This window comes from Eurosta solidaginis, chromosome 5, assembly GCF_040869045.1.
Source record: "Eurosta solidaginis isolate ZX-2024a chromosome 5, ASM4086904v1, whole genome shotgun sequence".
Taxonomy (NCBI): Eukaryota; Metazoa; Arthropoda; class Insecta; order Diptera; family Tephritidae; genus Eurosta; species Eurosta solidaginis.
In genome coordinates, this window is record NC_090323.1 from 195166562 (window position 1) to 195454919 (window position 288358).

General features: G+C 35.0%; 1 protein-coding gene, 1 long non-coding RNA gene and 1 pseudogene across 2 annotated transcripts; 2 read left to right on the forward strand and 1 right to left on the reverse strand.

Annotated features, from left to right (window-relative positions):
* The first annotated feature begins 19005 nt into the window (after nt 1-19005).
* LOC137254361 (uncharacterized) lies at nt 19006-21830 on the forward strand (annotated as a pseudogene).
* Nucleotides 21831-24347: 2517 nt separating this feature from the next.
* LOC137252045 (uncharacterized) lies at nt 24348-189719 on the reverse strand. The gene is made up of 2 exons (XM_067787191.1): nt 177323-189719; nt 24348-28203 (listed from the first exon to the last, which is right to left on the reverse strand). Exon 2 carries the CDS (start codon nt 27836-27838, stop codon nt 26915-26917), a length of 924 nt encoding a protein of 307 aa, XP_067643292.1. The 5' UTR covers nt 27839-28203; nt 177323-189719; the 3' UTR covers nt 24348-26914.
* Nucleotides 175206-178387, forward strand: LOC137252046 (uncharacterized). The gene is made up of 2 exons (XR_010953439.1): nt 175206-175963; nt 176220-178387. It is a non-coding gene; the product is annotated as an uncharacterized lncRNA (long non-coding RNA).
* Nucleotides 189720-288358: the final 98639 nt, after the last annotated feature.

The following is a 288358-nucleotide window of genomic DNA, read 5'->3' on the forward strand; positions in this document are numbered from 1 at the left end:
CATAAAAGCGGAGGTGCCGCACCCATTTTCAAAAATTTTAGTGTTTTCCAATTTAATGTTATAATTAAATTTAAAAAGTAAAATTCTATTGATACAAAGCTCTTTTTCGCTAAGATATAGCTTATTATTTTCGTCTACGACCCTTATAAAAATCTTTTATATAAAAGTGGGCGTGGTCTTCAACCGATCTCGTCCATTTTTTTCAGAAATATTTCCTACCATAGGGAAAATCTGTGTTCCGAAATTTATTGCGATCCGTTAATTTTTCTTCGAGTTATGGCTCCGGAAACATAGAAAATTCCTTAGTCATAAAAGGGGCGGGGCCACGCCCATATTTTAAAATTTGAAGTTTTCCTATTTATTGTTATAAATCCACTTGGAAAATGAAATACCATTTATATAAAGCTCTTCTTTGCAAATATATAGCTTATTTTTTTCCTCCACGACCCTTTTAAAAATCTTTTATATAAAAGTGGGCGTGGTCCTTAACCGATTCCGTTAATTTTTCTTGAAAGCATTTCTTATAGTAAGGGGAACCTCACCGAATTTTGTTACGACAGGTTTAACGCTTTTTCATTTATGATTAATAATATTTGTAAAATTGATTTTATCACAAGTGAGCGGTACCACGCCCATTTTAAAAATTTTTATTAAGAGTCTTAATATCAGTCCACATGTCAAATTTCAGCATTCTAGGTGTATTATTTACGAAATAATCAGGTTTTTTGTGTTTTCCACAATGTTATATATATAAAAAGTGGGCGTGGTTATCATCCGATTTCGCTCATTTTCAATACCAATCTATTCTGGGTCCATATAAGCTCGCGTACCAAGTTATCGTGTTAACGGGCAGACGAACGGACGGACATGGCTGAATCAAATTTTTTTTCGACACTGAGTATAAAAAATGTGACACAAAAGTCACATTTTTGAAAATACCTTTTGAACGCATGATTCAATTACTAGAGGTTTGTTCTCCAATGATGACAGATCTTTGACACTCCCAAATTGAAAAATCTGTACGGCTTGCTTTTACGAAGTAAGGAAAACGGGGTATAATTCAACCCCCTTCAGTGAAAATTGTAGTAGAAAAGTATCTTTGGTAGTATATTTGTAGTGATAATAAATTTGTAAATGCCAAAATTTTTTGGGGAAATAATTCATTTTCTACTAAATATTTCGTGAATTGATAAAGTTATGTTGGTTTGGTCATTCTTTCAGAAATTGTTTGAAGAATGCCGTACGTTAGAATTTTATCCCAAAATTTGTTTCAAAACTCCCTATATGAGCATAAGTTCAATGCATTTTGCAATAAGAGGGAGTTAATGAAAAGCATTCTGAGATGAAGCGTTCTTCAATCTAACTCTAAAATAGGGCGGTTTTGTGACAAATCCTGAATTGGGAAATTTTTGAAAAATATTTTGAGATTTTGAACAAGCAGCCGATATGGTTTGATACGCTACTCAGCAGCCGCAATGAACTGACAAAAACAAAAGTAAAAGAAAATGGCTTATTGTCTAAGAACTTTATATTCCTACCTTGATTTTGACGGAAGAGTTAAGTTTTTGTGCGGTCCTGCTACACAGGGAGCATTCACCTTTTTATTATGAAATTTCGGAAAGCTCTTTTCCGTTAAGTATTCATTGAAGCGTTCCGGATAAACCGTTAATTAAGAATATTCGGAATACGTTCATTTGATACTACCTCCCGAAATCCGAGTATATCAAATATAAACCGATTCCCAAAATTCTTAAATGGAGACGAATGTTCCGAACATGCACATAGGCAATAGAACAGAAGGTCGACTTTTAATACGCGCCCAAAAATATCGATAGAAGTGTCAAAAGACGCGTATTGACCTCGATAACGATAATTCGAAGGCGGAAATAAAAATTTTAGACCGATGAGGTGGGATCAAAATTAAATGCGTGCAAAATCCCTTTGTACACAACATCTTTTTCAGTTCACAAAAACATTACAACAATCACATGAAAATTGACAACTTCAACTGCAAATATCTCCGGACAGAGATACAATTGTGCTTTTCCGCCGTCGAGGTCACCTCTCTCGACATTTTTGGACGCGTATTAGCAGTAGACTCCTGTTCTAGAATAATAATAATAATGAATAAGTTAACATGCCCAATGAGTACATTTCGTTATGGCATCTCCATTATTTACTAATATCATTTTTACGCGAATCGATTTAATAATCGAGCTTTTGACGTTGAACGATGAATTTTGAATTGGTTTAGGTTTCGTATATTAATAGGTTTAAGAAAGTGCACGATTTCTTGGTGTCCTCACTTTTCATAAAATTACCTATGTTCAATATTCAGCCATACTAATGGATCGAGGCATAGCTAATAAATTCATGTAAAATTTAAAAAAATGTTCTAAGGAATTATGCAGTTCAGTACTTATCCGGAATTTGTAAACGGATTGCTTCCTAATTGCACTACTAATATTTTTCGAAAATTCGCAAAGAAACAACACATTTAACGGATGTCAATTCGATTTGGGAACAAAATGGCCGCAATTGTCAAAAAATTGTCTGTCGAGCAAACCTCTTGTGATTGAATCATGGTTTGAACGTGCAAACTTGCTTTGAGTGGAATGAACATATAGATACGGATGTACATATGTACCAACCAGTGAGCTGCAATTATTCATTTTTTAAGGTTATTAGTGGACTAAGCAAAAAATGAGTATAGTGCGTATGTAAACAAAGAACATCAAGCACTTATATCCACTAACACACATTTACAGTCATGCTTCGTAAAATGAATAACCGCTCATAAGCCACGAAGCAGTTCAGTACTCAATTGACTTATTGAGCAAGAAGGTCAACTGTGTTCTACGAAAATACTAATTGGAATAAGTAAGACTAATAGTGCAATAAAATGAATATAGTCATATCAGTCTTCTGGCGTTAGCAACACAACGGTGTGCACGAAACTAAACTGAATACAGCGCCAAAGTAAAAAAGATGATAAACGAAGTATACAGTGTATTACACACGAAATCAAAGTGCTACTGAGATAAAGCGACTATGACATCAGTTTATACTTAATATGGGGCATATGTGTTGCGGGGCACTCGTATGCATTTTCTATTTTATGTGCTAGTCACTCATATTATTTGTCTGTACTTGGCTAAGTACACATTTAGACACAATTTTTTGGCTCATGACTAAGCGCACTAATTTTTTTGATACTCAAAGCAGATCTCTGGTACCAACCAAATAGAAATAGCGCCTCTATTTTTGGTATGTTTGTATGGTTGTATGTACATATGTATATACAAATGTTTGTGCACTAAGCTAATTTAATCAATCTTATATATATATTTCTTCTCTATGTGTGGTTGTATTTAAAAATAATAACATTCGATTAATTCGCGAATTTATGCTACACTTAATGTGAGGAAATACATTTTTATTTATGAAAATTTGCAAATTTAAACTGAACTGTATGGACAAGGTTTTTCCAGTCCCCTTATTGTTTTATTGAAATTAATTATTAGCGTCCAATTAAAAACAATTTTTGAATGATGACCCGGGGTGGGCGTGAGCTTAGCACCTGCTAAGCGACCATATATGTATACGATAAGCAAGAGCCCAACGGCCACTTCGCCAAAATCAACGGCAGCTCTTTTAGTTTGATTTCGATGGTCCAACAGTAAGAAAGTGTCGCACACGCGATTAAAACAGAGTACCAAAGAATGCGTGTGACACGTGCTTACCGTTCAAGCATTGAAATCAAACTAAATAAATAATTGAATTTGCTTTCGTTCTCGCTACGCGTTCGTGTTTACTAACTCATTCCCAATTTGGTAACTGTGTAAATGTAGTGGTGCCCACCGCTGATGATGACAAAGAGGTATACATAAGTAAACTCAATTTCTATATTCCTATAGATGCCGTCTTATACTGTTTTCACACAGACGGCCTATTGAATAATAAAGGCAGTTTTCTACATTAAGACGCTTATTGAGCTCAATCTTCCCTACAAAATTCGAATATATAATTATTTCATTAGTAGCTAATCGAATGCCTAATGAAGTCAAAAGCACAATGCAACTGTGCTAGGAGCGTTCAGTTTCTCAGTTTTTGGTGTGTTCAGTGCTTAAAAATGTCATTTGTCAAAGTAAATGTCATTGTCTGCATGGCGGAACGATACAAGGTGGCCGCATCGAACAGCTGATTATAACCTTTTCTTATTTGATTTGATACATCAACTTCCGGCGCAGTACGATTTTGACATTTGTCCATCGACTTTACAAAAACAAAGTACATGGAATTCTTATTTATGTATGTAGGTATGTCACCATGCTGCCACCTTGTATCATTCCGCCATGATTGTCTGTCATATAGCATTGTCATTTTATTCGCTTGACATTTCATCCTTCACACTAATCGAACAGTTACTTCTGTGTGAAAGCAAAAAATTTACGATTTCATTAGAAGGTGAAATGAGATCATTAAGTTTCTGTGTGAAAACAGTATTAAGCTCATTAAATTTTACGAATATGTGAAAGATGAACAAACGTTTAAATCGGTAGCAAATTAACATCCCATTAACACTTAATACAAGATCTTGATTATGTCAACGCATTTAGTTTCGAGCAGTGTTGTTGATCAAAATTTAGTGCACTGCCCCCACCTATGGTTTTGTGGGAGGAAAACACAATAGAACTAATTAGCAGTTTATAAACAGATATAACTAATTAAGTATTCCCTTTGTACTTTTCTCTATTTGTTCCTTAAAAATACAGTCATTGTACACACATCACATAATCGTTCTCAAATTAATATACCAACTCAATTGTGCAAATACTTACAGTGATGGAAAGAAGAATAGGGACAATTTACTCCCAAATACTAAATCAATTATATCAGCAGAACTTAAATATCTTCCTTGGAATAGTGCACCCTATAAAAATAACATTTAAAAGTTTTTGCAATAAATTACATTTTATGACTCAATAACCTGTATTACTATTTTAATTTACTTTACATGTATAATCGCATTGGTGTTGTTATTTGTTTTTTTTTTTTTTTTTTGTTAGGTGTACCACCTATATAGGTCTACTGCTCGTGGTCAGAAAAATATGATTGTGTGGATTTTATTTTGTACAGCACTTTTTAAAAATTTGCACGCTCTAATGTAGATATAAACACATCGATATATATACAATTTTCTTCACAAATACTAATAGTATTTCTTCTGCACTTATCAAAAATTGGGATTGGAAAATAGAAACTAATCTCTCGCTGGTGGATCCGACTCAAGTCTTGACACTTTAATTTTCGAAAGTAATAGAATCGAGGATTTTTACTCTAAATGGTAAGCAAACATGATAGGTGACACAGCGACGCAGAAATCTCAGGATGCCACTCCCCACACAGTGTCAGCATATTTCTTGGCAGCTGCGAAACAACCCTATTCCCCATGGCAATCGGCCCTATATACTATGCGAGGCAATGTCATAAATTCGTGCGCTCATTGACCAAGGCTTTCAAAAACGTTTTTGGCATCCTCAATCCAACAACTTGCGAGGTCACACTTTGCTCCTCTGATCTAAGCAAAGGATTTGTACCAATGCTAATTACCCACAAACTCACTAATTTTATCCCAACTAATAAAGTCTCCAAAGTCAGCTGAACCCTACAAAAATCGACATGGTTATCACGGTATAACCCCCAAGAAACCCTTGTCGCTCAGATTCGGATGGGTACCCAGGGATCAGTCCGGTAACTAGTATCGGCCTTCACCACTTAAGTAAGTGCAATATAACCGGATCTCAGCAGCCTACTCAAGCGCTTTTGCGAATAGGAAGACACCCCAGCAACCCGATCAAGATCGAGAGCCAATGTTGTGAGGCCCTCTAAAGCACCACAACAGGCAACTCTCTGAAGGACGCATTATATACAGCACCTCTACAAGTTCATTTTCGATGACGACTTCGAAAAAATGTATTGCAAAATCTTGGTCAAATAAGAAGATCAATACTTCCAAAGAACTCTCTTTAGGAAAGCCCCTCACAATCCGAAAGCAGATTTCAAATAAAAAACCGCAACTTTCGGAAAAAAGAAAAAAAAAAACACAAATGAAAAAACCCTCGCCACTAACATCTTACTACGAGAAACTTACGTAGATGATGTCCTCTCTGGCGGACACGATATACAGTCCACTCTCTATTCTGTGACCCAAACTATCGAAGCTCTAAAATTAGTAAGCTTTCATCTAAGAAAAATAATCGCAATCAAACAAAAAGACTGAAATCAATACCAGACTCTGATGTCCTAGATACAGAATTTCTCAAATTCCATGACACTACTAAAACCTGAGGAATTCGATGGAACGCATTAACTGACTGGTTTTCGTACTAATACGACCCAGTTCCCGACTTTAAGTCAAATAGAAAACGGCAAATACTCTCAGCCGTAGCGGCAGAATGGCTATCACCAATAATGATTTTAGCCAAAGTCCTTCTCCAACAGCTCTGGTAAGAAGGAACCGACTGGAATGGACTCCAACAGCTCTCTAAGCCGAACACAATCTGGCTAAAATACACCCCTTCCAACCCATCCCCTCCAGAGAAAAAACACATTAGGGCCATTTCATCCGTCACACTCAAAACAACCCGATTTCCAATTCGTTAGCCCCCACTCACGGGTACGACGCTAAAATGAAACTCATAACGTTAATGCAAAGCCATCATTTCCCAGCAGAAATCACTCAGTTAGAAGAATCAAACCCTATCAGCAAGAAAAACTCCCCTCGAACCCTAAATCCCAAATTGACGGTCGTTTAGTTAATGCTAATATGAGATCTAAAGTACGCTATACAATTATTATCCCAGACAACTAGAAGTTCAGCTCCCTGATTCTAGATTTGCTCCATAAAGTTTTGTTCCATGGCGAAAAGCAACTAATGACCTACATGATACAGAAGGAATACTACATTCCAGACTCAAGCAGGAAGTAAAAAAATGCATATTCAACTGCAAGGTGCGCACGATATATAAGCAAAGAATGTGTTGGCAAATATTGGCCGCTATGCCCCGAATGTGGTGTTACTTACTAGGTGTCCTTTTACGTCACCGGTGTTGACTTCGCTGGTCCATTTATGGTGAAGAAGACCCCTTGCGACAAGCTTCATACGCAAAAGCATACGTTTGCGTATTTGTATGCTTCTCTACTAAAACGGTCTTTCTCGAGTCTTGCACAAGTTAGACAACTGAGGTCTTCAGGGCAGCCTTCTCTCGTTTCGTTGGACGACGCGGATTACCGGGCAAAGTAATATATGATAATGAAGAGACATTCGTTTGTGCCCATCGAGCTATTCCAAAAAAAGAGCTCGCAATATTCATCAAAGAAGCAACTGTAGATGTATCTGAAAGATTTGCGGTACCAGGTTTTCCGTGGCAGTTTAGGGGGCATAAATACCCCAAACATAGGCGTCCTATAGGAAGCCGCGGTAAAAATCTTTAAGACCCATTCCACAGGAAATCAAAGGTTTACGTTCGAAGAATTCACAACACTCCTCTTTCGAATAAAAGCAGTGCTTAATTCTCGCCCTGTCTCTCCTATGTAACATGATCCAAGTGATTTATTAGCCCTCACTCCAATGCACTTCCTTCCAGGAGCCCCCTGAGCATCCTTGCCAGAAACGAATGCCGAAAACTTATCTACGACTACAAAATAACAAAGGTTAAAGGTTCTGTATCACCAATTTAGCTCACGATGAAAGAATTATACAAGATATATACTAAATGGAAACATCCCCTCTCGAATAAACCTTTAAAATAAATAAGAGCGACATTCTTAATACGAGTATATACAATAATTATACTTAATAAAGTTTATACTTATCTACAATTAAAAGAAGAGTTGTGGCGCGTTTTTATTTCTAAAAGTGAAATACCGATATTTTCTCTTAAATATTTTCTTAGTGCTCCATATATGGGATATACAAGTGAAGTTTCATAGGGCTTTATAAGAAGCTTCAACAGCAATTCTTTACCATTTATAATGCAAAAATATCAATAAACACGTTTTGTCCCTATAATTTTTTCCATTCCAAACCTCTATCTACTCTTTCACCTCTTCGCAAAAGAACAACCTTTAAATGCTATTTTTATAGGGTGCATTATTCCATTATTATTTCCATCATTGTATATAAGTAAACAATTAAATAAATATATGCAAGGCGCGATAACCTCCGAAGAGATTTAAGGCCGAGCTTACCTTTCAATTTGAGTAGTGCTCCTTTTTATTTTTCCTAAAAATTGGCGGGACTGGGCCAACATGTTTTATGCCGTCTCCGAGCGGCATTTGCAAGGCAGATGCATTTTCACTGAGAAGCTTTTCATGGCAGATATACACCCCGAGAGTTTGACGAATCTCTGCCGAGGGGTGACCCCGGGTAGAAAAACTTTTTTTCTAAATTTTTGATGTTAGTTTGCCCGGGAGTTGAACCCAGTACCCAGCACCACGTCGGCTACTACAGGCTGGGTACACTCAAAAACATGAGAGTGCTGATATATCGCTGTGTTAATTTCTTTGTTTTTGTATTTATCGAATGTACCTAATTTAAAATGTTTTCTTGTCACACTTATGCTGCTACAATCACAAAAATTTAGTAGGCTGTCTTTTTTCCAATTCAAAACTCATTTTTATTTACACAACAAAATTTTGTATAAATAGCACCCACATATTTCGACTTCCTTCACTTTAAACTAAAAAATAGACGGAAAATCATAAATTAAAATGAACTTACGCAATTCTTTCGTGATATTGTTTGTCGTCCTTAGCAGTTTTTTGATTAATACGAATTCGACATATCGTGTTATAGGAGGCAGAGATTCGAATAGACCGTATTTGGTGGCAATACGTAATGACGAGTGTTATCGATGCGTTGGTACTTTGCTCACTTTGAACAAGGTTCTGACATCTGAATTTTGCTTGGAAGGTGTACTCCTGTCTGACATCACTGTTAATGCTGGTACAGCCAATTTGAATATAGCAGGAAAAAATAGCGCTGCGGCTCGTATAATTCGTCCATGTCATTTCAATCATCCGAGAATGGAAGAAATTGATATAGTCGTGATTGTATTAAAAAGAACATTCACCAAAAGCCCATTTATAAAACCAATATCTTTATGCGAAACTGAATTAGACGTGGGCAAAAAATTGGAAGTTAGTGGATGGGGTCCGAAAGATGGATATATAGGGCCAGCTTCGGATATACTCCAATCTACTGAATTTGTAGTAACCCCAATCAACGAATGTAAAGATTTTTATGCGCGTCGTTATGCGGAAGCAGGGAAAAATTTCCCAACAACAGTAATTTGTTTAAGAGATCCGGGAGGGACTAGTGATACATGTTGGGGAGATGCTGGTGCACCGGCCATTGCGGAAGGAAAACTTTGTGCGGTGCTAGTAGGTGGGATGAACTTCTATAAGTCGACTTTATATACAAGTGTAAAAAATAAGTATGTTCGAGCTTTTCTAGAATTTGCGAAATACAATTAATTGCAAAGTGTTTTTTTTAAATCGACTGCTGAGTTCACCTAACTCGGCTGAACGCCCCATTTCAGATCTTTTTTCATAAACATCCTAGCTCACGTCAAAGCATAGAATTTATGCTAAGATAGAGCGTTCTCGGAACGGCAGCGGAGATATGGTGATATTTCAATAAGCAGTCCAAATGGCAATATTTCTCTTTGTGTTATTTACAAATAAATAATAAAAAATATAACTGCGATTTAAAATAAAAAAAACTTTGGCTGTATTCATTTGAGATGTGACGCATGCAAATGCCTTAGGTTGTGAGATCAAACTTTAAACACAGCTTTAAAGTTCCCCCGTTTATGAATAGAACATGATACAAAAAGAAACTACCGATATAAAGCCCGGTTTTTCAGAACAAGTTCAACTCAGTTTGTCAATTAAACTACGTTTAAACTTATTCTGCAGTTTTTCAGTCGACTTTAACTGAAGTTTAAGCTAAGCTTAAGCGGCCGCTCTGCCAGGGTTAAACTCTAGTTAACCTATTAGTTATTTGCGTTTATACGAAATGGCGTCATATACCCAACAAGCATTTGGGCTTGAGTACCCTTAGACCTCATGTTTATAACTAGGCATACTTCTAAAATCTCAAAAGTTGTTTCGAAACAGTGGCTCAACTCGAGAATCATAGCGCACTCAGCAAAAGAGGGAACCTTTTATAAAGCAAAATATGCTATTACTTAAGTTGAAAAAATGTAATTAACAACTTGCGGTTCTCTACCTGGACTCAAATGTATGATTCAATGATGTTGATGTAGGATCTTCGGTGTGGCAGGCCGAGCACGCTACCATCACACCACGGCGTCCGCCTATATATTTTATTCCTGATTAATTACGCTTCATTACTACTATCAACCAAGTGTTTATTTCTCACAATAAACAGCTGTTGGTTTTGGTGGTTGTAGCGGCAGCCTGTGGGTTAATGCGATGGTAAGGATGTTCAAACATTTACGTATGTATCTGGGTGCATATACCAGCATAGCTACGTTTACATGTGTTAGTTAGTAACTGGTAGGAAGCAAACACATGGATAGATGTTCGAACATGAATCTGTTAGTATACGTGAAGTTAGTTCGTGAAAGTTTATATCCGTCGTTTCCCGCCAAAATAGGATTGTATGTATTGGTGACTTTCGTTCTTGAGTGAAAGTGGTGAGAAAGAAAGGCTTTTGATTTATGGGGTACGACCGCCAAACGATTTCAGAGAATGTCTCAAAAGAAAAATTGACTTAAGTGAGTGCGGAAGCAAGTTTTAATTATGTATATATTTTTTTTTGCGGAAAAAAAAGTTCGCGTTTTTTTTCATAAAACCGTGCTAACGGGTAATTTAGCGGAATCCCAAGGAGGAACCGGGATCCCATACCCTGCTTGACAACAGCCCCAGGTGAGTCCAGTGAAACCCCTTTCCCCCAGTCCATGGTGCATGTGGACTAATAGTAATAATTAAAAAAAAAATGTTAAATGTGAAAATTAATTTAAATAAAATTACATACCTACAATCAATAAAATTTAGTGAAATAAATGAAATTATATACAAAGATAAAATTAAGTAAAAAAATAAAATAAAATAATGAAAGTTAAAAGTAAAATTAAATTAAAATAAATTAGCTAAAATTATAAAATAAAATAAGATATAAAACTAATTAAAATAAAATAACATACATAGATACGTAAAGTGATACATTTGAATAAAATCTAATACCTAGATAACCTTAAATATATAGATAAAAAAAAATCAAATAAATAAATAAAATGACATAACTAGATGACATTCAATAAATATAGTAAGTCCACATGCACCCTAATGTATCTTTCTCGTCCGCCATGACCCCAGTCCCTAATATTCTTCTCTCTGCACATTTAGATTGCTTCGCAAAAATTTGAAGTTGCCGCCATCACGAGCCACAAACGCTAAAATAAGGCGAGGTAGTATTAAAATTAAAGGAAATTGCCACACCAGCCACCAACACAGTCTAAACACACAAAAGCGGGTTAGTATTTCATATAGAGGAAAGGGAAGCATACAGACGGTGCCAGGCTATACGTCAAGGGAGTAAAGGGGCATCTGAGCGCTCCTGTCCTGGCACCGCAATCATTAAACTTGAGCATAGCCTGGAGGAACACTAATTGGAGGAGAAAAGCAAGCCCGAGGAGAAAGTCCAAGAAGGGAGCAGAGTTATCCGTGGGCCGCTGCCGGAATCTATATTGTTTTTTTTTTTATATTGTATTTGAATTTTGTTGAACTTAGCTGATATTGTTTTAGTTAGTTTTAATCACGATTTCATTACGTGAGTTTGATTAGTTCATATTTTAAATTTAGCCTGTTAAGGTAATTTAACTGGATTCTAAATCTATTCAATTTCCTTGTGAGTTTTTTTACTTTTATGAATTTATTTTGTTCTTGAAACCTGTGTAATTGTTAATATTTATCCTGTTGCGTTCCGTTTCCTTACTCCTGCCCACCGTTTTTGCTATCTTTTCAACAGTTCACCTGTTACTTATTTACCTATTATTCCTTACCTTACTTTCTTGCCTATCGTCCCACATTCAACCTTTGCTTGGTCTTTTTGTTCGCTTCAATACCTAATTTCTTTTATTTTGCTTTCTGGCTCATGACTTTTTTACTTTTTTCACCTTTTTCCCGTTTTTATACCTTTCATGAAAATGAAATGGTATATTAATTTCGTCACGAAACCCAAAATTGTAAGTCCTTAAAGGAAAATAGATAGACCCACAATTAAGTATACCGAAATAATCAGGTTGAAGAGCTGAGTTGATTTAGCCATGTCCGTCTGTCCATCTGTCCATCTGTCCATCTGTCCGTCTGTCTGTTTGTATGCAAACTAGTCCCTCAATTTTTGAGATATATTGATAAAATTTGGTGAGCGGGTGTATTTGGGTGTCCGATTAGACATTTGTCGTAACTGGCCGGATCGGAACACTATAGCATATATCCTCCATACAACCGATTTTTCAGAAAAAGAGGATTTTTGTAATATCTTACTCAATTTAACAGATTGAAGCTTCAAACTTCACCATATACTTTCGTATATTGCACATATTGTTGCCTGAAAAAATTGATGAGATCGGTAGTATATATAGTATATATCCCCCACAACCGATTGTTCAGATAAGAAACTTTTCGTAATTACTGCCCTATTTTAAGAGCTAGAGGATTCAAATTTCAACGAATGCTTACGTATATAGCATATATTGTTGTCTGAAAAAATCATACAGATCAGTGGTATATATAGTATATATATGGTGGTATATATAGAATATATATATAGTATATATATATTTTTTTCGCAATTTTAGCCCATTTTAACAGCTAGAAGCTTCAAATTTCACCGAATGCTTACGTATATGGCATATATTTTGTGTCTGAAAAAATCATAGAGATCGGTTGTGTATATAGTATATATCTCATACAACCGATTGTTCCGATAAGAAACTTTTCGCAATTTCTACCCCATTTTTACAGCTAGAAGCTTCAAATTTCACCGATTGCTTACGTAAGTATATAGTATACATTGTTGTCTGAAAAAATCATAGAGATCGGTGGTATATATATTATATACTTCATATAAACTGTCATTTTTGCCCCTTTTTACGGATAGAAGCTTCAAAATTCATCAAATTTCATCAAATAGTAACGTTTACGTCATATATTTTTGAAATACGTGATTCGTAGTCATAGTTTTTACATGCAGACCACAAAAAACGTGAAGCTTTGCATCCTCACACAAAGTACCTACCTATTTGTATACCTTTCATGAAAATGAAATGGTATATTAATTTCGTCACGAAATCCAAAATTTTAAGTCCTTAAAGGAAAATAGATAGACCCACCATTAAGTATACCGAAATAATCAGGTTGAAGAGCTGAGTTGATTTAGCCATGTCCGTCTGTCCGTTTGTCCGTCTGTCTGTTTGTATGCAAACTAGTCCCTCAATTTTTGAGATATCTTGATAAAATTTGGTGAGCGGTTGTATTTGGGTGTCCGATTAGACATTTGTCGGAACCGGTCGGATCGGACCACTATAGCATATATCCTCCATACAACCGATTTTTCAGAAAAAGAGGATTTTTGTAATATCTTACTCAATTTAACAGATTGAAGTTTCAAACTTCACCATATACTTTCGTATATTGCACATATTGTTGCCTGAAAAAATTGATGAGATCGGTCGTATATATAGTATATATCCCCCACAACCGATTGTTCAGATAAGAAACTTTTCGTAATTACTGCCCTATTTTAAGAGCTAGAGGATTCAAATTTCAAAGAATGCTTACGTATATAGCATATATTGTTGTCTGAAAAAATCATACAGATCAGTGGTATACATATTATATATATGGTGGTATATATAGAATATATATATATATAGTATATATATATATATATATTTTCGCAAGTTTAGCCCCATTTTAACAGCTAGAAGCTTCAAATTTCACCGAATGCTTACGTATATGGCATATATTTTGTGTCTTAAAAAATCATAGAGATCGGTTGTATATATAGTCTATATCTTATACAACCGATTGTTCAGATAAGAAACTTTTCGTAATTACTGCCCTATTTTAAGAGCTAGAGGATTCAAATTTCAACGAACGCTTACGTATATAGCATATATTGTTGTCTGAAAAAATCATACAGATCAGTGGTATATATAGTATATATGTGGTGGTATATATAGAATATATATATATAGTATATATATATATTTTTTCGCAATTTTAGCCCATTTTAACAGCTAGAAGCTTCAAATTTCACCGAATGCTTACGTATATGGCATATATTCTGTGTCTGAAAAAATCATAGAGATCGGTTGTATATATAGTATATATCTCATACAACCGATTGTTCAGATAAGAAACTTTTCGCAATTTCTACCCCATTTTAACAGCTAGAAGCTTCAAATTTCACCGATTGCTTACGTAAGTATATAGTATACATTGTTGTTTCAAAAAATCATAGAGATCGGTGATATATATAATATATATATGATGGTATATATAGTATATATATATAGTATATATATATTTTTTTTTGCGATTTCGGCCCCATTTTAACAGCTAGAAGCTTCAAATTTCACCAAATGCTTACGTGTATAGCATATATTGATGTCTGAAAAAATTATTGAGATCGGTGTTATACATAGTATATATCTCATACAAACGATTGTTCAGATAAGAAACTTTGCGCAATTTCTGCCCCGTTTTAACAGCTAGAAGCTTCAAATTTCACCAAATGCTTACGTATATAGCATATATTGTTGTCTGAAAAAATCATAGAGATCGGTGGTATATATATTATATACTTCATATAAACTGTAATTTTTGCCCCTTTTTACGGATAGAAGCTTCAAAATTCATCAAATTTCATCAAATAGTAACGTTTACGTCATATATTTTTGAAATACGTGATTCGTAGTCATAGTTTTTACATGCAGACCACAAAAAACGTGAAGCTTTGCATCCTCACACAAAGTACCTACCTATTTTTATACCTTTCATGAAAATGAAATGGTATATTAATTTCGTCACGAAATCCAAAATTTTAAGTCCTTAAAGGAAAATAGATAGACCCACCATTAAGTATACCGAAATAATCAGGTTGAAGAGCTGAGTTGATTTAGCCATGTCCGTCTGTCCGTTTGTCCGTCTGTCTGTTTGTATGCAAACTAGTCCCTCAATTTTTGAGATATCTTGATAAAATTTGGTGAGCGGTTGTATTTGGGTGTCCGATTAGACATTTGTCGGAACCGGTCGGATCGGACCACTATAGCATATATCCTCCATACAACCGATTTTTCAGAAAAAGAGGATTTTTGTAATATCTTACTCAATTTAACAGATTGAAGTTTCAAACTTCACCATATACTTTCGTATATTGCACATATTGTTGCCTGAAAAAATTGATGAGATCGGTCGTATATATAGTATATATCCCCCACAACCGATTGTTCAGATAAGAAACTTTTCGTAATTACTGCCCTATTTTAAGAGCTAGAGGATTCAAATTTCAAAGAATGCTTACGTATATAGCATATATTGTTGTCTGAAAAAATCATACAGATCAGTGGTATACATATTATATATATGGTGGTATATATAGAATATATATATATATAGTATATATATATATATATATTTTCGCAAGTTTAGCCCCATTTTAACAGCTAGAAGCTTCAAATTTCACCGAATGCTTACGTATATGGCATATATTTTGTGTCTTAAAAAATCATAGAGATCGGTTGTATATATAGTCTATATCTTATACAACCGATTGTTCAGATAAGAAACTTTTCGTAATTACTGCCCTATTTTAAGAGCTAGAGGATTCAAATTTCAACGAACGCTTACGTATATAGCATATATTGTTGTCTGAAAAAATCATACAGATCAGTGGTATATATAGTATATATGTGGTGGTATATATAGAATATATATATATAGTATATATATATATTTTTTCGCAATTTTAGCCCATTTTAACAGCTAGAAGCTTCAAATTTCACCGAATGCTTACGTATATGGCATATATTCTGTGTCTGAAAAAATCATAGAGATCGGTTGTATATATAGTATATATCTCATACAACCGATTGTTCAGATAAGAAACTTTTCGCAATTTCTACCCCATTTTAACAGCTAGAAGCTTCAAATTTCACCGATTGCTTACGTAAGTATATAGTATACATTGTTGTTTCAAAAAATCATAGAGATCGGTGATATATATAATATATATATGATGGTATATATAGTATATATATATAGTATATATATATTTTTTTTTGCGATTTCGGCCCCATTTTAACAGCTAGAAGCTTCAAATTTCACCAAATGCTTACGTGTATAGCATATATTGATGTCTGAAAAAATTATTGAGATCGGTGTTATACATAGTATATATCTCATACAAACGATTGTTCAGATAAGAAACTTTGCGCAATTTCTGCCCCGTTTTAACAGCTAGAAGCTTCAAATTTCACCAAATGCTTACGTATATAGCATATATTGTTGTCTGAAAAAATCATAGAGATCGGTGGTATATATATTATATACTTCATATAAACTGTAATTTTTGCCCCTTTTTACGGATAGAAGCTTCAAAATTCATCAAATTTCATCAAATAGTAACGTTTACGTCATATATTTTTGAAATACGTGATTCGTAGTCATAGTTTTTACATGCAGACCACAAAAAACGTGAAGCTTTGCATCCTCACACAAAGTACCTACCTATTTTTATACCTTTCATGAAAATGAAATGGTATATTAATTTCGTCACGAAATCCAAAATTTTAAGTCCTTAAAGGAAAATAGATAGACCCACCATTAAGTATACCGAAATAATCAGGTTGAAGAGCTGAGTTGATTTAGCCATGTCCGTCTGTCCGTTTGTCCGTCTGTCTGTTTGTATGCAAACTAGTCCCTCAATTTTTGAGATATCTTGATAAAATTTGGTGAGCGGTTGTATTTGGGTGTCCGATTAGACATTTGTCGGAACCGGTCGGATCGGACCACTATAGCATATATCCTCCATACAACCGATTTTTCAGAAAAAGAGGATTTTTGTAATATCTTACTCAATTTAACAGATTGAAGTTTCAAACTTCACCATATACTTTCGTATATTGCACATATTGTTGCCTGAAAAAATTGATGAGATCGGTCGTATATATAGTATATATCCCCCACAACCGATTGTTCAGATAAGAAACTTTTCGTAATTACTGCCCTATTTTAAGAGCTAGAGGATTCAAATTTCAAAGAATGCTTACGTATATAGCATATATTGTTGTCTGAAAAAATCATACAGATCAGTGGTATACATATTATATATATGGTGGTATATATAGAATATATATATATATAGTATATATATATATATATATTTTCGCAAGTTTAGCCCCATTTTAACAGCTAGAAGCTTCAAATTTCACCGAATGCTTACGTATATGGCATATATTTTGTGTCTTAAAAAATCATAGAGATCGGTTGTATATATAGTCTATATCTTATACAACCGATTGTTCAGATAAGAAACTTTTCGTAATTACTGCCCTATTTTAAGAGCTAGAGGATTCAAATTTCAACGAACGCTTACGTATATAGCATATATTGTTGTCTGAAAAAATCATACAGATCAGTGGTATATATAGTATATATGTGGTGGTATATATAGAATATATATATATAGTATATATATATATTTTTTCGCAATTTTAGCCCATTTTAACAGCTAGAAGCTTCAAATTTCACCGAATGCTTACGTATATGGCATATATTCTGTGTCTGAAAAAATCATAGAGATCGGTTGTATATATAGTATATATCTCATACAACCGATTGTTCAGATAAGAAACTTTTCGCAATTTCTACCCCATTTTAACAGCTAGAAGCTTCAAATTTCACCGATTGCTTACGTAAGTATATAGTATACATTGTTGTTTCAAAAAATCATAGAGATCGGTGATATATATAATATATATATGATGGTATATATAGTATATATATATAGTATATATATATTTTTTTTTGCGATTTCGGCCCCATTTTAACAGCTAGAAGCTTCAAATTTCACCAAATGCTTACGTATATAGCATATATTGTTGTCTGAAAAAATCATAGAGATCGGTGGTATATATATTATATACTTCATATAAACTGTAATTTTTGCCCCTTTTTTACGGATAGAAGCTTCAAAATTCATCAAATTTCATCAAATAGTTACGTTAACGTCATATATTTTTGAAATACGTGATTCGTAGTCATAGTTTTTACATGCAGACCACAAAAAACGTGAAGCTTTTCATCCTCACACAAAGTACCTACCTATTTTTATACCTTTCATGAAAATGAAATGGTATATTAATTTCGTCACGAAACCCAAAATTGTAAGTCCTTAAAGGAAAATAGATAGACCCACCATTAAGTATACCGAAATAATCAGGTTGAAGAGCTGAGTTGATTTAGCCATGTCGGTCTGTCCGTCTGTCTGTTTGTATGCAAACTCGTCCCTCAATTTTTGAGATATCTTGATAAAATTTGGTGAGCAGGTGTATTTGGGTGTCCGATTAGACATTTGTCGGAACCGGCCGGATCAGACCACTATAGCATACAACCGATTTTTCAGAAAAAGAGGATTTTTGTAATATCTTACTCAATTTAACAGATTGAAGCTTCAAACTTCACCACATACTTTCGTATATTGCACATATTGTTGCCTGAAAAAATTGATGAGATCGGTATATATAGTATATATCCCCCACAACCGATTGTTCAGATAAGAAACTTTTTGTAATTACTGCCCTATTTTAAGAGCTAGAGGATTCACATTTCAACGAATGCTTACGTATATAGCATATATTGTTGTCTGAAAAAATCATACAGATCGGTGGTATATATAGTATATATATGGCTGCTACTGCTGGTGTTGGCACCTTAAGCCCCTGGTGGCAAGTTGAACGCAGTGCACCCAAGCATTGCCGACGTAAAAAAAATCAAGATTTAGTATTTGAGCAAACGTTAGAAGCATTTACCGATTCGTCGTGAGTTCTTAACTATGTTATGCTATGTTACTTTATGTTACTTAATTTATTTCTTATTAAACCCTTTTATTACATTTTTTGATGTTTTGCACAGTTTCATACAAGCTTTTCCTGTTTCAACAACAAGGATTTATGTATACAATTTCTATTTCTATTGTTAGCTAAGAAATAATACATTCAACTTATCTTTCATAATTTTATATAGAAGGGGCTTTCCGTGCCAAGGCATTCCAGCGATTAATTGCATCAAAGATTTCGGTGAAGTTCGGACATTCGAAAAACGTTTTTAATTATTTATCTATATGAAACGGTTGGGCATTGGACTCGATCTCCATGCCAATTAAAAAAGTTGCAAAAGATCACCTCTAAATTTGAAGAAACCACTTTATCCTTGAAAATTTAGTCAAAGTATTTTTTTTTTTTTTTTGTTTTTTAGAAATGGTTATTTGACATGCGATTTTTAGAATAGAGACGTCATTATGTCTTGGGAACTCTTTAATTCCTTCTAATGTCTTCGGTAGAATGTTTCGACGTTTCCACTTATTGTCATGTTTATAGTTTGATAAGCCTAGAAGACAATAAAAAAGTGGATGCATTACCAACATCACTGACAGCAAATCATTAAATCTTCATCCGTAACTCTTCCTGAAACCTTTTCCCTCGTATACTCCCACCTTGCATAATTCACAGTTTCGATTTTATATCTATCAACAGTGACATGCCTGCCAAAACGCAAATGCGCTGACACTTTGCTTGACGACAGCAGATACTTCGTTTTGTCCTCCTCCTCGTTCGCCATCAAAACTATATTTTCCAGTTCAAAGTAGAACTTTAGGCCGATTATGTTAATGTCATCATCATATTGCTAAGTTTGTTGTTTAATTTTCTCTAGCATCGGCTCCGACAGGTCTTTGCCATGTCTGCCTGACCTTGTAGAAGGTCCAATAAGCGTATTAACGGTGAGTTTGAGTCCTTCGAACAATACGGAGCGAAGATCCCGGGTTCACGCCCGGACAAAAGCAACATCAAACAAGTTTTTTCAATTAGAAGAAAATTTTTCTAAAGCGGTCGCCCCTCGGCAATGTTTTCGCAAGCACTCCGATGTACTTCTGTCATGAAAGCTCTCAGTGAAAACTCATCTGCCTTGCAGATGCCGTTCGGAATTGGCATAAATTAAGTAGGTCCCGTCCCGCCAAATTGTAAGCAAAATTAAAAAAAAAAGGTGCACGACTTTAATTGGAAGAAAAGCTCTTCCAAAAATCTCTTCGGAGGTTGTCGCGCTTATATGCTTCTTTCTCTCCATAAATGCTTGGTTGCAGATGAATGAGTTTTTAACGAATTTCGCCTTTAAGCGGATAGTGCGGTGACCTTCGCCCACATAAATATTTAAAGAACTGATATTTGTCTCTTAGCTGCCATTTCGAAAACACCCTATCTCAGTCAGCAATTGTCAGGTGAGATAGTGGGTTCACAATGAAAAACTGAAAGAGGCGGTGTTCTTCAATAAAATTCTGCGATAGGGTGCTGCGTTGATATCTAAAGCCTTTTTCGGGAAATAAGCTGCGCACATTACAATATTAAAAAACTCGTATTTATGGCTCAAGAGGAAGCGGGAGCAGGGAATATGAAACATAAGGAATTGAATAAGGAGAGCGAGATAATAAGGGAAAGGAGGAGCGAGAGAAAGGATTATAAGTGTAAAGCCAGTGATAAGGAGGATTATTCGAAGTGGGAGAAATGGAAAAGTAGGGGAGAAAAAATATAGTAAGCTATAAAAACTTCTCCCAGATGTTTAAAAAAACCCGAAATGTTGAATTATTCAGTGGGCACAACCGGTCTGACTTATTCGTGTCTCAGGGTGTATCAATAATATTGACTTAACTCTAGTTTTCAAGCCTATAGTAGACTAAGAAGCCACATTTATCAACTGCTTTTGGCGTTGCTGTGCATACGTCTCGAAACTTTCGCAAACCTTATTTGAGTTAATTTCTTACTTATTCATTCATTCTCTCACAATTTCGTAAAGTCAAAAAAGATTCGGGGTTCCTTCGGATTGGTTATTTGAATGTCCGAGTGAAGAATACAACGGAAGCGTTCAGCAACTTACTTGGGAGTGGGCAATGGGCATACACTCTCTCACGCGGCAATGGCAAATCATCATCACCAGCGATCTCACCGACACCATCTACAAGGTCGTCGTCATCTTCCACAAAGTGGTAGGACTATGCGGAATCCGATGATGATGAAGACGAAACCATCAGGGTTTGGAACGTCGCACCATCACAAAGGTAGCAACAGTAGTAATAGTAAATTATTGGGTCGCGTGCCAGTATTCCTGTTAATATGAATAATTTAACGCATCAATTGGAAAAATTGCACAAATCCTGGGGCTCGACAGATAACATAATGCCACCACCACAAATTATCGATACCCTTATAAAGAGACGACAAAAATCTGTAACGACACCAACAACACGTTCCTCGGTAACATCGTCCATCGCCACAGATTCATCACGTGGTTCTATTTCTTCAACAAATTCTAGTACGAGTTTTATTGCGGTCTATAGTAGTACCCCAATAACACCAAATCAACAACGTGCACCTAGCGGGCGTGTACAGTCGGATATGATAATGAGTGGTCGTACATCGATGAACAGTGGTAATTTACAATCTTCGCAATCGCAATGTTGAAGTATACATGCAAAGGTTCATACATCTTGATATGTAAATAATGTACTAAGTGGCTCAATTAACTATAATGATGGAGGATTTTAGCATCTATTTGACTCCTGTTCCGTGTATATGTGTGTAATATGAACTAATTATATATACTACTAGAAGACCCGGCAGACGTTGTCCTGCCCTAAATTTGGCTTATCTGCATACATTTTAATAAGCTTTTTCCGTCTGGCTCTGCCCTCCCCCCCCCCCCCCCCCCTCTCACTTTTTCCTAATACTTTTATTCACTCCTCCCTCCGTCTTTTTCGCTTCACCTATCTCCATCTTCGTCTCATTCTGTCTCTTTCTCAATCTCCTTCTCTCTTTTCTATTCTCTCAATTTCTTCTCATTCTTATCCTCTACACAACTAAAGACTCTCCCGAATTAAAAAAAATGTCATAGTACCTCAAAATCGCGGGCCCCCTCAGGGGCTCTAGGGACTCCCTTTGGGTCGACGGGGGTAAAGTTACAAGGTCGGTTCTGCCGATGGTACTGTGTATTTATTTAGGTGGGGGAAGTGGGACCTCCATCCGACTCTGGATTGACTTGAGCATACCTCAGCCTTTGACCAAACCCACCTCATAACGGTTTATAAGTCAATTAAGTTGGATTGTAATTAAAACAACTCAACTCCGTTTGGTATTACACGTTATTTCAGTTGAAGTTGAATTGATGTTGCCAACCTTAAAAGTGATGATTTGACAGATAAATTAACAGCTGATCAATTTGTGGCGGAAATTTTAGCATTTTCAAAAGTGTTTTTTTTTTACTAATACCAAAATGATATTAGCTTAGATTTACATATTTTATAACGACGAAAATGTTGGTGACAAAATTGCTATGTCACGAATACCGAAAAAATTCGCTTGATCATTCCAATCCCTTGGAACTACTAAGCACCAAGTAAGAAAACGCGACAAATGATGAGCTCCTAATAAAGTTATTTTGCAGATTTGTAAGTTATTTTCGGTTAAGTAATGAAGCATTTTGCTCCTTAAAATTATGCACTACACTCCGACTCTCTTGAAAGATAAAAAATTTTCAATGGTCATGGGTCCAAAACGCGTCTTTTAACACCCCTCCCGATAATTTTGGACGAGTTTTAGCAGTTGTGAGCTAAAGTAAAGAATTACCAAATTTTAGCTCGTTCAAAAAATATTTACGAAAAACCGAAAAATGACCCCGGAGGTGGGATCCATAGTATTTTTACGCAGAACACCTTTCTGCATTGGCGGCCTTTGGCCGCGCTTATAAAAGATTACCCTGGGTAGCTTCAACACCGGTTTGGAGACCAAAACTATATCCGCTCAAAACACTTATGTTCACAATTTTTTTGTGGGTACAACAACATTACAACAACCACATGAAAATCGCCAACTTCAAATATCTCCGGACACAGATAAAATTTGTCTGGTAAAAGTCTAGTTGAGGGGTCGACTGCTAGTACGCGTAAAAAAATATTGGGACAAGTGTCAGAAGACGCGTATTGACCTCGAAAACAACATTCCGAAGGCGGAAAAGAAAAATTGTATCTCTGTCCGGAGATATTTGCAGTTGAAGTTGGCGATTTTCATGTGGTTGTTGTTGTACCCACAAAAAAAAATGTAATAATAATAATTACACAATACAGGGAGTTGATTAAACAAGTAAGGAAGTCTAAGTTCGGGTGAAACCGAACATTACATACACAGCTTTACACTTGAAATGCTATTGTTGTTTGTTTTGTGTGCTTAATAGTGTTACAAGGCTGCGTATTAATACATATACATATGGTTCTATTCTGATCTAATTTTCGTTTAAATGAAGCAAAGAGGATACAAAGGCTAACACCGATGACCTTGAGCGGGTAATAATTTTCCTTCAGATATGGGGATTTTCCTACTGTTTATTTTAAAATAAAGATATAACAGAACAATAAACATAAACACACAAGTGCCGTTGTACTAAAAAGCGTTATTACAAAAAAAGGGATGGTAGGGGCGGTGCGAAGGTTCCGATCGTGGAGGGGTGAATCTTACTGGTATGCCGAGTGATCTCGAAAAATTGCCGACTCTTTTTATAGGTATAATAATGGATTAAAATTGTATTCAGGTGAGTGTGTATCCGAGGGTACTTAAGAATTTTAGCGTATTTGGAAAACTAAAAGGCTTCTTACACGATATTTATTTGTTATATGTATATGTCACTTTTTACGTATGTAAAGCAACATACCGTGTAAACGCAAAATAAATTTTCTTTTGTACAAGTCAGGAAACTTCACATACGAAATATAAACGTTTCTATTTTTATCTGCACATAACTAGAATATGCTGTTCTTTAATTTGTGGACTTAAATTTTTTTTTGATTTATTTATTTATTGGGAGAAAGAAAGCAGCCAAACTGAACTACTAAAATCGTTGGAAGTCATAAGACATTACGTGAGTGTAGAAAAAGTGGCAGTATAAAATGTTTGAAGAAGATAAAACAAAGTAATTTCAATGGGCGCTTATGTTCAGCGAAGAAATCTGATTGTTCTTTATTCAGAAACACTTTCTCTTTTATAGTAAAATGACTTACAATACTATTAAAATATTTACATACAATACTTACACACTAAGAATAACTACATTCTATTTCTATATACCAAGTCAGCAAAATATTCATATTACTTAACTATGTAATAATATTTGGGCAGTCGCATTGACAAACCGACGCTGTCGATCAATCATGCTGATCGATACGTGAGCTGGTCAGTGTGACGCATACGGGTTAAACAACTGTAAACGGATACGGCTTCCCGCTGGGTTCATTATAACTTATCTATGCCGCTATGACTATGACGCTATGAGTTATTTGCGTGTGGTCGAAAGTGAAATTTATTTGGATGTGCAGTACAAGCTAGACTCATTCTGGCATTTACATAAATACAAATACCTTGTCTTGTGGTAATGCCACAGCAGGTCAGATGTACAAACCATATCGTGTACAAAAGCCTTAAATAAACATGAAACAATTTCTGACAAAATCGCAATATGTTACCGAATGAATTAAAAATTACAGTGATTGTTTACTCTTCTTTTATTTTCGTCATATAAAATGTTTTACAAGATTAAATACATACTAAAAAGATACCATTTTCACAAGAATCAAAATAATTTTACAAAGAAAATTTTTTTACGAGAAATGGAAGAATTAAATTCAAATTTTGACTCTGCGATGTTTTAGTAAGGACCATTTTTGAAAAACTTCACAAAGGTCAATTTCATGTACTTTATCTTTTGAAGAGAAGAGTAGCATCAACGAATTTAAACGATCATCTCCCATTGTTGTGCGCAAATGGTCGAAAACTATTTTCAATTTACTGAAGGAACGTTCACACGATGCTGACGTCAAAGGAACAGTCAAAATATAACGAACCAGTTTGTATGCTAAGGGGGTAATTCGTTTTAACTTGAATGCTATCGTGGAAATATCTTCGAACGATTTACAACCTTGACATGAGTCAAAAAGAATTTGTAACTCACAAAGCAAACATTCGATATCTTCCTTGAAGAATCCGGGTTCCAATTGTACAATAGAGTTTATCAAATCCATCGTAACATTGTTTCTGTCTGCTGGAATTCTAAACATTTCTTGAATGGGTTTGAACGTTGACAAACTTTCTTGTAACTTTTCTTGGATGCAACTTGTGAAAACTTGAAGGACAATTTTAAATTCTTTTCTATAAAATGTTTCAAAATCGAAAATTTTAGCAGATTCCAGATTTTCGTAAAATTTTTTGGGCACACGTCGCGTTCTGTGATACTTTGAAAAGTCGTTTTCGGGGCTTATCTGCCACTTTCGAGCAAAGGAAACCGAACTCGCGATTAAATCGTTAATTTGAATATCATCGTTCATTTGCTGAAATGACGCAGATGTGCTTTGAATCAACAATAATGCATCGATGATATTTAATTCTTCAGCTTCCAAACTTTCTGTCAAATTTTTAACTTTGAACATTACATTTTTGCAAAAAAATAAAGAGCTTATAAAATCGAAATCCAAAATTTTTTTTAACAAGCCTGAAGCTAGCGTACGTGAATTGGTGTCAACATTTTCGGAATCTTTCTTTCTAATTTCAAGAGCATGAATGATGCCTTCGAAAGAAATCCATACAGCTTTGACTGTTTCTGACCGAGCAATCCATCGTGTTTTTGACAAATTCTTCAACTGCAATGAATTTTCAATATTACGTAACTCTTCACGCAAACTCAAGAAATGTTTCGTACTTCCAGAAAAAAAAACGTACAAAGCTTCTAAAACATTGAAAAATTCTTTAATCAAACAGCTTGCATTGCATTGTGTTTCTACAAATATGTTGATTCTATGAGCATAACATGGAATATAGGGAATACGTTTTTCACATTTTTCCGATAATTTTTGCTGCCTGCTTTTAAACTTTCCAGACATGTTTTTTGCAAAATCATACGATTGGAAAACAATGTTTTTTGTGGAAATTCCCATCGAATGAAGAGCTGTTACAATTTTTCCAGCTAATACTACGTTTCCACGGAACTTAAACTCCTTGTTTGCCAACCTTTTTATGCTAAATATCTCTTGACAGAAATTGAATTTTTCATTTTCGCTTTAGAATTATTGATATCGAGGTTAAAACGTGTATTTCGATACCTCTCTCTATATTTTTTGGCATGTTTTAGCCGCCGTATGAATTAGGCAAACACGGCGTTTGGGTTTGGTGGAAACGTAGTATTACTCTTCTCCTGATTTTTTAGTCAGGACATTATCTATCTTCAAAACCCCTTCAACAGGTACAATTCTTTTATTTGTTTGATGCGCATACCGAATATTGACAGCTAATCGATCTTGATGTGACAGGTCTGAAGTAGTATCAGCCATGACAGAAAATATCCCCGCATGGTTAACTTCGTTGACGATGGCCTTTTCAGTTTCATTCCCTAATAAATCGATAAATTCATTTTGAGTCACGTTACTGAGGTAAGTTATATGACGTGGTCTTTTGGAGGTTTCATCCAACCATTTTTTAACCAGTGGACAACAATCTGTTGAAAATTTCCATCATTGTTTACTGGTGAATCTTTGTGACCACGTCCTCGCAACATCGAATAAAACCCGCAAGACCTTTGAATGATACTCTTTTTCTTGTACTTCTTTAATTTTGTTGTCCCTGATGGATCTATCTATTAATATATCAACATGGATCCCTTCGTTGATAAAATTGGAATAATCACTTAGAGCTGCGTTGTGAGATTCGGAAGTGAAGTGCTGAAGTAGTTTCCCTTTTTTATCTTGACCATGACTCTTCATTTTATGCCACTGGCGGACTCCTACTGATACCCATTCTGAACTAGCATTACATCTCCCTGGCCCTTCAGGAAATAAAATGCAAGCAAAACAAAAAGCTGCATCTTTATGGGGACTATATTCCAAAAAAGAAAATTCTTCATACCAAACTGGATTAAATCGACGTTGTTTGTTAGTGGGAATATCTGTATTGGTCGGATAAATGTCAAGTTTCGGTTGATATCGACCGAGAGAACTCAAATATTTACGTTCATTACTGGATGATATTTTATTTCGTCGACCGGGGTCATGATCGATTAGAACGCCATTCCCAATAGTCAAATTGAAATTTGTAGACGACAGCTTTTCATTTTCCTTTTTTGCAAATAGCAATAGCTCACCACTTTCTTTGTTGATGTTTGTTAAACAGTCGATCACATCGACGAACAATGCTTTTAAATTCGGCACTGCCTCATCCTTTACTCTACTTAGAACGTCATTCGTTCGTTCAAAATTCTTTAGGAATTCAGCAACCTTGCCGGAAATATCTACCCAATTGCAATTGTTCTCATCTTGTTCTGATAGTAATGTTGATGGGAGTTCTGGTGTTTCTTGTGGCGACATTGATGATTGTAAATGAAGAAAATCTGGGGACGGTAGTGATGGCGGTATTGATGAAGATGATGCAGGTGGAGACATCGCTCGATGGATATTAGTCTGCAGCGAGGGAACTGGAGATATAACGGCTGAGCGTTCAGTGGTTTGAAGTGCACCATTTGAATGTGATTCTGAGATAACTTCTTGTGTATCAAAATGAATGGGAGCAGCATTCTTCGCTTTTGGTGATGGAGTTGAAGAATGTCCAAACGACGATACCTGACGTTCTCGTTTAGAAGTCTCAAATGGATTTATTGGAGCTCCGACATGTTTGACTCTGACGTATTGACCATTATGTTAGTATTTTTCATGACGCGATTTGTAGTCATCGTCAAATTGATTTCCGCATTCTTCTCATTCTACTTTTATTCTCTTTCGCGGCGATTGCTTGGACATTTTAATAAAATCTGCAAAAAAAAAAATATATATATATATTAGAAAATGTCCAACTAATTTTTCTCACTTTTCAATTTAATGTGAAACACTTCGAACTAAGTGCAGGGTAGAGATATACGCCGCCGATAAACGCCGCCGCCGCCGCCGATTTTGGTCGTTTTTCGCACGCCGCCGCCGAATGTCAAAAATATCGGCGCGGCGTCCGGCGCGTTACTATATTTTCTACTCGTTTAAGACTGTTTAGGCCATTTATTGTTTATGTCGCAAATTGGTCGGATATGGTCGAAGTGGTATCAACGGATACGCAACACTGCCAGTTATAAGAAACTAATTACGAAATTTAACTCTATATAACTATTCAAAAGTTATTTAAAATAACAGGCGCTTTCGATGTCAGCTTAAGACGGACTTCACCCAATTCAGCAAGTTATTAAAACAAAACACTAAAGGAAAAGTTATATAATAAATTTATATGCTCACTTTGCATTTTTGAAAAAATTAATAATGAACAATTAATTCAAATAAAATGACCCAAGGCGAACATGTTTTTAAATTGTGCTCAAGAATAAGCGAAATCAGTGATGCAAAATCCTTTAGCAGGTTCTAGGGGCATAAACACTCCTTTGAAATTATTCTTACCTCATACTTAAGTTGAGGATGTAAGTACTTATTTCCTGATGAGAACGGTTTGAAAAATCACTAAGTCTTGCATTCAAACATCTGTTGTTTATTTGCGAAACTATACAATAGCGTCTGAAATGTTAATTTTGATTTTCACACTTCATCCTTCAACACCCAAGTCTCCCGGTTTGATATTTCCTAAAGTTGGCGGCCCTATCCAAAACTAGTCCCTTGGAGTGAATCACATTGATTATAGCCTATCAACCAAGTTTAAATATCACCTACACGTTACGGCTCCTTTTACAAATGTGAATACGTAGGCAGCTATATCTACCAGGTGAGGCTTTGTCTTTCGCAAGAATACTCAAAGTGGTGAAGCAAAAGCTTTCCCAGGACAGTGGAACTAATGACCGTGTGTGATACTACCCTAACGTAGTGGACAGTCGAACTTGTCTGAAAACTGAAGCTACGCGGTTATCCATAATGAGCTCCTATATCGTAAGGCCGGAAAACAGTAGTTAACAACTTTCAACTTAAACTCCGTCGACTTTCATTCTAAATTTGATTTAACGAAGACTATTGAAATCAATGTTGTGAACACAAACGTCTGTAATCTTTGGTCTATATTTTAAAAATTTTATCCAGGGCACTTGTAAAATTTTAATTATGTAGATGCGCCGAGGATTATAGGATTTTCACCCATGACGCAATGACATCCACTTAGACTGCTTATGATTTCGAGGGCGGCATCCTTGGCCGAATACTCACTCACTAACGTTTCAAGGTGTTTCTGTTGTGTAGCTCGACAGCATAGCGCGACAAAAGCATCCTTTGGAAAGTCTTCGGAGCTACACCTAGAGCTTCTAGCAAAGCGACGTCGACGAAGGTATGAGTTCGAAGTCGCAGTCCTATAGCTTCTGTACTGGCATATGGTGTGAGGCTCAGGAGGCGTGGTAGCGACTGGTGGTAGGGATTCCTACTGTTCGCACATCGGGAATTGTAGCTCTTAAAAACAGCCGAAAAAACTGGAGGCGCCCTGTGCCACGAGAGTCATGAGTATTAATAGACCATTAATTGCAACCCTAAGTGCGTTTATGATTTAAAGAAATTGTGTTCGCGACGATTATTAGGAGTTAACCATAGGTGAAACTACGCTTTGCACGAGATATACAAGCAAAAGTGTGACTATTTTATGTATCTCTATTTCTTTTCAGCAGACGTAGCAGTACCAATTCCAAAGACCGGGGTTAGGTTCGAAGCCTCTCTGGAGCAAGCGAACGAGGGACAATCCCTTCGCAAGGAGCTACTCCTGAAAATTTTTGAACGGTTTGCGACATTTTGATGCAAAAACCCCGGATCTTTCCGAAATGTTCAACACGTTGATTTCCTTAAATACATATAAACAAAACCTTTCCTAAATATTATTTTTTTAAATAGAAAAATCAAGCTTTTAAAGTAAGAACACCGGCGTACGCCGGCGCGCCGCCTACGCGCCGCCGCCGCCGATAAAGTGATCGGTGTAAACCTCTAGTGCAGGGATACTCCAAATCAAATCAACCAGGGCTAAACCCCACCTCTTCTTTATTGTTTCTCGGAGTTTTGTGTAAACAAAATAGACTTACATATAGTATTAGAAGCGACAAAACGTCTTCTTTTCAGTGACATCAAACTCTTTTTCATACAGCAACCTAAAATAAAGTTATGGGCCAATATATGCCTTCACCTATGGAAAAGGTGTTTTTGGCACCTAAATTCAGATTTCGGGGGTTTATTGGAAATTCTGAGTATGCAGTTTTTGTATGTCGGACTAGACCTACAACGTGGGGTATGTCTCGCAAATATTACTTTTTTAGTGTCACACAGTGTTGATTTGGTTTTGCCTTGTTACTAGCACTATCGAATTTGGAGCTATTTTAAATTTTAAGCCTTTTTTAGGTTACTTACCATCAAATGTCCACGAATTTTGTTTTGGGAATATAATAGTATGTTTTATTCTCTTTAAAACGAGACCTCTTTGAGTTTTGGTTTGGAAACTTAGAAAAAAGACTATACTGAGGAAAAGAAACCTAAAATATCAACTTTAAAGGGTGAAAAAACATATTTTAACAATACCTACGTTACTTTCAACGTGATATTAGGATCTTGGTGAAATTTCACATCAGAGCTGTAAGTTTGATAGCTTTAACTTAAACAACAACTTCACAATGGGCTTTTTACTGAAAAATACCTTGCGCCATTGAATTTAGAAAAAAATAAATCGGCTGAAAACACAAAATTTTAAAAAATTCATAAAAATGGAACTAAAGTGAATTTGACAAAACTAAAAAATATGGGTTGTTATATTTGTCCATAGATGTTGTAAAAAAAAATGTCATGCAAATCGGAAGAGGTGGGGTGTAAAATGTCAACACATTGGTTGATTTCATTTGGAGTATCCCTGCATTTAACACTTGAAAGTGTATTTCAGCGCATTGTATTGATTCAGGATATTAGTACTTAGTCGGACATAATCGAAAAGCTTGTGAATGACGTTCGAATAATTGTGTATTTCATATGAGTCAAATATTCAAAAAATCATATTTTCGAAAACAATCGTAAAAGAAATACATGTCGAATATTTTTGGACAAAGAGTCGAAAAAAATTATTTCGAGCCCTAACCGCCATTTCGGTGTAACCAAAAAATTTCACAACCGTAATAAGTTCCTTTACAAAGATAACCATAAGCAATTTTGCATCAAATAAAAAAAAAAAAATGTAATCTTAAAAACGTTCTCCTGTAAAATTTTATTTTTGTTGGTTACACTAAAATTGCTGATAGGGCTCGATTTAATTGAAATGTATTTTCCAAGTCTAAAATCGACGTCGAAAGAGCAGTATATGGCGTGAAATTCGTGAAGCGTGCTACTGCATTTAGGATTTTTTTTGTGCAAGCTTGTTTTCATTCAATTATAGCTCATGTAATACACGCTTCAAGAAGATATGCAATTAACACCTCTGAACTGAACTGAAAATAAATACTAAACAAATTTTATCGAAAAATGTTAGTAACAATTTTACAAAATAAGAAAAGATTCAATTTTTTTTCAAGTTTGATCTCTTTTTTAAATTTTTGTTTTATTCTTAAATGAAAGCTCGGTTCTTTCCTTTAAAATGATACCTATCTTGTTATGGTTCCCGCAAATTTCTTTAATAAATTTTTATTTTAAATGAAGATGTACAGCTAAAATTCATCCATAAATTGACATTATATTAAAAATTATTAAAGACATTTTCGCGCACCATAACAAGATAGGTATCTATTTAAAGGAAAAGAACCGAGTTTTCATTTGAGAATAAAAAAATTATTAAAAATGTCAAACTTAAAAAAAATTTAAGAAGTTTTTTTTGCAAAATTTTCAATGAAATTTTTCTAATTTCTTTTTCAAATATTATCTTTAGGAAGAACGTATAATATACTTTTGATATCGTTTTTGCATTTCTTCTTAGAACGTCGATTACATGACAACAAACTGAAAATTCAAACGTCTTTATCTCCGTAACTATACAATATTTAACCCCGCCCTTTAGTGAAATTAACACTACTATATACATAGTTGACCACTCTCACCAAATTTCATTCAATTCCATACTTTGCCCCATATGAATGTAGAGATTTTTACCTTTTCGCCACTATATCACTGTATTCCACTGTAATGCAAACTAAAACTATTTGAATTTGTCGGTTACCATCGTAGCGAGGCGAAAGGGTTGCGCAATCGATCAATCAGCGATGTAATTATTCCGGCGTAAATAAGCGTAGCTGGTTATTGAAAGTAATGTTCGACAAACAGGTGTCGCCGCTATTACCATCTACAATCGACTCGCTAATATTGTCATACATAAATAATATACGAAATGTTCTATTTGTCAAGAAATCGAAGGGCTTTGAGTTTCTATTTCAATGATTCGATTAACTTACGATATCTGATTTTGTGTATACCGACGCATGAATTACCTGAACTTTTCAAGAATCCATTCTTGGTATGTTGCTAATGGCCGAAATTTAGTAATATTTCTTGTGTGTATTTGCTATCAACTTCAGCTTTGAATCGTCATCTCGAAAAAAGCATATCTTCCAAATTGCCGAATGAAAATTTTACAACAACTTTTAGAACAACTAAGTATGGTGAATGAATGTATTTTGATGATATTCTCAATTTTTTTCAAGTTTTGAGATAAGAAATTTAGTCAAATTCCAATTTTTTTTTCAAATTCAACTTCAAAAAAAAAACTGGAGGGGGGAGGGTTGTGGCACCCCCACACCCTTACCTCGCACCGCCCCTGAGGGCAGGGTTATTCACGAAATTTTCCAACTTTTACTAGAAATAGCTTATTACCTGCTTCTACGCACTTTTACAACATCTTTTATATAAAAGAAGGCGATTTAACCGATTTAGTGCATTTTTACTGAAAATAATTTATTTAATAATTTGGGAAAAATTTAAACAACGTGACATCAGGACGGACAAGGCGACAGCTGTTTCGATTATACCTTGTAAATCTCTTCAAAGCCTTTTCTCCCGGGAGTGGGAGTCGAACCCGCACTCCTACGATAGTTGAAATGGTTATGAACGCATTCAGCTACGTCATGCCTTAGTTGTTGTATGAAAATATTTCCTGTTAAAGACCAAATTTTTCGTCGAATTCTGGCTCCAGAAACGTTGGGAAATGCATTGTAAGAAAGGGGCAGTGCCACGTCCATTTTTCAAGATTTTAATATTTTACCATTTCTTGTTATAAATCCCTGGCAACCTGTCTGCCGAATTTTGTTATGATAGGTTGAGCGATTTTTGATTTATGATTAATAATATTTGTAAAATTAATTTTATCACAAGTGGGCGGTGCCACGCCCATTTAAAAATTTTTTTTCAAATTTTTATCAAGAGTCTCAATAATCAGTCCACACGTCAAATTTCAACACTCTAGGTGTATTATTTACTAAAAAATGAGGTTTTTTGTGTTTTCCAAAATGTTATATATATAAAAAGTGGGCATGGTTATCACTCATTTTCCATACCAATCTATCCTGGGTGCAGATAAGCTCGTGTACCAAATTTGGTGAAGATATCTCAATATTTACTTAAGTTATCGTCTTAACGGACAGACGGACGGACGGACATGGCTCAATCAATTTTTTTTTGATACTGATCATTTTGATATATGGAAGTCTATATCTATCTCGATTTCTTTATACCTGTACAACGAACCGTTATCCAATCAAAGTTATAATACCCTGCGTACATGTACAGCTGGGTATAAAAATAAGAGCTGTTTGCTGCGTAGAGTCACTAAATGCCGTCAGATCTGAAATTTGAAATTTTTTAGGCTAGTTTGATTATATTTATGACTTATGGCATTTCAAGTGTTTTTGTCTAATGAAGGGCTTTTGACTAATCAAATAAAACGTAGCGAACTTTAATTAACACTTTGGGATAACAACAAAGATCCCACGTACGTCAATAGGAAATATATTTTGTTTACTGTTATGTTTTTTTTATGAAGAAAGTGTTTACACACTGACATATGGCTTTGTAAGAATAGTTTAATTAGTTAAAAATAAGAGTTGTTTGCTGCGTAAAGTCACTAAATACCGTCAGATCTGAACATTGAAATTTTTCAGGCTAGTTTGTTTATATTTATGACTTATGGCATTTCAAGTGTTTTTGTCTAATTAAGGGCTTTTGACTAATCAGAAAAAACGTAGCGAATTCTAATTAACACTTTGGAATAACAACAAAGATTCCACGTACGTCAATAGGAAATATATTTTGTTTACTGTTATGTTTTTTTTTATGAAGAAAGTGTTTACACACTGACATATGGCTTTGTAACAATAGTTTAATTAGTTAAAAATGATAGTTATTTGCTGGGTAAAGTCACTAAATGCCGTCAGATCTGAAATTTGAAATTTTTTAGGCTAGTTTGATTATATTTATGACTTATGGCATTTCAAGTGTTCTTGTCTAATGAAGGGCTTTTGACTAATCAAATAAAACGTAGCGAACTTTAATTAACACTTTGGGATAACAACAAAGATCCCACGTACGTCAATAGGAAATATATTTTGTTTACTGTTATGTTTTTTTTTGTTTATGAAGAAAGTGTTTACACACTGACATATGGCTTTGGAACAATAGTTTAATTAGTTAAAAATGATAGTTATTTGCTGGGTAAAGTCACTAAATGCCGTCAGATCTGAAAACTGAAATTTTTTAGGCTAGTTTGATTATATTTATGACTCATGGCATTTCAAGTCTTTTTGTCTAATTAAGGGCTTTTGACTAATCAAATAAAACGTAGCGAACTTTAATTAGCACTTTGGGATAACAACAAAGATCCCACGTACGTCAATAGGAAATATATTTTGTTTACTGTTATGTTTTTTTTTTGTTTATGAAGAAAGTGTTTACACACTGACATATGGCTTTGTAACAATAGTTTAATTAGTTAAAATAAGAGTTGTTTGTTGGGTAAGGTCAGGCGGCCACCGTGGTGTGATGGTAGAGTGCTCCGCCTATCACACCGTATGCCCTGGGTTCAACTCCCGGACAAAGCAACATCAAAATTTTAGAAATAAGATTTTTCAATTAGAAGAAAATTTTTCTAAGCGGGGTCGCCCCTCGGCAGTGTCTGGCAAGCGCTCCGATTGTATTTCTGCCATGAAAAGCTCTCAGTGAAAACTCATCTGCCTTGCAGATGCCGTTCGGAGTCGGCATAAAACATGTAGGTCCCGTCCGGCCAATTTGTAGGGAAAAATCAAGAGGAGCACGACGCAAATTGGAAGAGAAGCTCGGCCTTAGATCTCTTCGGAGGTTATCGTGCCTTACATTTATTTATTTTTTTTTTTTTTTGTTGGGTACGGTCACTAAATGCCATCAGATCTGAAAATTGAAATTTTTTAGGCTAGTTTGATTATATTTATGACTTATGGCATTTAAAGTGTTTTTGTCTAATTAAGGTCTTTTGACTAGTCAGAAAAAACTTACCGAATTCTAATTAAGACTTTGGAATAACAGCAAAGATTCCACGTACGTCAATTGGAAATATATTTTGTTTACAGTTATGTTTTTTGTTTGTTTATGAAGAAAGTGTTTACACACTGACATATGGCTTTGTAACTATAGTGTTTATTATTTGTTGTTAAATTATTAACTTTGTATATTATGCTTTGAACTTTAAATATTTTGCTATCGAATTAGTTTTTGTAAATGAAAATTTTGGTGATATCAAAATGAAAATTTTTGATTGATAAATTTTTATACTTCAAACCAAAATATTAAAATATTAACCTGAATGTTGAATTATTGGCGATCCTACGAACGTAAATGGTAGTTTGCATATTTAAAAAAAAAAAAAATTAAATACGTAGAAATTAAAATCTGCGAACAGATGAATTGCTTTAACAGTGTTGTAGCAAACTAGAAAAGTGGCGAGGCTAATGTAATTTTATCCTGCGATCCTACATTTTCAAACTTACAAAAAACATATAAAATATATAAAAGTTTTGGCGACCTTTTTATCAGCATATTAAAAATATATTCAAAAATATAGACTTGAGTATTGAAACTTGAGTGACTTAAATTTTTTTACTTATGTTACAATTTATTTTTTTTTGTGTGGTTATTTGATTGACTTTTAAACTGCAACATTATATTTTAAATTAAATAGCCGTTTAGACGGTTAAGCGCCAATTAAGTAAGTAAGTAAGTATATTTTAAATTAATATTCCTGTGCTACCATAATTTGTGTACCACGACAAATTTTAGCGACTCAATTTTAAAATAAACATTTTGAGTTAAAATAAACTGCATCGTGCAAATTACTTAAAATGAATATACATTATATATCGTGCACATACATTATACATTGTGCTAAATTTTTTGAGTGAATTCAACAAACTATATTATCATCGATATTTACGCCTTATTCGAAGATTTTGAAATGCAACAACAAATATTCAACTACAAGAAATTAAAAATATATCAACATAATGTAGCGACAATACAACAGAATATCAACCATCAATTATAAGAACTTTATAGCATCAACAAAATATTTTTTTTACGATCTTTTTACCATAACATCAATGGCCATTAAAGAAAAGAGCAACAATAACAAATGACAATAATCAAATAAAAACATAAAGTACTTATAACAGAAATTTACTAGTAGACATGCTATGAATTTTATGCAACATAAATAAAAATAAAATTTTTCTACGATTTGTTAACTAATAAAGAACTCTAAAAAACAACATACTACGCTTAAAAACAATGGTTGAGTTAGCCGCTTCACTACAACAAGAGCTATTACAACAATTTTACGCACAATACACACAAGAAGGGATTTAAAGTGTAAGACATCACGATGAAAATGTTGAGATTTATAAAGAAAACAACAAAGCCATTGCATAAACAGCAACAACCATGTATTTAAATGTTATCACGTCCAAAAAAACGTAATTGATTCCCTTAAAATCTTTATAATCATCAATCAACTACTTATTAATTTAAATATTTTGTTATTAAATTTAATTTTATGTAAGAATAATTTTTATTTTAATATTAAATTTAAAATTTTCAATTATAATTTAAATTAAAATTTTAAACCTTTTAAGTTTTCAAATTTATTTTAAGATTATTTTTATATTTTAACAATTTTAATATAAATTATTTAAATTTACTTATTTTATATAAAAACAAGTATGGAAGGCTAAGTTCGGGTGTAACCGAACATTACATACTCAGTTGAGAGCTATGGAGACAAAATAAGGAAAATCACCATGTAGGAAAATGAACCTAGGGTAACCCTGGAATGTGGTTGTATGACATGTGTATCAAATGGAAGGTATTAAAGAGTATTTTAAGAGAGAGTAGGCTATAGTTCTATGGATGGACGCCATTTAGGGATATCGCCATAAAGGTGGACCAGGGCTGACTCTAGAATGTGTTTGTACGATATGGGTATCAAATGAAAGGTGATAATGAGTATTTTAAAAGAGAATGGGCTTTAGTTCTATAGGTGAACGCCTTTTCGAGAAATCGCCATAAAGGTGGACCAGGGGTGACTCTAAAATATGTTTGTACGATATGGGTATCAAATGAAAGCTGTTAATGAATATTTTGAAAAGCAGTGATCCTTAGTTCCATAGGTGGACGCCGTTTCGAGATATCGCCATAAAGGTGGACCAGGGGTGTCTCTAGTTGTACTATATGGGAATCAAATGAAAGGTGTTACTGAGCATTTTAAGAGGGAGTGGGCATTAGGTCTATAGATGTCGCCATTAGGGTGGGCCAGGGGTGACTCTAGAATGTGTTTGTATGATATGGGTATCAAATGAAAGATGGTAATGAGTATTTTAAAAGGGAGTAATCCTTAGTTCTATAGGTGGACGCCTTTTCGAGATATCGCCATAAAGGTGGACCAATGGTGACTCTAGAATGTTTGTACGATATGGGTATCAAACAAAAGGTGCTACTGAGCATTTTAAGAGGAAGTGGGCATGAGGTCTATAGGTGGACGCCCTTTCGAGGTATCGTCATTAGGCTGGGCCAGGGGTGACTCTAGAATGTGTTTGTACGATATGGGTATCAAACGAAAGGTGTTACTGATCATTTTAAGATGGAGTGGGCATTAGGTCTATAGGTGGACGCCTTTTCGAGATATCGCCATTAGGGTGAGCCAGGGGTGACTCTAGAATGTTTGTACGATATGGGTATCAAACGAAAGGTGTTACTGAGCATTTTAAGAAGGAGTGGGCATTAGGTCTATAGGTGGACGCCTTTTCGAGATATCGCCATTAGGGTGGGAAAGGGGTGACTCTAGAATGTTTTTGTACGATATGGGTATCAAATGAAAGGTGGTAATGAGTATTTTAAAAGGGAGTAATCCTTAGTTCTATAGGTGGACGCCTTTTCGAGATATCGCCACAAACGTGGACCAAGGGTGACTCTAGAATGTTTGTACGATATGGATATCAAACGAAAGGTGTTACTGAGCATTTTAAGAGGGAGTGGGCATTAGGTCTATAGGTGGACGCCTTTTCGAGATATCGCCATTAGGGTGGGCCAGGGTGACTCTAGAATGTGTTTGTACGATATGGGTATCAAATGAAAGGTGGTAATGAGTATTTTAAAAGGGAGTAATCCTTAGTTCTATAGGTGGACGCCTTTTCGAGATATCGCCATAAAGGTGGACTAAGGGTGACTCTACAATGTTTGTACGATATAGGCATCAAACGAAAGGTGTTACTGAGCATTTTAAGAGGGAGTGGGCATTAGGTCTATATGTGGACGCCTTTTCGAGATATCGCCATTAGGGTGGGCCAGGGGTGACTCTAGAATGTTTGTACGATATGGGTATCAAACGAAAGGTGTTACTGAGCATTTTAAGAGGGAGTGGGCATTAGGTCTATAGGTGGACGCCTTTTCGAGATATCGCCATTAGGGTGGGCCAGGGGTGACTCTAGAATGTTTGTACGATATGGGTATCAAACGAAAAGTGTTACTAAGCATTTTAAGAGGGAGTGGACATTAGGTATATAGGTGGTCGCCTTTTCGAGATATCGCCATTAGGGTGGCCCAGGGGTGACTCTAGAATGTTTGTACGATATGGGTATCAAACGAAAGGTGTTACTGAGCATTTTAAGAGGGAGTGGGCATTAGGTCTATAGGTGGACGCCTTTTCGAGATATCGCCATTGGGGTGGGCCAGAGTGATTCTAGAATGTGTTTGTACGATATGGATATCAAATTAAAAGTATTAATGAGGGTTTTAAAAGCGAGTGGCCCTTAGATGTATATGTGAAGGCGTTCTCGCGATTTCGACCAAAATGTGGACCAGGTGATCCAGAAAATCATCTGTCGGGTACTGCTAATTTATTTATATATGCAATACCACTAGCAGTATTCCCGCCAAGATTCCAAGGGCTGTTGATTTCGCCTTGTAGAACTTTTTCATTTTCTTCTACTTAATATGGTAGGTGTCACACCCATTTTACAAAGTTTTTTCCAAAGTTATATTTTGCGTCAATAAACCAATCCAGTTACCATGTTTCATCCCTTTTTTCGTAGTTGGTATAGAATTATGGCGTTTTTTTCATTTTTCGTAATTTTCGATATCGATAAAGTGGGCGTGATTATGGTCGGATTTCGGCCATTTTTATACCAAGATAAAGTGAGTTCAGATAAGTACGTGGGCTAAGTTTAGTAAAGATATATCGGTTTTTGCTCAAGTTATTGTGTTAACGGCCGAGCGGGATGACAGACGGTGGACTGTGTATAAAAACTGGGCGTGGCTTCCACCGATTTCACCCATTTTCACAGAGAACAGTTACCGTCACAGAATCTATGCTCCTACCAAATTTGAGAAGGATTGGTAAATTTTTGTTCGACTTATGGCATTAAAAGTATTCTAGACAAACTAAATGAAAATGGGCGGAGCCACGCCCATTTTGAAATTTTCTTTTATTTTTGGATTTTGTTGCATCATATCATTACTGGAGTTGAATTTTGACTTAATTTACTTATATACAGTAAAGATATTAACTTTTTTGTTAAAATTTGAATTTAAAAAAAATTTTTTTTAAAAAGTGGGCGTGTTCTTCATCCAATTTTGCTAATTTTTATTTAGCACATATATAGTAATAGTAGTAACGTTCCTGCCAAATTTCATCATGATATCTTCAACGACTGCCAAATTACAGCTTGCAAAACTTTTAAATTACCTTCTTGTAAAAGTGGGCGGTGCCATGCCAATTGTCCAAAATCTTACTAGTTTTGTATTCTGCGTCATAACGTCAACCCATCTACCAAGTTTTATCGCTTTAACCGCCTTTGGCAATGAATTATCGCATTTTTTCGGTTTTTCGAAATTTTCGATATCGGAAAAGTGGGCGTGGTTATAGTCCGATATCGTTCATTTTAAATAGCGATCTGAGATGAGTGCTCAGGAACCTACATACCAAATTTCATCAAGATACCTCAAAATTTACTCAAGTTATCGTGTTAACGGACGGACGGACATGGCTCAATCAAATTTTTTTTCGATACTGATTATTTTGATATATGGAAGTCTATATCTATCTCGATTCCTTTATATATGTACAACCAACCGTTATCCAATCAAACTTAATATACTCTGTGAGCTCTGCTCAACTGAGTATAATAAATGTTTTATTTAAATTGTTAACTCCCTTTCCACAAAAAAAAAATAATATTTTCTAATTTTCAAATTATGCAATTAAATTTTTTCATATGGTTCACCAATACGAACTCATTCGGAAAATCAAAATAACAACTATACATATAACACAATGACTCACAATACAACTCAAAACTCTAATGTATTAACACAAAACAACATTTCTAATATAACAGAATATACTTCAACACAAGATAACTTTACAAATATTTTTTCTACTAAATCAACTAAATTACCACAATTTTGGCAAGAATCTCCCAATACCTGGTTTTTACTTGTTGAAGGACAATTTGAAATTAACAATATCAATGATGATAATTTAAAATTTCAAAATGTTTTAGTTACTCTTCAACAAGATACTACTATATCTAAAATTTTAGACGTTATTAACCCTCCTCCTCTTTTCAATAAATATGATACAATCAAAAAAATTTTATGTGAAAGATATTCTCTTAGTGAAGAGAAACGATTAGAAGAATTATTTTCAAAAACTGAACTTGGTGATTTATGAAATCACTTATAGGTACTGACTCCATTGTAAGTCAAGAATTACTTTTCAAATTATGGATTCGTAAATTACCACAAGAAATAAAAATCCATTTAACTTCTAGTAACAATCGAAATAAAGATAAAATAATTATATTGGCTGACAAACTTTTTGATTTAATCAGCAAACCTCATTGTTCCAAATCTCCTGTAGTTTCGAGTATAAATAATAATATTTTAGAACAATGCGTTAAAAATTTAACTGAATTAACTACGGCTGTTTATCAAAATTTAAATAAAATTTCTAATGATATTAATCAATTACAAATCCGTTGAAAATCTAACGATAGAAATAGATCTAAATCTCGAAATTTTTCAAGATCCAAACATTTTTCAAACAATCGTAATTTTAATTCACAAACAAATATTTGTTGGTATCACAAAAAATTTAAGAATAACGCTCTTATATATATATCCCCATGCAATTTTAATCAAAATCATAATTCAAATTCCGAACAAAATTTAAACTGAAACGATCCATTATGACGGTTATGAGGTGGGTTTTGTCGAAGGCTGAGGTAGCACTCAGTCAATCCAGGGTCAAGTAAAGGTCCCACAAACCCCCACTTAATAAGAACACAGTAGTTATGTGTTAATGACGAATACACACACACACACACACGGCTTGAAGGGTAGTGAGGGTAGCAGCTTTCCGTACAAAGATGGCAGGGGAGAGTGGCGAGCGGCGGCTAACAGGCGTAGTAATAGCGGAGGGGTCGGTACGGTGGTTGAGCGGCGGTGCCGTAGCGGGCGGGATGGTACGGTGGTCCGGGAGCAGCGGCGAGATCAGCGCGGCGGCCGGACGGCGGACAGTATTAGCGGACGGATTGGTACAGTGGTATGAGTGCAGTGGCAGGAGTAGCACGGCGGCTGGACGGCGGACAGTATTAGCGGACGGATTGGCACAGCGGTATGTGCGCAGTGGCGGGATTAGCACGGCGGCTGGACGGCGGACAGTATTAGCGGACGGATGGATGTAGCGGTATGGACGCAGTGACGGCACCAGCCAACTGGATGGACGGTGATAACGTAGCGGCGGCGAACGGTCGTCGTAGCAGCGGCGCAACGGCGGTAGAATAGCGGGCGGCTGGCGGTTGTCGCAGCAGCGGCGCAACGGCGGTAGGATAGCGGGCGGCTGACGGTTGCCGTAGTAGCGGCGCAACGGCGGTAGGATAGCGGGCGGCTGACGGTTGCCGTAGCAGCGGCGCAACGGCGGTAGGATAGCGGGCGGCTGACGGTTGTCGTAGCAGCGGCGCAACGGCGGTAGGATAGCGACAACAACAAAAGGGCAACGGAGCGCGTACCAGTGGTGCGGTCAGGACGAGGTGTCAGTACAACAGTTCCAAGTGATTACCTTCTCGGGGGGGTTTCCGGTAGCGGCTGTTGCGGGCGGCTTCCGATAACGACGCTGTCTCAATGGCGGCGGTGGAGGGACCTGCGAGGAATGAATAAGACCCCGTTGTCCCCGCAAGTGAGGGTGACCCGTTCCGTGACAGCGCCCTTTCAACTCCGCGGTGTGGTTGGTTCACTCGCCTCCAGTGCTGGCTCGCTAGCTGGACACCACCGCCTCCATGCTTGCACGATGACAGGGCTGGACGCGGAGTTGTACCAGCCGGGTCTTTGTGGGCTGAGGGGAAGTGCGCCTTGACGGCACAGCGGTAGCCCCTTTAGCCGACGGGTCGCTCTACTGCCTGAGCCAGGACTGAGGGGGAAGGGATCAATCGGCCGAACGGCGGCGAGCCCCCCTTACTTAGTTGGGACACTGGCGAGAAATCCATAAAGGCGACGACCCGTTGTCCCCGCAAGCAAGGGGTGACCAGTGCCAAGGCAGCACCCCTTCAACTCAGCTAGTCAGGAGGAGTGACTAGGTTGCTTAATAAAGCAACCACTTCCTCTGACTAACCTGCGAGGAATGAAGTGACAACAGCCAATTCATTCTCTTTTATACTGCTTCTGCTATGATGCGAGTGAGAAATGAACCGCTAATTGGGTACTTCAGTTTGCCATTTACTGTGAGTTGGCGTACCGTGTGCATATTATTGTTATCGCCAAATGCTATTCGCATGCATTGGTATGTAGCTGCTGATGTTGGCTACCTGTGAATGTACTATATAGTATACATACAGGCGTAGGAGAAAAAGGGTTACAGTGAGGGTCATACTATTGTAACGCTACGTTACAGTCCCCCTCCCACTTCGGTTGACGGAAAGCTGCTGTGAGGAATAGGAGTATCACGCCAGGCCTGGCCTAGCAGTTGTATGTGTGCCGTTATGCCGGCTTTGCCGGTGTGTATGCGTGCATCGTTTTATTAACATTTTTTTTTTTTCCATAAAATATACAGAGTCATTCCACTTATACCTAACAAAGTTGATTCAGAAAAAAATGTTTACATATCAGGTTTAATTACAATTTCATTGTTCTTAAAACTAACAGAATATTTAATTTTAAAATAATGCGAAATTCATGAATATTATAAATAAGTTGCTATCCTTCTTCTTCTTCTTCCATCCTTGACATATTGGTGTTGTTCTCATCTACCTCGAGTTGTGATTGCATTATGGCCATTCGGTATTCGGTAATATATGGGGCGGAAAAAAAATGTGGTACCCTTTGTATTTTGACTCGGTTGACTGGCCACTGGTACTGCTCCCTCCGTGTGCACCCGCTCTAACGTCGCTTTATTTCGCCAAAGTTTATGTCTGCTAAAGATGCTTTTGTACCCTCCTTGCTGACTGCATTTACTGCAAATGCCATTTTTGGAGTCTCCTATTCCCATGTGCGGTGGTTGCTCAGGAACGGTGATAACGCTTTTCCGCCGAACTGCTTCCCATTGTCGGTGGGGAAGGTTTTCGGACAACCAAGTCGGTATAAGACCTTTTCTTGTAGCGCTTTGAGCACGCTTTCCGTTGTTGCTTGGCGCGCCGGAATTAACTCCACCCACTTGTAGAATTAGTAGATCATGGCGAGGAGGTAAGTGCTTCTTTGCTTGGACGGTGTTAGTAGTGGCACGAAGTTGGCGGTTACTATTTGCCATGACTGCGGATATTGCATGGTTGCCAATAATATCCCCTGGCTCTTCTCTGCCGCTTTTTATCGTGTAAAGTATGTCTGGTTCGGTGTTTTGTAACGGGCAGCGGGAGAGCGCATTGCATATCGCGTTCGGCGCTCCTTTTCGGTACTCTTCGAAGTTGTATTTTTGTATAGCCGGGTAACGGGCGTAGAAGCGTTGCTTCAACGGTCGGTTATGCATACGGATGGTTGAATGTTCGGCTGCGGTAATTGGGCTGACGGTTTTGCTCAATCGCTTCTGGTGGTGCGCTGAAAAAGTTTCCTGCTCCGAATTTCGGCCATTGTTCGCGTGTTCCCAGGTGGTCATTGCACATAGTGTGTCTAACTCGGCTGATCTTCTGGTCAAAGTGACTTCTAACGGCTGGCCATCTCGCGTGAGGGTGATTCCCCTTTCCCGTAAAAAGTCCATTCCTAAGATCATCCGTTCTGCCAAGTTCGGGATGACGGACATCATTGTGTTAGCAACATCAAAATTTTAGAAATAAGGTTTTTCAATTAGAAGAAAATTTGTCTAAGCGGGGTCGCCCCCGGCAGTGTTTGGCAAGCGCTCCGGGTGTATTTCTGCCATGAAAAGCTCTCAGTGAAAACTCATCTGCCTTGCAGATGCCGTTCGGAGTCATGTAGGTCCCGTCCGGCCAATTTGTCGGGTACCGCTAATTTATTTATATATGTAATACCACGAACAGTATTCCTGCCAAGATTCCAAGGGCTTTTGATTTCGCCCTGCCGAACTTTTTCATTTTCTTCTACTTAATATGGTAGGTGTCACACCCATTTTACAAAGTTTTTTCTAAAGGTTTATTTTGCGTCAATAAACCAATCCAATTACCATGTTTCATCTCTTTTTTCATATTTGGTACATAATTATGGCATTTTTTTCATTTTTCGTAATTTTCGATATCGGAAAAGTGGGCGTGGTCATAGTCGGATTTCGCCATATTTTATACCAAGATAAAGTGACTTCAGATAAGTACCTGAACTAAATTTAGTTAAGATATATCGGTTTTTGCGCAAGTTATCGTGTTAACGGCCGAGCGGAAGGACAGACGGTCGACTGTGTATAAAAACTGGGCGTGGCTTCAACCGATTTCGCCCATTTTCACAGAAAACAGTTATCGTCATAGAATCTATGTCCCTACCACAAGGATTGGTAAATTAAAAGTTTTCGAGACGAATTAAATGAAAAAGGGCGGAGGTACGCCCACGGATTACCGTTAGCAAACAAAGTTAATGTACTCTGTGCGCTCTGCTCAGCTGAGTATAAAAAGTTACTTTCCAACGCTTTATTAATGAATTATTTTCTGATTTCGATTTTGTATTTACATACATTGATGACATTCTTATTGCCAATGATAATGAAAATCAACATATAAATCATTTAAAATCAGTTTTCAAAAGACTTGAAGAATATAATTTAAATATCAAACCTTCAAAATGTACTCTCGGTGTAAATAAATTAAATTTTGTAAGTTACGAAATTTCAGGCGAAGGCATTAAACCATCTTTAGATCGAACTGAAATCATAACAAATTTTGAAAAACCATTTTTTATAAATAAATTACAAAAATTTTTAGGTATGATAAATTACTATCACAGATATATTAAAATATTAGCAACAGAACTTAGTCCTCTGCATGAAATGTTAACACTTGCAATTAAAAACAAATTTAAACAATTAAATTGGCTAAATGAAACCACAACAGCTTTCGAAAATGTTAAAAAACTTTTTGCTAATAATACTTTACTTACACATTTCGACAAAAATGGTACTTTATCATTAGCAGTAGATGCATTAAATGTTGCTATTGGAGCAGTTCTTCAACAAACTAGCAATAATATACTAGAACCCTTAGCTTATTTTTCAAGAAAATTAACTACAACAGAATCTAGATATTCAACATTTGATCGTGAACTTTTGGCAATTTATAATTCAATTAAACATTTTAAACATTTTCTTGAAGGTAGAACTTTTACAATTTATACTAATCATAAACCTTTAACTCATGTTCTAAATTCTAAAGTAGATAGATCTCCTCGTCAACTACGTCATCTTGAATATATTGCTCAATTTACAAATGATATTCAATATATACGTGGAAAAGGCAACATAGTTGCCGACACACTTTCCCGTATTCCAGAAGTAAATGCAACTTCAACTCAAGATATAAACTTAGAAACTTTATATAAAGGACAGCAAACTGATACATTTTTACAAAAAACCATTTCTGATCAAAATTTCAAAAATAATTTAAAGGAAATTTATATTCCAATTATTAATTTAAATATATGGTGTGATGTTTCTCTGGAGGGTGTAGAAGTCCACGAAAGTGGGGAAAGCTTCTGACCGCCATTTATCTAGGAATGGCCAGAGCGATTCTTTTGCACGCTGTTCAAGCAGCTCACTACTGCCGGTCGCTTGCGGCCAAGTATCCTCTGGGTAGCTAATGTGAGAAGGCGATAACCTGGCTAGGCCACTCTGACATAATCTGTTTAAGGGCTAGCCGGGGAGATCTCATCGGCAGCGTCTGTACACCTCTAGGTGCGGCTGCAAGTGGGCGTCTGTCTTGGAGCAAGCGGCTCGCTTATACACGTGCAAGTAATATTTACACCCGCGCTGGGCGGGTTGTGCACTGGGCTTGGGACCCGCCACGAAAACCATACTCCAATGAAATATAACAACAAGCCTCGGATAAATACACTCTCTATTGATGACGACCATGGCAAACGTTTGAAGGACAATGAATGCATGCACCTGGAACGTCCGCTCCCTGAATGGGATTGGTGCGGGTGACCCGTTCCCTGACAGCGCCCATTTCCACTCCGCGGTGTAGTTGGCTCACTCGCCTCCAGTGCTGGCTCGCTAGCTGGACCCCACCGCCTCCATGCTTGCTCGATGGCAGGGCTGGACGCGGAGTTGTACCAGTCGGGTCTTTGTAGTTCGATCCGTGTGGGCTGAGGGGAAGTGCGCCTTGACGGTACAGCGATAACCCCTTTAGCCGACGGGTTGCTCTACTGCCTGAGCCAGGACTGAGGGGGAAGGGATCTATCGGCCGAACGGCGGCGAGCCCCCCCTTACTTGGCTGGTACACGGGCGAGAAAACCATAAAGGCGACGACCCGTTGTCCCCGCAAGCAAGGGGTGACCAGTGCCAAGGCAGCACCCCTTCAACTCAGCTAGTCAGGAGGAGTGACTAGGTTGCTTAATAAAGCAACCACTTCCTCTGACTAACCTGCGAGGAATGAAGTGACAACAGCCAATTAATTCTCTTTTATACTGCTTCTGCTATGATGCGAGTGAGAAATGAACCGCTAATTGGGTACTTCAGTTTGCCATTTACTGTGAGTTGGCGTACCGTGTGCATATTATTGTTATCGCCAAATGCTATTCGCATGCATTGGTATGTAGCTGCTGATGTTGGCTACCTGTTAATGTACTATGTATGTATACTCTCAGGCGTAGGTGAAAAAGGGTTAGAGTGGTGGTTTCAGGCGTAGGTTTAGCGGTGAGCTAATGTGAGAAGGCGACAACATGGCTAGGCCACTCTGACATAATCTGCCGGTCGCTTGCGGCCAAGTATCCTATGGGTAGCCGCTAAACACCCGTTTAGCGGTGAGCTAATGTGAGAAGGCGATAACCTGGCTAGGCCACTCTGACATAATCGGTTTAAGGGCTAGCCGGGGAGATCTCATCGGCAGCGTCTGTACACCTCTAGGTGCGGCTGCAAGTGGGCGTCTGTCTTGGAGCAAGCGGCTCGCTTATACACGTGCAAGTAATATTTACACCCCCGCTGGGTGGGTTGTGCACTGGGCTTGGGACCCGCCACGAAAACCATACTCCAATGAAATATAACAACAAGCCTCGGATAAATACACTCTCTATTGATGACGACCATGGCAAACGTTTGAAGGACAATGAATGCATGCACCTGGAACGTCCGCTCCCTGAATGGGATTGGTGCAGATGCCCGGCTGGTTGATGTCCTCGTCAAAGCAAAATCTGACATCACCGCCATCCAAGAAATGCGTTGGACGAAGCAAGGAAGAAAGAAGATTAAAAATTGTGACATCTATTGGAGTGGCCATACGAATAAGCGCAGTTTCGGCGTCGGATTCGTGGTGGGAGAGAGACTTTGTCGCCAAGTGCTGGCGTTCACGCCTGTGGACGAGCGTCTCGCCACTATCCGAATAAAAGCAAAACTTTTTAATATATCATTCATCTGCGCCCATGCGCCGATAGAGAAGAAAGACGATGAGGTGAAAGCAGGCCCGTCGAGAGAGGGGGGGGGGATGGGAGGATTCCCCCGGGTCCGGGATTTCTCAGGGGGCCCGCGATTTAGAGGTACTAGGAAATTTTTTTTTAATTCAGGAGAGTCTTTAGTTGTTCCATGTGCAAATTTTAAGCCGAATTTCAAAAGCAACGAATATTGATAATGATTTTTTGCCTGGGCATGAGGAGACAATAAAAACATCAAAGAAAAATGTATGTTTACATGAATCCGAAATTGTAAAGTTGTCGTGGTGACACTGACGAAGGTTCATCTTCAAAATGTCTTCCAACAATACCACCAACTCTGTATCAAAGTTCAGATTATTTAAACGACTTCGACATCGGTACCGTGAATAATGAGTTTTTGATTTCTTAAAAAGTCAACGAAATAATTCGTCGAGGTCATCAAAAGTGTCCTGTTAATTTTCAACGTGATTGTCATGACGAGGCATTTCCTGCCTCGTTGTTAAACAGAACCTTGCCAAATGGAGAGAAAGTGGAGCGTGGCTCGTTAGTGTGGAGTGCCATTAGCAAGGCTTTTTATTGCCTACCATGTGGTCTATTAAGCATCAATGCTTTAAATTGACCTAAAATTTGTTCTGCGGATATTCGAAATTCCAGGTATGGAAGAAGCTATACTATAAACTGCCATCACACGAAAAAACTCAAGATCACATTAAATGTTATATTCAATGGCGATCTAATTCAAAAGGAGGCTACAATTGATACACTTATCAATGACCAGCTAACCACTGAAACTCAAAAGTAGAAAGAAATTTTATATAGAATTTTTGACACTATATTTTTTTTTTGGTGAAAGGGGCCTAGCTTTCAAAGGCGAAAGTATATATCTTGGTGAACGAAACGATGGACATTTTTGTGGGCATCTAAGATCTCATAAGCCAATATGATCCGATACTTAGAGGTAATTTGGAGAAAGTTAGGATTTCACAACAACAGCACAAACGTTTACAAGTTCAATATCCTTCCCCAGACATTCAGAACGAGTTTATAGAAATTTGTGCAAAACACGTGAGGGAAACTATATTAGATCAACGCAAGAAAGCCAAGAATTTTGCTATTATCGTTGATGCTATGCCTGATGCTAGTCGCGTTCATTTCAATTCGAAAGCAACAAATTTTACAATTCAAAAACGGTTTTTGGCTTTCGTGAATTGTAACCAAAAAACTGGTCAGAGAATTGCTGATCTAATTTGCCATTTATTTCATAATTTGGGAAAAATTTAAACAACGTGACATCAGGACGGACAAGGCGACAGCTGTTTCTATTATACCTTGAAATACTCTTCAAAACCTTTTCTCCCGGGAGTGGAAGTCGAACCCGCACTCCTACGATAGTTGAAATGGTTATAAACGCATTCAACTACGTCATGCCTTAGTTGTTGTAAAGTTTTTCCCAATTGCGTTCTTCGCATATATTATCTTCCACACATTACATAATTCGTATGTAGTTATGTGTTGAAGTTATGCCTGTTTGTAAGGCGGTTTTCAGAGAAACTTGGTATTTGTTGTTGTTTTTGTTCTATTTATAGAACTGCAACGAATTAACCAAATGTTGTCTACTTATATGAGTTAACCGGGGATTGCCCGTATCGCTTTAAATGTATGAAAACATTTATTTCAAGCAATTTTTAATTTGTTTTAAATTTATTTAATAATTTGGGAAAAATTTAAACAACGTGACATCAGGACGGACAAGGCGACAGCTGTTTCTAGTATACCTTGTAAAACTCTTCAAAGCCTTTTCTCCCGGGAGTGGAAGTCGAACCCGCACTCCTACGATAGTTGAAATGGTTATAAACGCATTCAGCTACGTCATGCCTTAGTTGTTGTAAAGTTTTTCCCAATTGCCTTCTTCGCATATATTATCTTCCACACATTACATAATTCGTATGTAGTTATGTGTTGAAGTTATGCCTGTTTGTAAGGCGGTTTTCAGAGAAACTTGGTATTTGTTGTTGTTTTTTTTCTATTTATAGAACTACAACGAATTAACCAAATGTTGTCTACTTATATGAGTTAACCGGGGATTGCCCGTATCGCTTTAAATGTATGAAAGCATTTATTTCAAGCAATTTTTTAATTTTTTTATAATTTATTTAATAATTTGGGAAAAATTTAAACAACGTGACATCAGGACGGACAAGGCGACAGCTGTTTCGATTATACCTTGTAAATATCTTCAAAGCCTTTTCTCCCGGGAGTGGGAGTCGAACCCGCACTCCTACGATAGTTGAAATGGTTATAAACGCATTCAGCTACGTCATGCCTTAGTTGTTGTAAAGTTTTTCCCAATTGCCTTCTTCGCATATATTATCTTCCACACATTACATAATTCGTATGTAGTTATGTGTTGAAGTTATGCCTGTTTGTAAGACGGTTTTCAGAGAAACTTGGTATTTGTTGTTGTTTTTGTTCTATTTATAGAACTACAACGAATTAACCAAATCTTGTCTACTTATATGCGTTAACCGGGGATTGCCCATATCGCTTCAAATGTATGAACACATTTATTTGAAGCAATTTTTTAATTTTTTTATAATTTATTTAATAATTTTGCCATACTTGATTAAAGATTGTCGTGCACAGGGGTACGATAACGGCGCCAATATGAAAGGAGCTTACAACGGAGCACTACGTCACATTCTCGACAAAAACTCGAATGCTGATTACTCGCCTTGTGCAACTCATGCTGCAGAATGTTGTACGGCTGCAATTACTTTCTTCGGTGTTGTACAAAAATGGTTTACTATATTCAGCACCACTCCACAACGATGGGACATTCTCAAAAAAAATTTACCGAGCTCTGTTCATAGTCTTTCAGACAAAAGCCAAATTTGACTGCGCAAGCATACGGACACATCAACAAGTTCGAATTTATCTTGCTGTCCTCAATTTGGTTCAAAATACTGACTACCAATAATGAAAGAAACGTGGGCCTCCAAGCTAGAGACGCCACCATAGATGTTGAGGTCCGACATCTAGATGCCTTATTAGCTGATTTGAAGTTGATCAGGAACCAATGGGAAACAATTTTAAACGAATGCAAAACAGTTGCTATTCAATTGAACATCTCGCCAAAGTTTCCGGACATGCGAAAGAGAAACCCCAAACGACTTTCTGAAGATAGTTTAAATGAGATGATTATGGATGATTCAGAGTCTGATTTTAAAAACAATACATTCCTGGTGATCGTTGATTCGGTAATCACCAGCATTACTAAAAGATTTGCAGCTATGAGAAATTTGAGCGAGACGTTTTCCTTTTTGTGGCAATTTGAAGACATGGATGATAACTACGGTTCGGGCGAACGCAGCAAAATTTGTCGAAAAATACAAGTCGGATATTTCTCAAAGCTTAGAATGCGAAATAATTCACTTGAAACACATTTACGAAGCAAATTTTGATAAAGGTCTGTCACCCTTGGAATTGCTAAATGCCATCTACATATGTTCAAAATCTGTATACAATTTTCCCCAACATTTGTGTTGCTTTACGTGTTTTTTGCACTATACCTCTCACTGGAGCTAGTGCAAAACGATCCTTCAGCGTCCTTTCAAGAATCAAAAACTTTCATAGATAGTATTCATCTGAAGAGCGAGTTTCAGGACATGCCACGCTTTGTGTTGAATCCGTTTTGGCAAGACAAATAAATTTTGATATTATTATAAAAATTTTGCAGCGAAAAAAGCAAGTAAAGCCACTCTTTGACATCAGAACTTTCTATATTGAATAATTAAAATTTATAATCATCATTAAATTTATCAGAAATGTATTAAAATGTTACCAAATAACTAGAAAAGATTAATTGAAAGAATATGTGGTTGTTAAAAGAAAATTTTATTTCTACGTTACAATAAAATAGTATAAATAGGAAATATTTTGTGTTAATTTTATTGTCAGCTCTTAGTCCAAAAATCATTTAGTGGAAGTGGCAAAAATTTGCTTTGATGGAATCCATCAATAATGATTCATGAATGAAACGTCATTAATTCAAGTTAATGAAATGTATTAGTGGATTTTTTATCGGTGGCTGCAAACTGTTTAGTCCCGGGCCCGGATTTTCTCTCTACGGCCCTGGGTGAAAGACACTTTTTATGAACAATTAGAACGCACATACGAGCGCTGCCCCCGTCATGATATAAAAGTCGTGCTTGGCGACTTTAACGCCAGGGTGGGCAAAGAAGGTGTTTTTGGCCCTACAGTCGGAAAGTTCAGCCTACACAATGAAACTTCTCCTAACGGACTGAGGCTGATTGACTTTGCCGGTGCTCGAAATATGGTCATATCCAGCACGAGGTTCATGCATAAAAAGATACATCTATCTACATGGCTGTCTCCTGATCGAAATACTCTCAATCAGATCGATCACGTTGTGATAGACGGATGGCATGCCTCCAGTGTTTTAGATATGCGCACGATCCGAGGACCTAACATCGACTCGGACCATTATCTCGTTGCAGCCAAAATACGCACCCGGCCCAACGCGGCTAAAACCAATAAACAAAAAACACAAGGAAAGCTAGACGTCGAAAAGACTGCCAATGATTTCGCAACTCGACTCTCACACCTGCTCTCTGAGAGCACATCTCATCATGAAGGAATACGGGAGCAGTGGGAGCATGTCTCCAAAGCACTTCGTACTGCCGCCGAGGATAAAATTGGTTACCGGTGGCCACGAAAAAACAACTGGTACGATGAAGAATGCCGCGTTGCAACCGAAAGAAAAGACGCTGCCTACAGGGCTACGTTAAAAGCGAGCGCGAGAAGAGGAGTGTGTGAACCCTATCGTGAATTGAAAAGGGAAGCGAGACGCCTTTTCAGGAAGAAAAAAGCAGAAGCAGAAAGGCGTGAGTGTGAGGAGCTTGAGTTGCTAGCCACCAGGAATAACGCCCGAAAATGTTATCAAAAAATACGGCGACAGACGGAAGGTTTTAAGACCGGGGCAAATTCCTGTAGGAACGAAAAGGGCGACCTTGTAACTGATGTCCAAAAAGTGTTTAGGTTATGGACGGAACACTTCTCTGCTCTCCTAAATGGAGGCAGCAATTCACCGCGCAGAGATGAAGAACCCGATCCCGCAATCGATGATGATGGAATATATGTCCCCCCCGCCCGATTATGACGAAGTTAGAATAGCAATAACTAGATTTAAAAACAACAAGGCCGTGGGCGCTGATGGATTGCCTGCGGAGCTATTCAACCTTCTTAATATCGCATATAAGGTCCTTTCAAGTGTTTTGTGGAAAGATTGAAGCCCACCGTGAACCGGCTGATTGGACCTTTTCAGTGCGGCTTCAGACCTGGTAAATCTACCATCGACCAGATTTTCACAATGCGCCAAATCTTGGAAAAAAACCCGTGAAAAGAGAATCGACACACATCAACTCTTCGTCGACTTTAAAGCCGCCTTCGACAGAACGAAAAGGAGCTGCCTATATGCCGCTATGTCTGTATTTGGTTTCCTCGCAAAACTTATACGGCTGTGCAAAATGACGTTGAGCAACACCATCAGCTCAGTCAGAATTGGGAAGGACCTACCCGAGCCGTTCGAAATTAAACGAGGTTTCAGACAGGGTGACCCCCTATCGTGCGATTTCTTTAACTTGATGCTGGAGAAAATTATACTAGCTGCAGAACTTAACCGCACTGGAGCAATATACTATAAAAGCGTGCAATTACTGGCATATGCTGATGACATTGATATCATCGGCCTAAACATCCGCGCTGTTAGTTCTGCTTACTCCAAACTGGAAAAAGAAGCGGTAAAGATGGGTTTGATGGTGAATGAGGACAGAACGAAGTACCTGCTGTCATCCAGCAAAGAGTCAGCGCATACGCGCCTTGGCAACCACGCTACTGTTGGCAGCCATAATTTCGAAATAGTAAAAGACTTCGTTTATTTGGGCACCAGCATCAACACTAGCAACAACATCATCACTGAAATCCAGCGAATAATCAATTTTGCCAGTAAATGCTACTTTGGACTAGGTAGGCAATTGAAAAGTAAAGTCCTCTCTCGGCGAACGAAAATCATACTCTACAAGTCACTTATCGTACCCGTCCTGCTATATGGGGCAGAAGCATGGACCATGACAACAGCAGATGAAGCGGCTTTGAGAGTGTTCGAGAGAAAAGTTCTTCGAAAGATTTATGGACCCCTACGCGTTGGCGATGGCGAGTACCGAAGAAGATTTAATGATGAGCTGTACGAGCTATACGCAGACATCAACATAGTCCAGCGAATTCAAACGCAGCGGCTGCGCTGGCTAGGCCATGTTATGCGAATGAAAGATGATGCTCCGGCCAAGAAAGTGTTTCTATCGGAACCCGCCTATGGAAGCAGAGGTAGAGGGCGGCCCCCACTCCGTTGGAAGGACCAGGTGGAAAACGATTTGAACTCCCTTGGTGTGACCAATTGGCGCCGGTTGGCGGAGCGAAGGAGCGACTGGCGTGCCTTGTTGGACGGCCATAACCGTTTAGACGGTTAAGCGCCAATTAACTAAGTAAAGTAAGATGTTTCTCTACAGCCTTTTCGACCTTATGTTCAACATTCTATGAGAAGAATTATATTTGATAAAATTCACTCATTATCTCATCCAAGTATAAGAACACCTAGAAAATTAATTCAAAATAAATATTAACATGCGTAAAGAAATTAACGATTGGACTTCATATTGCATCAATTGTCAAAAATCCAAAATTTCAAGACATACTAAATCTCCTATTAAAAAAATTCAAATACCATCAGGTCGTTTTGAACATATTCATATGGATATTGTCGGACCTCTTCCAGTTTCAAATGAAAATTGTTATAATTTAACAATTATTGGCAGATTTTCACGTTATCCTGAAGCTTATCCACTTAAAGATATTTCAACAAATACTATAGAAAAACTTTTCTTCAAAATTATATACCACGATTTGGTATATCATTAAATATTACAGTAGATCAAGGTTCACAATTCACATCAAAATTGTTTACGGAATTAACTAAACTTTTAGGTTCTCACAAAATTCATACATCTTCTCACCATCCCCAAGCAAATGGCATGATAGGGAGATTTCATTGAACTTTAAAAGCAGCAATTATAGCATCAGACGACTCGGTCCATTGGTCTGACATTTTACCATTCATTCTTCTTGGTTTACGCACTTCTATTAAAGAAGATTTAAAATGTTCATCTGCTGAACTTGTTTATGGCCAAGCACTTAGAATACCTGGTGAACTAATTGTTTCAAATAATAATAAAGAACATGATTTTTCTAATGACGCTCTTCACAAAATAAGAGAATATTTTTCGCTTGTTCGTTCTAAAGTTTTTCATCATAACAAAGAAAACTTTTTCGTTCCTAAAAAATTAGAAACTTGTGAGTATATTTTTGTTAAAGTTCTTCGTAAATCTAATTTAGAATCACCTTATGAAGGACCTTTTAAAGTTATCTCTAAGAAACATAAAACATTTACAATTCAATACAAAAATACTATTAAAAATATTTCAATTGATTTACTTAAACCAGCAAATATACTTATTAGCACTAATTTAAATACAAATACAAATACATTAAACAACAAAAAACAAAAAAAGGTTACATTTAATATTAATTAATAACTTGTTTGTTTTACATTTTCTTGGAGGGGGAGTAAATATAGTGTTTATTATTTGTTGTTAAATTATTAACTTTGTATTTTATACTTTGAATTTTAAATATTTTGCTATCGAATTAGTTTTTGTAAATGAAAATTTTGGTGATATCAAAATAAAAATTTTTGATTAATAAACTTTTATACTTCAAACCAAAATAAAAGGTGTTTAAAATATCAATAGTTTAATTATATTTATGACTTTGGCGTTTCAAGTGTTTTTGACTAATTAAGGGCTTTTGACTAATCAGACAAAACGTAGCGAATTTTAATTAACACTTTTGAATAACAACAAAGATTCCACGTACGTCAATAGGAAATATATTTTGTTTACTGTTATGTTTTTTTTTAAGAAGAATGTGTTTACCAGAGCTGTAAAAAGATCGAAACAATTGAGTGTGCATTCTCTCAGCATTCTTTTACAAAATTATAATTTTTTGGTTGCATATTATAAATCTCCATTCCTGAATGGCTCAAAATATTTTAACTCAAAGCTAAAGTGTGTGTGTTATTGAATGGTAAAATATAATTCAATATAAAGTGAGAATGTAGGAACCATTACCAATCTTTAATGAATGTAAACTTGAAATGAATGCACACTTTTTTACATTCAGAACTAAATACTTTTTCCCCAAGGTTATTTGTTGGTATAATTTCATTGCCATCAGATATGCTAAATCAATTTAGGAGTTGGGTGCAAAAAAGCCGTAAAATTTATCAATAAAATAATAGCCCTTTCTAATTATTCAAGTAGTTTACTATTTAAAAATTCATGAGCTTAAAAGCGGCTTATAATAATTGAATATTCAATCATTATTTTTGAAAGAAAGACACATTTACTGGCATACTGCGATTTTAACATTTCGAAAACCGCCACATAATCATCGTCAGTCAATTTCGAATGGTATCAAAGGTTTCACCGAGATTCGAACCGCAAATCACACGGTGAAATTGCAGTTGTCTTTCCTTTCAGTTTCTCTTAAACTTCACAGACAATCTGTTGCTTTCTTGCTATATGTCAAAATGGTTCCATATGTCCTACTTATTTTGCTATTGTAGTAAAATGGATTTTGTAAATGAACACATTGTGCATTGACCAGAAAGAGTAAATTGTGGTTATCTTTCGTCGATAATAGAACAAAAACAGATACTTGAGTTTAAGTCATTTAAATTTAAATACATCAAAGTACATAGGTCTATCGGCGATTTTGTTGGAGCTTCCAAATTCCGAGAATTTCGATAAATATATGTCTAATTCTATGGCATACAGCGATTCAGGCTTTTTCTATTCATCTGAGTCACCTTCCCAGTTTCCTTCATATGTGCCACAAAAAAAAAATGTTTCATTGGGAGAAACTCTTCAGAAGTTATTAATTTCCCTCCCCACAAAGAGATTGACTGGCTCCATCGGACTACAGTTTTTACAGCTGATGTTTTGACAGTGTTTGACGGAATATAAATATAGGACCCGAGTGATTGAGTAACTAATTGACTAATGGTCCTTGTCTCTCTGCTCTTTGCATTACTTGAGCAGATTGGTATTCAAAGATAATTTTCTTTGCTATCAAAAAGCTACAACTACCTATAGAGCCTACTTTAAATGACTGTAATTACAAACTATTGTATTTAGAAGAATATTTTTCTTAGAAAATAGAGAAAAATAGTATATTGCTATTGCAATTTGCAAACACACAAACCAGTATAGATACAGTATTTGACCATAAACCGCTAGGAAGAATATATGAAGGAACTTAAGAGCTTTTATAATATATAACTTTCAATTGTTTAATCAACAATTAAGGACGTTCAAATGTAGATTAGTACTTTTTCATGCAAGCCTTTTATATGCCACATTGGCAACACTTATTTAGAACGATGACAAATTTTCGGAACAGGGATGTTGAACTCCTTGTCATTTGCCTTTTTATTATTAAATTTGTAGGAAAATTTCAATAAGAATACTTTTCCAGTTAACTTCTTTGTGCTTTATTACCATTTAAATATCGAAAAAACTGGTCATTACGGACAATAATTAAATTTTTGTGTAGATATTTTGAAGTGGCTTTAGTTAAATGCAACCATGTGATATTTGAGCGGGTTTTGTGCATGTACAACATTTTTCATAATTGATTGATACTAGAAAAGTGTGTACACACTCAGCAAAGGCTGCATTCATTTGAATGCTTATTCTGTGTTCAAAAATGTTTGTGTTTCATACAATTACTTCATTCTTTCTTCGAATGAGTACAGGAGTGCATTCCTTTTTCCAACTACTGAATGAAGAATGGGTTAACTTTTAAGCCACATTCCTTAACAAGGAATGAATGAAGAGCAAGCATTCTTAAATCAATTATTTAAAATTTCAAATGATTGCACAGTTTTACAGCTCCGGTGTTTACACCCTGACATATGGCTTTATAACAATAGATTAATTAGTTAAAAATAAAAGTTGTTTCCTGGGTAAAGTCACTAAATGCCGTCAGATCTGAAAATATAAATGTTTTAGGCTAGTTTGATTATATTTATGACTTATGGCGTTTCAAGTGTTTTTGACTAATTAAGGGCTTTTGACTAATCAGACAAAACGTAGCGAATTTTAATTAACACTTTTGAAAAACAACAAGGATTCCACGTAGGTCAATAGGAAATATATTTTGTTTTCAGTTATGTTTTCTTTTTTTATAAAGAAAGTGTTTACACACTGACATATGGCTTTGTAACAATAGTTTAATTAGTTAAAAATAAGAGTTGTTTGCTGCGTAAAGTCACTAAATACCGTCAGATCTGAACATTGAAATTTTTCAGGCTAGTTTGTTTATATTTATGATTTATGGCGTTTCAAGTTTTTTTTGACTAATTAAGGGCTTTTGACTAATCAGACAAAATGTAGCGAATTTTAATTAACACTTTGGAATAACAACAAAGATTCCACGTAGGTCAATAGGAAATATATTTTGTTTTCAGTTATGTTTTCTTTTTTTATAAAGAAAGTGTTTACACACTGACATATGGCTTTGTAACAATAGTTTAATTAGTTAAAAATAAGAGTTGTTTGCTGCGTAAAGTCACTAAATACCGTCAGATCTGAACATTGAAATTTTTCAGGCTAGTTTGTTTATATTTATGATTTATGGCGTTTCAAGTTTTTTTTGACTAATTAAGGGCTTTTGACTAATCAGACAAAACGAAGTGAACTCTAATTAACACTTTTGAAAAACAACAAGGATTCCACGTAGGTCAAAAGGAAATATATTTTGTTTTCAGTTATGTTTTCTTTTTTTATGAAGAAAGTGTTTACACACTGACATATGGCTTTGTAACAATAGTTTAATTAGTTAAAAATAAGAGTTGTTTGCTGCGTAAAGTCACTAAATGCCGTCAGATCTAAACATTGAAATTTTTCAGGTTAGTTTGTTTATATTTATGACTTATGGCATTTCAAGTTTTTTTGACTAATTAAGGGCTTTTGACTAATCAGACAAAACGTAGCGAACTTTTTGAATAACAACAAGGATTCCACGTAGGTCAATACGAAATATATTTTGTTTTCAGTTATGTTTTCTTTTTTTATGAAGAAAGTGTTTACCCACTGACATATGGCTTTGTAACAATAGTTTAATTAGTTAAAAATGTTTGCGCCTAATTGGAATCTCTATATGTAATCATATCAAACGTCAATTAGTGGCATTGGCAGCACCGACTGTCAGCTGTCAATGGCTACTTCCGTTTAGTCTAAAAAGTAATTAAACAAAGAAAAACAAGTGGAAGTTTTTTTTATAATCGGCTATAATCCTCGCGTAAGTAAACCTTACAACCCTCAACCCGCATTTTAACGCTAACATTTTGGTCCATCGACACGGATCGCGCAATATTTCCGCAAAATACAGTTCACATCGCTTTAATTCGCGATTCTGCTTTAAATGTATTAAAGCGGCATTTGCAATCGAGCAAAGCCGATTCGCTTTCGGTCGATGCAGAGGCTGCAACCACATATTTGCAATTGCTAGAGGAGCAGTGGGAACGTTTCTGTAAAGCACAAGAAGACGTGGAGGTGTCGTGTGGCGACGAAAACACAGCAGTAGAAGAGCAGGCACGAATTCAAGGTGAGAAGTGGTATTTGATCGCTAAATCAAATTTTAAGCGCATTCTTGCGCCACAAAAGCAACCAACTGCTACAGTAACTCCGACTGCACCTGCACGCATGCCGCTACCGAAGCTGCAGTTACCATCCTTTAGTGGCGATCCAAAAAAATGGATCACTTTTCATGACGCATTCTGTTCACTAGTGAATTCCAATGCAAGTTCTTCGGACGGAAAGAAGTTGCAATACTTGCGCAATTGTTTAAATGGTGAAGCATTGGAATTAGTTAGTAGTTTTGCTGTAAGCGACAGCAACTACAGTGAAGCTTGGGATATGCTGACAGCACGCTATAAAGTTATGCGTATCATAGTGAACAGCCATATAAAAGCATTATCATCGATTGAAAAGGCATCGAAAGCCTCCGCAAAAGCAACTAACACGTTTTAAATTTAACATTGCAGCACGCTGATGCGCTACGTGCCCTCAAATGCCCGGTTGAATTTTGGGACGACTGGCTTGTCCATTTGACTGTTTCGAAATTAGCCTATGAAACGCGAAAACAGTGGGAACTCTCGCTTGTAGCCGACGATGTGCCATCGTTTACATCGCTTCGAGATTTTTTTGAAACGCGAGCCCGCTCTTTGGAGATGGTGCTCGCTGCCGCAAACGCACGTACAACTGCAAAGAACGCTTTGCAACAACATGCAACCAATTAGTACCAAAAAATCATCCACCATCAAAAACCGCTAAAACCACATCGTGTAATACTGCAAAGGTGAGCATCGAATATACACTTGCGAAAAATTCAACCAACTCGACGCGAGAGCAAAGCTATCCACAATCAAATCAGAGGGTGCATGTCTAAACTGCCTTAGTAAAGGACATGTCTTCGCTAACTGCCGCAGCTCGTCATCGTGCCGCATATGCCAACGCCGCCACCACACGCTTCTTCATGCTGGTTTCAATACAAACGAGGCAGCTCCCGCTATGCAAAATGCCGTCCAAAACAACGTAACGTCGCACTACGCCTATGCTGAACGCGTAGTATTACTAGCTACTGCTGACATTTTATTGCAAGATAACTCCGGCCGCTGGCAGCCAGCCAGGGCACTGTTCGACAACGGCTCATATGCTTCGTTCATCACGGAGCCCTGCATTCAACGACTTCGTTTACCACGAAATACGTCATCAGCTTGCGTCACGGGTATTGGATCCGTACAAGGAGGTCGCACAAAGGGTGAGGTCAAGTTATCCATAGCGCCAAAGTCACTAAACTCTAAATTTCACGTGAGTACGCTTATTTTATATAAAATTACTAACGACCTACCAACAAACGCCTTGTCCGAATCACGGTGGCCGCATGTCACTGGCTTACCGCTTGCTAACCCTAACTATTTCAAACCTGGTCCGATAGATGTCTTGATTGGCATGACGTCTTATTTCAGTGTGGATTCGAGCTCTGGAAGTGGGCAACAAATTGCAAGCCATTGAGACAACAGATGCCGCATGCGTCTACACAGGTGCCCCATCTCTTGGCTGATGAAAGCGATATCCGAACTCTAGGATGTATTTGGCACACGGATACCGACTCTCTTGCGATAGCCTTCAATATAGAGCCACTCCAGTGCGAATTAACAAAACGCATTTTTCTCTCCGATACCAGAAAGATTTTCGACCCTCTCGGCCTCATATCTCCATGCACCATTCGCTCAAAAATTTGGTTGCAAAGAATTTGCCGTTGTAATGTCGTTTGGGATGAGTTAGTTCCGCCTGAGATAGCTACAGATTGGTTAACGCATAGAAAAGAGCTGGCCATGCTATCATCGCTGAAGCTAAATCGCTGGCTTGGTACTAGTCCAAACGCCGACTCAGAGTTCCATGTTTTCACTGACGCATCAGAGGCTGCCTATGCAGCCGCTATCTACTGCCGCAATCAGTCATCGGACGACGAGATAAACGTCGTGCTCATTGCTGCGAAAACTAAAGTAGCTCCGCTAAAACAACTTCGTTACCCCGTCTGGAACACTGCGCAGCCCATCTAGGCGCTAAACTCGTCCGCCTAATTCAACAAAGTTTTGGTCATAAACTTGAAAAGCTGTACACGTGGTCGGACTCAACGATAACGTTGGCATGGCTGCAATCAAATCCAAATCGTTGGGCAACGATCATTGCAAATCGTGTAGCCGATGTACAAGAAGTCTTGCCGTCAGCGCATTGGAGACACATCATCTCAGAGCATAACCCTGCGGATTGCGCTTCTCGGGGTCTCACACCTACACAGCTCCTCGATCACCGCTTATGGTGGCAGGGGCCACACTGGTTATCCGAAACCGATCGTTTTTGGACGCAGCACATAACGAAACATAGTACGAATTTGGAACTGAAATCACTCAAAGCTAGTTCTCATGTAACGCAAACGCACGAAGATTGTGATTTACTAACGAAATTTCACTCTTACAACAAACTCAAACGAGTGACCGCACATATACTTCGCTTCATAAACCACGCTCGCATATCTGCTCAGACGTCGAGTGCACACGAACGGCTGTCCGGACCGTTAACATTCTCTGAAATCCGCAAAGCCGAATTATCTTTGGTAAGGTATTCCCAAGCTAACGTTTTCCAACAAGAAATTTCTAATTGCAGGTCAGGGAAGCCAATACCGATACGTAGTAGCCTCGTTCGTCATCAACCGTTTTTAGACGACGCAGGCATTTTACAAGTAGGAGGTCGAATTAAGAACGCATCGTGCACGAACGACATAAAACATCCGATTATTTTGCCTAAAAATTCACCGCTCGGTAAAGCAATAGCCGCTGAAACTCACATCGGTATGTTGCACGCTGGCCCGCAAATGATGCAAGCTACTATACAACGTAAATGTTGGATCCCTGGCATTCGCAATTTAGTTCGTGGTACATACCGCCATTGCGTACGATGCAAACGCTTGAACCGCAAACCGCTACAGCAGCAGAGGTCCGATCTACTACCTAGTCGCGTTACGAGTACGCGATGCTTCCTTCAAAGTGCGGTCGATTTTGCCGGCCCATATAACGTAAAATTTATTCATGGTAGAGGCGCGAAATCAACAAAGGCGTACATATCGTCTTTTATATGTATGCGCACAGGCGCCATGCACCTAGAATTGGCCGGAGACCTCACGTCTGCAAGCTTTATCGCCGCATTCAAACGTTTCACCAACCGAAGAGGACATTGTCAGCATATGTTCTCCGACAATGGCACGAACTTTGTCGGTGCCGAAAGGGAGCTACGTGCCGCGTTTGAAAGGTGCGTTAACGGCGACAAGTTGGCATCTTACTTCGCCAACACCCTAGTCACCTGGCATTTTAACCCTCCAAGCGCTCCACACATGGGCGGCTATTGGGAGGCTGGAACTAAGCGCATAAAGCATCATTTAAAACGCGTACTAGGCTCCGCGTTACTATCTTACGAAAAGTTTTCAACAGTCCTAACCGAGGTGGAAGCATGCGTCAATTCTCGACCACTCTGCTGGATACCTTCTGACATAAAAGACTTCGAAGTGCTAACACCTGGGCACTTTATGATCAGCGAACCAATAAAGAGGTTACCGGAGCTTGACACAGAACCTTTCAAGGGCAACCTTCATCAGCGGTGGCAAGCAATCACAGCAATAAGGTAGCACTTCTGGAAGCGATGGCGAGACGAATATCTCGCGAATCTTCAGCGACGATCGAAGTGGGTTCGTCCAACGCAAAACCTACAACGAGATGATGTCGTAGTTATACACGACAACAACGCTCCGCCCACTAAATGGAAACTTGGTCGAGTTCTCGACAGCTATACCGGCTCAGATGATCGCGTACGAATTGTCAACCTACGAACATCCGAAGGAGAGCCGCTAAGACCTATTGTGAAGCTATCATTATTACCAACAAAAACAGACATTTTTTCACCTTGAATTTTATTGATGTAAACTTTAAATACTTTGTACCTTTTTCTAATTTTGAACGGTCGTTCAAGGCGGCCGGCATGTTTGCGCCTAATTGGAATCTCTATATGTAATCATATCAAACGTCAATTAGTGGCATTGGCAGCACTGTCTGTCAGCTGTCAATGGCTACTTCCGTTTAGTCTAAAAAGTAATTAAACAAAGAAAAACAAGTGGAAGTGTTTTTTTATAATCGGCTATAATCCTCGCGTAAGTAAACCTTACAACCCGCAACCCGCATTTTAACGTTAACAAAAAATAAGAGTTGTTTGCTGCGTAAAGTCACTCAATGCCGTCAGATCTGAACATTGAAATTTTTCAGGTTAGTTTGTTTATATTTATGACTTAAGGCGTTTCAAGTGTTTTTGTCTAATTAAGGGCTTTTGACTAATCAGACAAAACGTAGCGAATTTTAATTAACACTTTTGAATAACAACAAGGATTCCACGCAGGTCAATAGGAAATATATTTTGTTTTCAGTTATGTTTTTTTTATGAAGAAAGTGTTTACACACTGACATATGGCTTTGTAACAATAGTTTAATTAGTTAAAAATAAGAGTTGTTTGCTGCGTAAAGTCACTAAATGCCGTCAGATCTGAACATTGAAATTTTTCAGGCTAGTTTGTTTATATTTATCACTTATGGCGTTTCAAGTTTTTTTGACTAATTAAGGGCTTTTGACTAATCAGACAAAACGTAGCAAACTCTAATTAACACTTTTGAATAACAACAAGGATTCCACGCAGGTCAATAGGAAATATATTTTGTTTTCAGTTATGTTTTTTTTTATGAAGAAAGTGTTTACACACTGACATATGGCTTTGTAACAATAGTTTAATTAGTTAAAAATAAGAGTTGTTTGCTGCGTAAAGTCACTAAATGCCGTCAGATCTGAATATTGAAGTTTTTCAGGCTAGTTTGTTTATATTTATGACTTATGGCGTTTCAAGTGTTTTTGTCTAATTAAGGGCTTTTGACTAACCAGACAAAAAGTAGAGAATTTTAATTAACACTTTTGAATAACAACAAGGATTCCACGCAGGTCAATAGGAAATATATTTTGTTTTCAGTTATGTTTTTTTTTATGAAGAAAGTGTTTACACACTGACATATGGCTTTGTAACAATAGTTTAATTAGTTAAAAATAAGAGTTGTTTGCTGCGTAAAGTCACTAAATGCCGTCAGATCTGAACATTGAAATTTTTCAGGCTAGTTTGTTTATATTTATCACTTATGGCGTTTCAAGTTTTTTTGACTAATTAAGGGCTTTTGACTAATCAGACAAAACGTAGCAAACTCTAATTAACACTTTTGAATAACAACAAGGATTCCACGTAGGTCAATAGGAAATATATTTTGTTTTAAGTTATGTTTTTTATACTCAGTTGAGCAGAGCTCACAGAGTATATTAAGTTTGATTGGATAACGGTTGGTTGTACATATATAAAGGAATCGAGATAGATATAGACTTCCATATATCAAAATAATCAGGATCAAAAAAAAATTTGATTGAGCCATGTCCGTCCGTCCGTCCGTCCGTCCGTTAACACGATAACTTGAGTAAATTTTGAGGTATCTTGATGAAATTTGGTATGTAGGTTCCTGAGCACTCATCTCAGATCGCTATTTAAAATGAACGATATCGGACTATAACCACGCCCACTTTTTCGATATCGAAAATTTCGAAAAATCGAAAAAGTGCGATAATTCATTACAAAAGACAGATAAAGCGACGAAACTTGGCAGATGAGTTGAACTTATGACGCAAAATATAAAATTAGTAAAACTTTGGACAATGGGCGTGGCACCGCCCACTTTTTAAAGAAGGTAATTTAAAATTTTTCCAAGCTGTAATTTGGCAGTCGTTGAAGATATCATGATGTAGTTTGGCAGGAACGTTACCCTTATTACTGTATGTACGCTTAATAAAAATTAGCAAAATCGGAGAAGGACCACGCCCACTTTTAAAAAAAAAATTATTTTAAAGTAAAATTTTAACAAAAAATTTAATATCTTTACAGTATATAAGTAAATTATGTCAAGATTCAACTCCAGTAATGATATGGTGCAACAAAATACAAAAATAAAAGAAAATTTAAAAATGGGCGTGGCTCCGCCCTTTTTCATTTAAATTGTCTAGGATACTTTTAATGCCATAAATCGAACAAAAATTAACCAATCCTTTTGAAATTTGGTAGGGGCATAGATTTTATGGCTTTAACTGTTTTCTGTGAAAATGGGCGAAATCGGTTGATGCCACGCCCAGTTTTTATACACAGTCGTCCGTCTGTCCTTCCGCATGGCCGTTAACACGATAACTTGAGCAAAAATCGATATATCTTTACTAAACTCAGTTAACGTACTTATCTGAACCCACTTTACCTTGGTATGAAAAATGAACGATATCGGACTATGACCACGCCCACTTTTTCGATATCGAAAATTGCGAAAAATGAAAAAAATGCCATAATTCTATACCAAATACGAAAAAAGGGATGAAACATGGTAAGGTAATTGGATTGTTTTATTGACGCGAAATATAACTTTAGAAAAAACTTTATAAAATGGTTGTGACACCTACCATATTAAGTAGAAGAAAATGAAAAAGTTCTGCAGGGCGAAATAAAACACCCTTAAAATCTTGCCAGGTATTACATATATAAATAAATTAGCGGTATCCAACCGATAATGTTCTGGGTCACCCTAGTCCACATTTTGGTCGATATCTGGAAAACGCCTTCACATATACAACTACCACCACTCCCTTTTAAAACTCTCATTAATACCTTTATTTGATACCCATATCGTACAAACTCATTCTAGAGTCACCCCTGGTCCACCTTTATGGCGATATCTCGAAAAGGCGTCCACCTATAGAACTATGCCCTACACCCTTTTAAAATACTCATTAACACCTTTCTTTTGATACCCATATTGTACAAACAAATTCTAGGGTCACCCCTGCTCCACCTTTATGGCGATATCTCGAAACGGCGTCCACCTATGGAACTAAGGAATACTCCCTTTTAAAATACTCATTATCACCTTTCTTTTGATGCCCATATTGTACAAACAAATTCTAGGGTCACCCCTGGTCCACCTTTATGGCGATATCTCGAAAATGCGACCACCTATACAACAACCACCACTCCCTTTAAAAACCCTCATTAATACCTTTAATTTGATACCCATATCGTACAAACACATTCTAGAGTCACCCCTGGTCCACCTTTGTGGCGATATTCCGAAAAGGTGTCCACCTATAGAACTAAGCCCCACACCCTTTTAAAATACTCATTAACACCTTTCTTTTGATACCCATATTGTACAAACAAATTCTAGGGTCACCCCTGGTCCACCTTTATGGCGATATCTCGAAACGGCGTCCACCTATGGAACTAAGGATTACTCCCTTTTAAAATACTCATTAACACCTTTCTTTTGATACCCATATTGTACAAACAAATTCTATGGTCACCCCTGGTCCACCTTTATGGCGATATCTCGAAACGGCGTCCACCTATGGAACTAAGGATTACTCCCTTTTAAAATACTCATTAATACCTTTAATTTGATATCCATATCGTACAAACGCATTCTAGAGTCACCCCTGGTCCACCTTTATGGCGATATTTCGAAAAGGCGACCACCTACACAACAACCACCACTCCCTTTTAAAATCCTCATTAATACCTTTAATTTGATATCCATATCGTACAAACACATTCTAGAGTCACCCCTGGTCCACTTTTATGGCGATATTTCGAAACGGCATCCACCTATAGAACTAACGCCCACTGCCTTTTAAAATACTCATTAACACCTTTCCTTTGATACCCATATTGTACAAACAAATTCTAGGGTCACCCCTGGTCCACCTTTATGGCGATATCTCGAAACGGCGTCCACCTATGGAACTAAGGGTTACTCCCTTTTAAAATACTCATTAACACCTTTCATTTGATACCCATATCATACAAACGCATTCTAGAGTCACCCCTGGTCCACCTTTACGACGATATCTCGAAACGGCGTCCACCTATAGAACTACGGCCCACTCCCTTTTAAAATACTCATTAACACCTTTCGTTTGATGCCCATATTGTGCAAACGCATTCTAGAGTCACCCCTGGTCCATCTTTACGGCGATATCTCGAAAAGGCGTCCATCTATAGAACTTAGGTCCACGCCATTTTAAAATACTCATTAATACCTTTCATTTGATACCCATATCGTACAAACGCATTCTAGAGTCAACCCTGATCCACCTTTATGGCTATATCCCTAAATGGCGTCCACCTATAGAACTATGGCGCACTCCCTCATAAAATACTCTTTAATGACTTTCATTTGATACACATGTCATACAAACACATTCCAGGGTTTCCCTCGGTTCATTTTCCTACATGGTTATTTTCCCTTATGTTGTCACCATAGCTCTCAACTGAGTATGTAATGTTCGGTTACACCCGAACTTAACCTTCCTTACTTGTTTTTTTATGAAGAAAGTGTTTACACACTGACATATGGCTTTGTAAGAATAGTTTAATTAGTTAAAAATAAGAGTTGTTTGCTGCGTAAAGTCACTAAATGCCGTCAGATCTGAATATTGAAGTTTTTCAGGCTAGTTTGTTTATATTTATGACTTATGGCGTTTCAAGTGTTTTTGTCTAATTAAGGGCTTTTGACTAACCAGACAAAAAGTAGCGAATTTTAATTAACACTTTTGAATAACAACAAGGATTCCACGTAGGTCAATAGGAAATATGTTTTGTTTTTAGTTATGTTTTCTTTTTTTATGAAGAAAGTGTTTACACACTGACATATGGCTTTGTAAGAATAGTTCAATTAGTTAAAAATAAGAGTTGTTTGCTGCGTAAAGTCACTAAATGCCGTCAGATCTGAATATTGAAGTTTTTCAGGTTAGTTTGTTTATATTTATGACTTATGGCGTTTCAAGTGTTTTTGTCTAATTAAGGGCTTTTGACTAATCAGACAAAACGTAGCGAATTTTAATTAACACTTTTGAATAACAACAAGGATTCCACGCAGGTCAATAGGAAATATATTTTGTTTTCAGTTATGTTTTTTTTTATGAAGAAAGTGTTTACACACTGACATATGGCTTTGTAACAATAGTTTAATTAGTTAAAAATATGAGTTGTTTGCTGCGTAAAGTCACTAAATGCCGTCAGATCTGAACATTGAAATTTTTCAGGCTTGTTTGTTTATATTTATCACTTATGGCGTTTCAAGTTTTTTTGACTAATTAAGGGCTTTTGACTAATCAGACAAAACGTAGCAAACTCTAATTAACACTTTTGAATAACAACAAGGATTCCACGTAGGTCAATAGGAAATATATTTTGTTTTCAGTTATGTTTTTTTTTTTATGAAGAAAGTGTTTACACACTGACATATGGCTTTGTAAGAATAGTTTAATTAGTAAAAATAAGAGTTGTTTGCTGCGTAAAGTCACTAAATGCCGTCAGATCTGAATATTGAAATTTTTCAGGCTAGTTTGTTTATATTTATGACTTATGGCGTTTCAAGTGTTTTTGTCTAATTAAGGGCTTTTGACTAACCAGACAAAAAGTAGCGAATTTTAATTAACACTTTTGAATAACAACAAGGATTCCACGTAGGTCAATAGGAAATATATTTTGTTTTCAGTTATGTTTTCTTTTTTTATGAAGAAAGTGTTTACACACTGACATATGGCTTTGTAACAATAGTTTAATTAGTTAAAAATAAGAGTTGTTTGCTGCGTAAAGTCACTAAATACCGTCAGATCTGAACATTGAAATTTTTCAGGCTAGTTTGTTTATATTTATGACTTATGGCGTTTCAAGTGTTTTTGTCTAATTAAGGGCTTTTGACTAATCAGACAAAACGTAGCGAATTTTAATTAACACTTTTGAATAACAATAAGGATTCCACGTACGTCAATAGGAAATATATTTTGTTTTCAGTTATGTTTTTTTTTTATGAAGAAAGTGTTTACACACTGACATATGGCTTTGTAAGAATAGTTTAATTAGTTAAAAATAAGAGTTGTTTGCTGCGTAAAGTCACTAAATACCGTCAGATCTGAACATTGAAATTTTTCAGGCTAGTTTGTTTATATTTATGACTTATGGCGTTTCAAGTGTTTTTGTCTAATTAAGGGCTTTTGACTAACCAGACAAAAATTAGCGAATTTTAATTAACACTTTTGAATAACAACAAGGATTCCACGTAGGTCAATAGGAAATATATTTTGTTTTCAGTTATGTTTTTTTTTTATGAAGAAAGTGTTTACACACTGACATATGGCTTTGTAAGAATAGTTTAATTAGTTAAAAATAAGAGTTGTTTGCTGCGTAAAGTCACTAAATACCGTCAGATCTGAACATTGAAATTTTTCAGGCTAGTTTGTTTATATTTATGACTTATGGCGTTTCAAGTGTTTTTGTCTAATTAAGGGCTTTTGACTAACCAGACAAAAATTAGCGAATTTTAATTAACACTTTTGAATAACAACAAGGATTCCACGTAGGTCAATAGGAAATATATTTTGTTTTCAGTTATATTTTCTTTTTTTATGAAGAAAGTGTTTACACACTGACATATGGCTTTGTAAGAATAGTTTAATTAGTTAAAAATAAGAGTTGTTTGCTGCGTAAAGTCACTAAATGCCGTCAGATCTGAATATTGAAGTTTTTCAGGCTAGTTTGTTTATATTTATGACTTATGGCGTTTAATTAAGGGCTTTTGACTAATCAGACAAAACGTAGCGAATTTTAATTAACACTTTTGAATAACAATAAGGATTCCACGTAGGTCAATAGGAAATATATTTTGTTTTCAGTTATGTTTTCTTTTTTTATGAAGAAAGTGTTTACACACTGACATATGGCTTTGTAAGAATAGTTCAATTAGTTAAAAATAAGAGTTGTTTGCTGCGTAAAGTCACTAAATGCCGTCAGATCTGAATATTGAAGTTTTTCAGGTTAGTTTGTTTATATTTATGACTTATGGCGTTTCAAGTGTTTTTGTCTAATTAAGGGCTTTTGGCTAATCAAATAAAACGTAGCGAACTTTAATTAACACTTTTGAATAACAACAAGGATTCCAAGTAGGGCAATAGGAAATATATTTTGTTTTCAGTTATGTTTTTTTTTATGAAGAGAGTGTTTACACACTGACATATGGCTTTGTAACAATAGTTTAATTAGTTAAAAATAAGAGTTGTTTGCTGCGTAAAGTCACTAAATACCGTCAGATCTGAACATTGAAATTTTTCAGGCTAGTTTGTTTATATTTATGACTTATGGCGTTTAATTAAGGGCTTTTGACTAATCAGACAAAACGTAGCGAATTTTAATTAACACTTTTGAATAACAATAAGGATTCCACGTAGGTCAATAGGAAATATATTTTGTTTTCAGTTATGTTTTTTTTTTATGAAGAAAGTGTTTACACACTGACATATGGCTTTGTAAGAATAGTTTAATTAGTTAAAAATAAGAGTTGTTTGCTGCGTAAAGTCACTAAATACCGTCAGATCTGAACATTGAAATTTTTCAGGCTAGTTTGTTTATATTTATGACTTATGGCGTTTCAAGTGTTTTTGTCTAATTAAGGGCTTTTGACTAACCAGACAAAAATTAGCGAATTTTAATTAACACTTTTGAATAACAACAAGGATTCCACGTAGGTCAATAGGAAATATATTTTGTTTTCAGTTGTATTTTCTTTTTTTATGAAGAAAGTGTTTACACACTGACATATGGCTTTGTAAGAATAGTTCAATTAGTTAAAAATAAGAGTTGTTTGCTGCGTAAAGTCACTAAATGCCGTCAGATCTGAATATTGAAGTTTTTCAGGTTAGTTTGTTTATATTTATGACTTATGGCGTTTCAAGTGTTTTTGTCTAATTAAGGGCTTTTGGCTAATCAAATAAAACGTAGCGAACTTTAATTAACACTTTTGAATAACAACAAGGATTCCAAGTAGGGCAATAGGAAATATATTTTGTTTACTGTTATGTTTTTTTTTTTATGAAGAAAGTGTTTACACACTGACATATGGCTTTGTAACAATAGTTTAATTAGTTAAAAATAAGAGTTGTTTGCTACGTAAAGTCACTAAGTGCCGTCAGATCTGAAAATTGAAATTGTTTAGGCTCGTTTGTTTATATTTATGACTTATGGCGTTTCAAGTGTTTTTGTCTAATTAAGGGCTTTTGACTAATCAGACAAAAGGTAGCGAATTTTAATTAACACTTTTGAATAACAACAAGGATTCCACGTAGTTCAATAGGAAATATATTTTGTTTTCAGTTATGTTTTCTTTTTTTATGAAGAAAGTGTTTACACACTGACATAAGGCTTTGTAAGAATAGTTTAATTAGTTAAAAATAAGAGTTGTTTGCTGCGTAAAGTCACTAAATGCCGTCAGATCTGAATATTGAAGTTTTTCAGGTTAGTTTGTTTATATTTATGACTTATGGCGTTTCAAGTGTTTTTGTCTAATTAAGGGCTTTTGGCTAATCAAATAAAACGTAGCGAACTTTAATTAACACTTTTGAATAACATCAAGGATTCCAAGTAGGGCAATAGGAAATATATTTTGTTTACAGTTATGTTTTTTTTTTATGAAGAAAGTGTTTACACACTGACATATGGCTTTATAACAATAGCTTAATTAGTTAAAAATAAGAGTTGTTTGCTGCGTAAAGTCACTAATTGCCGTCAGATCTGAAAATTGAAATTGTTTAGGCTCGTTTGTTTATATTTATGACTTATGGCGTTTCAAGTGTTTTTGTCTAATTAAGGGCTTTTGACTAATCAGACAAAACGTAGCAAATTTTAGTTAAGACCTTGGAATAACAACAAAGATCCCACGTACGTCAATAGGAAATATATTTTATTAACTGTTATGTTGTTGTTTTTTTTTTTTTTTTTATGAAGAAAGTGTTTGCACACTGACATATGGCGTTATAACAATAGTATAATTAGTTAGAAATTAGAGTTGTTTGATGCGTAAAGTCACTAAGTGCCGTCAGATCTGAAAATTGAAATTTTTTCGGCTCGTTTGTTTATATTTATGACTTATGGCATTTCAAGAGTTTTTGACTAATTAGGGGCTTTTGACTAATCAAATAAAACGTAGCGAACTTTAATTAACACTTTGGGATAACAACAAAGATCCCACGTGCGTCAATAGGAAATATATTTTGTTTTCAGTTATGTTTTTTTTTTTTATGAAGAAAGTGTTTACACACTGACATATGGCTTTGTAACAATAGTTTAATTAGTTAAAAAGAAGAGTTGTTTGCTGCGTAAAGTCACTAAATGCCGTCAGATCTGAACATTGAAATTTTTCAGGCTAATTTGTTTATATTTATGACTTATGGCGTTTCAAGTGTTTTTGACTAATTAAGGGCTTTTGACTTATCAGACAAAACGTAGCGAACTCTGGTTAACAATTTGGAAGAACAGCAAAGATTCCACGTACGTCAATAGGAAATATATTTTGTTTTCAGTTATGTTTTTTTTTATGAAGAAAGTGTTTACACACTGACATATGGCTTTGTAACAATAGTTTAATTAGTTAAAAATAAGAGTTGTTTGCTGCGTAAAGTCACTAAATGCCGTCAGATCTGAACATTGAAATTTTTCAGGCTAGTTTCTTTATATTTATGACTTATGACGTTTCAAGTGTTTTTGACTAATTAAGGGCGTTTGACTTATCAGACAAAACGTAGCGAACTCTAGTTAACAATTTGGAATAACAAAAAAGATTCCACGTACGTCAATAGGAAATATATTTTGTTTTCAGTTATGTTTTTTTTATGAAGAAAGTGTTTACACACTGACATATGGCTTTGTAACAATATTTTAATTAGTTAGAAATAAGAGTTGTTTGCTGCGTAAAGTCACTAAGTGCCCTCAGATCTGAAAATTGAAATTTTTTAGGCTAGTTTGATTATATTTATGACTTAGGGCATTTCAAGTGTTTTTGACTAATTAGGGGCTTTTGACTAATCAAATAAAACGTAGCGAACTTTAATTAACACTTTGGGATAACAACAAAGATCCCACGTGCGTCAATAGGAAATATATTTTGTTTTCAGTTATGTTTTTTTTTTATGAAGAAAGTGTTTACACACTGACATATGGATTTATAACAATAGTATAATTAGTTAAAAATAAGAGTTGTTTGATGCGTAAAGTCACTAAGTGCCGTCAGATCTGAAAATTGAAATTTTTTAGGCTCGTTTGTTTATATTTACGACTTATGGCGTTTCAAGTGTTTTTGTCTAATTAAGGGCTTTTGACTTATCAGACAAAACGTAGCGAATTTTAGTTAACACCTTCGAATAACAACAAAGATCCCACGTACGTCAATAGGAAATATATTTTGTTTTCAGTTATGTTTTTTTTTATGAAGAAAGTGTTTACACACTGACATATGGCTTTGTAGCAATAGTTTAATTAGTTAAAAATAAGAGTTGTTTGCTGCGTAAAGTCACTCTAAATGCCGTCAGATCTGGACATTGTAATTTTTCAGGCTAGTTTGTTTATATTTATGACTTATGGCGTTTCAAGGGTTTTTGACTAATTAAGGACTTTTGACTTATCAGACAAAACGTAGCGAACTCTAGTTAACAATTTGGAATAACAAAAAAGATTCCTCGTACGTCAATAGGAAATATATTTTGTTTTCAGTTATGTTTTTTTTATGAAGAAAGTGTTTACACACTGACATATGGCTTTGTAACAATAGTTTAATTAGTTAAAAATAAGAGTTGTTTGCTGCGTAAAGTCACTAAGTGCCGTCAGATCTGAAAATTGAAATTTTTTAGGCTCGTTTGTTTATATTTACGACTTATGGCGTTTCAAGTGTTTTTGTCTAATTAAGGGCTTTTGACTTATCAGACAAAACGTAGCGAATTTTAGTTAACACCTTGGAATAACAACAAAGATCCCACGTACGTCAATAGGAAATATATTTTGTTTTCAGTTATGTTTTTTTTTATGAAGAAAGTGTTTACACACTGACATATGGCTTTGTAACAATAGTTTAATTAGTTAAAAATAAGAGTTGTTTGATGCGTAAAGTCACTAAGTGCCGTCAGATCTGAAAATTGAAATTTTTTAGGCTCGTTTGTTTATATTTACGACTTATGGCGTTTCAAGTGTTTTTGTCTAATTAAGGGCTTTTGACTTATCAGACAAAACGTAGCGAATTTTAGTTAACACCTTGGAATAACAACAAAGATCCCACGTACGTCAATAGGAAATATATTTTGTTTTCAGTTATGTTTTTTTTTATGAAGAAAGTGTTTACACACTGACATATGGCTTTGTAACAATAGTTTAATTAGTTAAAAATAAGAGTTGTTTGATGCGTAAAGTCACTAAGTGCCGTCAGATCTGAAAATTGAAATTTTTTAGGCTCGTTTGTTTATATTTACGACTTATGGCGTTTCAAGTGTTTTTGTCTAATTAAGGGCTTTTGACTTATCAGACAAAACGTAGCGAATTTTAGTTAACACCTTGGAATAACAACAAAGATCCCACGTACGTCAATAGGAAATATATTTTGTTTTCAGTTATGTTTTTTTTTATGAAGAAAGTGTTTACACACTGACATATGGCTTTGTAACAATAGTTTAATTAGTTAAAAATAAGAGTTGTTTGATGCGTAAAGTCACTAAGTGCCGTCAGATCTGAAAATTGAAATTTTTTAGGCTCGTTTGTTTATATTTACGACTTATGGCGTTTCAAGTGTTTTTGTCTAATTAAGGGCTTTTGACTTATCAGACAAAACGTAGCGAATTTTAGTTAACACCTTGGAATAACAACAAAGATCCCACGTACGTCAATAGGAAATATATTTTGTTTTCAGTTATGTTTTTTTTTATGAAGAAAGTGTTTACACACTGACATATGGCTTTGTAACAATAGTTTAATTAGTTAAAAATAAGAGTTGTTTGCTGCGTAAAGTCACTCTAAATGCCGTCAGATCTGGACATTGTAATTTTTCAGGCTAGTTTGTTTATATTTATGACTTATGGCGTTTCAAGGGTTTTTGACTAATTAAGGACTTTTGACTTATCAGACAAAACGTAGCGAACTCTAGTTAACAATTTGGAATAACAAAAAAGATTCCTCGTACGTCAATAGGAAATATATTTTGTTTTCAGTTATGTTTTTTTTATGAAGAAAGTGTTTACACACTGACATATGGCTTTGTAACAATAGTTTAATTAGTTAAAAATAAGAGTTGTTTGCTGCGTAAAGTCACTCTAAATGCCGTCAGATCTGGACATTGTAATTTTTCAGGCTAGTTTGTTTATATTTATGACTTATGTCGTTTCAAGTTTTTTTGACTAATTAAGGGCTTTTGACTAATCAGACAAAACGCAGCAAACTCTAATTAACACTTTTGAATAACAACAAGGATTCCACGTAGGTCAATAGGAAATATATTTTGTTTTCAGTTATGTTTTTTTTTTTATGAAGAAAGTGTTTACACACTGACATATGGCTTTGTAAGAATAGTATAATTACTTAAAAATAAGAGTTGTTTGCTGCGTAAAGTCACTAAATGCCGTCAGATCTGAATATTGAAATTTTTTAGGCTCGTTTGTTTATATTTACGACTTATGGCGTTTCAAGTGTTTTTGTCTAATTAAGGGCTTTTGACTTATCAGACAAAACGTAGCGAATTTTAGTTAACACCTTGGAATAACAACAAAGATCCCACGTACGTCAATAGGAAATATATTTTGTTTTCAGTTATGTTTTTTTTTATGAAGAAAGTGTTTACACACTGACATATGGCTTTGTAACAATAGTTTAATTAGTTAAAAATAAGAGTTGTTTGCTGCGTAAAGTCACTAAATGCCGTCAGATCTGAATATTGAAGTTTTTCAGGCTAGTTTGTTTATATTTATGACTTATGGCGTTTCAAGGGTTTTTGACTAATTAAGGACTTTTGACTTATCAGACAAAACGTAGCGAACTCTAGTTAACAATTTGGAATAACAAAAAAGATTCCTCGTACGTCAATAGGAAATATATTTTGTTTTCAGTTATGTTTTTTTTATGAAGAAAGTGTTTACACACTGACATATGGCTTTGTAAGAATAGTATAATTACTTAAAAATAAGAGTTGTTTGCTGCGCAAAGTCACTAAATGCCGTCAGATCTGAATATTGAAATTTTTTAGGCTCGTTTGTTTATATTTACGACTTATGGCGTTTCAAGTGTTTTTGTCTAATTAAGGGCTTTTGACTTATCAGACAAAACGTAGCGAATTTTAGTTAACACCTTGGAATAACAACAAAGATCCCACGTACGTCAATAGGAAATATATTTTGTTTTCAGTTATGTTTTTTTTTATGAAGAAAGTGTTTACACACTGACATATGGCTTTGTAACAATAGTTTAATTAGTTAAAAATAAGAGTTGTTTACTGCGTAAAGTCACTAAATGCCGTCAGATCTGAATATTGAAGTTTTTCAGGCTAGTTTGTTTATATTTATGACTTATGGCGTTTCAAGGGTTTTTGACTAATTAAGGACTTTTGACTTATCAGACAAAACGTAGCGAACTCTAGTTAACAATTTGGAATAACAAAAAAGATTCCTCGTACGTCAATAGGAAATATATTTTGTTTTCAGTTATGTTTTTTTTATGAAGAAAGTGTTTACACACTGACATATGGCTTTGTAACAATAGTTTAATTAGTTAAAAATAAGAGTTGTTTGCTGCGTAGAGTCACTAAATGCCGTCAGATCTGAATATTGAAGTTTTTCAGGCTAGTTTGTTTATATTTATGACTTATGGCGTTTCAAGGGTTTTTGACTAATTAAGGACTTTTGACTTATCAGACAAAACGTAGCGAACTCTAGTTAACAATTTGGAATAACAAAAAAGATTCCTCGTACGTCAATAGGAAATATATTTTGTTTTCAGTTATGTTTTTTTTATGAAGAAAGTGTTTACACACTGACATATGGCTTTGTAAGAATAGTTTAATTAGTTAAAAATAAGAGTTGTTTGCTGCGTAAAGTCAATAAATGCCGTCAGATCTGAATATTGAAGTTTTTCAGGCTAGTTTGTTTATATTTATGACTTATGGCGTTTCAAGGGTTTTTGACTAATTAAGGACTTTTGACTTATCAGACAAAACGTAGCGAATTTTAATTAACACTTTTGAATAACAACAAGGATTCCACGCAGGTGAATAGGAAATATATTTTGTTTTCAGTTATGTTTTTTTTTATGAAGAAAGTGTTTACACACTGACATATGGCTTTGTAACAATAGTTTAATTAGTTAAAAATAAGAGTTGTTTGCTGCGTAAAGTCACTAAATGCCGTCAGATCTGAATATTGAAGTTTTTCAGGCTAGTTTGTTTATATTTATGACTTATGGCGTTTCAAGGGTTTTTGACTAATTAAGGACTTTTGACTTATCAGACAAAACGTAGCGAATTTTAATTAACACTTTTGAATAACAACAAGGATTCCACGCAGGTGAATAGGAAATATATTTTGTTTTCAGTTATGTTTTTTTTTATGAAGAAAGTGTTTACACACTGACATATGGCTTTGTAACAATAGTTTAATTAGTTAAAAATAAGAGTTGTTTGATGCGTAAAGTCACTAAGTGCCGTCAGATCTGAAAATTGAAATTTTTTAGGCTCGTTTGTTTATATTTACGACTTATGGCGTTTCAAGTGTTTTTGTCTAATTAAGGGCTTTTGACTTATCAGACAAAACGTAGCGAATTTTAGTTAACACCTTGGAATAACAACAAAGATCCCACGTACGTCAATAGGAAATATATTTTGTTTTCAGTTATGTTTTTTTTTATGAAGAAAGTGTTTACACACTGACATATGGCTTTGTAACAATAGTTTAATTAGTTAAAAATAAGAGTTGTTTGATGCGTAAAGTCACTAAGTGCCGTCAGATCTGAAAATTGAAATTTTTTAGGCTCGTTTGTTTATATTTACGACTTATGGCGTTTCAAGTGTTTTTGTCTAATTAAGGGCTTTTGACTTATCAGACAAAACGTAGCGAATTTTAGTTAACACCTTGGAATAACAACAAAGATCCCACGTACGTCAATAGGAAATATATTTTGTTTTCAGTTATGTTTTTTTTTATGAAGAAAGTGTTTACACACTGACATATGGCTTTGTAACAATAGTTTAATTAGTTAAAAATAAGAGTTGTTTGCTGCGTAAAGTCACTCTAAATGCCGTCAGATCTGGACATTGTAATTTTTCAGGCTAGTTTGTTTATATTTATGACTTATGGCGTTTCAAGGGTTTTTGACTAATTAAGGACTTTTGACTTATCAGACAAAACGTAGCGAACTCTAGTTAACAATTTGGAATAACAAAAAAGATTCCTCGTACGTCAATAGGAAATATATTTTGTTTTCAGTTATGTTTTTTTTATGAAGAAAGTGTTTACACACTGACATATGGCTTTGTAACAATAGTTTAATTAGTTAAAAATAAGAGTTGTTTGCTGCGTAGAGTCACTAAATGCCGTCAGATCTGAATATTGAAGTTTTTCAGGCTAGTTTGTTTATATTTATGACTTATGGCGTTTCAAGGGTTTTTGACTAATTAAGGACTTTTGACTTATCAGACAAAACGTAGCGAATTTTAATTAACACTTTTGAATAACAACAAGGATTCCACGCAGGTGAATAGGAAATATATTTTGTTTTCAGTTATGTTTTTTTTTATGAAGAAAGTGTTTACACACTGACATATGGCTTTGTAACAATAGTTTAATTAGTTAAAAATAAGAGTTGTTTGCTGCGTAAAGTCACTAAATGCCGTCAGATCTGAATATTGAAGTTTTTCAGGCTAGTTTGTTTATATTTATGACTTATGGCGTTTCAAGGGTTTTTGACTAATTAAGGACTTTTGACTTATCAGACAAAACGTAGCGAACTCTAGTTAACAATTTGGAATAACAAAAAAGATTCCTCGTACGTCAATAGGAAATATATTTTGTTTTCAGTTATGTTTTTTTTATGAAGAAAGTGTTTACACACTGACATATGGCTTTGTAAGAATAGTTTAATTAGTTAAAAATAAGAGTTGTTTGCTGCGTAAAGTCACTAAATGCCGTCAGATCTGAATATTGAAGTTTTTCAGGCTAGTTTGTTTATATTTATGACTTATGGCGTTTCAAGTTTTTTTGACTAATTAAGGGCTTTTGACTAATCAGACAAAACGTAGCGAATTTTAATTAACACTTTTGAATAACAACAAGGATTCCACGCAGGTCAATATTTTATTTCAGTTATGTTTTTTTTTTTTATGAAGAAAGTGTTTACACACTGACATATGGCTTTGTAACAATAGTTTAATTAGTTAAAAATAAGAGTTGTTTGCTGCGTAAAGTCACTAAATGCCGTCAGATCTGAACATTGAAATTTTTCAGGCTAGTTTGTTTATATTTATCACTTATGGCGTTTCAAGTTTTTTTGACTAATTAAGGGCTTTTGACTAATCAGACAAAACGTAGCGAATTTTAATTAACACTTTTGAATAACAACAAGGATTCCACGCAGGTCAATAGGAAATATATTTTGTTTTCAGTTATGTTTTTTTTTATGAAGAAAGTGTTTACACACTGACATATGGCTTTGTAACAATAGTTTAATTAGTTAAAAATAAGAGTTGTTTGCTGCGTAAAGTCAATAAATGCCGTCAGATCTGAATATTGAAGTTTTTCAGGCTAGTTTGTTTATATTTATGACTTATGGCGTTTCAAGGGTTTTTGACTAATTAAGGACTTTTGACTTATCAGACAAAACGTAGCGAATTTTAATTAACACTTTTGAATAACAACAAGGATTCCACGCAGGTGAATAGGAAATATATTTTGTTTTCAGTTATGTTTTTTTTTATGAAGAAAGTGTTTACACACTGACATATGGCTTTGTAAGAATAGTTTAATTAGTTAAAAATAAGAGTTGTTTGCTGCGTAAAGTCACTAAATGCCGTCAGATCTGAATATTGAAGTTTTTCAGGCTAGTTTGTTTATATTTATGACTTATGGCGTTTCAAGGGTTTTTGACTAATTAAGGACTTTTGACTTATCAGACAAAACGTAGCGAATTTTAATTAACACTTTTGAATAACAACAAGGATTCCACGCAGGTCAATAGGAAATATATTTTGTTTTCAGTTATGTTTTTTTTTTATGAAGAAAGTGTTTACACACTGACATATGGCTTTGTAAGAATAGTTTAATTAGTTAAAAATAAGAGTTGTTTGCTGCGTAAAGTCAATAAATGCCGTCAGATCTGAATATTGAAGTTTTTCAGGCTAGTTTGTTTATATTTATGACTTATGGCGTTTCAAGGGTTTTTGACTAATTAAGGACTTTTGACTTATCAGACAAAACGTAGCGAATTTTAATTAACACTTTTGAATAACAACAAGGATTCCACGCAGGTGAATAGGAAATATATTTTGTTTTCAGTTATGTTTTTTTTTATGAAGAAAGTGTTTACACACTGACATATGGCTTTGTAAGAATAGTTTAATTAGTTAAAAATAAGAGTTGTTTGCTGCGTAAAGTCACTAAATGCCGTCAGATCTGAATATTGAAGTTTTTCAGGCTAGTTTGTTTATATTTATGACTTATGGCGTTTCAAGGGTTTTTGACTAATTAAGGACTTTTGACTTATCAGACAAAACGTAGCGAACTCTAGTTAACAATTTGGAATAACAAAAAAGATTCCTCGTACGTCAATAGGAAATATATTTTGTTTTCAGTTATGTTTTTTTTATGAAGAAAGTGTTTACACACTGACATATGGCTTTGTAAGAATAGTTTAATTAGTTAAAAATAAGAGTTGTTTGCTGCGTAAAGTCACTTAATGCCGTCAGATCTGAATATTGAAGTTTTTCAGGCTAGTTTGTTTATATTTATGACTTATGGCGTTTCAAGGGTTTTTGACTAATTAAGGACTTTTGACTTATCAGACAAAACGTAGCGAACTCTAGTTAACAATTTGGAATAACAAAAAAGATTCCTCGTACGTCAATAGGAAATATATTTTGTTTTCAGTTATGTTTTTTTTATGAAGAAAGTGTTTACACACTGACATATGGCTTTGTAACAATAGTTTAATTAGTTAAAAATAAGAGTTGTTTGCTGCGTAAAGTCACTCTAAATGCCGTCAGATCTGGACATTGTAATTTTTCAGGCTAGTTTGTTTATATTTATGACTTATGGCGTTTCAAGTTTTTTTGACTAATTAAGGGCTTTTGACTAATCAGACAAAACGTAGCAAACTCTAATTAACACTTTTGAATAACAACAAGGATTCCACGTAGGTCAATAGGAAATATATTTTGTTTTCAGTTATGTTTTTTTTTTTATGAAGAAAGTGTTTACACACTGACATATGGCTTTGTAAGAATAGTTTAATTAGTTAAAAATAAGAGTTGTTTGCTGCGTAAAGTCACTAAATGCCGTCAGATCTGAATATTGAAGTTTTTCAGGCTAGTTTGTTTATATTTATGACTTATGGCGTTTCAAGTTTTTTTGACTAATTAAGGGCTTTTGACTAAGCAGACAAAACGTAGCGAATTTTAATTAACACTTTTGAATAACAACAAGGATTCCACGCAGGTGAATAGGAAATATATTTTGTTTTCAGTTATGTTTTTTTTTATGAAGAAAGTGTTTACACACTGACATATGGCTTTGTAACAATAGTTTAATTAGTTAAAAATAAGAGTTGTTTGCTGCGTAAAGTCACTAAATGCCGTCAGATCTGAACATTGAAATTTTTCAGGCTAGTTTGTTTATATTTATCACTTATGGCGTTTCAAGTTTTTTTGACTAATTAAGGGCTTTTGACTAATCAGACAAAACGTAGCAAACTCTAATTAACACTTTTGAATAACAACAAGGATTCCACGTAGGTCAATAGGAAATATATTTTGTTTTCAGTTATGTTTTTTTTTTATGAAGAAAGTGTTTACACACTGACATATGGCTTTGTAGGAATAGTTTAATTAGTTAAAAATAAGAGTTGTTTGCTGCGTAAAGTCACTAAATGCCGTCAGATCTGAATATTGAAATTTTTCAGGCTAGTTTGTTTATATTTATGACTTATGGCGTTTCAAGTGTTTTTGTCTAATTAAGGGCTTTTGACTAATCAGACAAAACGTAGCAAACTCTAATTAACACTTTTGAATAACAACAAGGATTCCACGTAGGTCAATAGGAAATATATTTTGTTTTCAGTTATGTTTTTTTTTTTATGAAGAAAGTGTTTACACACTGACATATGGCTTTGTAAGAATAGTTTAATTAGTTAAAAATAAGAGTTGTTTGCTGCGTAAAGTCACTAAATGCCGTCAGATCTGAATATTGAAGTTTTTCAGGCTAGTTTGTTTATATTTATGACTTATGGCGTTTCAAGTGTTTTTGTCTAATTAAGGGCTTTTGACTAATCAGACAAAACGTAGCAAACTCTAATTAACACTTTTGAATAACAACAAGGATTCCACGTAGGTCAATAGGAAATATATTTTGTTTTCAGTTATGTTTTTTTTTTTATGAAGAAAGTGTTTACACACTGACATATGGCTTTGTAAGAATAGTTTAATTAGTTAAAAATAAGAGTTGTTTGCTGCGTAAAGTCACTAAATGCCGTCAGATCTGAATATTGAAGTTTTTCAGGCTAGTTTGTTTATATTTATGACTTATGGCGTTTCAAGTTTTTTTGACTAATTAAGGGCTTTTGACTAATCAGACAAAACGTAGCGAATTTTAATTAACACTTTTGAATAACAACAAGGATTCCACGCAGGTGAATAGGAAATATATTTTGTTTTCAGTTATGTTTTTTTTTATGAAGAAAGTGTTTACACACTGACATATGGCTTTGTAACAATAGTTTAATTAGTTAAAAATAAGAGTTGTTTGCTGCGTAAAGTCACTAAATGCCGTCAGATCTGAACATTGAAATTTTTCAGGCTAGTTTGTTTATATTTATCACTTATGGCGTTTCAAGTTTTTTTGACTAATTAAGGGCTTTTGACTAATCAGACAAAACGTAGCAAACTCTAATTAACACTTTTGAATAACAACAAGGATTCCACGTAGGTCAATAGGAAATATATTTTGTTTTCAGTTATGTTTTTTTTTTATGAAGAAAGTGTTTACACACTGACATATGGCTTTGTAAGAATAGTTTAATTAGTTAAAAATAAGAGTTGTTTGCTGCGTAAAGTCAATAAATGCCGTCAGATCTGAATATTGAAGTTTTTCAGGCTAGTTTGTTTATATTTATGACTTATGGCGTTTCAAGGGTTTTTGACTAATTAAGGACTTTTGACTTATCAGACAAAACGTAGCGAATTTTAATTAACACTTTTGAATAACAACAAGGATTCCACGCAGGTGAATAGGAAATATATTTTGTTTTCAGTTATGTTTTTTTTTATGAAGAAAGTGTTTACACACTGACATATGGCTTTGTAAGAATAGTTTAATTAGTTAAAAATAAGAGTTGTTTGCTGCGTAAAGTCACTAAATGCCGTCAGATCTGAATATTGAAGTTTTTCAGGCTAGTTTGTTTATATTTATGACTTATGGCGTTTCAAGGGTTTTTGACTAATTAAGGACTTTTGACTTATCAGACAAAACGTAGCGAACTCTAGTTAACAATTTGGAATAACAAAAAAGATTCCTCGTACGTCAATAGGAAATATATTTTGTTTTCAGTTATGTTTTTTTTATGAAGAAAGTGTTTACACACTGACATATGGCTTTGTAAGAATAGTTTAATTAGTTAAAAATAAGAGTTGTTTGCTGCGTAAAGTCACTAAATGCCGTCAGATCTGAATATTGAAGTTTTTCAGGCTAGTTTGTTTATATTTATGACTTATGGCGTTTCAAGTTTTTTTGACTAATTAAGGGCTTTTGACTAATCAGACAAAACGTAGCGAATTTTAATTAACACTTTTGAATAACAACAAGGATTCCACGCAGGTCAATAGGAAATATATTTTGTTTTCAGTTATGTTTTTTTTTTATGAAGAAAGTGTTTACACACTGACATATGGCTTTGTAACAATAGTTTAATTAGTTAAAAATAAGAGTTGTTTGCTGCGTAAAGTCACTAAATGCCGTCAGATCTGAACATTGAAATTTTTCAGGCTAGTTTGTTTATATTTATCACTTATGGCGTTTCAAGTTTTTTTGACTAATTAAGGGCTTTTGACTAATCAGACAAAACGTAGCGAATTTTAATTAACACTTTTGAATAACAACAAGGATTCCACGCAGGTGAATAGGAAATATATTTTGTTTTCAGTTATGTTTTTTTTTATGAAGAAAGTGTTTACACACTGACATATGGCTTTGTAACAATAGTTTAATTAGTTAAAAATAAGAGTTGTTTGCTGCGTAAAGTCACTAAATGCCGTCAGATCTGAATATTGAAGTTTTTCAGGCTAGTTTGTTTATATTTATGACTTATGGCGTTTCAAGGGTTTTTGACTAATTAAGGACTTTTGACTTATCAGACAAAACGTAGCGAACTCTAGTTAACAATTTGGAATAACAAAAAAGATTCCTCGTACGTCAATAGGAAATATATTTTGTTTTCAGTTATGTTTTTTTTATGAAGAAAGTGTTTACACACTGACATATGGCTTTGTAAGAATAGTTTAATTAGTTAAAAATAAGAGTTGTTTGCTGCGTAAAGTCACTTAATGCCGTCAGATCTGAATATTGAAGTTTTTCAGGCTAGTTTGTTTATATTTATGACTTATGGCGTTTCAAGGGTTTTTGACTAATTAAGGACTTTTGACTTATCAGACAAAACGTAGCGAACTCTAGTTAACAATTTGGAATAACAAAAAAGATTCCTCGTACGTCAATAGGAAATATATTTTGTTTTCAGTTATGTTTTTTTTATGAAGAAAGTGTTTACACACTGACATATGGCTTTGTAACAATAGTTTAATTAGTTAAAAATAAGAGTTGTTTGCTGCGTAAAGTCACTCTAAATGCCGTCAGATCTGGACATTGTAATTTTTCAGGCTAGTTTGTTTATATTTATGACTTATGGCGTTTCAAGTTTTTTTGACTAATTAAGGGCTTTTGACTAATCAGACAAAACGTAGCAAACTCTAATTAACACTTTTGAATAACAACAAGGATTCCACGTAGGTCAATAGGAAATATATTTTGTTTTCAGTTATGTTTTTTTTTTTTATGAAGAAAGTGTTTACACACTGACATATGGCTTTGTAAGAATAGTTTAATTAGTTAAAAATAAGAGTTGTTTGCTGCGTAAAGTCACTAAATGCCGTCAGATCTGAATATTGAAGTTTTTCAGGCTAGTTTGTTTATATTTATGACTTATGGCGTTTCAAGTTTTTTTGACTAATTAAGGGCTTTTGACTAATCAGACAAAACGTAGCGAATTTTAATTAACACTTTTGAATAACAACAAGGATTCCACGCAGGTGAATAGGAAATATATTTTGTTTTCAGTTATGTTTTTTTTTATGAAGAAAGTGTTTACACACTGACATATGGCTTTGTAACAATAGTTTAATTAGTTAAAAATAAGAGTTGTTTGCTGCGTAAAGTCACTAAATGCCGTCAGATCTGAACATTGAAATTTTTCAGGCTAGTTTGTTTATATTTATCACTTATGGCGTTTCAAGTTTTTTTGACTAATTAAGGGCTTTTGACTAATCAGACAAAACGTAGCAAACTCTAATTAACACTTTTGAATAACAACAAGGATTCCACGTAGGTCAATAGGAAATATATTTTGTTTTCAGTTATGTTTTTTTTTTATGAAGAAAGTGTTTACACACTGACATATGGCTTTGTAGGAATAGTTTAATTAGTTAAAAATAAGAGTTGTTTGCTGCGTAAAGTCACTAAATGCCGTCAGATCTGAATATTGAAATTTTTCAGGCTAGTTTGTTTATATTTATGACTTATGGCGTTTCAAGTGTTTTTGTCTAATTAAGGGCTTTTGACTAATCAGACAAAACGTAGCAAACTCTAATTAACACTTTTGAATAACAACAAGGATTCCACGTAGGTCAATAGGAAATATATTTTGTTTTCAGTTATGTTTTTTTTTTTATGAAGAAAGTGTTTACACACTGACATATGGCTTTGTAAGAATGGTTTAATTAGTTAAAAATAAGAGTTGTTTGCTGCGTAAAGTCACTAAATGCCGTCAGATCTGAATATTGAAGTTTTTCAGGCTAGTTTGTTTATATTTATGACTTATGGCGTTTCAAGTGTTTTTGTCTAATTAAGGGCTTTTGACTAATCAGACAAAACGTAGCAAACTCTAATTAACACTTTTGAATAACAACAAGGATTCCACGTAGGTCAATAGGAAATATATTTTGTTTTCAGTTATGTTTTTTTTTTTATGAAGAAAGTGTTTACACACTGACATATGGCTTTGTAAGAATAGTTTAATTAGTTAAAAATAAGAGTTGTTTGCTGCGTAAAGTCACTAAATGCCGTCAGATCTGAATATTGAAGTTTTTCAGGCTAGTTTGTTTATATTTATGACTTATGGCGTTTCAAGTTTTTTTGACTAATTAAGGGCTTTTGACTAATCAGACAAAACGTAGCGAATTTTAATTAACACTTTTGAATAACAACAAGGATTCCACGCAGGTGAATAGGAAATATATTTTGTTTTCAGTTATGTTTTTTTTTATGAAGAAAGTGTTTACACACTGACATATGGCTTTGTAACAATAGTTTAATTAGTTAAAAATAAGAGTTGTTTGCTGCGTAAAGTCACTAAATGCCGTCAGATCTGAACATTGAAATTTTTCAGGCTAGTTTGTTTATATTTATGACTTATGGCGTTTCAAGTGTTTTTGACTAATTAAGGGCTTTTGACTAATCAGACAAAACGTAGCGAATTTTAATTAACACTTTTGAATAACAACAAGGATTCCACGCAGGTGAATAGGAAATATATTTTGTTTTCAGTTATGTTTTTTTTTATGAAGAAAGTGTTTACACACTGACATATGGCTTTGTAACAATAGTTTAATTAGTTAAAAATAAGAGTTGTTTGCTGCGTAAAGTCACTAAATGCCGTCAGATCTGAACATTGAAATTTTTCAGGCTAGTTTGTTTATATTTATCACTTATGGCGTTTCAAGTGTTTTTGTCTAATTAAGGGCTTTTGACTAATCAGACAAAACGTAGCAAACTCTAATTAACACTTTTGAATAACAACAAGGATTCCACGTAGTTCAATAGGAAATATATTTTGTTTTCAGTTATGTTTTCTTTTTTTATGAAGAAAGTGTTTACACACTGACATAAGGCTTTGTAAGAATAGTTCAATTAGTTAAAAATAAGAGTTGTTTGCTGCGTAAAGTCACTAAATGCCGTCAGATCTGAATATTGAAGTTTTTCAGGTTAGTATGTTTATATTTATGACTTATGGCGTTTCAAGTGTTTTTGTCTAATTAAGGGCTTTTGGCTAATCAAATAAAACGTAGCGAACTTTAATTAACACTTTTGAATAACAACAAGGATTCCAAGTAGGGCTATAGGAAATATATTTTGTTTACAGTTATGTTTTTTTTTTATGAAGAAAGTGTTTACACACTGACATATGGCTTTATAACAATAGCTTAATTAGTTAAAAATAAGAGTTGTTTGCTGCGTAAAGTCACTAAGTGCCGTCAGATCTGAAAATTGAAATTGTTTAGGCTCGTTTGTTTATATTTATGACTTATGGCGTTTCAAGTGTTTTTGTCTAATTAAGGGCTTTTGACTAATCAGACAAAACGTAGCAAATTTTGGTTAACACCTTGGAATAACAACAAAGATCCCACGTACGTCAATAGGAAATATATTTTATTAACTGTTATGTTGTTGTTTTTTTTTTTTTTTTATGAAGAAAGTGTTTGCACACTGACATATGGCGTTATAACAATAGTATAATTAGTTCAAAATTAGAGTTGTTTGATGCGTAAGGTCACTAAGTGCCGTCAGATCTGAAAATTGAAATTTTTTAGGCTCGTTTGTTTATATTTATGACTTATGGCGTGTCAAGTGTTTTTGACGAATTAAGGGTTTTTGACTATTCAGACAAAACGTAGCGAATTTTAATTAAAACTTTGAATAACAACAAAGATTCCACGTACGTCAATAGGAAATATATTTTGTTTTCAGTTATGTTTTTTTTTTATGATGAAAGTGTTTACACACTGACATATGGCTTTGTAACAATAGTTTAATTAGTTAGAAATTAGAGTTGTTTGCTGCGTAAAGTCACTCTAAATGCCATCAGATCTGGACATTGAAATTTTTCCGGCTAGTTTGTTTATATTTATGACTTATGGCGTTTCAAGGGTTTTTGACTAATTAAGGGCTTTTGACTTATCAGACAAAACGTAGCGAACTCTAATTAACAATTTGGAATAACAACAAAGATTCCACGTACGTCAATAGGAAATATATTTTGTTTTCAGTTATGCTTTTTTTTTTATGAAGAGAGTGTTTACACACTGACATATGGCTTTGTAACAATAGTTTAATTAGTTAAAAATAAGAGTTGGTTGCTGCGTAAAGTCACTAAGTGCCGTCAGATCTGAAAATTGAAATTTTTTAGTCTAGTTTGATTATATTTGTGACTTATGGCGTTTCAAGTGTTTTTGACTAAATAAGGGCTTTCGACTAATCAGACAAAACGTAGCGAGTTTTAATTAACACTTTGGGATAACAACAAAGATCCCACGTACGTCAATAGGAAATATATTTTGTTTTCAGTTATGTTTTTTTTTATGAAGAGAGTGTTTACACACTGACATATGGCTTTGTAACAATAGTTTAATTAGTTAAAAATAAGAGTTCTTTGCTACGTAAAGGCACTAAATGCCGTCAGATCTGAAAATTGAAATTTTTTAGGCTCGTTTGTTTATATTTATGACTTATGGCGTTTCAAGTGTTTTTGTCTAATTAAGGGCTTTTGACTAATCAGACAAAACGTAGCGAATTTTAGTTAACACCTTGGAATAACAACAAAGATCCCACGTACATCAATAGGCAATATATTTTGTTTACTGTTATGTTGTTTTTTTTTGTTTATGAAGAAAGTGTTTACACACTGACATATGGCTTTATAACAATAGTTTTAAAGTCACTAAGTGCCGTCAGATCTGAAAATTGAAATTTTTTAGGCTCGTTTGTTTATATTTATGACTTATGGCGTTTCAAATGTTTTTGTCTAATTAAGGGCTTTTGACTAATCAGAAAAAACGTAGCGAATTTTAGTTAACACCTTGGAATAACAACAAAGATCCCACGTACGTCAATAGGAAATAAATTTTGTTTACTGTTATGTTGTTTTTTTTTTTGTTTATGAAGAAAGTGTTTACACACTGACATATGGCTTTATAACAATAGTTTAATTAGTTAAAAATAAGAGTTGTTTGCTGCGTAAAGTCACTAAGTGCCGTCAGATCTGAAAATTGAAATTTTTTAGGCTCGTTTGTTTATATTTATGACTTATGGCGTTTCAAATGTTTTTGTCTAATTAAGGGCTTTTGACTAATCAGAAAAAACGTAGCGAATTTTAGTTAACACCTAGGAATAACAACAAAGATCCCACGTGCGTCAATAGGAAATATATTTTGTTTTCAGTTATGTTTTTTTTTTTATGAACAAAGTGTTTACACACTGACATATGGCTTTGTAACAATAGTTTAATTAGTTAAAAATAAGAGTTGTTTGCTCCGTAAAGTCACTAAATGCCGTCGGATCTGAAAATTGAAATTTTTTAGGCTCGTTTGTTTATATTTATGACTTATGGCGTTTCAAGTGTTTTTGACTAATCAAATAAAACGTAGCGAACTTTAATTAACACTTTTGAATAACAACAAGGATTCCACGTAGGTCAATAGGAAATATATTTTGTTTACTGTTATGTTTTCTTTTTTTATGAAGAAAGTGTTTACACACTGGCATATGGCTTTGTAACAATAGTTTAATTAGTTAAAAATAAGAGTTGTTTGCTGCGTAAAGTCACTAAATGCCATCAGATTTGAACATTGAAATTTTTTAGGCTAGTGTCATTATATTTATGACTTATTGCGTTTCAAGTGTTTGTGACTAATTAAGGGCTTTTGGCTAATCAAATAAAACGTAGCGAACTTTAATTAACACTTTTGAATAACAACAAGGATTCCACGTAGGTCAATAGGAAATATATTTTGTTTACTGTTATGTTTTTTTTATGAAGAAAGTGTTTACACACTGACATATGGCTTTATAACAATAGCTTAATTAGTTAAAAATAAGAGTTGTTTGCTGCGTAAAGTCACTAAGAGCCGTCAGATCTGAAAATTGAAATTTTTTAGGCTCGTTTGTTTATATTTATGACTTATGGCGTTTCAATTGTTTTTGTCTAATTAAGGGCTTTTGACTAATCAGACAAAACGTAGCGAACTTTAATTAACACCTTGGAATAACAACAAAGATCCCACGTACGTCAATAGGAAATATATTTTGTTTACTATTATGTTGTTTTTTTTTTTTTTTGGTTTATGAAGAAAGTGTTTACACACTGGCATATGGCTTTGTAACAATAGTTTAATTAGTTAAAAATAAGAGTTGTTTGCTGCGTAAATTCACTAAGTACCGTCAGATCTGAAAATTGAAATTTTTTAGGCTCGTTTGTTTATATTTATGACTTATGGCATTTCAAGTGTTTTTGACTAATCAAATAAAACGTAGCGAACTTTAATTAACACTTTTGAATAACAACAAAGATCCCACGTGCGTCAATAGGAAATATATTTTGTTTACTATTATGTTGTTTTTTTTTTTTTGGTTTATGAAGAAAGTGTTTACAAACTGACATATGTCTTTATAACAATAGTTAATTAGTTAAAAATAAGAGTTGTTTGCTGCGTAAAGTCACTAAGAGCCGTCAGATCTGAAAATTGAAATTTTTCAGGCTCGTTTGTTTATATTTATGACTTATGGCGTTTCAATTGTTTTTGTCTAATTAAGGGCTTTTGACTAATCAGACAAAACGTAGCGAACTTTAGTTAACACCTTGGAATAACAACATAGATCCCACGTACGTCAATAGGAAATATATTTTGTTTAATATTATGTTGTTTTTTTTTTTTTGGTTTATGAAGAAAGTGTTTACAAACTGACATATGGCTTTATAACAATAGTTAATTAGTTAAAAATAAGAGTTGTTTGCTGCGTAAAGTCACTAAGAGCCGTCAGATCTGATAATTGAAATTTTTTAGGCTCGTTTGTTTATATTTATGACTTATGGCGTTTCAATTGTTTTTGACTAATCAGACAAAACGTAGCGAACTTTAGTTAACACCTTGGAATAACAACAAAGATCCCACGTACGTCAATAGGAAATATATTTTGTTTACTGTTATGTTGTTTTTTTTTTTTTGTTTATGAAGAAAGTGTTTACACACTGACCTATGGCCTTATAACAATAGTTTAATTAGTTAAAAATAAGAGTTGTTTGCTGCGTAAAGTCACTAAGTGCCGTCAGATCTGAAAATTGAAATTTTTTAGGCTAGTTTGATTATATTTATGACTTATGGCGTGTCAAGTGTTTTTGGCTAATTAAGGGCTTTTGACTAATCAGAAAAAACGTAGCGAATTTTAGTTAACACCTAGAAATAACAACAAAGATCCCACGTGCGTCAATAGGAAATATATTTTATTAACTGTTATGTTGTTGTTTTTTTTTTTTTTTTTTATGAAGAAAGTGTTTGCACACTTACATATGGCTTTGTAACAATAGTTTAATTAGTTAAAAATAAGAGTTGTTTGCTGCGTAAAGTCACTAAATGCCGTCAGATCTGAACATTGAAATTGTTTAGGCTCGTTTGTTTATATTTATGACTTATGGCGTTTCAATTGTTTTTGTCTAATTAAGGGCTTTTGACTAATCAGACAAAACGTAGCGAACTTTAGTTAACAATTTGGAATAACAACAAAGATTCCACGTACGTCAATAGGAAATATATTTTGTTTTCAGTTATGTTTTTTTTTTTATGAACAAAGTGTTTACACCCTGACATATGGCTTTGTAACAATAGTTTAATTAGTTAAAAATAAGAGTTGTTTGCTGCGTAAAGTCACTAAATGCCGTCAGATCTGAACATTGAAATTTTTCAGGCTAGTTTGTTTATATTTATGACTTATGGCGTTTCAAGTGTTTTTGACTAATTAAGGGCTTTTGACTTATCAGACAAAACGTAGCGAACTTTAGTTAACAATTTGGAATAACAACAACGATTCCACGTACGTCAATAGGAAAATTTTTTTTGTTTACTATTATGCTGTTTTTTTTTTTTTGGTTTATGAAGAAAGTGTTTACAAACTGACATATGGCTTTATAACAATAGTTAATTAGTTAAAAATAAGAGTTGTTTGCTGCGTAAAGTCACTAAGAGCCGTCAGATCTCAAAATTGAAATTTTTTAGGCTCGTTTGTTTATATTTATGACTTATGGCGTTTCAATTGTTTTTGTCTAATTAAGGGCTTTTGACTAATCAGACAAAACGTAGCGAACTTTAGTTAACACCTTGGAATAACAACAAAGATCCCACGTACGTCAATAGGAAATATATTTTGTTTACTATTATGCTGTTTTTTTTTTTTTGGTTTATGAAGAAAGTGTTTACAAACTGACATATGACTTTATAACAATAGTTAATTAGTTAAAAATAAGAGTTGTTTGCTGCGTAAAGTCACTAAGAGCCGTCAGATCTGAAAATTGAAATTTTGTAGGCTCGTTTGTTTATATTTATGACTTATGGCGTTTCAAGTGTTTTTGACTAATTAAGGGCTTTTGACTAATCAGACAAAACGTAGCGAACTTTAGTTAACAATTTGGAATAACAACAACGATTCCACGTACGTCAATAGGAAAATTTTTTTTGTTTACTATTATGCTGTTTTTTTTTTTTTGGTTTATGAAGAAAGTGTTTACAAACTGACATATGGCTTTATAACAATAGTTAATTAGTTAAAAATAAGAGTTGTTTGCTGCGTAAAGTCACTAAGAGCCGTCAGATCTCAAAATTGAAATTTTTTAGGCTCGTTTGTTTATATTTATGACTTATGGCGTTTCAATTGTTTTTGTCTAATTAAGGGCTTTTGACTAATCAGACAAAACGTAGCGAACTTTAGTTAACACCTTGGAATAACAACAAAGATCCCACGTACGTCAATAGGAAATATATTTTGTTTACTATTATGCTGTTTTTTTTTTTTTGGTTTATGAAGAAAGTGTTTACAAACTGACATATGGCTTTATAACAATAGTTAATTAGTTAAAAATAAGAGTTGTTTGCTGCGTAAAGTCACTAAATGCCGTCAGATCTGAACATTGAAATTTTGTAGGCTCGTTTGTTTATATTTATGACTTATGGCGTTTCAAGTGTTTTTGACTAATTAGGGGCTTTTGACTAATCAAATAAAACATAGCGAACTTTAATTAACACTTTGGGATAACAAAAAAGAGACCACGTGCGTCAATAGGAAATATATTTTGTTTTCAGTTATGTTTTTTTTTTTTATGAAGAAAGTGTTTACAAACTGACATATGGCTTTGTAACAATAGTTAATTAGTTAAAAATAAGAGTTGTTTGCTGCGTAAAGTCACTAAATGCCGTCAGATCTGAACATTGAAATTTTTCAGGCTAGTTTGTTTATATTTATGACTTATGGCGTTTCAAGTGTTTTTGACTAATTAAGGGCTTTTGACTTATCAGACAAAACGTAGCGAACTTTAGTTAACAATTTGGAATAACAACAAGGATTCCACGTACGTCAATAGGAAATATATTTTGTTTTCAGTTATGTTTTTTTTTATGAAGAAAGTGTTTACACACTGACATATGGCTTTATAACAATAGTTTAATTAGTTAAAAATAAGAGTTGTTTGCTGCGTAAAGTCACTAAGAGCCGTCAGATCTGAAAATTGAAATTTTTTAGGCTCGTTTGTTTATATTTATGACTTATGGCGTTTCAATTGTTTTTGTCTAATTAAGGGCTTTTGACTAATCAGACAAAACGTAGCGAACTTTAGTTAACACCTTGGAATAACAACAAAGATCCCACGTACGTCAATAGGAAATATATTTTGTTTACTATTATGTTGTTTTTTTTTTTTGGTTTATGAAGAAAGTGTTTACAAACTGACATATGGCTTTATAACAATAGTTAATTAGTTAAAAATAAGAGTTGTTTGCTGCGTAAAGTCACTAAGAGCCGTCAGATCTGAAAATTGAAATTTTTTAGGCTCGTTTGTTTATATTTATGACTTATGGCGTTTCAAGTGTTTGTGACTAATTAGGGGCTTTTGGCTAATCAAATAAAACGTAGCGAACTTTAATTAACACTTGTGAATAACAACAAGGATTCCACGTAGGTCAATAAGAAATATATTTTGTTTACTGTAATGTTTTTTTTATGAAGAAAGTGTTTACACACTGACATAAGGCTTTATAACAATAGTTTAATTAGTTAAAAATAAGAGTTGTTTGCTGCGTAAAGTCACTAAGTGCCGTCAGATCTGAAAATTGAAATTTTTTAGGCTCGTTTGTTTATATTTATGACTTATGGCGTTTCAAGTGTTTTTGACTAATTAAGGGCTTTTGACTAATCAGACAAAACGTAGCGAACTTTAGTTAACAATTTGGAATAACAACAAAGATTCCACGTACGTCAATAGGAAATATATTTTGTTTTCAGTTATGTTTTTTTTTTATGAAGAAAGTGTTTACGCACTGACATATGGCTTTATAACAATAGTTAATTAGTTAAAAATAAGAGTTGTTTGCTGCGTAAAGTCACTAAGAGCCGTCAGATCTGAAAATTGAAATTTTTTAGGCTCGTTTGTTTATATTTATGACTTATGGCGTTTCAAGTGTTTGTGACTAATTAGGGGCTTTTGGCTAATCAAATAAAACGTAGCGAACTTTAATTAACACTTGTGAATAACAACAAGGATTCCACGTAGGTCAATAAGAAATATATTTTGTTTACTGTAATGTTTTTTTTATGAAGAAAGTGTTTACACACTGACATAAGGCTTTATAACAATAGTTTAATTAGTTAAAAATAAGAGTTGTTTGCTGCGTAAAGTCACTAAGTGCCGTCAGATCTGAAAATTGAAATTTTTTAGGCTCGTTTGTTTATATTTATGACTTATGGCGTTTCAAGTGTTTTTGACTAATTAAGGGCTTTTGACTAATCAGACAAAACGTAGCGAACTTTAGTTAACAATTTGGAATAACAACAACGATTCCACGTACGTCAATAGGAAAATTTTTTTTGTTTACTATTATGCTGTTTTTTTTTTTTTGGTTTATGAAGAAAGTGTTTACAAACTGACATATGGCTTTATAACAATAGTTAATTAGTTAAAAATAAGAGTTGTTTGCTGCGTAAAGTCACTAAGAGCCGTCAGATCTCAAAATTGAAATTTTTTAGGCTCGTTTGTTTATATTTATGACTTATGGCGTTTCAATTGTTTTTGTCTAATTAAGGGCTTTTGACTAATCAGACAAAACGTAGCGAACTTTAGTTAACACCTTGGAATAACAACAAAGATCCCACGTACGTCAATAGGAAATATATTTTGTTTACTATTATGCTGTTTTTTTTTTTTTGGTTTATGAAGAAAGTGTTTACAAACTGACATATGACTTTATAACAATAGTTAATTAGTTAAAAATAAGAGTTGTTTGCTGCGTAAAGTCACTAAGAGCCGTCAGATCTGAAAATTGAAATTTTGTAGGCTCGTTTGTTTATATTTATGACTTATGGCGTTTCAAGTGTTTTTGACTAATTAAGGGCTTTTGACTAATCAGACAAAACGTAGCGAACTTTAGTTAACAATTTGGAATAACAACAACGATTCCACGTACGTCAATAGGAAAATTTTTTTTGTTTACTATTATGCTGTTTTTTTTTTTTTGGTTTATGAAGAAAGTGTTTACAAACTGACATATGGCTTTATAACAATAGTTAATTAGTTAAAAATAAGAGTTGTTTGCTGCGTAAAGTCACTAAGAGCCGTCAGATCTCAAAATTGAAATTTTTTAGGCTCGTTTGTTTATATTTATGACTTATGGCGTTTCAATTGTTTTTGTCTAATTAAGGGCTTTTGACTAATCAGACAAAACGTAGCGAACTTTAGTTAACACCTTGGAATAACAACAAAGATCCCACGTACGTCAATAGGAAATATATTTTGTTTACTATTATGCTGTTTTTTTTTTTTTGGTTTATGAAGAAAGTGTTTACAAACTGACATATGGCTTTATAACAATAGTTAATTAGTTAAAAATAAGAGTTGTTTGCTGCGTAAAGTCACTAAATGCCGTCAGATCTGAACATTGAAATTTTGTAGGCTCGTTTGTTTATATTTATGACTTATGGCGTTTCAAGTGTTTTTGACTAATTAGGGGCTTTTGACTAATCAAATAAAACATAGCGAACTTTAATTAACACTTTGGGATAACAAAAAAGAGACCACGTGCGTCAATAGGAAATATATTTTGTTTTCAGTTATGTTTTTTTTTTTTATGAAGAAAGTGTTTACAAACTGACATATGGCTTTGTAACAATAGTTAATTAGTTAAAAATAAGAGTTGTTTGCTGCGTAAAGTCACTAAATGCCGTCAGATCTGAACATTGAAATTTTTCAGGCTAGTTTGTTTATATTTATGACTTATGGCGTTTCAAGTGTTTTTGACTAATTAAGGGCTTTTGACTTATCAGACAAAACGTAGCGAACTTTAGTTAACAATTTGGAATAACAACAAGGATTCCACGTACGTCAATAGGAAATATATTTTGTTTTCAGTTATGTTTTTTTTTATGAAGAAAGTGTTTACACACTGACATATGGCTTTATAACAATAGTTTAATTAGTTAAAAATAAGAGTTGTTTGCTGCGTAAAGTCACTAAGAGCCGTCAGATCTGAAAATTGAAATTTTTTAGGCTCGTTTGTTTATATTTATGACTTATGGCGTTTCAATTGTTTTTGTCTAATTAAGGGCTTTTGACTAATCAGACAAAACGTAGCGAACTTTAGTTAACACCTTGGAATAACAACAAAGATCCCACGTACGTCAATAGGAAATATATTTTGTTTACTATTATGTTGTTTTTTTTTTTTGGTTTATGAAGAAAGTGTTTACAAACTGACATATGGCTTTATAACAATAGTTAATTAGTTAAAAATAAGAGTTGTTTGCTGCGTAAAGTCACTAAGAGCCGTCAGATCTGAAAATTGAAATTTTTTAGGCTCGTTTGTTTATATTTATGACTTATGGCGTTTCAAGTGTTTGTGACTAATTAGGGGCTTTTGGCTAATCAAATAAAACGTAGCGAACTTTAATTAACACTTGTGAATAACAACAAGGATTCCACGTAGGTCAATAGGAAATATATTTTGTTTACTGTTATGTTTTTTTTATGAAGAAAGTGTTTACACACTGACATATGGCTTTATAACAATAGTTTAATTAGTTAAAAATAAGAGTTGTTTTTCCTGCGTAAAGTCACTAAGTGCCGTCAGATCTGAAAATTGAAATTTTTTAGGCTCGTTTGTTTATATTTATGACTTATGGCGTTTCAAGTGTTTTTGACTAATTAAGGGCTTTTGACTAATCAGACAAAACCTAGCGAACTTTAGTTAACAATTTGGAATAACAACAAGGATTCCACGTACGTCAATAGGAAATATATTTTGTTTTCAGTTATGTTTTTTTTTATGAAGAAAGTGTTTACACACTTACATATGGCTTTATAACAATAGTTTAATTAGTTAAAAATAAGAGTTGTTTGCTGCGTAAAGTCACTAAGAGCCGTCAGATCTGAAAATTGAAATTTTTTAGGCTCGTTTGTTTATATTTATGACTTATGGCGTTTCAAGTGTTTTTGACTAATTAAAGGCTTTTGACTAATCAGACAAAACGTAGCGAACTTTAGTTAACAATTTGGAATAACAACAAAGATTCCACGTACGTCAATAGGAAATATATTTTGTTTACTATTATGTTGTTTTTTTTTTTTGGTTTATGAAGAAAGTGTTTACAAACTGACATATGGCTTTATAACAATAGTTAATTAGTTAAAAATAAGAGTTGTTTGCTGCGTAAAGTCACTAAGAGCCGTCAGATCTGAAAATTGAAATTTTTTACGCTCGTTTGTTTATATTTATGACTTATGGCGTTTCAAGTGTATTTGACTAATTAGGGGCTTTTGACTAATCAAATAAAACATAGCGAACTTTAATTAACACTTTGGGATAACAAAAAAGATCCCACGTGCGTCAATAGGAAATATATTTTGTTTTCAGTTATGTTTTTTTTTTTTTATGAAGAGAGTGTTTACACACTGACATATGGCTTTGTAACAATAGTTTATTTAGTTAAAAATAAGAGTTGTTTGCTGCGTAAAGTCACTAAATGCCGTCAGATCTGAACATTGAAATTTTTTAGGCTCGTTTGTTTATATTTATGACTTATGGCGTTTCAAGCGTTTTTGACTAATTAAGGGCTTTTGACTTATCAGACAAAACGTAGCGAACTTTAGTTAACAATTTGGAATAACAACAAGGATTCCACGTACGTCAATAGGAAATATATTTTGTTTTCAGTTATGTTTTTTTTTATGAAGAAAGTGTTTACACACTGACATATGGCTTTATAACAATAGCTTAATTAGTTAAAAATAAGAGTTGTTTGCTGCGTAAAGTCACTAAATGCCGTCAGATCTGAAAATTGAAATTTTTTAGGCTCGTTTGTTTATATTTATGACTTATGGCGTTTCAAGTGTTTTTGTCTAATTAAGGGCTTTTGACTAATCAGACAAAACGTAGCGAATTTTAGTTAACACCTTAGAATAACAACAAAGATCCCACGTACGTCAATAGGAAATATATTTTGTTTACTGTTATGTTGTTTTTTTTTGTTTATGAAGAAAGTGTTTACACAGTGACATATGGCTTTATAACAATAGTTTAATTAGTTAAAAATAAGAGTTGTTTGCTGCGTAAAGTCACTAAGTGCCGTCAGATCTGAAAATTGAAATTGTTTAGGCTTGTTTGTTTATATTTATGACTTATGGCGTTTCAAGTGTTTTTGTCTAATTAAGGGCTTTTGACTAATCAGACAAAACGTAGTGAATTTTAGTTAACACCTTGGAATAACAACAAAGATCCCACGTACGTCAATAGGAAATATATTTTAGTAACTGTTGTGTTGTTGTTTTTTTTTTTTTTTTGTTTATGAAGAAAGTGTTTACACACTGACATATGGCTTTATAACAATAGTATAATTAGTTAAAAATAAGAGTTGTTTGATGCGTAAAGTCACTAAGTGCCGTCAGATCTGAAAACTGAAATTTTTTAGGCTCGTTTGTTTATATTTATGACTTATGGCGTTTCAAGTGTTTTTGTATAATTAAGGGCTTTTGACTAATCAGACAAAACGTAGCGAATTTTAGTTAACACCTTGGAATAACAACAAAGATCCCACGTACGTCAATAGGAAATATATTTTATTAACTGTTATGTTGTTGTTTGTTTTTTTTTTTTTTGTTTATGAAGAAAGTGTTTACACACTGACATATGGCTTTATAACAATAGTATAATTAGTTAAAAATAAGAGTTGTTTGCTGCGTAAAATCACTAAGCGCCGTCAGATCTGAAAATTGAAATTGTTTAGGCTCGTTTGTTTATATTTATGACTTATGGCGTTTCAATTGTTTTTGTCTAATTAAGGGCTTTTGACTAATCAGACAAAACGTAGCGAATTTTAGTTAACACCTTGGAATAACAACAAAGATCCCACGTACGTCAATAGGAAATATATTTTATTAACTGTTATGTTGTTGTTTTTTTGTTTATGAAGAAAGTGTTTACACACTGACATATGGCTTTATAACAATAGTTTAATTAGTTAAAAATAAGAGTTGTTTGCTGCGTAAAGTCACTAATTGCCGTCAGATCTGAAAATTGAAATTTTTTAGGCTCGTTTGTTTATATTTATGACTTTTGGCGTTTCAAGTGCTTTTGACTAATTAAGGGCTTTTGACTAATCAGACAAAACGTAGCGAATTTTAGTTAACAACTTGGAATAACAACAAAGATCCCACGTACGTCAATAGGAAATATATTTTGTTTACTGTTATGTTGTTTTTTTTTTTGTTTATGAAGAAAGTGTTTACACACTGACATATGGCTTTATAACAATAGCTTAATTAGTTAAAAATAAGAGTTGTTTGCTGCGTAAAGTCACTAAGTGCCGTCAGATCTGAAAATTGAAATTTTTTAGGCTCGTTTGTTTATATTTATGACTTATGGCGTGTCAAGTATTTTTGACTAATTAAGGGCTTTTGACTATTCAGACAAAACGTAGCGAATTCTAATTAACACTTTGGAATAACAACAAAGATTCCACGTACGTCAATAGGAAATATATTTTGTTTTCAGTTATGTTTTTTTTTTATGAAGAAAGTGTTTACACACTGACATATGGCTTTGTAACAATAGTTTAATTAGTTAAAAATAAGAGTTGTTTGCTGCGTAAATTCACTAAATGCCGTCAGATCTGAACATTGAAATTTTTCAAGATAGTTTGTTTATATTTATGACTTATGGCGTTTCAAGTGCTTTTGACTTATCAGACAAAACGTAGCGAACTTTAGTTAACAATTTGGGATAACAACAAAGATCGCACGTGCGCCAATAGGAAATATATTTTGTTTACTGTTATGTTGTTTTTTTTTTTGTTTATGAAGAAAGTGTTTACACACTGACATATGGCTTTATAACAATAGTTTAATTAGTTAAAAATAAGAGTTGTTTGCTGCGTAAAGTCACTAAGTGCCGTCAGATCTGAAAATGGAAATTTTTTAGGCTCGTTTGTTTATATTTATGACTTATGGCGTGTCAAGTATTTTTTACTAATTAAGGGCTTTTGACTATTCAGACAAAACGTAGCGAATTCTAATTAACACTTTGGAATAACAACAAAGATTCCACGTACGTCAATAGGAAATATATTTTGTTTTCAGTTATGTTTTTTTTTTATGAAGAAAGTGTTTACACACTGACATATGGCTTTGTAACAATAGTTTAATTTGTTAAAAATAAGAGTTGTTTGCTGCGTAAAGTCACTAAATGCCGTCAGATCTGAACATTGAAATTTTTCAGGCTAGTTTGTTTATATTTATGACTTATGACGTTTCAAGTGTTTTTGACTAATTAAGGGCTTTTGACTTACCAGACAAAACGTAGCGAACTCTAGTTAACAATTTGGAATAACAACAAAGATTCCACGTACGCCAATAGGAAATATATTTTGTTTTCAGTTATGTTTTTTTTAAGAAGGAAGTGTTTACATACTGACATATGGCTTTGTAACAATAGTTTAATTTGTTAAAAATAAGAGTTGTTTGCTGCATAAAGTCACTAAATGCCGTCAGATCTGAACATTGAAATTTTTCAGGCTAGTTTGTTTATATTTATGACTTATGACGTTTCAAGTGTTTTTGACTAATTAAGGGCTTTTGATTTATCAGAAAAAACGTAGCGAACTCTAGTTAACAATTTGGAATAACAACAAAGATTCCACGTACGTCAATAGGAAATATATTTTGTTTTCAGTTATGTTTTTTTTTTATGAAGAAAGTGTTTACACACTGACATATGGCTTTGTAACAATAGTTTAATTTGTTAAAAATAAGAGTTGTTTGCTGCGTAAAGTCACTAAATGCCGTCAGATCTGAACATTGAAATTTTTCAGGCTAGTTTGTTTATATTTATGACTTATGGCGTTTCAAGTGTTTTTGACTAATTAAGGGCTTTTGATTTATCAGACAAAACGTAGCGAACTCTAGTTAACAATTTGGAATAACAACAAAGATTCCACGTACGTCAATAGGAAATATATTTTGTTTTCAGTTATGTTTTTTTTTTATGAAGAAAGTGTTTACACACTGACATATGGCTTTGTAACAATAGTTTAATTTGTTAAAAATAAGAGTTGTTTGCTGCGTAAAGTCACTAAATGCCGTCAGATCTGAACATTGAAATTTTTCAGGCTAGTTTGTTTATATTTATGACTTATGACGTTTCAGGTGTTTTTGACTAATTAAGGGCTTTTGACTTACCAGACAAAACGTAGCGAACTCTAGTTAACAATTTGGAATAACAACAAAGATTCCACGTACGTCAATAGGAAATATATTTTGTTTTCAGTTATGTTTTTTTTTTATGAAGAAAGTGTTTACACACTGACATATGGCTTTGTAAAAATAGTTTAATTGGTTAAAGATAAGAGTTGTTTGCTGCGTAAAGTCACTAAATGCCGCCAGATCTGAACATTGAAATTTTTCAGGCTAGTTTGTTTATATTTATGACTTATGACGTTTCAAGTGTTTTTGACTAATTAAGGGCTTTTGACTTACCAGACAAAACGTAGCGAACTCTAGTTAACAATTTGGAATAACAACAAAGATTCCACGTACGCCAATAGGAAATATATTTTGTTTTCAGTTATGTTTTTTTTATGAAGAAAGTGTTTACACACTGACATATGGCTTTGTAACAATAGTTTAATTTGTTAAAAATAAGAGTTGTTTGCTGCGTAAAGTCACTAAATGCCGTCAGATCTGAACTTTGAAATATTTCAGGCTAGTTTGTTTATATTTATGACTTATGGCGTTTCAGGTGTTTTTGACTAATTAAGGGCTTTTGACTTATCAGACAAAACGTAGCGAACTCTAATTAACAATTTGGAATAACAACAAAGATTCCAGGTACGTCAATAGGAAATATATTTTGTTTTCAGCTATGTTTTTTTTTATGAAGAAAGTGTTTACACACTGACATATGGCTTTGTAACAATATTTTAATTAGTTAAAAATAAGAGTTGTTTGCTGCGTAAAGTCACTAAGTGCCGTCAGATCTGAAAATTGAAATATTTTAGGCTAGTTTGATTAAAATTATGACTTATGGCGTTTCAAGTGTTTTTGACTAATTAAGGGATTTTGACTAATCAAATAAAACTAAGCGAACTTTAATTAACACTTTGGGATAACAACAAAGATCCCACGTGCGTCAATAGGAAATATATTTTGTTTTCAGTTATGTTTTTTTTTTTGTATGAAGAAAGTGTTTACACACTGACATATGGCTTTGTAAAAATAGTTTAATTAGTTAAAAATAAGAGTTGTTTGCTGCGTAAAGTCACTAAATGCCGTCAGATCTGAACATTGAAATTTTTCAGGCTAGTTTGTTTATATTTATGACTTATGGCGTTTCAAGTGTTTTTGACTAATTAAGGGCTTTTGACTTATCAGACAAAACGTAGCGAACTCTAGTTAACAATTTGGAATAACAAAAAGATTCCACGCACGTCAATAGGAAATATATTTTGTTTTCAGTTATGTTTTTTTTTATGAAGAAAATGTTTACACACTGACATATGGGTTTGTAACAATAGTTTAATTAGTTAAAAATAAGAGTTGTTTGCTGCGTAAAGTCACTAATTGCCGTCAGATCTGAACATTGAAACTTTTCAGGCTAGTTTGTTTATATTTATGACTTATGGTATTTCAAGTGTTTTTGACTAATTATGGGCTTTTGACTTATCAGACAAAACGTACCGAACTCTAGTTAACAATTTGGAATTACAACAAAGATTCCACGTACGTCAATAGGGAATATATTTTGTTTTCAGTTATGTTTTTTTTATGAAGAAAGTGTTTACACACTGACATATGGTTTTGTAACAATAGTTTAATTAGTTAAAAATAAGAGTTGTTTGCTGCGTAAAGTCACTAAATGCCGTCAGATCTGAATATTGAAATTTTTCAGTCTAGTTTGTTTATATTTATGACTTATGACGTTTCAAGTGTTTTTGACTAATTAAGGGCTTTTGACTTATCAGACAAAACGTAGCGAACTCTGGTTAACAATTTGGAATAACAACAAAGATTCCACGTACGTCAATAGGAAATATATTTTGTTTTCAATTATGTTTTTTTTTATGAAGAAAGTGTTTACACACTGACATATGGCATTGTAACAATAGTTTAATTAGTTAAAAATAAGAGTTGTTTGCTGCGTAAAGTCACTAATTGCCCTCAGATCTGAACATTGAAACTTTTCAGGCTAGTTTGTTTATATTTATGACTTATGGCGTTTCAAGTGTTTTTGACTAATTAAGGGCTTTTGACTTATCAGACAAAACGTACCGAACTCTAGTTAACAATTTGGAATTACAACAAAGATTCCACGTACGTCAATAGGAAATATATTTTGTTTTCAGTTATGTTTTTTTTTATGAAGAAAGTGTTTACACACTGACATATGGCTTTGTAACAACAGTTTAATAAGTTAAAAATAAGAGTTGTTTGCTGCGTAAAGTCACTAATTGCCGTCAGATCTGAACATTGAAATTTTTCAAGCTAGTTTGTTTATATTTATGACTTATGGCGTTTCAAGTGTTTTTGACTAATTAAGGGCTTTTGACTTATCAGACAAAACGTAGCGAACTCCAGTTAACAATTTGGAATAACAACAAAGATTCCACGAACGTCAATAGGAAATATATTTTGTTTTCAGTTATGTTTTTTTTATGAAGAAAGTGTTTACACACTGACATATGGCTTTGTAACAATAATTTAATTAGTTAAAAATAAGAGTTGTTTGCTGCGTAAAGTCACTAATTGCCGTCAGATCTGAACATTGAAATTTTTCAAGCTAGTTTGTTTATATTTATGACTTATGGCGTTTCAAGTGTTTTTGACTAATTAAGGGCTTTTGACTTATCAGACAAAACGTAGCGAACTCCAGTTAACAATTTGGAATAACAACAAAGATTCCACGAACGTCAATAGGAAATATATTTTGTTTTCAGTTATGTTTTTTTATGAAGAAAGTGTTTACACACTGACATATGGCTTTGTAACAATAGTTTAATTAGTTAAAAATAAGAGTTGTTTGCTGCGTAAAGTCACTAATTGCCGTCAGATCTGAACATTGAAATTTTTCAGGCTAGTTTGTTTATATTTATGACTTATGGCGTTTCAAGTGTTTTTGACTAATTAAGGGCTTTTGACTTATCAGACAAAACGTAGCGAACTCTAGTTAACAATTTGGAATTACAACAAAGATTCCACGTACGTCAATAGGAAATATATTTTGTTTTCAGTTATGTTTTTTTTTTATGTAGAAAGTGTTTACACACTGTCATATGGCTTTGTAACAATAGTTTAATTAGTTAAAAATAAGAGTTGTTTGCTGCGTAAAGTCACTAATTGCCCTCAGATCTGAACATTGAAACTTTTCAGGCTAGTTTGTTTATATTTATGACTTATGGCGTTTCAAGTGTTTTTGACTAATTAAGGGCTTTTGACTTATCAGACAAAACGTAGCGAACTCTAGTTAACAATTTGGAATTACAACAAAGATTCCACGTACGTCAATAGGAAATATATTTTGTTTTCAGTTATGTTTTTTTTATGAAGAAAGTGTTTACACACTGACATATGGCTTTGTAACAATAGTTTAATTAGTTAAAAATAAGAGTTGTTTGCTGCGTAAAGTCACTAATTGCCGTCAGATCTGAACATTGAATCTTTTCAGGCTAGTTTGTTTATATTTATGACTTATGGCGTTTCAAGTGTTTTTGACTAATTAAGGGCTTTTGACTTATCAGACAAAACGTACCGAACTCTAGTTAACAATTTGGAATTACAACAAAGATTCCACGTACGTCAATAGGAAATATATTTTGTTTTCAGTTATGTTTTTTTATGAAGAAAGTGTTTACACACTGACATATGGCATTGTAACAATAGTTTAATTAGTTAAAAATAAGAGTTGTTTGCTGCGTAAAGTCACTAATTGCCGTCAGATCTGAACATTGAAACTTTTCAGGCTAGTTTGTTTATATTTATGACTTATGGCGTTTCAAGTGTTTTTGACTAATTAAGGGCTTTTGACTTATCAGACAAAACGTACCGAACTCTAGTTAACAATTTGGAATTACAACAAAGATTCCACGTACGTCAATAGGAAATATATTTTGTTTTCAGTTATGGTTTTTTTATGAAGAAAGTGTTTACACACTGACATATGGCTTTGTAACAATAGTTTAATTAGTTAAAAAAAAGAGTTGTTTGCTGCGTAAAGTCACTAATTGCCCTCAGATCTGAATATTGAAACTTTTCAGGCTAGTTTGTTTATATTTATGACTTATGGCGTTTCAAGTGTTTTTGACTAATTAAGGGCTTTTGACTTATCAGACAAAACGTACCGAACTCTAGTTAACAATTTGGAATTACAACAAAGATTCCACGTATGTCAATAGGAAATATATTTTGTTTTCAGTTATGTTTTTTTTATGAAGAAAGTGTTTACACACTGACATATGGCTTTGTAACAATAGTTTAATTAGTTAAAAATAAGAGTTGTTTGCTGCGTAAAGTCACTAAATGCCGTCAGATCTGAACATTGAAATTTTTCAGGCTAGTTTGTTTATATTTATGACTTATGGCGTTTCAAGTGTTTTTGACTAATTAAACGTAGCGGACTCTAGTTAACAATTTGGAATAACAACAAAGATTCCACGTACGTCAATAGGAAATATATTTTGTTCTCAGTTATGTTTTTTTTATGAAGAAAGTGTTTACACACTGACATATGGCTTTGTAACAATAGTTTAATTAGTTAAAAATAAGAGTTGTTTGCTGCGTAAAGTCACTAAATGCCGTCAGATCTGAACATTGAAATTTTTCAGGCTAGTTTGTTTATATTTATGACTTATGAAGTTTCAAGTGTTTTTGACTAATTAAGGGCTTTTGACTTATCAGACAAAACGTAGCGTACTCTAGTTAACAATTTGGAATAACAACAAAGATTCCACGTACGTCAATAGGAAACATATTTTGTTTTCAGTTATGTTTTTTTTTATGAAGAAATTGTTTACACACTGACATATGGGTTTGTAACAATAGTTTAATTAGTTAAAAATAAGAGTTGTTTGCTGCGTAAAGTCACTAATTGCCGTCAGATCTGAACATTGAAACTTTTCAGGCTAGTTTGTTTATATTTATGACTTATGGCGTTTCAAGTGTTTTTGACTAATTAAGGGCTTTTGACTTATCAGACAAAACGTAGCGAACTCTAGTTAACAATTTGGAATTACAACAAAGATTCCACGTACGTCAATAGGAAATATATTTTGTTTTCAGTTATGTTTTTTTTTATGAAGAAAGTGTTTACACACTGACATATGGCTTTGTAACAATAGTTTAATTAGTTAAAAATAAGAGTTGTTTGCTGCGTAAAGTCACTAATTGCCGTCAGATCTGAACATTGAATCTTTTCAGGCTAGTTTGTTTATATTTATGACTTATGGCGTTTCAAGTGTTTTTGACTAATTAAGGGCTTTTGACTTATCAGACAAAACGTAGCGAACTCTAGTTAACAATTTGGAATTACAACAAAGATTCCACGTACGTCAATAGGAAATATATTTTGTTTTCAGTTATGTTTTTTTTATGAAGAAAGTGTTTACACACTGACATATGGGTTTGTAACAATAGTTTAATTAGTTAAAAATAAGAGTTGTTTGCTGCGTAAAGTCACTAATTGCCGTCAGATCTGAACATTGAAACTTTTCAGGCTAGTTTGTTTATATTTATAACTTATGGCGTTTCAAGTGTTTTTGACTAATTAAGGGCTTTTGACTTATCAGACAAAACGTACCGAACTCTAGTTAACAATTTGGAATTACAACAAAGATTCCACGTACGTCAATAGGAAATATATTTTGTTTTCAGTTATGTTTTTTTTATGAAGAAAGTGTTTACACACTGACATATGGCTTTGTGACAATAGTTTAATTAGTTAAAAATAAGAGTTGTTTGCTGCGTAAAGTCACTAATTGCCGTCAGATCTGAACATTGAATCTTTTCAGGCTAGTTTGTTTATATTTATGACTTATGGCGTTTCAAGTGTTTTTGACTAATTAAGGGCTTTTGACTTATCAGACAAAACGTAGCGAACTCTAGTTAACAATTTGGAATTACAACAAAGATTCCACGTACGTCAATAGGAAATATATTTTGTTTTCAGTTATGTTTTTTTTATGAAGAAAGTGTTTACACACTGACATATGGCTTTGTAACAATAGTTTAATTAGTTAAAAATAAGAGTTGTTTGCTGCGTAAAGTCACTAATTGCCGTCAGATCTGAACATTGAATCTTTTCAGGCTAGTTTGTTTATATTTATGACTTATGGCGTTTCAAGTGTTTTTGACTAATTAAGGGCTTTTGACTTATCAGACAAAACGTAGAGAACTCTAGTTAACAATTTGGAATTACAACAAAGATTCCACGTACGTCAATAGGAAATATATTTTGTTTTCAGTTATGTTTTTTTTATGAAGAAAGTGTTTACACACTGACATATGGCTTTGTAACAATAGTTTAATTAGTTAAAAATAAGAGTTGTTTGCTGCGTAAAGTCACTAATTGCCGTCAGATCTGAACATTGAATCTTTTCAGGCTAGTTTGTTTATATTTATGACTTATGGCGTTTCAAGTGTTTTTGACTAATTAAGGGCTTTTGACTTATCAGACAAAACGTAGCGAACTCTAGTTAACAATTTGGAATTACAACAAAGATTCCACGTACGTCAATAGGAAATATATTTTGTTTTCAGTTATGTTTTTTTTATGAAGAAAGTGTTTACACACTGACATATGGCTTTGTAACAATAGTTTAATTAGTTAAAAATAAGAGTTGTTTGCTGCGTAAAGTCACTAATTGCCGTCAGATCTGAACATTGAAACTTTTCAGGCTAGTTTGTTTATATTTATGACTTATGGCGTTTCAAGTGTTTTTGACTAATTAAGGGCTTTTGACTTATCAGACAAAACGTAGCGAACTCTAGTTAACAATTTGGAATTACAACAAAGATTCCACGTACGTCAATAGGAAATATATTTTGTTTTCAGTTATGTTTTTTTTATGAAGAAAGTGTTTACACACTGACATATGGCTTTGTAATAATAGTTTAATTAGTTAAAAATAAGAGTTGTTTGCTGCGTAAAGTCACTAATTGCCGTCAGATCTGAACATTGAATCTTTTCAGGCTAGTTTGTTTATATTTATGACTTATGGCGTTTCAAGTGTTTTTGACTAATTAAGGGCTTTTGACTTATCAGACAAAACGTAGCGAACTCTAGTTAACAATTTGGAATTACAACAAAGATTCCACGTACGTCAATAGGAAATATATTTTGTTTTCAGTTATGGTTTTTTTATGAAGAAAGTGTTTACACACTGACATATGGCTTTGTAACAATAGTTTAATTAGTTAAAAATAAGAGTTGTTTGCTGCGTAAAGTCACTAATTGCCCTCAGATCTGAACATTGAAACTTTTCAGGCTAGTTTGTTTATATTTATGACTTATGGCGTTTCAAGTGTTTTTGACTAATTAAGGGCTTTTGACTTATCAGACAAAACGTACCGAACTCTAGTTAACAATTTGGAATTACAACAAAGATTCCACGTATGCCAATAGGAAATATATTTTGTTTTCAGTTATGTTTTTTTTATGAAGAAAGTGTTTACACACTGACATATGGCTTTGTAACAATAGTTTAATTAGTTAAAAATAAGAGTTGTTTGCTGCGTAAAGTCACTAAATGCCGTCAGATCTGAACATTGAAATTTTTCAGGCTAGTTTGTTTATATTTATGACTTATGGCGTTTCAAGTGTTTTTGACTAATTAAGGGCTTTTGACTTATCAGACAAAACGTAGCGAACTCTAGTTAACAATTTGGAATAACAACAAAGATTCCACGTACGTCAATAGGAAATATATTTTGTTTTCAGTTATGTTTTTTTTATGAAGAAAGTGTTTACACACTGACATATGGCTTTGTAACAATAGTTTAATTAGTTAAAAATAAGAGTTGTTTGCTGCGTAAAGTCTCTAATTGCCGTCAGATCTGAACATTGAAACTTTTCAGGCTACTTTGTTTATATTTATGACTTATGGCGTTTCAAGTGTTTTTGACTAATTAAGGGCTTTTGACTTATCAGACAAAACGTACCGAACTCTAGTTAACAATTTGGAATTACAACAAAGATTCCACGTACGTCAATAGGAAATATATTTTGTTTTCAGTTATGTTTTTTTTATGAAGAAAGTGTTTACACACTAACATATGGCTTTGTAACAACAGTTTAGTTAGTTAAAAATAAGAGTTGTTTGCTGCGTAAAGTCACTAATTGCCGTCAGATCTGAACATTGAAACTTTTCAGGCTAGTTTGATTAAAATTATGACTTATGGCGTTTCAAGTGTTTTTGACTAATTAAGGGCTTTTGACTAATCAGACAAAACGTAGCGAATTTTAATTAACACTTTTGAATAACAACAAGGATTCCACGTAGGTCAATAGGAAATATATTTTGTTTTCAGTTATGTTTTTTTATGAAGAAAGTGTTTACACACTGACATATGGCTTTGTAACAATAGTTTAATTAGTTAAAAATAAGAGTTGTTTGCTGCGTAAAGTCACTAATTGCCGTCAGATCTGAACATTGAAATTTTTCAAGCTAGTTTGTTTATATTTATGACTTATGGCGTTTCAAGTGTTTTTGACTAATTAAGGGCTTTTGACTTATCAGACAAAACGTAGCGAACTCTAGTTAACAATTTGGAATAAAAAAAAGATTCCACGTACGTCAATAGGAAATATATTTTGTTTTCAGTTATGTTTTTTTTTATGAAAAAAGTGTTTACACACTGACATATGGCTTTGTAACAACAGTTTAATAAGTTAAAAATAAGAGTTGTTTGCTGCGTAAAGTCACTAATTGCCGTCAGATCTGAACATTGAAATTTTTCAAGCTAGTTTGTTTATATTTATGACTTATGGCGTTTCAAGTGTTTTTGACTAATTAAGGGCTTTTGACTTATCAGACAAAACGTACCGAACTCTAGTTAACAATTTGGAATTACAACAAAGATTCCACGTACGTCAATAGGAAATATATTTTGTTTTCAGTTATGTTTTTTTTTATGAAGAAAGTGTTTACACACTGACATATGGCTTTGTAACAATAGTTTAATTAGTTAAAAATAAGAGTTGTTTGCTGCGTAAAGTCACTAATTGCCGTCAGATCTGAACATTGAAACTTTTCAGGCTAGTTTGTTTATATTTATGACTTATGGCGTTTCAAGTGTTTTTGACTAATTAAGGGCTTTTGACTTATCAGACAAAACGTAGCGAACTCTAGTTAACAATTTGGAATTACAACAAAGATTCTACGTACGTCAATAGGAAATATATTTTGTTTTCAGTTATGTTTTTTTTATGAAGAAAGTGTTTACACACTGACATATGGCTTTGTAACAATAGTTTAATTAGTTAAAAATAAGAGTTGTTTGCTGCGTAAAGTCACTAATTGCCGTCAGATCTGAACATTGAATCTTTTCAGGCTAGTTTGTTTATATTTATGACTTATGGCGTTTCAAGTGTTTTTGACTAATTAAGGGCTTTTGACTTATCAGACAAAACGTAGCGAACTCTAGTTAACAATTTGGAATTACAACAAAGATTCCACGTACGTCAATAGGAAATATATTTTGTTTTCAGTTATGTTTTTTTTATGAAGAAAGTGTTTACACACTGACATATGGGTTTGTAACAATAGTTTAATTAGTTAAAAATAAGAGTTGTTTGCTGCGTAAAGTCACTAATTGCCGTCAGATCTGAACATTGAAACTTTTCAGGCTAGTTTGTTTATATTTATGACTTATGGCGTTTCAAGTGTTTTTGACTAATTAAGGGCTTTTGACTTATCAGACAAAACGTACCGAACTCTAGTTAACAATTTGGAATTACAACAAAGATTCCACGTACGTCAATAGGAAATATATTTTGTTTTCAGTTATGTTTTTTTTATGAAGAAAGTGTTTACACACTGACATATGGCTTTGTGACAATAGTTTAATTAGTTAAAAATAAGAGTTGTTTGCTGCGTAAAGTCACTAATTGCCGTCAGATCTGAACATTGAATCTTTTCAGGCTAGTTTGTTTATATTTATGACTTATGGCGTTTCAAGTGTTTTTGACTAATTAAGGGCTTTTGACTTATCAGACAAAACGTAGCGAACTCTAGTTAACAATTTGGAATTACAACAAAGATTCCACGTACGTCAATAGGAAATATATTTTGTTTTCAGTTATGTTTTTTTTATGAAGAAAGTGTTTACACACTGACATATGGCTTTGTAACAATAGTTTAATTAGTTAAAAATAAGAGTTGTTTGCTGCGTAAAGTCACTAATTGCCGTCAGATCTGAACATTGAATCTTTTCAGGCTAGTTTGTTTATATTTATGACTTATGGCGTTTCAAGTGTTTTTGACTAATTAAGGGCTTTTGACTTATCAGACAAAACGTAGCGAACTCTAGTTAACAATTTGGAATTACAACAAAGATTCCGCGTACGTCAATAGGAAATATATTTTGTTTTCAGTTATGTTTTTTTTATGAAGAAAGTGTTTACACACTGACATATGGCTTTGTAACAATAGTTTAATTAGTTAAAAATAAGAGTTGTTTGCTGCGTAAAGTCACTAATTGCCGTCAGATCTGAACATTGAATCTTTTCAGGCTAGTTTGTTTATATTTATGACTTATGGCGTTTCAAGTGTTTTTGACTAATTAAGGGCTTTTGACTTATCAGACAAAACGTAGCGAACTCTAGTTAACAATTTGGAATTACAACAAAGATTCCACGTACGTCAATAGGAAATATATTTTGTTTTCAGTTATGTTTTTTTTATGAAGAAAGTGTTTACACACTGACATATGGCTTTGTAACAATAGTTTAATTAGTTAAAAATAAGAGTTGTTTGCTGCGTAAAGTCACTAATTGCCGTCAGATCTGAACAGTGAAACTTTTCAGGCTAGTTTGTTTATATTTATGACTTATGGCGTTTCAAGTGTTTTTGACTAATTAAGGGCTTTTGACTTATCAGACAAAACGTAGCGAACTCTAGTTAACAATTTGGAATTACAACAAAGATTCCACGTACGTCAATAGGAAATATATTTTGTTTTCAGTTATGTTTTTTTTATGAAGAAAGTGTTTACACACTGACATATGGCTTTGTAACAATAGTTTAATTAGTTAAAAATAAGAGTTGTTTGCTGCGTAAAGTCACTAATTGCCGTCAGATCTGAACATTGAATCTTTTCAGGCTAGTTTGTTTATATTTATGACTTATGGCGTTTCAAGTGTTTTTGACTAATTAAGGGCTTTTGACTTATCAGACAAAACGTAGCGAACTCTAGTTAACAATTTGGAATTACAACAAAGATTCCACGTACGTCAAGAGGAAATATATTTTGTTTTCAGTTATGGTTTTTTTATGAAGAAAGTGTTTACACACTGACATATGGCTTTGTAACAATAGTTTAATTAGTTAAAAATAAGAGTTGTTTGCTGCGTAAAGTCACTAATTGCCCTCAGATCTGAACATTGAAACTTTTCAGGCTAGTTTGTTTATATTTATGACTTATGGCGTTTCAAGTGTTTTTGACTAATTAAGGGCTTTTGACTTATCAGACAAAACGTAGCGAACTCTAGTTAACAATTTGGAATTACAACAAAGATTCCACGTACGTCAAGAGGAAATATATTTTGTTTTCAGTTATGGTTTTTTTATGAAGAAAGTGTTTACACACTGACATATGGCTTTGTAACAATAGTTTAATTAGTTAAAAATAAGAGTTGTTTGCTGCGTAAAGTCACTAATTGCCGTCAGATCTGAACATTGAATCTTTTCAGGCTAGTTTGTTTATATTTATGACTTATGGCGTTTCAAGTGTTTTTGACTAATTAAGGGCTTTTGACTTATCAGACAAAACGTACCGAACTCTAGTTAACAATTTGGAATTACAACAAAGATTCCACGTACGTCAAGAGGAAATATATTTTGTTTTCAGTTATGGTTTTTTTATGAAGAAAGTGTTTACACACTGACATATGGCTTTGTAACAATAGTTTAATTAGTTAAAAATAAGAGTTGTTTGCTGCGTAAAGTCACTAATTGCCGTCAGATCTGAACATTGAATCTTTTCAGGCTAGTTTGTTTATATTTATGACTTATGGCGTTTCAAGTGTTTTTGACTAATTAAGGGCTTTTGACTTATCAGACAAAACGTAGCGAACTCTAGTTAACAATTTGGAATTACAACAAAGATTCCACGTACGTCAAGAGGAAATATATTTTGTTTTCAGTTATGGTTTTTTTATGAAGAAAGTGTTTACACACTGACATATGGCTTTGTAACAATAGTTTAATTAGTTAAAAATAAGAGTTGTTTGCTGCGTAAAGTCACTAATTGCCGTCAGATCTGAACATTGAAACTTTTCAGGCTAGTTTGTTTATATTTATGACTTATGGCGTTTCAAGTGTTTTTGACTAATTAAGGGCTTTTGACTTATCAGACAAAACGTAGCGAACTCTAGTTAACAATTTGGAATTACAACAAAGATTCCACGTACGTCAAGAGGAAATATATTTTGTTTTCAGTTATGGTTTTTTTATGAAGAAAGTGTTTACACACTGACATATGGCTTTGTAACAATAGTTTAATTAGTTAAAAATAAGAGTTGTTTGCTGCGTAAAGTCACTAATTGCCGTCAGATCTGAACATTGAATCTTTTCAGGCTAGTTTGTTTATATTTATGACTTATGGCGTTTCAAGTGTTTTTGACTAATTAAGGGCTTTTGACTTATCAGACAAAACGTACCGAACTCTAGTTAACAATTTGGAATTACAACAAAGATTCCACGTATGTCAATAGGAAATATATTTTGTTTTCAGTTATGTTTTTTTTATGAAGAAAGTGTTTACACACTGACATATGCCTTTGTAACAATAGTTTAATTAGTTAAAAATAAGAGTTGTTTGCTGCGTAAAGTCACTAAATGCCGTCAGATCTGAACATTGAAATTTTTCAGGCTAGTTTGTTTATATTTATGACTTATGGCGTTTCAAGTGTTTTTGACTAATTAAGGGCTTTTGACTTATCAGACAAAACGTAGCGAACTCTAGTTAACAATTTGGAATAACAACAAAGATTCCACGTACGTCAATAGGAAATATATTTTGTTTTCAGTTATGTTTTTTTTATGAAGAAAGTGTTTACACACTGACATATGGCTTTGTAAGAATAGTTTAATTAGTTAAAAATAAGAGTTGTTTGCTGCGTAAAGTCTCTAATTGCCGTCAGATCTGAACATTGAAACTTTTCAGGCTACTTTGTTTATATTTATGACTTATGGCGTTTCAAGTGTTTTTGACTAATTAAGGGCTTTTGACTTATCAGACAAAACGTACCGAACTCTAGTTAACAATTTGGAATTACAACAAAGATTCCACGTACGTCAATAGGAAATATATTTTGTTTTCAGTTATGTTTTTTTTATGAAGAAAGTGTTTACACACTAACATATGGCTTTGTAACAACAGTTTAGTTAGTTAAAAATAAGAGTTGTTTGCTGCGTAAAGTCACTAATTGCCGTCAGATCTGAACATTGAAACTTTTCAGGCTAGTTTGATTAAAATTATGACTTATGGCGTTTCAAGTGTTTTTGACTAATTAAGGGCTTTTGACTAATCAGACAAAACGTAGCGAATTTTAATTAACACTTTTGAATAACAACAAGGATTCCACGTAGGTCAATAGGAAATATATTTTGTTTTCAGTTATGTTTTTTTATGAAGAAAGTGTTTACACACTGACATATGGCTTTGTAACAATAGTTTAATTAGTTAAAACTAAGAGTTGTTTGCTGCGTAAAGTCACTAATTGCCGTCAGATCTGAACATTGAAATTTTTCAAGCTAGTTTGTTTATATTTATGACTTATGGCGTTTCAAGTGTTTTTGACTAATTAAGGGCTTTTGACTTATCAGACAAAACGTAGCGAACTCTAGTTAACAATTTGGAATAAAAAAAAGATTCCACGTACGTCAATAGGAAATATATTTTGTTTTCAGTTATGTTTTTTTTTATGAAGAAAGTGTTTACACACTGACATATGGCTTTGTAACAACAGTTTAATAAGTTAAAAATAAGAGTTGTTTGCTGCGTAAAGTCACTAATTGCCGTCAGATCTGAACATTGAAATTTTTCAAGCTAGTTTGTTTATATTTATGACTTATGGCGTTTCAAGTGTTTTTGACTAATTAAGGGCTTTTGACTTATCAGACAAAACGTAGCGAACTCCAGTTAACAATTTGGAATAACAACAAAGATTCCACGAACGTCAATAGGAAATATATTTTGTTTTCAGTTATGTTTTTTTTATGAAGAAAGTGTTTACACACTGACATATGGCTTTGTAACAATAGTTTAATTAGTTAAAAATAAGGGTTGTTTGCTGCGTAAAGTCACTAATTGCCGTCAGATCTGAACATTGAAATTTTTCAAGCTAGTTTGTTTATATTTATGACTTATGGCGTTTCAAGTGTTTTTGACTAATTAAGGGCTTTTGACTTATCAGACAAAACGTAGCGAACTCCAGTTAACAATTTGGAATAACAACAAAGATTCCACGAACGTCAATAGGAAATATATTTTGTTTTTAGTTATGTTTTTTTTATGAAGAAAGTGTTTACACACTGACATATGGCTTTGTAACAATAGTTTAATTAGTTAAAAATAAGAGTTGTTTGCTGCGTAAAGTCACTAATTGCCGTCAGATCTGAACATTGAAATTTTTCAGGCTAGTTTGTTTATATTTATGACTTATGGCGTTTCAAGTGTTTTTGACTAATTAAGGGCTTTTGACTTATCAGACAAAACGTAGCGGACTCTAGTTAACAATTTGGAATAACAACAAAGATTCCACGTACGTCAATAGGAAATATATTTTGTTCTCAGTTATGTTTTTTTTTATGAAGAAAGTGTTTACACACTGACATATGGCTTTGTAACAATAGTTTAATTAGTTAAAAATAAGAGTTGTTTGCTGCGTAAAGTCACTAAATGCCGTCAGATCTGAACATTGAAATTTTTCAGGCTAGTTTGTTTATATTTATGACTTATGACGTTTCAAGTGTTTTTGACTAATTAAGGGCTTTTGACTTATCAGACAAAACGTAGCGAACTCTAGTTAACAATTTGGAATAACAACAAAGATTCCACGTACGTCAATAGGAAATATATTTTGTTTTCAGTTATGTTTTTTTTTATGAAGAAAGTGTTTACACACTGACATATGGCTTTGTAACAATAGTTTAATTAGTTAAAAATAAGAGTTGTTTGCTGCGTAAAGTCACTAATTGCCGTCAGATCTGAACATTGAAACTTTTCAGGCTAGTTTGTTTATATTTATGACTTATGGCGTTTCAAGTGTTTTTGACTAATTAAGGGCTTTTGACTTATCAGACAAAACGTAGCGAACTCTAGTTAACAATTTGGAATAACAACAAAGATTCCACGTACGTCAATAGGAAATATATTTTGTTTTCAGTTATGTTTTTTTTATGAAGAAGGTGTTTACACACTGACATATGGCTTTGTAACAATAGTTTAATTAGTTAAAAATAAGAGTTGTTTGCTGCGTAGTCACTAATTGCCGTCAGATCTGAACATTGAAACTTTTCAGGCTAGTTTGTTTATATTTATGACTTATGGCGTTTCAAGTGTTTTTGACTAATTAAGGGCTTTTGACTTATCAGACAAAACGTAGCGAACTCTAGTTAACAATTTGGAATTACAACAAAGATTCCACGAACGTCAATAGGAAATATATTTTGTTTTCAGTTATGTTTTTTTTTATGAAGAAAGTGTTTACACACTGACATATGGCTTTGTAACAATAGTTTAATTAGTTAAAAATAAGAGTAGTTTGCTGCGTAAAGTCACTAATTGCCGTCAGATCTGAACATTGAAATTTTTCAGGCTAGTTTGTTTATATTTATGACTTATGGCGTTTCAAGTGTTTTTGACTAATTAAGGGCTTTTGACTTATCAGACAAAACGTAGCGAACTCCAGTTAACAATTTGGAATAACAACAAAGATTCCACGAACGTCAATAGGAAATATATTTTGTTTTCAGTTATGTTTTTTTTATGAAGAAAGTGTTTACACACTGACATATGGCTTTGTAACAATAGTTTAATTAGTTAAAAATAAGAGTTGTTTGCTGCGTAAAGTCACTAATTGCCGTCAGATCTGAACATTGAAATTTTTCAGGCTAGTTTGTTTATATTTATGACTTATGGCGTTTCAAGTGTTTTTGAATAATTAAGGGCTTTTGACTTATCAGACAAAATGTAGCGAACTCTAGTTAACAATTTGGAATTACAACAAAGATTCCACGTACGTCAATAGGAAATATATTTTGTTTTCAGTTATGTTTTTTTATGAAGAAAGTGTTTACACACTGACATATGGCTTTGTAACAATAGTTTAATTAGTTAAAAATAAGAGTTGTTTGCTGCGTAAAGTCACTAAATGCCGTCAGATCTGAACATTGAAATTTTTCAGGCTAGTTTGTTTATATTTATGACTTATGACGTTTCAAGTGTTTTTGACTAATTAAGGGCTTTTGACTTATCAGACAAAACGTAGCGAACTCTAGTTAACAATTTGGAATTACAACAAAGATTCCACGTACGTCAATAGGAAATATATTTTGTTTTCAGTTATGTTTTTTTTATGAAGAAAGTGTTTACACACTGACATATGGCTTTGTAACAATAGTTTAATTAGTTAAAAATAAGAGTTGTTTGCTGCGTAAAGTCACTAATTGCCGTCAGATCTGAACATTGAATCTTTTCAGGCTAGTTTGTTTATATTTATGACTTATGGCGTTTCAAGTGTTTTTGACTAATTAAGGGCTTTTGACTTATCAGACAAAACGTAGCGAACTCTAGTTAACAATTTGGAATTACAACAAAGATTCCACGTACGTCAATAGGAAATATATTTTGTTTTCAGTTATGTTTTTTTTTATGAAGAAAGTGTTTACACACTGACATATGGCTTTGTAACAATAGTTTAATTAGTTAAAAATAAGAGTTGTTTGCTGCGTAAAGTCACTAATTGCCGTCAGATCTGAACATTGAAACTTTTCAGGCTAGTTTGTTTATATTTATGACTTATGGCGTTTCAAGTGTTTTTGACTAATTAAGGGCTTTTGACTTATCAGACAAAACGTAGCGAACTCTAGTTAACAATTTGGAATTACAACAAAGATTCCACGTACGTCAATAGGAAATATATTTTGTTTTCACTTATGTTTTTTTTATGAAGAAAGTGTTTACACACTGACATATGGCTTTGTAACAATAGTTTAATTAGTTAAAAATAAGAGTTGTTTGCTGCGTAAAGTCACTAATTGCCGTCAGATCTGAACATTGAATCTTTTCAGGCTAGTTTGTTTATATTTATGACTTATGGCGTTTCAAGTGTTTTGACTAATTAAGGGCTTTTGACTTATCAGACAAAACGTAGCGAACTCTAGTTAACAATTTGGAATTACAACAAAGATTCCACGTACGTCAATAGGAAATATATTTTGTTTTCAGTTATGGTTTTTTTATGAAGAAAGTGTTTACACACTGACATATGGCTTTGTAACAATAGTTTAATTAGTTAAAAATAAGAGTTGTTTGCTGCGTAAAGTCACTAATTGCCCTCAGATCTGAACATTGAAACTTTTCAGGCTAGTTTGTTTATATTTATGACTTATGGCGTTTCAAGTGTTTTTGACTAATTAAGGGCTTTTGACTTATCAGACAAAACGTACCGAACTCTAGTTAACAATTTGGAATTACAACAAAGATTCCACGTATGTCAATAGGAAATATATTTTGTTTTCAGTTATGTTTTTTTTATGAAGAAAGTGTTTACACACTGACATATGCCTTTGTAACAATAGTTTAATTAGTTAAAAATAAGAGTTGTTTGCTGCGTAAAGTCACTAAATGCCGTCAGATCTGAACATTGAAATTTTTCAGGCTAGTTTGTTTATATTTATGACTTATGGCGTTTCAAGTGTTTTTGACTAATTAAGGGCTTTTGACTTATCAGACAAAACGTAGCGAACTCTAGTTAACAATTTGGAATAACAACAAAGATTCCACGTACGTCAATAGGAAATATATTTTGTTTTCAGTTATGTTTTTTTTATGAAGAAAGTGTTTACACACTGACATATGGCTTTGTAACAATAGTTTAATTAGTTAAAAATAAGAGTTGTTTGCTGCGTAAAGTCTCTAATTGCCGTCAGATCTGAACATTGAAACTTTTCAGGCTACTTTGTTTATATTTATGACTTATGGCGTTTCAAGTGTTTTTGACTAATTAAGGGCTTTTGACTTATCAGACAAAACGTACCGAACTCTAGTTAACAATTTGGAATTACAACAAAGATTCCACGTACGTCAATAGGAAATATATTTTGTTTTCAGTTATGTTTTTTTTATGAAGAAAGTGTTTACACACTAACATATGGCTTTGTAACAACAGTTTAGTTAGTTAAAAATAAGAGTTGTTTGCTGCGTAAAGTCACTAATTGCCGTCAGATCTGAACATTGAAACTTTTCAGGCTAGTTTGATTAAAATTATGACTTATGGCGTTTCAAGTGTTTTTGACTAATTAAGGGCTTTTGACTAATCAGACAAAACGTAGCGAATTTTAATTAACACTTTTGAATAACAACAAGGATTCCACGTAGGTCAATAGGAAATATATTTTGTTTTCAGTTATGTTTTTTTATGAAGAAAGTGTTTACACACTGACATATGGCTTTGTAACAATAGTTTAATTAGTTAAAAATAAGAGTTGTTTGCTGCGTAAAGTCACTAATTGCCGTCAGATCTGAACATTGAAATTTTTCAAGCTAGTTTGTTTATATTTATGACTTATGGCGTTTCAAGTGTTTTTGACTAATTAAGGGCTTTTGACTTATCAGACAAAACGTAGCGAACTCTAGTTAACAATTTGGAATAAAAAAAAGATTCCACGTACGTCAATAGGAAATATATTTTGTTTTCAGTTATGTTTTTTTTTATGAAGAAAGTGTTTACACACTGACATATGGCTTTGTAACAACAGTTTAATAAGTTAAAAATAAGAGTTGTTTGCTGCGTAAAGTCACTAATTGCCGTCAGATCTGAACATTGAAATTTTTCAAGCTAGTTTGTTTATATTTATGACTTATGGCGTTTCAAGTGTTTTTGACTAATTAAGGGCTTTTGACTTATCAGACAAAACGTAGCGAACTCCAGTTAACAATTTGGAATAACAACAAAGATTCCACGAACGTCAATAGGAAATATATTTTGTTTTCAGTTATGTTTTTTTTATGAAGAAAGTGTTTACACACTGACATATGGCTTTGTAACAATAGTTTAATTAGTTAAAAATAAGAGTTGTTTGCTGCGTAAAGTCACTAATTGCCGTCAGATCTGAACATTGAAATTTTTCAAGCTAGTTTGTTTATATTTATGACTTATGGCGTTTCAAGTGTTTTTGACTAATTAAGGGCTTTTGACTTATCAGACAAAACGTAGCGAACTCTAGTTAACAATTTGGAATAACAACAAAGATTCCACGTACGTCAATAGGAAATATATTTTGTTTTCAGTTATGTTTTTTTTTATGAAGAAAGTGTTTACACACTGACATATGGCTTTGTAACAATAGTTTAATTAGTTAAAAATAAGAGTTGTTTGCTGCGTAAAGTCACTAATTGCCGTCAGATCTGAACATTGAAACTTTTCAGGCTAGTTTGTTTATGTTTATGACTTATGGCGTTTCAAGTGTTTTTGACTAATTAAGGGCTTTTGACTTATCAGACAAAACGTAGCGAACTCTAGTTAACAATTTGGAATAACAACAAAGATTCCACGTACGTCAATAGGAAATATATTTTGTTTTCAGTTATGTTTTTTTTATGAAGAAGGTGTTTACACACTGACATATGGCTTTGTAACAATAGTTTAATTAGTTAAAAATAAGAGTTGTTTGCTGCGTAGTCACTAATTGCCGTCAGATCTGAACATTGAAACTTTTCAGGCTAGTTTGTTTATATTTATGACTTATGGCGTTTCAAGTGTTTTTGACTAATTAAGGGCTTTTGACTTATCAGACAAAACGTACCGAACTCTAGTTAACAATTTGGAATTACAACAAAGATTCCACGTAGGTCAATAGGAAATATATTTTGTTTTCAGTTATGTTTTTTTTTGTATGAAGAAAGTGTTTACACACTGACATATGGCTTTGTAAAAATAGTTTAATTAGTTAAAAATAAGAGTTGTTTGCTGCGTAAAGTCACTAAATGCCGTCAGATCTGAACATTGAAATTTTTCAGGCTAGTTTGTTTATATTTATGACTTATGGCGTTTCAAGTGTTTTTGACTAATTAAGGGCTTTTGACTTATCAGACAAAACGTAGCGAACTCTAGTTAACAATTTGGAATAAAAAAAAGATTCCACGTACGTCAATAGGAAATATATTTTGTTTTCAGTTATGTTTTTTTTTATGAAGAAAGTGTTTACACACTGACATATGGCTTTGTAGCAATAGTTTAATAAGTTAAAAATAAGAGTTGTTTGCTGCGTAAAGTCACTAAATGCCGTCAGATCTGAACATTGAAATTTTTCAAGCTAGTTTGTTTATATTTATGACTTATGGCGTTTCAAGTGTTTTTGACTAATTAAGGGCTTTTGACTTATCAGACAAAACGTAGCGAACTCCAGTTAACAATTTGGAATAACAACAAAGATTCCACGAACGTCAATAGGAAATATATTTTGTTTTCAGTTATGTTTTTTTTATGAAGAAAGTGTTTACACACTGACATATGGCTTTGTAACAATAGTTTAATTAGTTAAAAATAAGAGTTGTTTGCTGCGTAAAGTCACTAATTGCCGTCAGATCTGAACATTGAAATTTTTCAGGCTAGTTTGTTTATATTTATGACTTATGGCGTTTCAAGTATTTTTGACTAATTAAGGGCTTTTGACTTATCAGACAAAACGTAGCGAACTCTAGTTAACAATTTGGAATTACAACAAAGATTCCACGAACGTCAATAGGAAATATATTTTGTTTTCAGTTATGTTTTTTTTTATGAAGAAAGTGTTTACACACTGACATATGGCTTTGTAACAATAGTTTAATTAGTTAAAAATAAGAGTAGTTTGCTGCGTAAAGTCACTAATTGCCGTCAGATCTGAACATTGAAATTTTTCAGGCTAGTTTGTTTATATTTATGACTTATGGCGTTTCAAGTGTTTTTGACTAATTAAGGGCTTTTGACTTATCAGACAAAACGTAGCGAACTCCAGTTAACAATTTGGAATAACAACAAAGATTCCACGAACGTCAATAGGAAATATATTTTGTTTTCAGTTATGTTTTTTTTATGAAGAAAGTGTTTACACACTGACATATGGCTTTGTAACAATAGTTTAATTAGTTAAAAATAAGAGTTGTTTGCTGCGTAAAGTCACTAATTGCCGTAAGATCTGAACATTGAAATTTTTCAGGCTAGTTTGTTTATATTTATGACTTATGGCGTTTCAAGTGTTTTTGAATAATTAAGGGCTTTTGACTTATCAGACAAAATGTAGCGAACTCTAGTTAACAATTTGGAATTACAACAAAGATTCCACGTACGTCAATAGGAAATATATTTTGTTTTCAGTTATGTTTTTTTATGAAGAAAGTGTTTACACACTGACATATGGCTTTGTAACAATAGTTTAATTAGTTAAAAATAAGAGTTGTTTGCTGCGTAAAGTCACTAAATGCCGTCAGATCTGAACATTGAAATTTTTCAGGCTAGTTTGTTTATATTTATGACTTATGACGTTTCAAGTGTTTTTGACTAATTAAGGGCTTTTGACTTATCAGACAAAACGTAGCGAACTCTAGTTAACAATTTGGAATTACAACAAAGATTCCACGTACGTCAATAGGAAATATATTTTGTTTTCAGTTATGTTTTTTTTATGAAGAAAGTGTTTACACACTGACATATGGCTTTGTAACAATAGTTTAATTAGTTAAAAATAAGAGTTGTTTGCTGCGTAAAGTCACTAATTGCCGTCAGATCTGAACATTGAATCTTTTCAGGCTAGTTTGTTTATATTTATGACTTATGGCGTTTCAAGTGTTTTTGACTAATTAAGGGCTTTTGACTTATCAGACAAAACGTAGCGAACTCTAGTTAACAATTTGGAATTACAACAAAGATTCCACGTACGTCAATAGGAAATATATTTTGTTTTCAGTTATGTTTTTTTTATGAAGAAAGTGTTTACACACTGACATATGGCTTTGTAACAATAGTTTAATTAGTTAAAAATAAGAGTTGTTTGCTGCGTAAAGTCACTAATTGCCGTCAGATCTGAACATTGAAACTTTTCAGGCTAGTTTGTTTATATTTATGACTTATGGCGTTTCAAGTGTTTTTGACTAATTAAGGGCTTTTGACTTATCAGACAAAACGTAGCGAACTCTAGTTAACAATTTGGAATTACAACAAAGATTCCACGTACGTCAATAGGAAATATATTTTGTTTTCAGTTATGTTTTTTTTATGAAGAAAGTGTTTACACACTGACATATGGCTTTGTAACAATAGTTTAATTAGTTAAAAATAAGAGTTGTTTGCTGCGTAAAGTCACTAATTGCCGTCAGATCTGAACATTGAATCTTTTCAGGCTAGTTTGTTTATATTTATGACTTATGGCGTTTCAAGTGTTTTTGACTAATTAAGGGCTTTTGACTTATCAGACAAAACGTAGCGAACTCTAGTTAACAATTTGGAATTACAACAAAGATTCCACGTACGTCAATAGGAAATATATTTTGTTTTCAGTTATGGTTTTTTTATGAAGAAAGTGTTTACACACTGACATATGGCTTTGTAACAATAGTTTAATTAGTTAAAAATAAGAGTTGTTTGCTGCGTAAAGTCACTAATTGCCCTCAGATCTGAACATTGAAACTTTTCAGGCTAGTTTGTTTATATTTATGACTTATGGCGTTTCAAGTGTTTTTGACTAATTAAGGGCTTTTGACTTATCAGACAAAACGTACCGAACTCTAGTTAACAATTTGGAATTACAACAAAGATTCTACGTATGTCAATAGGAAATATATTTTGTTTTCAGTTATGTTTTTTTTATGAAGAAAGTGTTTACACACTGACATATGCCTTTGTAACAATAGTTTAATTAGTTAAAAATAAGAGTTGTTTGCTGCGTAAAGTCACTAAATGCCGTCAGATCTGAACATTGAAATTTTTCAGGCTAGTTTGTTTATATTTATGACTTATGGCGTTTCAAGTGTTTTTGACTAATTAAGGGCTTTTGACTTATCAGACAAAACGTAGCGAACTCTAGTTAACAATTTGGAATAACAACAAAGATTCCACGTACGTCAATAGGAAATATATTTTGTTTTCAGTTATGGTTTTTTTATGAAGAAAGTGTTTACACACTGACATATGGCTTTGTAACAATAGTTTAATTAGTTAAAAATAAGAGTTGTTTGCTGCGTAAAGTCACTAATTGCCGTCAGATCTGAACATTGAATCTTTTCAGGCTAGTTTGTTTATATTTATGACTTATGGCGTTTCAAGTGTTTTTGACTAATTAAGGGCTTTTGACTTATCAGACAAAACGTAGCGAACTCTAGTTAACAATTTGGAATAACAACAAAGATTCCACGTACGTCAATAGGAAATATATTTTGTTTTCAGTTATGTTTTTTTTTATGAAGAAAGTGTTTACACACTGACATATGGCTTTGTAACAATAGTTTAATTAGTTAAAAATAAGAGTTGTTTGCTGCGTAAAGTCACTAATTGCCGTCAGATCTGAACATTGAAACTTTTCAGGCTAGTTTGTTTATATTTATGACTTATGGCGTTTCAAGTGTTTTTGACTAATTAAGGGCTTTTGACTTATCAGACAAAACGTAGCGAACTCTAGTTAACAATTTGGAATAACAACAAAGATTCCACGTACGTCAATAGGAAATATATTTTGTTTTCAGTTATGTTTTTTTTATGAAGAAGGTGTTTACACACTGACATATGGCTTTGTAACAATAGTTTAATTAGTTAAAAATAAGAGTTGTTTGCTGCGTAAAGTCACTAATTGCCGTCAGATCTGAACATTGAAACTTTTCAGGCTAGTTTGTTTATATTTATGACTTATGGCGTTTCAAGTGTTTTTGACTAATTAAGGGCTTTTGACTTATCAGACAAAACGTACCGAACTCTAGTTAACAATTTGGAATTACAACAAAGATTCCACGTAGGTCAATAGGAAATATATTTTGTTTTCAGTTATGTTTTTTTTGTATGAAGAAAGTGTTTACACACTGACATATGGCTTTGTAAAAATAGTTTAATTAGTTAAAAATAAGAGTTGTTTGCTGCGTAAAGTCACTAAATGCCGTCAGATCTGAACATTGAAATTTTTCAGGCTAGTTTGTTTATATTTATGACTTATGGCGTTTCAAGTGTTTTTGACTAATTAAGGGCTTTTGACTTATCAGACAAAACGTAGCGAACTCTAGTTAACAATTTGGAATAAAAAAAAGATTCCACGTACGTCAATAGGAAATATATTTTGTTTTCAGTTATGTTTTTTTTTATGAAGAAAGTGTTTACACACTGACATATGGCTTTGTAGCAATAGTTTAATAAGTTAAAAATAAGAGTTGTTTGCTGCGTAAAGTCACTAAATGCCGTCAGATCTGAACATTGAAATTTTTCAAGCTAGTTTGTTTATATTTATGACTTATGGCGTTTCAAGTGTTTTTGACTAATTAAGGGCTTTTGACTTATCAGACAAAACGTAGCGAACTCCAGTTAACAATTTGGAATAACAACAAAGATTCCACGAACGTCAATAGGAAATATATTTTGTTTTCAGTTATGTTTTTTTTATGAAGAAAGTGTTTACACACTGACATATGGCTTTGTAACAATAGTTTAATTAGTTAAAAATAAGAGTTGTTTGCTGCGTAAAGTCACTAATTGCCGTCAGATCTGAACATTGAAATTTTTCAGGCTAGTTTGTTTATATTTATGACTTATGGCGTTTCAAGTGTTTTTGACTAATTAAGGGCTTTTGACTTATCAGACAAAACGTAGCGAACTCTAGTTAACAATTTGGAATTACAACAAAGATTCCACGAACGTCAATAGGAAATATATTTTGTTTTCAGTTATGTTTTTTTTTATGAAGAAAGTGTTTACACACTGACATATGGCTTTGTAACAATAGTTTAATTAGTTAAAAATAAGAGTAGTTTGCTGCGTAAAGTCACTAATTGCCGTCAGATCTGAACATTGAAATTTTTCAGGCTAGTTTGTTTATATTTATGACTTATGGCGTTTCAAGTGTTTTTGACTAATTAAGGGCTTTTGACTTATCAGACAAAACGTAGCGAACTCCAGTTAACAATTTGGAATAACAACAAAGATTCCACGAACGTCAATAGGAAATATATTTTGTTTTCAGTTATGTTTTTTTTATGAAGAAAGTGTTTACACACTGACATATGGCTTTGTAACAATAGTTTAATTAGTTAAAAATAAGAGTTGTTTGCTGCGTAAAGTCACTAATTGCCGTCAGATCTGAACATTGAAATTTTTCAGGCTAGTTTGTTTATATTTATGACTTATGGCGTTTCAAGTGTTTTTGAATAATTAAGGGCTTTTGACTTATCAGACAAAATGTAGCGAACTCTAGTTAACAATTTGGAATTACAACAAAGATTCCACGTACGTCAATAGGAAATATATTTTGTTTTCAGTTATGTTTTTTTATGAAGAAAGTGTTTACACACTGACATATGGCTTTGTAACAATAGTTTAATTAGTTAAAAATAAGAGTTGTTTGCTGCGTAAAGTCACTAAATGCCGTCAGATCTGAACATTGAAATTTTTCAGGCTAGTTTGTTTATATTTATGACTTATGACGTTTCAAGTGTTTTTGACTAATTAAGGGCTTTTGACTTATCAGACAAAACGTAGCGAACTCTAGTTAACAATTTGGAATTACAACAAAGATTCCACGTACGTCAATAGGAAATATATTTTGTTTTCAGTTATGTTTTTTTTATGAAGAAAGTGTTTACACACTGACATATGGCTTTGTAACAATAGTTTAATTAGTTAAAAATAAGAGTTGTTTGCTGCGTAAAGTCACTAATTGCCGTCAGATCTGAACATTGAATCTTTTCAGGCTAGTTTGTTTATATTTATGACTTATGGCGTTTCAAGTGTTTTTGACTAATTAAGGGCTTTTGACTTATCAGACAAAACGTAGCGAACTCTAGTTAACAATTTGGAATTACAACAAAGATTCCACGTACGTCAATAGGAAATATATTTTGTTTTCAGTTATGTTTTTTTTATGAAGAAAGTGTTTACACACTGACATATGGCTTTGTAACAATAGTTTAATTAGTTAAAAATAAGAGTTGTTTGCTGCGTAAAGTCACTAATTGCCGTCAGATCTGAACATTGAAACTTTTCAGGCTAGTTTGTTTATATTTATGACTTATGGCGTTTCAAGTGTTTTTGACTAATTAAGGGCTTTTGACTTATCAGACAAAACGTAGCGAACTCTAGTTAACAATTTGGAATTACAACAAAGATTCCACGTACGTCAATAGGAAATATATTTTGTTTTCAGTTATGTTTTTTTTATGAAGAAAGTGTTTACACACTGACATATGGCTTTGTAACAATAGTTTAATTAGTTAAAAATAAGAGTTGTTTGCTGCGTAAAGTCACTAATTGCCGTCAGATCTGAACATTGAATCTTTTCAGGCTAGTTTGTTTATATTTATGACTTATGGCGTTTCAAGTGTTTTTGACTAATTAAGGGCTTTTGACTTATCAGACAAAACGTAGCGAACTCTAGTTAACAATTTGGAATTACAACAAAGATTCCACGTACGTCAATAGGAAATATATTTTGTTTTCAGTTATGGTTTTTTTATGAAGAAAGTGTTTACACACTGACATATGGCTTTGTAACAATAGTTTAATTAGTTAAAAATAAGAGTTGTTTGCTGCGTAAAGTCACTAATTGCCCTCAGATCTGAACATTGAAACTTTTCAGGCTAGTTTGTTTATATTTATGACTTATGGCGTTTCAAGTGTTTTTGACTAATTAAGGGCTTTTGACTTATCAGACAAAACGTACCGAACTCTAGTTAACAATTTGGAATTACAACAAAGATTCCACGTATGTCAATAGGAAATATATTTTGTTTTCAGTTATGTTTTTTTTATGAAGAAAGTGTTTACACACTGACATATGCCTTTGTAACAATAGTTTAATTAGTTAAAAATAAGAGTTGTTTGCTGCGTAAAGTCACTAAATGCCGTCAGATCTGAACATTGAAATTTTTCAGGCTAGTTTGTTTATATTTATGACTTATGGCGTTTCAAGTGTTTTTGACTAATTAAGGGCTTTTGACTTATCAGACAAAACGTAGCGAACTCTAGTTAACAATTTGGAATAACAACAAAGATTCCACGTACGTCAATAGGAAATATATTTTGTTTTCAGTTATGGTTTTTTTATGAAGAAAGTGTTTACACACTGACATATGGCTTTGTAACAATAGTTTAATTAGTTAAAAATAAGAGTTGTTTGCTGCGTAAAGTCACTAATTGCCGTCAGATCTGAACATTGAATCTTTTCAGGCTAGTTTGTTTATATTTATGACTTATGGCGTTTCAAGTGTTTTTGACTAATTAAGGGCTTTTGACTTATCAGACAAAACGTAGCGAACTCTAGTTAACAATTTGGAATTACAACAAAGATTCCACGTACGTCAATAGGAAATATATTTTGTTTTCAGTTATGGTTTTTTTATGAAGAAAGTGTTTACACACTGACATATGGCTTTGTAACAATAGTTTAATTAGTTAAAAATAAGAGTTGTTTGCTGCGTAAAGTCACTAATTGCCCTCAGATCTGAACATTGAAACTTTTCAGGCTAGTTTGTTTATATTTATGACTTATGGCGTTTCAAGTGTTTTTGACTAATTAAGGGCTTTTGACTTATCAGACAAAACGTACCGAACTCTAGTTAACAATTTGGAATTACAACAAAGATTCCACGTATGTCAATAGGAAATATATTTTGTTTTCAGTTATGTTTTTTTTATGAAGAAAGTGTTTACACACTGACATATGCCTTTGTAACAATAGTTTAATTAGTTAAAAATAAGAGTTGTTTGCTGCGTAAAGTCACTAAATGCCGTCAGATCTGAACATTGAAATTTTTCAGGCTAGTTTGTTTATATTTATGACTTATGGCGTTTCAAGTGTTTTTGACTAATTAAGGGCTTTTGACTTATCAGACAAAACGTAGCGAACTCTAGTTAACAATTTGGAATAACAACAAAGATTCCACGTACGTCAATAGGAAATATATTTTGTTTTCAGTTATGTTTTTTTTATGAAGAAAGTGTTTACACACTGACATATGGCTTTGTAACAATAGTTTAATTAGTTAAAAATAAGAGTTGTTTGCTGCGTAAAGTCTCTAATTGCCGTCAGATCTGAACATTGAAACTTTTCAGGCTACTTTGTTTATATTTATGACTTATGGCGTTTCAAGTGTTTTTGACTAATTAAGGGCTTTTGACTTATCAGACAAAACGTACCGAACTCTAGTTAACAATTTGGAATTACAACAAAGATTCCACGTACGTCAATAGGAAATATATTTTGTTTTCAGTTATGTTTTTTTTTATGAAGAAAGTGTTTACACACTAACATATGGCTTTGTAACAACAGTTTAGTTAGTTAAAAATAAGAGTTGTTTGCTGCGTAAAGTCACTAATTGCCGTCAGATCTGAACATTGAAACTTTTCAGGCTAGTTTGATTAAAATTATGACTTATGGCGTTTCAAGTGTTTTTGACTAATTAAGGGCTTTTGACTAATCAGACAAAACGTAGCGAATTTTAATTAACACTTTTGAATAACAACAAGGATTCCACGTAGGTCAATAGGAAATATATTTTGTTTTCAGTTATGTTTTTTTATGAAGAAAGTGTTTACACACTGACATATGGCTTTGTAACAATAGTTTAATTAGTTAAAAATAAGAGTTGTTTGCTGCGTAAAGTCACTAATTGCCGTCAGATCTGAACATTGAAATTTTTCAAGCTAGTTTGTTTATATTTATGACTTATGGCGTTTCAAGTGTTTTTGACTAATTAAGGGCTTTTGACTTATCAGACAAAACGTAGCGAACTCTAGTTAACAATTTGGAATAAAAAAAAGATTCCACGTACGTCAATAGGAAATATATTTTGTTTTCAGTTATGTTTTTTTTTATGAAGAAAGTGTTTACACACTGACATATGGCTTTGTAACAACAGTTTAATAAGTTAAAAATAAGAGTTGTTTGCTGCGTAAAGTCACTAATTGCCGTCAGATCTGAACATTGAAATTTTTCAAGCTAGTTTGTTTATATTTATGACTTATGGCGTTTCAAGTGTTTTTGACTAATTAAGGGCTTTTGACTTATCAGACAAAACGTAGCGAACTCCAGTTAACAATTTGGAATAACAACAAAGATTCCACGAACGTCAATAGGAAATATATTTTGTTTTCAGTTATGTTTTTTTTATGAAGAAAGTGTTTACACACTGACATATGGCTTTGTAACAATAGTTTAATTAGTTAAAAATAAGAGTTGTTTGCTGCGTAAAGTCACTAATTGCCGTCAGATCTGAACATTGAAATTTTTCAAGCTAGTTTGTTTATATTTATGACTTATGGCGTTTCAAGTGTTTTTGACTAATTAAGGGCTTTTGACTTATCAGACAAAACGTAGCGAACTCCAGTTAACAATTTGGAATAACAACAAAGATTCCACGAACGTCAATAGGAAATATATTTTGTTTTTAGTTATGTTTTTTTTATGAAGAAAGTGTTTACACACTGACATATGGCTTTGTAACAATAGTTTAATTAGTTAAAAATAAGAGTTGTTTGCTGCGTAAAGTCACTAATTGCCGTCAGATCTGAACATTGAAACTTTTCAGGCTAGTTTGTTTATATTTATGACTTATGGCGTTTCAAGTGTTTTTGACTAATTAAGGGCTTTTGACTTATCAGACAAAACGTAGCGAACTCTAGTTAACAATTTGGAATAACAACAAAGATTCCACGTACGTCAATAGGAAATATATTTTGTTTTCAGTTATGTTTTTTTTATGAAGAAGGTGTTTACACACTGACATATGGCTTTGTAACAATAGTTTAATTAGTTAAAAATAAGAGTTGTTTGCTGCGTAGTCACTAATTGCCGTCAGATCTGAACATTGAAACTTTTCAGGCTAGTTTGTTTATATTTATGACTTATGGCGTTTCAAGTGTTTTTGACTAATTAAGGGCTTTTGACTTATCAGACAAAACGTACCGAACTCTAGTTAACAATTTGGAATTACAACAAAGATTCCACGTAGGTCAATAGGAAATATATTTTGTTTTCAGTTATGTTTTTTTTGTATGAAGAAAGTGTTTACACACTGACATATGGCTTTGTAAAAATAGTTTAATTAGTTAAAAATAAGAGTTGTTTGCTGCGTAAAGTCACTAAATGCCGTCAGATCTGAACATTGAAATTTTTCAGGCTAGTTTGTTTTTATTTATGACTTATGGCGTTTCAAGTGTTTTTGACTAATTAAGGGCTTTTGACTTATCAGACAAAACGTAGCGAACTCTAGTTAACAATTTGGAATAAAAAAAAGATTCCACGTACGTCAATAGGAAATATATTTTGTTTTCAGTTATGTTTTTTTTTATGAAGAAAGTGTTTACACACTGACATATGGCTTTGTAGCAATATTTTAATAAATTAAAAATAAGAGTTGTTTGCTGCGTAAAGTCACTAAATGCCGTCAGATCTGAACATTGAAATTTTTCAGGCTAGTTTGTTTATATTTATGACTTATGGCGTTTCAAGTGTTTTTGACTAATTAAGGGCTTTTGACTTATCAGACAAAACGTAGCGAACTCTAGTTAACAATTTGGAATTACAACAAAGATTCCACGTACGTCAATAGGAAATATATTTTGTTTTCAGTTATGTTTTTTTTTATGAAGAAAGTGTTTACACACTGACATATGGCTTTGTAGCAATAGTTTAATAAGTTAAAAATAAGAGTTGTTTGCTGCGTAAAGTCACTAAATGCCGTCAGATCTGAACATTGAAATTTTTCAGGCTAGTTTGTTTATATTTATGACTTATGGCGTTTCAAGTGTTTTTGACTAATTAAGGGCTTTTGACTTATCAGACAAAACGTAGCGAACTCTAGTTAACAATTTGGAATAACAACAAAGATTCCACGTACGTCAATAGGAAATATATTTTGTTTTCAGTTATGTTTTTTTTATGAAGAAGGTGTTTACACACTGACATATGGCTTTGTAACAATAGTTTAATTAGTTAAAAATAAGAGTTGTTTGCTGCGTAGTCACTAATTGCCGTCAGATCTGAACATTGAAACTTTTCAGGCTAGTTTGTTTATATTTATGACTTATGGCGTTTCAAGTGTTTTTGACTAATTAAGGGCTTTTGACTTATCAGACAAAACGTACCGAACTCTAGTTAACAATTTGGAATTACAACAAAGATTCCACGTAGGTCAATAGGAAATATATTTTGTTTTCAGTTATGTTTTTTTTGTATGAAGAAAGTGTTTACACACTGACATATGGCTTTGTAAAAATAGTTTAATTAGTTAAAAATAAGAGTTGTTTGCTGCGTAAAGTCACTAAATGCCGTCAGATCTGAACATTGAAATTTTTCAGGCTAGTTTGTTTATATTTATGACTTATGGCGTTTCAAGTGTTTTTGACTAATTAAGGGCTTTTGACTTATCAGACAAAACGTAGCGAACTCCAGTTAACAATTTGGAATAACAACAAAGATTCCACGAACGTCAATAGGAAATATATTTTGTTTTCAGTTATGTTTTTTTTATGAAGAAAGTGTTTACACACTGACATATGGCTTTGTAACAATAGTTTAATTAGTTAAAAATAAGAGTTGTTTGCTGCGTAAAGTCACTAATTGCCGTCAGATCTGAACATTGAAATTTTTCAGGCTAGTTTGTTTATATTTATGACTTATGGCGTTTCAAGTGTTTTTGACTAATTAAGGGCTTTTGACTTATCAGACAAAACGTAGCGAACTCTAGTTAACAATTTGGAATTACAACAAAGATTCCACGAACGTCAATAGGAAATATATTTTGTTTTCAGTTATGTTTTTTTTTATGAAGAAAGTGTTTACACACTGACATATGGCTTTGTAACAATAGTTTAATTAGTTAAAAATAAGAGTAGTTTGCTGCGTAAAGTCACTAATTGCCGTCAGATCTGAACATTGAAATTTTTCAGGCTAGTTTGTTTATATTTATGACTTATGGCGTTTCAAGTGTTTTTGACTAATTAAGGGCTTTTGACTTATCAGACAAAACGTAGCGAACTCCAGTTAACAATTTGGAATAACAACAAAGATTCCACGAACGTCAAAAGGAAATATATTTTGTTTTCAGTTATGTTTTTTTTATGAAGAAAGTGTTTACACACTGACATATGGCTTTGTAACAATAGTTTAATTAGTTAAAAATAAGAGTTGTTTGCTGCGTAAAGTCACTAATTGCCGTCAGATCTGAACATTGAAATTTTTCAGGCTAGTTTGTTTATATTTATGACTTATGGCGTTTCAAGTGTTTTTGAATAATTAAGGGCTTTTGACTTATCAGACAAAATGTAGCGAACTCTAGTTAACAATTTGGAATTACAACAAAGATTCCACGTACGTCAATAGGAAATATATTTTGTTTTCAGTTATGTTTTTTTATGAAGAAAGTGTTTACACACTGACATATGGCTTTGTAACAATAGTTTAATTAGTTAAAAACAAGTAAGGAAGGCTAAGTTCGGGTGTAACCGAACATTACATACTCAGTTGAGAGCTATGGAGACAAAATAAGGAAAATCACCATGTAGGAAAATGAACCTAGGGTAACCCTGGAATGTGGTTGTATGACATGTGTATCAAATGGAAGGTATTAAAGAGTATTTTAAGAGAGAGTAGGCCATAGTTCTATGGATGGACGCCATTTAGGGATATCGCCATAAAGGTGGACCAGGGCTGACTCTAGAATGTGTTTGTACGATATGGGTATGAAATGAAAGGTGATAATGAGTATTTTAAAAGGGAATGGGCTTTAGTTCTATAGGTGAACGCCTTTTCGAGAAATCCCCATAAAGGTGGACCAGGGGTGACTCTAGAATATGTTTGTACGATATGGGTATCAAATGAAAGCTGTTAATGAGTATTTTGAAAAGGAGTGATCCTTAGTTCCCTAGGTGGACGCCGTTTCGAGATATCGCCATAAAGGTGCACCAGGGGTGTCTCTAGTTGTACGATATGGGAATCAAATGAAAGGTGTTACTGAGCGTTTTAAGAGGGAGTGGGCATTAGGTCTATAGGTGGACGCCTTTTCGAAATGTCGCCATTAGGGTGGGCCAGGGGTGACTCTAGAATGTGTTTGTACGATATGGGTATCAAACGAAAGGTGTTACTGAGCATTTTAAGAGGGAGTGGGCATTAGGTCCATAGGTGGACGCCTTTTCGAGATATCGCCATTAGGGTGGGCCAGGGGTGACTCTGGAATGTGTTTGTACGATATGGGTATCAAATGAAAGGTGGTAATGAGTATTTTAAAAGGGAGTAATCCTTAGTTCTATAGGTGGACGCCTTTTCGAGATATCGCCATAAAGGTGGACCAAGGGTGACTCTAGAATGTTTGTACGATATGGGTATCAAACGAAAGGTATTACTGAGCATTTTAAGAGGGAGTGGGCACTAGGTCTATAGGTGGACGCCTTTTCGAGATATCGCCATTAGGGTGAGCCAGGGGTGACTCTAGAATGTTTGTACGATATGGGTATCAAACGAAAGGTGTTACTGAGCATTTTAAGAGGGAGTGGGCATTAGGTCCATAGGTGGACGCCTTTTCGAGATATCGCCATTAGGGTGGGCCAGGGGTGACTCTGGAATGTGTTTGTACGATATGGTTATCAAATGAAAGGTGGTAATGAGTATTTTAAAAGGGAGTAATCCTCAGTTCTATAGGTGGACGCCTTTTCGAGATATCGCCATAAAGGTTGACCAAGGGTGACTCTAGAATGTTTGTACGATATGGGTATCAAACGAAAGGTGTTACTGAGCATTTTAAGAGGGAATGGGCATTAGGTCTATAGGTGGACGCCTTTTCGATATATCGCCATTAGGGTGGGCCAGGGGTGACTCTAGAATGTTTGTACGATATGGGTATCAAACGAAAGGTGTTACTGAGCATTTTAAGAGGGAGTGGGCATTAGGTCTATAGGTGGACGCCTTTTCGAGATATCGCCATTAGGGTGGGCCAGGGGTGACTCTAGAATGTTTGTACGATATGGGTATCAAAGGAAAGGTGTTACTGAGCATTTTAAGAGGGAGTGGACATTAGGTCTATAGGTGGACGCCTTTTCGAGATATCGCCATTAGGGTGGGCCAGGGGTGACTCTAGAATGTTTTTACGATATGGGTATCAAACGAAAGGTGTTACTGAGCATTTTAAGAGGGAGTGGGCATTAGGTCTATAGGTGCACGCCTTTTCGAGATATCGCCATTAGGGTGGGCCAGGGTTGACTCTAGAATGTGTTTGTACGATATGGATATCAAATTAAAGGTATTAATGAGGGTTTTAAAAGCGAGTGGCCCTTAGATGTATATGTGAAGGCGTTCTCGCGATATCGACCAAATGTGGATCAGGTGATCCAGAAAATCATCTGTCGGGTACTGCTAATTTATTTATATATTCAATAACACTAACAGTATTCCTGCCAAGATTCCAAGGCCTGTTGATTTCGCCTTGTAGAACTTTTTCATTTTCTTCTACTTAATATGGTAGGTGTCACACCCATTTTACAAAGTTTTTTCCAAAGTTATATTTTGCGTCAATAAACCAATCCAGTTACCATGTTTCATCCCTTTTTTCGTATTTGGTATAGAATTATGGCATTTTTTTAATTTTTCGTAATTTTCGATATCGATAAAGTGGGCGTGGTTATGGTCGGATTTCGGCCATTTTTTATACCAAGATAAAGTGAGTTCAGATAAGTACGTGGGCTAAGTTTAGTAAAGATATATCGGTTTTTGCTCAAGTTATTGTGTTAACGGCCGAGCGGAAGGACAGACGGTGGACTGTGTATAAAAACTGGGCGTGGCTAGCACCGATTTCGACCATTTTCACAGAGAACAGTTAACGTCATAGAATTTATGCTCCTACCAAATTTCAAAAGGATTGGTAAATTTTTGTTCGACTTATGGCATTAAAAAAATTCTAGACACACTAAATGAAAATGGGCGGAGCCACGCCCATTTTGAAATTTTCTTTTATTTTTGTATTTTGTTGCATCATATCATTACTGGAGTTGAATTTTGACTTAATTTACTTATATACAGTAAAGATATTAAATTTTTTGTTAAAATTTGAATTTAAAAAAATTTTTTTTTAAAAAGTGGGCGTGTTCTTCATCCAATTTTGCTAATTTTTATTTAGCACATATATAGTAATAGTAGTAATGTTCCTGCCAAATTTCATCATGATATCTTCAACGACTGCCAAATTACAGCTTGCAAAACTTTTAAATTACCTTCTGGTAAAAGTGGGCGGTGCCACGCCCATTGTCCAAAATCTTACTAATTTACCATTCTGCGTCATAACGTCAACCCATCTACCAAGTTTCATCGCTTTAACCGCATTTGGCAATGAATTATCGCATTTTTTCGGTTTTTCGAAATTTTCGATATCGAAAAAGTGGGCGTGGTTATAGTCCGATATCGTTCATTTTAAATAGCGATCTGAGATGAATGCTCAGGAACCTACATACCAAATTTCATCAAGATACCTCAAAATTTACTCAAGTTATCGTGTTAACGGACGGACGGATGGACGGACGGACGGACGGACATGGCTCAATCAAATTTTTTTTGGACCCTGATTATTTTGATATATGGAAGTCTATATCTATCTCGATTCCTTTATATATGTACAACCAACCGTTATCCAATCAAACTTAATATACTCTGTGAGCTCTGCTCAACTGAGTATAATAAGAGTAGTTTGCTGCGTAAAGTCACTAAGTGCCGTCAGATCTGAACATTGAAACTTTTCAGGCTAGTTTGTTTATATTTATGACTTATGGCGTTTCAAGTGCTTTTGACTAATTAAGAGCTTTTGACTTATCAGACAAAACGTAGCGAACTCTAGTTAACAATTTGGAATTACAACAAAGATTCCACGTACGTCAATAGGAAATATATTTTGTTTTCAGTTATGTTTTTTTTATGAAGAAAGTGTTTACACACTGACATATGGCTTTGTAACAATAGTTTAGTTAGTTAAAAATAAGAGTTGTTTGCTGCGTAAAGTCACTAATTGTCGTCAGATCTGAACATTGAAACTTTTCAGGCTAGTTTGTTTATATTTATGACTTATGGCGTTTCAAGTGTTTTTGACTAATTAAGGGCTTTTGACTTATCAGACAAAACGTATCGAACTCTAGTTAACAATTTGGAATTACAACAAAGATTCCACGTACGTCAATAGGAAATATATTTTGTTTTCAGTTATGTTTTTTTTATGAAGAAAGTGTTTACACACTGACATATGGCTTTGTAACAATAGTTTAATTAGTTAAAAATAAGAGTTGTTTGCTGCGTAAAGTCACTAATTGCCGTCAGATCTGAACATTGAAATTTTTCAGGCTAGTTTGTTTATATTTATGACTTATGGCGTTTCAAGTGTTTTTGACTAATTAAGGGCTTTTGACTTATCAGACAAAACGTAGCGAACTCTAGTTAACAATTTGGAATAACAACAAAGATTCCACGTACGTCAATAGGAAATATATTTTGTTTTCAGTTATGTTTTTTTTATGAAGAAAGTGTTTACACACTGACATATGGCTTTGTAACAATAGTTTAATTAGTTAAAAATAAGAGTTGTTTGCTGCGTAAAGTCACTAATTGCCGTCAGATCTGAACATTGAAACTTTTCAGGCTAGTTTGTTTATATTTATGACTTATGGCGTTTCAAGTGTTTTTGACTAATTAAGGGCTTTTGACTTATCAGACAAAACGTACCGAACTCTAGTTAACAATTTGGAATTACAACAAAGATTCCACGTACGTCAATAGGAAATATATTTTGTTTTCAGTTATGTTTTTTTTATGAAGAAAGTGTTTACACACTAACATATGGCTTTGTAACAACAGTTTAGTTAGTTAAAAATAAGAGTTGTTTGCTGCGTAAAGTCACTAATTGCCGTCAGATCTGAACATTGAAACTTTTCAGGCTAGTTTGATTAAAATTATGACTTATGGCGTTTCAAGTGTTTTTGACTAATTAAGGGCTTTTGACTAATCAGAGAAAACGTAGCGAATTTTAATTAACACTTTTGAATAACAACAAGGATTCCACGTAGGTCAATAGGAAATATATTTTGTTTTCAGTTATGTTTTTTTTATGAAGAAAGTGTTTACACACTAACATATGGCTTTGTAACAACAGTTTAGTTAGTTAAAAATAAGAGTTGTTTGCTGCGTAAAGTCACTAATTGCCGTCAGATCTGAACATTGAAATTTTTCAAGCTAGTTTGTTTATATTTATGACATATGGCGTTTCAAGTGTTTTTGACTAATTAAGGGCTTTTGACTTATCAGACAAAACGTAGCGAACTCCAGTTAACAATTTGGAATAACAACAAAGATTCCACGAACGTCAATAGGAAATATATTTTGTTTTCAGTTATGTTTTTTTTATGAAGAAAGTGTTTACACACTGACATATGGCTTTGTAACAATAGTTTAATTAGTTAAAAATAAGAGTTGTTTGCTGCGTAAAGTCACTAATTGCCGTCAGATCTGAACATTGAAATTTTTCACGCTAGTTTGTTTATATTTATGACTTATGGCGTTTCAAGTGTTTTTGACTAATTAAGGGCTTTTGACTTATCAGACAAAACGTAGCGAACTCCAGTTAACAATTTGGAATAACAACAAAGATTCCACGAACGTCAATAGGAAATATATTTTGTTTTCAGTTATGTTTTTTTTATGAAGAAAGTGTTTACACATTGACATATGGCTTTGTAACAATAGTTTAATTAGTTAAAAATAAGAGTTGTTTGCTGCGTAAAGTCACTAATTGCCGTCAGATCTGAACATTGAAATTTTTCAGGCTAGTTTGTTTATATTTATGACTTATGGCGTTTCAAGTGTTTTTGACTAATTAAGGGCTTTTGACTTATCAGACAAAACGTAGCGAACTCTAGTTAACAATTTGGAATTACAACAAAGATTCCACGTACGTCAATAGGAAATATATTTTGTTTTCAGTTATGTTTTTTTTTATGAAGAAAGTGTTTACACACTGTCATATGGCTTTGTAACAATAGTTTAATTAGTTAAAAATAAGAGTTGTTTGCTGCGTAAAGTCACTTATTGCCGTCAGATCTGAACATTGAAACTTTTCAGGCTAGTTTGTTTATATTTATGACTTATGGCGTTTCAAGTGTTTTTGACTAATTAAGGGCTTTTGACTTATCAGACAAAACGTAGCGAACTCTAGTTAACAATTTGGAATTACAACAAAGATTCCACGTACGTCAATAGGAAATATAATTTGTTTTCAGTTATGTTTTTTTTTATGAAGAAAATGTTTACACACTGACATATGGCTTTGTAACAATAGTTTAATTAGTTAAAAATAAGAGTTGTTTGCTGCGTAAAGTCACTAAATGCCGTCAGATCTGAACATTGAAATTTTTCAGGCTAGTTTGTTTATATTTATGACTTATGACGTTTCAAGTGTTTTTGACTAATTAAGGGCTTTTGACTTATCAGACAAAACGTAGCGGACTCTAGTTAACAATTTGGAATAACAACAAAGATTCCACGTACGTCAATAGGAAATATATTTTGTTCTCAGTTATGTTTTTTTTATGAAGAAAGTGTTTACATACTGACATATGGCTTTGTAACAATAGTTTAATTAGTTAAAAATAAGAGTTGTTTGCTGCGTAAAGTCACTAAATGCCGTCAGATCTGAACATTGAAATTTTTCAGGCTAGTTTGTTTATATTTATGACTTATGACGTTTCAAGTGTTTTTGACTAATTAAGGGCTTTTGACTTATCAGACAAAACGTAGCGAACTCTAGTTAACAATTTGGAATAACAACAAAGATTCCACGTACGTCAATAGGAAACATATTTTGTTTTCAGTTATGTTTTTTTTTATGAAGAAATTGTTTACACACTGACATATGGGTTTGTAACAATAGTTTAATTAGTTAAAAATAAGAGTTGTTTGCTGCGTAAAGTCACTAATTGCCGTCAGATCTGAACATTGAAACTTTTCAGGCTAGTTTGTTTATATTTATGACTTATGGCGTTTCAAGTGTTTTTGACTAATTAAGGGCTTTTGACTTATCAGACAAAACGTACCGAACTCTAGTTAACAATTTGGAATTACAACAAAGATTCCACGTACGTCAATAGGGAATATATTTTGTTTTCAGTTATGTTTTTTTTATGAAGAAAGTGTTTACACACTGACATATGGTTTTGTAACAATAGTTTAATTAGTTAAAAATAAGAGTTGTTTGCTGCGTAAAGTCACTAAATGCCGTCAGATCTGAACATTGAAATTTTTCAGTCTAGTTTGTTTATATTTATGACTTATGACGTTTCAAGTGTTTTTGACTAATTAAGGGCTTTTGACTTATCAGACAAAACGTAGCGAACTCTAGTTAACAATTTGGAATAACAACAAAGATTCCACGTACGTCAATAGGAAATATATTTTGTTTTCAGTTATGTTTTTTTTTATGAAGAAAGTGTTTACACACTGACATATGGCTTTGTAACAATAGTTTAATTAGTTAAAAATAAGAGTTGTTTGCTGCGTAAAGTCACTAATTGCCGTCAGATCTGAACATTGAAACTTTTCAGGCTAGTTTGTTTATATTTATGACTTATGGCGTTTCAAGTGTTTTTGACTAATTAAGGGCTTTTGACTTATCAGACAAAACGTACCGAACTCTAGTTAACAATTTGGAATTACAACAAAGATTCCACGTATGTCAATAGGAAATATATTTTGTTTTCAGTTATGTTTTTTTTTATGAAGAAAGTGTTTACACACTGACATATGGCTTTGTAACAATAGTTTAATTAGTTAAAAATAAGAGTTGTTTGCTGCGTAAAGTCACTAATTGCCGTCAGATCTGAACATTGAATCTTTTCAGGCTAGTTTGTTTATATTTATGACTTATGGCGTTTCAAGTGTTTTTGACTAATTAAGGGCTTTTGACTTATCAGACAAAACGTAGCGAACTCTAGTTAACAATTTGGAATTACAACAAAGATTCCACGCACGTCAATAGGAAATATATTTTGTTTTCAGTTATGTTTTTTTTATGAAGAAAGTGTTTACACACTGACATATGGCTTTGTAACAATAGTTTAATTAGTTAAAAATAAGAGTTGTTTGCTGCGTAAAGTCACTAATTGCCGTCAGATCTGAACATTGAAACTTTTCAGGCTAGTTTGTTTATATTTATGACTTATGGCGTTTCAAGTGTTTTTGACTAATTAAGGGCTTTTGACTTATCAGACAAAACGTACCGAACTCTAGTTAACAATTTGGAATTACAACAAAGATTCCACGTACGTCAATAGGAAATATATTTTGTTTTCAGTTATGGTTTTTTTATGAAGAAAGTGTTTACACACTGACATATGGCTTTGTAACAATAGTTTAATTAGTTAAAAATAAGAGTTGTTTGCTGCGTAAAGTCACTAATTGCCCTCAGATCTGAACATTGAAACTTTTCAGGCTAGTTTGTTTATATTTATGACTTATGGCGTTTCAAGTGTTTTTGACTAATTAAGGGCTTTTGACTTATCAGACAAAACGTACCGAACGCTAGTTAACAATTTGGAATTACAACAAAGATTCCACGTATGTCAATAGGAAATATATTTTGTTTTCAGTTATGTTTTTTTTATGAAGAAAGTGTTTACACACTGACATATGGCTTTGTAACAATAGTTTAATTAGTTAAAAATAAGAGTTGTTTGCTGCGTAAAGTCACTAAATGCCGTCAGATCGGAACATTGAAATTTTTCAGGCTAGTTTGTTTATATTTATGACTTATGACGTTTCAAGTGTTTTTGACTAATTAAGGGCTTTTGACTTATCAGACAAAACGTAGCGGACTCTAGTTAACAATTTGGAATAACAACAAAGATTCCACGTACGTCAATAGGAAATATATTTTGTTCTCAGTTATGTTTTTTTTATGAAGAAAGTGTTTACATACTGACATATGGCTTTGTAACAATAGTTTAATTAGTTAAAAATAAGAGTTGTTTGCTGCGTAAAGTCACTAAATGCCGTCAGATTTGAACATTGAAATTTTTCAGGCTAGTTTGTTTATATTTATGACTTATGACGTTTCAAGTGTTTTTGACTAATTAAGGGCTTTTGACTTATCAGACAAAACGTAGCGAACTCTAGTTAACAATTTGGAATAACAACAAAGATTCCACGTACGTCAATAGGAAACATATTTTGTTTTCAGTTATGTTTTTTTTTATGAAGAAATTGTTTACACACTGACATATGGGTTTGTAACAATAGTTTAATTAGTTAAAAATAAGAGTTGTTTGCTGCGTAAAGTCACTAATTGCCGTCAGATCTGAACATTGAAACTTTTCAGGCTAGTTTGTTTATATTTATGACTTATGGCGTTTCAAGTGTTTTTGACTAATTAAGGGCTTTTGACTTATCAGACAAAACGTACCGAACTCTAGTTAACAATTTGGAATTACAACAAAGATTCCACGTACGTCAATAGGGAATATATTTTGTTTTCAGTTATGTTTTTTTTATGAAGAAAGTGTTTACACACTGACATATGGTTTTGTAACAATAGTTTAATTAGTTAAAAATAAGAGTTGTTTGCTGCGTAAAGTCACTAAATGCCGTCAGATCTGAACATTGAAATTTTTCAGTCTAGTTTGTTTATATTTATGACTTATGACGTTTCAAGTGTTTTTGACTAATTAAGGGCTTTTGACTTATCAGACAAAACGTAGCGAACTCTAGTTAACAATTTGGAATAACAACAAAGATTCCACGTACGTCAATAGGAAATATATTTTGTTTTCAGTTATGTTTTTTTTTATGAAGAAAGTGTTTACACACTGACATATGGCTTTGTAACAATAGTTTAATTAGTTAAAAATAAGAGTTGTTTGCTGCGTAAAGTCACTAATTGCCGTCAGATCTGAACATTGAAACTTTTCAGGCTAGTTTGTTTATATTTATGACTTATGGCGTTTCAAGTGTTTTTGACTAATTAAGGGCTTTTGACTTATCAGACAAAACGTACCGAACTCTAGTTAACAATTTGGAATTACAACAAAGATTCCACGTACGTCAATAGGAAATATATTTTGTTTTCAGTTATGTTTTTTTTATGAAGAAAGTGTTTACACACTGACATATGGCTTTGTAACAATAGTTTAATTAGTTAAAAATAAGAGTTGTTTGCTGCGTAAAGTCACTAATTGCCGTCAGATCTGAACATTGAATCTTTTCAGGCTAGTTTGTTTATATTTATGACTTATGGCGTTTCAAGTGTTTTTGACTAATTAAGGGCTTTTGACTTATCAGACAAAACGTAGCGAACTCTAGTTAACAATTTGGAATTACAACAAAGATTCCACGTACGTCAATAGGAAATATATTTTGTTTTCAGTTATGTTTTTTTTATGAAGTGTTTACACACTGACATATGGCTTTGTAACAATAGTTTAATTAGTTAAAAATAAGAGTTGTTTGCTGCGTAAAGTCACTAATTGCCGTCAGATCTGAACATTGAAACTTTTCAGGCTAGTTTGTTTATATTTATGACTTATGGCGTTTCAAGTGTTTTTGACTAATTAAGGGCTTTTGACTTATCAGACAAAACGTACCGAACTCTAGTTAACAATTTGGAATTACAACAAAGATTCCACGTACGTCAATAGGAAATATATTTTGTTTTCAGTTATGGTTTTTTTATGAAGAAAGTGTTTACACACTGACATATGGCTTTGTAACAATAGTTTAATTAGTTAAAAATAAGAGTTGTTTGCTGCGTAAAGTCACTAATTGCCCTCAGATCTGAACATTGAAACTTTTCAGGCTAGTTTGTTTATATTTATGACTTATGGCGTTTCAAGTGTTTTTGACTAATTAAGGGCTTTTGACTTATCAGACAAAACGTACCGAACTCTAGTTAACAATTTGGAATTACAACAAAGATTCCACGTATGTCAATAGGAAATATATTTTGTTTTCAGTTATGTTTTTTTTATGAAGAAAGTGTTTACACACTGACATATGGCTTTGTAACAATAGTTTAATTAGTTAAAAATAAGAGTTGTTTGCTGCGTAAAGTCACTAAATGCCGTCAGATCTGAACATTGAAATTTTTCAGGCTAGTTTGTTTATATTTATGACTTATGGCGTTTCAAGTGTTTTTGACTAATTAAGGGCTTTTGACTTATCAGACAAAACGTAGCGAACTCTAGTTAACAATTTGGAATAACAACAAAGATTCCACGTACGTCAATAGGAAATATATTTTGTTTTCAGTTATGTTTTTTTTATGAAGAAAGTGTTTACACACTGACATATGGCTTTGTAACAATAGTTTAATTAGTTAAAAATAAGAGTTGTTTGCTGCGTAAAGTCACTAATTGCCGTCAGATCTGAACATTGAAACTTTTCAGGCTAGTTTGTTTATATTTATGACTTATGGCGTTTCAAGTGTTTTTGACTAATTAAGGGCTTTTGACTTATCAGACAAAACGTACCGAACTCTAGTTAACAATTTGGAATTACAACAAAGATTCCACGTACGTCAATAGGAAATATATTTTGTTTTCAGTTATGTTTTTTTTATGAAGAAAGTGTTTACACACTAACATATGGCTTTGTAACAACAGTTTAATTAGTTAAAAATAAGAGTTGTTTGCTGCGTAAAGTCACTAATTGCCGTCAGATCTGAACATTGAAAGTTTTCAGGCTAGTTTGATTAAAATTATGACTTATGGCGTTTCAAGTGTTTTTGACTAATTAAGGGCTTTTGACTAATCAGACAAAACGTAGCGAATTTTAATTAACACTTTTGAATAACAACAAGGATTCCACGTAGGTCAATAGGAAATATATTTTGTTTTCAGTTATGTTTTTTTTTTATGAAGAAAGTGTTTACACACTGACATATGGCTTTGTAACAACAGTTTAATAAGTTAAAAATAAGAGTTGTTTGCTGCGTAAAGTCACTAATTGCCGTCAGATCTGAACATTGAAATTTTTCAAGCTAGTTTGTTTATATTTATGACTTATGGCGTTTCAAGTGTTTTTGACTAATTAAGGGATTTTGACTTATCAGACAAAACGTAGCGAACTCCAGTTAACAATTTGGAATAACAACAAAGATTCCACGAACGTCAATAGGAAATATATTTTGTTTTCAGTTATGTTTTTTTTATGAAGAAAGTGTTTACACACTGACATATGGCTTTGTAACAATAGTTTAATTAGTTAAAAATAAGAGTTGTTTGCTGTGTAAAGTCACTAATTGCCGTCAGATCTGAACATTGAAATTTTTCAAGCTAGTTTGTTTATATTTATGACTTATGGCGTTTCAAGTGTTTTTGACTAATTAAGGGCATTTTGACTTATCAGACAAAACGTAGCGAACTCCAGTTAACAATTTGGAATAACAACAAAGATTCCACGAACGTCAATAGGAAATATATTTTGTTTTCAGTTATGTTTTTTTTATGAAGAAAGTGTTTACACACTGACATATGGCTTTGTAACAATAGTTTAATTAGTTAAAAATAAGAGTTGTTTGCTGCGTAAAGTCACTAATTGCCGTCAGATCTGAACATTGAAATTTTTCAGGCTAGTTTGTTTATATTTATGACTTATGGCGTTTCAAGTGTTTTTGACTAATTAAGGGCTTTTGACTTATCAGACAAAACGTAGCGAACTCTAGTTAACAATTTGGAATTACAACAAAGATTCCACGTACGTCAATAGGAAATATATTTTGTTTTCAGTTATGTTTTTTTTTATGAAGAAAGTGTTTACACACTGTCATATGGCTTTGTAACAATAGTTTAATTAGTTAAAAATAAGAGTTGTTTGCTGCGTAAAGTCACTTATTGCCGTCAGATCTGAACATTGAAACTTTTCAGGCTAGTTTGTTTATATTTATGACTTATGGCGTTTCAAGTGTTTTTGACTAATTAAGGGCTTTTGACTTATCAGACAAAACGTACCGAACTCTAGTTAACAATTTGGAATTACAACAAAGATTCCACGTATGTCAATAGGAAATATATTTTGTTTTCAGTTATGTTTTTTTTTATGAAGAAAGTGTTTACACACTGACATATGGCTTTGTAACAATAGTTTAATTAGTTAAAAATAAGAGTTGTTTGCTGCGTAAAGTCACTAAATGCCGTTAGATCTGAACATTGAAATTTTTCAGGCTAGTTTGTTTATATTTATGACTTATGGCGTTTCAAGTGTTTTTGACTAATTAAGGGCTTTTGACTTATCAGACAAAACGTAGCGGACTCTAGTTAACAATTTGGAATAACAACAAAGATTCCACGTACGTCAATAGGAAATATATTTTGTTCTCAGTTATGTTTTTTTTTATGAAGAAAGTGTTTACACACTGACATATGGCTTTGTAACAATAGTTTAATTAGTTAAAAATAAGAGTTGTTTGCTGCGTAAAGTCACTAAATGCCGTCAGATCTGAACATTGAAATTTTTCAGGCTAGTTTGTTTATATTTATGACTTATGACGTTTCAAGTGTTTTTGACTAATTAAGGGCTTTTGACTTATCAGACAAAACGTAGCGAACTCTAGTTAACAATTTGGAATAACAACAAAGATTCCACGTACGTCAATAGGAAATATATTTTGTTTTCAGTTATGTTTTTTTTATGAAGAAAGTGTTTACACACTGACATATGGGTTTGTAACAATAGTTTAATTAGTTAAAAATAAGAGTTGTTTGCTGCGTAAAGTCACTAGTTGCCGTCAGATCTGAACATTGAAACTTTTCAGGCTAGTTTGTTTATATTTATGACTTATGGCGTTTCAAGTGTTTTTGACTAATTAAGGGCTTTTGACTTATCAGAAAAAACGTACCGAACTCTAGTTAACAAGTTGGAATTACAACAAAGATTCCACATACGTCAATAGGGAATATATTTTGTTTTCAGTTATGTTTTTTTTATGAAGAAAGTGTTTACACACTGACATATGGCTTTGTAACAATAGTTTAATTAGTTAAAAATAAGAGTTGTTTGCTGCGTAAAGTCACTAAATGCCGTCAGATCTGAACATTGAAATTTTTCAGTCTAGTTTGTTTATATTTATGACTTATGACGTTTCAAGTGTTTTTGACTAATTAAGGGCTTTTGACTTATCAGACAAAACGTAGCGAACTCTAGTTAACAATTTGGAATAACAACAAAGATTCCACGTACGTCAATAGGAAATATATTTTGTTTTCAGTTATGTTTTTTTATGAAGAAAGTGTTTACACACTGACATATGGCTTTGTAACAATAGTTTAATTAGTTAAAAATAAGAGTTGTTTGCTGCGTAAAGTCACTAATTGCCGTCAGATCTGAACATTGAAACTTTTCAGGCTAGTTTGTTTATATTTATGACTTATGGCGTTTCAAGTGTTTTTGACTAATTAAGGGCTTTTGACTTATCAGACAAAACGTAGCGAACTCTAGTTAACAATTTGGAATAACAACAAAGATTCCACGTACGTCAATAGGAAATATATTTTGTTTTCAGTTATGTTTTTTTTATGAAGAAAGTGTTTACACACTGACATATGGCTTTGTAACAATAGTTTAATTAGTTAAAAATAAGAGTTGTTTGCTGCGTAAAGTCACTAATTGCCGTCAGATCTGAACATTGAAACTTTTCAGGCTAGTTTGTTTATATTTATGACTTATGGCGTTTCAAGTGTTTTTGACTAATTAAGGGCTTTTGACTTATCAGACAAAACGTAGCGAACTCTAGTTAACAATTTGGAATAACAACAAAGATTCCACGTACGTCAATAGGAAATATATTTTGTTTTCAGTTATGTTTTTTTTATGAAGAAAGTGTTTACACACTGACATATGGCTTTGTAACAATAGTTTAATTAGTTAAAAATAAGAGTTGTTTGCTGCGTAAAGTCACTAATTGCCGTCAGATCTGAACATTGAAACTTTTCAGGCTAGTTTGTTTATATTTATGACTTATGGCGTTTCAAGTGTTTTTGACTAATTAAGGGCTTTTGACTTATCAGACAAAACGTAGCGGACTCTAGTTAACAATTTGGAATAACAACAAAGATTCCACGTACGTCAATAGGAAATATATTTTGTTCTCAGTTATGTTTTTTTTTATGAAGAAAGTGTTTACACACTGACATATGGCTTTGTAACAATAGTTTAATTAGTTAAAAATAAGAGTTGTTTGCTGCGTAAAGTCACTAAATGCCGTTAGATCTGAACATTGAAATTTTTCAGGCTAGTTTGTTTATATTTATGACTTATGGCGTTTCAAGTGTTTTTGACTAATTAAGGGCTTTTGACTTATCAGACAAAACGTAGCGGACTCTAGTTAACAATTTGGAATAACAACAAAGATTCCACGTACGTCAATAGGAAATATATTTTGTTCTCAGTTATGTTTTTTTTTATGAAGAAAGTGTTTACACACTGACATATGGCTTTGTAACAATAGTTTAATTAGTTAAAAATAAGAGTTGTTTGCTGCGTAAAGTCACTAAATGCCGTCAGATCTGAACATTGAAATTTTTCAGGCTAGTTTGTTTATATTTATGACTTATGACGTTTCAAGTGTTTTTGACTAATTAAGGGCTTTTGACTTATCAGACAAAACGTAGCGAACTCTAGTTAACAATTTGGAATAACAACAAAGATTCCACGTACGTCAATAGGAAATATATTTTGTTTTCAGTTATGTTTTTTTTATGAAGAAAGTGTTTACACACTGACATATGGGTTTGTAACAATAGTTTAATTAGTTAAAAATAAGAGTTGTTTGCTGCGTAAAGTCACTAGTTGCCGTCAGATCTGAACATTGAAACTTTTCAGGCTAGTTTGTTTATATTTATGACTTATGGCGTTTCAAGTGTTTTTGACTAATTAAGGGCTTTTGACTTATCACAAAAAACGTACCGAACTCTAGTTAACAAGTTGGAATTACAACAAAGATTCCACATACGTCAATAGGGAATATATTTTGTTTTCAGTTATGTTTTTTTTATGAAGAAAGTGTTTACACACTGACATATGGCTTTGTAACAATAGTTTAATTAGTTAAAAATAAGAGTTGTTTGCTGCGTAAAGTCACTAAATGCCGTCAGATCTGAACATTGAAATTTTTCAGTCTAGTTTGTTTATATTTATGACTTATGACGTTTCAAGTGTTTTTGACTAATTAAGGGCTTTTGACTTATCAGACAAAACGTAGCGAACTCTAGTTAACAATTTGGAATAACAACAAAGATTCCACGTACGTCAATAGGAAATATATTTTGTTTTCAGTTATGTTTTTTTATGAAGAAAGTGTTTACACACTGACATATGGCTTTGTAACAATAGTTTAATTAGTTAAAAATAAGAGTTGTTTGCTGCGTAAAGTCACTAATTGCCGTCAGATCTGAACATTGAAACTTTTCAGGCTAGTTTGTTTATATTTATGACTTATGGCGTTTCAAGTGTTTTTGACTAATTAAGGGCTTTTGACTTATCAGACAAAACGTAGCGAACTCTAGTTAACAATTTGGAATAACAACAAAGATTCCACGTACGTCAATAGGAAATATATTTTGTTTTCAGTTATGTTTTTTTTATGAAGAAAGTGTTTACACACTGACATATGGCTTTGTAACAATAGTTTAATTAGTTAAAAATAAGAGTTGTTTGCTGCGTAAAGTCACTAATTGCCGTCAGATCTGAACATTGAAACTTTTCAGGCTAGTTTGTTTATATTTATGACTTATGGCGTTTCAAGTGTTTTTGACTAATTAAGGGCTTTTGACTTATCAGACAAAACGTACCGAACTCTAGTTAACAATTTGGAATTACAACAAAGATTCCACGTAGGTCAATAGGAAATATATTTTGTTTTCAGTTATGTTTTTTTGTATGTAGAAAGTGTTTACACACTGACATATGGCTTTGTAAAAATAGTTTAATTAGTTAAAAATAAGAGTTGTTTGCTGCGTAAAGTCACTAAATGCCGTCAGATCTGAACATTGAAATTTTTCAGGCTAGTTTGTTTATATTTATGACTTATGGCGTTTCAAGTGTTTTTGACTAATTAAGGGCTTTTGACTTATCAGACAAAACGTAGCGAACTCTAGTTAACAATTTGGAATAAAAAAAAAGATTCCACGTACGTCAATAGGAAATATATTTTGTTTTCAGTTATGTTTTTTTTTATGAAGAAAGTGTTTACACACTGACATATGGCTTTGTAACAATAGTTTAATAAGTTAAAAATAAGAGTTGTTTGCTGCGTAAAGTCACTAAATGCCGTCAGATCTGAACATTGAAATTTTTCAAGCTAGTTTGTTTATATTTATGACTTATGGCGTTTCAAGTGTTTTTGACTAATTAAGGGCTTTTGACTTATCAGACAAAACGTAGCGAACTCCAGTTAACAATTTGGAATAACAATAAAGATTCCACGAACGTCAATAGGAAATATATTTTGTTTTCAGTTATGTTTTTTTTATGAAGAAAGTGTTTACACACTGACATATGGCTTTGTAACAATAGTTTAATTAGTTAAAAATAAGAGTTGTTTGCTGCGTAAAGTCACTAATTGCCGTCAGATCTGAACATTGAAATTTTTCAGGCTAGTTTGTTTATATTTATGACTTATGGCGTTTCAAGTGTTTTTGACTAATTAAGGGCTTTTGACTTATCAGACAAAACGTAGCGAACTCTAGTTAACAATTTGGAATTACAACAAAGATTCCACGAACGTCAATAGGAAATATATTTTGTTTTCAGTTATGTTTTTTTTTATGAAGAAAGTGTTTACACACTGACATATGGCTTTGTAACAATAGTTTAATTAGTTAAAAATAAGAGTTGTTTGCTGCGTAAAGTCACTAATAGCCGTCAGATCTGAACATTGAAATTTTTCAGGCTAGTTTGTTTATATTTATGACTTATGGCGTTTCAAGTGTTTTTGACTAATTAAGGGCTTTTGACTTATCAGACAAAACGTAGCGAACTCTAGTTAACAATTTGGAATTACAACAAAGATTCCACGAACGTCAATAGGAAATATATTTTGTTTTCAGTTATGTTTTTTTTTATGAAGAAAGTGTTTACACATTGACATATGGCTTTGTAACAATAGTTTAATTAGTTAAAAATAAGAGTTGTTTGCTGCGTAAAGTCACTAATTGCCGTCAGATCTGAACATTGAAATTTTTCAGGCTAGTTTGTTTATATTTATGACTTATGGCGTTTTGGTGGTTAACCAAATATTTAAATATTTATTTTTTAAAAATATTATGTTATTTATTTGAAGTATAAAATATTATTTTTGTTTATTTTTGAGTTTAGATATTTTCCAACTAATTAGAATTTTCTTTTTTTTGAAGTTATTCAAAATTTTAAGTTAACACGAAAACTCAATTAAAATTATTTTAAAAAATAAAGTAAAGAGTACAAAGTAGTTAACACTATATTTACTCCCCCTCCAAGAAAATTTGAAACAAACAAATTATTAATTAATATTAAAAGTAACCTTTTTTTTTTTTTTTTTTCATATGGTTCTACGTTCACCAATACGAACTCGTAAATTTACAAATGCAGAAAATCAAAATATCAACCATACAAATAACATCATGACTCACATAATATATTTGGTAATAAGCCAAATATTTATTTTATTTTTAAAAATTTATTTTTGTATATTTTTGAGTTTAGATATTTTCCAACTAATTAGAATTTTCTTTTTTTTGAAGTTATTCAAAATTTTAAGTTAACACGAAAACTCAATTAAAATTATTTTAAAAAATAAAGTAAAGAGTACAAAGTAGTTAACACTATATTTCAAGTGTTTTTGACTAAATAAGGGCTTTTGACTTATCAGACAAAACGTAGCGAACTCTAGTTAACAATTTGGAATTACAACAAAGATTCCACGTACGTCAATAGGAAATATATTTTGTTTTCAGTTATGTTTTTTTATGAAGAAAGTGTTTACACACTGACATATGGCTTTGTAACAATAGTTTAATTAGTTAAAAAAAAGTAAAGAAGGCTAAGTTCGGGTGTAACATTACATACTCAGTTGAGAGCTATGGAGACAAAATAAGGAAAATCACCATGTAGGAAAATGAACCTAGGGTAACCCTGGAATGTGGTTGTATGACATGTGTATCAAATGGAAGGTATTAAAGAGTATTTTAAGAGAGAGTAGGCCATAGGGCTGACTCTAGAATGTGTTTGTACGATATGGGTATCAAATGAAAGGTGATAATGAGTATTTTAAAAGGGAATGGGCTTTAGTTCTATAGGTGAACGCCTTTTCGAGAAATCCCCATAAAGGTGGACCAGGGGTGACTCTAGAATATGTTTGTACGATATGGGTATCAAATGAAAGCTGTTAATGAGTATTTTGAAAAGGAGTGATCCTTAGTTCCCTAGGTGGACGCCGTTTCGAGATATCGCCATAAAGGTGCACCAGGGGTGTCTCTAGTTGTACGATATGGGAATCAAATGAAAGGTGTTACTGAGCGTTTTAAGAGGGAGTGGGCATTAGGTCTATAGGTGGACGCCTTTTCGAAATGTCGCCATTAGGGTGGGCCAGGGGTGACTCTAGAATGTGTTTGTACGATATGGGTATCAAACGAAAGGTGTTACTGAGCATTTTAAGAGGGAGTGGGCATTAGGTCCATAGGTGGACGCCTTTTCGAGATATCGCCATTAGGGTGGGCCAGGGGTGACTCTGGAATGTGTTTGTACGATATGGGTATCAAATGAAAGGTGGTAATGAGTATTTTAAAAGGGAGTAATCCTTAGTTCTATAGGTGGACGCCTTTTCGAGATATCGCCATAAAGGTGGACCAAGGGTGACTCTAGAATGTTTGTACGATATGGGTATCAAACGAAAGGTATTACTGAGCATTTTAAGAGGGAGTGGGCACTAGGTCTATAGGTGGGCGCCTTTTCGAGATATCGCCATTAGGGTGGGCCAGGGTGACTCTAGAATGTGTTTGTACGATATGGGTATCAAAGGAAAGGTGTTACTGAGCATTTTAAGAGGGAGTGGGCATTAGGTCCATAGGTGGACGCCTTTTCGAGATATCGCCATTAGGGTGGGCCAGGGGTGACTCTAGAATGTGTTTGTACGATATGGGTATCAAACGAAAGGTGTTACTGATCATTTTAAGATGGAGTGGGCATTAGGTCTATAGGTGGACGCCTTTTCGAGATATCGCCATTAGGGTGAGCCAGGGGTGACTCTAGAATGTTTGTACGATATGGGTATCAAACGAAAGGTGTTACTGAGCATTTTAAGAGGGAGTGGGCATTAGGTCCATAGGTGGACGCCTTTTCGAGATATCGCTATTAGGGTGGGCCAGGGGTGACTCTGGAATGTGTTTGTACGATATGGGTATCAAATGAAAGGTGGTAATGAGTATTTTAAAAGGGAGTAATCCTCAGTTCTATAGGTGGACGCCTTTTCGATATATCGCCATAAAGGTTGACCAAGGGTGACTCTAGAATGTTTGTACGATATGGGTATCAAACGAAAGGTGTTACTGAGCATTTTAAGAGGGAATGGGCATTAGGTCTATAGGTGGACGCCTTTTCGATATATCGCCATTAGGGTGGGCCAGGGGTGACTCTAGAATGTTTGTACGATATGGGTATCAAACGAAAGGTGTTACTGAGCATTTTAAGAGGGAGTGGGCATTAGGTCTATAGGTGGACGCCTTTTCGAGATATCGCCATTAGGGTGGGCCAGGGGTGACTCTAGAATGTTTGTACGATATGGGTATCAAAGGAAAGGTGTTACTGAGCATTTTAAGAGGGAGTGGACATTAGGTCTATAGGTGGACGCCTTTTCGAGATATCGCCATTAGGGTGGGCCAGGGGTGACTCTAGAATGTTTTTACGATATGGGTATCAAACGAAAGGTGTTACTGAGCGTTTTAAGAGGGAGTGGGCATTAGGTCTATAGGTGCACGCCTTTTCGAGATATCGCCATTAGGGTGGGCCAGGGTTGACTCTAGAATGTGTTTGTACGATATGGATATCAAATTAAAGGTATTAATGAGGGTTTTAAAAGCGAGTGGCCCTTAGATGTATATGTGAAGGCGTTCTCGCGATATCGACCAAATGTGGATCAGGTGATCCAGAAAATCATTTGTCGGGTACTGCTAATTTATTTATATATTCAATAACACTAATGGGCGGAGCCACGCCCATTTTGAAATTTTCTTTTATTTTTGTATTTTGTTGCATCATATCATTACTGGAGTTGAATTTTGACTTAATTTACTTTTATACAGTAAAGATATTAAATTTTTTGTTAAAATTTGAATTTAAAAAAATTTTTTTTAAAAAGTGGGCGTGTTCTTCATCCAATTTTGCTAATTTTTATTTAGCACATATATAGTAATAGTAGTAACGTTCCTGCCAAATTTCATCATGATATCTTCAACGACTGCCAAATTACAGCTTGCAAAACTTTTAAATTACCTTCTTATAAAAGTGGGCGGTGCCACGCCCATTGTCCAAAATCTTACTAATTTACCATTCTGCGTCATAACGTCAACCCATCTACCAAGTTTCATCGCTTAACTGCATTTGGCAATGAATTATCGCATTTTTCGGTTTTTCGAAATTTTCGATATCGAAAAAGTGGGCGTGGTTATAGTCCGATATCGTTCATTTTAAATAGCGATCTGAGATGAATGCTCAGGAACCTACATACCAAATTTCATCAAGATACCTCAAAATTTACTCAAGTTATCGTGTTAACGGACGGACGGACGGACGGACGGACGGACGGACATAGCTCAATCAAATTTTTTTTGGATCCTGATTATTTTGATATATGGAAGTCTATATCTATCTCGATTCCTTTATATATGTACAACCAACCGTTATCCAATCAAACTTAATATACTCTGTGAGCTCTGCTCAACTGAGTATAATAAGAGTAGTTTGCTGCGTAAAGTCACTAAGTGCCGTCAGATCTGAACATTGAAACTTTTCAGGCTAGTTTGTTTATATTTATGACTTATGGCGTTTCAAGTGTTTTTGACTAATTAAGAGCTTTTGACTTATCAGACAAAACGTAGCGAACTCTAGTTAACAATTTGGAATTACAACAAAGATTCCACGTACGTCAATAGGAAATATACTTTGTTTTCAGTTATGTTTTTTTTATGAAGAAAGTGTTTACACACTGACATATGGCTTTGTAACAATAGTTTAGTTAGTTAAAAATAAGAGTTGTTTGCTGCGTAAAGTCACTAATTGCCGTCAGATCTGAACATTGAAACTTTTCAGGCTAGTTTGTTTATATTTATGACTTATGGCGTTTCAAGTGTTTTTGACTAATTAAGGGTTTTGACTTATCAGACAAAACGTATCGAACTCTAGTTAACAATTTGGAATTACAACAAAGATTCCACGTACGTCAATAGGAAATATATTTTGTTTTCAGTTATGTTTTTTTTATGAAGAAAGTGTTTACACACTGACATATGGCTTTGTAACAATAGTTTAATTAGTTAAAAATAAGAGTTGTTTGCTGCGTAAAGTCACTAATTGCCGTCAGATCTGAACATTGAAACTTTTCAGGCTAGTTTGTTTATATTTATGATTTATGGCGTTTCAAGTGTTTTTGACTAATTAACGGCTTTTGACTTATCAGACAAAACGTATCGAACTCTAGTTAACAATTTGGAATTACAACAAAGATTCCACGTACGTCAATAGGAAATATATTTTGTTTTCAATTATGTTTTTTTTATGAAGAAAGTGTTTACACACTGACATATGGCTTTGTAACAATAGTTTAATTAGTTAAAAATAAGAGTTGTTTGCTGCGTAAAGTCACTAATTGCCGTCAGATCTGAACATTGAAACTTTTCAGGCTAGTTTGTTTATATTTATGACTTATGGCGTTTCAAGTGTTTTTGACTAATTAAGGGCTTTTGACTTATCAGACAAAACGTAGCGAACTCTAGTTAACAATTTGGAATAACAACAAAGATTCCACGTACGTCAATAGGAAATATATTTTGTTTTCAGTTATGTTTTTTTTATGAAGAAAGTGTTTACACACTGACATATGGCTTTGTAACAATAGTTTAATTAGTTAAAAATAAGAGTTGTTTGCTGCGTAAAGTCACTATTTGCCGTCAGATCTGAACATTGAAACTTTTCAGGCTAGTTTGATTAAAATTATGACCTATGGCGTTTCAAGTGTTTTTGACTAATAAAGGGCTTTTGACTTATCAGACAAAACGTAGCGAACTCTAGTTAACAATTTGGAATTACAACAAAGATTCCACGTACGTCAATAGGAAATATATTTTGTTTTCAGTTATGTTTTTTTATGAAGAAAGTGTTTACACACTGACATATGGCTTTGTAACAATAGTTTAATTAGTTAAAAATAAGAGTTGTTTGCTGCGTAAAGTCACTAATTGCCGTCAGATCTGAACATTGAAACTTTTCAGGCTAGTTTGATTAAAATTATGACTTTTGGCGTTTCAAGTGTTTTTGACTAATTAAGGGCTTTTGACTTATCAGACAAAACGTAGCGAACTCTAGTTAACAATTTGGAATTACAACAAAGATTCCACGTACGTCAATAGGAAATATATTTTGTTTTCAGATATTTTTTTTTATGAAGAAAGTGTTTACACACTGACATATGGCTTTGTAACAATAGTTTAATTAGTTAAAAATAAGAGTTGTTTGCTGCGTAAAGTCACTAATTGCCGTCAGATCTGAACATTGAAACTTTTCAGGCTAGTTTGATTAAAATTATGACTTATGGCGTTTCAAGTGTTTTTGACTAATTAAGGGCTTTTGACTTATCAGACAAAACGTAGCGAACTCTAGTTAACAATTTGGAATTACAACAAAGATTCCACGTACGTCCATAGGAAATATATTTTGTTTTCAGTTATGTTTTTTTTATGAAGAAAGTGTTTACACACTGACATATGGCTTTGTAACAATAGTTTAATTAGTTAAAAATAAGAGTTGTTTGCTGCGTAAAGTCACTAAATGCCGTCAGATCTGAACATTGAAACTTTTCAGGCTAGTTTGTTTATATTTATAACTTATGGCGTTTCAAGTGTTTTTGACTAATTAAGGGCTTTTGACTTATCAGACAAAACGTAGCGAACTCTAGTTAACAATTTGGAATTACAACAAAGATTCCACGTACGTCAATAGGAAATATATTTTGTTTTCAGTTATGTTTTTTTGATGAAGAAAGTGTTTACACACTGACATATGGCTTTGTAACAATAGTTTAATTAGTTAAAAATAAGAGTTGTTTGCTGCGTAAAGTCACTAATTGCCGTCAGAACTGAACATTGAAACTTTTCAGGCTAGTTTGTTTGTATTTATGACTTATGGCGTTTCAAGTGTTTTTGACTAATTAAGGGATTTTGACTTATCAGACAAAACGTAGCGAGCTCTAGTTAACAATTTGGAATAAAAAAAAGATTCCACGTACGTCAATAGGAAATATATTTTGTTTTCAGTTATGTTTTTGTTTATGAAGAAAGTGTTTACACACTGACATATGGCTTTGTAACAATAGTTTAATTAGTTAGAAATAAGAGTTGTTGGCTGCGTAAAGTCACTAAGTGCCGTCAGATCTGAAAATTGAAATTTTTCAGGCTAGTTTGTTTATATTTTGACTTATGACGTTTCAAGTGTTTTTGACTAATTAAGGGCTTTTGACTTATCAGACAAAACGTAGCGAACTCTAGGTAACAATTTGGAATAACAACAAAGATTCCACGTACGTCAATAGGAAATATATTTTGTTTTCAGTTATGTTTTTTTTTGTATGAAGAAAGTGTTTACACACTGACATATGGCTTTGTAAAAATAGTTTAATTAGTTAAAAATAAGAGTTGTTTGCTGCGTAAAGTCACTAAGTGCCGTCAGATCTGAAAATTGAAATTTTTCAGGCTAGTTTGTTTATATTTATGACTTATGGCGTTTCAAGTGTTTTTGACAAATTAAGGGCTTTTGACTTATCAAACAAAACGTAGCGAATTCTATTAAAGACTTTGGAATAACAACAAAGATTCCACGTACGTCAATAGGAAATATATTTTGTTTTCAGTTATGTTTTTTTTTTGTATGAAGAAAGTGTTTACACACTGACATATGGCTTTGTAAAAATAGTTTAATTAGTTAAAAATAAGAGTTGTTTGCTGCGTAAAGTCACTAAATGCCGTCAGATCTGAACATTGAAATTTTTCAGGCTAGTTTGTTTATATTTATAACTTATGGCGTTTCAAGTGTTTTTGACTAATTAAGGGCTTTTGACTTATCAGACAAAACGTAGCGAGCTCTAGTTAACAATTTGGAATAAAAAAAAGATTCCACGTACGTCAATAGGAAATATATTTTGTTTTCAGTTATGTTTTTGTTTATGAAGAAAGTGTTTACACACTGACATATGGCTTTGTAACAATAGTTTAATTAGTTAGAAATAAGAGTTGTTTGCTGCGTAAAGTCACTAAGTGCCGTCAGATCTGAAAATTGAAATTTTTCAGGCTAGTTTGTTTATATTTATGACTTATGGCGTTTCAAGTGTTTTTGACTAATTAAGGGCTTTTGACTTATCAGACAAAACGTAGCGAACTCTAGTTAACAATTTGGAATAACAACAAAGATTCCACGTACGTCAATAGGAAATATATTTTGTTTTCAGTTATGTTTTTTTTATGAAGAAGGTGTTTACACACTGACATATGGGTTTGTAACAATAGTTTAATTAGTTAAAAATAAGAGTTGTTTGCTGCGTAAAGTCACTAGTTGCCGTCAGATCTGAACATTGAAACTTTTCAGGCTAGTTTGTTTATATTTATGACTTATGGCGTTTCAAGTGTTTTTGACTAATTAAGGGCTTTTGACTTATCAGAAAAAACGTACCGAACTCTAGTTAACAAGTTGGAATTACAACAAAGATTCCACGTACGTCAATAGGGAATATATTTTGTTTTCAGTTATGTTTTTTTTATGAAGAAAGTGTTTACACACTGACATATGGCTTTGTAACAATAGTTTAATTAGTTAAAAATAAGAGTTGTTTGCTGCGTAAAGTCACTAAATGCCGTCAGATCTGAACATTGAAATTTTTCAGTCTAGTTTGTTTATATTTATGACTTATGACGTTTCAAGTGTTTTTGACTAATTAAGGGCTTTTGACTTATCAGACAAAACGTAGCGAACTCTAGTTAACAATTTGGAATAACAACAAAGATTCCACGTACGTCAATAGGAAATATATTTTGTTTTCAGTTATGTTTTTTTATGAAGAAAGTGTTTACACACTGACATATGGCTTTGTAACAATAGTTTAATTAGTTAAAAATAAGAGTTGTTTGCTGCGTAAAGTCACTAATTGCCGTCAGATCTGAACATTGAAACTTTTCAGGCTAGTTTGTTTATATTTATGACTTATGGCGTTTCAAGTGTTTTTGACTAATTAAGGGCTTTTGACTTATCAGACAAAACGTAGCGAACTCTAGTTAACAATTTGGAATAACAACAAAGATTCCACGTACGTCAATAGGAAATATATTTTGTTTTCAGTTATGTTTTTTTTATGAAGAAAGTGTTTACACACTGACATATGGCTTTGTAACAATAGTTTAATTAGTTAAAAATAAGAGTTGTTTGCTGCGTAAAGTCACTAATTGCCGTCAGATCTGAACATTGAAACTTTTCAGGCTAGTTTGTTTATATTTATGACTTATGGCGTTTCAAGTGTTTTTGACTAATTAAGGGCTTTTGACTTATCAGACAAAACGTAGCGAACTCTAGTTAACAATTTGGAATAACAACAAAGATTCCTCGTACGTCAATAGGAAATATATTTTGTTTTCAGTTATGTTTTTTTTATGAAGAAAGTGTTTACACACTGACATATGGCTTTGTAACAATAGTTTAATTAGTTAAAAATAAGAGTTGTTTGCTGCGTAAAGTCACTAATTGCCGTCAGATCTGAACATTGAAACTTTTCAGGCTAGTTTGTTTATATTTATGACTTATGGCGTTTCAAGTGTTTTTGACTAATTAAGGGCTTTTGACTTATCAGACAAAACGTACCGAACTCTAGTTAACAATTTGGAATTACAACAAAGATTCCACGTAGGTCAATAGGAAATATATTTTGTTTTCAGTTATGTTTTTTTTTATGAAGAAAGTGTTTACACACTGACATATGGCTTTGTAACAATAGTTTAATTAGTTAAAAATAAGAGTTGTTTGCTGCGTAAAGTCACTAATTGCCGTCAGATCTGAACATTGAAACTTTTCAGGCTAGTTTGTTTATATTTATGACTTATGGCGTTTCAAGTGTTTTTGACTAATTAAGGGCTTTTGACTTATCAGACAAAACGTAGCGAACTCTAGTTAACAATTTGGAATAACAACAAAGATTCCACGTACGTCAATAGGAAATATATTTTGTTTTCAGTTATGTTTTTTTTATGAAGAAGGTGTTTACACACTGACATATGGGTTTGTAACAATAGTTTAATTAGTTAAAAATAAGAGTTGTTTGCTGCGTAAAGTCACTAGTTGCCGTCAGATCTGAACATTGAAACTTTTCAGGCTAGTTTGTTTATATTTATGACTTATGGCGTTTCAAGTGTTTTTGACTAATTAAGGGCTTTTGACTTATCAGACAAAACGTACCGAACTCTAGTTAACAATTTGGAATAAAAAAAAAGATTCCACGTACGTCAATAGGAAATATATTTTGTTTTCAGTTATGTTTTTTTTGTATGAAGAAAGTGTTTACACACTGACATATGGCTTTGTAACAATAGTTTAATTAGTTAAAAATAAGAGTTGTTTGCTGCGTAAAGTCACTAATTGCCGTCAGATCTGAACATTGAAACTTTTCAGGCTAGTTTGTTTATATTTATGACTTATGGCGTTTCAAGTGTTTTTGACTAATTAAGGGCTTTTGACTTATCAGACAAAACGTAGCGAACTCTAGTTAACAATTTGGAATAACAACAAAGATTCCACGTACGTCAATAGGAAATATATTTTGTTTTCAGTTATGTTTTTTTTATGAAGAAGGTGTTTACACACTGACATATGGGTTTGTAACAATAGTTTAATTAGTTAAAAATAAGAGTTGTTTGCTGCGTAAAGTCACTAGTTGCCGTCAGATCTGAACATTGAAACTTTTCAGGCTAGTTTGTTTATATTTATGACTTATGGCGTTTCAAGTGTTTTTGACTAATTAAGGGCTTTTGACTTATCAGACAAAACGTACCGAACTCTAGTTAACAATTTGGAATAAAAAAAAAGATTCCACGTACGTCAATAGGAAATATATTTTGTTTTCAGTTATGTTTTTTTTGTATGAAGAAAGTGTTTACACACTGACATATGGCTTTGTAACAATAGTTTAATTAGTTAAAAATAAGAGTTGTTTGCTGCGTAAAGTCACTAATTGCCGTCAGATCTGAACATTGAAACTTTTCAGGCTAGTTTGTTTATATTTATGACTTATGGCGTTTCAAGTGTTTTTGACTAATTAAGGGCTTTTGACTTATCAGACAAAACGTAGCGAACTCTAGTTAACAATTTGGAATAACAACAAAGATTCCACGTACGTCAATAGGAAATATATTTTGTTTTCAGTTATGTTTTTTTTATGAAGAAGGTGTTTACACACTGACATATGGGTTTGTAACAATAGTTTAATTAGTTAAAAATAAGAGTTGTTTGCTGCGTAAAGTCACTAGTTGCCGTCAGATCTGAACATTGAAACTTTTCAGGCTAGTTTGTTTATATTTATGACTTATGGCGTTTCAAGTGTTTTTGACTAATTAAGGGCTTTTGACTTATCAGACAAAACGTACCGAACTCTAGTTAACAATTTGGAATAAAAAAAAAGATTCCACGTACGTCAATAGGAAATATATTTTGTTTTCAGTTATGTTTTTTTTATGAAGAAGGTGTTTACACACTGACATATGGGTTTGTAACAATAGTTTAATTAGTTAAAAATAAGAGTTGTTTGCTGCGTAAAGTCACTAAATGCCGTCAGATCTGAACATTGAAATTTTTCAAGCTAGTTTGTTTATATTTATGACTTATGGCGTTTCAAGTGTTTTTGACTAATTAAGGGCTTTTGACTTATCAGACAAAACGTAGCGAACTCCAGTTAACAATTTGGAATAACAACAAAGATTCCACGAACGTCAATAGGAAATATATTTTGTTTTCAGTTATGTTTTTTTTTATGAAGAAAGTGTTTACACACTGGCATATGGCTTTGTAACAATAGTTTAATTAGTTAAAAATAAGAGTTGTTTGCTGCGTAAAGTCACTAAATGCCGTCAGATCTGAACATTGAAATTTTTCAGTCTAGTTTGTTTATATTTATGACTTATGACGTTTCAAGTGTTTTTGACTAATTAAGGGCTTTTGACTTATCAGACAAAACGTAGCGAACTCTAGTTAACAATTTGGAATAACAAAAAAGATCCCACGTACGTCAATAGGAAATATATTTTGTTTACTGTTATGTTTTTTTTTTTTTTTTTTGTTTATGAAGAAAGTGTTTACACACTGACATATGGCTTTATAACAATAGTTTAATTAGTTAAAAATAAGAGTTGTTTGCTGCGTAAAGTCACTAAGTGCCGTCAGATCTGAAAATTGATATTTTTTAGGCTCGTGTGTTTATATTTGTGACTTATGGCATTTCAAGTGTTTTTGCCTAATTTAGGGCTTTTGACTAATCAGACAAAACGTAGCGAATTTTAGTTAACACCTTGGAATAACAACAAAGATCCCACGTACGTCAATAGGAAATATATTTTGTTTACTGTTATGTTGTTTTTTTTTGTTTATGAAGAAAGTGTTTACACACTGACATATGGCTTTATAACAATAGTTTAATTAGTTAATAATAAGAGTTGTTTGCTGCGTAAAGTCACTAAATGCCGTCAGATCTGAAAATTGAAATTTTTTAGGCTAGTTTGATTATATTTATGACTTATGGCGTTTCAAGTGTTTTTGACTAATTAAGGGATTTTAACTATTCAGACAAAACGTAGCGAATTCTAATTAACACTTTGGAATAACAACAAAGATTCCACGTACGTCAATAGGAAATATATTTTGTTTTCAGGTGTGGTTTTTTTTTATGAAGAAAGTGTTTACACACTGACATATGGCTTTGTAACAATTGTTTAATTAGTTAAAAATAAGAGTTGTTTGCTGCGTAAAGTCACTAAATGCCGTCAGATCTGAAAATTGAAATTTTTTAGGCTAGTTTGATTATATTTATGACTTATGGCGTTTCAAGTGTTTTTGACTAATTAAGGGATTTTAACTATTCAGACAAAACGTAGCGAATTCTAATTAACACTTTGGAATAACAACAAAGATTCCACGTACGTCAATAGGAAATATATTTTGTTTTCAGGTGTGGTTTTTTTTTATGAAGAAAGTGTTTACACACTGACATATGGCTTTGTAACAATAGTTTAATTAGTTAAAAATAAGAGTTGTTTGCTGCGTAAAGTCACTAAATGCCGTCAGATCTGAAAATTGAAATTTTTTAGGCTAGTTTGATTATATTTATGACTTATGGCGTTTCAAGTGTTTTTGACTAATTAAGGGATTTTAACTATTCAGACAAAACGTAGCGAATTCTAATTAACACTTTGGAATAACAACAAAGATTCCACGTACGTCAATAGGAAATATATTTTGTTTTCAGTTATGTTTTTTTTTATGAAGAAAGTGTTTACACACTGACATATGGCTTTGTAACAATAGTTTAATTAGTTAAAAATAAGAGTTGTTTGCTGCGTAAAGTCACTAAATGCCGTCAGATCTGAAAATTGAAATTTTTTAGGCTAGTTTGATTATATTTATGACTTATGGCGTTTCAAGTGTTTTTGACTAATTAAGGGATTTTAACTATTCAGACAAAACGTAGCGAATTCTAATTAACACTTTGGAATAACAACAAAGATTCCACGTACGTCAATAGGAAATATATTTTGTTTTCAGGTGTGGTTTTTTTTTATGAAGAAAGTGTTTACACACTGACATATGGCTTTGTAACAATAGTTTAATTAGTTAAAAATAAGAGTTGTTTGCTGCGTAAAGTCACTAAGTGCCGTCAGATCTGAAAATTGAAATTTTTTAGGCTCGTTTGTTTATATTTATGACTTATGGCGTTTCAAGTGTTTTTGTCTAATTAAGGGCTTTTGACTAATCAGACAAATCGTAGCGAATTTTAGTTAACACCTTGAAATAACAACAAAGATCCCACGTACGTCAATAGGAAATATATTTTGTTTACTGTTATGTTGTTTTTTTTTTTTTGTTTATGAAGAAAGTGTTTACACACTGACATATGGCTTTATAACAATAGTTTAATTAGTTAAAAATAAGAGTTGTTTGCTGCGTAAAGTCACTAAGTGCCGTCAGATCTGAAAATTGAAATTTTTTAGGCTCGTTTGTTTATATTTATGACTTATGGCATTCCAAGTGTTTTTGTCTAATTAAGGGCTTTTGACTAATCAGACATATCGTAGCGAACTTTAGTTAACACCTTGAAATAACAACAAAGATCCTACGTACGTCAATAGGAAATATATTTTGTTTACTGTTATGTTGTTTTTTTTTTTTTGTTTATGAAGAAAGTGTTTACACACTGACATATGGCTTTATAACAATAGTTTAATTAGTTAAAAATAAGAGTTGTTTGCTGCGTAAAGTCACTAAGTGCCGTCAGATCTGAAAATTGAAATTTTTTAGGCTCGTTTGTTTATATTTATGACTTATGGCGTTTCAAGTGTTTTTGTCTAATTAAGGGCTTTTGACTAATCAGACAAATCGTAGCGAATTTTAGTTAACACCTTGAAATAACAACAAAGATCCCACGTACGTCAATAGGAAATATATTTTGTTTACTGTTATGTTGTTTTTTTTTTTTGTTTATGAAGAAAGTGTTTACACACTGACATATGGCTTTATAACAATAGTTTAATTAGTTAAAAATAAGAGTTGTTTGCTGCGTAAAGTCACTAAGTGCTGCCAGATCTGAAAATTGAAATTTTTTAGGCTCGTTTGTTTATATTTATGACTTATGGCGTTTCAAGTGTTTTTGTCTAATTAAGGGCTTTTGACTAATCAGACAAATCGTAGCGAATTTTAGTTAACACCTTGAAATAACAACAAAGATCCCACGTACGTCAATAGGAAATATATTTTGTTTACTGTTATGTTGTTTTTTTTTTTTGTTTATGAAGAAAGTGTTTACACACTGACATATGGCTTTATAACAATAGTTTAATTAGTTAAAAATAAGAGTTGTTTGCTGCGTAAAGTCACTAAGTGCCGTCAGATCTGAAAATTGAAATTTTTTAGGCTCGTTTGTTTATATTTATGACTTATGGCGTTTCAAGTGTTTTTGTCTAATTAAGGGCTTTTGACTAATCAGACAAATCGTAGCGAATTTTAGTTAACACCTTGAAATAACAACAAAGATCCCACGTACGTCAATAGGAAATATATTTTGTTTACTGTTATGTTGTTTTTTTTTTTTGTTTATGAAGAAAGTGTTTACACACTGACATATGGCTTTATAACAATAGTTTAATTAGTTAAAAATAAGAGTTGTTTGCTGCGTAAAGTCACTAAGTGCCGTCAGATCTGAAAATTGAAATTTTTTAGGCTCGTTTGTTTATATTTATGACTTATGGCGTTTCAAGTGTTTTTGTCTAATTAAGGGCTTTTGACTAATCAGACAAATCGTAGCGAATTTTAGTTAACACCTTGAAATAACAACAAAGATCCCACGTACGTCAATAGGAAATATATTTTGTTTACTGTTATGTTGTTTTTTTTTTTTTGTTTATGAAGAAAGTGTTTACACACTGACATATGGCTTTATAACAATAGTTTAATTAGTTAAAAATAAGAGTTGTTTGCTGCGTAAAGTCACTAAGTGCCGTCAGATCTGAAAATTGAAATTTTTTAGGCTCGTTTGTTTATATTTATGACTTATGGCGTTTCAAGTGTTTTTGTCTAATTAAGGGCTTTTGACTAATCAGACAAATCGTAGCGAATTTTAGTTAACACCTTGAAATAACAACAAAGATCCCACGTACGTCAATAGGAAATATATTTTGTTTACTGTTATGTTGTTTTTTTTTTTTTGTTTATGAAGAAAGTGTTTACACACTGACATATGGCTTTATAACAATAGTTTAATTAGTTAAAAATAAGAGTTGTTTGCTGCGTAAAGTCACTAAGTGCCGTCAGATCTGAAAATTGAAATTTTTTAGGCTCGTTTGTTTATATTTATGACTTATGGCGTTCCAAGTGTTTTTGTCTAATTAAGGGCTTTTGACTAATCAGACATATCGTAGCGAACTTTAGTTAACACCTTGAAATAACAACAAAGATCCCACGTACGTCAATAGGAAATATATTTTGTTTACTGTTATGTTGTTTTTTTTTTTGTTTATGAAGAAAGTGTTTACACACTGACATATGGCTTTATAACAATAGTTAAATTAGTTAAAAATAAGAGTTGTTTGCTGCGTAAAGTCACTAAGTGCCGTCAGATCTGAAAATTGAAATTTTTTAGGCTCGTTTGTTTATATTTATGACTTATGGCGTTTCAAGTGTTTTTGTCTAATTAAGGGCTTTTGACTAATCAGACAAATCGTAGCGAATTTTAGTTAACACCTTGAAATAACAACAAAGATCCCACGTACGTCAATAGGAAATATATTTTGTTTACTGTTATGTTGTTTTTTTTTTTTGTTTATGAAGAAAGTGTTTACACACTGACATATGGCTTTATAACAATAGTTTAATTAGTTAAAAATAAGAGTTGTTTGCTGCGTAAAGTCACTAAGTGCCGTCAGATCTGAAAATTGAAATTTTTTAGGCTCGTTTGTTTATATTTATGACTTATGGCGTTCCAAGTGTTTTTGTCTAATTAAGGGCTTTTGACTAATCAGACATATCGTAGCGAACTTTAGTTAACACCTTGAAATAACAACAAAGATCCCACGTACGTCAATAGGAGATATATTTTGTTTACTGTTATGTTGTTTTTTTTTTTGTTTATGAAGAAAGTGTTTACACACTGACATATGGCTTTATAACAATAGTTTAATTAGTTAAAAATAAGAGTTGTTTGCTGCGTAAAGTCACTAAGTGCCGTCAGATCTGAAAATTGAAATTTTTTAGGCTCGTTTGTTTATATTTATGACTTATGGCGTTTCAAGTGTTTTTGTCTAATTAAGGGCTTTTGACTAATCAGACAAAACGTAGCGAATTTTAGTTAACACCTTGGAATAACAACAAAGATCCCACGTACGTCAATAGGAAATATATTTTGTTTACTGTTATGTTGTTTTTTTTTTTTTTTTATGAAGAAAGTGTTTACACACTGATATATGGCTTTATAACAATAGTTTAATTAGTTAGAAATAAGAGTTGTTTGCTGCGTAAAATCACTAAGTGCCGTCAGATCTGAAAATTGAAATTTTTTAGGCTCGTTTGTTTATATTTATGACTTATGGCATTTCAAGTGTTTTTGCCTAATTAAGGGCTTTTGACTAATCAGACAAAACGTAGCGAATTTTAGTTAACACCTTGGAATAACAACAAAGATCCCACGTACGTCAATAGGAAATATATTTTGTTTACTGTTATGTTTTTTTTTTTTTTTTGTTTATGAAGAAAGTGTTTACACACTGACATATAGCTTTATAACAATAGTTTAATTAGTTAAAAATAAGAACTGTTTGCTGCGTAAAGTCACTAAGTGCCGTCAGATCTGAAAATTGAATTCTTTTAGGCTCGTTTGTTTATATTTATGACTTATGGCATTTCAAGTGTTTTTGTCTAATTAAGGGCTTTGGACTAATCAGACAAAACGTAGCGAATTTTAGTTAACACCATGGAATAACAACAAAGATCCCACGTACGTCAATAGGAAATATATTTTGTTTACTGTTATGTTGTTTTTTTTTTGTTTATGAAGAAAGTGTTTACACACTGACATATGGCTTTATAACAATAGTTGAATTAGTTAAAAATAAGAGTTGTTTGCTGCGTAAAGTCACTAAGTGCCGTCAGATCTGAAAACTGAAATTTTTTAGGCTAGTTTGATTATATTTATGACTTATGGAGTTTCAAGTGTTTTTGTCTAATTAAGGGCTTTTGACTAATCAGACAAAACGTAGCGAATTTTAGTTAACACCATGGAATAACAACAAAGATCCCTCGTACGTCAATAGGAAATATATTTTGTTTACTGTTATGTTGTTTTTTTTTGTTTATGAAGAAAGTGTTTACACACTGACATATGGCTTTATAACAATAGTTGAATTAGTTAAAAATAAGAGTTGTTTGCTGCGTAAAGTCACTAAGTGCCGTCAGATCTGAAAACTGAAATTTTTTAGGCTATTTTGATTATATTTATGACTTATGGCGTGTCAAGTGTTTTTGACTAATTAAGGGCTTTTGACTAATCAGACAAAACGCAGCGAATTTTAGTTAACACCTTGGAATAACAACAAAGATCCCACGTACGTCAATAGGAAATATATTTTGTTTACTGTTATGTTGTTTTTTTTTGTTTATGAAGAAAGTGTTTACACACTGACATATGGCTTTATAACAATAGTTGAATTAGTTAAAAATAAGAGTTGTTTGCTGCGTAAAGTCACTAAGTGCCGTCAGATCTGAAATTTGAAATTATTAGTCTCGTTTGTTTATATTTATGACTTATGGAGTTTCAAGTGTTTTTGTCTAATTAAGGGCTTTTGACTAATCAGACAAAACGTAGCGAATTTTAGTTAACACCATGGAATAACAACAAAGATCCCTCGTACGTCAATAGGAAATATATTTTGTTTACTGTTATGTTGTTTTTTTTTGTTTATGAAGAAAGTGTTTACACACTGACATATGGCTTTATAACAATAGTTGAATTAGTTAAAAATAAGAGTTGTTTGCTGCGTAAAGTCACTAAGTGCCGTCAGATCTGAAAACTGAAATTTTTTAGGCTATTTTGATTATATTTATGACTTATGGCGTGTCAAGTGTTTTTGACTAATTAAGGGCTTTTGACTAATCAGACAAAACGCAGCGAATTTTAGTTAACACCTTGGAATAACAACAAAGATCCCACGTACGTTAATAGGAAATATATTTTGTTTACTGTTATGTTGTTTTTTTTTTGTTTATGAAGAAAGTGTTTACACACTGACATATGGCTTTATAACAATAGTTTAATTAGTTAAAAATAAGAATTGTTTGCTGCGTAAAGTCACTAAGTGCCGTCAGATCTGAAATTTGAAATTATTAGTCTCGTTTGTTTATATTTATGACTTATGGAGTTTCAAGTGTTTTTGTCTAATTAAGGGCTTTTGACTAATCAGACAAAACGTAGCGAATTTTAGTTAACACCATGGAATAACAACAAAGATCCCACGTACGTCAATAGGAAATATATTTTGTTTACTGTTATGTTGTTTTTATACTCAGTTGAGCAGAGCTCACAGAGTATATTAAGTTTGATTGGATAACGGTTGGTTGTACATATATAAAGGAATCGAGATAGATATAGACTTCCATATATCAAAATAATCAGTATCGAAAAAAAATTTGATTGAGCCATGTCCGTCCGTCCGTCCGTCCGTCCGTCCGTTAACACGATAACTTGAGTAAATTTTGAGGTATCTTGATGAAATTTGGTATGTAGGTTCCTGAGCACTCACCTCAGATCGCTATTTAAAATGAACGATATCGGACTATAACCACGCCCACTTTTTCGATATCGAAAATTTCGAAAAACCGAAAAAATGCGATAATTCATTGCCAAAGGCGGTTAAAGCGATAAAACTTGGTAGATGGGTTGACGTTATGACGCAGAATACAAAACTAGTAAGATTTTGGACAATGGGCGTGGCACCGCCCACTTTTACAAGAAGGTAATTTAAAAGTTTTGCAAGCTGTAATTTGGCAGTCGTTGAAGATATCATGATGAAATTTGGCAGGAACGTTACTACTATTACTATATATGTGCTAAATAAAAATTAGCAAAATTGGATGAAGAACACGCCCACTTTTTAAAAAAAATTTTTTTAAATTCAAATTTTAACAAAAAAGTTAATATCTTTACTGTATATAAGTAAATTAAGTCAAAATTCAACTCCAGTAATGATATGATGCAACAAAATCCAAAAATAAAAGAAAATTTCAAAATGGGCGTGGCTCCGCCCATTTTCATTTAGTTTGTCTAGAATACTTTTAATGCCATAAGTCGAACAAAAATTTACCAATCCTTCTCAAATTTGGTAGGAGCATAGATTCTGTGACGGTAACTGTTCTCTGTGAAAATGGGCGAAATCGGTGGAAGCCACGCCCAGTTTTTATACACAGTCCACCGTCTGTCATTCCGCTCGGCCGATAACACAATAACTTGAGCAAAAACCGATATATCTTTACTAAACTTAGCCCACGTACTTATCTGAACTCACTTTATCTTGGTATAAAAAATGGCCGAAATCCGACCATAACCACGCCCACTTTATCGATATCGAAAATTACGAAAAATGAAAAAAACGCCATAATTCTATACCAACTACGAAAAAAGGGATGAAACATGGTAACTGGATTGGTTTATTGACGCAAAATATAACTTTGGAAAAAACTTTGTAAAATGGGTGTGACACCTACCATATTAAGTAGAAGAAAATGAAAAAGTTCTACAAGGCGAAATCAACAGCCCGTGGAATCTTGGCGGGAATACTGTTAGTGGTATTGCATATATAAATAAATTAGCAGTACCCGACAGATGATTTTCTGGATCACCTGGTCCACATTTTGGTCGATATCGCGAGAACGCCTTCACATATACATCTAAGGGCCACTCGCTTTTAAAACCCTCATTAATACTTTTAATTTGATATCCATATCGTACAAACACATTCTAGAATCACCCTGGCCCACCCTAATGGCGATATCTCGAAAAGGCGTCCACCTATAGACCTAATGCCCACTCCCTCTTAAAATGCTCAGTAACACCTTTCGTTTGATACCCATATCGTACAAACATTCTAGAGTCACCCCTGGGCCACCCTAATGGCGATATCTCGAAAAGGCGACCACCTATATACCTAATGTCCACTCCCTCTTAAAATGCTCAGTAACACTTTTCGTTTGATACCCATATCGTACAAACATTCTAGAGTCACCCCTGGCCCACCCTAATGGCGATATCTCGAAAAGGCGTCCACCTATAGACCTAATGCCCACTCCCTCTTAAAATGCTCAGTAACACCTTTCGTTTGATACCCATATCGTACAAACATTCTAGAGTCACCCCTGGCCCACCCTAATGGCGATATCTCGAAAAGGCGTCCACATATAGACCTAATGCCCACTCCCTCTTAAAATGCTCAGTAACACCTTTCGTTTGATACCCATATCGTACAAACATTGTAGAGTCACCCTTGGTCCACCTTTATGGCGATATCTCGAAAAGGCGTCCACCTATAGAACTAAGGATTACTCCCTTTTAAAATACTCATTACCACCTTTCATTTGATACCCATATCGTACAAACACATTCTAGAGTCACCCTGGCCCACCCTAATGGCGATATCTCGAAAAGGCGTCCACCTATAGACCTAATGCCCACTCCCTCTTAAAATGCTCAGTAACACCTTTCGTTTGATACCCATATCGTACAAACATTCTAGAGTCACCCCTGGCCCACCCTAATGTGTAACGACAGCCTGTCTCCATACTGGCCTAACTGAGTGGCAGAATGTATATGCGTCTATGTGTTTATGTGTTTTGTGTCCAGGTCCGTGCCTTAGCCGCAATGTTGCCATTAAAATAATATTAACATGATAACATTAACATTGACAACATTGTACCTGTAGTGAACACAATGTTGCAACGGAAATAAGATGTTGCGCTTGGCATCATGTTATAATAAGAAAAATTTCACCATGTTGCTAACAACCTAGCAGCCTTGACGAATGATATGTAACTATGTGTTTGTTCTGTTCGGTATGATGTAGGTGGATGTGTATTTGTGAAAGGCTATGAACGTGTGAATGCATCAGTGCGAGCGGTCAAGGCACGAACCAAATGTATCTGTGTAGGTGTTCGTTTTGTGGAGCGGTAAGCGTGTGAATGTATGAGTGCCTGATGGTATAGATGGAAAATACGGGAAAGCCGAAAAGAAGGTTTAGCTTGTATAGGTAGGAATTTTCCGTTTTCTGGGTAACGTTCCTTACCACGGCGGTGGCTATAAGAAGGGGAAAACTGAGTCAACGGGCCAAAGTCTTGTTTTAACAGTGTCCAGTGCAAGTCTAGTGGTGATATTCAAAAGTGAAGTGCGCGCTTTTAAACGAAAGTGAAAAAAAAAAAAAAAAAAGTCAACAAAGTTTGCAGTGCGCGAATTCAATCGCATTTTTGAAAGTTTGTGCGCGTCGAAAGTCTCCGCGGTACGTGCAAAGAGCTGAAAGCAGTTTTCTGTCAATAAATTCTGCAAGAGGTAAGAACACATATTCTTTTTTTTTCAGGCATGCTTGACTGGAGCTGGGTCATCCACCTGGCCTACCTCCCAAGCGAGCCAAAAGAAAACTTGCATTGTCATTTACGCTCCTACATACAAATATTGGTATGTAGATGAGTATATGACTATGCAGACAGAAAATCCATAGGCAACTGTGTATAGGTACATGTACATAAATACGCTTTTACCTCTGAATTTTCTAAAGAGATTTTCTTTTTTTTGCATTTAATTGCAGCGCATGATTGATTTTTCTGGGGAGAGGGTCCACTGGGCACGGTTCTTGGCGGCGTACCGCCCAAAAACAAATACATTATTCTTGGCGAAACACCGCCCGGCAACAACAACCACAACAGCGTTTTTTTATATTGGCGGCATAACGCTCAACAACAACCACAACAGCGTTTTTTTATATTGGCGGCATAACGCTCAACAACAACTACAACATTTTGGTCATATCGGCGGCGCAACACCAACCACAACCGGTAGTTAGTCTCTATATTGGCGATATACGGAAGCAACAACCACAACAACAATTTTTTTATATATTGGCGGCGAAACGCCCAACGACAACTATATCACATTGGCGACATACCGCTCAACACCAATTATACCATCTCCACTACGTTGGCGACGCAACACCAACAACAACAACATCACACTGGTGACATTCCGGCCAAAAACAATTGCCACGCTTCTACAAGCACTACATTCGAGTTAATTTGTTGCATGCGCACACCACAACAACAACTGCAAAAGCACAATAGAATTAGCAACATCGACAGCCCTTTTCACCGGCGGCATTGAGACGCAACCACAACAATAGCCCGTCAACACATAGGACTTTTGGCAAAACGACACAAAACAAAAACACAAGTAACCACAAACACCTGCAGAGGGAGGAGCTTTTCCGGCATTACATCAGATAACGTTATTATTTTTATATACATATTTTGTTTTATATTATTACCATTATCATGCAAACATTTTCATAAGGGGGCATAAAGAGTTAGTAGGAAACGGGCAAACGGGGCACTCTATTTCCGGGGCCGAGCATTTCTTTGTCGCGCATATAAAGGCTGAGTTTATTTGACTCCATACTTCAGGAGTTAATGGTGGCACTTCTGCCTCCATCACCTTTTTTTTATCTTCGTTTCTTCATTTTCTTTTTTTTTATTTTTCCACTTTAGTTTGACATTTAATTTTTCTTTGTATTTTCATCCCCACCTTCTACCATATACACATTTTTCCTTTGCATACGGTTTCTGCTACCTATGGTAGCACCAAATTGGGATTTTCATATTTTCGAATTTTTGCCATTTTTTTATTTTTGGTACTTACTTCTATTATCATTGGCAAAATAAATTGCCACATCACCCCCGGAGGGCGTATATACACCGTGCGCCTTCAGCACCAAGAACATTTTTTTCTTTGATTACACATTTTGATTTCTTTTAATTTTTTTTTGCGTTGTACCACCACGCGGGCTGCCCCGATACTACCAAAGCACTCATTATCAAAGATCACCAGCGAGTGATCTTGGCTGAGTGTTTGAGTGTGATCATAGGTATATATGTATGTTTTTGACTCTGCTATTTCAGCGAATTCAGCACATCCACTCAACTACACCGGCGCCGTTGGAGTACGAGTATATGGGTGAGTGAAAATTGAGCATAATATTTTTCCTAATACACCTGTTTAGTTGTATGTACATGTGTTAGCACAGATTCCTGCTCTTGCAAAAATAGAACAGGAATTAGCAAATCAGAAAGAAAAAAAAAAAAAAAAACAGATTGCATCGAACATATGTACATGCATGAAAAACGTCACAAACGTACATTTGCACTTACATACATACCTTTTGTTTTCATAAACATATGAATTCTTTTGCCTTGATGACCTACTTTTGCATTGTACATATTTGATCATATGTTTACTTGAGCGGTTGCGGTAGGTCAGAGATTAGGGTACTTGGATTTTTTTTACTTATTCGCCCTCTTATTTTATTTTATTTGAATTTGTAATTTTAGGGCTTAGAATTAGGTCTTAGTAATAATATCGCATTAGGGTGGCCCTAAAAGTTTAAATTTTTTTGTTTGAGGCCAGACACTGGGTCTATTAGTCGTAGGTATTTTTTTTTATAGAATTGAATTTGGAATGTATCTACTGGTTCTTGCACTCTTATGAATTTTTTTATGTTCACCAGTAATAAAGTTTAGCAGTAAGTTTGAGCAATTTTTCTATTGTTACTTTGAGTAAACTTTTGAAACCCTTGGAAAATTATTTTGTAGTAAATTTTGATTTTAAAGTTTTGTTGAAATTATTGAACTAATAGTAGGGGATTAGTTGGTAATTTGGAAACCAAAAATTTTGTAAATAAATCATAAGAATTATGTTTGGATGAAATTTTAATATTTTCAATAATGCAGGGCTAAGTCGAATTTTGGTGTTGGTGCTGCGCTTGCGCGCGGTAAGGTAAGGTGAAAGTGAGTGTTTAGGGAAAATGCCTGAGTGACAGGGGACAGACCCATGTCAGGATTGGGGGCACTGTAAGGTAAACAGGAGTCAGCACAGTGCCCACGGTGCAGTGCAAGTTGCACTGCAGAGGGAGGGTAGACTCCACCTGACAGGACAGGCCTCCATCTTTTTCCCCTCTTAACTCTGCCCCTCACGTTTATTTCTATCTTTTTCAGCTTTTTCTCTCCTTTATATATACATGCAGGTATGAACCCTTTTTGTTCATGTGGCTGCGGGTGAGGTCGGTGGTGCAATACCCCGCCCAAGACGACGAGCTAGCCTGGGCCCGCAAGCATACCTGCTTGCCGCCGCTCCTCACCACCCAAACAGTCAGCCACGTAACAATGGCGCCCAACGTTAATAGCCCGGTAATCTTTTTTTATTTCCCACACTTTACAAATCACTCTATCTTTCACTATTCTTTAATCATCCCACTTTTCTTCTAGATTTCCTGTGTTTTTTTTTTATCCCAAGTCCATCCAAACCCAATCCCTATTTCCGTCTTTTGACAGGACAGGGACCGTCATGATGGCAGCGCCGATTGGGCTTGCCTGGTCGACAAGTGTCGTCATGACAAAGGTATAGGGAGTGGTTGAGTATTCATGCCAGGGTTCCTTCTTTTGGTTTCTACAACTGGACTAAGTGGTACCTGGTATGACGCTCAGCCAAAAGACGGACGTTAGCAGAAGGTCGTGGCGAGCTGTTTAAGCTACCTTACCAGGAGTCCAGCACTGCCGGTAGGTGAGGTTTACAGTCGTCGCCACGATAGATAGGAGTAGGGGGGTGTGGCAGCCACACCTGGAAACTAGTTGATAGGTACGATGTGCCACACTTCCACGGACAGCACGAAAACTGACTTGACAGTAATTAGATACGGACCAGCATACCGCCTTCACTGAACCTTCGCCAAGGCAGCACCAAACACACCAAGACTTATATATATATTATAACTCAGGTTCAACTCATATCCAAAATAGGTCAGTTCCCGTTTCTGTCGGAAAGTTTAGAATTTTTCAATAATTTTTTTTAATATATCCTTCAAGTTTTCTTTTGTAGTTGATTTCTTTTTTATTTTTTTTTTTCTTCTTATTTTCATCTTGGTTTTTAAGTAGCCATTTTTGTATATTGCATTTGAATTTTTTATATATTTAATTTATAGTGAAAATTGTTATTTTTCTTACATATCTACACACACATCCTTAGCATTTAATTTTCTTACACGTCTTATACATACAGGCATTGCCTGTTATTCCCTTTATTAATTTTGTTTATTTTGCAATTTCCAATTGTAGGGTTTTCGATAGGTTTTTTTTATATACCCCTGGTCGATGCATATAACCTCAATACATTGCTTATATATTTAGTTATTCCACAAACAGAAAAATATTTAAGTTTTCATTTTTGGTTTTGGGTTCATAGACATTTAAGGCAATTCACTGAATTCTTTCTTATCTCTAAGATACACACATATACACATTGTCTGGATTTTTACACATATTCACACATATTTGAAATACACATCCATTTAGTAACACACATTATTTACAATAAATAACTTAGTTACATATAATTTTTTTTTCTTGCTAAATTTTGTTCAGTCTTCTATCACCTAACACCAAAATACATAGATTAACATATCTTTTTCGTATTTTTTTTTTTTTTTTTTTTTTTTTCTACCGCTCGTTACTCGGTTAGGTGTGGGGTTTTATTTTCCTTGGATCCATTACACGTAAAATTTTGAGTCTTGATTTTTTTTCTTTCTTTTCTCGTTTGAACATTTGCTTAAACGTCCTTTTTTTTGCTGCTGCAGACAGTGAATGTCTGACCAAGACCAGGGCAAACATACCGAGGAAAGACCTTTTGGGGGATTGGGGATCTTAGATCCGAATAGGCGCTTAACTAGGAGCCGTGCGCGAGCCCTGGAAAACCAGATCGCCGGGTCCGTGTTCAATCAAATCGACACTGGTATTCCCAGGGCCGTCGACTTTGTGCCTACAGATTACTTCAATAGGTGCGCGTCGCGGATTTTCGGATCGTTTGGCCCTGAGCGCCCGATTAGGCTCTCTTTCGCGAACGGGGTGTCGTTCAACGATTCGGAAAATAGTTTAAATTTTTCCCAGAAGATCGATTTGGTGTGCCAAATGTCCGATAGCGACAACGTGGGTGCACAGGGGGGCGATGTTACATCGCGAAACGCACCAGCAATGGTTGACGGCGGCTTGAATGCTCCTCGCACCGACGCTAATGAGCAGGCAACAAATGTTGAACAGCTGAGCCGCATGATGGCGATGATGGCGCAACAACAAGATTTGGTGGTGCAAATGGCGGGTGAAGTGCGAAGCATCAAGACCAACGTCGATCATCTTGGTGGCCGCGTGGCAGAGATGGAGGCATCCAGTCACGCGGTGGGACATCGGTCCGCTGTGGCATCCACGCCTGAGCCGCAGAACCGTAGGGGGGAGCCTGCTACCCGCAACGGCATTCCGAGTGGCAGTCGGATTGCTGAACGAGATAGTAGTGACCCTCCAAGGTGGAAAAAGTTAGATCTGGAAAAATGGCACATCAAATTCGATGGAACAAGTAAAGGTATAAGCGTCGAAAGCTTCATCTTTCGGGTGGAAAGGATGCGCGAGCAGCATAATATTTCCTACTTCCAGCTCTTCACGGACTTTCATAGTCTGGTTTCCGGCGGTGCTTTGAAGTGGTATTGGCAGGTCCTTGAGGACCACGCGGACGAACCCGATTTCGGCTATTTCGGGCTGAAAGCAGAAATGCTAAGCCACTTCAAATCCGCCGAGTCCGACTATGAAATCATCCGTGAAATCATGGAAAGGAAACAGCTGCCCGCGGAAGCTTTCGATGACTGTTATGCCGAAGTCCACAATATGACATTCCGTTTGCGGAAGAGGATCCCTGAGAAGGAGTTGGTTGGCATCATCAAGGGCAACCTCAAACCGTACCTGGCCAACTTGACCTTCGCCATAAAAATGGACTCGTTGGCGGAGCTCAAGTCGGAATGCAAGAGAGCCGAAAAACTTATTAAAGAGAACAAGAGTAGGGCTAGGGTAGTTAACGAGGTCGATTTTGAGCAGTCAAGGGTAGGAGAGGCAACAAAAGTCGAAGCCTTTGATAGGAAACCCCAACACCAATCCCAATCCTTACCCCAGCACCAAACCACAGCCAATCCCAATATTGTTCGTCCTTCTGTTAGTCCCGCGTCCAAGTCGACTGTGAATTCCTTTTGTGCATCACCCTTCCACTTGATGTTGTGTTTTTCGTGCGGTATGCCGGTGGATCACTTTGTGAAAAACCCGGCAGAAGCACAAAAACCAAATAAGTGTTCGTCCTCGTTCCACAATATGGTCTGTTTTGCGTGTGGAAGTGATTCGTCCTTTTGTGTTTTTAAACCGAAGCAGGGAAACCCCAGGCTGGCGGAGTTGACCGGGGACTTCAGCCAGAAGCCAGGCAACCCGGCAGCACAACCGTAAAGATTTTGAGCAGGGAAGAGGGAGATAGAAGAGTTGAAAAGGTAGAGGGAAAGTTGAAAATGCGCGAGGGAAAAAGTTTACATCAGAGGAAAATTGAATATGAAGAAGCTAGGAAAAGAATATTTTGTGATACAATAAATGCAAGTAGGGAAAACAGAAATTTCAAGAAAATAGAAAAGATGAGGGAGAAGAGAAAATATTTCAAAAGGTTGAAGAATAAAATAGTTGCAACAATTGTTACCGTGAAAGGAGATAACAGATTTTACGCCAAAACAAAGATAGGAGGTCATGAGGTTCTGGCTCTCTTAGACTCAGGGGCGAGTGCCAGCTGCTTAGGCAAAGACTCCGCTGCACTCCTTCGGGGAAAGGAAGCCTCGATTGTGCCAATCAGGGGCCAAAATATCCGAACCGCGAACGGGGAGGAAACCGCCGTGGTAGGAGTAATAAAGTTACCGGTTGTGTGGGATAATTCGATGGAAGAATTAGAATTTTTGATAGTGCCAGGTCTACAACAACAAGTTTATTTAGGTATAGACTTTTGGCAGGCATTCCGTATGAGTGTCGTGAGTAAAGGTATGAATGGGAATGTGTGTCCAAATATAGCCAGTGTGGCCGAGCTCGTGCCCGCCGAGGGTGACTTGTCTTTTGACGCTGTGCAGCACGTTTTATCGCCGGAGCAAGATGATATGTTGGAGCGCGTGAAGACCCAATTCCCGTCCTTCGCGGTACTGGGGTTAGGCCGGACAGACAAAGAGGAACACGTCATCGAGGTGGTGGACGAGAATCTGCCGGTCAAGCAACGCCATTATCCAATTTCGCCGGCCATACAAAAACTCATATACGCAGAGTTAGATCGAATGTTGGACACGGGAGTCATCGAGGAGTCCAACAGTAGTTGGAATTCCCCCGTATCACTGGTCATTAAAGGAACGAAGAACCGGCTGTGCCTAGATGCTCGCAAAGTGAATGAAAGAACTATAAAGGACGCATACCCCTTACCACATATTGATGGAATTTTGAGCCGCCTACAAAACACGAGATATATCTCTGCAATTGATCTCAAGGACGCTTTCTGGCAGATTCCCCTCGAGAGGAAATCACGTGAAAAGACTGCCTTCACTGTCCCTGGCCGACCCCTTTACCAATTTACCGTCATGCCTTTCGGGTTGTGCAATGCAGCACAACGAATGTGTCGTCTAATGGACAAGGTCATTCCGGCCGCTTTACGTGAATGTGTTTTTGTTTATCTTGACGATTTGTTAGTTTGTTCTGTAGATTTCGAGTCCCATATGTGTTTACTGGAAAAGGTCGCTCGGTGTCTTCGCGAGGCTAAGTTAACAATTAACGTAGAAATAAGCAAGTTTTGTTTTAAAGAAGTTCGCTATTTAGGATACGTAGTCGGGGATGGTTGTATCAGAACGGACGCCAACAAAGTGGTAGCTGTGAGGGACTTTCCAGTTCCGAAAACCCCGAAGCAACTACGACGGTTCCTGGGTATGTCGGGCTGGTACCGACGTTTTATACAGGACTATGCGACTATTGCAGCCCCGCTGCACGACTGCCTCAAGAAAGACAAAATCAAAAGGTTTGCAATGACGGAAGAAGCAATGAAATCATTTGAAATTTTAAAGCAGAGGTTGGTTACTGCACCGGTGCTCACACATCCTGACTTTAAGCGTCGTTTCTATATTCAATGTGATGCATCAACGGACGGAGTGGGAGGGGTTTTGTTTTAGTTGGACGATGACCAGAACGAAAGACCGATTGCCTACGTTTCGGCAAAACTTAATAAGGCGCAGAAAAACTATAGCATTACTGAACTTGAATGCTATGCTGCGATCGTGAGTGTTAAAAGATTCCGACCTTATGTGGAAGGAACCCCGTTCACCATCATAACTGATCATGCCAGCCTCAAATGGCTCATGAATCAGAAAGATCTTTCTGGGAGGTTGGCAAGGTGGAGTTTGAAACTCCAGGGTTATGATTTTGATATCCAACATCGAAAGGGTGCACAAAACGTGGTTCCCGACACACTCTCACGAATGCACATGGACGAAATACAGACGAATGACAGAGCCATAGACGTGTGTCTCAAATCACCGTGCTTCGAGTCGGAGGAGTATACGGAGTTGAAAAGGACGGTGACCGAGAACAAAGATAAGTTGCCAGACTTATGCGTATCGGACGGCTACGTTTATAAACAGACGCAATTCGACAGGGGGGACGAACTTCTAGTGGACCAGACCTGGAAGCTCTGGGTTCCGTCGGAACTGCGACCGGGGCTGGTAGAGTCGTCTCATAGCTCACCTTCCGCTGGTCATGGTGGCATCCACAAGACGCTGTCACGACTACGTCAAAAATACTACTGGCCAGGAATGGTCACTGACGTATGCGCCCATGTAAAAGACTGCGAAACCTGCAAAACTAACAAAACTCAAAACGTGTTTAAACAACCCATGATGGGAAAGCAAAAGCTCACAGAGCGACCTTTCCAACGTTTATTCATTGATTTTATGGGTCCTTATCCTCGTTCTAGTGATGGTAACGTGTATGTCTTTGTTTGTCTAGATCACTTTACTAAGTTTGTGTTCTTAAAACCTATGAGAAGGGCCACTTCAGCTGAGGTTATAAAATTTCTAGAGAAAGAAGTCTTTCACGTGTTTGGTGTGCCCGAATATGTCCATTCGGACAACGGCAAACAATTCGTTTCGGAAATATTCAAAGAGTTTTTGGAGAAATACGGCACGACACACGTGAGAACTGCATTTTATTCACCTCAGGGTAACGCTGCGGAAAGAGTCAACCGATCTGTGCTGCAGATAATTAGGTCCTTCATAAAGGGCAACCAAAAGAACTGGGACAAATGCGTCAGCAATGCCGCATTTGCACTACGCAGCGTTACTCACTCAGCGATCAACATGTCACCATACTATGCCACTTTCGGTATGCCTATGATACAGCATGCTGCATCATATGAGCTATATCGAAAGTTGGTGGCGTTGAAGGATGGTGACGTGGAGATAGATACGCCTGGTGATAAGATGCAGCTCATAAGAAAGAGAATTATGAAGGAGCTGAAGCTGGCCCACGATAGAAGTCAAAAGGTCTACGACACCAGGAGTAAGGATATAAAGTTTCAGATTGGACAAGTGGTATATCGCCGAAACTTTAAACAAAGTTCCCAAGCCGAAAATTACAACGCTAAATTAGCTCCAAAACAAGTAAGATGTATTGTTTTAAACGTTATAGGGAACTCTATGTATGAACTTGGCGACAGCAATGGGAAAAAGATCGGCGTATACCACGCTAAAGACATTTTTGCAAAATAGTTTAATGTTTTTTTTTGTAGTGCTAGTACTCTTGTTCTATGTTATTTATTTATTTATCGACGTATGTGATTATATTATTAAATTATATTTTTTTTTGACCTTTTGCTTTATTTGATTATTTTTGCATTTATTTATTTTTTTATTTATTTTACCTACTTGACTATTTGATCCGTGATATTTTTTTTTATACATTTTTTTTTTGCCATCTGTGATATTTTATTTTATAAATTTTTTGTTTGTTCTGCTAACTGTGATATTTTATTTTATTCTATTTTATTTTATTTTAGTTTTATTTATGGTTTTTGTTATTTATTTTATCTGTGATATCTTATTTACTAGTTGAGATGTATAGTAGTATCTGTGATATAGGTTTAAGTAGTAGCATTAGCCCAGTGATGTAGTTCGTAGTTAAGCAGTGTGAAAATTTAAAGGCGTGAAGAGAAATAGGCCCGGCATTGAGTCGTGGGTCGAGGCCACACGTTGGACGCGGGAAATAATACTTAGCATGCTGCGTTTGGATTCTTTACGCACACGCTCCATAGTGCAGGCACCATCGGCGGTTGCGAGCCTGTAACGACAGCCTGTCTCCATACTGGCCTAACTGAGTGGCAGAATGTATATGCGTCTATGTGTTTATGTGTTTTGTGTCCAGGTCCGTGCCTTAGCCGCAATGTTGCCATTAAAATAATATTAACATGATAACATTAACATTGACAACATTGTACCTGTAGTGAACACAATGTTGCAACGGAAATAAGATGTTGCGCTTGGCATCATGTTATAATAAGAAAAATTTCACCATGTTGCTAACAACCTAGCAGCCTTGACGAATGATATGTAACTATGTGTTTGTTCTGTTCGGTATGATGTAGGTGGATGTGTATTTGTGAAAGGCTATGAACGTGTGAATGCATCAGTGCGAGCGGTCAAGGCACGAACCAAATGTATCTGTGTAGGTGTTCGTTTTGTGGAGCGGTAAGCGTGTGAATGTATGAGTGCCTGATGGTATAGATGGAAAATACGGGAAAGCCGAAAAGAAGGTTTAGCTTGTATAGGTAGGAATTTTCCGTTTTCTGGGTAACGTTCCTTACCACGGCGGTGGCTATAAGAAGGGGAAAACTGAGTCAACGGGCCAAAGTCTTGTTTTAACAGTGTCCAATGCAAGTCTAGTGGTGATATTCAAAAGTGAAGTGCGCGCTTTTAAACGAAAGTGAAAAAAAAAAAAAAAAAGTCAACAAAGTTTGCAGTGCGCGAATTCAATCGCATTTTTGAAAGTTTGTGCGCGTCGAAAGTCTCCGCGGTACGTGCAAAGAGCTGAAAGCAGTTTTCTGTCAATAAATTCTGCAAGAGGTAAGAACACATATTCTTTTTTTTTTCAGGCATGCTTGACTGGAGCTGGGTCATCCACCTGGCCTACCTCCCAAGCGAGCCAAAAGAAAACTTGCATTGTCATTTACGCTCCTACATACAAATATTGGTATGTAGATGAGTATATGACTATGCAGACAGAAAATCCATAGGCAACTGTGTATAGGTACATGTACATAAATACGCTTTTACCTCTGAATTTTCTAAAGAGATTTTCTTTTTTTTGCATTTAATTGCAGCGCATGATTGATTTTTCTGGGGAGAGGGTCCACTGGGCACGGTTCTTGGCGGCGTACCGCCCAAAAACAAATACATTATTCTTGGCGAAACACCGCCCGGCAACAACAACCACAACAGCGTTTTTTTATATTGGCGGCATAACGCTCAACAACAACCACAACAGCGTTTTTTTATATTGGCGGCATAACGCTCAACAACAACTACAACATTTTGGTCATATCGGCGGCGCAACACCAACCACAACCGGTAGTTAGTCTCTATATTGGCGATATACGGAAGCAACAACCACAACAACAATTTTTTTATATATTGGCGGCGAAACGCCCAACGACAACTATATCACATTGGCGACATACCGCTCAACACCAATTATACCATCTCCACTACGTTGGCGACGCAACACCAACAACAACAACATCACACTGGTGACATTCCGGCCAAAAACAATTGCCACGCTTCCACAAGCACTACATTCGAGTTAATTTGTTGCATGCGCACACCACAACAACAACTGCAAAAGCACAATAGAATTAGCAACATCGACAGCCCTTTTCACCGGCGGCATTGAGACGCAACCACAACAATAGCCCGTCAACATATAGGACTTTTGGCAAAACGACACAAAACAAAAACACAAGTAACCACAAACACCTGCAGAGGGAGGAACTTTTCCGGCATTACATCAGATAACGTTATTATTTTTATATACATATTTTGTTTTATATTATTACCATTATCATGCAAACATTTTCATAAGGGGGCATAAAGAGTTAGTAGGAAACGGGCAAACGGGGCACTCTATTTCCGGGGCCGAGCATTTCTTTGTCGCGCATATAAAGGCTGAGTTTATTTGACTCCATACTTCAGGAGTTAATGGTGGCACTTCTGCCTCCATCACCTTTTTTTTATCTTCGTTTCTTCATTTTCTTTTTTTTTATTTTTCCACTTTAGTTTGACATTTAATTTTTCTTTGTATTTTCATCCCCACCTTCTACCATATACACATTTTTCCTTTGCATACGGTTTCTGCTACCTATGGTAGCACCAAATTGGGATTTTCATATTTTCGAATTTTTGCCATTTTTTTATTTTTGGTACTTACTTCTATTATCATTGGCAAAATAAATTGCCACATCACCCCCGGAGGGCGTATATACACCGTGCGCCTTCAGCACCAAGAACATTTTTTTCTTTGATTACACATTTTGATTTCTTTTAATTTTTTTTTGCGTTGTACCACCACGCGGGCTGCCCCGATACTACCAAAGCACTCATTATCAAAGATCACCAGCGAGTGATCTTGGCTGAGTGTTTGAGTGTGATCATAGGTATATATGTATGTTTTTGACTCTGCTATTTCAGCGAATTCAGCACATCCACTCAACTACACCGGCGCCGTTGGAGTACGAGTATATGGGTGAGTGAAAATTGAGCATAATATTTTTCCTAATACACCTGTTTAGTTGTATGTACATGTGTTAGCACAGATTCCTGCTCTTGCAAAAATAGAACAGGAATTAGCAAATCAGAAAGAAAAAAAAAAAAAAAACAGATTGCATCGAACATATGTACATGCATGAAAAACGTCACAAACGTACATTTGCACTTACATACATACCTTTTGTTTTCATAAACATATGAATTCTTTTGCCTTGATGACCTACTTTTGCATTGTACATATTTGATCATATGTTTACTTGAGCGGTTGCGGTAGGTCAGAGATTAGGGTACTTGGATTTTTTTTACTTATTCGCCCTCTTATTTTATTTTATTTGAATTTGTAATTTTAGGGCTTAGAATTAGGTCTTAGTAATAATATCGCATTAGGGTGGCCCTAAAAGTTTAAATTTTTTTGTTTGAGGCCAGACACTGGGTCTATTAGTCGTAGGTATTTTTTTTTATAGAATTGAATTTGGAATGTATCTACTGGTTCTTGCACTCTTATGAATTTTTTTATGTTCACCAGTAATAAAGTTTAGCAGTAAGTTTGAGCAATTTTTCTATTGTTACTTTGAGTAAACTTTTGAAACCCTTGGAAAATTATTTTGTAGTAAATTTTGATTTTAAAGTTTTGTTGAAATTATTGAACTAATAGTAGGGGATTAGTTGGTAATTTGGAAACCAAAAATTTTGTAAATAAATCATAAGAATTATGTTTGGATGAAATTTTAATATTTTCAATAATGCAGGGCTAAGTCGAATTTTGGTGTTGGTGCTGCGCTTGCGCGCGGTAAGGTAAGGTGAAAGTGAGTGTTTAGGGAAAATGACTGAGTGACAGGGGACAGACCCATGTCAGGATTGGGGGCACTGTAAGGTAAACAGGAGTCAGCACAGTGCCCACGGTGCAGTGCAAGTTGCACTGCAGAGGGAGGGTAGACTCCACCTGACAGGACAGGCCTCCATCTTTTTCCCCTCTTAACTCTGCCCCTCACGTTTATTTCTATCTTTTTCAGCTTTTTCTCTCCTTTATATATACATGCAGGTATGAACCCTTTTTGTTCATGTGGCTGCGGGTGAGGTCGGTGGTGCAATACCCCGCCCAAGACGACGAGCTAGCCTGGGCCCGCAAGCATACCTGCTTGCCGCCGCTCCTCACCACCCAAACAGTTAGCCACGTAACAAATGGCGATATCTCGAAAAGGCGTCCACCTATAGACCTAATGCCCACTCCCTCTTAAAATGCTCAGTAACACCTTTCGTTTGATATCCATATCGTACAAACATTCTAGAGTCACCCTTGGTCCACGTTTGTGGCGATATCTCGAAAAGGCGTCCACCTATAGAACTAAGGTATACTCCCTTTTAAAATACTCATTACCACCTTTCATTTGATACCCATATCGTACACAAACATTCTAGAGTCACCCCTTTCCCACCCTAATGGCGATATCTCGAAAAGGCGTCCACCTATAGACCTAATGCCCACTCCCTCTTAAAATGCTCAGTAACACCTTTCGTTTGATACCCATATCGTACAAACATTCTAGAGTCACCCCTGGCTCACCCTAATGGCGATATCTCGAAAAGGCGTCCACCTATAGACCTAATGCCCACTCCATCTTAAAATGATCAGTAACACCTTTCGTTTGATACCCATATCGTACAAACACATTCTAGAGTCACCCCTGGCCCAGCCTAATGACGATACCTCGAAAAGGCGTCCACCTATAGACCTCATGCCCACTTCCTCTTAAAATGCTCAGTAGCACCTTTCGTTTGATACCCATATCGTACAAACATTCTAGAGTCACCATTGGTCCACCTTTATGGCGATATCTCGAAAAGGCGTCCACCTATAGAACTAAGGATTACTCCCTTTTAAAATACTCATTACCATCTTTCATTTGATACCCATATCATACAAACACATTCTAGAGTCACCCCTGGCCCACCCTAATGGCGACACCTATAGACCTAATGCCCACTCCCTCTTAAAATGCTCAGTAACACCTTTCATTTGATTCCCATATCGTACAACTAGAGACACCCCTGGTCCACCTTTATGGCGATATCTCGAAACGGCGTCCACCTATGGAACTAAGGATCACTGCTTTTCAAAATATTCATTAACAGCTTTCATTTGATGCCCATATCGTACAAACATATTCTAGAGTCACCCCTGGTCCACCTTTATGGCGATTTCTCGAAAAGGCGTTCACCTATAGAACTAAAGCCCATTCTCTTTTAAAATACTCATTATCACCTTTCATTTGATACCCATATCGTACAAACACATTCTAGAGTCAGCCCTGGTCCACCTTTATGGCGATATCCCTAAATGGCGTCCATCCATAGAACTATGGCCTACTCTCTCTTAAAATACTCTTTAATACCTTCCATTTGATACACATGTCATACAACCACATTCCAGGGTTACCCTAGGTTCATTTTCCTACATGGTGATTTTCCTTATTTTGTCTCCATAGCTCTCAACTGAGTATGTAATGTTCGGTTACACCCGAACTTAGCCTTCCTTACTTGTTTTGTTTGTTTATGAAGAAAGTGTTTACACACTGACATATGGCTTTATAACAATAGTTTAATTAGTTAAAAATAAGAGTTGTTTGCTGTGTAAAATAACTAAGTACCGTCAGATCTGAAAATTGAAATTTTTTAGGCTAGTTTGATTATATTTATGACTTATGGCGTGTAAAGTGTTTTTGAATAATTAAGGGCTTTTGACTATTCAGACAAAACGTAGCGAATTCTAATTAACACTTTGGAATAACAACAAAGATTCCACGTACGTCAATAGGAAATATATTTTGTTTTCAATTATGGTTTGTTTTTTTTTATGAAGAAAGTGTTTACACACTGACATATGGCTTTGTAACAATAGTTTAATTAGTTCAAAATAAGAGTTGTTTGCTGCGTAAAGTCACTAAGTGCCGTCAGATCTGAAAATTGAAATTTTTTTGGCTAGTTTGATTATATTTATGACTTATGGCGTTCCAAGTGTTTTTGACTAATTAAGGGCTTTTGACTATTCAGACAAAACGTAGCGAATTCTAACTAACACTTTGGGATAACAAGAAAGATGCCACGTGCGTCTATAGGAAATATATTTTGTTTTCAGTTATGTTTTTTTTTTTTTATGAAGAAAGTGTTTACACACTGACATATGGCTTTGTAACAATAGTTTAATTAGTTCAAAATAAGAGTTGTTTGCTGCGTAAAGTCACTAAGTGTCGTCTGATCTGAAAATTGAAATTTTTTAGGCTAGTTTGATTATATTTATGACTTATGGCGTTCCAAGTGTTTTTGACTAATTAAGGGCTTTTGACTATTCAGACAAAACGTAGCGAATTCTAACTAACATTTAGATAATATAAATAGTGTCATAAGTACTGCTAATCCGTCTGATGAGATTATATATCTAGGCGACTTTAACTTAAGTAATATCTCCTGGTCAAGTGGCTGTAATAATTTACCCACAAATATCAGATCCGATATCGATGTGCTTGTTGTTAGCACCTTGTTCTCGTATGGCTTAAAACAATATAATACTCAACCAAACAGTAATGGTAGGTTCCTTGATCTCGTTTTTGGATCTGATGATTTAAGAATATCTTGCCTGGAGTGTCTATCTCCAATCTTGGAAAACAGTTTACATCACAATGCTTTGGTTGCAAATTTCGAGTTTTATAGCTTTGATAAAAACCCAGTTGTAAATATTTCAGAATATAACTATTTCAAGGCTGATACTCAAGCGATAAACGAGTTTATCCTCGACACTGATTGGTCCTTCTTGGACTCCGCTAATGGGCCTGAGGCTTCTTATGAGCTCTTAAAGCAAAGGCTTTCATTAGCAGTCTCGAATTTTGTTCCGCTAAAACGGAAAATTCTGAACAACAGGCCACCCTGGTTCAATACTAAACTTAATAATATTAAAAATAAAAGACGTAAGGCCTTTAAGAAATATAAAAGGAGCAGGAGTGAATCTGATCGTCTTACCTTTGTCAGGCTTAAATCGAATTTTAACTGTCTCAATAAGTTCTTGTTTAGACAATATATGAATAATCTGGAATCAAAACTGAAGACGAATCCATCTAGTTTCTGGTCGGTGATTAATTCCAAGAGGCAGACTAACGGATTTCCGACGTGCATGGAGTATGACGGTGTATCGTCCAGTAATACGGTAGATATTTGTAACTTATTTGCCAAATTATTTCAGAAGGTATACTCAGATCCTACCTCTTCACCTAGTCCGACATTCTACTCTGGTTCTCCGCGTCAAATTTCTTCTTTTGATATTACAGCCGAAGATGTATTTCTGTCAATTTCAAAATTGAATAATAGTCCGAAATCAGATAGCGAGGGATTTTCTCCGTTATTCTTCAAACTATGTTCAAATACAATTTCTGAACCCCTGGCAATTCTTTTCCAAGGATGCTTGAACCATGGGATATTTTTAGACTCTTGGAAGTTATGCTCCATAAATCCGGTATTTAAGTCTGGTGACCGCAATGATATTCGCAACTACAGACCTATTGTTAAGCAGAGTACTCTGGCAAAACTATTCGATAGTATCCTTCATAGCAAATTGTTTCACTACATAGTCAAGGCTATTGTTGAGTGTCAGCATGGGTTTTTTCCTGGCAGGTCTACTTCTACCAATCTGGCTTTAGTCACTAGCCAAATTGTAGATGCCTTTGAGAACCATGCGCAACTAGACGTCATCTATACTGACTTCTCGAAAGCATTTGACAAGGTCGACCACTCTATACTCTTGCAAAAACTGGGGATGTACGGAGTGACCGGAAGTTTGCTGAAGTTCTTCTCAAGTTTCTTATCGAATAGAAAGCTTTTTGTGTCAATCGGAGCCAACCAGTCTACTGCGCTTATTAACGCTTGGTCTGGAATCCCACAGGGAACCCACTGTGGCCCTCTGTTGTTCCTAATTTTTATTAATGATCTACCTCAAAAATTCAAATTTGCTAAATGTTTAATGTTTGCAGACGACGTCAAACTCTTTCTAACCGTACGGGATACTTCCGACTGCATTAACTTGCAATATGATCTCGATTCTTTTAATGAATGGTGTTCAAGTAATAACCTACTTTTAAATACTAACAAATGCTGCGTGGTTTCCTATTCTAAAAGGGTCACTACCACCTTTTTCAACTACAAATTAAATGCTGGATCTTTAAACCGTTGTCGAGAGATAAAAGATCTGGGTGTAATGTTTGACAACCAACTTTCTTTTTCTGGTCACATCGACTTTATTATTTCCAAATCTTTTGCAATGGTTGGGTTTATTAGACGTAATTCCAGGGACTTCAAGGATCCGATGACTTTGAAGGCACTTTTTACGGCATTGGTAAGAAGTCGTCTGGAATATTGCTCGATTATATGGAGTCCATTCTATGAAGGTAGCTCACATAAAATTGAGAGAGTTCAAAGAATTTTCACCAAAATTGCTTTGCGTATGCTTCACTGGCCCGATGGCCTCCCATCATATATCAGCAGGCGTAAATTGCTCGGACTCCAGGCTTTGTATGACCGTAGAACTTGTATCTCACTCATGCTTGCCTATAACGTTATCAACGGTAATATAAACTGCCCTGATTTATCTAATTTATTCGTTTCATATATTCCACCACGTGATCTAAGGCACACCAGACTATTTGTTGAAGTAACTCATCGAACGAATTACGCGTTGAATGAACCCATATCCAAGGCTTTACACCTAGCAAATCGATATAGTGGTCTTCTTAACTTTAATAATAGCATTTATAAATTTAAGCTTGAACTTTTCTCTATTTTTAACTAGTCTGTAAGGAAGTTTGTACTTTTTAGACCGAAATATAAATATATATAACAACAAAGATGCCACGTGCGTCTATAGGAAATATATTTTGTTTTCAGTTATGTTTTTTTTTTTATGAAGAAAGTGTTTACACACTGACATATGGCTTTGTAACAATAGTTTAATTAGTTCAAAATAAGAGTTGTTTGCTGCGTAAAGTCACTAAGTGCCGTCAGATCTGAAAATTGAAATTTTTTTGGCTAGTTTGATTATATTTATGACTTATGGCGTTCCAAGTGTTTTTGACTAATTAAGGGCTTTTGACTATTCAGACAAAACGTAGCGAATTCTAACTAACACTTTGGGATAACAACAAAGATTCCACGTGCGTCTATAGGAAATATATTTTGTTTTCAGTTATGTTTTTTTTTTTATGAAGAAAGTGTTTACACACTGACATATGGCTTTGTAACAATAGTTTAATTAGTTCAAAATAAGAGTTGTTTGCTGCGTAAAGTCACTAAGTGTCGTCAGATCTGAAAATTGAAATTTTTTAGGCTAGTTTGATTATATTTATGACTTATGGCGTTCCAAGTGTTTATTGACTAATTAAGGGCTTTTGACTATTCAGACAAAACGTAGCGATTTCTAACTAACACTTTGGAATAACAACAAAGATTCCACGTACGTCAATAGGAAATATATTTTGTTTTCAGTTATGTTTTTTTTTTATGAAGAAAGTGTTTACACACTGACATATGGCTTTGTAACAATAGTTTAATTAGTTCAAAATAAGAGTTGTTTGCTGCGTAAAGTCACTAAGTGTCGTCAGATCTGAAAATTGAAATTTTTTAGGCTAGTTTGATTATATTTATGACTTATGGGGTTCCAAGTGTTTTTGACTAATTAAGGGCTTTTGACTATTCAGACAAAACGTAGCGAATTCTAATTAACACTTTGGAATAACAAAAAAGATTCCACGTACGTCTATAGGAAATATATTTTGTTTTCAGTTATGTTTTTTTTTATGAAGAAAGTGTTTACACACTGACATATGGCTTTGTAACAATATTTTAATTAGTTAAAAATAAGAGTTGTTTGCTTCGTAGTCACTAAATGCCGTCAGATCTGAAAATTGAAATATTTTAGGCTCGTTTATTTATATTTATGACTTATGGAGTTTCAAGTGTTTTTGTCTAATTAAGGGCTTTTGACTAATCAGACAAAACGTAGAGAGTTTTAGTTAACACCTTGGAATAACAAAAAAGATCCCACGTACGTCAATAGGAAATATATTTTGTTTACTGTTATATTGTTTTTTTTTGTTTATGAAGAAGGTGTTTACACACTGACATATGGCTTTATAACAATAGTTTAATTAGTTAAAAGTAAGAGTTGTTTGCTGCGTAAAGTCACTAAGTGCCGTCAGATCTGAAAATTGAAATTTTTTAGGCTCGTTTATTTATATTTATGACTTATGGCGTTTCAAGTGTTTTTGTCTAATTAAGGGCTTTTGACTCATCAGACAAAACGTAGCGAATTTTAGTTAACACCTTGGAATAACAACAAAGATCCCACGTACGTCAATAGGAAATATATTTTGTTTACTGTTATGTTGTTTTTTTTTGTTTATGAAGAAAGTGTTTACACACTGACATATGGCTTTATAACAATAGTTTAATTAGTTAAAAATAAGAGTGGTTTGCTGCGTAAAATCACTAAGTGCCGTCAGATCTGAAAATTGAAATTTTTTAGGCTCGTTTGTTTATATTTATGACTTATGGCGTTTCAAGTGTTTTTGTCTAATTAAGGGCTTTTAACTAATCAGGGCTTTTGACTCATCAGACAAAAGCGTAGCGAATTTTAGTTAACACCTTGGAATAACAACAAAGATCCCACGTACGTCAGTAGGAAATATATTTTGTTTACTGTTATGTTGTTTTTTTTTTTTTTGTTTATGAAGAAAGTGTTTACACACTGACATATGTCTTTATAACAATAGTTTAATTAGTTAAAAATAAGAGTTGTTTGCTGCGTAAAGTCACTAAGTGCCGTCAGATCTGAAAATTGAAATTTTTAGGCTCGTTTGTTTATATTTATGACTTATGGCGTTTCAAGTGTTTTTGTCTAATTAAGGGCTTTTAACTAATCAGACAAAGCGTAGCGAATTTTAGTTAACACCTTGGAATAACAACAAAGATCCCACGTACGTCAGTAGGAAATATATTTTGTTTACTGTTATGTTGTTTTTTTTTTTTTTGTTTATGAAGAAAGTGTTTACAAACTGACATATGGCTTTATAACAATAGTTTAGTTAGTTAAAAATAAGAGTTGTTTGCTGCGTAAAGTCACTAAGTGCCGTCAGATCTGAAAATTGAAATTTTTTAGGCTCGTTTATTCATATTTATGACTTATGGCGTTTCAAGTGTTTTTGTCTAATTAAGGGCTTTTGACTAATCAGACAAAACGTAGAGAATTTTAGTTAACACCTTGGAATAACAACAAAGATCCCACGTACGTCAATAGGAAATATATTTTGTTTACTGTTATGTTGTTTTTTTTTTGTTTATGAAGAAAGTGTTTACACACTGACATATGGCCTTATAACAATAGTTTAATTAGTTAAAAATAAGAGTTGGTTGCTGCGTAAAGTCACTAAGTGCCGTCAGATCTGTAAATTGAAATTTTTTAGGCTAGTTTGATTATATTTATGACTTATGGCGTGTCAAGTGTTTTTGACTAATTAAAGGCTTTTGACTATTCAGACAAAACGTAGCGAATTCTAATTAACACTTTGGAATAACAAAAAAGATTCCACGTACGTCAATAGGAAATATATTTTGTTTTCAGTTATGTTTTTTTTTTTATGAAGAAAGTGTTTACACACTGACATATGGCTTTATAACAATAGTTTAATTAGTTAGAAATAAGAGTTGTTTGCTGCGTAAAGTCACTAAATGCCATCAGATCTGAAAATTGAAATTTTTTAGGCTCGTTTGTTTATATTTATGACTTATGGCGTTTCAAGTGTTTTTGTCTAATTAAGGGCTTTTGACTATTCAGAAAAAACGTAGCGAATTCTAATTAACACTTTGGAATAACAAAAAAGATCCCACGTACGTCAATAGGAAATATATTTTGTTTACTGTTATGTTGTTTTTTTTTTGTTTATGGAGAAAGTGTTTACACACTGACATATGGCCTTATAACAATAGTTTAATTAGTTAAAAATAAGAGTTGGTTGCTGCGTAAAGTCACTAAGTGCCGTCAGATCTGAAAATTGAAATTTTTTAGGCTAGTTTGATTATATTTATGACTTATGGCGTGTCAAGTGTTTTTGACTAATTAAGGGCTTTTGACTATTCAGACAAAACGTAGCGAATTCTAATTAACACTTTGGAATAACAAAAAAGATTCCACGTACGTCAATAGGAAATATATTTTGTTTTCAGTTATGTTTTTTTTTTTATGAAGAAAGTGTTTACACACTGACATATGGCTTTATAACAATAGTTTAATTAGTTAGAAATAAGAGTTGTTTGCTGCGTAAAGTCACTAAATGCCATCAGATCTGAAAATTGAAATTTTTTAGGCTCGTTTGTTTATATTTATTACTTATGGCGTTTCAAGTGTTTTTGTCTAATTAAGGGCTTTTGACTATTCAGACAAAACGTAGCGAATTCTAATTAACACTTTGGAATAACAAAAAAGATTCCACGTACGTCAATAGGAAATATATTTTGTTTTCAGTTATGTTTTTTTTTTTATGAAGAAAGTGTTTACACACTGACATATGGCTTTATAACAATAGTTTAATTAGTTAGAAATAAGAGTTGTTTGCTGCGTAAAGTCACTAAATGCCATCAGATCTGAAAATTGAAATTTTTTAGGCTCGTTTGTTTATATTTATTACTTATGGCGTTTCAAGTGTTTTTGTCTAATTAAGGGCTTTTGACTATTCAGACAAAACGTAGCGAATTCTAATTAACACTTTGGAATAACAAAAAAGATTCCACGTACGTCAATAGGAAATATATTTTGTTTTCAGTTATGTTTTTTTTTTTATGAAGAAAGTGTTTACACACTGACATATGGCTTTATAACAATAGTTTAATTAGTTAGAAATAAGAGTTGTTTGCTGCGTAAAGTCACTAAATGCCATCAGATCTGAAAACTGAAATTTTTTAGGCTCGTTTGTTTATATTTATTACTTATGGCGTTTCAAGTGTTTTTGTCTAATTAAGGGCTTTTGACTATTCAGACAAAACGTAGCGAATTCTAATTAACACTTTGGAATAACAAAAAAGATTCCACGTACGTCAATAGGAAATATATTTTGTTTTCAGTTATGTTTTTTTTTTTATGAAGAAAGTGTTTACACACTGACATATGGCTTTATAACAATAGTTTAATTAGTTAGAAATAAGAGTTGTTTGCTGCGTAAAGTCACTAAATGCCATCAGATCTGAAAATTGAAATTTTTTAGGCTCGTTTGTTTATATTTATGACTTATGGCGTTTCAAGTGTTTTTGTCTAATTAAGGGCTTTTGACTATTCAGAAAAAACGTAGCGAATTCTAATTAACACTTTGGAATAACAAAAAAGATCCCACGTACGTCAATAGGAAATATATTTTGTTTACTGTTATGTTGTTTTTTTTTGTTTATGGAGAAAGTGTTTACACACTGACATATGGCCTTATAACAATAGTTTAATTAGTTAAAAATAAGAGTTGGTTGCTGCGTAAAGTCACTAAGTGCCGTCAGATCTGAAAATTAAATTTTTTAGGCTAGTTTGATTATATTTATGACTTATGGCGTGTCAAGTGTTTTTGACTAATTAAGGGCTTTTGACTATTCAGACAAAACGTAGCGAATTCTAATTAACACTTTGGAATAACAACAAAGATTCCACGTACGTCAATAGGAAATATATTTTGTTTTCAGTTATGTTTTTTTTTTATGAAGAAAGTGTTTACACACTGACATATGGCTTTATAACAATAGTTTAATTAGTTAGAAATAAGAGTTGTTTGCTGCGTAAAGTCACTAAATGCCATCAGATCTGAAAATTGAAATTTTTTAGGCTCGTTTGTTTATATTTATGACTTATGGCGTTTCAAGTGTTTTTGACTAATAAAGGGCTTTTGACTAATCAGACAAAACGTAGCGAATTTAGTTAACACCTTGGAATAACAACAAAGATCCCACGTACGTCAATAGGACATATATTTTGTTTACTGTTATGTTGTTTTTTTTTTTTTGTTTATGAAGAAAGTGTTTACAAACTTCCATATGGCTTTATAACAATAGTTTAGTTAGTTAAAAATAAGAGTTGTTTGCTGCGTAAAGTCACTAAGTGCCGTCAGATCTGAAAATTGAAATTTTTTTAGGCTCGTTTATTCATATTTATGTGGGATTTCTTTGTCTAGGGTTCCAATTAAAACTCGGTTAATTACTAGAACGTGTATATTAGCGTTTATTACATTTACATATACTTTTATATACGTGTTGTCAGTACCGCACTTCAAACTTGATTGTCGTTCGTCTCTTTTAACTAACTTGTGTTAGGCTCTCTTCGTCTAGTTCGGGTTGCCGGTCTAACTATTGCAGGGATGCAATTAGTGCAGTGTATAATTAAAAGGTATGTCCGCTTCTAGTTGTCCTACGTCCGTCTGTCAATCCCACATTTATGACTTATGGCGTTTCAAGTGTTTTTGTCTAATTAAGGGCTTTTGACTAATCAGACAAAACGTAGAGAATTTTAGTTAACACCTTGGAATAACAACAAAGATCCCACGTTCGTCAGTAGGAAATATATTTTGTTTACTGTTATGTTGTTTTTTTTTTTTTGTTTATGAAGAAAGTGTTTACAAACTGACATATGGCTTTATAACAATAGTTTAGTTAGTTAAAAATAAGAGTTGTTTGCTGCATAAAGTCACTAAGTGCCGTCAGATCTGAAAATTGAAATTTTTTAGGCTCGTTTATTCATATTTATGACTTATGGCGTTTCAAGTGTTTTTGTCTAATTAAGGGCTTTTGACTAATCAGACAAAACGTAGAGAATTTTAGTTAACACCTTGGAATAACAACAAAGATCCCACGTACGTCAATAGGAAATATATTTTGTTTACTGTTATGTTGTTTTTTTTTTGTTTATGAAGAAAGTGTTTACACACTGACATATGGCCTTATAACAATAGTTTAATTAGTTAAAAATAAGAGTTGGTTGCTGCGTAAAGTCACTAAGTGCCGTCAGATCTGAAAATTGAAATTTTTTAGGCTAGTTTGATTATATTTATGACTTATGGCGTGTCAAGTGTTTTTGACTAATTAAGGGCTTTTGACTATTCAGACAAACCGTAGCGAATTCTAATTAACACTTTGGAATAACAAAAAAGATTCCACGTACGTCAATAGGAAATATATTTTGTTTACTGTTATGTTGTTTTGTTTTTTTTGTTTATGAAGAAAGTGTTTACACACTGACTTATGGCTTTATAACAATAGTTTAGTTAGTTAAAAATAAGAGATGTTTGCTGCGTAAAGTCACTAAGTGCCGTCAGATCTGAAAATTGAAATTTTTTAGGCTCGTTTATTCATATTTATGACTTATGGCGTTTCAAGTGTTTTTGTCTAATTAAGGGCTTTTGACTAATCAGACAAAACGTAGAGAATTTTAGTTAACACCTTGGAATAACAACAAAGATCCCACGTACGTCAATAGGAAATATATTTTGTTTACTGTTATGTTGTTTTTTTTTGTTTATGAAGAAAGTGTTTACACACTGACATATGGCCTTATAACAATAGTTTAATTAGTTAAAAATAAGAGTTGTTTGCTGCGTAAAGTCACTAAGTGCCGTCAGATCTGAAAATTGAAATTTTTTAGGCTCGTTTGTTTATATTTATGACTTATGTGGTTTTTTTTTTTTGTTTATGAAGAAAGTGTTTACACACTGACATATGGCTTCATAACAATAGTTTAGTTAGTTAAAAATAAGAGTTGTTTGCTGCGTAAAGTCATTAAGTGCCGTCAGATCTGAAAATTGAAATTTTTTAGGCTCGTTTGTTTATATTTATGACTTATGGCGTTTCAAGTGTTTTTGTCTAATTAAGGGCTTTTAACTAATCAGACAAAGCGTAGCGAATTTTAGTTAACAACTTGGAATAACAACAAAGATCCCACGTACGTCAGTAGGAAATATATTTTGTTTACTGTTATGTTGTTTTTTTTTTTGTTTATGAAGAAAGTGTTTACACACTGACATATGTCTTTATAACAATAGTTTAATTAGTTAAAAATAAGAGTTGTTTGCTGCGTAAAGTCACTAAGTGCCGTCTGATCTGAAAATTGAAATTTTTAGGCTCGTTTGTTTATATTTATGACTTATGTTGTTTTTTTTTTTTTTGTTTATGAAGAAAGTGTTTACACACTGACATATGGCTTCATAACAATAGTTTAGTTAGTTAAAAATAAGAGTTGTTTGCTGCGTAAAGTCATTAAGTGCCGTCAGATCTGAAAATTGAAATTTTTTAGGCTCGTTTGTTTATATTTATGACTTATGGCGTTTCAAGTGTTTTTGTCTAATTAAGGGCTTTTAACTAATCAGACAAAGCGTAGCGAATTTTAGTTAACAACTTGGAATAACAACAAAGATCCCACGTACGTCAGTAGGAAATATATTTTGTTTACTGTTATGTTGTTTTTTTTTTTGTTTATGAAGAAAGTGTTTACACACTGACATATGTCTTTATAACAATAGTTTAATTAGTTAAAAATAAGAGTTGTTTGCTGCGTAAAGTCACTAAGTGCCGTCTGATCTGAAAATTGAAATTTTTAGGCTCGTTTGTTTATATTTATGACTTATGTTGTTTTTTTTTTTTTTGTTTATGAAGAAAGTGTTTACACACTGACATATGGCTTCATAACAATAGTTTAATTAGTTAAAAATAAGAGTTGTTTGCTGCGTAAAGTCACTAAGTGCCGTCTGATCTGAAAATTGAAATTTTTAGGCTCGTTTGTTTATATTTATGACTTATGTTGTTTTTTTTTTTTTTTGTTTATGAAGAAAGTGTTTACACACTGACATATGGCTTCATAACAATAGTTTAGTTAGTTAAAAATAAGAGTTGTTTGCTGCGTAAAGTCATTAAGTGCCGTCAGATCTGAAAATTGAAATTTTTTAGGCTCGTTTGTTTATATTTATGACTTATGGCGTTTCAAGTGTTTTTGTCTAATTAAGGGCTTTTAACTAATCAGACAAAGCGTAGCGAATTTTAGTTAACAACTTGGAATAACAACAAAGATCCCACGTACGTCAGTAGGAAATATATTTTGTTTACTGTTATGTTGTTTTTTTTTTTTGTTTATGAAGAAAGTGTTTACACACTGACATATGTCTTTATAACAATAGTTTAATTAGTTAAAAATAAGAGTTGTTTGCTGCGTAAAGTCATTAAGTGCCGTCAGATCTGAAAATTGAAATTTTTTAGGCTCGTTTGTTTATATTTATGACTTATGGCGTTTCAAGTGTTTTTGTCTAATTAAGGGCTTTTGACTAATCAGACAAAACGTAGCGAATTTTAGTTAACACCTTGGAATAACAGCAAAGATCCCACGTACGTCAGTAGGAAATATATTTTGTTTACTGTTATGTTGTTTTTTTTTTTTGTTTATGAAGAAAGTGTTTACAAACTGACATATGGCTTTATAACAATAGTTTAGTTAGTTAAAAATAAGAGTTGTTTGCTGCGTAAAGTCACTAAGTGCCGTCTGATCTGAAAATTGAAATTTTTAGGCTCGTTTGTTTATATTTATGACTTATGGCGTTTCAAGTGTTTTTGTCTAATTAAGGGCTTTTGACTAATCAGACAAAACGTAGCGAATTTTAGTTAACACCTTGGAATAACAGCAAAGATCCCACGTACGTCAGTAGGAAATATATTTTGTTTACTGTTATGTTGTTTTTTTTTTTTGTTTATGAAGAAAGTGTTTACAAACTGACATATGGCTTTATAACAATAGTTTAGTTAGTTAAAAATAAGAGTTGTTTGCTGCGTAAAGTCACTAAGTGCCGTCAGATCTGAAAATTGAAATTTTTTAGGCTCGTTTATTCATATTTATGACTTATGGCGTTTCAAGTGTTTTTGTCTAATTAAGGGCTTTTGACTAATCAGACAAAACGTAGAGAATTTTAGTTAACACCTTGGAATAACAACAAAGATCCCACGTACGTCAGTAGGAAATATATTTTGTTTACTGTTATGTTGTTTTTTTTTTTTGTTTATGAAGAAAGTGTTTACAAACTGACATATGGCTTTATAACAATAGTTTAGTTAGTTAAAAATAAGAGTTGTTTGCTGCGTAAAGTCACTAAGTGCCGTCAGATCTGAAAATTGAAATTTTTTAGGCTCGTTTATTCATATTTATGACTTATGGCGTTTCAAGTGTTTTTGTCTAATTAAGGGCTTTTGACTAATCAGACAAAACGTAGCGAATTTTAGTTAACACCTTGGAATAACAGCAAAGATCCCACGTACGTCAGTAGGAAATATATTTTGTTTACTGTTATGTTGTTTTTTTTTTTTGTTTATGAAGAATGTGTTTACAAACTGACATATGGCTTTATAACAATAGTTTAGTTAGTTAAAAATAAGAGTTGTTTGCTGCGTAAAGTCACTAAGTGCCGTCAGATCTGAAAATTGAAATTTTTTAGGCTCGTTTATTCATATTTATGACTTATGGCGTTTCAAGTGTTTTTGTCTAATTAAGGGCTTTTGACTAATCAGACAAAACGTAGAGAATTTTAGTTAACACCTTGGAATAACAACAAGGATCCCACGTACGTCAGTAGGAAATATATTTTGTTTACTGTTATGTTGTTTTTTTTTTTGTTTATGAAGAAAGTGTTTACACACTGACATATGGCTTCATAACAATAGTTTAGTTAGTTAAAAATAAGAGTTGTTTGCTGCGTAAAGTCACTAAGTGCCGTCAGATCTGAAAATTGAAATTTTTTAGGCTCGTTTATTCATATTTATGACTTATGGCGTTTCAAGTGTTTTTGTCTAATTAAGGGCTTTTGACTAATCAGACAAAACGTAGAGAATTTTAGTTAACACCTTGGAATAACAACAAAGATCCCACGTACGTCAGTAGGAAATATATTTTGTTTACTGTTATGTTGTTTTTTTTTTTTGTTTATGAAGAAAGTGTTTACAAACTGACATATGGCTTTATAACAATAGTTTAGTTAGTTAAAAATAAGAGTTGTTTGCTGCGTAAAGTCACTAAGTGCCGTCAGATCTGAAAATTGAAATTTTTTAGGCTCGTTTATTCATATTTATGACTTATGGCGTTTCAAGTGTTTTTGTCTAATTAAGGGCTTTTGACTAATCAGACAAAACGTAGCGAATTTTAGTTAACACCTTGGAATAACAGCAAAGATCCCACGTACGTCAGTAGGAAATATATTTTGTTTACTGTTATGTTGTTTTTTTTTTTTGTTTATGAAGAAAGTGTTTACAAACTGACATATGGCTTTATAACAATAGTTTAGTTAGTTAAAAATAAGAGTTGTTTGCTGCGTAAAGTCACTAAGTGCCGTCAGATCTGAAAATTGAAATTTTTTAGGCTCGTTTGTTTATATTTATTACTTATGGCGTTTCAAGTGTTTTTGTCTAATTAAGGGCTTTTGACTAATCAGACAAAACGTAGCGAATTTTAGTTAACACCTTGGAATAACAGCAAAGATCCCACGTACGTCAGTAGGAAATATATTTTGTTTACTGTTATGTTGTTTTTTTTTTTTGTTTATGAAGAAAGTGTTTACAAACTGACATATGGCTTTATAACAATAGTTTAGTTAGTTAAAAATAAGAGTTGTTTGCTGCGTAAAGTCACTAAGTGCCGTCAGATCTGAAAATTGAAATTTTTTAGGCTCGTTTATTCATATTTATGACTTATGGCGTTTCAAGTGTTTTTGTCTAATTAAGGGCTTTTGACTAATCAGACAAAACGTAGCGAATTTTAGTTAACACCTTGGAATAACAGCAAAGATCCCACGTACGTCAGTAGGAAATATATTTTGTTTACTGTTATGTTGTTTTTTTTTTTTTGTTTATGAAGAAAGTGTTTACAAACTGACATATGGCTTTATAACAATAGTTTAGTTAGTTAAAAATAAGAGTTGTTTGCTGCGTAAAGTCACTAAGTGCCGTCAGATCTGAAAATTGAAATTTTTAGGCTCGTTTGTTTATATTTATGACTTATGGCGTTTCAAGTGTTTTTGTCTAATTAAGGGCTTTTGACTAATCAGACAAAACGTATCGAATTTTAGTTAACACCTTGGAATAACAGCAAAGATCCCACGTACGTCAGTAGAAAAAATATATTTTGTTTACTGTTATGTTGTTTTTTTTTTTTGTTTATGAAGAAAGTGTTTACAAACTGACATATGGCTTTATAACAATAGTTTAGTTAGTTAAAAATAAGAGTTGTTTGCTGCGTAAAGTCACTAAGTGCCGTCAGATCTGAAAATTGAAATTTTTTAGGCTCGTTTATTCATATGTATGACTTATGGCGTTTCAAGTTTTTTTGTCTAATTAAGGGCTTTTGACTAATCAGACAAAACGTAGAGAATTTTAGTTAACACCTTGGAATAACAACAAAGATCCCACGTACGTCAGTAGGAAATATATTTTGTTTACTGTTATGTTGTTTTTTTTTTTTTGTTTATGAAGAAAGTGTTTACAAACTGACATATGGCTTTATAACAATAGTTTAGTTAGTTAAAAATAAGAGTTGTTTGCTGCGTAAAGTCACTAAGTGCCGTCAGATCTGAAAATTGAAATTTTTTAGGCTCGTTTATTCATATTTATGACTTATGGCGTTTCAAGTGTTTTTGTCTAATTAAGGGCTTTTGACTAATCAGACAAAACGTAGAGAATTTTAGTTAACACCTTGGAATAACAACAAAGATCCCACGTACGTCAATAGGAAATATATTTTGTTTACTGTTATGTTGTTTTTTTTTGTTTATGAAGAAAGTGTTTACACACTGACATATGGCCTTATAACAATAGTTTAATTAGTTAAAAATAAGAGTTGGTTGCTGCGTAAAGTCACTAAGTGCCGTCAGATCTGTAAATTGAAATTTTTTATGCTAGTTTGATTATATTTATGACTTATGGCGTGTCAAGTGTTTTTGACTAATTAAGGGCTTTTGACTATTCAGACAAAACGTAGCGAATTCTAATTAACACTTTGGAATAACAAAAAAGATTCCACGTACGTCAATAGGAAATATATTTTGTTTTCAGTTATGTTTTTTTTTATGAAGAAAGTGTTTACACACTGACATATGGCTTTATAACAATAGTTTAATTAGTTAGAAATAAGAGTTGTTTGCTGCGTAAAGTCACTAAATGCCATCAGATCTGAAAATTGAAATTTTTTAGGCTCGTTTGTTTATATTTATGACTTATGGCGTTTCAAGTGTTTTTGTCTAATTAAGGGCTTTTGACTATTCAGAAAAAACGTAGCGAATTCTAATTAACACTTTGGAATAACAAAAAAGATCCCACGTACGTCAATAGGAAATATATTTTGTTTACTGTTATGTTGTTTTTTTTTTGTTTATGGAGAAAGTGTTTACACACTGACATATGGCCTTATAACAATAGTTTAATTAGTTAAAAATAAGAGTTGGTTGCTGCGTAAAGTCACTAAGTGCCGTCAGATCTGAAAATTGAAATTTTTTAGGCTAGTTTGATTATATTTATGACTTATGGCGTGTCAAGTGTTTTTGACTAATTAAGGGCTTTTGACTATTCAGACAAAACGTAGCGAATTCTAATTAACACTTTGGAATAACAAAAAAGATTCCACGTACGTCAATAGGAAATATATTTTGTTTTCAGTTATGTTTTTTTTTTTTATGAAGAAAGTGTTTACACACTGACATATGGCTTTATAACAATAGTTTAATAAGTTAGAAATAAGAGTTGTTTGCTGCGTAAAGTCACTAAATGCCATCAGATCTGAAAATTGAAATTTTTTAGGCTCGTTTGTTTATATTTATGACTTATGGCGTTTCAAGTGTTTTTGACTAATAAAGGGCTTTTGACTAATCAGACAAAACGTAGCGAATTTAGTTAACACCTTGGAATAACAACAAAGATCCCACGTACGTCAATAGGACATATATTTTGTTTACTGTTATGTTGTTTTTTTTTTTTTGTTTATGAAGAAAGTGTTTACAAACTGACATATGGCTTTATAACAATAGTTTAGTTAGTTAAAAATAAGAGTTGTTTGCTGCGTAAAGTCACTAAGTGCCGTCAGATCTGAAAATTGAAATTTTTTAGGCTCGTTTATTCATATTTATGACTTATGGCGTTTCAAGTGTTTTTGTCTAATTAAGGGCTTTTGACTAATCAGACAAAACGTAGAGAATTTTAGTTAACACCTTGGAATAACAACAAAGATCCCACGTACGTCAGTAGGAAATATATTTTGTTTACTGTTATGTTGTTTTTTTTTTTTTTGTTTATGAAGAAAGTGTTTACAAACTGACATATGGCTTTATAACAATAGTTTAGTTAGTTAAAAATAAGAGTTGTTTGCTGCGTAAAGTCACTAAGTGCCGTCAGATCTGAAAATTGAAATTTTTTAGGCTCGTTTATTCATATTTATGACTTATGGCGTTTCAAGTGTTTTTGTCTAATTAAGGGCTTTTGACTAATCAGACAAAACGTAGAGCATTTTAGTTAACACCTTGGAATAACAACAAAGATCCCACGTACGTCAATAGGAAATATATTTTGTTTACTGTTATGTTGTTTTTTTTGTTTATGAAGAAAGTGTTTACACACTGACATATGGCCTTATAACAATAGTTTAATTAGTTAAAAATAAGAGTTGGTTGCTGCGTAAAGTCACTAAGTGCCGTCAGATCTGAAAATTGAAATTTTTTAGGCTAGTTTGATTAAATTTATGACTTATGGCGTGTCAAGTGTTTTTGTCTAATTAAGGGCTTTTGACTAATCAGACAAAACGTAGCGAATTTTAGTTAACAACTTGGAATAACAACAAAGATCCCACGTACGTCAGTAGGAAATATATTTTGTTTACTGTTATGTTGTTTTTTTTTTTGTTTATGAAGAAAGTGTTTACAAACTGACATATGGCTTTATAACAATAGTTTAGTTAGTTAAAAATAAGAGTTGTTTGCTGCGTAAAGTCACTAAGTGCCGTCAGATCTGAAAATTGAAATTTTTTAGGCTCGTTTATTCATATTTATGACTTATGGCGTTTCAAGTGTTTTTGTCTAATTAAGGGCTTTTGACTAATCAGACAAAACGTAGAGAATTTTAGTTAACACCTTGGAATAACAACAAAGATCCCACGTACGTCAGTAGGAAATATATTTTGTTTACTGTTATGTTGTTTTTTTTTTTTGTTTATGAAGAAAGTGTTTACAAACTGACATATGGCTTTATAACAATAGTTTAGTTAGTTAAAAATAAGAGTTGTTTGCTGCGTAAAGTCACTAAGTGCCGTCAGATCTGAAAATTTAAATTTTTTAGGCTCGTTTATTCATATTTATGACTTATGGCGTTTCAAGTGTTTTTGTCTAATTAAGGGCTTTTGACTAATCAGACAAAACGTAGAGAATTTTAGTTAACACCTTGGAATAACAACAAAGATCCCACGTACGTCAATAGGAAATATATTTTGTTTACTGTTATGTTGTTTTTTTTTTGTTTATGAAGAAAGTGTTTACACACTGACATATGGCCTTATAACAATAGTTTAATTAGTTAAAAATAAGAGTTGGTTGCTGCGTAAAGTCACTAAGTGCCGTCAGATCTGAAAATTTAAATTTTTTAGGCTCGTTTATTCATATTTATGACTTATGGCGTGTCAAGTGTTTTTGACTAATTAAGGGCTTTTGACTATTCAGACAAAATGTAGCGAATTCTAATTAACACTTTGGAATAACAAAAAAGATTCCACGTACGTCAATAGGAAATATATTTTGTTTACTGTTATGTTGTTTTTTTTTTTTTGTTTATGAAGAAAGTGTTTACAAACTGACATATGGCTTTATAACAATAGTTTAGTTAGTTAAAAATAAGAGTTGTTTGCTGCGTAAAGTCACTAAGTGCCGTCAGATCTGAAAATTGAAATTTTTTAGGCTCGTTTATTCATATTTATGACTTATGGCGTGTCAAGTGTTTTTGACTAATTAAGGGCTTTTGACTATTCAGACAAAACGTAGCGAATTCTAATTAACACCTTGGAATAACAACAAAGATCCCACGTACGTCAGTAGGAAATATATTTTGTTTACTGTTATGTTGTTTTTTTTTTTTTTGTTTATGAAGAAAGTGTTTACACACTGACATATGGCTTTATAACAATAGTTTAATTAGTTAAAAATAAGAGTTGTTTGCTGCGTAAAGTCACTAAGTGCCGTCAGATCTGAAAATTGAAATTTTTTAGGCTCGTTTGTTTATATTTATGACTTATGGCGTTTCAAGTATTTTTGTCTAATTAGGGCTTTTGACTAATCAGGCAAAACGTAACGAATTTTAGTTAACACCTTTGAATAACAACAAAGATCCCACGTACGTCAATAGGAAATATATTTTGTTTACTGTTATGTTGTTTTTTTTTTTTTGTTTATGAAGAAAGTGTTTACACACTGACATATGGCTTTATAACAATAGTTTAATTAGTTAAAAATAAGAGTTGTTTGCTGCGTAAAGTCACTAAGTGCCGTCAGATCTGAAAATTGAAATTTTTTAGGCTCGTTTGTTTATATTTATGACTTATGGCGTTTCAAGTTTTTTTGACTAATTAAGGGCTTTTGACTATTCAGACAAAACGTAGCGAATTCTAACTAACACTTTGGAATAACAACAAAGATTCCACGTACGTCAATAGGAAATATATTTTGTTTTCAGTTATGTTTTTTTTTTTAATGAAGAAAGTGTTTACACACTGACATATGGCTTTGTAACAATAGTTTAATTAGTTAAAAATAAGAGTTGTTTGCTGCGTAAAGTCACTAAGTGCCGTCAGATCTAAAAATTGAAATTGTTTAGGCTCGTTTGTTTATATTTATGACTTATGGCGTTTCAAGTGTTTTTGTCTAATTAAGGGCTTTTGACTAATCTGACAAAACGTAGCGAATTTTAGTTAACACTTTGGAATAACAACAAAGATCCCACGTACGTCAATAGGAAATATATTTTGTTTACTGTTATGTTGTTTTTTTTTTTTTGTTTATGAAGAAAGTGTTTACATACTGACGTATGGCTTTATAACAATAGTTTAATTAGTTAAAAATAAGAGTTGTTTGCTGCGTAAAGTCACTAAGTGCCGTCAGATCTGAAAATTGAAATTTTTTAGGCTCGTTTGTTTATATTTATGACTTATGGCGTTTCAAGTGTTTTTGACTAATTAAGGGCTTTTGACTTATCAGACAAAACGAAGCGAATTTTAATTAACACTTTTGAATAACAACAAGGAGTCCACGTAGGTCAATAGGAAATATATTTTGTTTACTGTTATGTTGTTTTTTTTTTTTTTTTTATGAAGAAAGTGTTTACACATTGACGTATGGATTTATAACAATAGTTTAATTAGTTAAAAATAAGAGTTGTTTGCTGCGTAAAATCACTAAGTGCCGTCAGATCTGAAAATTGAAATTTTTTAGGCTCGTTTATTTATATTTATGACTTATGGCGTTTCAAGTGTTTTTGTCTAATTAAGGGCTTTTGACTCATCAGACAAAATGTAGCGAATTTTAATTAACGCTTTTGAATAACAACAAGGAGTCCACGTAGGTCAATAGGAAATATATTTTGTTTACTGTTATGTTGTTTTTTTTTTTTGTTTATGAAGAAAGTGTTTACACACTGACATATGGCTTTATAACAATAGTTTAGTTAGTTAAAAATAAGAGTTGTTTGCTGCGTAAAATCACTAAGTGCCGTCAGATCTGAAAATTGAAATTTTTTAGGCTAGTTTGTTTATATTTATGACTTATGGCGTTTCAAGTGTTTTTGTCTAATTAAGGGCTTTTGACTAATCTGACAAAACGTAGCGAATTTTAGTTAACACTTTGGAATAACAACAAAGATCCCACGTACGTCAATAGGAAATATATTTTGTTTACTGTTATGTTGTTTTTTTTTTTTTTGTTTATGAAGAAAGTGTTTACATACTGACGTATGGCTTTATAACAATAGTTTAATTAGTTAAAAATAAGAGTTGTTTGCTGCGTAAAGTCACTAAGTGCCGTCAGATCTGAAAATTGAAATTTTTTAGGCTCGTTTGTTTATATTTATGACTTATGGCGTTTCAAGTGTTTTTGACTAATTAAGGGCTTTTGACTTATCAGACAAAACGAAGCGAATTTTAATTAACACTTTTGAATAACAACAAGGAGTCCACGTAGGTCAATAGGAAATATATTTTGTTTACTGTTATGTTGTTTTTTTTTTTTTTTTATGAAGAAAGTGTTTACACATTGACATATGGATTTATAACAATAGTTTAATTAGTTAAAAATAAGAGTTGTTTGCTGCGTAAAATCACTAAGTGCCGTCAGATCTGAAAATTGAAATTTTTTAGGCTAGTTTGTTTATATTTATGACTTATGGCGTTTCAAGTGTTTTTGTCTAATTAAGGGCTTTTGACTAATCTGACAAAACGTAGCGAATTTTAGTTAACACCTTGGAATAACAACAAAGATCCCACGTACGTCAATAGGAAATATATTTTGTTTACTGTTATGTTGTTTTTTTTTGTTTATGAAGAAAGTGTTTACACACTGACATATGGCTTTATAACAATAGTTTAATTAGTTAAAAATAAGAGTTGTTTGCTGCGTAAAATCACTAAGTGCCGTCAGATCTGAAAATTGAAATTTTTTAGGCTCGTTTGTTTATATTTATGTGGGATTTCTTTGTCTAGGGTTCCAATTAAAACTCGGTTAATTACTAGAACGTGTATATTAGCGTTTATTACATTTACATATGTTTTATATACGTGTTGCCAGTACCGCACTTCAAACTTGATTGTCGTTCGTCTCTTTTAACTAACTTGTGTTAGGCTCTCTTCGTCTAGTTCGGGTTGCCGGTCTAACTATTGCAGGGATGCAATTAGTGCAGTGTATAATTAAAAGGTATGTCCGCTTCTAGTTGTCCTACGTCCGTCTGTCAATCCCACATTCGGCCATCCTGATGCTTCATTCGACTCGGATGAAGGATTCCATGGCTTCATGTACTCTGCCACCGTGTGCGTTATTCTCGGACCTTCGACGTCACCAACTTTATGTACAATATAGCGACCGTGATCTTGTTTCTCTTTTATTTTGTATGGTCCGAAAAATTTTTGTTTCAGTCGAAGTCCTGCTCCATACTGGGTGCGCTTAATTGCGACCAACTCTCCGACTTCATACTCTGTTGCTTTCCTGCGGTTCTTGTTGAAGTTTCTCATATTTTCCTTTTGTATGCGAGATATGTTTTCACGCCCTTCCTCCCGCACTGTGTTCCTCTCTGCCTCCAGCTCTTCTATAACTGAATCTTCTAACAACCTTCGAATGTCATGGTTTGCGTTAACGCGCATATCGACACCAGTTAAGAGTTTGAACGGGGAATGCTGGGTGCTTCGCGTCGGCGTGGAATTTATTAGTTGTTGAACTCTGTCTACGTGCTTATACCACAACTTGGGATTTTCGATGCAAAGCTTCGTCAACATTGGCATAACTACTTTATGGACCCTCTCCACTTGTCCGTTACCGCGTGGCACACCAGTGGTTATAACTAGATGCTGAATGTGCTGACTTCTACAGTAGTCTTCGAAAGCATTTGATGTAAAACCAGTCCCTCTATCCGTTATAATCCTGGATGGGTTTCCAAATATCGCCGATTGTTTCTCTAAACGATCTAACACTTCGTCGCTACCTGTGCTCTTGGTGGGGTAAAGCCAAACAAATTTAGAAAACGCGTCGATGATCACTAAAATATAGTTGTATCGCTTTTTTGTTTCTTCCATAGGACCGACGTGGTCTAGATGAAATGTCACAAGCGGTTTGTCCTCTTTATTGATGGGGTTTAGCATTCCTTCCTTTTTCCCGGCTTTGGCCTCCGCGACTAGGCATTCTACACAGCTTTTCACGACGTGTGTAACCTTGGGTGCTATATCGTAGATAAAGAAATCTCTCTCAACCAAATCTTGTGTCTTCTTGGATGCGTAATGTCCTTGTCTGTGAGCTATCTCGATGATTTCTCGTTCCATAGGTGCTGGTACTACCATAAATTCTTTAGCGAGATCTTTATGGATAATACCATGCTTTATATAAAAATCGTGATAATTTTCATGTTCCAAAACTTTCCGTATCGCTGCCAGCTTGTCATCCTTAAGCTGTTCTTCCTGTATTCTGTGTCGTAAACTATCAGTCATCATTAGACAATGCATACGGCTTAACGCATCCACATGCCTCATCTGTTTTCCTGAACGGTGCTCTATCTCATATTGGTAATCCTGAAGGTACATAGCCCAACGCGAAATTCGTAAGGGTACTTCTTGTCTTTTCATTGTAAGCGCAAACGCGTTACAATCCGTAATGATCTTAAATTTGATTCCCATTAAGTATACCCTCCACTTTTTGAGCGCTGCTACGATGGCTAAAACTTCCAATTCATATGAGTGGTATTTCTGTTCCGCGGTTGTAGTCTTCCTGCTCATGTATTCGATGGGATGCAGACATCTATCCTGCGAGTCTCTTTGCAGCAAGACTGCGCCATATCCCTGCATAGAAGCATCCGTGTGTATTTCCGTTTGCAATGCTGGATCGAATAGTCGGAGTACTGGTGGATTCACCAACGCAGTCTTTAATTGTTGGACTGAGGCTATTTGCTCGTTTTCCATTCGAAACTCTGCATGATTTCCCAAAAGATCAGTCAATGGTTTAGCCACCAGCGAATAGTTCGGAATGAAACGCCTAAAATACGAGGTGAGTCCCAAAAAGCGTTGCAACGTTTTAATGTCAGTCGGAACAGGGAAATTCTGTACTGCCTGAGTCTTTTCCTGCGACGGTGTTATAGTTGATGCCTCAACAACGTAGCCCAAGAAAGTAACTCGCCTCTTCAATATTTGGCATTTTTCCCACTTTATTTGTAACCCGTACAACTCTGCTGTCTCCAACACGCTTTTCAGACTAGTCAACCCATCCTCCACACTCTTTGAAGGAATAATTATGTCGTCCATGTATACAATAATTGTTTTATTGCGGATAAGCTCTCCTAACACCGCATGAATATATCTCGTGAAAACTGCTGGGGAGTTACAAATACCGAATGGAGCATATAGAAACTCATATTGCCCATTGTGTGTGACAAAAGCCGTATACTTCCGTGACGCAATGTCTAATGGTACATGGAAAAATCCGTTACGAAGATCTAATGTTGTGTAGAAAGTTGCCGATTGAAGTCTTTGCAGCACGTCGTCAATCAACGGCATGGGGAAGTTGTCGCGTATAATTTTTCCATTTAATTTACGATAATCGCAGCACAATCGTTTTGTACCATCTTTCTTTGAAACGAGAACTATCGGTGACGCATACTCGGATGTGCTGGCCTGGATAATATTGTCGGCTAACCACTCCTCAATTTGTTTTTCGACAACGGCTTGATCTGCATAGGACAGTCGGCGCGGTCTTTGGTAAATGGGCACTTCATCCGACAAAATAATCTTCATCTCAATTGGCGATGGTTTTTCCTTCGCACATCTGTAGTTTGTAATCAGACCTAGTACACTTGCTTTTGTATCGGGTTGTAAATGATCAAGCTCACACTGTGGCTCTACGCTCACGCTAACCCCAATTTGCAACATTGCCTCAACCTCTTTCTCCAATTCGCCTATATTCGCTTCCTTACTCACAACTAATTTCTTGCTAACTGGTGTTTTCTCTCTATTATCGAGTTCCTGAGTTGCAATTCTTTTCTTTAAAAATCTTACACCTTCATCATTTATGGCTATATCGACTTGACTCAAAATGTTTTTACCCAAGATAGCGTCGTACAAAATATCGCTCTCTTTAGTGACATGAAACTCGATGTCGACTTCGACTTCATCTAAACTCATACGCGCGGTGAAACATCCGATAGTTTTAATCATTTGTTACCGATGCCATACAAGGTTTTAATTTTTGGTTGTAGATCAACATATACAATGTTCACTAGAGTGTCGTATCTTATCGCGCAAATGTCACTACCCGTGTCTAAAAGAGCTGAAAATGTGTGCCCGTTGATTTCTAAATCTCTAAATAGGCATGTATCTCGCGCAACTGGCTTAATATTTGCTTGTTCTTTGTCGTCGGTAACTACATGAACCTTCTTGTTTTCGCTGTTTTCTTCAGTACGCGATGTCTGCTGCTTACAATCATTGGCTTTATGACCAACTTGACTACACTTAAAGCACCGAACAGCCGAACGAGTGCAATGCCTAGCCAGATGCCCTACTTTTCCACACTTAAAACACGCTTTGCTGCCGTGGGTTTCACTTTTGTCTGTATTTTTCCCTTGAGGTGGTTGTGGAACCGCTCTACTACCTAAACTTTGGAATTGTCCATGACATTTTTCATATACGCGCAAGTTCTCTTTTAAATCAGCTATAGTGAGAGCTTGGTAAAGAATTTGTTTATTGGATCTCGTATCGGGTATACCCTCAATAAAATATTCAATGATACTGGCATCATCCATATCTAGCATGCTTGCAATTTCCATCAGCGAGTACAAATATTCTAGAAAGCTTTCATTTGCCCTCTTACGTCTGTTCTTTAATCGGCGATGGATTTCATTTGCACTAAACTTAACTTCAAACTCTTCTTTAAGGATGGACTTTAACGAGTTCCAATCCTTAATTTCTCTCTGACTCCTAACAAATATTTTAGCCGCACCTTTAAGGAGTTGTTTTCCATAAATAAATGTTTGCAGGTCATTCCAATTAACAACAGCTGCATTACTCTCAAACTCTTGCAACCACTGATTAATGTCAGGTTGCCCACACCCTGAAAACGAAGACAGAGTATCCTCAATGTCTCGAAGACTAAAATAGCTATGAGTCGCATTGTTCAACCTATTCTGAAAACTTCCATCCGAATCTGAACTATCATCACCTTCTTCTCTGGAAAGGCCGAAGTGTTCTAAAAGCGTATCTTGGAGTTCACGTTTACGTCCCCTAGTTGATAGTCCTAACGATGTTAGTTTTTCCCTAAGACCGTTCAAGTTCAATGCTAAAATTTCGTTTACGTCCATGTCGACGTCTTTACAATAAATATGGTTTACAACTCAAGAGGTATATTATGTATTCAAATTGTATCAATACTTAAAATCACAAAAAAAAGATTTTCTTTCTTGTCAATATATTGGTTGTACTCAGAATTTCCTGTAGACAGGTTTTGTGAACTATTTCCGCGTAAATCGCAGTATAAATTTACGTACAAAGTGGAAAACCAGTAAATGTTTCCTTTATTTTCTTAAGTCAAAGGTTTACAAGAAAATCTGAGTGTTTATTAATTTAAAATTCAACTCTTGAATGAATTTGTTTTGAATCGATTTCAAAAATAACTTTGAGAAGTAAATTTTTTTTCGCTTTACTTTTAGACAAACTTAAACAGAAATGTTTTTTTTTCACTCAACTAAAAACTATTCGACAGCTCTAGTTTGATACAGTGCACTCAAATTGCTTGAATGTTTGTTTTATTTCAGCCCAAATTTACAAAATGTAATTAGTATATTTAAACGCGGTCAAAATTTATTTTGCTCAAATAGTGGCTTTTTCTGAACTGAAGCTCAATGTACTTATTTTGCAATTAAGATTTAATTTCTAAACTGTCGAAATTATGTATGATTATTTTAATCAATCGAATTATTTTACTCAAGACAGAATGTGTCTAAAACGTCATCAGACATACAAACTCCAATTTAACTTTGCTCACCAGAAATATCGAACAGTGCACATATTTGTATTACACAAAACGTACATATATTTATAACAACTTATCTGCAAATAACTCGAACAACTGCATTTAGTTTGATCTCGCCTGTAACGTCGCTGTAGCCAACTACTGTTTCGAACGCCTTCGTTCTGTTTCACTCAAACACGCATTAACTGACCTCAGCTCTGCTTTACTTCCACTCTTCCACTGCAATCGTAACCCTTCGTTACCTGGAACACAATGTGCCAGCTCAACTGTTCTCACTATCGAACCTCTGTCGACGCCACAATTTCCAATACACACTGCATTAAAACTTAGATCAAACCTTCCTCGCTATCAACTCGCAGACAATTCTGCCAAACGCAATTGAATTTCAAACTTATTCAAATCGCAACTTATACCAATTGTTTGATCTTTCTCTGCTGCTGCTGACAGAATTTTAATGTTCGCTGCTTACTCTTGCTGTTTCGCGCAACTGAGGCTTGGCTGCGCTCTGCTACTGCTCTAACGAGATCTCCACTGAATGACGCCGTTATTTGCCACGGTATAACCGTTTCTTCGTTCCGTTATTTTTCTGGCTCTTATTTCGGGTGGTTTAATTTGCATTTACTTACACACCACGATTTTCCCAAGTTTTCTGTGTAAAAGTTGATGCTTTTTACACAATCGAAGATGCGGTACTTTTCTCCTTCTGCTATGTGCGTTGCGATTTACCTCTGCCCTTGTTACAGTGCGCCCATATAATATGTGCATACATACACGTTCGCGTTTCTAATTTATGCAGCAATTTAACGATTGCACCGATTTTATTTTAGAAAAACTTTTTTAACTTGTATAACGACTGTAAAAAATTCCGGGCGAGCCCCCAATTGTGGGATTTCTTTGTCTAGGGTTCCAATTAAAACTCGGTTAATTACTAGAACGTGTATATTAGCGTTTATTACATTTACATATGTTTTATATACGTGTTGTCAGTACCGCACTTCAAACTTGATTGTCGTTCGTCTCTTTTAACTAACTTGTGTTAGGCTCTCTTCGTCTAGTTCGGGTTGCCGGTCTAACTATTGCAGGGATGCAATTAGTGCAGTGTATAATTAAAAGGTATGTCCGCTTCTAGTTGTCCTACGTCCGTCTGTCAATCCCACATTTATGACTTATGGCGTTTCAAGTGTTTTTGTCTAATTAAGGGCTTTTAACTAATCAGACAAAACGTAGCGAATTTTAGTTAACACCTTGGAATAACAACAAAGATCCCACGTACCTCAATAGGAAATATATTTTGTTTACTGTTATGTTGTTTTTTTTTTGTTTATGAAGAAAGTGTTTACACACTGACATATGGCTTTATAACAATAGTTTAGTTAGTTAAAAATAAGAGTTGTTTGCTGCGTAAAGTCACTAAGTGCCGTCAGATCTGAAAATTGAAATTTTTTAGGCTCGTTTGTTTATATTTATGACTTATGGCGTTTCAAGTGTTTTTCTCTAATTAAGGGCTTTTGACTAATCTGACAAAACGTAGCGAATTTTAGTTAATACCTTGGAATAACAACAAAGATCCCACGTACGTCAATAGGAAATATATTTTGTTTACTGTTATGTTGTTTTTTTGTTTATGAAGAAAGTGTTTCCACTCTGACATATGGCTTTATAACAATAGTTTAATTAGTTAAAAATAAGAGTTGTTTGCTGCGTAAAGTCACTAAGTGCCGTCAGATCTGAAAATTGAAATTTTTTAGGCTCGTTTATTTATATTTATGACTTATGGCGTTTCAAGTGTTTTTGTCTAATTAAGGGCTTTTGACTAATCTGACAAAACGTAGCGAATTTTAGTTAATACCTTGGAATAACAACAAAGATCCCACGTACGTCAATAGGAAATATATTTTGTTTACTGTTATGTTGTTTTTTTGTTTACGAAGAAAGTGTTTCCACTCTGACATATGGCTTTATAACAATAGTTTAATCAGTTAAAAATAAGAGTTGTTTGCTGCGCAAAGTCACTAAGTGCCGTCAGATCTGAAAATTGAAATTTTTTAGGCTAGTTTGATTATATTTGTGACTTATGGCGTGTCAAGTGTTTTTGACTAATTAAGGGCTTTTGACTAATCAGACAAAACGTAGCGAATTCTAATTAACACTTTGGAATAATAACAAAGATTCCACGTACGTCTATAGGAAATATATTTTGTTTTCAGTTATGTTTTTTTTTTTATGAAGAAAGTGTTTACACACTGACATATGGCTTTATAACAATAGTTTAATTAGTTAGAAATAAGAGTTGTTTGACGCGTAAAGTCACTAAATGCCGTCAGATCTGAACATTGAAATTTTTCAGGCTAGTTTGATTATATTTATGACTTATGGCGTTTCAAGCATTTTTGACTAATTAAGGGCTTTTGACTAATCAAATAAAACGTAGCGAACTTTAATTAACACTTTGGGATAACAACAAAGATCCCACGAGCGTCAATAGGAAATATATTTTGTTTTCAGTTATGATTTTTTTATGAAGAAAGTGTTTACACACTGACATATGGCTTTGTAACAATATTTTAATTAGTTAAAAATAAGAGTTGTTTGCTGCGTAAAATCACTAAATGCCGTCAGATCTGAACATTGAAATTTTTCAGGCTAGTTTGTTTATATTTATGACTTATGGCGTTTCAAGTGTTTTTGACAAATTAAGGGCTTTTGACTTATCAAACAAAACGTAGCGAACTCTAATTAACAATTTGGAATAACATAAAAGATTCCACGTACGTCAATAGGAAATATATTTTGTTTTCAGTTATGTTTTTTTTTTATGAAGAAAGTGTTTACACACTGACATATGGCTTTGTAACAATAGTTTAATTAGTTAAAAATAAGAGTTGTTTGCTGCGTAAAATCACTAAATGCCGTCAGATCTGAACATTGAAATTTTTCAGGCTAGTTTGTTTATATTTATGACTTATGGCGTTTCAAGTGTTTTTGACAAATTAAGGGCTTTTGACTTATCAAACAAAACGTAGCGAACTCTAATTAACAATTTGGAATAACATAAAAGATTCCACGTACGTCAATAGGAAATATATTTTGTTTTCAGTTATTTTTTTTTTATGAAGAAAGTGTTTACACACCGACATATGGCTTTGTAACAATAGTTTAATTAGTTAAAAATAAGAGTTGTTTGCTGCGTAAAGTCACTAAATGCCGTCAGATCTGAACATTGAAATTTTTCAGGCTAGTTTGTTTATATTTATGACTTATGGCGTTTCAAGTGTTTTTGACTAATTAAGAGCTTTTGACTATTCAGACAAAACGTAGCGAACTCTAATTAACAAAGATTCCACGTGCGTCAATAGGAAATATATTTTGTTTTCAGCTATGTTTTTTTTTTATGAAGGAAGTGTTTACACACTGACATATGGCTTTGTAACATTAGTTTAATTAGTTAGAAATCAGAGTTGTTTGCTGCGTAAAATCACTAAATCCCGTGAGATCTGAAAATGGAAATTTTTAGGCTAGTTTGATTATATTTATGACTTATGGCATTTCAAGTGTTTTTGACTAATTAAGGGCTTTTGACTAATCAGACAAAACCTAGCGATTTTAATTAACGCTTTGGGATAACAACAAAGATCCCACGTACGTCAATAGGAAATATATTTTGTTTACTGTTATGTTTTTTGTTTTTTTGTTTATGAAGAAAGTGTTTACACACTGACATTTGGCTTTATAACAATAGTTTAATTAGTTAGAAATAAGAGTTGTTTGCTGCGTAAAATCACTAAATCCCGTGAGATCTGAAAATGGAAATTTTTAGGCTAGTTTGATTATATTTATGACTTATGACATTTCAAGTGTTTTTGACTAATTAAGGGCTTTTGACTAATCAAATAAAACGTAGCGAACTTTAATTAACACTTTGGGATAACAACAAAGATCCCACGTATGTCAAAGGAAAATATATTTTGTTTTCAGTTATGTTTTTTTTTATGAAGAAAGTGTTTACACACTGACATATGGCTTTATAACAATAGTTTAATTAGTTAAAAATAAGAGTTGTTTGGTGCGTAAAATCACTAAATGCCGTGAGATCTTAAAATGGAAATTGTTTAGGCTAGTTTGATTATATTTATGACTTATGGCATTTTAAGTGTTTTTGACTAATTAAGGGCCTTTGACTAATCAGACAAAACGTAGCGAACTTTAATTAACACTTTGGGATAACAACAAAGATCCCACGTGTGTCAAAGGAAAATATATTTTGTTTTCAGTTATGTTTTTTTTTATGAAGAAAGTGTTTACACACTGACATTTGGCTTTATAACAATAGTTTAATTAGTTAGAAATAAGAGTTGTTTGCTGCGTAAAATCACTAAATCCCGTGAGATCTGAAAATGGAAATTTTTAGGCTAGTTTGATTATATTTATGACTTATGACATTTCAAGTGTTTTTGACTAATTAAGGGCTTTTGACTAATCAAATAAAACGTAGCGAACTTTAATTAACACTTTGGGATAACAACAAAGATCCCACGTATGTCAAAGGAAAATATATTTTGTTTTCAGTTATGTTTTTTTTTATGAAGAAAGTGTTTACACACTGACATATGGCTTTGTAACAATAGTTTAATTAGTTAAAAATAAGAGTTGTTTGCTGCGTAAAATCACTAAATCCCGTGAGATCTGAAAATGGAAATTTTTAGGCTAGTTTGATTATATTTATGACTTATGACATTTCAAGTGTTTTTGACTAATTAAGGGCTTTTGACTAATCAAATAAAACGTAGCGAACTTTAATTAACACTTTTGAATAACAACAAAGATTCTACGTACGTCAATAGGAAATATATTTTGTTTACTGTTGTGTTTTTATACTCAGTTGAGCAGAGCTCACAGAGTATATTAACTTTGATTGGATAACGGTTGGTTGTACAGGTATAAAGGAATCGAGATAGATATAGACTTCCATATATCAAAATCATCAGATTGAAAAAAAATTTGATTGAGCCATGTCCGTCCGTCCGTCGGTCCGTTAACACTATAACTTGAGTACATTTTGAGGTAATTTGATGAAATTTGGTATGAAGGTTCCTGAGCACTCACCTCAGACCTCTATTTAAAATGAACAGTATCGGACTATAACCACGCCCACTTTTTCGATATCGAAAATTTCGATAAACCGAAAAAGTGCGATAATTCATTACCAAAGACGGATAAAGTGATGAAACTTGGTAGGTGAGTTGAACTTATGACGCAGAATAGAAAAATAGTAAAATTTTGGACAATGGGCGTGGCACCGCCCACTTTTAAAAGAAGATATTTAAAAATTTTGCAAGCTGTAATTTGGTAGTCGTTAAAGATATCATGATGAAATTTGGCAGGAACGTTACTCCTATTACTATATGTATGCTTAAAAAAAATTTAAAAAATCGGAGAACGACCACGCCCACTTTTAAAACCAAATTTTTTTAAAGTAACATTTTAACAAAAAATTTAATATTTCCGTCTGTTAACACTATAACTTGAGTACATTTTGAGGTATCTTGATGAAATTTGGTATATAGGTTCCTGAGCACTCATCTCAGACCGCTATTTAAAATGAACAGTATCGGACTATAACCACGCCCACTTTTTCGATATCGAAAATTTCGATAAACCGAAAAAGTGCGATAATTCACTACCAAAGACGGATAAAGTGATAAAACTTGGTAGGTGAGTTCAACTTATGACGCAGAATAGAAAATTAGTAAAATGTTGGACAATGGGCGTGGCAGCGTCCGCTTTTAAAAGACGGTAATTAAAAAACTTGCAAGCTGTAATTTGGCAGTCATTGAAGATATCATGATGAAATTTGGCAGGAACGTTACTCCTATTACTATATGTTTGCTTAATAAAAACAAATTTTTTTTTAAAGTCAAATTTTAACAAAAATTTTTATATCTTTACAGTATATAAGTAAATTATGTCAACATTCAAGTCCAGTAATGATATGGTGCAGCAAAATGCAAGAATAAAAGAAACTTTCAAAATGGGCCTGGCTCCGCCCTTTTTCATTTAATTTGTCTAGAATACTTTTAATGCCATAAGTCGAACAAACATTTACCAATCCTTGTGAAATTTTGTAGGGGCTTAGCTTCTGAGACGATAACTTATTCCTGTGAAAAAGGGCGAAATCGGTTTGAAGCCACGCCCAGTTTTTATACACAGTCGACAGTCTGTCCTTCCGCTCGGCCGTTAACACGATAACTTGAGCAAAAATCGATATATCTTTACTAAACTTAGTTCACGTACTTATCTGAACTCACTTTGTATTGGTATACAAAATGACCGAAATCCGGCTATGACCACGCCCACTTTTTCGATATCGAAAATTACGAAAAATGAAAAAAATGCCATAATTCTATACCAAATACGAAAAAAGGGATGAAACATGGTAATGGGATTGGCTTATTGACGCAAAATATAACTTTAGAATAAACTTTGTAAAATGGGTGTGACACCTACCATATTAAGTAGAATAAAATGAAAAAGTTCTGCAGGGCGAAATAAAAAAACCCTTGAAATCTTGGCAGGTATTACATATATAAATAAATTAGCGGTATCCGACAGATGATGTTCTGGGTTACCCTGGTCCACATTTTGGTCGACATCTGGAAAACGCCTTCACATATACAACTACCACCATTCCCTCTTAAAAGCCTCATTAATACCTTTAATTTGATATCCATATCGTACAAACACATTCTAGAGTCACCGCTAGTCCACCTTTATGGCGATATCTCGAAAAGGCGTCCACCTACAGAACTAAGCCACACGCCCTTCTAAAATACTCATTAACACCTTTCATTTGATACCCATTTCGTACAAACAAAGCCTAGAGTCACCCCTGGTCCACCTTTATGGCGATATCTCGAAAAGGCGTCCAACTATAGAACTAAGGCCCAGTCCCTTTTAAAATACCCATTAACACCTTTCTTTTGATACCCATATTATACAAACGCATTCTAGAGTCACCCCTGATTCACCTTTATGCCGATATCTCGAAATGGCGACCACCTATACAACTGTAGCATTATGAGTCATGCCCACCTATGAAATACATTTGCGGCATTACGCATCATGAACTTCTATGCCAATGCATTTTTGTGAATCGACCACACGCAGTCATAGCATAATTATATTACAATATTATGCGACATAAATTACATTGACCCAACACAGCGGTAAGCCAACATCAATGGAATGCCGAATATGAAACCCTTGTCAGTTCACACCTTACTATTTTTTGCTCAGTCATTCACCCCGGTCAATACACTTGCCGATCGTTAATGTTAGTTTTTCACCAAAATATTTACACACAACTAATTTACATTGTTTACTTTGTTAATGTGAATTACCCAAATATTCACATACAAACATTCTACATGGTTCAAATAAATATCAATCTGCTGACTTTGCATACCATTTATGCAAATCTACATATTTTTAGTTCGTAAGTATTAGAATAATTATGAATGTATAGGTTAAGAAATTATGCATAAAAGGGAAAGAATTTCTTTTAATAAAGACAACTACTATCTGACTCCCAAAGTAAGCAAATATTTTATTTTTGAATATTTAAACCTTTTCATGGCGATCCTGCCAAACTAGATTAACTTGGCAAAACTGCTAAACAATCTAGTTGGAGGAAAATCCTCCAAGCTTGATCAGAAATTGGCAAAACTGCTAAAGATCTTGCTGGAGGAAAAGATCCTGAGAGATCTGGCTAAAAATCTGAAAGGTCCTGCCAAGTTTAAAAAAAATAGAAAATCTATTAAATGTACTTCCACAATATCGAGACATGTGCTTGAAGAAAAAACCGCTTGGAAAATATACTACTGAAGAAAAACAAACCCACCTTAAAAGTAAATTATTATTATGTTAATAAAGCTGTGGCAAAAAGTATGGTGGACAAAACGAAGGAGTTATTGACGGGTGCTCGAATGAACAAATATCACAATTGAAGGGAATGTCGGCGAGCATTAAGAAGTGTAATATAAATCGGCAACAAGGCAACTAATATTATATGACAGGATATAATGGGCAATACGACTGGCAGCGGATATTAAGTATATTTAAATAATTTAAAACTTAGAATAACTTGAGCGGCCCTGTGACCCTTAATCATTGGCAAAAATTATATTTTTGCCTAGCATTTTTTTGTACAATAGGAGATATTAAAAACAAAAAAAATATATATGTTAAGACTTAAAGAAAAAAAGGAATCTTTTTAAACATTGTTAAAAATTAAAGAATTGTTTGAGTAAATTGGAATGCCAGCTAAATACTGGGAACACCCCATTGCATGGAAAGATAAAGTAATTATAGATAAAGGAAAGGTAGACTACGAAAAACAATTGAAATGGTTAAAATCATTTTGGAAGACAATAGGAATGACTAGAGAATCTACAATAGAAGATGTTAAAACCCCTACAACAAGGGAAGAAGAAACAGCTAGGATGTTACGAATGGTCTTCCCAAACGAAAAATAAATTTTTAAAAATACAAAATTATAAATTTTAGAATTAAAGCGTATTAAGTCATATGATTGTTGATAAATAAATAAATAAATAAAAAAAAAAATGTACAAATTTTCGTTAATAATTTTTAAACATGGCATGGTGGAAAACCATATTAAATGGTATACTAATAGGTATCGCAGTATATGAAGTTGGTAACGAAAATAGCGAAAACAACCTTGAACCAAAGCGAGTATAGAAAGTAAAGAAGAAATTTCTGATAAATGGTTAACTATTTTTGTTTGTGTAACTATATTTTTGATTGTCGCAATTGCAATTTTAATAAAAAATTACATAAAAAACAAATTGAAACAATTAAATAATGTACAAAGAGTTTAAAGGAAATTTCAAATAGAGATGAATACATGGCAAGAAATCCATGATAAATTAAAGAAAAATTAAAAGCCGATAAATCATACAATTGCATAAACAAGAATATTACCATAAAAACAGAAACAATAGCAAAACATTTAAATATAATATTAGAAGCTCTAAATGTTGTAAAAGAATTGATCAGTAAAGTAAATCGCGGACTTACTAACGATCACCAAAAAGAAGCTCACCAAATTTTTTCAACAGTAAGGCATAAATTAGTATCTTCATTAGCAAGATATAACATTGAAATTCCCATACCAACTACGATAGAAGAAAATTTCGAAATTGACTTTAACTCCGTTCTAACCGAACCGTCAAGAAACCGTACCCCTTCACCTCCTTTGAGTCAAACTTCATCAGGTGAAGAACATAAACCACTGCATACACCATTCATAAAAGTTACAATGGCACAAACAGGAGTAGAATTTATCAAAACGGCCTCATCAGTGCTGCCAGAGTTTGATGGCAAGCCTGAAAATTTGCATAGCTTTTTAGATGCCCTTGATATCCTAGACCAAATCAAGGATATTCATGAAGCCTTAGCGATAACCATGATAAAGACCAAGCTAAAAGGCAAGAAATTTTATTAGCAACGAGACTACTATTGAACAAATTAAACTAAAATTGAGAATAGAAATAAAAGGCGAATCAGTAGAGGTTTTGACAGCAAAACTACTAAATATCCAACAGCGCAGCAAAACTGCAAAGCAGTATACTGCAGAAATAGAAAAGATAACTAGGTCATTGGAAGGAGCTTATATCTCGGACGGATTAAACCCAGACTTGGCAATGAGATATGCTACCCAAGCAGCAGTCAAAGCTATGTGTAAGAACTGCTCAAACGAAAAAGTGAAATTGATTATGCAGGCGGGAACGTTCACAACAATGAACGACGCAATCTCAAAGTTCATAAACAGCTGCACGGAAATCATAGGCAACTCGAACACAATTCTAAATATACGTCAACAAAACCAATACCGAAGTAATTTCCGTGGAGGTTACCAAGTTAACAGCTATGGAGGTTACCGAGGTAAGAGATTTAAACCACAGCCAAGATATAACAATAACTTTAGAGCGAATACTAACAATAATAACAATCCTCAAGGAAGATTGCAAAACCAAAATAGATCTTATAATCAAACACGCAATCAGACACGCAATGTACGTAGCTGTAATCAGCAGGAAAACCAGGAAACTCCACTTCAAAATCAGTAGATAAGAAAATATGTGTACTGAATCTACACTTAAATAGTTATATATCTACAAAAACGTCTTAAATAACTCAATTTCAAATTTTTTAGTAGATACTGGAGCAGATATCTCCATAATTAAAAAGAATCAAATAACTAATCGTGAAAAATAAATACAAAACAAATAACAGACTTAAGGGCATTGATCAAGGTATAACCAGTACATTAGGCACAATCAAAGCTGATTTAAAAGGCGATGACCTTTTAATTTATCATGAATTTCACGTCGTAGAAGACAACTATCCAATACCGTGCGATGGAATAATAGGTTTGGATTTTATAAAGAAATATAATTGTATTCTAGATTATGACAAAACAGAGGATAAACTAATCCTAAGACCATATGATTTTCCCCAAACCATCACAATGTATCTAACAAATTACCTAACTGCTAACACAATTACAATCCCTGCTAGATCTGAAGTCATTAGACAGGTAATAGTAAACACTGATAATAAATCCATCTTCATACCCCACCAACAACTGGCTGAAGGCATTTTTGTAGCAAACACAATCACAAATAAGGATCAAACTTTCGTCAGAATTATTAACACCACACATAAAAATACAACTATTCAAAATTACAAAATACATACTGAAAACTTAGATGTCTATAATTTAATTAAAACAAAAACACACAATAAACAGAGCAATTACACAGAAAAATTAAAAAGATTAACCAAAAATTTCCCAAAATTTGTCAATTCACAATTAACTTCATTATGCACAGAATTCATAGATATATTTGCACTAGAAACAGAACCAATTTCCACTAATAATTTTTATAAACAAAAACTACATATGAAAGATGACACACCAGTCTATATAAAAAACTATAGATTACCCGAGACATAAAAAGGAGAAATAAGTAAACATGTTAATAAATTGATTGCAGATGACATTATAGAACCTTCATTATCAGAGTACAACAGTCCAAATTTACTAGTACCTAAAAAATCACTACCAAGTAATACAGAGATGGAGACTGGTAGTTGACTACAGACAAGTAAACAAAAAACTAGCAGCGGAAAAATTCCCACTTCCAAGAATCCATGATATTTTAGACCAACTTGGAAGAGCAAAATATTTTTCATGCCTAGACCTTATGTCAGGTTTTCATCAAATATAATTACACCCAGACTCTAGATATATAACCTCATTCACAGCAGAAAATAGTACATATAGATTCAAAAGACTACCCTATGGATTAAAAGTAGCACCAAATTCACTACTAGCATATGCGGGCCTCAAACCATCCCAAGCATTTCTCTATATGGATGATTTAGTTGTATTAGAGTGTTCAGAAAAAACATATGCTGAAAAATTTAAAAGATGTTTTCTCGACTTGTAGAAAATACAATTGAAAATTACATCCAGATAAATGCCTATTTTTCAGCGAAGAAGTAACTTATTTAGGACATAAATGCACAAGCAAGGGAATACCACCTGACCCAAGCAAATTTGAAACAGTTCAAAACTACCCAACACCAAAAACAGCAGATGAAGTTAAAAGGTTCGTAGCGTTCTGCAACTATTACAGAAGATTTGTACCGAATTTCGCAGAGTACCCAAGAAAATTAACTAGGCTTTGCAAAAAGAATGTTTCCTTCGACTGGACAGAAGAATGTCAAAAAGCTTTTGTCTACTTAACCCTTTCGCTACGACTGTTAAACATGTGTACCACCGTTTTTTTAAATTTAAATTAAATCAAATTATGTATTGTAAATAGGTTAATAACGTACCAAACCGTATTTTAAAGTTTGTAGCTATTTAAAAAGAATGGGAATTCTCCGTTTAGCAACATGCTACAACGTCAACTGCTTTGAAAATATGGCATTTATTGCGCAATCCTCTAAGGAGTTGGATGTATTATTATTTAAAGTGATTCAAGTGATGGAAAATAATCTGTGAAAGTAGTTTTTCATAAATGCAAATTTTATTTCCTCTATATTTTGATTAGAGTAAGTATAAAAATTACTTTAATTTTCCGAATTTTTATAATATTTAGCTCTTGGTACCTTTATGTACCATCCGTATTTTACTTTTTACTTTAACGTTTTTTTTAATGAAAACTATTGCATAATGAATCCGGAAAAAATTGAGCGAATAATATTTGAAGATAATACTGATGAAGAAAGCTTGAGTGAATTTTCAGATGGAAGTGATGATGTTTACGAGCCACCAAGCCCAATTGATGAGCATTCAGTTACATCAGAAGAGTTTGGGAAGGTAGCATTTGGAGACGAAAGCGATGGAGAAAGTGATGATGACTCTTCTCCTGAAAAATACCTGAGGAAAACACTGGTATTACTTTATGGTCTGACAACCACGAATCATTCATACCAAGAAAAATTATCAGTACTTCGTGAAGGTGTTCAACATCGATACATCGCAATGCGACTGCTTTGGAAATTTTGAAGAAGTTATTTCCGAAATCCTTGCTAATGTACATTGCTCAGTGCACAAACGAAATATTAGATATCAATGAGAAATCGCAGCAAAAAAAAAAAAACCAAAATTTCTAAGAACTAATAGCGGTGAAATACAAGTAGTGTTAGGATGCATGGTTATTGTGTCTTACAACAGAGTTCCATCTATCGCGGATTATTGGTCAAAACATCCTTCTTTGGGTAATCCGTCATTAATATCTGCAATAGCACGAGATCGTTACCAAAATAATGAAAAATTTGTTTGAGTTCATCAGTTTAGTTTGTATTTTGTTATAGTTCAGACAGCCCTGCTGGGTCATATATGTACGACATAAACTACGGATGGTACATATGTGTACCAGGGCCCCCACCCTAGGTTCTTATTCTCAGAAAAAATATATTGATATATTTTGCCTTCTAATACATCCCTTAAATGAAATCAGTTCAAATTTGAATCATAACTCACGTATTCGAAAGCCCTAGCGAAAGGGTTAAAGGAAGCATTAATCAGCCCAAAACTTTTGCAGCACCCCGACTTCAATAAAGAATTCTGCATAACAACAGACGGTAGTGGTTATGCTTGCGGAGCAGTCCTCAGCCAAGGACACGATTGAAAACAGTTACCAATTGCTTACGCTTCTAGATCATTCACAAAAGGTCAAACAAAGCAAAAATAGAAAAAGAATTAGCAGCAATCCTTTGGGCCATAACCTTTTTCAGACCATATGTTTATGGCAGAAAATTCCTAATTAAAACCGACCATCGTCCTTTAACATACCTTTTCTCGATGAAGAGCCCTTCATCTAAGTTAACAAGAGTAACAAGTAAGACTTGAGTTAGAAGAATACGATTTCGAAATGGAGTATATTGCAGGTAAAGAAAAGCATGTAGCGGACGCATTGTCTCGCATTAACATTACAAATTTAAAACAAATGTCAGTGGAAGCATGCAAAATAATGAAAGCCACAACTAGATCAGCAGCTAAAGATATCAAAAATAATGTAAAAAGTGAAGAAAGTCACAGAGAGAAACCCAAAATATATGAAGCGCTAAATAAATTTGAAGTAATAAGACATGTAGGCTCATTTTCAATCCTCCGAAATTATATTTCAAAAAGGGAAAGAAAATTTGTAGCAATATGAATACAAGAAACCTAATTGTAGATGATAAAATTGACTTAGGACAATTCTTTATCAGGCTTGAAAAAGAAGCCGCCAATTTAGGACTTGAAAAGATACAGTTGTCCTTAGGGGACAAATTGTTTAAAAGTAATTATACTCGAGTAGGCAAATTTATTGAAACAGGAAATAGGGTTCTCAAAAAACTAACAATTGCACTAACCCCAGAAGTTATGTACGTGACTAATCCCGGGAAAATTAAAGAAATTCTGCAGAAATATCATGATGATCCTATTAATTGTGGCCACCCAGGAATAAATCGCATGGTAAAAAAAATCAAACATAGCTATAGCTGGAAAAATATGCGAGGTGACATAAAGAAATACGTAAATAACTGCATCCACTGCAAGAAAAATAAAATAAATAAGCATATAAAAGAGCCAATGACAATAACGGAGACACCTCCGAAGGCTTTTGATATAGTACAGATCGATACGGTCGGACCATTACCGAAATCGATAAATGATAAAGCTGTATTCGAGCACTACTGATTTATGGTTACATGAAAACAATCCTAACAGAAATGGGAACCGAATACAAAAATTGCTTATTCGAAGAACTATGCAAACTGTTAAAAATTGAGCATAAAACCTCAACACCATACCATCATCAAACTCTGGGCACCGTAGAACGCAGTCATAGAACGTTCAACGAATATGTACGTTCATACATATCCAGTGACAAAGATGATTGGGATGAATACCCCAAGTATTTCCCCTACTGCTACAACACGACCCCATCGACCGTACACGGGTATTGCCCTTACGAGCTTATATTTGCGAAAAATCCACCGACATACGAATTCTTAGATGAGAATAAAATAAGCCCAGTGTATAATCACGAAGCATATGATAAGGAAGTTAAATATAGACTTCAAATAGCACAACAAAGAGCTAGAAAGTTAGTGAAAGAAGCTAAAGAAAAACAAAAAGTTAATTATGATAAAAGTAGCAATAGCAATGAAATAAAAATAGATGATCTAGTATTAGTTAGAGAAGAAGCTAGCCATAAGCTAGACAGTAGATATAAAGGAAGGTATAAGGTAAACGAAATTGACAAAAATAACAATTTTACTTTAATACCACATAGAGAAGAAACTAGTAATAGGAACAATAAAGATAAGGAATTAATAATTCATAAGAATAGGCTTAAACACATTTGAAACACCTTTTGATAATTTAAAGCAAATAATCGTAAAATAAGCATTCCAATTTACTAGGTTATTTAATAAAAACTTCTAGAAACAAGCGGATTTTAGGTGGGTCGACACATTTAAAATCCGGCTGTGTAAAATAAGTAAAATATGGAAAATAAGTAAAATAAATAATAATAAGTAAAATAATCGTTAAATTTAAAAATTAAAAAAAAAAAAATTGTACAAAACATTGTTAGAAAAACAAAAAATTAATAAAATGTAAAAATAATAAAAGTATCAAGGTCAGCATATTAGAAACAAAGTACACAAACCCTTTCATTTTCATATCAAGTTACCAAAACATTCAAAACTCAAACAAAGAGTCTTACACAATTGTTCACACAATTACATAAGTCTCTTTTCCTAAGGCGGATGCTGTAGCATTATGCGTCATGCCCACCTATGCAATACATTTGCGGCATTACGCATCATGAACTTCTATGCCAATGTATTTTTGTGAACCGACCACACGCAATCATAGCATAATCATATTACTATATTATGCGACATAAATTACACTGACCCAACACAGCGGTAAGCCAACATCAATGGAATGCCAAATATGAAACCCTTGTCAGTTCACACCTTACTATTTTTGCTCAGTAACTCACCCCGGTCAATACAGTTGCCGATCGTCAATGTTAGTTTGTCACCAAAATATTTACACACAACTAATTACATTGTTTACTTTGTTAATGTGAATTACCCAAATATTCATATACAAACATTTTACATGGTCCATGAATTTGCATACTGTTTAGGGGAGCTGGCAATACACAATTTACCTGGCTGTGCTGGGACACGATTCAACTTTCCTTTCCTGGGAGTATATAGCTGTTGTGGATGCGGCGGTGGCGATGGCGATGTTATGATGGTATATGGCGGTGGTGGCAATGTGGATGGATGGCAATATAAGCTCACCTCGTTATTTATGGGAGGTTTGTTTGTAAATAAAACAACATTGAATTCACTCACTTTAATTATAATATTACAGGAATTATAAAGTCCTGTTTTTCCAGAGGGGTTAACAATTTCTTTAAATTTAATTTAATTTAAAAGAGAAAAAGAGATCACAACCGCGATGGTAAAAGAATTTCGAGAAGTATAAAAATAGATCAAAAAGTCAAAAAACAATAATAAATGTATGTATGTATGTACATAGTCCCATCTGTCAATCCATTGTTGGGGTTGCCAGAGAGGTGAAATACGCTTGCGTGTTAGCGTAAAATACAAACATTTCAAATTCTTAAATTTAATAAATATGTACGTAATATATGATATTACGTATTTGTACGTGCAAATAATTCAGAATGCGTACTTATACGTAAAAGGTACATATATCAATAAATTCAATATAAAATTCAGGTAAAGGTTTCCTTAAGCCTAATTTCTATTAAATAGAAGGGTTGGCTGTTGGCGACTACGACAGTCGCTCAAACATCGTCCCCGCCCTAGGCGCGTTCAGCGGCTAGAGCCTCCTGTAGCTCCTTAAGGGTCCGCAATGCATCTCGAACGAGGATTTGGGACACTCTTCCTCTAGCGTTGGCGGTTTGCAGCCCTTGTGCGGTGCATCGAATGGTGCGTCGTGCGATGCTGGGTGCTGCTGAGGGAATGTTGTTTCCCGGGCGAGAACGGGGTTGCCCGGTGGCGGCAGGGGGTGCCGGTACGGCGGATCTGCCAGGCCGGGGTGCCTGGATGGCGCGCTGGGCGCTTGGGGTAGCGTCCCGCCGATGGAGTAGGGAGTGATGTCGCGCTCCACAGATCCGGCATCTGTCGTACGAGCTGCACTCGCTGGTGATGTGAGATAATGCCAAGCAATTCAGGCAAAACTCATGGGCTCGTGCAAGCATCCATCTCTGGGGTGGTTTCATTTTTTTGAATATGACGCAGTTCCGAAGAGCGTGCTGACGGGTGCATATGCGGCACCGTCGGTAATCCGTTATTAGTGTCGAGCTGCGTGATTCATTGGCGCGGTTGGGAGCAACGATCTCCGACCGCACTGGTCTTCGGGACGACGACTGATTTGCACGATCCATAGCGATCTGTAATTACAGTTGTAAAAGTATTTTAGTGGAGAGAAATACTGATACAGGGGATTTCAGCTGGCATTATGTTGCAAAATACGACATATTAGTGACGGTGATGTGGTAAGAGTGGACAGAGGTAGTTTGAGAGTAGCTACGAATTCTCCGGGGTTGCCCGAGAGGGTGGGCTTTCAGCCTGAGGGAGGAAACAGAGCTTGACAAGTGGTCGTGTGAGGGTGCCGGTTTGAGTACGAACGTCAACAACACGTATATGGCCGTCAGGACCTGGATGTATTTTTTCAATACGTCCAAGGCGCCATTCAGTCGGGGGAAGTGAGTCGTCGTGAATGCAGACACACTCACCGACCTTGGGTTCGGGTTGTGGATTTTTCCACTTCTGCCTTTTCTGGAGATCCTTTAGGTAGTCTTCCTTCCACCTTTTGCTGAACTGATGCTGTAAACTTTTTACCCTGTCCCATCGGTTTATAAGAGATAAATCCGCGTGATCCACTTCAGGGATAGCGAGGAGGGGGCTACCTCGGAGAAAGTGGCCGGGGGTCAGCGCGGTAAACTCTGTGGGATCTTGGGATAAAGGTGAGATAGGACGAGAGTTTAATACGGCTTCAATTCTTACCAAGAGGGTGGTAAATTCTTCAAATGTGAACTTGTGGGCTCCTGCAGTCCTCTTGAAGTGCAGTTTGAAACTCTTCACTGCAGACTCCCACAAGCCGCCCATGTGGGGAGCTCCGGGCGGAATGAATTTCCAATTAATGCCCTGGGGAGAGTATTTTGCGATTACTTCTTGAGAGGCAGTTTTCATGAAGTCAACGAACTCTTTTTCCGTCGCTCTTTTAGCTCCAATAAACGTTTTGCCGTTGTCACTCATCATTGTGGCAGGGTATCCACGACGTCCGACGAAGCGAGCGAATGCTGCGAGAAAGGCATTTGTTGTTAGGTCCGAGCACAGCTCAAGGTGGACAGCTTTTGTCACGAAACAGACAAAAACGGCCACGTAGCCTTTCAGTAAGGTGTGAGACCTCAGCAAGGAGGCTTTTATTTGAAAAGGCCCCGCAAAGTCGACACCGGTAGTGGTGAAAGGCGGAGCATATGTGCATCGTTCCGGGGGCAAAGCCGCCATGATTTGCGATCGCATTTGCTGCTTGTGGAGGGTACAAGTTTTGCACTGATGTATGCATCTCTTTATGAGGGGTTTAAGTCGTGGAATATAGAGATCCTGTCTGAGGCATTGCTGCATGAGACGTATTTCGGCATGGAGAAGAAGTTCATGGAGGTACTGTATTTAGAGGACAGCGAATCTTGATTTTTCTGGGATAATAACGGGATGTTTTTCATTGTAAGTCAACGTCGAATGAACTAGTCTACCATGAACCCTGAGGAGCCCGTTTTCATCGAGGTATGGGTTGAGGGTTAGAAGAGAGCTTCTTTGATCAATGGGGTTTGCATTTTCCAAGCATGCTCTTTCGCGAGGAAAATATCGGGTTTGTGTTAACGTCACAAGTTTATCTTTCGCTTTGCGGAGATCTTCATGAGACAGAGAGGGAGTGTAAGCGGGTTTAATGCCTCGAATTCGGTCCTTGAGATTATTAATGAACCTGAAGGCATATGCCATGACCCTGAGGGCGCGAGGAAATGAGGAAAATCGATCCAATACATCGGGGTCATCTTCAGCTGAGTATAGTGCTTCGACTCGGCGCATTTCAGGCGGATTGATGCTGCGGGTAGATGGGTTTGGCCAAGCTTCGGGGGGCTGGGTCAGCCACGCAGGGCCATTCCACCACAGCGCAGAATTTGCCAAGTCCATGGGTTTGCATCCTCTAGTGCCCATGTCTGCTGGATTGTCGCGACTGCCTACATGCTTCCAGGAGGCGCTTCCGACGAGATCCATAATTTCAGCTGTTCGATTGGATACGAAAGTTTTCCAAGCGTGGGGAGGCTTTTCGAGCCATGCTAACACAATTTCCGAGTCAGACCACATGTAAAGATTTGTAAGAGAGAGCTCGAGATGGGATTGTACGACGGCGATTAGTCGGGCAAGGAGTAGAGCTGCACATAGTTTTAGTCTTGGAAGACTGGTAGTGCGAAGAGGGGCAACCTTGCCTTTAGCAACCAGAAGGTGGGACGATGTGGTGGCACCGTGGGTTGTTCGCAGATATATAGTGGCGCAATATGCCTTTTCTGACGCATCGCAGAAACCATGCAGTTCAACCTGCTGGTTCGGCATGTAGTCAACCCATCGAGGTATCTTTATATCTGAGATGTTGGGTAAATTTTTTGCGAACTGCGTCCATTTAATGAAGCGGAGGGGCTTCACTGGTTCATCCCAGCCAGTTCCGTCTATCCATAGCTCTTGGAGTAAAAGCTTGGCCTGAATCATAATCGGCGTAAGCCACCCTGCGGGGTCAAAAAGTTTTGCGACCGAGGAGAGAATTTGTCGTTTTGTATTAGCGGACGAGAGGGGTATTGAGTCCACTGTATACGAAAACGTGTCGGTCAGAGCGTTCCACTGTATGCCGAGAGTTTTGGTGTTGCTTGCTTCCTCGAATTCCAAAAGATTGGTATCTAGCAAGTCCTCTTCTTTGATGTTTTTTATTATACTGGGGTGATTGGCCGTTATTTTCCGTAATGGAAATCCTGCTGACGCTAACACTTGGATGACTTGGGAGAGAGATGTTTCAGCAGAGAGAATTTCATGGCTGCCAGAGAGAATGTCATCTACATATGATTCTTTCGTCAAAACAGGGACGGCTTTGGGGAAAGTTTCCTTTACATCTTTGGCCAGTTGGTGAAGAGTACGTATGGCGAGGTAGGGGGCACAGTTCACACCAAATGTGACTGTTTTCAGACGATAGTCTTTTATGGGGTCGCTCGGAGATGAGCGAAAGACGATCCTCTGATAGTCTCTGTCGTCTTCATGCATTATGATTTGACGATACATTTTTTCTACGTCTCCGTTAAAAACAAATTGGTAGGTACGCCACTTGAGAATCAGAAGCATCAGATCGGGCTGGAGGGTAGGGCCGGTATACAGAACGTCGTTGAGCGCATGTCCAGATGCCGACTTCTTTGAGGCGTTAAACACGACCCGCACCTTTGATGTCTTTTTCTCGGGTTTGACAACTGCGTGATGAGGAAGATAAAATGAGAGGCATTTTCCTCCGTCAAATTTTTCATAGGAGCCGGTTTCCTCCATATGATCGAGGGTGAGGTATTCTTCTAGAACACTATCATATTGAGTCTTTAAATCCCCTTTCTTCTGCAGACTTCTCTCCATTCCAAGAAACTGGCTTAGAGCTGAAGACCGAGAGTGGGATAATGAGATTGACTCTGGGAAGCTGGGTTTAAACGGCAGCCTTACGATATAACGACCGTTATCATCGCGTGAGGTTGTGGCTGCATAGAAATTTTCGCAAAACTCGTCTTCTGGGATTATTTGGGGTTTGGTGGGAACTTCCTCCAATTCCCAGAATTTACGCAATAGCGAGTGAAGATCTTCGTTCGACACTTCTGACACTTGCATGCAGAAAGCGTTTACCAACACAGGAGCTCTACCGCTCAGAATCCATCCAAAAATGATTTTCTGCGCTAGAAGATGGGGGGAAAGTTTCTCAACGCCATTTTGGATGATTTGCGGTATTACATCACTGCCTAGGACGAGATCTATTTGCGAGGGGGAGTGACAGTTCGAGTCTGCGAGGTTGAGGTGTGCCCATTTTGCTTGAAGCTCGCTAGTGAGCTTAAGCGAGGGGAGCATTTTTGTTAGCCGGGGTAATACTATTGCCTCTGCACTTATTCTGGTTTTGAAATCGGGGGATACCAAAGTCAGAGAGCACAATTTGTTTGAGGTCTGAACTACCTTGCCGCCCATCCCTGATATTTCAAATCTAGAGGGTTTGAATGGGAGCTTGAGTCTATCGTGAGCTCTGGTAGAGATAAAGGTTCGTTCAGATCCCTGATCCACAAGAGCTCGTAGTTTAAAAATTTCTCCTTTATGCTCTAAGGGAACGATAGACGTGGGTAAAATTATTTCACAATCGTTTTCGGAATAAAACGATTGCACTTGGCTTTTCTGCGAGCATGAAGGGCTTTCATCCAGAGCATTGGCTTGATCGGGAGTATTACCGGGTGAGGCTGTGGAATTCGTGGTCGTGGCTTGTGAGGCTGTCCTTTGCAATCGTGAGGGTTGTCTTTTCGGCACTTGAGATGTGTCTTCGTGAAGAACTGAGTTGTGCCGATCTTGACATTGATTGCAAGTTTGAGTACTGGAACAGTCTTTCAATATATGTGACTGAGAGAGGCAATTGAAACACATATTGTTTTCTCTCACAAACCTTCTGCGATCAGAGGTCGACAGCTTCTTAAATTTGAAGCAACTTATAAGGGGGTGAGATGAGGTTTTACACATAGCGCACTTGTACATTGTTCGCTGCTCTGTCATATGAGATTGGGTGTGGGAGGTCGATCTATTTTGAAAGGGATGCGACTGCTGGGGTTTGAATGGTGGCCTAGCTTGTGGGGTGGCTTTAAATTTATTTGGTCGCCATTGATCGACTCGCTCTACGACTTCATATCGAGTTGTGAGGAACTGGTCCATTTGGGACCAGTTAGGAATTTCTCTTCTTGAAGTCAGAGACTGCTCCCATAACGTGACTGTATTTTCAGGGAGTTTAGAGGTCACGAGATAAATAAGTATGGGGTCCCAGTTATCTGTGGAGACTTGTTGCGTGGCGAGAATTTGAAGGCAATTATTTACCGACGATTGCAACCTTTGAATGTCTTCACTGTTTTCCGTGGTGATCGTTTTTAAGTTCATTAGGGCCCGTATTTGATTATCTACGAGAACACGTCTGTTCTCGTATCGGGCCTTTAGGGCTTCCCACGCTAAGGCAAAGTTGTCATCAGTCAAGGGAAATTGGTTGACTATTTGAGCTGCCTTTCCTTGGGTTTTGTATCTGAGGTGATACAATTTTTGTGCTTGGGAGAGTTTGGGATGGTTAATATAAACGGCTGTGAACATGTCACGAAATGAGGGCCATTTTTCATAACCACCATAAAATATTTCGGTATCGCAGGGAGGGATTTTTAGCGAAATACCGGAATTATCGGGTGGACCTGTTGTGACGGTAGGGGGCGCAGGGGCACTTGCTTGTTTAAGCAACTGAAGCTGGTCTTCGATCTGGGCTTTCGTGTCTTCGTACGCTATGAGACAGGACCTGTATTTGCTATTAGCAGATGTTGGAAAATCTTCGGGCAGGTCCTGATCTGGGGTTTCGACAATCTTATCGAAGACTGTTTGGACTCTATTCCAAAATTTGTCTATATTGGCGTTTTTTATTTTGAGTGAGGACTCCGTGTTGTCTTGGAGCGACGTCGACCTAAACCGAGCACAATATTCCAAAAAATTGTCCGTTTCGGATGTAAATTTTTTGGGGGCAGACGAGATTTTAAATTTTTTAACTCCTTGAGTTTTGGAGCCACCTTTTTTGGTTTCATCGTCACTCATTTTTGAGCTTTGTTTTATGTCGCTTAGAGTTGAGAATTAACAAAAAATTTAACTTCAGAGAGAAAACTTTTTTTTTTTTTGAAGAGAGAGTATTTGCTTTTAACTATGTGAGGGAGTTACGTTTAAATATTCACGTTAAATAGCAAGAGAGAATACTTTTCAAAACCAAAAAAAGTTTTTTAGTTAAATTTATTTGAGGGGTTTGAGTATGTGTAAAACCTAATAGGGAGAGGGGGACAAATTTCCGAAGTAAAGAGGTTTTAATTAATTTGAAATTTGAGGGTATGACGAGACAAAGTTGACCACTGTGCCGCGGTGCACTGTATTTAATATGTATATATGCGTGAGGGTTAAATATACGTGGGAAAAATACAAATATATATATATGTAAATATGAGTAATTATTTTTTAAGATTTTCACTATCGATATTTTTGTGGACTGTATAAATGGGGATACAGAGTGAAATACTAAATTCGGGAAAATTTTTTAGCTTTACACAAGAGAGATATATTTTTCAAACGCTAGTGTACGCACTGAACCACTCTTGTACCACTGTATGAGATTTTGTTTCACCGCTTATGTCGCTTTCTTGTATACGCAAATGAGGAAACCGAGAAAATTTGCTTGCGTTTTTTTTTTTTTTTTTTTTTTTTATTAATTCAATGGGGAGAAATCAGAAGTTAGCAGAGGTTGTGCAATATATTTAATTAACGACAAGAGATATTTTAATTTAAATGAGGAAATTTTAAATTATTAAGAGATTTGTCGCATTAAAATATAAGGGGTGCTTTTAGCAAGTGTGCCCACTGTAGCTAACTACTGAGTTTTTCTTATTTTGCTTTGCACATATACCGTACTGAGTTTTGCAATATGGGGTTATTGCTATATGTATATATATATATATATATATATATATATATATATATATATACGAAATGGTATGTGCAATTTTAGTGGGAACTTGAGAAAATTTGGCGGGAAATGAGGATTATTGGCGGGAAATTCTAATCCTCGAAAATGAAAATTGCCTTGATTTTTCTCTTTTATGTATATTTTTTCCGTGATTAGGTTGTATTATATCTCATTTAATACTCACGGTTTACAAAAAGGGCGAAGGTACTTGCGTTTTTATTGCGCTGGTTTCCTTAGTGGCGTCGAAGGACCACTGTTTAGGGGAGCTGGCAATACACAATTTACCTGGCTGTGCTGGGACACGATTCAACTTTCCTTTCCTGGGAGTATATAGCTGTTGTGGATGCGGCGGTGGCGATGGCGATGTTATGATGGTATATGGCGGTGGTGGCAATGTGGATGGATGGCAATATAAGCTCACCTCGTTATTTATGGGAGGTTTGTTTGTAAATAAAACAACATTGAATTCACTCACTTTAATTATAATATTACAGGAATTATAAAGTCCTGTTTTTCCAGAGGGGTTAACAATTTCTTTAAATTTAATTTAATTTAAAAGAGAAAAAGAGATCACAACCGCGATGGTAAAAGAATTTCGAGAAGTATAAAAATAGATCAAAAAGTCAAAAAACAATAATAAATGTATGTATGTATGTACATAGTCCCATCTGTCAATCCATTGTTGGGGTTGCCAGAGAGGTGAAATACGCTTGCGTGTTAGCGTAAAATACAAACATTTCAAATTCTTAAATTTAATAAATATGTACGTAATATATGATATTACGTATTTGTACGTGCAAATAATTCAGAATGCGTACTTATACGTAAAAGGTACATATATCAATAAATTCAATATAAAATTCAGGTAAATTCAGGTTTAGGTTTCCTTAAGCCTAATTTCTATTAAATAGAAGGGTTGGCTGTTGGCGACTACGACAGTCGCTCAAACACATACCATTAATACAAATCTACATATATGCATACCACGAATACAAATCTACATATATGCATACCATTTATGCAAATCTACATATTTTTAGTTCGTAAGTATTAGAATAATTATGAATGTATAGGTTAAGAAATTATGTGTAAAAGGGAAAGAATTTCTTTTAATAAAGACAACTACTATCTGACTCCCAAAGTGAGCAAATATTTTATTTTTGAATATTTAAACCTTTTCACAACTACAACCTTACTTACTTACTTAATTGGCGCTTAACCGTCTAAACGGTTATGGCCGTCCAACAAGGCGCGCCAGTCGCTCCTTCGCTCCGCCAACCGGCGCCAATTGGTCACACCAAGGGAGTTTAAATCGTTTTCCACCTGGTCCTTCCAACGGAGTGGGGGCCGCCCTCTACCTCTGCTTCCATAGGCGGGTTCCGATAGAAACACTTTCTTGGCCGGAGCATCATCTTTCATTCGCATAACATGGCCTAGCCAGCGCAGCCGCTGCGTTTTAATTCGCTGGACTATGTTGATGTCTGCGTATAGCTCGTACAGCTCATCATTAAATCTTCTTCGGTACTCGCCATCGCCAACGCGTAGAGGTCCATAAATCTTTCGAAGAACTTTTCTCTCGAACACTCCCAAAGCCGCTTCATCTGCTGTTGTCATGGTCCATGCTTCTGCCCCATATATCAGGACGGGTACGATAAGTGACTTGTAGAGTATGATTTTCGTTCGCCGAGAGAGGACTTTACTTTTCAATTGCCTACCTAGTCCAAAGTAGCATTTATTGGCAAGATTGATTCTTCACTCGATTTCAGTGCTGATGTTGTTGCTAATGTTGATGCTGGTTCCCAAATAAACGAAGTCTTTTACTATTTCGAAATTATGGCTGCCAACAGTAGCGTGGTTGCCAAGGCGCATATGCGCTTACTCTTTGCTCGATGACAGCAGGTACTTCGTTTTGTCCTCATTCACCATCAAACCCATCTTTACCGCTTCTTTTTCCAGCTTGGAGTAAGCAGAACTAACAGCGCGGGTGTTTAGGCCGATGATATCAATGTCATCAGCATATGCCAGTAATTGCACGCTTTTATAGTATATTGTTCCAGTGCGGTTAAGTTCTGCAGCTAGTATAATTTTCTCCAGCATCAAATTAAAGAAATCGCACGATAGGGGGTCACCCTGTCTGAAACCTCGTTTAGTTTCGAACGGCTCGGAGAGGTCCTTCCCAATTCTGACTGAGCTGATGGTGTTGCTCAACGTCATTTTGCACAGCCGTATAAGTTTTGCGGGGAAACCAAATTCAGACATAGCGGCATATAGGCAGCTCCTTTTCGTGCTGTCGAAGGCGGCTTTAAAGTCGACGAAGAGGTGGTGTGTGTCGATTCTCTTTTCACGGGTTTTTTCCAAGATTTGGCGCATTGTGAAAATCTGGTCGATGGTAGATTTACCAGGTCTGAAGCCGCACTGATAAGGTCCAATCAGCCGGTTCACGGTGGGCTTCAATCTTTCGCACAATACACTTGAAAGGACCTTATATGCGATATTAAGAAGGCTGATTCCACGATAGTTAGTGCATTTTGCAGTATTCCCCTTCTTGTGGACTGGGCAAAGAACACTTAGATTCCAACCGTCGGGCATGCTTTCGTCCGCCCATATTTTGCTAAGAAGCTGCTGCATGCGCCTTACCAACTCCTCGCCGCCGAACTTGAATAGCTCCGCAGGAAATCCATCAGCGCCCACGGCCTTGTTGTTTTTCAATCTGGTTATTGCTATTCTAACTTCGTCATAATCGGGCGGGGGGACATATATTCCATCATCATCGATTGCGGGATCGGGTTCTTCATCTCTGCGCGGTGAATTGCTGCCTCCATTTAGGAGAGCAGAGAAGTGTTCCCTCCATAATCTAAGCACTCTCTGGACATCAGTTACAAGGTCCCCGTTTTCATTCCTACAGGAGTTTCACAACTACAACCACTCCCTTTTAAAACCCTCATTAATACCTTTAATTTGATACCCATGTCGTACAAGCATATTCTAGAGTCACCCCTGGTCCACCTTTATGGCGATATCTCGCAAAGGCGTCCACCTATAGAACTAAGCCCCACGCCCTTTTGATACACTGATTAACACCTTTCGTTTGATACTCATATTATACAAACGCATTCTAGGGTCACCCCTGGTCCACCTATATGGCGATATCTCGAAACGGCGTCCACTTATGGAACTAAGGATCCTCCATTTTAAAATACTCATTATGACCATTCATTTGATACCCATATCGTACAATAATACCTAATACCTTTAATTTGATACCCATATCGTACAAACACATTCTAGAGTCAACCCTGGTCCACCTTTATGGCGATATCTCGAAAAGGCGTCCACCTATAGAACTAAGGCCCACTCCCTTTTAAAATGCTCATTAGCCCCTTTCATTTGATACCCATATTGTACAAACGCATTCTAGAGTCACCCCTGGTCCATCTTTATGGCGATATATCGAAAAGGCGTCCACCTATAGAACTAAGCCCCACGCTCTTTTGAAATACTCATTAACATCTTTCGTTTGATACCCATATTGTACAAACGCATTCTAGAGTCACTCCTGGTCCAACTTTATGGCGATAGCTCGAAAAGGCGTCCTATTTGTACAAACACATTCTAGAGTCACCCCTGGTCCATCTTTATGGCGATATCTCGAAAAGGCGTCCACCTATAGAACTAAGCCCCATCGAAATACTCATTGACACCTTTCGTTTGATACCCATATTGTACAAACGCATTCTAGAGTCATTCCTGGTCCACCTTTATGGCGATAGCTCGAAAAGGCGTCCACCTATAGAACTAAGGCCCACTCCCTTTTAAAATGCTCATTAACGCCTTTCATTTGATACCCATATCGTACAAACAAATTCTAGGGTCACCTCTGGTCCACCTTTATGGCGATATCTCGAAACGGTGTCCACATATGGATTTAAGGATCACTCCCTTTTAAAATACTCATTAACACCTTTCATTTGATACCCATATCGTACAAACAAATTCTACAGTCAACCCTGATCCGCCTTTATGGCGATATCCCTAAATGGCGTCCACCTATAGAACTATGGCCCACTCCCTCATAAAATACTCTTTAATACCTTTCATTTGATACACATATCATACAAACACATTCCAGAGTTACCCTCGGTTCATTTTCCTACATGGTTATTTTCCCTTATGTTGTCACCATAGCTCTCAATTGAGTATGTAATGTTCGGTTACACCCGAACTTAACCTTCCTTACTTGTTTTTTTTTTTTTTGTTTATGAAGAAAGTGTTTACACACTGACACATGGCTTTATAACAATAGTTTATTTAGTTAAAAATATAAGAGTTGTTTGCTGGGTAAAGTCACTAAATGGCGTTAGATCTGAAAATTTAAATATTTTAGGCTCGTTTGATTAAAATTATGACTTCTGGCGTTTCAAGTGTTTTGACTAATTAAGGGCTTTTGACTAATCAAATAAAACGTAGCGACCTTTAATTAACACTTTTGAATAACAACAAAGATTCCACGTACGTCAATAGGAAATATATTTTGTTTACTGTTATGTTTTTTTTTTGTGCTTTATGAAGAAAGTGTTTACACACTGACATATGGCTTTATAACAATAGTTTAATTAGTTAAAAATAAGAGTTGTGTGCTGCGTAAAATCACTAAATGCCGTGAGATCTGGAAATTGAAATTTTTTAGGCTAGTTTGATTAAAATTATGACTTATGGCGTTTCAATTGTTTTTGACTAATTAAGGGCTTTTGCTAATCAAACAAAACGTAGCGAATTTTAATTAACACTTTGGAATAATTCCACGTACGTCAATAGGACATATATTTCGTTTACTGTTATGTTTTTTGTTTTTTTGTTTATGAAGAAAGTGTTTACACACTGACATATGGCTTTATAACAATAGTTTTATTAGTTAAAAATAAGAGTTGTTGGCTGGGTAAAGTCACTAAATGTCATCAGATTTTAAAATTGAAATATTTTAGGCTAGTTTGATTAAAATTATGACTTCTGGCGTTTCAAGTGTTTTTGACTAATTAAGGGATTTTGACTAATCAGACGAAACGTAGCGAATTTTAATTAACACTTTGATATCCACTTTTAGATACCACGTACGTCAATAGGAAATATATTGTAACGATTTTACTGCAGTTCCCCTTATTTGCAGTCTTCTGTCAACGTTCGTATCGCTAAACTGTTGAATAAATAATTCCAATATTGAATAATGGAAAAATGGTCTTTTTTAAAGTACTTCACAATAACACTTATACTTTGCAACGAATAGCTTGCTTAATAACCAAACTGATTGATAGCTCAAATGAAACTCTACTATTGCCCGCCAGATTGCGTGCTTAATCAATAACTGCTTGATAGCTCAAATCAAACTGAATTCCAGCGCCTCTACATTTGCTGCCTTTTCTACTCTCTGATTTTAACGTTCGCATCTTCTAGGCGCTTCCATTTCCAGAATCTACTAGTTGCCATCAGCTCTCAAATTTCTCAGCTGTAACTACAATTGCACGATTTTATAGCTTCTCTCATTGCATACTTTCAGGAGTATCTCAGAATATATGCACGTGTTTGTGCATTGCTTCTCCGCTGCTCGTATACGTACATATGTGTAGACGCAATTATTGATTCGTTTATGTAGATACATAATGATTGAATTATTGATGTGAATTCACGTCACTGCTTAGCATCGGCCTAGAGATGGCAGTACCCCTTAGCGTTGCTAATATTGGTTACACTGCCCTCCAAATAAGTCTGATCGTCCCGATCAGACAAATCTCCCGATCTAAACGCCGCTAGCATCTCCAAATGTACCACAATTATACTCCGTGGTTTCCCAATGCTTTGTATGCGGTAGATTGTATCACTTCACAACCATGTACGGGCCTTCCCAACTGCACCGAAATTTGGCTGGAACACCTTTCCGCCGGTGAGGGTTGTTTAACAGTACCAAATATCCCTCCAAGAAACCTTCCGAATTTCTGTTCTCATTGTACCTGCGTTTCATCTTCCTACTCATTATTCTTGATCATTCCCTCGCACTCTGTTGTTTGGCCAATGAACTTCTTCGCAGAGCTTGCACTTGACGGATTGACTTTGCATCATCATTATCGTCTGGACGCTTCACAACAGTAGTGCGCGCTGGCTTGAAACCACCCTTGCATTCTTTCTGAAAAATTTTTTCAGTCGTTCTCGCAGGTACTTTTAATTTCGCTTTATTTGGCCCATTCGATCCGTCAACCATTTCTCTTGACTTTCGTGGCCTTTGTCGAGTCTTCTCCACCATTACTCGATTATTATTGAACCCTTTCTCCAACTTGAAGTTAAGTGGTATATCCTGGTTCTCATAACGCATCACCCTTCTCGGCATATCGATCTTGATGTCATGGTCAACCAAGAAGTCCACTCCCAATATGACTTCTTTAACGATCTTCGCCACAACGAATTTGTGTAGAACCGTGACCTTTCCAATCAAGACTTCACATATCACTTCTCCCTGAACTTGGTTATACTCGCCAGTGACCGTGCGCAACCTTGCTCCAGGTAACGGTTTTACTCTCCTGTTGACCAAGTCAGATCGGATCAAGGAATGAGATCCGCCCGTATCTACAGTCAGTACACGTTCTTCGCCATCCACATTGCCTCTGACGGTAAGACTGCTCGATTTTCTACCAATTTGCGACACAGATATCACCGGACATTTAATAGCTGGGGCAAGTTTTCGTTCTTTACAACTGTCACGCTCTTGCTCATCTCCTCCAGCTTTGCCTTTACGGCCACCCACATTGTTGGAACTATTAGTACCAAGATCGCAATGACGTGCAATGTGACCGGGCTTTCCGAATTTGAAGCATTTGACAACTCTTACACTCCACTTTTGCGATCTTTTCAGCACCTCCAATATTGCGTCTACCCAGACTGGCCTTTCCACTTCCACGCGATGAGCTTTGTACGCTGGCTTACTCAAAAGTGAGGCTGTTTCCTGAGTCAGTGCATGCGATGCCCGCTTCGTTTCTACATCTCGTATGCCATTTATGAATCTCTGGATTTTTACCCTTTCAGTGTATTCCACGGGTGCGTCCGCATTTGCAAGATGAGCCAATTTTCAATATCTGAAGCAAACTCCTGCAATGTCACATTTGCTTTTTGGTAGCGGTTTTGCAACTCAATTTGGAATATCTGTTTTCTATGCTCGCTTCCATAACGTCGTTCTACTTACTTACTTACTTAATTGGCCGTCCAACAAGGCGTGCCAGTCGCTCCTTCGCTCCACCAACCGGCGTCAATTGGTCACACCAAGGGAGTTTAAATCGTTTTCCACCTGGTCCTTCCAACGGAGTGGGGGCCGCCCTCTACCTCTGCTTCCATAGGCGGGTTCCGATAGAAACACTTTCTTGGCCGGAGCATCATCTTTCATTCGCATGAAATGAAAATGAACGTCGTTCTACAGCAGCCATCAATGCTTCATAACTGTTCCGTTCGTACTTTGGAATCGTCTGTAAGATTTCGTCAGATGGTCGTTTCAATGCTACGAAGAGTGCAGCAACTTTATCTTCAGCATTCTAGTTGTTCACTGTTGCGGTCTTCTCAAATTGTAGCTTAAAGACCTGGAAAGGAGCAGAACCGTCAAAGGATGGTGTTTTTACCTTTGGATTACTCGCTGAAACTGCTGGACGAGTTAGTTGTAACTGATCGATACGGCCTCGATTTTATCCTGTCGACCACTGAAGCCTGCATGAAACTGGGTTAGTTTTTCTTCCATATATGCTTCTAGTTTAGATGATATACGAACTTCCTGCTCTTCTAGTTGTGTGGAGATCTGAGATGATATCTGTGCTGAAATTTGTGCCGACATTTCCGAAATACGCGTTTCTTGTGCTTCAATCTTTGATGTAATCTGTGTCAACATTTCTGACATACGCGTTTCTTGTGCTTCAATCTTCGATGTTTTTTCTGACGACATTTCTGACATTTGCGACGACATTGATGTTACTGTCGATGTTTGTGCAGATATTGCAGCCAAAATCATGTTCAAGTCTGCTTAATCAATAACTGCTCGATAGCTCAAATCAAACTGAATTCCAGCGCCCTTACATTTGCTGCTTTTATACTCTCTGATTTCAACGTTCGCATCTTCTAGGCGCTTCCATTTCCAGAATCTACTAGTTGCCATCAGCTCTCAAATTTCTCAGCTGTAACTACAATTGCACGATTTTATAGCTTCTCTCATTGCATACTTTCAGGAGTATCTCAGAATATATGCATGTGTTTGTGCATTGCTTCTCCGCTGCTCGTATACGTACATATGTGTAGACGCAATTATTGATTCGTTTATGTAGATACATAATGATTGAATAATTGATGTGAATTCACGTCACTGCTTAGCATCGGCCTAGAGATGGCAGTACCACTTAGTGTTGCTAATATTCGTAACAATATTTTGTTTACTGTTATGTTGTTTTTTTTTGTTTGAAGAAAGTGTTTACACACTGACATATGGCTTTATAACAATAGTTTAATTAGTTAAAAATAAGAGTTGTTTGCTGCGTAAAGTCACTAAATGCCGTCAGATCTGAAAATTTAAATTTTTTAGGCTAGTGTGATTATATTGTGACGAATATTAGCAACCCTAAGGGATACTATCATCTCTAAGCCGATGCTAAGCAGTGACTTGTATGCACATCAATAAATCAATCATTATGTCTACACATATGTACGTACATGCAGCGGTGAAGAGACGCACAAACACATGCAGATATATTATCTGAGATGCTCCCAAAAGTATGCAATTATTATTGTGCTCACATATACACACGCATATGAGAAGCTATAAACGTAGTAATTTTAGAGCTGATAACCAACTAGTAAATTCCAGAAATGGAAGCGCCTAGAAGTTTGCGAACGAGAAATCATAGAGTATAAAAGGCAGCAGCAGTAGAGGCACGACAATCAGTTTGATTTAAGAAGCTATCTGGCGAGTAAAAGTAGTGTTATTGTGAAGTACTTTAATAAAGGCCATTGCGCATTATTGAATAGTGGAGTTATTTATTCAATAGTTTAGTGATTCGAACGTTAGCAGAAGGTTGCAAATAAGCAGAATTGCACTAAATTCGTTACAATTGGTGTCAGAAGAGGAATTGTTGAATAAATTCCGAAGACTTCGAATACAACTTGGACATGGCAAAGTGTTGTGAATTGAAGACCCAGCAACTGAAGAAGGAGTTGGAGAGCCGTGGATTGAGTACAACCGGCAATAAACTCGAACTTCAGGCACGACTACGAAAGGCAATGGAATTAGAGGGAATTAACGTGGAAGAGTATGTCTTTCCTCTTGATTGCGAAGAGACAACAAAAATTGAAGAGAAAAATGAAGCATCGTAGAAAGTTAGTTACCAGCACAGACTTGAACATGATATTGGCTGCAATATCTGCACAAACATCGACAGTAACATCAATATCGTCGCAAATGGCATCACAACTGGAAGAACAGAAGACGTATATGGTATCCCATCTGGAATCCCAGGAGACAAGTATAACATCCAAGATTGAAGCACAAGAAACGCGCATTTCAGAAATGTCGTCACAAATATCAACCGATATGGCATCACAACTGGAATCGCAGGAAACCCGTATAACATCACAATTGGAAGAACAGAAGACATATTTGGCATCTCACCTGGAAGCGCAAGAGGCACGTTTATCTGAAATGTCGGCACAAATTTCGGAATAGGTATCGTCGCAGCTCTTTGTGAAACTGGAAGAGCTGGATGCAAAAATTTTACAAATCGACGACAAAATTGATGCCGAGATAGAAGCGTTAAAAGGTCGTATGGAGCGGTTACAACTAAACCGCCCAGCTGTTGCAGCAAGCAACGCAAAGGTAAAAATACCATCCTTTGACGGTTCTATTCCTTTCCAGGTCTTTAAGCTACAGTGTGATAAGGCTGCAACAGTGAACACCTGGAATGCTGAAGATAAAGTTGCAGCTCTATTCGTAGCATTGAAGGGGCCAGCAGGCGAAATCCTACAGACGATTCCCGAAGGAGAGCGGAACAACTATGAAGCATTGATGGCCGCTGTCGAGAGACGTTATGGAAGCGAGCATAGAAAACAGATATACCAAATTGAGTTGCAAAACCGTCACAAAAGAGCGCATGAGACTTTGCAGGAGTTTGCGTCGGATGCTGAAAGATTGGCTCATCTAGCAAATGCGGACGCGCCCGTGGAATACACCGAGAGGGTAAAATTCCAGAGCTTCATAAATGGCATACGAGATGTGGAAACGAAACGAGCTACATATGCGAAGCCAAAATTAACATTTGCAGAAGCGGTATCGCATGTACTAACTCAGGAAACAGCCTCACTTTTGAGGAAGCCAGCGTACAAAGCTCATCGCGTGGAAGTGGAAAGGCCAGACTGGGTAAACACAATTTTGGAAGCACTGAAGGGGCCACATCAGAAAAACTGTGGAGTTATGAAATGTTTCAAGTGCGGCAACCCAGGCCACATTGCACGTCATTGCAGCACCGGTCCTAATAGTTCCAACAAAGTGGGTTGCCGTAAACGCAGAGCTGAAGGAGATGAGCAAATCTCCAAGTCCACTCAATCGTTAAACTAAAGCAAGTCAGCCGCAAGGGGCGACAGCTGGTTCCCTCAATTGAATGCCCCATAATCTCTATCTCGCAAATTGGAAAGTCAAGCAAGCTTACTGTCGGAGGACATGTGGATGGAAAGGAACGTTTACTGACTGTAGATACGGGTGCATCCCATTCCATCATTCGGTCAGATTTAGCAAACAAGAAGATAAGGCCATTGCTTGGACAAAGATTACGTACAGCCACGGGAGAGGACAGCCAGGTAATTGGAGAAATAGCATGTGAAGTAGCAATTGGGAATGCCACGGTACTACCCAATTTTTTAGTGGCAGAGATTGTTGATGAAATCATAATTGGAGTGGACTTCTTAATCGACCAAGGCGACAAGATCGATATGCAAAGCAAGGCGGTGCGATATAAGAACATTGATGTGCCACTTAGTTTCGGCTACGAGAGAGGCTACAGCAGTAAACGAGTGCTGGTGGAATAAAGTCAGCAAATACCACCAAAATCTGAAGCAGTCATCTGGGCAAAGGTTGATGGAGATTGTGGGATAACAAATTGTGGGTTGTCGAGGCAGCAAACAAATCAACACCGAACATACTTGTAGGAAAAACCCTGGCTATGACAAAACAAGATGGACGTATTCCGGTAAAAGTACTCAATGAGTTCAAGTCACCACTCAAACAGACAAAAGGAGCTATATTGGGAAGATGCCAAGAGGCTGAAATAGTTTTTAACTGTGAACAGCTCCAGGAACACGTTTCAACTAGCAATACTGATCTTTCAAATGACATCACGGCATGGACGGAGCGGCTAGATCAAGATTATCAGAGTAAGGCAAAGCAACTGCTCCTAAAGTACGCAAACATATTTGACCAGGATGGTTCCAAACCAGGCCGCACCAATGTTGTGAAACATCAAATTGACACTGGAGGCGCGAGGCCGATACGTCAATCTCCTCGTAGTGTTCCACTGGCGAAGCGGGAAATTGTGAGTCAAATCGTACAAGAAATGAGCGACAGCGGCGGTCCACGGGCCTCAGCGGTGGTACTTGTGAAGAAGAAGGATGGGAAAATGAGGTTTTGCGTGGACTACTGCAAGTTGAACGACGTCACGAAAAAGGATAGCTACCCATTGCCAAGAATTGACGATACTCTGGAGTCGCTATCTGGTACGAAATAGTTTTCCACACTGGACTTGAAAAGCGGCTACTGGCAAGTTGAGGTGAAGGAGGAAGATAAAGAGAAAACAGCCTTCAGTGTCGGTGATGGTCTTTGGAAATTTACAGTGAAGACTTTTGGACTTTGTAATGCACCAGCTACTTTTCAGAGACTCATGGACCAGGTACTGAAAGGACTACATTGGAAAACATGCTTGCTGTACCTGGGCGACATCATCGTATTCGGCAAGAACTTTGATGAACATCTTAAGAACTTGGAGGAAGTTTTCCAGAGAATAGCTGGCGCTGGTCTAAAACTAAGTCCCAAAAAGTGTTCGCTGTTTAAAAAGGAAGTAAATTATTTGGGTCACGAGGTAACGATAGAAGGTATCTGTACAGCGAATGAAAAGATAGAGGCAGTAAAGGATTGGCCAAGACCACAGAATCTGCATGAATTAAGAAGTTTCCTTGGGCTGTGCACATATTACTGCCGATTTGTGCCAAACTTTTCCAGCGAAGCCCATAGCCTCCATGAGCTTACAAGAAAAAATAAAGCTTTTGAATGGAAGAAGGCGCAAGAAGTGGCTTTCCAAACATTAAAGGAGCGTTTCCGATTCCAGGAGCAACATTTATTCTAGATACAGATGCGAGTGGATATGCTATAGGAGGCGTTTTGTCACAACGGGTTAATGGACAGAAGAAGGTAGTTGCCTATTACAGCCGTTCAATTGGGAAACCAGAGAGGAACTATTTCGTTACACGGAGAGAACTGTTGGCATTGGTAGCGTGCATTAAACATTTTCACAAATACCTCTACGGCCAGCGATTCCGCGACAGGACAGATCACGCAGCGTTGAAATGGCTTCTGCAGTTCTGTAATCCGGAAGCACAATTGGCACGGTGGATCGAGCGACTACAAAGTTATGACTTTTCCATTGAGCATCGAAAAGGTATTACCCATGGAAATGCTGATGCAATGTCACGAAGACCATGTAGTTTGGAATGCAAGCACTGTTCAAAGGCCGAGGCTGAAGAAGACATTATAGATGTCCGGCTAATGACTATAAAGTGCACGGATGAATGGGACAAGGAACAACTAAGAGAGTGTTAGCTAGAAGATAAAGATTTGTCACATGCTATGCAAGGGCTCGAACGAAACCAAAGACCAAGCAGAAAGGAGATGTCAGCAGAGAGTCCCATTGCGAAGTCATATTGGGCACAGTGGAACTGTTTAGAATTGATATCCGGTTGCTTGCATCGAGTATGGGAGAGTGAGGATGGTCAATGCAAGAAGAAATTGATAGTTGTTCCCAGAAAGAGGATTCCTGACGTGCTCAGCGAGCTGCATAATGGTCCAAGTGGAGGTCAGCTTGGAATCACGAAGACGACCGAGAAAATTAATCAGAGATTCTATTGCGTTGGTTGCCGTCAGTCGGTCACCGAGTGGATTGCCAACTGCAAGGTTTGCAGAGCGAAAGGGCCCAAAACTCAAAGTCATGGCCAGATGAAGCAGTATATTTCAGGTGCACCATTTGAAAGGATCGCCATGGATGTCGCAGGTCCATTTCCTACTAGCAACCGCGGAAAATATACGTACTAGTGGTTATGGATTATTTTAGTAAATGGCCAGAGGTATACCCAATCCCAAACCAAGAAGCGGAAACAGTAGCAGAAGTGGTTACAAACGAACCAAACCGCTCCGGAGGATCTGGTGATCGGGGATACCGCCTCGAGCGAACCCGCAATCGCCACATTGAATCTCACGGTCCCATGCAACACCTTGAGTGGACATGGGGCCGATATCGAAGTGGCACGCAGCACTCCGGATGCCGAGAGCGATACACTCTCGGTATCTGAGTTTGCGGGCCAGTTCTTTACGGGCATGGACGAGCAGCTTTTGCTGGAATCCGACCCGTCGGATGCCGAATTCGACGATACTATCGTAGAGGAGGCATCCGACGATGCGGATCAGCAGAGGATGGACGTCGATGCCACAAACGAAACGTAACGGGCGCGCAGGTACTACAGATAAACCTGCACCATTCTAAGGCAGCCTCGGCTGCCCTAATATTACGCCTCAGCACTACGTATGAGGACGTCGTTCTAGTCCAGGAGCCTTGGGTCGTTGGCAGCAGGGTCTGTGGACTCTTTTCTAAGGACTACCGGCTGGTGACACCGCCCGTGACAGGTAGAATCAGATCTTGTATTCTAGTAAAGAAAAATCTAGTATTTATTTTACTATCTCTTTTTAGCGACGAGGACTTTACCTGTATTAGCCTCGAGCTACAGGGGCAAACAATCTGGCTGATGTCCGCATATCTATCGCACGATCGCCCAACTTCTGTGCAGGACCGGCTCTGCAAAGCGGTACGGGAGGCCCACAATAAAGGGTTCCCGATAATAATTGGGGCCGATGCCAATGCACATCACACTGCTTGGGGCTCTACCGACATTAACAGTAGGGGTGAGTCTCTTTTTGATTCTATTATAAGTAACAATCTAAGTATATGCAACCCTGGAGACAAACCAACTTTCATCACCTCAAATAGGAAGGAGATTCTAGATGTTACTCTAGTTTCTGGGGCATTCTCTGACCTTGTCAAAAATTGGAGAGTTTCCAACGAAAACTCCTACTCTGATCATATGTATATCATTTCCACTCTGCTCTTGCGTACACCGCCTAGGGTGGCTTACAGGAATAGGAGACGTACGGACTGGAACCTTTATAAAAAAGTCCTATCCTCTACTCTCCTAAAGAACGCTTCTCACGGTAGGCCGAGCCTACCGCTAACAACTGATGAAGCGCCTCCTTTAGACACAACATTTGCTTCTCTCGGTGAGCTAGACTCATCGTCAAAAATAGAAGAAGCAGTAGATCTTATCACCAAATCTTGTAACGCTGCCTTCACAGTAGCCTGCCCGGAGATTAAGGTGAGGGGAAAGAAGAAACCCTATTGGTGGAACCAAGAAATCTCCGAGCAGAGGAAAAACAGCAGAAAACTCTTTAACGAGGCTAAGCGCACGGGAATCTGGTCCCATTATAGGGATGCCTTAAAATCTTTTAAGAAGTTAATCCAGAATGCCAAAAGGGACTCCTGGAAGAACTTCACTAATGACATCGAAGAAGTCTCAGAGGCCAATCGCCTACGAAAGGTCCTCTCCAAAAACCCCATATCTCCAAGCTGCATTCGCACAACGAGCTGAGAATGGGCCACATCTAGTACGGAAATTATCGAAACCCTGATCAGCACTCACTTTCCGGGCTGCAGATCTCAACCATACATCTTAAACACGCAATCTAACCCAGGGCCATTTCAACCCCTGGACCACATTGTAAGTGAAAAAGGAGTTATCTGGGCAATCAAGTCCTTTAAACCCTTCAAATCTCCGGGAACGGATGGAATATTTCCCGCTGAATTGCAAGCTGCAAGCGATGTTATAAGCCCGCTGCTAGCTAAAATCTACAAGGCTTGCCTCAACCTGGTCTATATCCCCACGGAATGGACCAAGGCAAAGGTAGTCTTCATACCCAAAGGAGGCAGGATATCGGGTACAGTCCAAAGGATTTCAGACCAATAAGTCTGACCTCCTTCCTCCTAAAAGTTCTAGAACGATTGCTGGACGCCTACATTAGACAATCGGCAAATAAGGCACTCATCTCAAACAACCAACACGCCTACTCTAAGGGCAAATCCGTAGAGACAGCTCTACATGCTATCACTACTAAGATAGAGAAGGGTCTTGCCATTAAAGAATTTACGCTGGGTATGTTTCTCGACATAGAAGGAGCCTTCAACAACGTTCTCCCAGCAGCGGTCACAAAATCTCTACGTTCTTTAGGGGTGTAAGAGCCTCTTGTGAAGTTCGTCGAGCTCCTTCTAAACAAGAGAATCATTATCTCTGAGCTGGGCAGCTCATCGCTAATAAGGTATACCAACAGAAGAACCCCCCAGGGGGGGCGTTCTTTCTCCTCTACTATGGAACCTGACGGTGAACGCTCTGTTATCTATACTACGGCCCACCGGATGCCAAGTCATTGCACATGCCGACGACATAGCCTTGACAGTTACCGGCAAACACCTTCCGGTGCTTGGCGAACTCCTGCAAAATGCTCTTAATCTAACAAACACATGGTCTATGGAATGCGGACTCAGCATCAGCAGTGAAAAAACTGAGATGGTGCTTTTTACCCGCAAACGCAGTATACCGGAATTTACCCTCCCATCCCTAAACGGGAAGGAAATCAAACTCTCTACCGAGGTTAAATATCTCGGAGTTATTCTAGACAGGAAGCTTGACTGGAAGCGAAATGTGGAGGAACGATGCAGGAAAGCCACAATGGCTCTCTACGCTTGTAAGTCGGCAATCGGAAAAAGGTGGGGTCTCCAGCCACGCATAGTCCATTGGATCTATACGGCAGTGGTGAAACCCATACTCTTCTACGCCGTCACCGTATGGTGGACGGCACTCGATATCGAATCTAACAGGAGTAAAGTAACGAGAGTGCAGTGCTCACCAGCGGTGCCCTTCCCTCCACTCCCACCAAAGCTCTTGAAACCATATTATTCCTTCTCCCAACTGATCTATATGGCAGATACTGTGCCTCCTGCAACGCGGCGAGGCTCAACGCTATCGAACCATGGAGGGATTGCAGGTTTGGTCACACCCGGATCCTGAAGCAAGTCCCTGAAACCTTCTTGAAATTGGACCATACAACATCGCCCCTTGCTGGGACAACAAATTTTCCACAAGAATCCCAGAGAGGAACGAGTGGGCAAACGGCGTAGAGCCGGGATCACACGAAATCTCTGTTTTTACAGATGGCTCTAAACTAAACAACAGAGTCGGCAGCGGGATATTCTCGGAGAAGCTCAATCTAAGCGAGAGCTTTCGCCTACCTGATCACTGCAGTGTTTTTCAGACTGAACTCATTGCTATCTGGGAAGCAGCCCGCTATCTGGCTAACCTACAGGTAACCAATTCTATTTCAATTTTCTCTGACAGCCAAGCTGCCATAAAATCCCTGCAATGCAGTAACACCTCGTCACTAGTGGCATTGAAGTGCAGAGAAACCCTCAACAAACTAGCTGAAAATTGCAACCTAAGCATAATATGGGTTCCTGGCCACTGTGAAATCTCAGGAAACTGCGCTGCGGATGAGCTAGCTAGGGAAGGCACCAACTTGCAAACAACAACCTCCGCTGATTGGGCCAGCCCTCCTCTAAACACTTGCAAATACCACCTGCGATCTCTTTTCACGGATCAGGCAAACGCCAGATGGGCGAGGGAACCTACATGTAGTATATCCAAGCAAATCTGGCCTAAGCTGAATGAAAAGAGATCGCGATCGGTGATATTATTAAACCGTATCTCTATAAGCCCACTATTGGGCCTTCTTACAGGTCACTGTCTCATGTGCACTCACGGTGCCTATATGGGCCTGCAGACAAATGACTTCTGCCGCAGCTGTAGGGACGAGGAGGAGATAGAAAGCGTTGAGCACTATCTGTGCCACTGTCCCGCACTGTCAAAAACCAGGTACCAATGCCTCCACAGACACTCTTTTGGGTGCCTTGCGGAGCTTGAATCTATAAACCCAAACGATATCTTACGTTTCATTAGGCAAACGCGCTGGTTTGGCCTCACTGGGGTCTAAACTCTCCTCTTCTTCGAAAGTAGGGTAATAGGAAATAGGGGCCCCCTGCGTGGTAGCACAACGGGCCACAACGGCCTACGTGAGTCTCCGCTCGGACAGCGGAGGCAGCCACTCTAACCTAACCCTAACCTATAAACGATTGGGTTGCAAGGTATGGTGTACCAAATGGAGTCCTGACCAAGGCAGGAATTTTGAATCAGCTGTGTTCCAAGAAATGTGTAAGAAGTTGGGCATTCGAAAATCACGGAAAACTGCACTGCATCCTCAGTCCGATGGTGTGGTGGAACGTTTCAATAGAACATTGGAGGAGCAGTTAAGGAAAGTAGTAGACAAGTATCATAAGGAGTGGGATACACACATATCATTATTCGGTAGGCCGATCGGCAGTACATGAGACAACGGGCCAAACTCCCGCAAAGGTAATTTTTGGCAATGACCTTCGACTGCCAGCTGATTTGAAGTATGGGATAGATGCCGATGCGGAGAGAAATATCAAGAAATCCACTGGTGTCTTGGAAGAAGAGCTGAGAGAGATACACGATCTGGTAAGGCAACGATCTGGTAAGGCAACGATCAAATATTATAAGTGACAAGATGAAAGCGAGGTACGATAAAGCAATTAATTCGGAAGGGTTTCAGAATGGAGATTTGGTGCTATTATACAACCCACAACGAAAAAAAGGTTTGTCCCCGAAATTGCAGTGTAATTGGGAAGGCCCATACAAAGTTGTAAAACGGATCAACGATCTAGTGTACCGCATACAAACCATTGGCACACCAGGAACCAAAATGAAAGTGGTTCATTTGCAAAGGCTGGCAGTGTTTAGATCGAGAGATTTGTCTGATCGGGACGATCAGATTTAGGTGGAGGGCAGTGTGACGAATATTAGCCCCACTAAGTGATACTATCATCTCAAAGCCGATGCTAAGCAGTGAATTGTATGCACATCAATAAATCAATCATTATGTCTACACATATGTACGTACACGCAGCGGAGAAGAGACGCACAAACACATGCAGATATCTTATTTGAGATGCTCCCAAAATTATGCAATTGTAATAGTGCTCACATATACACGCGCATATGAGAAGCTATAAACGTAGTAATTTTATAGCTGAAAACCAACTAGTAAATTCTAGAAATGGAAGGCCTAGAAGTATGCGAACGAGAAATCACAGAGTATAAATGGCAGCAACAGTAGAGGCACAACAATCAGTTTGGCGAACAATAGTAGTGTTATTGTGAAGTACTTTAATAAAGGCCATTTTGCATTATTGAATAGTGGAGTTATTTATTCAACAGTTTAGTGGTTCGAACGTTAGCAGAAGGTTTCAAATAAGCAGAATTGTACTAAATTCGTTACAATATTTATGACTTATAGCATTTCAAGTGTTTTTGACTAATTAAGGGATTTTGCTAACCAGACAAATCGTAGCGAATTTTGATTAACACTTTGGAATAACACCAAAGATTCCACGTACGTCAATAGGAAATATATTTTGTTTACTGTTATGTTTTTTTTTTATGAGGAAAGTGTTTACACACTGGCATATGGCTTTATGACAATAGTTTAATTAGTTAAAAATAAGAGTTGTTTGCTCGGTAAAGTCACTAAATGCCGTCAGATCTGAAAATTGAAATATTTTAGGCTAGTTTGATTATATTTATGACTTATGGCGTTTCAAATGTTTTTGAATAATTAAGGGCTTTTGACTATTCAGACAAAATGTAGCGAATTTTAATTAACACTTTTGAATCACAACAAAGATTCCACGTACCTCAATAGGAAATATATTTTGTTTACTGTTATGTTTTTGTTTATGAAGAAAGTGTTTACACACTGACATATGGCTTTATAACTATAGTTTAATTAGTTAAAATAACAGTTGTTTTCTGGGTAAAGTCACTAAACGCCGTCAGATCTGAAAATTGAAATATTTTAGGCTAGTTTGATTATATTTATGACTTATGGCGTTTCAAATGTTTTTGAATAATTTAGGGCTTTTGACTATTCAGAAAAAATGTAGCGAATTTTAGTTAACACTTTTGAATAACAACAAAGATTCCACGTACCTAAATAGGAAATATATTTTGTTTACTGTTATGTTTTTGTTTATGAAGAAAGTGTTTACACACTGACATATGGCTTTATAACTATAGTTTAATTAGTTAAAAATAACAATTGTTTGCTGGGTAAAGTCAATAAATGCCTTCAGATCTGAAAATTGAATATTTTAGGCTAGTTTGATTATATTTATGACTTATGCGTTTGAATAACGTAGCGAATTCTAATTAAATCTTTGGAATAACAACAAAGATTCCACGTACGTCAATAGGAAATATATTTTGTCTACTGTTATGTTTTTTTTTTTGTTTATGAAGAAAGTGTTTACACACTGACATATGGCTTTATGACAATAGTTTAATTAGTGAAAAATAGGGATTGTTTGCTGCGTAGTCACTAAATGCCGTCAGATCTGAACATTGCAATTTTTCAGGCTAGTTTGTTTATATTTATAACTTATGGCGTTTCAAATGTTTTTGACTAATTAAGGGCTTTTAACTAATCAGACAAAACGTATCGAATTTTAATTAACACTTTTGAATAACAACAAAGATTCCACGTACGTCAATAGGAAATATATTTTGTTTTCAGTTATGTTTTTTTTATGAAGAAAAAAAACAAACGTCATTATAGCTGTGAAGTTGCATTTTATTTTGCTGTGTTTATTTTGCGAGTTTTAAATTAAAAATGTAAGGCGCGATAACCTCCGAAGAGATCTAAGGCCGAGTTTCTCTTCCAATTTGCGTCGTGCTCCTCTTGATTTTTCCCTACAAATTGGCCGGACGGGACCTACATGTTTTATGCCGACTCCGAACGGCATCTGCATGGCAGATAAGTTTTCACTGAGAACTTTTCATGGCAGAAATACAATCGGAGCGCTTGCCAGACACTGCCGAGGGGCGACCCCGCTTAGAAAAAATGTCTTCTAATTGAAAAATCTTATTTCTAAATTTTGATGTTGCTTTGCCCGGGAGTTGAACCCAGGGCATACGGTGTGATAGGCGGAGCACGCTACCATCACACCACGGTGGCCGCCGTGTTTTAAATTATAATACCTAAATTGTAATACTAGTTTGTGACAAAAATAAGTGCGAAAACATAGAGTTAATTTTAATACAATTGGTTTGCTTTGAAAAGTTCAGATTTTGTGAATTTTAAAGTTTTTAATAAATTTTTGTTATTCATTTTGTGTTTGCCGAGTCATTGTGCATTTGTGTTTTTATTGCAATTTTGATTGGCATCTTTTCACCTTGCAATTGTTTGTGTGCGCACTCTGTTTATTTTTCTCTCTATTTACCATTTACTGTGTTCGCAGCTGTTTGCTACCGCTAAGCTCCCAAACTTTCAGAGTTGCTTTTTATATATAACCTTTCTCATTCTCAGTGCTATTTTAACTGTTCTTTCTTTGTAATTTACAAACATATCTTTACCAGTTCTATATTCTTATACTAGTCTATTTTCATTAAAAATGGCTTCTATTTTAAAAAACTGTCAGGTAAAAAGCGAATCCGAACGTTTTGTCTCTTGCTGGCTTTGGATGGGCTCGCCCATGGAAAGAGCGCGGGACTGACGGCTAGAGTTGTTGACACTGTCAATGATCGGGAGAAGGGAGTACGTTGGGCATGCATTAAATGCAGATCAACTGAGATTGACCTATTTAAACTGTTTAGACAAACTCGAAATGCGTTTTCTGAAATTGCTAAAGAGTTTTCCATAATCACGGAAAAGTTCAATCAATACGATAGCTTGTTCAAGTCTTTCAAGTATTTGGATGAGTTACCGCATTGTTTAAATAGAAATAAAGACAACCGCGATGATAAACCAAAAACGCTCTGAAGATTCACCTGACGCTTTAAATCTTAATCCTGTTCAGAACATTAATCTTCCGCAAGTGGAGCTCATAGACTTGGCTTCCCCTAATCCGCAAGCTGTGGTTCAATCCACTTCTAAGGCCGTGGAAAAACCTTAGAGTCTCAAACTGTAACGTCTGAAACTGTAACTTCTCAATCTGTGACTTCTTATTCAGAGGCACCGGCTACGCAGCCGGTTATAGTCCCGCTCAAAAAATCGATTTTTGTATCTCGCTTTGACAAAGACACTTCCTTTGAGGATATCAAGTCTTATGTCACTTCGAAAATTAAGGCTGACGGCATGACTTTAAGAAAATTTAAATTCAATTATGAAAGAAGCATTTCTTCATTTAGAATTGATGTCTACTCAAAAGATTTTGATATACTTTAGGACAGCGCATTTTGGCCGCCAGGGGTTTTTGTTCGCGAATTTGTGCATAGGACTATTGAGATTACTCAAAATGTAGCAAAAATTCCTCCTCAAAGTTCCGATCCAAAAATCTTAATTTAAAATCTTGTTTAAGCTTTTATTATCAAAATTTTAGAAGATTAAATACTAAATTAACTGACTTATATTTGAAAACCATTCACTGTAACTATAATATTATTGCTTTTACCTAAACATGCCTGAAATCCAATATTTTAAATTCCGAAATTTTTTGCGGTGGGTACCAGACCTATAGAAATGACCGCTTAAATAAGACCGGAGGTGGTGTTAATTTACCCGAAGTTGATTCCATCGAGTTTAAATGCATCCGAATCTTACTAGGCCGGGGTCATATTTACTTAGCCGTTTGCTATATTCCACCGTCTTCTGATCTGTCAGTGTATATGCACCATATTTCACTGTTACAAACAGTCAATTCGGTGATAAAGCCCACGGACTCAATGATTGTATTAGGCGACTTTAACCTGCCACATATATCTTGGAATACCGTTGATCACAAATATTGTCCCCGTATCATCCAAGATGCATAACAATGACTTTTTGGATGGAATTACTGAGCTTTGCCTTAATCAGATCAACTTCTTTCCGAATAATGGAAAATTCTTAGACTTAGCATTTGTTGACGACATATCTAAATTCGCTGTAAATCGGAGTGAACCTCTTGTTTTGCCAGAAGACGTTTACCATCCTTCTCTTGAGATAACTTACGAAATCATAAGCAACGAAGTCGGCTGCACTAACAAAACACGTGTCTCTACCAGGTGCTTTGATTTTTCCAAAACTAATTTTAACAATTTAAATAAAGAGCTTTCTGAGATAACGTGGCCTCGATATAAAGAGGATGTAGAGCAAAACGTTTTACATTTTAATAAAACCATTTATACTTTATTTGAAAAACATGTGCCCAAACGCACATGCTCGTACACTGACCAGTGCAAGCCTGGTTCACTAAAGAGCTAAAAGCTTTAAAAAATAAGAAATCAGGTTTATTCAAATTATATAAGAAAACCGGTTTACATTCTTATTAGGCACAGTACGCTATCTTCCGTCATAAATACTTTGAACTTAATAAAAAGTGTTATAAAGCTTACATATGTAAAATTAAAAGAAACATTATTTGCAACCCCAAGTCTTTTTATGATTTCGTAAATTCTGAACGCAGAACTAACGGGTTTCATTCTGCCGTGAAGTTTAGAAATAGCATTTCTAGCGACAATCAAGAGATTGCAAATTTCTTCGCTCAATTCTTTCACTCTAATTACTCTGCTGTGGTTGATTCATCACCTACAAATTATCCATATGAGCTCCATTCTAGTAACTCAATATATGCTCCACATTTGTTGCCTGAAGATGTTCTATTACATCTAAATACCCTAAAAGAATCCTTCAAATACGGTTCCGATTTGATCCCAACATGTTTTCTTAAAAAATGTGCGGAATACATTTACCAGCACCTTACTGATCTGTTTAACCTCTCTTTAAAAAATGGCATTTTACCGACGGCTTGGAAGGAATCTTTTCTTATCCCACTCCATAAAAAAAGAAGCAAGTCGTCTATTGAAAACTATCGTGGAATAGCAAAGCTCTCCGCTAACCCCTAGCTTTTCGAAGCAATTGTTACTAATCACCTTACATTTTCGATTTCTACATTGATAGATAGTTCTCACCATGGCTTTTGCAGAGCCAAATCAACCACAACCAATTTGCTTGAATTTACAACTCACGTCTTTAATGGGTTTAGAAACAATCATCATACCGACGTTATATACACTGATTTCAGCAAAGCATTCGACAAAGTACGCCACTCATTACTTGTTTATAAACTCGAATTGCTTGATTTTCAACATGGCCGAACTCGCTGGATCTCCTCCTATCTTTGCGGTAGAACTCAAAGAGTCATTTCTAAAAACATTTGTTCGAATGTCATCGATGTTCCCTCCGGTGTGCCTCAGGGCAGCCATCTCGGTCCTATTCTGCTTTTGATCTTTATAAACGATGTTTCCACAACTATAAAATATTCTAAAATTTTAATGTATGCCGACGACGTAAAACTTTTTAAGTCATACGCGTCGGTTGAAGAACGTTCTGTACTCCAGGCGGATTTAAATCGTTTAGTTACTTGGTGTAATGCGAATTTTATGCCTCTCAACATAGAAAAATGTAAATCCATGTGTTTTTCCCGTGGGAACATACAGCCAGCTTCCTACACAATTAATGGCCAAACGCTGGAAAGCGTTGATGTTTTTGTCGACTTGGGAGTTACAATGAATTGCAAACTTAGTTTCAACCCTCATATTAATGCCGCAGTCAATAAAGCGAGAGGAGTTTTAGCATTTGTGAAAAGATGGGTAAAGGAGTTTAGTGATCCTTACGTTACAAAAACCCTTTTTACATCATTGGTGAGGCCGATATTAGAATATCGATCGATAATTTGGAATCCGCGTTATCAAGTTCATGTGGATAGACTAGAATCAATTCAAAAACAGTTTTTACTTTTCGCCTTGAGAAATCTTCAATGGGACTCTCTGTATAATCTTCCTCCTTACACTAATCGATTAAAACTAATAAATCTTCCTACCCTTGCAAGTCGTAGAGAAATGCTAGGTGTACTATTTATGGCTAGACTTTTAAATGGATCGATTTCAAACCCATTTCTTTTGAACGAAGTAAACTTGAATGTTCCATGCTGAGTTTGAAGGCATTATAAACCTATAATTCTTAAACAATGCAGAAGCAATTTTCAACTACACGAACCTTTTCTATGTTTGTGTGAAGATTATAACTCTCACTCGAGAAAAATTGATGTTTCGGACTCGCTTTTTGCCATAAAAAAGACGGTTCTATCTTCTCTTAATAATTAAAAAATTATATTTATACTTTTAGTCTATTGTATTTTGTGAATCTATATTTCTCAGCTGATGAGTTTCTCTGTAGCTGAGCGGTTTTAGATCTCGGCGCTTAAGAAGCCACTGCCTCTCAAAAAATGCGCAACGTTACACAGAATGAATAAAATTAACCCAAAACAGCATAATATGACTTAACATAACATCATATATGTTAGCACAACATAACATGACTAGAAACAACACAATATAATATGACTAAACAAGGGGTTGTTTAGCGCAATATATAGCTTCTCCAACCCAATTGTCAACCTCACCTTCGAGCGGCGAATCCCGTTTCACTAACAGACGAGGCTCTGGCGACCCCAAGCTCCTCATGGAACATGGGGTGGGGAGGGATTGCCTGAATGTTTAATGTGGCCATATAAATCGTTCCCGAGATGGTCGGCTAATACCTTAATGGTGCTGTGTCACTGGAGCGTACCGGATCTGTATCCAGCAAAGGACCATCACATCGATAACACTCCTCAAAGCCTGCGGGGAGTAACCTTATCGCTCCAACAACAACTAAAAATTTTTTTGTTTCGTGGCATAAGGAAACGCTTAACCGTGACCGGGATATTTTCGGCCACACTGCGAGACTCTGCTATGGTAAGACTATTTTCATACTTTGAATAGCTACGTACTAAAACTTAACCTGCCACGGCTCGCGTAAATCCATTTTTGCGGTCTCAGGTACGGCATTTGGTATTAGTTCGGACACGCTTGCATGTTACCCCAGTCTCATGGCTACTCTCAAGTTAATGCGCTAGGCATCCATCTTCTCGTTTGCTGAGAATCATATCTCTCGCATATCTGCTGACCGTATCTTAGCTGTTAATCGTTTGGTCTTGTTATTAATGACACCGCCCTTGGATAGGTTGCCAAGTGTCTCTTCTACGCTGCTTGTAGGTTGGAGTGTTCGCATTTGAAGGAAGTGTGGCGTTTATCGTAACCTCAGGTACAGGCATTTCGGGATTTCAACCTTTCATATTCTGTGAAGGTATTTATGGAACTAACCATGTCCGGTTAAAAATTGAGTAAGGTAGAAGTCGACGTCTCCGTGTGGTCGCTTCAACCATGCGTACGGGAATTAGTTCACTGGTCCACTATACTGCAATGCTGCTGCTCCACTGTAGGTGCCAGCGTCGATTTTACTCGCACCCTCATTACAACAGCATCTCCACTCGCTTCCGTTCCGCTGTCGTATGCTTTCCTCTCTTCAAAGAAAAAATACATCGATATGGTTCCCGCAATGACCAGGGCAACTTCTGTAGAGACAGTGCTGCATGATGAAGCGATTTGCAGCACCCCTCTTCGTAAGGTCCGCCCAAATTTCAACACCGTATACAAGTACAGAAGCCGGTGCTGATGCAAACAGCTTCCTTGTGCATGGTTTTAGACCTCCTGTGTTAGCCATCAAATTCGCTATTGTGTGCATACCTCTTTGGCAGACTCGTTGAATGTGATGCGAATACAAAACATTTTTCTTAAATATGCCCTTCGTCCTTTAAACTTTTCTGATCCTATACCCGCCTACTCCGCGCGACTTCTGCTTTTAAGTCTTAAGTCTTTAGAAAATCGCAGATAAATTCTTTGCTTGTCATTTGCGTATTATATTATTAATGGGTCCGTTGACTATCCATATTTATTGGATAGGATTCGATTTAATATTCCTCGGAGATGTCTTCGCATGTTTTATCCATGTTATTGTGACAATTTTAAAACCCACTATTCCAGTACTGCTCCCATTGCTCGTGCTCTACGTGAGTTTAACTCTATCAGTACTTTTGTAACTCTAGACTTTTCTGCTCCAAACGCGAAACTGTTAGATATTTTACAATCTGCTTTCTAAGTACCATGTATAATTTTTCAAATAACTATCTCTTAATTTTAGTTTGTATTATAGTTTGTAAGGATGTAAGTCCATTGACTAATTGAAATAAATAAATAAAATAAATAAATAAAATGTAAGTTTCCTGACAGTGGGACTCCGCCTCTTCGTGAGGATGCCGATCTCCATTTTTGCGGTTGCTAGCTGAAGACCGTGATCAGTCATCTATTTATTTACAGTGCATATTACCTTGTTTAATTAAAGATGTAAGATGAAAGTACGTGTGCAACATAAGTTCTGGGCAGCTATTTGCGGCTAGCCTTAATGCATCCGCGAATATTCCATCGATCCCTGCGGTTTTTCTAGGTGTCGTAGTGCACAGGACAATTTTAATCTCTTCTTCCTAAACGTTTCCAAGCTGCGGCCTTCTTGTGTGACTTGTCCTCTATTTCGCACGTGAGGTGCTGCTTCAGTGGGCGCACAGACAATAGAGAGTTGGTGTCTACTTTCTCTTTTGGATTGAGAGCAACATAAGTTCTTGTCAGCTATTTTCAGCTAAGCTAATGGGATCCGCGGGTATTCCATCGGGCCCTGTTGCTTTTATAGCTGTCATGGTGCGCAGAACAGTTTTCAGCTCTTCTTTATGAAACGTTTCCACGATGCGGTGTTCTTGGTAATATGTATATCCTCGTTCGGTGGTTGGGTGAGAAACAGAACGTCCACAGTATTGCTGGTCTCCTCGTCCATCATCTGGTGTGCTGAACTTCTTCATGACTGCTCTATATCTTGGTCCCAGGGGTCTCGATGCACTTTCTATCTAAGCGCTTTGTACGCTTCCAAATTTTCAAGGGCCCGAAGGCTACCAAGCTCTCGGTTTCCTAGTCTATGACATCATATTCAGTAGCTCTGAAATTTTGTGGTTCCGTTAGTTCACCTTCTTTTTTCTCCTCCTCGTTGGTCTCTGTAGCATAGATTTGACATGGCTGCACAAAGAAAATAACATAACACTTTTATTTCCAAAAATAAATGAAACAAGCTAAAACATAATATGACATATGACGTGGCATGGCTTAACATAACTTTGAAACATAAATAAACTAAGCATAGCATTTCACAACATGACGCAACATAAGAAAACATAACAAATTAACAGAATTTAACTTAACATGTCATAACATAATATTATAAAATGCATCACAACATAACATAACGCGACATTATATAACATAACACGAAATAACATAGCATAACATAACTTAGCGCCACATAACAAAAAATATTGTGGCTACACATTAGAGATATACGCCGCCGATATACGCCGCCGCCGATTTTGGTCGTTTTTCGCACGCCGCCGCCGAGTGTCAAAAATATCGGTGCGTCGGCGCGGCGTCCGGCGCGTTACTATATTTTGTACTTATTTTAGGCTATATAATGCTAATTATCTACATCGAAAATGGGTTCGATGTTATAAAAATGGGTATCAAATGACTCGTGTTGCTATCAGCATTAAGAACACTAATACCAAAATAAATTTGTTTAGATCGGCTTAAAGTTATTTTCTAAAAACAACATATATTATTGAATAAAAATTTAAAATATAAGATCTCTTTTAAGTGGAATTTAGTGGAAAAATAAGTGAACAATTTCTTGTCACTTTCTTACATTTTTTATTATAGTACTTAAGTAAATTGTTAAAGGTAAGGTAAAAGTATAGAACAGCGGTCGACTGCAAAATCGCGTCCGAAAATATCGGGAGGGGTGCAAACTGCGCGTCTTGAACTCGTCAACAACAATCCGAAGGTGGAAAAGAAAAACTTCAACTCTGTCAAGAGATAGGAGTAAACCGCTGTTCTAGACATTACCAAATAAATAAAATTTCATTTTACAAGAACTAGAAGCATGCGGAAGGTGAAGCATTTGATTTTGTCATCTGGGAGGGTTTATCTACCAAATATTGGTAATTTTTTACGACAGCATGACACTGCTAATACGCGTCCTAAAACATCGAGAGAGGTATCAAACGGCGCGTCTTGACATCAGTATTAATAATCCGAAGGCGGAGAATAAAAATGTTAACTCGTTCAAAAGATATTAACGAAAAACCGAAAAAAGACCCACGGGTCCCTCCGAAACCGGGGTTGAAATCCATAGTATTTTTGCGCAGAACATCTTTCTGCGTTGGCGGCCTTCGGCCACGGTGATGCACAATTTTTTTTTGTGGGTACGACACAACAAAAACCACATCAAAATCGCCAACTTCAACTGAAAATATCTCCGGACAGAGATACAATTTTTCTCTTCCGCCTTCGGATTATTGTTCTCGAGATTAATACGCATCTTTTGAGACCTCTCTCGATATTTTTGGTAGCGTAATATCAGTCGACCCCTCATCTAGACGTTTACCTTGACCAGTTATAAATAATATATTAGCAATTTGTTCCGATAGTTACTATGTAAATAACATCAGTTTTCTTTTTTGAACGAACTATTCAACTAGATGTTTTTACATAAATACACAAGTTAGTATGTATGAAAGAGTAAGCACCGATTTCAAATATTTCAAAAATTTATTTATATATATATGTATACCGCTGGACAGTGAATAAATACTTTGCTTTTCACAAACCATGAATGCAGCCATTTTCCTAGTTCACCAACTTCTTTGTACCACCAAATAACGAATTGAAGTGGAGGAAACCGCGGTATTTTTTATTCAAAATCTTCGGATGTAGCTATTTTCTCACATAACTTAGATGCATTTGGCAAAAAACAGAAACTTTTGGCTTTTAGACATCAATTTGGCGCCTTGTTTACAAAAATTAGACGTGTTCTTTTTGAACCAAAAGCAAACCAATGTTGCCCGAAGCATTTTCCTCTGTTCTTTCCGTTGGGTTTTGGGTAATTATCAAGTTCGAGACAACTGCTAAATGTCGGGAATATTTTGATAAAGAGTATTAAGCAAGATTTTTGTTTTGAAAAAATTACCTAAAATATGGGCCTAGAATTTACACCAAAAGCTCACTTCAGATAGGGTCCATTTATATTTGACTTTTGCGTTTCTGTAATTATCGTTAATTGGAGAAAATAAACATGATATGCAAATTAAAATATTTTTTAGAATAAAGCAGATGGAGGTAAAAATTATAAAATTTTTCATGGCTTCCAGAAATTTGAAATTTTGAATGACATCGCAGGACAAAATGTAAGTTTTTTTAATTTTTGTGTGTTGCTTATAGCAATTAAAGCGGGAGTCATTGGTGCCGTATATGGTATCTCTGTAGTCGTATCCCTAACGTAATCAGCTGTTTATCGTTACGATGGTAAACCAAAAACCAATTGGTTGGCTACGATACGGTTACGATCTTGGCGGCACCAATAATCGAAAGCATTGATTCCTATAAGGTTGGTCGAATCAGTTGTTATAAGGTTACCGATACGGTTACCGATAAAGCACCAATGTCTGCAGCTTAAGACGTGTGTTGTCAAAGACTGCTGTAAACGCAGCGTAAGCGCCAAAACAAAGCAAAATGCAAATGTGTTCGGGCCTTTGTTTGTTAAGTTGAAGACTTTAATTTTCTATTTATTGGAATTATCAATTAAATAAAATCCATTTTCTCGAAAGACAGCGTGAAAAGTTTTTAGTTTTATTATCTAAGTTTTTTCTAAACTTGATAATATTTTAAAACAGAAGTCGCCTGCTAAAACACAAAAAAATTTACAACAAGCCCATCAAAACTTTCAATCGGTTTTTGAAAATATGATCTCTAGTACACGAATCAAATTTTTACCGTTTAACCAATGGGTGTCAACTCTTGACACAAGCGAAACTTCAATTTCTCGACTTCGCATTATGCATATAAAGGTCAAAGTGCACCTTTTCGACATTTTTAGACGTATTGTAGCAGGCCAACCGGTTGTTGTTCTTGTAGAATTGCAGGCCAACCGGTCGTAAAGTATTGCGGCGACTTTGACAGATAAGCGCGCTTCAATGCTTCATATTCCACAAACAGCCAGACCGTGTCTAAACAATACATTTAACACATCTCTCGAGGCAAAGGATTCAATGTAAATCCGTCATGAATGATTCAACTTCAAAGCGAAATAAAAGTTGAAGCAAATTTAAACTTTTGATGAATTCGCATTTAATTTCTCTTCCATAAATACCTTTTACAAAATATAAAAAAACATAGTTCAGGCACCCCGTGCTATTATACATTATGGTAGATATTTTGACACCAACCAAAATTACAACGCCATTGATGGGGTTACACCTGTTGGATGGTTCAGCGTCGAAAAGTAGCCTCTACAAATTCCAGTAATGTAAAGGAGCCTTTACATTTAAAGGGCGCCTTTACGTTGAATATCTGGCGGCATCCACTTACTAAAGAACAGTCATATAATGCCCCTATTGTAATTAAAACAACCCAACTTTAAGACAACTCAACTCCTGTTTGGTATTACGAATTGCAACTTATTTCAGTTGAAGTTGAATTGATGTTGTAAACCTGAAAAAGTGATGACTTGACAGATAAATGAACAGCTGATCAATTTGTGGCTCAAATGTGAGCATTTGCAAGTGATTTTTTATTAATAGCAAAATGGATATTAGCATAGAATTATTTTGTGACGAAAATGTTGGTCACATGTTGGGATTAAGAAAAAATTTACGTGATCACTCCAATCCCTTGGAATTACCAAGTACCAAGTAAGAAAACGTTTAAATGGCAATTGATGAGCTTCTAATGTAGTTATTTTCGGTTAAGTAAGGAATCATTTTGCTCCTTACTAAACGAAATGAATGGCCATTTCTGCAATCGCGTTATGCACTACACTCCGATTCCTTGCTGGCGGCAGCTATCAAAAATTCTGTGGAAATGATTTTAGTGTTGGACTGGCACAACCTACAACATCTAAAGTTATTAGAGATGTATTAGATATTATTGAGGAGCATATTTGTGCGAAGTGGATTAAAACCCAAATGACTGCAGAGTAGCAAAGCGGTTCAAAAATCGCGTTTTCCTCTAAAACAGGATTCCCAGGAGTAGTTGGTTGTATCGATGGGACTCACGTTTGCATAATTTCACTTATTTTGGCTGCATCCGAACTGCGGCTGGCCTCGTCCGACTTCGGGATGTTGCTCCATAAGGTCAATAAGATTTTCAATGCAATCTTTCGTTGAAGCTTTGTGTTTACTATAAACGTGCACAGAACTGCTGATTATAAAATTTGTTTAAATTAATTTTACAAGGCCTAAAAACCCGCTTTCCATTTTTTATAATATTCTTTCCAAACAACTTCAAAATGTTCTGAGACAATCATTAATCAGTTGTTAGATTTTGATGCCTTTGACAACTACACCAACACAAGGAAGTAAACGGTAATGCCACAAAAAGTTGTTAGAATAGACACCTCCACCGACATTTTTTTTTGACAGGTGAGTTGTAATCATCTGTAATACCAAATTGCGAAATTTGAACCCAATGAGAGTTGAGTTGTATACCGTAATAGGGGCATAAATTTCAGTGAGATTTATCGATTATCTGAGAGCTATCACATCCCTACAAATATAATTTAACTTGTAAATCCAAATACTGTAAGGCCCTTGCGCATATAATTTTCAGTTCAGTTGTGGGAATAAAAGTAAGTTTTCGGTAAGAGACTTGTTGAGGGGTCGACTGCTAATATGCGTCAAAAATATCGAGAGAAGTGTCAAAAGAAGCGTATTAATCTCGAGAACAATAATCCGAAGGCGAAAAAAAAAAATTTTATCTCTGTCCGGAGATATGGTAGTAGTGCAGTTTAGGGCCCCACCCTAAAGTTGGGCCAAGAGTTTCGAGTGAGGTATCAAAATACGCGTATTAATCTCGAGAACAATAATCCGAAGGCGGAAAGAAAAATTTTATCTCTGTCCGGAGATATTTGCAGTTGAAGTTGGCGATTTTCATGTGATTGTTGTAATCGTACCCACAAAAAAAATTGTGAACGCAGGACATCACCGTGGCGGTAGCTGCTAATACGCGTCCAAAAATATCGAGAGAGGTGTAAAACGACGCGCCTTGAATTCGGTATTAATAATCCGAAGCCGGAAAATAAAAATTTTAACTCGTTCAAAAGATATTAACGAAAAACCGAAAAAAGACCCGCGGGTCCCTCCAAAACTGGGGGTGAAATCCATAGTATTTTTGCGCAGAACATCTTTCTGCGTTGGCGGCCTTCGGTCACGATTATAAAAAATAACCCTGGGCTACGCCATGCCACGTCCGGGTGTGTGGTATAACCGTGGCGGAAGTCCTTCTGCGTTCACAATTTTTTTTGTGGGTACAATTACAACAATCACATGAAAATCGCCAACTTCAACTGCAAATATCTCCGGACAGAGATAAAATTTTTATTTTCCGGTTTCGGATTATTGTTCTCGATATTAATACGCGTCTTTCGACACCTCTCGATATTTTTGGACGCGTATTAGCAGTGTCATGCTGTCGTATAGAATTACCCATTTTATTATTAGTAGATAGTGCAAGTAGCTTTTGTTTGATGTACCAACATCTTTAATTAATGAAGACTTATAATAAAAATATGTTATGTAAGAAAGCGTTTATTATGTGAAAATGCATAAAAGCTAACTAATTTGTTCTTAAATTTTATGCATTTTCGTTCTGCTTTATCGGCCTGTAACTTACAGATGGAAAAGGCAGTGAAGGATTACATAATCAAACTACAAGTTGCAAGTAGCCGACGTAAAAGCAGTGTTTGGCAATTTTTCGGAACGTTAGAAGAGGCTCAAGTTGGAAAAACTATTGAAAAAGAAAAAATTTTGCAACCTTTGTCTAACAAAACAGAAAAATGAGGATTCATCCATAATTTTTTCTTGGTAAGTTTTGAGCCTAGTACTTTTTCTATTTCACAAGTAACAAATATTTTAGTTCCAAGATCCAGTCATATAGCAAAAACATTTCTACAGGGAATCTAACGAGGCACTTAAAAAATGAACACAATATTCGTGATTTCGACGCTGAAAGTAGTTCTAACATATCAAACTTTTTTTAAAAATGTCCTAAAAAATCTTCAACGAATTCCAAATGGCTATTGGGAAGAGACTTGGCATTGTGGATGGCACGAGATTTAGTACCGTTCCATACAATTTCCAATAATGGAATAAAAGACTTCCTAAAAAAATACAAAGTTGTATTAGCTGATGGTGATATACCACATTTCAAAACCATTTCAACAACAGCGTTAGATGATGTTTATGAATGCGTGTTAAACACAGCTCGACAAAAAATCTCTGGCCAGGAACATTTTGCACTAACATTTGATTTGTGGACTGATAATTTTCGAAGAAGAAATTATATTACATTTACTTTTCATTATCTCGACAAAAATTTCCTGTTGGAAAATCTCACCTTGGAAACAAAATACATTTCAAAGTCTCACACTGGCAATAACATTTTAACAGAACTTGAACAAGTAACTGCCTTGGGCATGGGCTACATAATTTGCTTACTATAGATGTCTATAATTCCGTCCCTGAAGTAAGCAACTTAATTGCGAAGTGCAAAAGTATTGCAAGGGCCCTTCGTTTTAAAACAGATGTTTTAAGATGCCAAGCTGATACAATACAAAACGAAATTTTAGCAAATATTGACAACTTGGAGGAACTTGCTTCCGAAGACTTGTGTTGGGTCGACTACGATAACGGATTTGGTCCACTAGACGATGTTCCGTTAGAAACGTATAAGCACATCAACAATCCTAATGACTTACATGGTAGTTTGATGGGCAAAAGAAATGTCACTCTAAAAAACGCGGTCGCAACAAGATGGCACAGCGTTCTGTCAATGCTTGATAGTCTTGGGTCTCAAAAAGTCGCAATAACTAAATTGCTGAAAAACTGTAATAAAACTGACTTGATTTTACTAGAAGCTGAAGCACAGCTTATGTACACGTTGAAGGACTTTTTACAAAAATTCAAAGATGCTGTGAACATTTTGTCTGGCGATTCATATCCATCTATTTCTTTTGCATTAATTATTCGAACGGAGATAGTGACGATATTATCTGAGAACGTCGACATTGATTTGGATGAGAATAATGCAAACTTTTCACAGTTGAATTTAATTCGAAAAATTAAAAATGATATAAGAAGCAAACTGACTATAGATTTCCAATAAATGATATATTAGTGTGCGCAGCGCTACTGGATCCGCGCTTCAGCACACTGGATTTTGTCACGGACTACTGCAACGACAGAAATATTACGAAAGTAAATTTTTTAATTAAAATGTATAAATCCCTTATTGGTGACTCAAAAAATACCGAAGGTAATAATGATAAAGATATTTCTCTACCTTCCTCTAAAATATTGCAGCTTGCGCAGAGGTATTCCACAAATTCAAAAAATATGAATTTATCAGCAGAATGCCATTTGCTGTTGAGTTTGTCATCAAACCAAAATGTTTTAAATTTCTGGAGGGAAAGGCTGCTGCAATGCCACTATTATCTAAGTTGGCACAACAAGTTTTGTGTATTCCGGCAACGAGTACACCCAGTGAGCGGGTTTTTTCTATTGCTGGCCTTACTATTACAAATAAACGGTCACAGCTCAGCCCGCACAACGTAAACAAAATTATTTTTATTCACAATAACTATGAATCTTGCAAAGAAAATTTCAAATAGGTATTTTTTATATGAATACTGGAAGTATATTTTTAGTGGCCCAAAATATAGACATAAAATAGCTGTTCTTACAATATGTATGTGAATAAAAACGTCATTATACAATAAATATATTCATTTTAATCTTTAAATTCAGGAAGTGTTAAATCTAAGCATTTGGGAGAAATTTGCTGGATATAAATTTGAGAATCATACAGTTTTCAAAATTTCTGTAAGGTCAGAGAGTAATTGAAAAAACGTGTGGAGATAAAAATTTATTTACCAAGTACGACGGCGTGAGCCGGCGCGCCGACTTCGATATTTTACCAAGTCTACGCCGCCGCCGCCGATAAAGTAATCGGCGTAATCCTCTACTACACATAACATTACATACATTAACATAACATAAAATAGGCCAACATAACATAACGTAACATCGTATAATATAACATAGTGTTACATAAAATAAAATGATGTATGTCACTTCTGTTCTATTTGTTTCTATTGCTGTATTGGGTGCACTATCACTTTTATCCTTATTTTTTGGTTTTCCTATCGCACATTTCTACATATATTTCTGCAGCTACATCGAATACGCTGATTTTTATCTACATCTTCTCTGCTCCAAATCTAATTCGCTTTTTTTATAAATTCTGTGCTCATCATATTCCTACCAAAGTTTCTGTCTACAAATTTACTTTCTGGTGCGACTTAACTCACTCCTCGAATGATGAAGAATTATTAATTGTTGCTTTATTACTTTATTGGTAAAACATACACACATAGAAATACATAAAAAATGTCTTACAAACTACTTTATAGCAAATGCGCCGTTGTGAAGTAAAAAATTTAAGAATTTTCATTATGACCGAACAGCCTTATAAACGAACAGTTATATATATTTGCTTTATATTGTTACCACTTTTTCCTATTATTTTTACATAATTTTCTTGCAAAGTATACTTGCATCTATATGTACTTATAGAATTGTATATATGTACAGCAACGAACACGAAAATAGCAGTGTAAATTTTTAGCAAATTTCGTCAATTATTTTCTCGTTAATTTAATAAAAAACGTACATGAACTGTTAGCGGAAACTATGCTAAAATTTCGAACTTTTTTTTTAGAGTTTTCTGAATTTTGTTGAGTATGCAGTTTTATAGCTCAATCAACGGCGGCCACCGTGGTGTGATGGTTGCGTGCTCCGCCTACCACACCGAGGATTCTGGGTTCACGCCCCGGGCAAAGCAACATCAAAAATTTTAGAAAGATGATTTTTCAATTAGAAGAAAATTTGTCTAAACGGGGTTGCCCTTGGCAGTGTTTGGCAAGCACTCCGAGTGTATTTCTGTCATGAAAAGCTCCCAGCGAAAACTCACCTGCTTTGCAGATGCCGTTCGGAGTCGGCATAAAACAAGTAGGTCCCGTCCCGCCAATTTGTAGGATAAATTAAAAGGAGCGCGACGCAAATTGGAAGAGAAGCTCGGTCTAAAATCTCTTCGGAGGTTATCGCACCGTGTATTTATTGGTTATTTTATATTTTAGGTTTACGAGTTTTTTATATTTGATGATAAAACTGCGCTTTTTGTGCTGGTTTTCTTTATAAAAGCCAAAATTGGTAAATTTCATTCCTCAAAAAGTGCTGTAAAAATTTCTAAAAAAAGTTCAAATTATAGTAACATAATACAAAAAAATAAAACAATAACTGCGTCTCGCTGTTCGCATCTACTATTACTCAATACAATACCGTTTACTCCGAAATTAGTTTTGATATTACTCCGAAAAGTGTTTACACTGAACGTTCTTATTTTTTTGTGACTTTGGAAGAAAATATCAAACATTCTTCCGAAAATTTAAAAAAAAAATTAGGGCGAATTTTGAGTCACCTATAACCTCTACTTTGTGAGACTAAAATTGATTGGGCTGCATACTCGAAAAAAATATAGGATGCTAAACTCTCTCATTGGGTATTTACCGCGATTGTGAAACCCATACTTAGCTATGGATTTATTGTTTGGTGGACAGCCATACAAAAAGTACGTATACCAAAAAACTTGAGCGGTTATGCAGAGTATCAATGATAAGCAAAACAGGAGCCCTTAAAACTGCCCTTACGGCAGCATTGTACGCTATTCTACACACCCCACCTGCAGACCTAATGGTCAAAAACACCGCGCTAGTAACCGCAACAGAGCTTAAGGCCTCGGGGCAAATTAAGTGTAGGCCATATGGACTTAGTATAGCCGCTATACTGCTATACTATAGCGCTATCTAATATTGGGCAAACGGAATATATGGTCCCGTGCCTGAGGTCCGAAAGAGATCTTGGGGCCACAACGAGCCGGAGGGTTGGTGCTAGGGTGAAGAAATGGCAGAACATACTATACATGTGTATACGAATGGTTCCAAATTAATTGAAGGGGTCGGGTCTGCGGTTTACTGTGTCGATCCACAAAAAAGTAGATCCTACAGGATGACAGATTACTGAAGCGTCGTTGGCGGAAATTATAGCAGTGAAGGAAGCAGCAGAAATTCTGGAGGAAGAGTGCTTAAACTGCAGTCGCGTCAATATATATATATATATATTGATAGACAGGCGGCGATTAAAGCAGTAATCTCACACAGTACTTCATCAAGAAGTGTTCTGGAATGCAAAGAATCATTGGAAAAAACTTCGCTCAGGCCGAACCATACATCTATCTGTGTTCGTGTCCTACGCTCGCCAAGTCAAGGCTCCACTTATTAGCGCCGGCAGAGTTGCGATATCTCGAGGCAGCAAAAGCTAGGCTCTAGAAAACGTCTAGTATTTGCCAAGAGGACTGATCCATTCTATAATATAAATCCTGGTACCTGATTGGGATTCTTCTGTTTGGTCGCCAAACAAATTCTGGTAACACTATGGACACATTCAGTCTATGTGAGGCCTTTATTAACCACCAAGTTCAACATAACCTATATCTAAAACCAGTGTGCGTCATGTTTCACTGTCCACATGGAGCGCTGATGATTGTGTTTTTTAATAACCTGGAGTTTATCTGTAAACATAATAGAAACAGATAACTCTGTATGCTTGAAAATTATTTACGAAAGGATTTGGCATCAGAAGCACAACACTTATGAATAAAGTACACCACAGTAGCAAGACCTCCAGCTAGAGTGCATATCCAATTTCCCGTCAGTAAATGTAGCAGAACGGTCATACCTCCTTTCAGCAGACAGCCTAATTAGGAATAAGTACACCGGACACAAACGCCAATGTTGTTTCTTTACTTTCGCCGACTCTGTTATCAGAGGACACAACTGCACGTATACATGTTTTCATTTCATCGACTCGACCTCTGGGAATCCCACAAGATTTAGCTCGACTACTCTGGCCGTGTCAGGCTTGTTGATGCGGGTCGTTGGCCTAAAATTCTGCTTCTTGGCACGAAGGTGTATGCCTCAATTGGATGAAGGCGTCAAAATATCCATGTATGAAGACTTGCCTCTACGTGGTCTCCTATCGTACTGGCAGCTCGATGTTAATATAGTGAGGTCGTACCGTAACATCAACTCTCGCTCAATCATCCGTCTAAGGCTGGGGTTTTTTTTCAGGTGGCCTAACTCAAAAGTTAGAATTCAAGAGTGCAACACGAAGGTATCGTTTTATTCGGGGTCGTTCCTCGGAGTGATTTGGCAAGCACTCCAAGTGTATTTCTGCCATTAGAAACTTCCTAATGAAAATTCGTCTGCCTTGCAGATTCGTTTCGAAGCCGGTGTAAAACTTATAGGTCCCGTCCGGCCTAAAATCTCTACGTAGGCTATCGCGCCTTACATTTATTTTTTTATATAACACTTTTCCGTCAAATCTATTGCTCTCTGCCACAAACTACGATATGACAGTGAACGTTTGTCGCAATACCAATATTGCCGGTCATACGACCAGTAACGTATGCTTCTACCATACGATTGCCGATTCGATCACGGAGCACAAGGTTCGAGCCCAGCAAACCCCTAAGTAAACCGTTCGAATTTTTTGCAAAATTTTCTCGAATTTCCGAAATTGTTCGAAACCATGTATGAGATTGGATTCAATATTTTCAGTTACAAAATTGATATAAGTTTTTTCGTAAATTATGGAAAATAGAAAGAGAAGAATTTTATTGACGAAATCTGATAAAAAATGTTACTGCTATTTTCGTGTCCGCTGCTGTATGTTGTAAGCATATTTTAGGGCATCGTTAAACTGTTGAGTTTTTAATTATATGCTTGTGTTCTACTTGCGCGACGCTTTTGTAGCGCTTGCATATCAGCTGAGCTGAAAATTCAATAATCTTGTCAACCAACAATTTTAATAATAAAAACAATATTAAACAAACAAGTGAAAGAGTAACGAGCGATAAACATGAGAAAATGCTTTCATGTATGCGTTTGATAGCTTATATACATACATATGTGTAAAAGATGATCTACGAGAGTATTGTGCTAAAAATTTTGCAAAATTTAACATTGGAATCATAACAAAAAATTTAACTAATATTTTCTCAATAATCTCTAATGAGGATTGTACAAGCATAAGCTCAAGGATTTTAGCACTTTTGAGAGTTTTCAGTTTATCCGTAAAATTCGCATTTGTAATAAAAATACTTATAAACCTTAAATACAACTATACAATAATACAAAGTCTCCTAAACTTTTTCCGTTACATTCTAACAATTTCACACACACGTCCATATTAGACACCCGGTAGATAAATAGTTACTCATACGCCATGGCAGCCCCATTTTAGCGGCTGCATCACACAGCTTTTCTCTATTTTTAAGTGTTGCAACAAAAACTGTGTAATAAATATTTTTATGCATTTTTAAATCTATTACGCTCATTTAGGATAGCTTAAGGCCTAAATGGAAATCAACGGTAATTACAAGTGTTTTTGCTTTTTTTATTTCTATGCGAATGTGCAATTATGTAGCGATTTAAACGTTGAGAGCAGATGAAAGTAGCAACTGTGCCGTAGAACTAAATTAAATGAAAATAAATTTAAAAGAGCTAAGCTAAATCACAATTTCAAGTACTACATTATTTGAAAATTAAAATATTTTTAAACAATTTTTAATTTTATTCACTAAAACAGTAGATAGAGCATACAATTTGCTTGATCCTGTAATTGTTTGTCATATTAATTACATTAAATTAAATCCGTTAAATTCAATAGAGTTAATATTAATTGAATTGAAAAAAAAAAAATTGTATTCTGGCTATCTCTTCCAAATGATATCTGCGCATACCTAAATTACTCTAACCTTTTTTGTTCGCAGTTATTTGCACAAACTTCAAAGCTATTCAGCATCCCCCCCCCCCCCCCCCCCCCCCCCCCCCCCCCCCCGCGGACTTCTCTTTCCGTTTAATACAATCCAATTTTGCGTTACATACTCCTATAACTGTACATAACGTATGTCCATTAGGGTGGTATACATCAAATAATCGATATAACCTCTTTAGGTCCAAAATGGCACACATAAAGATTGGTTCTGATTAGAAACGGCTAATACGTGACATTGATACTAAATGGATACTGTTAAGATGAATACTACTAGGCTAGACTTGTGTGCGACAAGCCTTGAATATTTCTCATCGGAACCAAAACTTCTACTTTTCGATTGCTGTAATACCGCTTGAAAGAGCTATAATAAACAAGTAAGGGTGTCTAAGTTCGGGTGTAACCGGAGATTATATACTCAGCGTGAGTTTCAATTGTACAGTTCGTTTCAGATAAATTACTTTTTAGAATTTTCTTACAGGGGGTTTATTTTTTTTTATTTATTATTTTTTTGTTTGAAGGTCTAGATATGTTGTGCTTGATCGGAATAGGGGCGTGGCATCGCCTATTAAAAAAAACGTCTCTTAAATAAAACTTGGTAAGTGATACGAAACTATTTTTCGCTAAGAAATAGCTTATTATTCTAGTTTACGACACTTTTAAACAACCTTTATATATAAACGCGGGCGTGGTCCTTAACCGATACCGTTCAGTTTTACTGGAAATATTTCTCGCTTTGCCCTAAATCTTAGTACGATCCGTTAATTTTTCTTCGAGTTATGGCTTCCGGAACATAGAAAATTGCTTGTTCAAAAAAGGGGAGGTGCCCCGCCCATTTTCAAAAAATTTACTTTTTTGCTTTTTTTGTTGCAATTCCACTTTTGTAATGAAACATCATTGATATAAAGGTTTTTTTTTGCAAAGTAATTGCTTATTTTATTCATCGACGACCTTTTTAAAAATCTTTTATATGAAAGTGGGCGTGGTTCTTAAACGATTTTGATTATCTTCACTCAGTGCATATAAGTTGGCAAGGATAATGTATCTGCCAAATTTTAATGTAATATCTTTAACAGATTTTGATTTATTTCCAAATTTTCTTCTTCTAAATGTGGGTGGTGCCACGCCCATATTCCAAAAGTTTTTGGAATTTATCCACGTACCAAATTTTATTAGCTTAGCGGCATTTTGGAATTTTTTCATTTTTCTTAATTTTCCGAAATTTTCGATAAAAATGGTTTCGTTCGATTTTCAATACTAATTTATTCTGGGCCCAGAACATCCTGAATATCGAATTGTTGTGAAGATATCTCAATATTTGCTCAAGTTATCGTGTTAACGGACGGACAGACGGACGGACATGGCTTAATCGAATTTTTTATTTTGATACTGATGATTTTCTTAGACGGAACTCTATATCTATCTCGATTCCTTTATACCTGAACAACTAACCGTTATCCAATCAAAGTTAGTGTGCAAAGCTCGTTGCGTAGAAAAAATAGTTTATTTATTTTTTAAGTACCCCCTAATGTGCATATGTACGTGAACATATTAGAACATCTTCATCATAATTCTCCCCGAAAAAAACTCAACAGATTTTGATCGCACTCAGTAACTGTACGTTATGTGATCAAGCTTAACATAGAGGATCAGGCGTAAATGAGAAAGCGTGAAATGAAAATTCAAAAGTGTCAATTGTAATTGAGAATAGATAGTTGTAAATGAGAATAATAAGTTGAAATTTCGAAAGCGCAACATGGAAATGAGAAAAGTCAATTGTAAATACGAAAGTGTCACTTCGATATGAAAATAATTACATTTAAATGAGAAAGCGTCAAATGAAATTGCGATAGCGTTAATTGTAATTGAGAATAATCATTTTGATTAAGAACGGTCAGTTGAAAATGGAAAGACGTTAAATACAAATGAGAAAAGTTAATTGTAAATGTGAAAGCGTCACTTCGATACGAGAATGGTATGTTGTAAAATGAGAAGGCATCAAATGAAAATGCAAAGGCGTAATTTGCGATTGAGAATAGCCGGTTGCAAATTAACCAATTATTTTTAGCATTGGAGGCGTTGCACCATAACAGGGCAGGCGGCATACTAGTCTATGCGATGTTAATGTGACCCTTTTCAAACGTTTGAACTTTTTCCAAAACAGTTTTGATTTGGATCAGCATTACAAAAACTGACCTAACCCAAGCAGGGCATGTTGAAGGGGCGAGGCAAGAAACCGGAGAGCGAGCGGAAGGAAGAGGGTGGAAGAGGGAAAGGAGTAAAACAGGAGGAAAAGTGAGAGAAAAAGGACAGTGAAGAAGAATAAAAAGGGAGTAGTCGGGAATAAATGCAAAAGGAAACGGAGAAATAAAGAGCTAGAAAAATGGTTATACAGAGGGAGTGGAAGAAAAAAAAGACAGCCAAGCTTGAAAATCGACCAAATAGCGTTTTAGGGTCTGGAATAGCAACGGGCTTAGAAACTCAAAACATCGCCATACATTAAACATGATGGACGGAGCAGTGTATAAAGGGAATCGGACCCGATCGGGGCACTTTCTTCTGTGACCGTCTCTATACAAGAAGCCGAAGAACCGAAAAAGCTATGTGAAGGGGTTTGGTTTGAGATTACAAATGAACTTCATTGCCAATATCTGTATTTTAAGCCTGTTTTACATGTTCTACAATATATCGTTCCTTTATCTGTACCAACAGATAAGCAGAATGAGCAGAATAAGGACTGTTTCTGTGGTGAGCTCGAAAAAATATAAGCCCGCAGCCCTCGACTACGATATAAAGTACGTATTTAGGTATTCTTATGATAAGAATATCAACGTCCTCGGGTTAATGCAACAGCTTAAGTGGGAGATTCCTACTTAGTTGAAAGACACAGATCGAACATGGCGTCTATTCTGCTGATGTTCACATTTGGAGTCAGTTTTCATGTTTTTTGTTTTAAATTACACATCTTGTTGACAGAGCCACCTTAATTTAAATATGTACCTGTACCTGTTTACAAACATGTATTTGATCTGTCCGTGGTCGACTTTAACATTCCCTTCTAATTACTCAATACAACCAATTAATTATTTAGCACCTAAACGCTTTTGAAAACCACACAAGCATACATAATAGAAAGCATGAAAGATTTGTGGTTAGCCAAGTGGTCAATCAACCCTTAAACACACGTGTATGCTTGTGCTTATCTTGTACACATATCTTTATATATCTAATGTAATAATATAATAAACTCGTATGTACATACATATATAATGTTTTAACAGGGTATTGTCTTTTTAGCAAAATTTAATCATGGAAACTATCTTCAGTTCACTGGCGTAAGCGTCAGACTAAACCTAATTCAAAGAAATAATTTAAGATGACATTAACATAAGCATACGTATGTAAGTCATAGAAGTCGAAACTCTATAATACATATTGTAACGAATTTACTTGCAAACCCTCTTATTTGCTCTTCAGCTAAGTTCGTATCACTAAACTGTTGAATAAATAACTCCAATATTGAATAATGGAAAAATGGCCTTTATTAAAGTACTTCACAATAACACTTATACTTTGCAACTAGCTGGCTTAATAACCAAACTGATAGCTTAAATGAAACTGTCTTTCAAAATAATACTGCTATTGCTCGCTAGATAGCGTCATAATCGAAACTGCCCATAGCGCCTCTACCGCTGATGCTTTTATACTCTGTGATTTCCTCGTGGCATCTTCTAGGCGCTTCCAGAATTTTACTTAGTTAGTTAAAAATTTCTCAGCTACAACTACAGATGTATAATTTCTCATTTGAGTAATACTTGCACAAATTATTGCCCTCTCTTGTGACAACTCCGATAAGATACATCCATGTGTTTGTGCATTGCTTCTCCGCTGCTCGTATACGTACATATGTGTAGACGCAATTATTGATTCGTTTATGTAAATACATAATGATTGAATTATTGATGTGAATTCACGTCACTACTTAGCATCGGCCTAGAGATGGCAGCACCCCTTAGTTTTGCTAATATTCGTAACAATATTCTATAGCCGATATGTTGCTTATAGTAGTTGGCTGCGAGTAGCAAATGATTAACCAACGTCTGATTATCAACAGCCAATTGCAGCGAGCGAAATAACCTTTCATGAGCTTCACTATTTAACTATACGATGCTTCGACTGATGCCTGACACTGACTTTGGCTGGCAGGCGATTCACATGTCAGGGGATCAGGAGTGCAAGGCGGAAGTATCCAACGAAAGCTTGTGCTTCAATGGACCACTGATATTTCCTTAGAGGCTTTGTCTCTAATCTTATAACGAAGTGCGAGCAAATGAGGATACCTCTGTGTTTAGAGTGCACTTTCCACTTCAGCTCATAGGTCAGGTTACGGTTTTTTAGCTCATACATATCTGTCTTCCATTCCGCTACTTACCCAATAGCCTCCAAGTGTGGAGGCGTTTATATACAGATGAAGACGTATTATCTTAAATATGTTTTGTTAGTCTCGTTGCTGGGGACTAACACGATCCTTAAAGATGTGTCTGTCGAAGGAAATATCTTCCCCGAATATCTTGTCCGATACTACCATCCCTCCTGTCGGAATTTCGCTATTATACCGCCACTTGGACACTTACCAGCAGTCGATGAGTGTAGAGACGGTAATGCTCAGATGGAGGGCCATTATATGAAATCGGCTCGGCATTATCAAGCCCGATTTTGGCCCATACAGGAAGCACTATTGCGTGCCGGCAACTGCCCCCTCCTCCAAACTTCAACCAGTAATTTCTTTAAGAGGGGACTGAGGAAATATAATTATCTGGGGAAATCCTTGGCCGGATAGAACTCGGTATGCTCGGGTGCTATCACCGCCACTACCGCTAGCTGATTGACAGGGAAACTATTTTTTTTGGCCTCGAAGCTTCGGGTAAATTACTGTTAACTGAAAGCATATGGTCTGCTGATATTATTGGGTTCACTAAATCTCTTCTTCTGGTGGCCGCCGTGGTGTGGTGGTAGCGTGCTCCGAAACAAAATTTTCAATTAGAAAAAAGCTTTCTAAGCATGGTCGCCCCACCACAATGGTTTGGCGATTGCACCGAGTGTATTTGCGCCATGAAAAGCTTCTATGTGAGAACTCATCTGCTTGCAGTCAGCAAAAAAGAACATGTAGGTCCCGTCGCGCCAATTTGAAGGAAAAATTTAAAGGAAGTTGTCCTGCTGTTTTTTGTTTTATTTGAAATCTCTTCTGTCAAATGTGATTGGGACTCTGGCGCGTCACTATCAAATGAGGGTTAATGTTGATGTTTTACCAGAAAAACAATTCCCGAAATTTTAGGGAATGTTATGGATATGGAAAGTTTTTTGCTCTTTTGAATACGAAGCGCTACGGTAATAGGCCGCCTGTCTTGGGAATGATTTTTTACCTCTTGAAACTTTGTGTTATTTAAATCGCCTCTCACGACAGATTTTTTCCTTCCCCGATTATATACGGCATGTCTTATTAAACTCGAAAGCTCTTCCTGCTGCAGCTGCATAGTGGACGATGAGATAAAATCATGGAGCCTCTTCCTGGCCGGCAGGCAACAGTCTAGTTGAGCAACGTAACACAAAAAAACCAGGGTAGTGTCCTATTCTCACTTTTGTTTAATCTTTGATCTTAAAAGAAACACACTGCAAGAAACTGCTGATCGGCACACAAAAATTCCGCCGCTTATACCTAAAAAAATCATATGCAGGCCCTCAACATCATCCAAAAAGTGTCGGAAAATTCTTATTCGGATAAATAAATGCCTTACAAGGCCCGTTCTTAGCATTCGATACCCACAACTAGCATGAGAGGAAATCAGACTTCCCAGGAAGACACGCATCACTCTAGCAAAACTTAAATTGCAATGTGGAGCCAACGCCTTTAACACCAATCTCTTTCTATCCCAGCACCATTGAAACTGCAGTTTTCCTGGAACTTCCGTTAGAGGATATCATTGACAAGATGAAAAATCTTGATTATCCAGCTTTTGGCAAAACTTGGCGTAGTATTTCGGTCAAGGCTCGCGCGGATCGTCGGATGATTTGTCCAGGTTAGGAATCGGTCTCATTCACAACTATATCTATTCTCTAAGTAGCTATAACATACGCCACCTTTATCTTATGCTCTGACGCCAAGATGCTGTCAAATGGAGCTTCTCCTATCGGAGTAGCTAACATTCAACCTAACCTAATTTTACCTCTCCGTTGTTACCGAACAGAAAAAAAAATTTTTCCAAATTTCTACAATAGCGGCAAACTGGAAAATCTTATACATACATACATGCATAAATACACTCATACAGTTATAGTTGTATGCGTTGATCCGCTTAAAGCATCCTTATGCTCACGTGCTTTGCACACAGAGTATATTAACTTTGATTGGATAACAGTTGGTTGTACAGGTATACAGGAATCGAGATAGATATAGACTTCAAAATCATCAGTATCGAAAAAAAATTTCATTGAGCCATATCCGTCCGTCCGTCTGTCCGTTAACACGATAACTTGAGTAAGTTTTGAGGTATCTTGATGAAATTTGGTATGTAGGTTCCTGGGCACTCATCTCCGATCGCTGTTTAAAATGAACGATATCGGACTATAACCACGCCCACTTTTTCGATATCGAAAATTTCGGAAAACCGAAAAAATGCGATAATTCATTACCAAAGACGGATAAAGCGATGAAACTTGGTAGGTGAGTTGACCTTATGACGCAGAATTTTGGACAATGGGCGTGGCACCGTCCACTTTTAAAAGCAGGTAATTTAAAACTTTGCAAACTGTAATTTGGCAGTCGTTGAAGATATCATGATGAAATTTGGCAGGAACATTACTACTAACACTATATAAGTACTAAATAAAAATTAGCAAAATCGGCTGAAGAACATGCCCACTTTCAAAAAAAATTGTTGTTAAGTCAAATTTTAACAAAAAATTTTATATCTTTGCAGAATATAAGTAACTTTTGTCAACATTCAACTCCAGTAATGATATGGTGCAACAAAATACAAAAATAAAAGAAAATTTCAAAATGGGCGTGGCTCCGCCCTTTTTTATTTAATTTGTCTAGAATACATTTAATGCCATAAGTCGAACAAAAATTTACCAATCCTTGTGAAATTTGGTAGGGGCATAGATTCTATGACGATAACTGTTTTCTGTGAAAATGGGCGAAATCGGTTAAAGCCACGCGCAGTTTTAATACACAGTCGACCCTCTGTCCTTCCGATCGGCCGTTAACACGAT

Excerpts from the sequence above, each read along its gene's own strand:
- LOC137252045 (XM_067787191.1), bottom strand. The coding sequence starts at position 27,838 with ATGTCTCCACCTGCATCATCTTCATCAATACCGCCATCACTACCGTCC.